This window comes from Canis lupus, chromosome 11, assembly GCF_048164855.1.
Source record: "Canis lupus baileyi chromosome 11, mCanLup2.hap1, whole genome shotgun sequence".
Lineage (NCBI taxonomy): Eukaryota > Metazoa > Chordata > Mammalia > Carnivora > Canidae > Canis > Canis lupus.
In genome coordinates this window covers 40237595-40525952 of record NC_132848.1, presented here as the reverse complement: position 1 = coordinate 40525952, position 288358 = coordinate 40237595, and the positions used below count along the sequence as shown (strand labels likewise).

At 44.8% G+C, this 288358-nt stretch overlaps 1 protein-coding gene and 1 long non-coding RNA gene across 5 annotated transcripts; one reads left to right on the top strand and one right to left on the bottom strand.

The window, feature by feature from the left end:
- The first annotated feature begins 71720 nt into the window (after positions 1–71720).
- NCK2 (NCK adaptor protein 2) lies at positions 71721–223428 on the top strand. Of its 4 annotated transcripts, none has more exons than XM_072844373.1 (6): positions 71721–71740; positions 73748–73885; positions 148784–148969; positions 184185–184426; positions 204523–205244; positions 222020–223428. In XM_072844373.1, the coding sequence occupies exons 4-6, from the start codon at positions 184201–184203 to the stop codon at positions 222212–222214; spliced, it is 1143 nt and encodes a 380-aa protein (XP_072700474.1). In that variant the 5' UTR covers positions 71721–71740; positions 73748–73885; positions 148784–148969; positions 184185–184200; the 3' UTR covers positions 222215–223428. The 4 variants fall into 4 exon arrangements, with proteins under 4 accessions (XP_072700474.1, XP_072700473.1, XP_072700475.1 ...); XM_072844372.1 differs by lacking the exon at positions 71721–71740 and adding an exon at positions 72650–72799; XM_072844374.1 differs by lacking the exon at positions 71721–71740 and adding an exon at positions 73195–73638 and having other exon boundaries at positions 184188–184426.
- On the bottom strand, positions 222977–231857 carry LOC140643037 (uncharacterized). The gene is made up of 2 exons (XR_012039420.1): positions 231426–231857; positions 222977–224783 (listed from the first exon to the last, which is right to left on the bottom strand). It is a non-coding gene; the product is annotated as an uncharacterized lncRNA (long non-coding RNA).
- Positions 231858–288358: the final 56501 nt, after the last annotated feature.

The following is a 288358-nucleotide window of genomic DNA, read 5'->3' as shown; positions in this document are numbered from 1 at the left end:
AATTTCGATGTAAAAATTTCCATGGACTTTTAGCATCTGTCCTAAGGAGAGAAGGACCTCATCTCAGTTTGACTTCTATTTTCTCTAACCTTAAAAACTTAGCCTCCCTTCTCAAGTTGTATTGCATTTTTAAATGCAGAAGGAGGAGCAGAGAGAGGGAGAATCTCAAACAGACTCCCTGCAGAACTCAATTTCATGACCCTGAGATCATGACCTGAGCTGAAGTCAAGAGTCAACACCCAATCGACTGAGCCATCCAGGCTCCCCATATTGCATTTTAACTAAGTATTTGATAAATAATGTTTTCTATAGCATGTCCCATTTATTTTCTGAACACTTTCATATATGCCTTAAAAGATCAATTACATATGGGATTTGGTATGAGCATATAATTAAATATTTGGAAATATGTATATGAAGTAAAATTGCCTTCATAAATTTCCTGCCACATTTTCCTTGAAGGGCAGTTAAAAATGGAATGCCATGTTTTAATTCAGTAAGGAAATAAATATAGAATGCATTTAAATAAAATAAATCTCTGAGATCGAGAATAACATATTTTTCAAAACAACTTAAATCTACTTTACTTGAATTCGGTGCCAGTAAAATATCATAATAACATGGAGAGTCTAGTCTTTTTTCTTCTCATGAAAAAGAAATTTACCTGAACATTATAATTAAGACTGTTAGGAAGCAGAAATCTTATAATTACAGAAAATTATTGCCACAGAAAAAATGACTAACACTTTTAAGGTAAAAAACAATTGGATGACTCGATGGATGGCATTAAAACTGTATTTGCAATGAACTGGATATTTGTGTCTCCCTACAATTATATGTTGAAATCCTAATCCCCAGTGAGATAGTATTTGGAAGTAGAGTCCTCTGGGAGGTGATTAGGTCATGAGGGTGGGGTCTTCATGAATGGGATTATTGCCCTTATAAAAGAGACCCTAGAGAGTTCTTTTTCTCCTTCTGCCATGTGAGGACACTATGAAAAGAGAGCTATCTATGAACCAGGAAGTGGATCTTACCAGATGCTGAATCTGATGGCACCTTGATCTTGGACTTCTGACCTCCAGAAATGTAAGAAATACATTTCTGTTGCTGGTAAGTGACCTAGTCTATGTATTTTGCTTTGGCAGCCATGACAGATAGGACAGTATTCTAATTTAACATTTTTCCACAATATCATGTAAATAGAAATGGGTGGTGAGTACTGGTATATTGATTAGGTCGGGAAAGGAAAGAAAATCCAAGTCCATGTTCTCTGGAATGACTTGCTTGAGAGACCTTTGTCTTTTCAAGAAAAAGTTGGAAAATGTGTAAGATGGCATCAAATGGCATCATCCCCAATCTCCCCATCCCCAGGCAAGGACTTGGAAGTTTTCATTTATGAAATGGTGGAACACAACAATCAACAAGGCACAGCCTGTGTGTGTCATTGCTGTGGTCTGGGCTGTGGCGGAGGTGAGAAGACACTGTGTGGTATTCTGACTATCAGCCCCAGCCAATGCAGAGGGCAGGGAGTTGCCTCTGGAAGAACTGGTTGGACCATAATCCCAAATCTCTACAAATCTGTTGAGGTCCTAGACAGCTTCTTGTTTTATGGCAGGAGGTAATCGAGCCCTGAATCTGCATATGGACAGTGTCCAGCTGGAAGACCCGAATTCTAGTTCCTTTTCTCATGTTTAATTATCTACATGACTTTGGGCAAGAACTTAACTCCTTGGGAATCTTTTTTTTTTTTTTTAATCTGGAGGATGAGGTAACACATGTAGATGGTCCCCGAGGGTCTTTCCAGTGGTAAAGTTCTATTCTACTTCAAAATAGACAAAATCTGAAATCACCACAACCAATAGAGTGAATCTAGTTGCAAACCAACCTACAACTGAACAAGAAGTTCTAAGCTATTAATTTATATCTATGATAAATGTGTTAGAGGTTAACCTTCCCAACCCAAGGTGAAAGTTGAAAGACCAAGAGTCAATGCGAGGAAGGATGTATTGTACCAAGAAAGCTAAAGAAGTCAACCAGCACCCCCAGATGTTAGGGTCAGAGGTCCTGCATCCCATATTTTTGGGATGGAATATGTGTCTTCACCATCCACTTCACTGTAACCTTTTAGTTAGCAGGGAAGTAGATTTGTTTTTCTACAGTTTCAAAAGTGTTTTCTCAGTAACCACTGTCTTCAACAACGAGTTTCTCTCTTTAAAAAATACAATTTTAAAAGTAGTATGCACCGTGACCAAGTGGGATTTATTCGTGGAATGCAAATATGAGTCAGCATATATAAATCAATGGATGTGATATACTGTATTAACAGAATGAAGGACAAAACTCACATGATCGTTTCAATTGATGCAGAAGAAACATGTGACAAAACTCAACAAACTTTCATGATTAAAAAAAAACAAAACAAAACACGGAACAAGCTAGGAATAGAAAAAAATGAGGACACCTGGATGACTCAGTGTTTGAGCATTCGCCTTTGGCTCAGGTCATAATCCTGCAGTCTCTGAGATTGAGTCCCACATCATGCTCCTCTCAGGGAGCCTGCTTCTCTCTTTGCTTCTCCCTCTGCCTATGTCTCTGCCTCTATCTCTGTGCCTTTCATGAATAAATAAAGAAAATCTTAGAAAAAAAATCTACCTCAACATAATACAGGTCATATATGAAAAGCCAACAGCTGATAAGGGGCTAATATCCAAAAAATAGGAAAAACTCCTATAACTCAATAAAAATAGCCAAAACCTGACAACGCAGTCAAACAGAGGACTTAAATAGATATTTCTCCAAAGAAGATATATATGCAACCAATAAATACAGGAAAAGATGCTCAATATCATTAATCATTAAGGAAATGCAAAGCACAACCATAATGGGATACCACTGCACACCAGCTAGGATGCCTACTGTCAAAGAAACAGAATATAACCAGTATTGGTGAAAACGTGGAGACATTGGAGTTCTCATGCCCTGTTGGTGGGATATAAATGGTGCAACTGCTAGGGAAAATAGTATAATGCTTCCTCAAAACATTAAATGTAAAATTACCATATGATCTAGTTATTTTACTTCTGAGTGAATACACAGGAGCATTATTCACAGTAGTTGCAAGGTGAAAAAAAAAAACAAGTGGCCAGAAAGAGATGAACAGATAAACAAAATATGGCATATACATACACACAATGGAATATTATTCAGCCTTTAAAAAGGAAGGAAATTTTGCCACCTGCCACAACATGGATGAACCTCGAGGCCATTATGCTCCATGAAATAAGCTTCTCATAATAAGACAAATACTGTATAATTTCACTTGTATAAGGTATTTAGAGTAATCAAATTTATAGACAGAAAGAATAATGGTGGTTGCCAGGGGCCAGGAAGAGGGGGAAATGAGAAGTTGTTTATTGGGTACAGAGTTTTCTTTTTGCAGGATGAAAAGAGCTCTGGAGATCAAGTGCACAACAGTTTGGTGCACTTAACAGTGCTAAACTGTACATTTAAAAAGGGTCAAGATGGTGAATATTATGCTACATGTATTTTACCACAATTTTTAACAATGCAACTTTAAAACATGCATTGTATATAGAATGGATTTTTTTTTAAAGGATGTGTTTCTCTCCTGGGGGGCAACAGGAGAGTCTACTCAAGTAGACTCCCCATTGAGCGTAGAGCCTGTCTTGGGGCTCAGTCCCATGATCTTGAGGTCATGGCCTGAGCCAAAATCAAGAGTCCGATGCTTAACAGACTGAGCCACCCAGGTGTCCTTATAATGGATCAACATGAAGTCAGTTATCCCAGATTTTATTTTGTATATTCTCCCTTCCAATCTTTTTCATTGAATGCATGTAATTTTAGAGTTCTAATCCCAAGGTACCTACATTGTGGGTATCACCTTTTTTTTTTTTTTTTACTTTACAGTTTACCAGAAGTTCTTCCTAAGTGTGCTTTTAGAGTTTGGGTGTGAGGGTTGAGTTCTGTCCTCTGGAGCCTGGTTTGGGATATGTTACTGAGGCGGCTGGGAGGAGGCAGGGGCCAGAGCACTAGGGACCCAGAATAAAGAGGATAACCCAGTGCCTGAAGGAAGAGTCCAAACACCCAGTCCAGAGGAACTAGGAGTGGTCACAAGGTGAGTGCCCAGACCCAAGGCTCAGAAGGAAACATGGGTGGGAGTGAGCTGTGACACATTCTCAGACTAATGAAATTTGTGCTTAGGTGGGGAGCTTGACTGGTCTGTTTGGAGCAAGTGTGGTTCTCATTTATTTGAGGTCCTAAACTGTTGAATTTCAGGTCTGCCCCAGGGACAATAAGAGAGCCACTGGTGCCAAATGATTAGAATTACTTAGAGCAACGGCTTCCAGGGTCTGCTCCTGACTGGGCCTCCCCACATTCTGCCAGCAACATGAAATGTCCCTCAAACCTCCAACTTATGGTTATAAAATGGGAAAAGTAAAGTGCTTTGCACACAGTAAAGATTCATTAAACTGATGAATGATCCAGGAGTCCAGCATCCCAGAGGGACAACCAAATAGTCCAGCACAGTGGTTCTCAAGCTTTAGCAGACATTGGAATCACAGGGAGGTGGAGGGGAGTCCTTGTAAAAATGCAGGGTCATTCCCTCCCCCCGCCCCCTGTTGGCTTCTGATTCAGTGGGTCCAGAGGATAGGGCTGCGAATCTGCATTTCTAACAAGTTCTCACATGATATCAATGCTGCTAGTCTAGGATTTTGAACTCCATATGTGAAGGAGCTTTGTATTATTCATCTTTGCACCCAATATAGTGGCTTGAACACAAAGGTTGCTCAATAAATATTTGCTACATCCCCACAGTTAGGTGGGAATGGGATACTGCGGGAAGTGGAGGCAGGATGGAGCAGTACTTAAGGGGGTTAAAGCCAGATGCCTACCATCATCTTGGGCTCAGGCACTTCAAATGCTCATACCCTGTTTCATTACGGAATGCAGGACAATACTATACCTCTCCCTTAAGGTTGTTCTGCGGACAATTCAAAATGCTGTCTGAGGGACTTAGCACGCAGCTTTGCTCAGAGTAGGTCTTCGCTCTCCTAAAAGGCAAGGAGGAAAACTGGATGAACAGCAAGGTAGAAATCACCAAGACACAGCTCCTTAGCAGGTTTGCTGAAAGCCAGCATTTATTCTCAAAATCACCAGATAAACAGATGCACTAGACAAAATACAAAGTCCATCTTCCTTCCCAAGGAAATTGAATATTGGCTATAGTGGAAAAATTGGTATGCAAAAGTTGCTAACTCAGTCTTCCTCAAGGACCCAGAGTGATGTTTATCTCAAAGGCCAGCACTTCACTATGAATCAGGGGTGTCCATCTCAGGCAATGTGCCCCATCCATGGCCCCTGTCACGGGAGTTTGCGAGGCTGCATTAGCACCGAAGACAGCAGGCATCCCAAACCAGTGAGAGGGAAATGAGAACCCCAGGGCACTCCAACCTCTGCAGACAGAGCCGGGCCAGACAGCTCTGCCCAGAAAACATCCCATATCACTAGAGAATCTAGACCGATGTCTCGGGAGGGGTTATGTCTGATTTCAAAACTTCTACTTAAAAAAAAATTCAATTCTTTTATAGGATCCCTAGTATACCCTCCAACCACACTTCCACCAGCAGGCTCCTTAGTTTGCCAAAGAAATTTTTGAGAAAGTTAAGAATGTGTGTTTGGAAGAGCGTCTGGAGAATGTCACTCGCTGAGTCCCCGTTACAGTATCACAGAGCAAAGGCTGGGCTTGGAACTGAGGGACATTTGGCAAAGGAACCAGCATGGTAGACATGAGGGCAGCTTAGAATGAAAGCTAATGTGACTGTCTCCATGATCATGTGTGCAAGGATGGAGGGGAGGCACCACAAGCTCTCCCGTCACACTGACATATGTATAAGCTGGCTCTGTATCGACTCCACATACATAGGAAATGATCAGAAGGGTATGTGCGCCATGCTAAGAATGCCTTCCCTGGACATCAGAGAGGAAAGAACAGGGAATGTATGTGGCTAATATCATTCTGTATTGCTTGATTTTTTTTTCTTTACAATAATCATATTAACATTACAAATTCTTAAAAATTTAACAATGCATTTAGTAGGGCATGCAGAGTTTCCCTCTGACATGTGCTGGTGGCTCAGGACCCCAGATTGCCAGGGATTGTTCGGAGCCAGTGCTCCCCGGGCCTCCTGCTTCTTGGCTCAGCTGTGTGTGCATCTCAGTGGTGAGAAGGGAGGGGAGAGCCTGGAAGCAAACCTCAGGCAAATGTTCTGCACGACGAGCCCACCTATACCAAGGCTGGAACATTCCAGAACATCTGCAGGAGCTATGCATTGGCTGATGGGGGGCAGGAGGCGGGGGAGGCAGTGCATGTTCAAAGGTTCAGTGTGATAGAAGATACTCTGTTTGAAAGGAAATGCTGTGGGAATTTGACTTTTGTTCTTTCTGTTTCCCTCATCTGCCAACTTTTGCCGTCCCCAGATCTCCATCTGTCCATCAGAGCCTCCTGATATACTCTTATTTTATGTTCCTAAGTGAATTCAAAAGCTGTGATGTACACATCTGAAAAAGTGTTTCTTCACCCTGCATGTGTTGCCAGATCCCCAAACGGTTTGTTTATAAAGGCCTGTTTCGTGGCCCCACCTCTAGAGATCCCATAAAAGAGGAGTGGGTGGGTGCCTAGAAATGGGCACCTTAGACACTCTCGGTAATTATAAGGCAAATGTCTGACAGCCAGAACTTGCGTAAACTTCAGAGAGACAGTCAAAATCCAATTCAGGGATTACCATATTCCCATACAACATATTCTGACCAATATTCTGACCCCGGCTGCACTGGCTCCTTGTTCTCACTCTGAAAATAGGGGTTATTCAGTGTGTTTTTGCCCTAAAACTTATGACTTGGCAATATATATAGGCTAACAGAAGAAATTGCCAACTTGGTTCATGGTGGCTCGTGTTTCCTTGGTCACATCATTCCGAAGACTCTACCGCGACCACTCCTGTGTCAGATGGTGTGGGGGTGCTCAAAATAGGTGGCTCTGAGAGGCGCCTCATGCAAGAAGATCTTCCCAAATATGCCATCCTAGAAAGTGAATGTGGTTACCTTTTTATCCCCATCCTGCCTGTTGTCTTTCCTCTTGCTGACACTCAGTTTGTTGTGTAAGTTACAGCTTTTTGTCCTGCAGTGAATGTTCTCCTTTCATCCTCTCCTGAAGTCATTTCCTGGAGTAGTGAGGAATCATTGTTGCTTTTGCCTCGCCATCCATGATGGTAGGCGCCCAGAGCTGCAGTTTTTGTTGCAGGCTATGTGGGAGCACAGAGATTTCATCCCTGAGAGCACTTTGGTTTTGCACGGCTTGAGCATTTGCAACATGCCAGCCAGGAAGGAGACCTGAGGAAACACGTTTGTATCCAAGGAAGATCCCAACCACAGTGACAATGGCGAAAAAAGGTGAGAAGTTTCTAAAACAAAGGAAGTGTCCCTTGATGTGATACTGCCTGGCACTGGCTTCCGTTCTGATCATCTCACTGATCAATGCGCATGAAGAAGCCCCAAGCCATGACATCCACTGCACTCGTTAATTGAAAAGACACTGCAGAATCAGCCAGAGGATATTACAACGTGCCAACTCCATGCCCAGCTCAGAGTGAAACCTTCGTGGCAGGGATTCAGAAGTTTTAGACATGCTCTTTGTCTGGCAAGTGTAGAATATATATAAAACCAAGCTGTCCATATACAAAAATAATAATATGAAATGTTACCTACTCAAGTGTGGACAATATGACCTGAAGTGCCATGGGAATTCAGAGTGGAAAGCTCATTCTAGGCGAGAGGGGTCGACATGATAGAGATGGAGGGAATCAAAGACAGAAGGGGGAGCATATGAAACCATGGAATGACCATGGTCTGTATCCCAGTTGCCCCCACACAAATACAGGAAATAGGCCCAGGGCAGGGAGGTGATGATAAAAATGGTGAATTCAACTGGGTCCATAATGAGTCTGAGATGCTGGATGAATGGAACTCAGGGGGGAGTTAACTCAAAAAGAAGCCCACAAATGGCAGCTTAAACAAATGAGGGGTTTATTTCTTTCAGAAAACAAAGAATCCAAATGTCAGTAGTCCAGGGCTGCTGTTCAAGACTGTCTCTCGCTCCACACTCTTGTTCTCATAGTTCACTAGATGGCTACTCAAGCCCTGGCTTCTCAACCACAGAGCAAGTGGAACAAGAAGGAAGGCAAAGACAAAAGGCATATGCCAGAGCCTAACCACTGGCTTTCCCTGAAACCCCATCCTGTGGTCTTCCATGTCATCAGAACTTGGTGCCCCTGCTACCCTCACTGCCCCCAGCGGGCAGAGTCTGACCCAACAGTCACTCCCTGTGCACTCTCTTTTTACCGAGAGAATTCTTTGTGTGGACACTGGGCTAGGAACCAAGAAAGAAAAGATCAGAATGACAACTACTATGCACAGTGCATCTAAATGGGCTAAGCATGGTACCCAAAACTTTACTCACCTTTATCATGCATCATCTACCTTTATTTACATAGTAATATTTTATTCTTTTGATGAAAAGAAAAAAAATAATGCCAAGGTCAATCTGTCTCCCAAATTGTATTTTCAATGTAAAACATGGTCTCCCTTGCAGGGTCAGTGGGGGGTGGGGGTGGGGTAGATGGGTGAGCAAACGGGTACTGTAGTTTGTGATAAATACTATTATGGGATCAGGAGGTAGTTGGAGACAGGATTCAGCATGTCCTTTGCCTGGGCTATTGTAGGAAGACGCATCGAGGACGTGTAGTTTTAAAAGATGAGCAGAGGGGGCCATTGAGGGGGCCAAGTGAGGAAGGCATCCTGATTCTGTCCAGATAGAGCAGTGAGCACAAAGGCACCAGGGCACAGAAACACTTTTCATCCTACCGCTACAAACAGTTCATTACGGATAAAGAGAAAAAATAAATATGGGGAGGGAGCAGGGAACCATTCAGGTTCCCAGGCCAGAGGACCATCCAGCTGGCTCTTTCGAGACAAGAGGTAATGTGTCCCTGAACCAAGGCAGTGGAAGTGAAGGTGAGGAGAGAGGGGGGCAAGGGAAGTCAGGGGTCCTGTGTGTGTGTGCATGGTGATGGGGAAAGGCATTAGGGGTGACAAAGAAATCGAATTTATTTTCAAGGTTCCTAGAGCCAGTGAATAGCAACATCCCTAAGTAACTGGAGGGGAAGTAAATTTTGTCAGAGAGAAGATAATGAAACCCACTTTGGGGTACCTTGAGTTTGGATGATGGTGTTACCGGGGTGGCCCCTAGAGTATGGGGGCCCTGGGCAAGTTTTGCATATGTGTGTTGTAGTCTCCATCTCTCCCCGTTCTTTACTGCTACGCATGTCCTTCCTGCCTAATTCCCTCTCTCCCACAATGCCATGGCCTCTTTGTATTGAACAACACCCACCTTCTGGCCCCCACCACTCCTTCACCCACCTTTGTGTTCCGCTCGCTCCACGGTGACCCAGGACACCACGTCACCCACCTGCCATCCATCCATAACTTCTCACAGGTCTTGCTGCACTTGGTTGTGATGGCCACTCGGGGTTTGCAGGAGAGTATGAGCAACCATTCCTTTTCTGGTCATGTTGGATTTGCCACTTGGTATTTTACAATGTACACGTGGAGCAACACATCTCCCAGTCAGATCTTCTGAACTCTCCAGCCCACAATTGTCCTGTTCCCAGAGCAGGATCCCCTTGGGTGTTGACCTCACCCCTTGCTTCCATGCAAGCCCCCAGTGGAGAGGGTGGGATGTTGCTCAAATCACCCACCATTTCATTGTTAACCACAGAATGATCCTCATTCCTGAAGAGACATTTTTTTTTTTTAAATCACTCATTCTAGAATAGGAATAAGCAGCAAAAGTCTGTTAAGTCCTAGGATTTTCTCCTTGCTCCTCCGAGGCATTTTAAAAAACACATTTCCATTTAACTTTAGCTTCCTCTTGAATATTCAACTAATCATTATCTAAATGCCAGGGAGAGGAGTGTAAATAGGTCTTACTCCTTATCACCAACATTAATAAATCTAGAACCCCAGCTGTTTCTTTTCTGCCGACTTTTCCTTTCCGATTTGCAAGGAGATAGTCAAGACGGCCAGTGGCCAGAGGGACTCCTGGGGAGCATTTGAAGGACATTACAACTCTGATCACCTGCCATCCTGTCATTTTATTTCTGCTGTAGTGTACAGGGTACCATCCACATGAGCTAACCCCGGCCACCCAGCACGAGGCCTGGGCTCTGGCCACGAAACCCCTGCCTGTGCCAGCTGCAGTCTTCTAGCCCCCACCAGAGTGAATAAATGCTTTGTCTGGTGCACAGACACTGAGTTTTCCCCCTTTCTTTTCTTTGAAAAGAAACATCAGGAAAACTGACCTGGCTTCTGAATGCTAACACCAGAAGCATTTCCTGAGCCTGTGTTTTGCCTCCCAAGCTGTTAGCGTGGAAACTCTTTTAGGGATTGTACTTGAATGCTCTAGTCAGGATAATCCCTGAACTTCTAATAGTTGAAGGATGTTTTTCATGAATCAAAAAACAGCTTGCTAACTCTCCAGCTGGAAGGTAAGTGTCTGTGTCTTGACAGACTAAAGAGTGGTCTTTAGTTTCATATGAAGGAAATCTGAGAACAGGGAGCATATTCCAAGGCTGCAGTCACTCTGAACAGGGTGGGTCAGGGAGGTTCTGAAAACAGGATCCTGTAGTCTCTTGCTTCAAACATCAAGAAAACCAACCAGGGATCTGAAAGCTAATAGCAGAAGCATTTCCTGAGCCCATGTGACACCTCCCAAGCTGCTCATGGGGGAGCTCATGGCTGTCGTAGGGGGGAGGAATCCACAGCACTTCACAATGTGCCAGCTTTACCTCATAGCTTTGCCACCCTGAGCCCTCATATTCACTGCTGATGCTGTTGGGCAGCCTTCTCCTGGGACAGATCATTCAACCAACTCTTAAGCACTTCCTTTGAGAAGGTTCTCCACCAATGATCCTGTAAATGCAACTAATTCATAGACAATTGCTTTATCATTATGAAAGAGAAGAGCATCCCACTAAAACATGGCCTTTTATGTTTTAACATTTTTCTAGAATCCTTGGCTTTAGTAAATGGAACTTTGGAAGTCATCCTGGCTACCCTGTCTTTTCAGGTTTCCCCAGAGTAGACTCTTGAAATGTCTAGGGTGAGTAATCTATATACAAGGCTGTCCCAAGGGAGATCTAGAGAAATAGGGCAGGGAGAAAAGAAAGTCAACAAAGGATGTTATCTATGGACTTATATGGGATGGATGGATGTTGTCTATGTTTGCATTCCCCAAATTCATTATGTGGAAGTCCTAACTCCCAATGTGATGGCATAGAGATGGGACATTTGGAGGTGATTAGATCATGAGGGTAGAGCCCTCATGATGGGATTAGTGCCTTGTAAAAAGAGATATGAGAGAGATGACTCTCTCCTTACCGTGTGAGAACACAGTAAGAAGGCAGCTATCAACAAACCAGGAAGTGAGCTCTCACCAGGAACCAAGTTGGCTGGCATCTTGATCTTGGACTCCCCAGCCTCCAGAACTGTGAGAAAGAAGTGTCTGTTGTTTAAGCCCTGCAATCTATGATAGTTTTGATATAGCAGCCGGAGCTAACTAAAACTGTACCTTACTATCCAGCAAGTTCCCATTGAGGGCAACTGCTGTACTCAGTCCATTCTAGGGGCCTCTGAGAGACATTCTGGAACATGTGCCTCACAAGGGAGTTGGGATATTTATCTACCAATTCAGATCAGTGGTTGACGGTTGCTGAGTGGTAGGGTGTTCATTCTCTAGGTCTTCTGATTGCCAGGGCTCTGGAGTTCAGAGGAAGTCCTCAGGCTGGGAGATGGAGGTATCATAATTGGCCACCAAAGGTGCCCATGATAAGCCCCAGGGAATGGGTCAGGCCAACTGTGGAGTTTGCTATACTTCCCCTTGAAAGGGATAGTGGAAAGTGAGACATCAGTGCAGGGGGCATCTGGTGAGCAAGGGCAAGCATTGTAGGAAAACAGGTCAGGTGGAACTGGGAATAGAGGCTCATGGGACACAGAAGAGACCCTGGCTTTGCATGCTGAGTAAAGAGAAGTCACTTTAAGACTTTGAGAACAACAGAGAAATGTTCTGATGCACAATTTACAGGGACCACCTGCATTGAGAATATGCCTTAGGGAACAAGGGTCAAAGAGACCACTGAGGAATCTATCATAATAATTCCCTGCAAGGGATGCCCAGGTGACTTTCAGGTAAGCAGCCAATTCTTGATTTCAACTCAGGTCATGGTTTCAGAATCCTGGGATCAAGCCTTGCATCAAGCTCTGTGCTCAGCAGGAAGTCTGCTGGAGATTCTCTCTCTCACTCTCTCAATCTGCCCCTCTCCCCGCTCATGCAAGTCATCACATCCTCTCTCTCTCTCTCTCTCTCAAAAATAAATAAATAAATCTTTTAAAAAATTAATTCCCTGCAAGACAAAGAGAGTGGCTTGCACCAGAGTGTGTCCAGAAAGATCATAAAAAGTAGTTGCATGGCAGTTATATTTTGAAGGACAATTACACCAGAAAATGCATCACAATCCCTAAGATCTGCTTACCAGCTGAACAAGCATTGTTCTTGCCAGTGGGAAGAGGAAGGATGGTGCTGGGGTTGTTACAACTGGCCTTTAGGAGACATAGCATCCAGCCCCAGGTCCACTCTTACCAAAGACTTTTGGTTACGTGACTCACGTCACCTCAATTTACTCCCTTGAACTTCAGTTTTCTCGTCTACAGGACAAAAGTGGTTACTTCTGCTTCAAAAACCACATGATTCATTTTCATTAGGAGCCTGAATGTGTCACAGCTACTGGAATCGCCTGTGGTGACGCAGCCCTTCTTCATGATGTCTGGTCTTTCCGCATCTCATACACACACTAGTGTCTCACCATTGTTCTGATAGAGACACAGTTAAAATTAATGTATACTGCTTTGTTGAGAAGTAAAATACCAGCTAGTCACACAAAGCCCACATTTCACCCTTAAACCCCCAGCCCCGCCTTAGGGGAGGTGAAAGACTGGAGAAAAGATGAAGGCAGCACAGCACCAATCCCTCATCTTACAAAGTGGGAGACTGGACACAGTGCCTGCAGCTGGTGAACAAGAAATATGCCAACAGAGGAAAGAGGGAGGCAGGTTGTGGTGTAAGCGAGCGCAACCCTTGCTCGTCACAGTCGTGAATAGTTAAGTTAGTAGTTAAAGAAATTCTGGTCAAAGCCGATGATTTAGAGATGTGTTGATAGCCACATAAAAATGCAAAGAGAGTAATTCAAGGGGGCAGTGTGGCTGGGAGAGAGAGAGAGAGAACTGGACTCTGGGTTTTTAGGAACCCACTCAGAGTGTCCAAGGTCACAACCGTAGGGGGAGAAGGAGCCAGGATTTGAGTCGAGGATGCCAGACCCTGAGCTCTGCTTTCAAATGAAACAAAACAAAAATCAGAAAGCAAGCAAGCAAATTAAAGTTTTACATGACTCTGTAAATGTCTACCAAACGTATTATATCAACTTCATTAGTTATTAAATTCAAAATATATGAATGTTTTAAGACACTTGAAAACAATTTGTAGATTTGACCCTTTGTAAAAATCCCCTAGCAGGTACCGTGATTGCGGAGTCACTTGAAGGCAAATAATTTCAAGAGTAGAATGACAAAATTATTTCAAATTTTAGAGCCAAAAAATTAATTTTCTAGACATGTGAATTCAATTTTATTTTTTTATTGAGATATAATTGACACTTAACATTATATTAGTTTTAGGCATACAGTATAATGCTTCAGTGTTTGTATATATTGAGAAATAATCACACAGTAAATCCCGTTAAATCTATCATCATACATAGGTACAAATTTTTTTTCTTATGATGAGAACTTTTAAGATCTCCTCTCTTAGCAACTTTCAAATATAAAATACAATATTGTTAATTATCTTCACCAAGCTGTACATTACATCCCCATGACTTATTTTATCAATACTTTTTATATATGTTATGAATTCTAAAAATAATTGTACCTAAAATTTATAAAGGTCTAAATCTTCTGTTAGAAAAAGTTGAGCAGGAAAATGATATCTTTTTTTATTTTTTACCAGCTCTTTATTCTATTTTATTTTGAACTCAGGTAGTCTGTTGAATTTTTTTATTATTATTGAAAAAGCCCTAACCTTCATATATTCCACGACGACTCAAAGATACAATTGCATAGTTGGAATAAATGTTTTATGATACATTCTGATAAAATATGCTTCAACTGCCTTAGTGACTAACTCACATTGAATCTGAATGAAGTCACATAGTAGTTAATCTGTTTTTGTGGGTGGAAAAATGGTTTGGATTCTTTTCTCCAGAAAAATCCTGGTCATAGTGGTAACGGCAGGCTTTAGATTTGTACATTCATTCATATCTCTTTCTTTTTTTAAAAAAAGATTTTATTTATTCATGAGAGACACAGAGAGAGAGAGGCAGAGACATAGTCAGAGGGAGAAGCAGGCTCCCTGCGGGGAGCCCCATGCGGGACTTGATCCCCAGACCCTGGATCAGGCCCTGAGATGAAGGCAGATGCTCAATCGCTGAGCCACCCAGGCGTCCCTCATATCTCTTTCCAATCAGCTCTAACTCAAAGCCTACCCCAGATATAGGATGATGGAGATTTAAACAGGTATGTTATCACTAAACTAACTCCGCAAAAGCAGGAAAATTAAATTTCTATTGCCTGATAGAACATATTTGCTGGATTCCGTGAAAGTAGAACATGACTCTCATGGGGTGATTAGAACAGTGTTCATATTTATTTCCAGTTTGTAAATCGTTTGAAGAACACACACAAAAACACACACAAAAACAATTTGATGTGTGATAGTGTAGAAGCCACCCAGGGACTTAATCATGACATGTCTTGGGGGCTCCTTCTTGATCTCTCCTCTTTATCTGAGGACCCAACTGTGCCTCCCCACTTCTGTTTCAAACCTCCAGACTTTCCATGGTGCAAGGAGCAAAACTAAATCCCTTAAGGAGGCTCCCAGGAGTCCCAAGAGGTAACGGCTAGGCCTCTCCCCACACGTCCGCCTCCCCCTTCAGGTACCTGCCCACGCCTCCCAGGGGCTGGCTGGCCTATCCCACCTAGATCAGTCTCTGTTCCAGCCTTGGTAGCGGGTCTACACTGTCCCTCTGATCACTCATGTCTTGCAGAATCTCTGTTTCCCGGGGTACAAACACCTCATTTAGATGCATGCTTAATAAAATATTACTGTTTCCCCTCAAAATATTACTGCTTCCATTTAATATATAAGGTAATAAAGTTTATATGTTTTGCTCTTGTAAACAAATCCTTGCTAACAAATGTTGCGACAACAGCACAATCCAGAAGGATCTTTTTAACACTTAAGTGAAGTCAAATGAATTCAATTTACGTGCTTTTATTTCTTATTTATTTTTTTGCAGATAAATATGATGGAGATAGCAATAAAAGCCTTGGGAGCATATACCACCACAGACAATAATATTCCTTAAGGAAAGTGGAATGGAAATCGGAGGAAATGTGGGAAAGGCTTTACATTTCAGCGTATTAATTAAGAGCTTGCCCATGCGCTTTTGTAATGAATAAAAGTAGCTGTCAAATCACAGTGCATTGAAATTCCACCGGATGTGTTTAAGAGAGTGAGGTGACAGCTCACTTTAAAAGCCAATACTGACGGGGGCTGGGAATCGCCTTCTTAGCGGCTATTCCACTTGATGCAAAAGGAAGAGGAACGTGTAAGAGCAGCAGTGAGTCGCAGAGCACTGGTGTGTGAGTCCTCCGAGGGGAGTGGTTTCCAGCTCTTTCTGGGCTCTCTGCCAGAGGACACGCACCGAGCTGTTCTGAGAGGGTGGCCTCCACAGCAGCTCCCGTAAACACTCCACACAGGGAACAAGGCCCTTGGATCCCCCTCAAAGGCCCCCTCCAATCTTACCTGAGATTTTCTGGAAGCACATCCCCATAGGGAGACTGGGAACAAGTCTCTCAAGACAAGCCCAGCACTCCCAAAGGGTCCTGGTATGTGTGTGTGTGTGTGTGTGTGTGTGTGTGTGCTGTGTGTGTGTGTTGTGTGCATCCTGTATAAGTGTATGTCGTGTGTTGTGTATATTGTACATGCTGTGTGTGTATATTGTGTTGTATGTGTATGTTGTGTGTATGCCGTGCATACTTTATATGTGTGTTCTCTGTATGCTGTATGTGTGGTGTTTGTTGTATGTGTTGTGCGTGTGTGTTGTGTGTGTGCAGGAGTGTGTGTAGAGGGGATTGAGGGTGTCCTGCCTCTTATTCAGCTTTCAGCTCTAACTCTGACACCAGGCAGCTCACATCCCCTTGAAACGTCTTCACTTTCTTTATCACACTTGGTAGTTGTGTGTCGCTTTGTATGTTAATTTGTTGGGCATATTCCCCCCATTTGTTGCAAGAGGATAAGAACAGCAGCCAGTTTCTCCCCCACTGGATGCTCCCACTCCACACAGTGCCCAACACTTGATTACCCATGAATGAATGCATGGATAAATTAATGAACTCTGTATATGGCTTTGTAGGTAGACACTACATGCTTTTATCCCTGCTGAGTATATTTATTTTTTAACTCAATCATTGTTGAGGAAAGAAAATTTTAATATCATTCTCACTTAATAGGCATTAAGCACTGCTTATTCGAGACTGTTTTTAGAACATCAGAAGTGTTGATTTTTACTTCAGTATGTCTCTGATGTAGACAAGAGTGAGTTATTCTCATTAAAAAAAATCTTTTAAATGACATGCCAAAATTACTACATCGCAGTGCAGTAGATGAGAGCTGCGTATGGTTTTCTAAAAGCCTTCGGAGCGTCTGTGCTCGTCTTTCACCATGTGTCTTCAGAACAAATTCAGATTGATTCTTATCAGATCCAAATTTCTCAGCCCCAGGCCTAACACACATGCCTGTGTAGATGATGCCAAATCAGCTAGGACTTCTGTGGCCAAGAACTGTTAGCACAGACTCAATTTCTTCTACATGTCCCGGGAGCTGGGGGCCTAGATGCTCCGCCATGATCCTCATGACAAGGTGCTGCTTTTGTGACTCCCACATCTGTGCTTAAGAGAAAACGGAGTGTGGGGCACCTAGGTGGCTCAGTCAGTTAAGTGGTCCAACTCCTGGTTTCTGCTCAGGTCATGATTTCAGGGTCGTGAGATCAAGCCCTGAATTGGGTTCCATGTTCATCAGGGAGTCTGCTTGAAGATTCTCTCCCTCCGCCCCTTCCTACTTCAAGTAAGTGAATAAATCAAAAAAAGAGAGAGAGAGAGATTGAAAGGAGAGATCTTTCCCTCATTTTACAAGTCTAAAGCAATGGGATAAGACTCGCCCAGGAAGATGAGCCTATTCAAGGGGACTGTATACATAAAATTAATGACTAAATATGTAATTTGTCTCATGTCTCCCAAAACTATCTAACATAAAGGAACTTTATGTTAAGCACATTTCTTAATAGAAATTGTACACATGCTATATAACATCTGATAGTGCTAACCCATTATCTATAGCAAAACTGATTTGAAATGACTGATCTGATTCCACGTGTGTTTGGGAGTTGCTTGGGGTTGGGACTGGGGGGACAGGGGACAACTCCCAGAGAAAGGAGGTAGCCCTCAGAGTCGTCCTGCACAGACTGGCCCCTGTCTCCCAGAGCCCATTTGGTGGGGGCGTGGAGTGGGGCCTGCTGACCATCTGCTCTTCTGGCCAGGTGCTTTTTCTGTCAATTTTTATGGAATGCAAAAGGAGTTTTTTGTTTTATTTTGTTTTTTTGTAAAGCTTAAAAAAAATCTACATCTTATACTTAAGCTTCCATACTTTAAAAAAATAAATAAATAAATAAATAAACAGAAACTGGGACACACAAAAAAAGTGATTAGCATATATGGCCTTTATTATGCTGTAGTATATTGTGTCTCCACCTGCATTGTTGAGGGTTTTATCATAAATGGATGTTGAATTTTTTTCAAATACTTTTACTGCATCTATTGTGATGATTGTTTGATTTTTTTGTCCTTCCTTTTGTTAATGTATTGTACAACCCTGATTAATTTGCCGATGTTGAACCACCCTTGCAGATCTGGAATAAATCCCATTTGATTGTCTTATATGATGCTTTCAGTATATTATTAGATTGAGTTTGCTAATATTTTGTTGAAGACCTTTGCATCTATGTTCATCAGAGATTTTGGCTTATAATTTTCTCATGATATCCTTGTCTGGTTTTGGTATCAGAGTAATGCTGGCCTTATAAAATTAGTTTGGAAGAATTCCTTCCTCTTCTATTTTTCGGAAGAGATTCAGAAGAGTTGACATTCCATTCTCTGAATGGTTGGTAGAATTCACCAGTGAAACTGCCTGGTCCTGCTACTTTTGTTTGTTGGGAGGTTTTTGATGATCGGTTCAATCTCCTTACTAGTCAACCATCTGTTCAGATTTTTCATTTCTTCATGATTCAGTCTTAGTGGATTGTATGTTCCTAGGAATGCATCCATTTCCTCTAGGTTTTCCAATTTGTCAGTGTATGATTGTTCATGGCTGTCTCCAATGATCCTTTGTATTTCTATGTCATCAGTTGTAGCATCTCCTCTTTCCTTTTCTGATTTTATTTGAGTTTTTCCTTTTATTTCTTGGTGAGCCTAGCCCAATTTTGTTATCTTTGCAAAGAATCAGCTCTTAGTTTCACTGAACTTTTCTATTGTCTTTTAAATCTCTCATTTGTTTCTGCTCTAATCTTTGCTATTTTTTTTTGTCTTCTACTAACTTTGGGCTTCATTGGTTCTCCTTTTTCCAGTTCCTTCAGATGTAAAGTAAGGTTGTTTATTTGAGCTGTTCCCCGCCCCGCCCTCCCCCCACCCAAGTTAGGCCTTTATATTTCTATAAACTTCCCTCTTAGAACTGCTTTTGCTGCATCTCATCCATTTTGGGATGTTATATTTCCATTTCCATTCGTCTCAAAGCACTTTTAACTTCTCAATTTCTTCCTTGATCCATTGGTTATTTGGTAGCATGCTGTTTAATCTCCACATATCTGTGAATTTTCCAGTTTTCTTCATGTAATTAATTTCTAATTTCATACCACTGAAGTGAGAAAAGATGCTTGACAGAATTTCAGTCCTCTTAAATGTATTAAGACTTGTTTTGTTGCCTAACATGTGATCTATGCTGAAAAACATCCTATGTGCACTTGACAATGATGTGTGTTCTGCTGCTTTGGGGCGGAATGTCTTGTATATATCTGTTAAGTTCATCTGGTTTAATGTGTCATTTAAGGTCAATGATTCCCTATTGATTTTCTGTCTGAATGAGCTACCCACTGATGAAGTGGGATATTAAAATCTGCTATTATTGTATTGCAGATAAAATTGCTATCTATTTCTCCCTTTAAGTCTGCTAATATTTGCTTTATATATTTAGGTACTCCTCTGTTGGGTGCATAGGTATTTACGAATGTTATATCTTCTTATTAGATTGACCTCTTCATCATTCTTTAACACTCTTCTTTATCTCTTATTAGAGTCTTTGTTTTAAAGTCTATTTTGTCTGATGGAAGTATCACTACTCTGACTTTCTTTTGATTTCCATTTGCATGGAATATCTTTTTCCGACTCTTTGCTGTCAGCGTGTGTATTTCCTTATATCTAAAAATGAGTCTCTTGGGCGCCTGAGTGGAAGTCAGCTAAGCATCTGACTCTTGGTTTCCACTCAAGTCATGATCTTAGGGTAGTGTGCTTGAGCCCTGTGTGGGGCTTCACACTCTGCCTGGGTCTGCCTGAGATTCTCCCTTCCTCTCTCTCTGCCCCTCTCACTCACATTATCATTCTCTCTCTCTGTCTCCCTCTCAAATAAACAAATCTCTAAATAAAGTGAGCCTCTTGTAGGAAGCATATAGATGGGTCTTGTTTTTTAACAATTCAGGCAGTCTGTCTTTGGATTGGAGAATTGAGTCCATTTTTTTTTAAAGTAATTATTGATAGGTATGTACTTACTAACATTTTATTGTTTTCCAGATGCTTTTGTAGTTCTTCTCTGTTTCTTTCTTCTTTTCTTACTTTCTTCCTTTTGGAGTTCTATGACTTTCTTTAGTGGTATGCTTATATTCCCTTCTCTTTATCTTTTGTGTATTGATGATAGGTTTTTGCTTTATGGTTACTATGAGACTTACATAAAGAACTATTATCTATTCGAGTTTATTTAAGTTGGTAATGAGTTAAATTTGGTCCCACTGTATAGCTCAACATTATGATGCTCCTTGCCATAATTTATGTTTTTGATGTCATATTTTATGTTTTTTAATCTTATATGTCCATTGGCTCGTTACTGTAATCGTAGTTATTTTTACTATTTTCATTTTTAACCCTCATACTAACTTTATAAGTGATTAATGCATTACCTTTACTAGATATTTACCTTTCCAGTGAGGTTTTTTTCATTGTGCTTTTGTTACTAATTAATGTCCTTTCTTTTCAGTTTAAAGAAATTCCTTTAATGTTTCTTCTACAGCCAGCTTAGCGGTGATGAACTCCTTTAGCTACTTGTCTGGAAAACTCCGTGCCTCTCCTTTACTTCTGAATGATCATTTTGCCAAGTTGAAAGTGTTTTTCTTTCTCAGTACCTTGAATGTATTAGGCCACTCTCTTCTGGCCTGTAAAATATCTGTTGAGTAGTCTGCTAATAGTCTTCTGAGGGTTCCCTTGTATGAAACAAGTTGTTTTTCTCTTGCTGCTTTTTATCTCCTTTCTATAAACTTTTGATATTTTATTTTTTTATTTTAATTTTTTAAGGATTTTATTTAAAAATAAATAAATATTATTTCTCCCCATGGGATACCTGGGTGGCTCAGACAGTTAGGCATCAGCCTTTGGCTTAGGTCATGATCCTGGGGTACTGAGATCGAGCCCAGCATCAGCAAGGAGTCTTCTTCTTCCTCTGGCCCTCCTCCCTTCTCATGTGCTCTCTCTCTTTCAAAGAAATAAATAAGTTCTTTTTTTTTTTTTTTTTTTTAAGAAATCTTAGCCAGAGCAACTATGCAAGAAAACAAAATAAGGGCATCCAAATTGGAAAGGAAGGAGTAACACTGTCACTGTAGATATAGAGGACAAACAGATGACAGGATATAATTTATAGAAAATCCTAAAGGTCCCATCAAAAACTATTGGAACTAGGGACCCTGGGTGGCTCAGCGTTTGAGTGTCTGCCTTTGGCTAAGGGCATAATCTCGAGTATGGGGATCAAGTCCCACATCAGTCTCCTTGCAGGGAGCCTGCTTCTCCCTCTGCCTATGTCTATGACTCTCTCTGTCTCTCATGAATAAATAAATAAATAAAATATCTTTTAAAAAAACTACTGGAACTAGTAAATGAATTCAGTAATGTTGTAAAATAAGAAATCAATACACAAAAATTTGTTGTTTCTATACATTATTAATGAAGTATCAGAAAGAGAAATTAAGAAAAACAATCCTATACAATTACCTCATAAAGAATAAGATACCTAGAAATAAATTTAATCAAGGCAGTGAAAGATCTGCATATTGAAAACTACAAGACATTAATGAAAGAAATCAAAGAACACACAAATAATGGAAGGATATTTCATGCTTATGAATTGGAAGAATTAATATTTTTAAAACTTCCATACCCAAAATGATCTGAAGATTCAATACAATTCTTATCAAAATTCCAATGACACTTCACATTTTTCACAATTCTAAAATTGTATCTACCATAAAAGACACTGAATTGCTAAAGCAATCTTGAGAAACAAGAACAAAGCTGGAAGCATTGCAAACTATATTACAAAGCTATAGTAATTAAAACAATGTGGTACTAGCACAAAAACAGACACATAGATCAATGGAATGGAATAGAGAGCCCAGAAATAAACCCACACTTATATGGCCAATTAATTGGAACAAAAGGAGATAAGAATACACAATGGGGATAGGACAGTCTTTCAATAAATGGTATTAGGAAACTGGACGGTTACATGTAAAAGAATGACATTGGACCACTTTCTTATACCATACACAAAAATCAACTCAAAGTCATGAAAGATTTGAACATAAAACCTGTAAAACTCCTGGAAGAAGACATAAGTAGTGATCACCTTGACATGGATCCCAACAATGATTTTTTTAAAATCTGACACCAAAAGCAAAACCAAGAAAAGTAAACACAACAAGTAGGACTACATCTGCTAAAAAGTTTCTGCACAGCAAGGAAAATCACCAACAGAATGAAAAGACAATGAGAGACAATATTTCCAAAACATATATAACTGGCTAATATCCAAACTATATAAAGAATTCATACAACTAAATAACAAAAACACAAACAATCTGATTTAAAAATGGGAAGAAGACCTGAACAGACATCTCTCCAAAGAAGACATCCAGATGGCCAAGAGACACACGACAAGATGTTCAACCTCATTCATCATCAGGAAATTGCAAATCAAAACCACAATAAGATATCACCTCACATCTGTTAGAATGGCTAATATCAACAACACAAGAAACAACAAGTGTTGGTAAGGATATTGTGCATTAAAGCCTCTGTGGAAAACAGTGTGGAGGTTTCTCAAGAAATCAAAAATAGAACTATTACATGACCCAGCAGTTCCACTTCTGAGTATTCACCTAAAGGAAACAAAAACACTAACTCAAAAATATATATGCGTCTCCACGTTTATTGCAGAATTATTTATAATAGCCAAGATATGGAAAACAAACTAGTGTCCACTAATGGATGAATGGATAAATCACACACACACATACACACACACACACAGGAATATTATTCAACCATAAAAAAGAATGAAGTCTTGTCTTTTGTAACAAGATGAATGGACCTTGAGGGCATTATGTTAAGTGAAATAAGCCAGACAGAAAGACAAATACCACGTGATCTCAATTATGTGCGGAACCTAAAACAAAAACAAAAACCAAGCTAATAGATACTAAGAACAGATTAATGGTTCCTAGAGGTAGGGGAGAGGGAGGGGGAGGGGGAGAGAAAGTGTGAACTCTTCATGGTTTTTGGTTTTTCTAGTTTAAATAAATTAAAAATTTAAAAAGTGATGTGATTGACACTCTGAAATAGGAGAGTCAAAATGTGTTCACTAAAAACTGAATAAATTCACACGTTTTCCAGTTCAGAGTTTGGATACATCCAAGAGTCTTACTCTAAAAGAAGAACTATAGTGTTACTGCATCGCTGTGGGATCCCATTATGCATTTAGTTCAACAAGTACTGGCTGAGTGACTGGGACTGTCCTTGATGTCCCGTGTATTTCAGTGCAGACATAAGTTCCCTGTCATTCATGCAACATTCCTTTTGGTTGGGGAAGGAGGATAAACAACAATTATAAAGGGTGGTGAGCAGTAGGAGAACCTTTTTTTATAGTGGGTCAGAAAGGAGATTAGGAATGGAGACATAGATGTAGGTTGTAATTATTTAAAAGGGGTTACCATAGGCTTCAGGGTGACATTGGCGCAGCAGCTTGAATAAAGTGAGTATATGGCTATCCAAGAAAAGAATGGTTCAGGTGGGAGGAACAGTCAGTAATAAAACCCTAAATTGGAAGGAGGACATGTAGGGTAAAGGACAATGGAGGAGGGGGGGTTAGAATCAATGGTGCGGGTCCTGGTGGGCTCAGAAGGTATCTGAAATTTTTCAGGGACTAGAAGAGAAACCTGCAAAGACAGGAAGTTGTGGTCAGAACATGGAGTGAATGATGCTGGCCTCTGTTTGTGAAGAAATATCAGCCTTTGACCAGGGAGCAAGCACATCTGTCCACTCCTCTGTGTTAGCAGTGGGAAGTCAGGATTCAGGGTTATGTGAAGTGCTCAGTTACATTACTGACTGCCCAGCCTGGAGCCCATAGGGATGACCTTCTATATGACTTCTTCCCTTTGGGAAGAAAGCAACAAGGATCTGCAGCCTGAGGAAAGGGGTCTTGCCTATGACTGAGCAGCCCTAGGGATCCATTCACCTTGACAAAGCCATGCAGCTTCTCCCACGAAAACAAATGCATGTGTTAAGCCAGACTCGTCCCTGAGGCTTAATAAGTTTTAGGACTTCCCTCAGTTCCTTTGTGTTGAACAAAACGAAACACAACAAAACATTGCCTCAGTGTTAGCAATAAAAAGGTAAAATTAATATTATTATCAGGTATACTTATAATCAGGTATACTTATAAATAAATGTATGACTTTCTGGGGTGCATTTCATTTGTCCTCCAAATCTGATACAGTGCATTCTGTGGATACAGTGTGTTTCAACCACCCCTTGTTTTTATGCAAGTCACCACTCTAAAAATGTTCCATGTCAGAAGGAGTTACTTCCAATTATGTCATGTTGTCACAATAAACCATCCTTTAAAAGACAATTTAATCATGACATCTTTTAATAACTTGACATAGCCTTGACCTTAGCTGTTCACTTGAAATAATGATAGGTCGCCCTGTGGGACTTGGGGACCCCTCCCAACTCAGTGTTCGTCATTAATACCGCAACACCCAACATGTCCCTGTGTTGTTGGGTTTACAAATTTCCTTTTTTTTTTTTTTTAATTTTATTTATTTATTCTTGAGAGACACATAGAGAGAGGCAGAGACATAGGCAGAGGGAAAAGCAGGCTCCCTGCAGGGAGCCCAACGTGGGACTCGATCTCAGGACCCTGGGATCACAACCTGAGCCAAAGGCAGATGCTCTACCACTGAGCCACCCAGATGTCCTGGGTTTGCAAATTTCTGATGTCCTTTAGATTGCTCTACCAGGTTGATGACACATTGCTCCAGCTCGAGAGACATTAGTCTTCACATGATCACGTTGAGAAACCAGCCCAGGAAAGATCTAAATTTCAAGGAATTAAAAAAAAAAAAAAAAAAAAAAACAGATGCTACAGATCTGGGGATGAGTTTTATTCTTATTTTAAAGATTTATGTATTAGAGAGAGCAGCCGGGAAGGACAGAAAGAGAAGGCGAGAATCTCAAGCAGACTCCCTGCTCAGCAGGGAGCCCAAGGCTGGGCTTGATCTCACCATGACCTGAGCTCAAGTCAAGAGTCAGTCACTTAACTGACTGAGCCACCCAGATGCCTTAAATTCTTGGAGTTACAGACTTTTACTACTTAAGAATCTGCTTAGCCTTATAAAGACTATTTTTGAAGAAATTTCTGAATTTCCTGATTTGGCCTTTAATTTAGATACTGAAATTCTAACATCAGTCTTGTGCCTCTTTATCATGTTAAATTTTCCCTCTCACCTTTGGCGTTTGATCCTAGAAAGCAGAAAACATAAGCTTCTGAGTCAGCAAATCAGCTCTTGACTAGCATTCTGTCAGACTGACCTTGAAAGATTCTTGTAAGAAAGGAAGCAAAACAGTCTTTATCTTTTTTTTTTAAGATTTTATTTATTTCAGAGAGACAGAGCTAGAGAGAGAGGGCATGTTTGAGCATGGGGGAGGGGGAGAGGGAAAGGGTGAGGGAGAAGAAGACTCCCTGCTGAGTGGGGAGCCCAGTGCCTGGGATCATGACCTGAGCTGAAGGCAGATGCTTAACCAACTGAGCCACCCAGGTGCCCCTGTCTTTATCTTTTTGACAGTCCCACCTGGTAGTATTTTTTTTTTTTTTTTACCTTAGAAGAGGATATCCAGATTTGAGGATTCTGAGTGAATTTTGATCTTCAAATTTCTTGATCAGATCAGCCCAACAGACTAGAAACTTTTCCAATGTCCTCGGAATTGCTAAAGCATAGAAGATAATCCTTCTAGCTTATCTGGATAAATACCATCCATCAAACAAACAAGCAAACCTGCTTTCTGTATAGACCACAACACAAAGTTACACACTAAGTTTGGTTAGAAAAAAACTGTCTAAATCGAGAGCAGCTATATATGAAGACCAGTCATCTATGCCTTAATTTTCTACTATTTTCTATGAAAGAAGAGGAAAGATTACTTAGTATGCTAAGAACTCAATTTTTTCTGGGCAATTAGTTCAGAGAGAAGAGTTGGTGCTTCATGGATGAGTAGATATGAAATTATAGGGCATCAGGAATGGAAGAAATGACAAAATCTTCTATCCAAGCCCTTTTCTCCAGCAGAGGGACTGAAGCCCAGTGAGACTGGTTCTCCCACACAACACCCCTCTTCCGTGGACCAACATATTTCCACTCTCAGGCCCATCCTGGAACCCATCCAAAGAGGATCAGTCCTTGTGAAGAGGACTCACCCCGCCTCCATGCTCAAATTGGCTTACAAACTAAGTTCTCTCCAGATCAGAGACTCCCCACCATGGCCCATCAGCTTCCCCTCTCACAGATCCTGCCAGAGCAATGCGCCATTAACATCTCACTCTTGGTTAGTATGCTCGGTGGGATTTTCATCCAGCAATTCTGAGGCTCCCTTCAAAGCTTTATCCAAACTGCCATTTTGCTGAGAAAAAAAATAGTAAACAGACATGAGCAGAACTTCAACAAGTGAAGGCCTTCTTTCTAAAGAGCCACACTGGGCTCCCTGTCCCATAAACTGCCAGGAGACCTCAAAGGGAGCAATTACATCTGCTGCCATGGGACAGCATGCTCCCTCCCTTGACCTCCACATTTCACCAGCCTTGTACCTTGTAAGATGGAAACATCTCCATTTTCTAGAAATTTGAAATCTCAAATGGAACCGAACAGTTGCAAATACTCCACAATTCTTGACATTGTCCCGAAGCAATTGGTGTCAGAGTATTTCATTTCACGACTCTTGACATCTGCCTCTCCAATTAGTTTTCACTTCTGTTCTGGCTTCTTCATTGAGTGCAGGTGCTGGGCTGACAGGCACTGTCTACATTACACTTGACAGAGCACCTGTACTGGGGGGAAGACATTTTTTGGTCTCCATAACTTGGTACCTCACGGATGTCTAGAGTACATTCTTACCAAAGTGTCTATTCTTGAGGACGCACAGCTTGTCTTGAGGCTCACATTTTAGAGCCACCTTGGAAACAAGTATTTGCTGCCAGAGTCTCATGGCGGGTTAGACACAGCAAAGTAGACTTTATCTTACAGCATTTCTATGAAGATATAGGTAGCACCGACTTCCCTGCCCTCTCCACCCTTCTTTGTCATCTTGTCTTGGCCCTAAATAATACAAAAAGGAGTGGAGATTTGGCAGTGATCCAGCTGGTTTGATTAATATAGACAGGTTACCTGAATAATTTAGACTGCAAAGTGGATTCCTTTAGACACTAAGCCACTCCACCTTGCTAGTGGTGTACATTTATCAAATTAAATGGAAAAATGCCAAGACTCTGTCCGATGTTGTACTGAGAAGTTACAGCCCGAGACTTGGACGAGATCGTGGGTTGCTTGAGGTCTGTAGCAAGGATTGTATGAGAGCTTTAGTTCATGATCCATGCTCAAAATTAGGGCATTGTTTTCTTTTTTTTCCCAGAGGTTTTCAAACTGAGTCTTATTTGTGAAATCCTTTATACAAATAAAATTTTAGAGAGAAGCTGGAGAGGTAAACATTGCTGATTGGCCATGTACAAAACACTTCCCCCCACCTTCACAGCACACTCGGAGATGCCCTAATTCACAGAAAACTTACCACTGACTAAATCCAGGTATGCAGTTTGTGTGGTCAGGGAAAAGAAGAAAGGGAATAGATGGCACACAGGACTTTGGATAATTTGAAGGGGTTTTATTTACAAAGGTATGGCACAGTGCAGGGAATCATAAAGGGGCGTGCAGGAATTCAGGCCAACAGCAGGGAACTGCCACTGTGCCTACGTCTGGAAGGAAGAGAGAAGGGAATGGTTATCGCAACATGGAGAGAGAGAGAGAATGGGATAGGGTAGCCTACTTTGAGAAGGCCAGTGACTCTCTGTTGAGGCCTAAGGAGGAACCAGGAAATACTCTGACCCCCATCCTCCTATTCCCTCCCTCCCATCTCCTGCTGATTAAACTCAACCAGTCTCCAGAAGACAAGCAAGTCGGCTGATAAAATCCAAACATATCATCCTTGATGGGGATGAGCCAGGGTGATTGTGGAGCTAGAACCAGAGGAGCAAACAGAAGTTTTCTGGATACTTGCTTTCACTACGTCTAGCTCTTCCTTCCCATCTCCTGACAGCCTCACAAAGATCATCCCCTGACAGCCTCACAAAGATTCAGCCTCTCGATACTGAATTATTCCGATGGCTTTCCCACTTCAGCCTTCCTAAAACAGTGGGAGGTCAAGGTTGGAAAATTCTTGCCCATGTTCCAGTTCATCTGGTGCTTGAACCCTGCTGGAACATTCCTACAAACATTCTTTACTTCTAGTGGAAACCTATTTCACCTTCAGGGAAACTGAGAGTCTGACAAGTCTCCAAAAGTTGCACTAAAATCTACTTCTCGGAAACTTCCACCCTTTGCTCTTAGTCATGGGAGCGCAGAGAAAGTCAATTCTCTCTCCCACCCAAGAGCCATCTGGCCCTACATTCTAGAACCCAGATACCCAGTGTCTACCCACCTGGACGCTTCCTACCTACCCAGCTAGTGGGAAAGTCCTAGTCGCCTCTGCAGTAGCCTGCGTTCTGCAACCATGCTGGCTGACTGCTTTTAGGTTTGATTTGATGTTCTTGGCACACAGAAAGCCCTCAACAGATATTCATTAATGAATGAATATATCCTGCCTGTAATTCCTCCTCTTGATACCCTCCTATTTCAATTATTTAAGCTAAGTAATGTGCAACTGCAGCTTGAGACCCCTGCTGCTTTACTAAATGCCAAGACTTGTTATCCTGACTGTTACTCTGCATTCCAGTGAACCTTTTTTCTTCTTCAAATTTTCACATCAAATAGTAGAGTCTCAGAAAGATTAAGGGCGTATTCGTTTCTAAGGCTGCTATAACCAGTGACCACAGACTGGATGGCTTACACAACAGGAATTTCTTTTCTCACAGTCCTGAAGGCTAGAAATCCTAGAGCAAGTTCAAGTTCAAGATCAAGGTGCTGTCAGGATTAGTATGTCCTGAGACCTCTCTCCTTGGTTTGCAGATGGCCACCTTCTCACGTGGCCTTATCTCTCTGTAGGCCAAATATTTGCTTCCAAATATTCTCATCTTGTAAGGAGACCAGTCATATCAGGTTAGGGCCCACCCTAATGGCCTCATTTCAACTTACCTGCTTCTTTAAATACCCCATCTTCGGATAAATCACATTCTGAAATATGGGAGTTAGTACTTGAACATACAATTGGGGGTTGGTGAGAGCAACACAATTCAGCCCATAGCAGAGCGTCGCCTGATCTAACCTCTGTTCTGGTCCTTTTGAGGAAAATCCTCCAAAACATCAGTCATCATTGTACCACCAGAGCCCTGCTGGAGTACTTGTGAAGCTGAGACTCACCGCGTCACAGGGAAGCCCAATCCTTTTGGTAGAGTTTTTGCACATGTTGAACTAAAATAATCATCCTTTAAATGTCTCCTTAGCAAGAGGCAGCAGGTCTGCTCTCTCTGCCACGGGTGAGCTCTCCATTTACAGACAGACTCAACTTTGCTGCTCACCCACAGCACGCAGAAGGAGATGCCTCTATTGGACCCCAGCTGAAGCACTCAGTTTGAACAATCTCATTCCCAAGTCAGAGCTGCGGGAGAGTGAACAGCCTGGAGAGGTCCTTTCTCACGTCAGAGTGCAGAGCCAAGTTATTAGGTAGAGATCCTTCTCTCCGCACTGTATTTTCCCAGGGTGGCTACAGTTGGAAATGGCTCCACTCCCTCCCACACATCCACCAAGGAACTATCGAGGCCTCAGTTCCACGCAGGAATTCAGAATCGACATGCTCCCGTGGGTTTGCCAACATTTTCATAGTTCTTTAATGTTGACACGGGATGAACCAATCCCGTAAATTTGGTTTATGAACAGACAGGCCTTTGTTCTTCAGAATGGAATACTTGCAGCAAGCGAAAATTGTACAGGCAGGCCAAGGTCAGGGCAGCTGCCAGCAGATCACCCACTGCTCTTGGCGGTGATCAGCAGCCCCGGGGGGAGCCTCTGACCCGGCGGGGGGAGGGGGGCAGGGGAGGGGGGCAAGGCCAGCACCCGTGCAGGACATCTCCTGCTTTCTTTTGGCCATAACCAACCTATGCGTTAATATTTTCCCCATTCATGTGAAGTTTTAATATCATAGCAGCTTAAGCATTTTAAAGATACAGTTCTAATTTATGTCTTTCCTGGTCCAAAGCCTCGAGTGTCTCACCACTGCCTAGCAAATTCAGGTAAAACTTGTAGAAATGTCTTTAACCCTGTGCCACTTATATTCCATGTGTCATCTGCCTCTCCATCCCCACCATCTCACTCCAGGCTCCTCACTCCAGGATGCTGGCCTAGTGGCTTCTGGTTGGGTCTGGACAATGGGAGGAAGCAGAAAGAGACTGGAAGATGGGGAGAGAGGGGTGGTGGTTTTCCTCCCCACTCCCTGCCTGCTTAGGGCCACTCCAAGACCCCAGCCCCTTGCTGACTTGCCCTCCTCCAGGGTCTGGCTTTCCCTGGGCTCCTTCTTTCCCCAGATCTGGGAATGATCTCGATCAATGTCTTCACATCTCTCGCTGATCCCCTTACCACTGCCTGAAGCCTCTTTACCTGTCTCACTTGGATTCTCTTTCCTGCTAACACCATGTGTCTTCTGGAAAAGATCCTGACCTGTTTCTCCATTCTCTCTGACCTTCCTGACTCCTACCCTGAAGTTTAATAAAACTCTTCCACCTGCTATACCAAAAATCCAAGGACTTCAACTCAGACTGAACATCATAATTACTTAAAAAAAATGTTTTGAGGGCCACCTGGGTGGCTCAGTAGTTGAGCATCTGCCTTCAGTTCAGGTCACGATCCCGGGGTCCTGGGATTGAGTCCCACATCAGGCTCCCCACAGGGAGTCTACTTCTCCCTCTGCCGGTGTATCTGCCTCTTTCTCTATGTCTCTCATGAATAAATAAATAAAATCTTTAAGAAAATGTTTTGAGACATCCACTCTCAGAGATTCTGGTTCTGTTGGCCTGGTGAGGTAGATTGGTGTGGCCATGTACCAGGGAGAGCGGAGGTAGGTGGTGAGCATAGGTAGGTGGTTGGGCAGGAATAGCGCTAGGCCAGGCACTGCTTGGTGGAAGTGTTCTGGGGATTCTAATATGCAGCCAGGCCTGAGATCCACTGTGCCACTTTGCCTTAGCACATGCCCTCTGTTCTCCATGGGACACACCCCATCTGCCTTCTCATCACATCATGAAATCCCACCTTTAAAGCCCATCTCAAGTGGGCTTTTTCCATGGAGTCTTTCTTCATCTCCACCCAACCAGGGCTAACATCTCAGTCCTTTGAACACTCGTGGTATTTATTCTTCCTCTTGGGCCTTAAATGACAGTTGTTGGGCCAAGTGGCCTTGTTCACACAATGACCGCATGTGTTTGGAAAGGGCCTCAAGGTCCAAGATGAGATCATCCAACTTTGCCCTCAGTGACGAAGCAAGGCCCAGACCATACTGGGTCTGGGGTCTTAGTATCACAGCCTGGTGTCCTGTTATCATGTTTCCAAATGTAAAAGGCTAGAATCGATTTCAATTCAAATTCTAAGCCTACTTTCCTTACACCTCCCTTGCTATGTAACTCCACCTCACCTGAAAATGTTCTGTATAAAATCAATGCTATAATCACGTAGAACAGAAGTGTTTTGTTTGGTTATTACATCTGAGTATTAATTAATTGTTACAAACCACAATCAATAGTTACAAACACTGTGTTCAAAACAATCCAATATTTTCTATAAAAACCTTAATTTACTTGGCTTTCAGGCTCTAATGCTAATACCTAGAATACATGCTTTAAAAATAAACTGCTTCTTTGCCCCTGGGAGATGAAGTAATGTGGCAATTTCCCACACGGGGCTCTGGCTGTCGTCTTACTTAGGTAAATGAGCAGCCTCATCACACTTCTTTGCTGTCCTTCTTTCCCACAACACATCGTATCCCTTTAACCTTGCTTAAAGTCTTGTGTGCTAGCCCCTAATACCGTAATTGCAATTAACTGCCAACCGTGGGTGCAAATGACGGCCACCTCCTCCATGCTTTGCTTATTTGTACATCAGCAGCCCTACTTCAGTGACTCTAGGACAGCCTTGGGGGACCGAGGAGAGGTGCACCATTATTTGCTGTACCACCAAAGATAAATATACAGGCAAGCTATCAGTGGTAAGATGCCACTGACTGTGCCCCACATCCTGATGAGAGAGGTGTTAAAATATGAAAAGCTGTGCACCATAGGGTGTGTGAAACAGGATGTTCCTCGCCAATCCTGGCTTCACTGTGAGCTGCCCATCGATCCCAATTCCACCACCTGTGATTGTCCAGAGTGGCTCAGGATAGCAGATCAATGATCCTTATTCGTGGCTACATCCCTTCCTCTCTTACCACTATCGTTTCTTATTAGATTCCTTTGCATTCAAACAGGCAGTTCCATTCTTTAGGAGGGGAGACTTTATAGGCATAAGAAGCTTTTCTCGTGTACAGCTAGAGCACAGTAAAGAACCAGAAGACATTGTCTTGCAAATAGTCAAGTTCATTGGTATCCTCCGTCAATCCTTCTGGGAGCCTTTTCTGAAACAGTCAATTACTTCAATGACAGTAGCTAAAGTTATTTACTGTGCCAGAAAAGTTCATTACATTACACCATTTTGAAATTCCACATTGTTTCTCAGTCGAAAAAGAGTAATAAATAATGTTGTATATATTTTCATTTCACCCACGAGCTGAAATCATTTTTTAGGTTCAACCGTTTTCATCTAAACTTTTCTACTGTGCAGCATATAATAGAAAAATCTATTCTTTTCAATACCTGCGATTTTTTTCCTTAGATTTCCCATCAGCTCTAAAATAACCCAGAGACATTAAAACAAAAGAACTGAGGACATAGGAATGTGTTTTCAGTGATTTGACATAGAGGGGCCACCCCTATAAAAATAGACCTCGCTGCCTATTCTAAGCAACATGATGCAGAAGATTCTGGAGCAAGCTTCAGGGCTGAGACCATCACTTGGCAGCAAATTTAGATTTTCCTTTCCTAACTTAGGTCATGTTCTCTTTTGATGTTTAAAATAAACTGTTTAATTTAGTCTCTACAATCCTAATTTCTGGTAAGGGAGAAGTCTGAGAAATTGGAAATAAAGTCCTTCCTCTGTGTGTGTGTGTGTGTGTGTGTGTGTGTGTGTGTGTGTGTGTGTAATATACCAGGGACAGTGAGCATATTGGCTGAATCAGAGAATGTGTCTTCCATTCTGAGCTCTTCCAATTACTAGCTGTGCACCACTGAGCAAGTTACCCTCAGAGCCTCCTTTTCCTGATCTTTGCAATCGTGACAGGAACAGCCATCTCAGAGGGTTGCGATGGGCGTTAAATGTGCTGGGTGATTAGTAACGGCTATCAATATTTTAAATGCATCTGCTCTTTGACCCTGTAACTTTGTAGGGATTTATATTACAGATATACTGGTGCAATTGCACATATATGCAAGTGTATATATGCCTACCATATGGAAATACTTCATGTACTTATGTATGAGGAAAAAAGCACTAGAGAGAAAATCTAAGGCAATACAATGTGATGCAAGTGATTGAATAGCCTTAATATAGGAGTGTTATTTTAAATTAAATTTAAATTTAATCAAGGAAAGAATACCATATTATAAGAATAGGTGAAGGGTGACTGAGTGGCTCAGTCGGTTAAGTTCCAAACTCTTGGTTTTGGCTCAGGTCATCATCTCAGGGTTGTGAGATCTAGCCCCACATTGGGTTCTGTGCTCAGCTGAGAGTCTGCTTGATATTCTCTCCCTCTGACCCCCTTAAATATAAATAAATACATCTTACAAAAAAAAAAAAAAGAATGGGTGAAGAATAGAAATATCCAATTAAGAAGCAATTTAGAGATGCTAGCCATGCAAATATATGTTAACATTCACCAGAAATAAAACATGCAGTATAAAATAAAATTAATACCTGCCATGTGTCCATCATGAAACTGGCAAGATTTTTAGAGATAATAATAGCATTAGGCATGTGGAAATACACTTCCTGTGCTCTGATGGGCATGTAAATCATCCAAACTTTCTAGAGTATATTTTATTTTAAGATTTTATGTATTTATTTGAGAGTAAGAAAGTGAGTGATAGAACATGAGTGGAGGGGAAGGGCAGAGGGAGAGGATGAAGCAGACTCCCTGCTGATCAGGGAGCCTGATGTGGGGCTTGGTCCCAGGACCCTGACCCAGAGATCATGACCTGAGCCAAAGGCAGACACTTAACTAGACTAAGCCACCCAGGCGCCCCCTCTAGAGTGTATTTAACAACATGTATCAAACACCTTACCCTCTGCACTCCCTCTGACAAAACAGTTCCTCTTCTAGAAATGTACCCCAAGGAAATAAATACATATGTACCCAGAGACCTGAGGACCTTGAAACAGTGTTGAAAATAGGAGGGGGGACAGGAAACAATTTAAATTTGCAACAATAAAAAGAAATTGGTTCAATAAATTATATAGAAACACTATTCAGCCACTTAAAAAGATCCTGCTACAGAAAGTATTTGGCAGTGGAAAAAAAGTCACAATGTGTTAGTTGGGGGGTTGGGGGGGGGAAGCAAAGCAACAACAACAAAAAGTAGAAACAGACCTGTAAATACACAGAGTGAAACTGGTGGTTGTCAGAGGTGGGGTGTAGTGGGGGGATGGGCGAACTGAATGAAGGGGAGGGGGGGCATGAGCTTCCAGGATTGGGATGAACAAGGCCCGGGGAGGAAAGGTACAGCCCAGGGAACGTCATCAATGGTGTAATAGTGCCGTGCAGTGACGGGTGGCAGCTGCATTCGTGGGGAGCATGGCATTATGTGCAGAGAAATGGCATCTCTGTGCTGTACACCTGAGACTAATGTAACAGTGTGTCAACCCCATTTTAGCTAAAAATATAAAATAAAATAAAACAAAGAAAGAAAAAAGAAACACAGCAGTTTACAAATCTGTAATTGTGGCCTCAGCTAGAGGGCATTCCCCTGCCTCTTTGCTTCCTCTTTCTTCTCTCCATCTGAGCCCTTCCTCCTCTTTGAGGTCTTGGAGTCCATCCCTTGAGATTCCAGGGGGAAAAAAATCCAGACAATCCAGAAAAGCTCCCTGATTTCACATGCTTGCTTCATTTCATGTGCCCCCTTTGAGGCATGTGTCACAATTGTCATTAAATGTTTTATTAACTGGTTTTTGCTCTGTGTCTCCCACTGGAACATAAACTCTAGAAGGACAGGCGGAGAGGTTGGTCTGGTTTGCTCCCCTGGTGTAGCCCCATGCCTAAAACACCGAAATTTAACATGATTCCTTCTGGGGAGAAAAATATCTTGCTCTTTGTGTAGCGAAGACACTGCTTTGAAATATTAATCTTTGTGTTTTTCTTTCTCACAAAAGTTGTTTATTTTTTATTGAAGCCTAACTGACATATAACTTTGTATCAGTTTCAGATGTACAACATGTTGATTTGTTATTCGCATGCTTTGTGAAATAATCACCGCAGTAAGTCTAGTTACCCTCTAACACTATACAAGATTACAGATTTTTTCTCTTTGACAGAACTGTTAAGATTCACTCTCTCAGCAACTCTCAAGTACGCAATACAATATTATTGACTACAGTCACCATGCTCTACATTCCATCCTGTGACTTATTTATTTTATAACTGGAAGTTTCTACCTGTAGATCCTCTTCACTCATTTCACCTACTCCATCCCTCCCCTCCGTCCACCATCAACCTGCTCTTATCTGTATCTATGACTTTGGTTTATTTTATTTTATTTTTTTTAGATTTCACATGTAAGTGAAATAATACTGTATTTATCTTTCTCTGACTTATTTCAGCGTGTATTGACTTATCTCAATTAGCATAATATAATAGCCTCAAGATCCATCCATGTTGTTGTAAATGGCAAGATGTTATTCTTTTTTATTGCTGTGTAATATATGTGTGTACATATATATACGTGTTGTGTGTGTATTTCTCATCTTAATGTATATATTTTTTAAGATTTTTTTTTAAGATTTTATTTATTTATTCATGAGAGACACAGAGAGAGAGAGGCAGAGACATAGGCAGAGGGAGAAGCAGGTTCCCTGCGGGGAGCACGATAGGACTCGATCCTGGGACCCTGAGATCAAGACCTGAGCCAGGGCAGATCCTCAGCCACTGAGCCACCCAGGCGTCCCCATCTTAATGTATATTATACCGCATCTTCTTTATCCATTCATCAATGGGCACTTAAGTCGCTTCCATATCTTGGCTATTGTAAATAATGCTGCAGTGAACATGCAGGTGCATATACCTTTTTGAATTAGTTTGTGTTTTCTTTGGTTAAATACCCAGAAGTGGAATTGTTGAATCATATGGTCCTTTCGTTTTTAACTTTTTGTGGAACCTCCATACTGTTTTCCACGGTGGCTGTACTAGTTTCCATTCCCACCAACAGTGCACAAGGGTTCTTTTCTCTCCACATCCTTGCCGACACTTGTTTCTAATTTTTGATGATAGGCATCTGACAGGTGTGAGGTTATAGCTCACTGAGGCTTCGATTTGCATTTTCCTGACATTGAGCATCTTCTCATGTGTCTGTTGGTCATCTGCATGTCTTTTTTGGAAAGATGTCTATTCAGATCTACTGCCCATTTTTAAATCAGATTTTTTGTTCTTGAATTGTGTCCGTTCTTTACTTATTTGAATATTAGCCCCTTCGTCATATATATCATTTGCAAGTATTTTCTCCCATGTAATATGCCGCCTCTTCATTTTCTAGATAAAACAAAGCCAGAACTTCTGATTTACCACACTGGCTTTTGTTCAAGAAAATATTCTTGGGAAGCAAAAGGGAAGGCCCAAGGAGAGTAAGGCCTTGAGAGTGCCTCAATAAACTGGATGGAAAAATAGAAGACCTGGATGAGAGTCACACAGGGGACACATGTGGGCTAGACGGAGACTCTGAGAAGGAAGAGGGAAGTAGCCTGGGAGTGATATGACTGAGAAACCAGACAACATAAAGAGAACTGTCGGTCGTGAGCCCACAGACCCTCCACCACCAATGAGTGGGTGCCCCAGAACACCTATGCCAGGGGCCCTGAGAGCTGTTATTTCCTTTGAGGCCTCGTAGGGGTAACTTTGTCAAATCTCAGTGTTCTCGTATATTAAACATGGTAAAAATGCCTAAATTCCAGGGCCATTGTGAAAAGTTATGACATATATTTGACAAAATAGATGACTGATACATGCTTATTATGGTAGCCTGCGTATCCTTTCAAAGTTTGGGTGCTTGTTAGTTTTGAAATCTATAAGTGGCTCTGATTCATTGGATTTCCCTTGCAATGATGTATGACTGCAAGTTCCCGCAATACCAGATTCCTTTTTCTCTCAACAGTCCCTAGACCTTAAATGCTATTAAACCGAATACTCAGGTAAATCACTTTTATACTTTCTAGGAAAATACTAAATGTATGCTTTTGTATTCATGTATTAAGATCATCGCTTTTTAGCATAGTAAAATAACACCATCTATGTTAATAAATCAGTTTGGCTTATAATTCCCCTTTCTTGTACTATCTTTGTAAAATTTTAGTATCAATTTTATGCTTACCTCAAAAATGAATTAGGGGTCGTTTGTTCTGTTTTGGTTTTCAATTTTCAGGAAAAGTTTATATAAGATTATAATTCCATTCATGGTAGGACCTAACTGTAAAAATCATCAGGGGCACCTGGGTGGCTCAGTGGTTGAGCATCTGCCTTTGGCTCAGTCCGTGATCCCAGGGTCCTGGGACCGAGTCCTGCATTGGGCTCCCCACAGGGAGCCTGCTTCTCCTCTGCCTATGTCTCTGCTTCTCTCTGTGTGTCTCTCACGAATAAATAAATAAAAATCTTTAAAGAAAAAAATATGGAATTAATGTTTATTTTATGGGAACATTTTTAACTGCTGCTTCCGTTTCTTTAATAAGATCATTCTAGTTTTCTATAGGTCAGCTTTTGGTGAATTTATATTTTTATTATCTGTTACAGACTGAATTTACGCCTCCAAATTCATGTGTTGAAGCCTTACCCTCAGTGTGACTGTCCTGGAGATGGTACTGAACTGTATTGCATTCGCCTTTAAAGTTAAATGAGGTCAGTAGAATGGGAATCTAATCCAGTGGTACTAGTGTCCAACAAACAAGAAGGAAAGATACCAGGGGTGTGCACGCAGAGAGAAAAGGCCAAGTGAGAACATAGCAACAAGAGGGGCATCTGCAAGGTAGGAAGAGTGATCTTGCCAGAAATCTACCCTGATGACATCTTGATCTTGGACTTCGACCTCCAGAATTGTCAGAAAATCAATTTTTGTTGTTTTAGCCACCAGTCTGTGATATTCTGTTATGAGCATATATTATGTCCTGAACAGACTAATGTGTTGCCTCTCTCTCTCTCTCTCTCTCTCTCTGTCTCTCTCTCCTTTTTTAAAATTATATTTTATAAGTTATTTGCAGAAGAGTCTTATGGGAGAGCTCCAGTGTCACTGTCAGATTGCTCCCCACAAAGATGGTATGTTTATGTGTTTTTTCTGTCACTGCCTCCATCTGGAACAAATGCGGTTCAAGCAAGAAATGGTCAGTTCCCTTTCTATGTGTGTCTCTTTGGGGAATTATGTTCTGTTGACTTTGCCTAAAGACCCAATGCCAGGCATCATGCCTCACTCTTATCCCACCCCCTTGTGTGCCTTTAGTGTATCTTGTAGTTCTTGATCATAAATTTTAAGTGGGATTTATTAGTGTTTCCTACTTTTTTATATATTGTTTCTTGTCCTTTTGGGAAGATTTCCAAGAGGAAAGTGGGGCAGAGATATATATCTTTAACATCATCTTACAACTTGCTGCCATTCTGTGTTTTATAGAAAAAAATATTATATCCAAAGAGTGTATCTTGGTCTTTACATTACTTTTCTTCCCAAGAGTTCACCCTTTATTACTATTTCTACTTTTGTACCACTCAAACATTACAGGTAATCTGGCTATAATTTGTTTGGTTCCTCATTGTCAGTCCATGTCCCATATTTGCCCATTCCTCTCTGAATACTAAGTCATACCAACAATTCCCTCCACCTTTCCTATTTGCCTCATTACATTTAAATACAAATACTGAAGTGAGGGCAAGACTGACCAGTCTATGCTTCTCAATTGCTCAGTCTTCAAAGTTGATCAGAGATGGTAAAGGGAGACCAACCAAAGACCCTGTTTCACTTTGTTTTGTTTCCATGAGCGGTAATAAGAAATGCAACGGATCTGATTTCGAATTCACCTTTGTCTGTTTACTAGCTGCAGGATCTTCTTTGGATTATTGTTATTTTTGGCTTTGTTTTGTTTTTATTTTTCTGAGCCTTGATTTACTCAGTTATAGAATAAGGGTAACAAAACTAGAATGTTGTAAAGAATTGATGAGAATAACTCTGGGTACGGCGCCTGATGTGTGCTCCCTCATAAATGCCCCTTTGTGCATCGTCATGCCTCTGCAATGCTTTAGGTGCTTAACACATTTCCATATGCTTTCATTTGTGCCCAGATCTGTGGAAGTTAGAGCATGTATAAGAAAAGAAAAGCCTGTGCAGACAGGGCTAAGCCGAAGGGAAATCATGGCTGAGAACTATGGGAGGGATTCAGAGGTCTCACTGCCTCTGCTCAAAAGCTCAGTCCGCCTAGAGGAGCAGAGGGGAGAGTTGAAAGCAGACTCTCTCTCATTGCTTTTGCAAAATGAATTTGTCAGTAAAAGTCATTTTATAGAACGTCCCAAGACTCCTGATAGATTCAATTATGTGGAATAGAATCTGCTGGTGAATATAAGAAAAGTGTTGCCCCAGCTGCATGGTGGGAAATGCATGATTTAATTCCCATGGCCTCCCAACGGCTACCTCATGTCAGTGACACTGGAGAATATTCTGGCACTCTTATTTGACATACTCATAAGCCCTTTGGTTTCATAAGAAGAGTACCCTTTCCTTAAGTTATTTCTTTCTGCAATTCGGTTGTGGTATAAATTTAGAGGTGGAAGGGGGGTGTCAAGGCAGCCTCCAGATGCCAGGACGGCTTAACCTTCATGTTAGAAAGTCACTTAGAAGCTGGTAGATCCAGCCTCCATTCATTTTCAGAATTCCTCGAGTGACAGCCCCAGTGCTGAGCTGAACTCACTGAGGTTTTTTGTTGTTATTTAATTTTTTTATTATAGTAAAATACACATAAGATTAACCAGTTTAACTATTTTTAAGTGTACAGTCTGGTGACATTCAGAATATTCACTTTGTTGTGCAACCATCACCACCATCCAGCTCCAGAACTCTTCATCATCCCAAACAAACTCTCTCCCTGTTAAACACTATCTCCAAAAAATAAAAAAATAAAAAAAATAAAAATAAATAAATAAAAATAAAAATAAACACTATCTCCTCACTTCCTCCCAACCCCTGGCAGCCATCGTCCTACTTTCTGTCTCCTAATTTGACTACAAGGTACATCATATAAGTCCAATCATACAGTATTTGTCTTTTTGTGACTGGCTTATTACACTGGCATAGTGTCCTCAAAGTTCATCTGTATTATGGGAGGTGTCAGCCTCCTTCTCTTTTAAGGTGGTATAATAACAGTCCATTGTGTGTATCTGCCACATTGTTTATCCATTCATCCATTGATGGACACATTGCGTTGCTTCCACGATTTGGCTATTTTGAGTAATGTTGCTATGAACATGTCATCTGAGTTATGAGTGAAACTGAATAACATTTAAAAAACTCTTTCGAGTGACCAGTACTTAGCCAAATGGGATCTGGAAATGAATGAGCTCACAGGACCGGTGGGAAGGGATTCAGATCTCTGAGCCTCTGTTCTTAGTCACTGTGGGTGACTCATCACTGGCCTGGTCCCAGTTTTCTCTTGGAAATTATCATAGGCGGGAATTATGGGGGAGGCTGGATCGCAGGTCTGTTCAGGAGGCTCCCACACTAGCAAATGCCAGAATCAGCTGGAAACACAGTGGAGAGGCATGGTCATATTTGCCACCTGTGAGATCCTGAGAACTTTTAGACCAACATTTTAACACATGACATATTTGACATGAGATTCTCAGTGTGTCTGTCTTGTGATTCTAGGCCATTTACCATTATCATTTGCATTGATACTCTCTTTGAAAAAAACAAAGTCGATGCAGAACTGGAGCCTCCCATGTTGTGGGCTGGTCAAGCAAAAAGGCAATATTAATGTAAATAAGAAGCCAAAATGTTCCAGAGCCAAGATTCTTGTTTACTGGGGTGTGGATTAATGCATAGCACATTAGTGTTTTAGAAGATTTTATTACATGCAATCAAGGCTTGTGTAGAGAGTAAGGTCTGGGGGACAGAGATCCTATTAGCTAATTTATTTGTGAAATCTATACAGCCCTGTATCCTGGCAGTGACTATCAGGCAGTTCTTACTATCCATATTTTGCATAGTAGGAAACTGAAGCTCCTGAAGGTTAAAGCAGTATCTCCAAGTTCACACAGCCAGTAATTGGCAGAACTAGAAGTCTAGTCCAGGTTTGTCTTAATCCAAAACCAATTCCTTTCCCATCCTTAATCCAGTTCTACTGGATTTACAGAAATTGAGAAAAACTCATAGTCCACATTAGATAGACCAGTGGTTTTTGAAGTGTGGTCTGTGGCCCAGCAGCATCAGCATCACCAGGAAATTTGAAAGATATAAATTCTTAGGTCCATCCTCTAGGCTTATTTCAGATGCTTGGGGGGGGGGGGGTATACAGAACATTCTGTGCTTAATTAAAAGCCCCTTGTGTGTGGGGGGAGAGGGTATTTCCAATGTCCCTTCCAGTGTGAGAGCCCCTGGACAGATGATTCCCAGTCAAGGGGAGCAGGGGGTTATCTGTTCTTTCACATCATCCAGGTAACAGAATGAAGAGGTACATGGAAATGGCAAGGATTAGAAGTGGGTAGTGAAATTCAAATACAGGCCAGACAATATTTTGATCCCAACAAGTTTTAGCTCATTTTAGATTGCATTGTGAGTTTCACACATGTAAGAGTGTTAACTCTGATCTCAATTTTAATTTAGCCAATTACCCTTCTCTCTTTCCACGCCCCAGCTGTCACTTCCTGCAGTGAACTACCTCAGGCGCCTGGCATTTATTGAACAGATACTACCTTCCATCTTTGAGGAATTTCATCAGCAAACACTTCCCTGCTGTCTTTTCCTGTGCTCGTGCATGCTGCAGTTTTACCCCAAGATTTTGGTTCTTTCTATGCATGGAGCTTAAGGCGGAGTCGTAGCAAAGGAGACGATGCACAGGAGCTTACAATCCAGCCATCTGATTTGCACGCTATTTTGTTGACACTCCGGTGAGCACCAGAAACAATAAGACGGAACAGTTCAAATGTTTGAACAAGATTCACAGGCAATTTTCAGCCAGTCAGATGTCAACAGTGGTAAAACAGATGAAAATGGGGCCTTGACATTTCAAAGCGCAAAGCTCTGACGGGAGTCCTTGCAGGAATGCACTGAAATGTAACACCTTCCAGCCCAGACCCTGCCACCCGGCACTCCTCAGTTGAAGGATTCGAGGCACTGACCTGCCTACTTCGGCTCAGCGGTTTAGCGCGGCCTTCGGCCCAGGGCCTGATCCTGCAGACCCGGGATCGAGTCCCACATCCGGCTCCCTGCATGGAGCCTGCTTCTCCCTCTGCCTGTGTCTCTGCTTCTCTCTCTCTCTCTGTGTATGTGTGTGCGCGTGTCTCATGAATAAATAAATAAAATCTTTAAAAGAAAATGCAAGAGGGGAGCGAGTTGAGCAGATGCTCGGCAGAGAGTGTAAATGATGCAATTTGAAGGAGTCACTGCCCCAGGGTTGGGGGCTTCCCGGGTGGGGGGGGGGGGGCGTGTAGATGAGAGAAGCTGGAGGACAATGACGGTCTTTCTGGAAATCTAGCTTCCAGGAATGCTTTGTCTCACTCCGTGTCACGCCTTTGCCAATGTCATTGTGAGCAGCATCAGCACACAGGAAGAGTGAAAATAGCCGCGCTGGAGTCACAGTGAATTAAGATCTTTGTGCGAGCCGCGTCAGCAGGATTGACTCAGCAGGAGCTACTTGTGGATGTGGGATGCGGGAGCCCCTGGATAGGGCTGCTCCCAGCCTGCGCTCAGCTGATAGGACCCCGGGGGCCCCGGGTCAAAACCTGCCCCTCCCTGCTGCTGTCTGTGACCTTAGGGGGCCCTGCCTCCCCTCTCCGTGCTCTCATGGTCGCAGGTCCTGCCTCACACGGCTGGTGTGTAAATAGACATAAATGCCCAGGCCCCTGGCTGGCTCTCCAGCGATTATTATATAAATAATCCTCGTGCTTACTGGGGAGCCCGGGTAGGGTTAAGACATGTTGGATCTCAACAAAACCTTTGCAAGCCTCTTCAACTTGCGGATGTATTAGATCAATGCCACCTCAGGTATTACATCCCAGGAAAAAGAAGAGAAATTCATATTTGCTGAGAACAGAGCACCTGGAGCACTCGTGCGTTCCAAACTGCCAAGTCCTTACACACGCACTAAAGCCGATGGCATAAAAAAAAAATAATAATAAATAAATAAATAAATAAATAAATAAATAAAGCCGATGGCATAGTTTTTAGTGTCTCGGGTTATAAATAAAGCAACAGAGATGCGAGCCTTCAGACATGTGTCAGGATTCACAGAGGATGAGAGCGGGAGGCCAGGATGCCTGCGGTCCTGCTCTGCTCACAGCTCCCTCGTGCTGGCACTTCCAGGTCCTGTCATGTTAGAAAATCCAGAACTTCTAAAACGTGCCGGTGTCCAGCTTTTCCCCCGGGCCCACTATTGCCACCCCAGGTCCCCATGTGAGGGCCCACAGCCCCTCATATGGAAACTGGAACCAAAACTTCTGTTTTCACCAGAAACAAACTTGCCCGTGACCTTTCAAGCCCGACTTGGATGGAGTTTCTTGTCTAAGAACTGAAAGTCCCTGCTCAGGTACTACTTGTGCTCTGCAGAAAGCATACTGCTTCCTTTAGGGATTCATTTGTGAACTGGCTCATTTCAAATGCACCAAGAACTTTGAGTCACAAGCACGGAAGTCGGGGTAGGATGACAATCACAGCAGTACCTTTATTAATAAAGGTGGCATGTACACAGTGGCATGTAAACTAAAATGCCAACATCCATGGGATTTTTCTTATAATCAATCTTTCTGCAGTTAATTTTGAAGGAGAGAAAAATAATGGACAAAATTTAAAAGTCATTTGAAGAACATAACTCTATGGAATTTCTCTCAAAAGTACAGGGAAAATTGTCAGAAGCCCATCGCCAGAGCATAGCTCTGATCATCTGGGGCTATTTGCCTTCTTGAATCTTTAGTACTTCCATCAACAGACATGTAATGGGAAGGGGGAGGTGAGACCCAGCATCAGGAGGAGCCTGAGCAGAAGCACCAGAGACGCAAAGTGAGAAGCTGTTTAGAAGAAATACAGATGGGTCTGGATGAGCTGTGGAGGGGTTGGGGAGGACAGTGGCAGAAACTGAACTAGAAAGGTAGCTCCGGGCTCATGGGCGAGGGGCACTGTCCACCCTGCTGGCCCGCTGAAAGTGTCAGGGCCATAGACACAGTGCCAGAGGCCTACAGACCCATCAGGCCCTTTGAGATCTGAACAAAAATCATTAGCTCTAAAATAAGGGGACAGTGGGGTACCTGGGTAGCTCAGGTGGTTGAGCATCCACTACTTGGTTTCAGCTCAGCTCATGATCTCATGGGTCATGGGATCAAACCCCTCATCAGGCTCTGTGCTCAGCAGGGAGTCTGCTTGAGGTCCTCTCCCTCTGCCCCTGACCTCATTCACACTAACTTTCTCTCTCGCTCTCTCTCTCCTAAATAAATTAATTAATCTTTAAAAATATAAATATAAATAAAATAAAATAAAATAAAATAAAATAAAATAAAATAACACCTGCAAAGGAAGCGAACAGCATAACTTCATGCGATTTTACAGCAACTCGAGCTCCATTTCCCAACAGGCAAATATTCATATTAAGTTTTATTTTAAATGCCTCATGGTTGTGTCTTCCATGCTGTAGACTCCTACATTCTCTTTTCAGCACCAACACTAGGAGGTTCTGCAAACATCTCAAATGCCGCACGTCCACCACCAATGGTGCAGTTATATCTCTCCAGTGGATCCAGCCCAGGGCTTGGAAGCACCCTGGCTTTTCCCTTCCATTTTTAATACTTTGTCAGGAAATCCTGTAGTTCTACCATCAACAGATGCCAGCAATCCTATCACTTCTTTCCATCCTCTCATCTTTCACCCGATGACTGGAAGAGTCCCCTAAATTGAGGTCTGCTTCTTTCCCCCCTTTGCCCCTTCTTTCCATTCCCAGCCCAGGCAGGAACTCTTCTAAAATCCAAATCGGAGCATGTGCCTTCACCTGCTCAGACCTTGTGGTGCTGCCAGGTCTCACTCAAACCAGAGCTGTGATGCTCATAGGGGCCCGTGTGATCTGGCCCTTCTCCCACCACATCCCCCACCCAATCGGTCCATCACAACAGCCACTGGGCCTCCAACGTGGTGCACACCAAACCCGCCTCAGAGCTCCAGCTCCAGCTGTCCTCTCTGCTTGGAATGCTTTTGCCTCAAATATCCACTCAGCTCACTGCATCCTTTCCTTTTGGTGTTTGATCCTATCTCCCTTCTCAATGAGCTCCTATTCCAAGAGCTCTATGTCACCCTGTGACCTGTCCCCATCTTGCAGTCAACCACCTTGCAGTGCTCTATTTCCCTTTATCTCTTCCCCCGTGGCACTAACCACCTTCTAATGCACTGTATAGTTATTGACTTATTTTTATTGTTTGTCTCCCCTGACTAGAACATAATCCCTGTGAGATCAGCGTTCTTTGTTTTGTTCAGTGATGTATCCCCTGCTCCTGGAACTATTCCTGCCTAGTGATTAGCACTCAATAAATATTTGTTGAATAAACAGTGGATGAATTAATTTGGCAGAAGCGAGGAAGATTTATTGGAGAGGGATAAGGAGTAGACAGGTGGAGATAGCCATCTGAAATTCAGGATTATGCTGAAGAGACAGATATGGGCTGAAGATACCGAGCCTGACAACGTAGGCATAGAAAATGCAACAGCAAAAGTAATGTATATGCAGTTTTGACTCTTGCTTCTTCCACTTAAAAAATATACCAATCCTCTTGTCATATGTTGCAGTTTTCATAAGCATCATTTGAAATGATTACACTATTCCACTGAGTGGTTACATAATAACTATCTCCCTTCTGTGGGCATCTTGATTTTAATTTTTCACTATTATTAATGATAATGCAATGAATATCTTCATGTATTCAGCCTTTGCTATATGCATTTTGAGTCATTTCGCTGAATAGACTGACAAAGCCTAGCAAAAAACAGTTTTATGATTCCCCATAAGAACTGTACCCAATTTCCTCATCTCAGCATTGTTGGAATGTACTCATTACACCATAATATTGGCAATGTTGCCAATTAATATATGGAAAAGTTGGCTTGTTGTCTTCAACATATATTTCTTTTTCTGTATGATTTTTTATTTGCATCCTTTCCTTATTTATTCACTTGAAGCTTACTGTTTTTATCACTTTGTATTAATGATTTGCCAAGCTGAGAGGCTTAAAAATGCTATTTTAATTTGCTTTTTCCTATTAGGAGTAAATTAAGCATTGTTTCATATGTCCAAGAGCTATTCATATTTCCTGTCCTATGAATATTTTATATCTTTTGTCTTTACCTGTGTTTTAAATATTCAATTATTCATTCAATTTGATAATTAGTCTCTTATATGATAACCAATGGTTGTCAAGGGTCCAGGGCCAATGAGTATAGGACACTCTGTTCATGAGATCATGTGGGGACCCTGGGACCCACACTTCTTCCCTCCAATTGCAGTAGTCCCCAGGCTGTTTTTCTCTCCTGCAGACACCGATGATTTGCCACCAGCAAGTCTGAATTCTGGTCTGCAGGAAGGGAGAAAGGATGAAGGGCATGCAGTGTTCTGGGTAAAGAAAGTGCCCTGGAAGTTGTACCATTTACATACTTGCCAGGGAGCTGGGGAACACAGCCAGGCAGTGATGGAGGTGCTCCTCTAAAGCTCAGGGTGGTTATTAATAAAGAGGAAGAAGGGAATGGATCCATAGGGAAATGACCAATCAGTGCTATAGGGACTAAGGAGATTTTTTTTTTCTGCCAAAACCTGCCAAACACTTATCCAGACACCATTTATTTTTGTTATAATAAATTTATTTTTTATTGGTATTCAATTTACCAACATACAGAATAACACCCAGTGTTCATCCCGTCAAGTGCCCCCTCCCCTCAGTGCCCGTCACCCATTCACCCCCACCCCCCGCCCTCCTCCCCTTCCACCACCCCTAGTTCATTACTCAGAGTTAGGTGTCTTTACGTTCTGTCTCCCTTTCTGATATTTCCCACACATTTCTTCTCCCTTCCCTTATATTCCCTTTCACTATTATTTATATTTCCCAAATGAATGAGAACATACACTGTTTGTCCTTCTCCGATTGACTTACTTCACTCAGCATAATACCCTCCAGTTCCATCCACATTGATGCAAATGGTGGGTATTTGTCATTTCTAATGGCTGAGTAATATTCCATTGTATACATAAACCACATCTTCTTTATCCATTCACCTTTCGATGGACACCGAGGCTCCTTCCACAGTTTGGCTATTGTGGCCATTGCTGCTAGAAACATCGGGGTGCAGGTGTCCCAGCGTTTCATTGCATCTGTATCTTTGGGGTAAATCCCCAGCAGTGCAATTGCTAGGTCGCAGGACAGGTCTATTTTTAACTCTTTGAGGAACCTCCACACAGTTTTCCAGAGTGGCTGCACCAGTTCACATTCCCACCAACAGTGTAAGAGGGTTCCCTTTTCTCCGCATCCTCTCCAACATTTGTGGTTTCCTGCCTTGTTAATTTTCCCCATTCTCACTGGTGTGAGGTGGTATCTCATTGTGGTTTTGATTTGTATTTCCCTGATGGCAAGTGATGCAGAGCATTTTCTCATGTGCATGTTGGCCATGTCTATGTCTTCCTCTGTGAGATTTCTGTTCATGTCTTTTGCCCATTTCATGATTGGATTGTTTGTTTCTTTGGTGTTGAGTTTAAGAAGTTCTTTATAGATCTTGGAAACTAGCCCTTTATCTGATACGTCATTTGCAAATATCTTATCCCATTCTGTAGGTTGTCTTTTAATTTTGTTGACTGTATCCTTTGCTGTGCAAAAGCTTCTTATCTTGATGAAGTCCCAATAGTTCATTTTTGCTTTTGTTTCTTTTGCCTTCGTGGATGTATCTTGCAAGAAGTTACTGTGGCCGAGTTCAAAAAGGGTGTTGCCTGTGTTCTCCTCTAGGATTTTGATGGAATCTTGTCTCACATTTAGATCTTTCATCCATTTTGAGTTTATCTTTGTGTATGGTGAAAGAGAGTGGTCTAGTTTCATTCTTCTGCATGTGGATGTCCAATTTTCCCAGCACCATTTATTGAAGAGACTGTCTTTCTTCCAATGGATAGTCTTTCCTCCTTTATCGAATATTAGTTGACCATAAAGTTCAGAGTCCACTTCTGGGTTCTCTATTCTGTTCCATTGATCTATGTAGACACCATTTATTAAATAAGACACACCTGTCCCCATTGTTTAGGGATGATGCCCCTCTTGATATAACATTTATTCCAATAAAAGTATTGTTTCCTTAGATAGGAATCTTCATTACTTATCTTCATTATGCTGTTGTAATTATTCGTTAATATTTATCAACTAAAAGGGCATATTGTTTGTCAATTAAGTCACCTAAATGAAATGATTTAGGTTTACAAGGAGAAAACATTTACCCCTTCTTGCATTAATAAAAGTAAAGCATGATTATATGCTCAAGGGTAGTAATACAAGCTCGAAAGACATCTTAAGATTCCAAATCCATCTTGCCAAGAAAAGAATAACATTCATAAAATACATGTAGGACCATGTTTAGGGTGGGCGTTAGATTCTCTATGCAAGTCTTAATAAAAGACAAAAACAAAACAAAACAAAACACAACCTTAGTGTATTGGAATCAAAACAGAGACACGATACAAACAGGCTAACATAATTTTTATAATGTGAGAGAATGGCAATCTCATTTCCTTCTGTGCTGAAAATGCTACAGAGTGAATGGTGGAGGATTGATAAGATTTGAAATTTCTGGGGCAAAGTGGTCAAGAATGATAAAAAATTAATAGAAAATGAAAATCGTGTTTCTCCTGAGGTTTGAGGACCCACATCTATCTCTTGTGGGAGTGGTTTCTTCAGCTCAGGAAAAACTTCATCCCTGTGGACTCCGAGCATCTTTGCATGGGGTGGGGGGTGGGGGTACACTGTCCCTGGGAATTCAGGAAATCTTGATGTATCAGCTCCACACTTAGGAATGCATAAGGTTCCAGGCAGCTGGAGTGAGAGACAGGCAGGAAAAAGAGCTGTAGGAAAGTCCTGAGACATCTGAATGGCCTCAGGAAGACTTTCCTGCTGTATCCTTCCCTCAAGTGAAAGGGCCACCCGGCCCCTGGCGCCGCAGGTCCACGAGGGGGATGCTCACAGCAGGCAGCTGACGTTCTCCTAACGTCAAATCAGAAGGCAATCTCAAGGCTTGGCACATCTCAGCTGCTCAGTGGTTTCTGGTGTAACCAGGCTGAGGTGAGTGGCTCCGTTTTCTCAGAGATCAGGAAGGCAGTCAGAGGAAGGGATGGTGCCCCAGTGAGCCCTGGGCTTTGCTGCCACAAGATGGTTCCACTTTCTGCTCAAAGACGTGGAGGAGGTGAAGAGCAGTGTGGCTGCTGGAGGCCCAGCCGGATGGGCGAGGGAGGGAACTGGAATTATAGTCTGAGAAAGAATCATTGTGTTTTCATTTATTTGAGATTTTATCTGCGATGCCAGAAAATTTCAACACCTAAACACAGAAAAACCTTATGTATAAAATAAATAATATATTTGTCAAAACCCTGAGGAGGGATAGTTTCTGAAGCACAGAAGTAGCACAGCAAGTCATAAAAGAAAGATATGACTGAATAAATATTTAGCACGTAAATGGGAATCTGTAGACTAGGACAAATTTAGTAGAAAAATGCTCGATATATTTATTAGCTGAGGAGCTCATGTGAGTAAATAAGAACATTAAAACCTTGAACACGAGCAGGTCATTTAAGATCAGGGAAATAGAATTAATGACCAAAATACGATCCCCACCAATGATTCTCACTTGTAATTGAAATTATGTAGATGAAAACAACAAAGTGGCCACAGTTTTCACTTTTTAAGTTGAATTAAAAATACTACCCAATTTTAATCAGAGTGTAGTGAAACTTGTTCATTCACTGTTACTGTATTATATTTCTTAAAAAGAATTTAGAAATGTGTACAAAGGGTAAAAAAAAAAAAAGGTTCATTTCTTTTGCTCCAACAACACTACTTGTAAAATTCTAGTTTAAGGAAATATCCCTAAATATGGAAAAATATACAGGAAGGCAATTACTGAAGACTTCCCATGAAAAAGTCAAAAAACCAACAGCTGGATTCTGCAAGCTCACTAGTGGTATGCTGTACATTGCAAGCAGTAATTATAAAAATTATAATGCGACATGGAGAAAATATTATTGAATAAAATAAGCTGTGAAAAATTGTATGGGCAATAAAAAAACACAACCAACCATGAAAGTAAAATGTACATTTGAAAAAAAGCCTGGAAGGAAATACGCCAAAAAGGTAATCATATCTGGTTTGTGGTTATGGAATGATGTGAAATTTCTTTATTTAAAAAAATTGGGGGGGGGGGTAAGATTTATAAGACATCTAATTTTTAAAAACAGACTTATGTCATAGATTCCTTAAAATTTCTGGAAATTCCAGGGAAATTTCTTCCAGGGAAGAAATTCCAGGTGCTGATTATGAGGGTAATCAGAGCATATGCTGGCACTGAGAAGGACAACCTGAACATCTCAAGTGACCCTAAACCCATGTCTTTGATCCATTCTATCTTCAGATCCAGTCCAAGTCAAAAGACACCTGCATTATTTCCCATGGATGCCATAATAATTACCATGAACTTAGTGGTTTGAAGCAACAGAAATGTATTCTCTTTCAGTTCTGGAAGCTAGCAAGGTGGATTATGGTGCTGAAACCATGCTGTCAGTAGCGCTGAGTTCCCTTTTGGTAGCCCAGGGAGAGAATGTTTCCTTCCCTTTTGCATCATCTAGAGCTTCATTCTCCATTCTTTGGCTACTTGTCCCTTCCTTCCTTTCCAAAGCCAGCACACAGCATCCTCTCTCTGACTCTGCTTCTGTTGCCTGGCCTTCTCTTCTCTCTGCCCAAATTGCCACCCTCCACTTCCCTCTTGAAAGAGTACGTGTGATTGCATTCAAAGCCCACCTGGATAATCCAGGGTATCTCTCCAACTCGACCCTTAATTTAATCACATTTGCAAAGACCCTTTTTCCATGTAAGATAAAGGTAGTCTTGGTGGCCATCACTCAGCCTGACTGTGTCTTGCCATTGTAGATGTTGAAGAATTAAGAACTATAGTCCATGATGAATGTGTTGACTTTTCTTAACAATGTTGATGGTTTCTTTGGTATACAAGTTTGTCAAAATCCATCAAATTGTATCGTTTAAACAAGTGTCATTTGCAAAATGTCAATTATAATACCTCAATAAAACTGTTAAAAATAAAGTCCACTGCAGCCTACATGATGAGCATTCTCTGAGCAAACTTGAAAATGTCCATTTGGAATTAGTTTTGGATTATTTTAGAAAGTTGGGAAACAGGGGATCCCTGGGTGGCTCAGCGGTTTAGCGCTGCCTTCAGCCTAGGGCGTGACCCTGGAGACCCGGGATCAAGTCCCACGTCGGGCTCCCTGCATGGAGCCTGCTTCTCCCTCTGCCTGTGTCTTTGCCTCTCTCTCTCTCTGTGTCTCTCATGAATAAATAAATAAAATCTTAAAAAAAAAAAGAGAGAGAGACAGAGAAAGTTGGTAAACAGGTAAATTGAGCTTCATATTGAAGTCTATAGGAACTGAAGGTAAAAAAAACCTGCATTCCAGAACCCAAGGGCGTCTTTATTCATCTATAACTCTTTTCTTTGGGGAGTACAACCCCCTCCCTACCCCCTGGTGACAGAAACTTAACCCTAATGACTTCAGTGTCATCTCAGACACACAAACATATTCATTTAACACTTTTCCTGAGGTTGATCTGCATATGTAGTGTCAGACCACAGTGGCAGGACAGGGGAACAGACAGGAGACCTTTCTGGGTAATGACATCTATCCTGGCTGGTACTCCAGGGATGTCAATCTTCTCTGGTCAAGCCAGACTGCCATGGGTTCCCATGGAGTCCCACCTCAACCTCCACAGGGTCACATTGCGTCTGGCTGCACTGGCCATGCTGTCCTCTGCTGGTGGGCTAATTGGACACTCTAGCACTCCTTCAGGCTCTAGGGAGGATCTAGAAGTGATCTAAAGCTCCATTCGATTGTCCCTAAATGGAAGGTCTTGGCACCTCCTGGGGAGAGGGATCACAGGAGCCTGGGTGGTATTTCACAATATTAACTTGTGATAAACAGTTGAATGCATGTGCTTTTCCATGCCTCTTTCATGCTATGGAACAGATAAATTTTACTTCAATAGCTTTGAGAGCAAATGTCCATATACTAAACTACATTGATCTTCATCATCAAGTCACATTAAGATAGGTTCCCACAGAAAGAAAGATCTACAGAAATATTGATTGAAAGACATTTGATGGGAAACAATGTAAACACATAACAATAGACTACCCTAAAAATTATGTAAGTCAGAAATGTCAGTTAAAAAAATAATAATTCTTTATCTTGCCAATTCTGAAAATTTGAAGTTTGGTGCATAGCATTCACTTAAGAAGAAAGATAGTTGTATTAAATGAAAATTTTCTGTGGCCGTACCATTTATTTATTTTAAATTTGATGATAGAAAATAGAGACACTTAGGAATCATTTTTAGGCATAAAGGAAGCAACCCAGATGCCAGTAGCCCATCTGAATTCTGTGCCTACCTTCTGGTTGCCCTAACTCCCTTTATCACGGACCTGCTCTTTAATTCTCTCTTTGGTTTTACCGCTAAGCTTTTTCCTTGAGCTTGTGTCAATCCAGCCTTCATTCAAAGTGGAAGACAAATCCCCTGAACTTATGGCAAGGAACAGGAGAGTTGGGTGTCTCCTATGCACTGCCAAAGTTTATAAGTCAAAACTGATATGTGTTTCAAGAGCTGCTTGGGGAAGAATTCTAATATCTCTGAGGATCCCTACTGAGGATCTGATCAAGGATGTACTGCCAATTGTTTGCATTATAAACAGATAATTACCATATTTCAGAATTCATCACATTCTAGGTCAAGAATGATTTCTAAAGACATAAAAAGAATGCTTGAGATGGAAGAGGAAGACCCACTAACTTATCCTCATCTTCAGTCTTAGGGTTAAGATGGTAAATGTCTATACATTTGGGCTAAAAATAGATATGCCTCTTTAGTTAATGTACAGAGCCTTAAAATAGTTTTTGGCATAACTCCTTCCTCCCTCGGCAATCTTACTGAGGAGAGGTGGGGCAGCTGAGATCTCAGGAAATCAAATTGTTATTGCCACTGCAATCCCTAGCATTCCTGCAGAGCTCAGAACATTCCAACAGTTAGGTTCCGTCAAGGTTAGACAAGAATGCACCCCAAAATAACTTTTACCCAAACACGATCTGCACTTGGAATGACTGTGGAATCATATATATCTTGAGTTATAGTACTAATTGATGAAAACTAGAGCTTTCCTTGCTCATTGTTCTAGATCATCTTCTTTTGGGTGTTTCTCAAGAGGAGTGACACTCCATTTTGTCCTCAATTTGGGATTATTATCTCCTCTTGTCTACTCTGCATTTCAGGATATGAGTTAATCCTTCATACAAATTTCTCTGTGTAAATATAAATTTTTCACACATATATCCAATGCTTTATTTAACCTATCACACAAATTCTTTCTTATTAGCAGCAGCAAATGACAGGCAATCGAGCTTCCACCCAGGTAGTTCTCCGTGCAGCTGTCGCTATGAGTGATGCAGGGACTTGGGCCATGCAGAGACCTTGGCACCGTTGGCTCCTACTTTGAGTAGCAGCTAAAACAGGCACAGTACTGAAATCGGGGCACACGCCAATTAGCAAGTTCCAGAAACTGCCACAGCAGCTAGTCAGGGCAGCAAAGGCTCAGCTGCAGTATACCTGTTGTATGTCAACCCCAATTTGGGGGAAGAATTATTTTAACCTTAAAAAGTCACTTTATATGCAGTGAGGCATGGTGGCAAGCTGGCAGGTAGTGACAAGGTATGATTACAGAGGAAGAGAGGCATGGTGGGCTTGTGTGGTGTGTCCTGTGGTTCTCATGGAAAAGTTTGGCTGGCCAATTCCTGTTCTGGTGGGCACACTATGAGACCCTCAGTATCTGTGATGATGGAGTGAGTGTGCCTTCCACCACTGCCACCAATATCCTCCTGTTCTGAATTGTATGGTTACAAAATGCTGGCCACATAAGGGTAGGGAAGCTGTCATTTCTTTTTAATTTCAGGAACAGAGTGATGTCAGCCACATAGTCCTACTCACTGTGTGATTTGGGATGACTTAGGTTGTGGGAGAGGCATGAGGTTTCTACAGAGTACCCTGTGGTCAGCTGGCTCAGAGAGCACATCCAGAGATCCACATCCTGGTGTAATACTCATGCAATACCCTCCCTCTTGATTGTGGGCAAGACCCAGTCACTTGCTTCTAATAAACAGAATATGGAAACAACTATAGGATGCCACTTTTGAGATGGCCACAAGACAGCTGTGGCTTGTGTATTGCTCCCTCTCTTGGTCTTTCTCCTGCTCAAACTGACAGGAGACAGCTGCTAGGTTGTAAACTAACCTATGGAAAGGCCCATGTGGAAAAAAATTGAGGGAGGCTCCAGCCAAGAGCCAGTGAGTAACATAAGCCTCTGTCCAACATCCTCTGTGGAACTGAATCCTGCCAACAACCATACTGGTCAGTGCAGACACAAACTCTCCATCCCCTCCTAGAGCCTTCAGATGAGACCACAGCCCTGGACAAATAGTGTGACTGTAACCTCATGAGAGACCTTGACAGAAGCATCCAGTTAAACTGCACTAGGAATTTGGATCCATAGGAAACATGAGATCACCTTTGTATGTTGCTCTACATGTTAAATTATGGGGTAATTTGTTACACAGCAAGAGAACTAATATATAGCCTGAGGCACATCACCATAATCTGAGATAAAGAGTATTTCAATTGTGTGATACAAGGTTTTCTCCAGAATCTTTCATCATACAGACATCTTCATATGGCAGCATAAAAGACTAAAATATTGTCCCAGCCAATAAGTCTAAATATTTACTCCACTAAAAGCTTTTTATCAGAGTTGACAAAATACCAAAATGACCTGCTTTCCATTTTTGTTGTTATATGTAAATTATTCCATCCATCTTTCTGCAAAAGTATAGATGAGCAGTGAATGAGACCAAAAGAAACCAGCTTGAAGGAAGACAAATGAGGACTTACAAACCAAATAATCAGAAAAGTTGGCACATCTGATCCAGACAATGACGAGGGAAGGCAATTGGATTGCACCAGAGAAGGAAATGCTGGGACAGTGAGACAAGAATATGCTTGTGGGGGTGTGTATGTCTAATTTGGATAGCATTTCAGTCTTCTGTTTCAATAATTTTGAAAAATAGAAAAGTTGTTTTTGAATTCAAGTTAGAGGAACAAAGTCTTTAGAAAGAAAAGAAACTGAAAAACCAATTAGTCTAGTGATTTACCAAATTCTTTACTCCTCCAAACTTCTCACAAAAATAAGATCTTAGGTAAAGCTCTCATGCGTAAAACAGAAAGTATGGCATTTTGTCAACATAAATTTATTTTACACATTTAAATCCATAACATGTACTTAAAAAGTAAATCATCAAGAACAATAATATGAACACAAAATTTGGGAGTTGGGACTTAGGGATGTCAGGTGCAGTCTTTTGGCTGCCTCCCCTGCTTTTAGGTGTACAGAACTAAAACAGTTAAAATTCACAAACACAACTAGTTCCAAGCTGTACAAGTTTTAAAAATCACTTTCTTGCAACCTAGGATACACATCAATTAAGCTAATTCAGAAATGTGATGAACGGTAAGAGAACAGAGAAATAGTAAGGCAATTTTAATTATCACTGAGCAGAAAATCCTTTTCAAACATAACCACAAACAATATAAAACCATATTAATATTTTAAAAATCAGTCACAGTAGCACAGCTCTTTGTCAGATAAGAATTTGAGGTTTCTAAATAGTCTAATTTACTTTGTTTTGCATGTTGAGTAAAAACATTAGCTTTCAGTTTCGCTGCTGACATTTTAACTGTAATTTTAGGCATGGTAACATAGGGGCCTCGCATTGCCAAATTTAGTTCTTTAAAAATATCCACAAGGGATGCAAACAGCACTGTCATGCTATATTTGAGAGTTTCAGCTAAAGATGCTTCTATTACACAATAGTAATTTTCTCTCTCATTTGAAGTATTTACATGCCCTGATGCCTCTCTTCAGTATAACCAGTGAACTTCAATATGAAAAGTAAATTCTGGAATTCATCGCATTTATCACTCTAAATAACTGAAAAGTTTGCGATGGGAAGACAATCCTTTAATAAAGTTGTCAATTTATAGGACGTTATCCAACACTTAAATAACAAAGTTGCCTTTTTGTTAACAGCCAGGGCTTGTTATGCAAATATACTACTTGCATACATATCGGCAATAATTTTTATGCAAATACTTTTTCTATCACTCATTATACAGACATTGCTATATTTTTTATGAGGTTATTTGTGGTGTGTTATTTGAGTTCTAAGCAGTTACAATTTTCTTCTCTGAATTGTCTGTGGTGTTTTATAAAGCGATAAATATCCCTTTTATTTGCCTGTAAAAACATATAAAAAACAATCAAAATAAAGAGATCACCAACATCCACACACTTGCCTATTTCAAATGTAAAGATTTTACAAAGCTCAGATTTTAAGCCAATTATTTCAGAATCTTGGGTCTGTACTCTTGGATTCTATTTTAGACTATGTTGTTGGACAATGGTAATTATTGTGTCATACAAACCTTCTATCAGCCTACATTTCATTGGTAATACCAACAAACAGAAGATTCAGTAACACTTTCCACATGTTAAGTATGGTGAGGGGTCTGAGATTTTACCCAACTTGTAAGCTAAAAAGTTATCATGCCATAGTTTCATGAATGCTGGCAGAAGACAGGAAATTCCCGGATCAGGGCTTTCATATTCCCAGATAGCTAGTGGCATGAGCTTCATGTCTGCTTCATGTTCCCCTTCCCTCTCAAGTCTCCTTGGATGAATATCACTTGGCCCAGAAGATGTTATGTGTGCAGTGGATGTTCATCAGTGCCCAGAAACCCAAAGCTCGGGGAACTTGAATTCTTACAATGGGCTACGAGTCAATGAATCTGCCCGACCATGGCCATGGAGGGAAGCATTATCTTTATTATACTGGATGGTCAACAAACCTGCTGCTGGCTATTGGGCGACACTGTCTTTATTTCCAAAGGTCTTTGCTATATGACAAAGAAAAAACTGTCTGAAATAAAAGTTGTCAGGGCCTCTGTTTGTGAGATAGGCAAAAACGTGAGAAACCCATGGAGAATTGTCTCTCAATACCCAACAGCATATTCTCCCCCTTCCCTGAAGTTTTGTAATTTAACTTAAATGATTCTATGAGTGCCTTTTCATTTCCAGATTTTGCTTTTTTTCTGGAGAATCTTCAAAGTTATTTCATAGGAATCCTGCACTTTGAAAATCACAGTCCAAACCCTTATTCTACCATCAGGGGAGTGAGGCACAAAAGTGACTTATCCAAGTCATAGTTCTTTAAGTGTCAACTCCAGGTAATGAAACTACAAATCCAAGCAGGAATAGATGACAGCCAGATTATATTTTTCTTCAATCTAAAAAAATAGATTGTTTAAAATATATAAGGGTAGAGAACATCCCAGGGCATCCTGATTTGGTTTTCCCATTAAGATAGAGACAGGACTGCAGTGCAAGAAGAGATCCCAGGAAACAGCGCTGGGGAGCAGGGGAGTGTTATAAGATAAGGAAGAAAGACATAAGAGATTTGTTAGGAATCTAGTGACTACTATGGACATCTGGGGCTTAATCACCCAGAGAACCCTGGGAACTGGTGTAGGACGTGCACTTCAGTTATCCCTCCAGAGGGGTGAGGAAGCTGGGTATTTGTCAATGAATTCCCATCAGTCATTGGCTGCCAGAACTCTGGATGGTGTTAACGTCCTAGCACTTATTCCTTGCCCTGCACTGGGGTAGAACAGACACTATTGGCCAGAGAGAGCCTAAAGGCAAAACATGGTGGGTACTGGCATTTGGAAGCCAGGCCTGTGGGCAGGGAAATGCTGTCTTCCAAGGGGATGTGGCTGGATACCAGCTGCATCTGCTACACTGTGTGCAGCCAACCTTTAAGTAACGGTGTGAATTTGAGTGATTCTGCTATGGTCTAAATTCTCCCTCTCTGCATTTGGGTGAAGTTCTTCAGGCCTGATGGAAATACTTCTGGATGGGGTTAAGAAGCCTTATCAATGAACTGGTGATTAAAAGAAGGGATTAAAGAATACAGAAAGTATTGATCAGGGTGAGGAGGAAAGCCTATCTGAATAGAATTAAAAATATTGGCAGAAGAAGATAGCAAGACAAACAAAAGGAATTAGAAGACAAAGATAGCCAGAACAGAAGACCCACAGGCCTGGGCAATTCTGGTTAAGGGAGCTCTTCAAGGGACAAAGGGCTGTAAACAGGCAGTAGATTACAGACTCTCTTCTTAGACCATGTCCATGGAGGGGCAGCTGAGTTAGAAACGTCTTTATTACAGATTAGAACAATGACTCCAAAATTTGGGGTAGGAAGGTTCCTTTTTACATATTTTTTTATAAATATCTTCATGTGTTAGTGGTAGTAGTTTAAATATCCTTTCGATTAGAAAACCACGTGATGGAAAGTTACAATGAATTCGGTAGCACTGCAAAATGAACATGTGTTTTATTCATCACCACAGTGTATGCATTTGAAAAATAGTAGTTTATGCATGTGCAAGATGTGCAAGACATGAGGTTTGCTCAGACCACTGGTTGGCTCAGGGACAAACCACGGTGACCCTCTAGATGAAGGTGAGCCAGGTCTGAAAAGAGGTCATAATGGGAGGTCCCTGAAAAGTCTACCATGAAATTGTTTTAGATAAGTGCCCAGGCAATACACTGCATGAGGCCTTCCTGAGATGAGACTCACCCCACACTGCTGAGAAATCTGTCTCTTGAATTTCGTCCTAAGAGTCAAGATTAGCTGTGCACCCAACCTACCTTCATGCAGAACAATAGTAAATGGCATGGTAGAAAGGAATTGGTGCAGAGAAAGCAAAATCCCATAAATCCACAAGTGCATTTTTTTAAGGAGTATCCTTACATAAATGCAACTTTTATTCTTGGGTTATGCAATCCAAGCCTACATGGAATCTGGCTTGGGATGCTCAGTGGCATTCTCTGCAAGAATGCCTGTTTTGTCAAGTCAGTTGCATGTGTGTGTGTATGCGCATGTGTGTTATTCTTTATAACAACTTTTTTCAGGATCTAAGGCAAATGGGCATATTACTCCCTTAATTTTGGCTCATATCCTGAGATAAGGATTTGAGTGCAAGTAATTTATTTGGTAGATGTTTGTAACTAAATATCCCCCTAAACTCATATGATAAAGTACTAACCCCCAATGTGAATGTATTTGGAAAGAAGGCCTTTAAAGGAGTAATTAAGGTTAAATGAAGTCATAAGGGTAAGGCCCTAATCCAATACAACTGGTGTCCTTGTAAGAAGAGGAAGAGACAACAGGGATGCATGCACAGAGAAAAGGCCATGGGAGGACATGCTGAGAAAGTGGCTATCTGCAAGCCAAGGAAAGGAGCCTCAAGAGCTCTGTGGGCATCATGATATTAGACTTCTAGTCCTCAAAGCTGTGAGAAAGCCACCTATTATTATGGCAGTTTTAGAAGACTAAATGAGTTGGTGTTTCTGGAAGTACAGAGAGGGAATAGGGATGTGATATGGGTAAGAAAGGAACATAACCAATGGGTCACTGCTATGAGCAATGGGGGCTTCCTTGTAGAACTACCAAGAGTTAAGTAAGGTAGGGTATCTACTTACATATGTACCTCCCCATTGCTTGGGTTGCTTGAGGGGATTAACTCCCTAGAACTCTGCCTTGCCCTCACTTGACATAGGAAGACACCAGCCTATAGGGAAGAAGGGGATCTGTCCAATGAAACTGCCACTGGGCTTTGGAGAGGCCATAGTGGCATCTACCACAGTCATTTGGATTAAAGAGTAGTACCTACTTTTAGGTTGCCCTGGTGTTTATAAAATTAGTACAGGTTTTACACCAACTTTTTCAATAACATCACATTTTTTTCTCCCACCTATACTAAGTGGTTAGGAAAAGTGGTTTGGAGTGCACCCTGCTTCCTACTGAATCTTGAGAATCAACCTATGAATAACAGAAATTGAGAGGTTTTGAGGTCTAAGGCAAATCACACTGGAAATATGTGTGTATTCGTGAAGTAAGGTTTAAATGGTCTTCAAGGGTAGTTTGGAAAACATTTTAAAAGGTCAGCCTTAGCCTTAGGTAAGGCTTAATAGAGATAGTTTTTGAGGTAGATTTGAAGATGGGGAAGGGACCACAAGCTAAGGAATGTGGGAAGCTTCTAGAAATCGAAAAATTAAGGAAACAAATTATCTCCTGTAGCCTACAGGTAACACAGCTCTGCCAATGCCTTGAATTTAGTCTAATGAGACCTGTCTCACAAAACTGTAGGTAATAAATGTGCATAGTTTAAACCTCTGACATCGTGGTAATTTGCTACGGCAGCAATAAGAAATTAATTCCCCAGCCAGTTTGACTTAGAGGGGCACTTTGGTGAACCTGTATTTCCCTCTAGCCTGAGCCCATATAGGTGAAGGTATCACACACTCCCCAATCCTGGTCCACTGCAGACATCGAAAGTGTTTAATAAAATCAGTGAGGTGGGGGAGAATCAGGAACTCTGCTAAGAATTCAACATGAACTCAAATAAATAAAATCAGAAATGAAAAAGTAGAAGCAACAACTGATCACAGAAATACAAAGGATCATAAGAGACTACTTTGAATAATTAAATGTCAACAAATAGGACGACTGAGAGAAATGAATAAATTCCTAGAAACAACAATCCTCCATGTCTGTGTCATGATGAAATAGATAATCTGAACAGACTAATTACTAGTAAGGATTAAATCAATAATCAAAAATTTCCCAACAAAGAAAAGTCCAGAACCAAATCAATTCACTGGTGCATTCTACCAAACATTCAAAGAAGAATTTATACCAGTCTTTCTCAAATTCCTCCAAAAAATAGAAGAGGAGGAACTCTTCCAAACTCATTTTATGAGGCTGCATTACCCTGATACTGAAACAAGACAATGTTGTCCTAAGAAGAGAAAATTATAGGCCAATATCCCTGATGAACATAGATTTTTAAAAAATCCTCAACAAAATATTAGCAAACTGAATTCAACAATAAATGAAAATGGTCTTATACCATGATCAAATGGGACTTATTCCAGGAATGACAGTATGGTTCAACACATGTAACTTAATCAATGTCATACATTACATTAACAAAATGAAGGGTAAAAATTATATGGTCATCAAAATAGATGCAGAAAAAAATTTGACAAAATTCAATATCCATTTATGATAAAAAAAAAACCCTCAACAAAGTATTATAGAAGGAGCATACCTCAATATAATAAAGGCAATACATGACAAGCCCACAGTTATCATATTTAATGGTAAAAAGCTGAAAGGTTTTCCTCCAAGATCAAGAACAACACATGGATGTCCACTCTTACCACTTTTATTCAGCATAGTATTGGGAGTCCTAGCCAGAACAATTAGGCAAGAAAAAGGAATACAAGTCATCCAGCTTAGAAAGGAAAAAGTAAAATTGCCACTATTTGCAGATGACATAATATTTTACATAGAAAACCTTAAAGACTCCAACCAAAAGCTATTAGAACTAATAAATGAATTCAGTAGAATTGCAGATACAAAATCAATTGCAGAAATCTGTTGCATTTCTACACACTAATAACAAACTATCAGAAAGATAACTTAAGAAAACAATTCCACTACAATTGTATCAAAGTGAATAAAATACCAAGGAATAAATTTGATCAAGGAGGTAAAACTTCTGTATACTGAAAACTATAAGACATTGACAAAAGAAATTGAGGAAGACAAGAAATAAATGGAAAAACATTACATGCTTATGGATTGGAGGAACTAATATTGTTCAGATGTCCATACTACCCAAAGCAATCTAAAGATTCAATGCAATTCCTATCAAAATTCCAGTGACATTTTCTACAGAAAAAAAAAATACAACCTAAAATTTGTATGAGCCACAAAAGACCCTGAATAGCCAAAACAAGCTTGAGAAATAAGAACAGAACTGGAGGCATTATGCCCCCTGATTAGGAACTAATATTACAAATCATAACAGTACTGGCACAAAAACAGCCATATAGATAATAGAACAGAATGGAGAGCCTAGAAGTCAACCCACTCACCTATGGTGACTTTATTGATGACACAAAAGCCAAGAATGTAGAATGTAGAATGTAGAATGGGGAACAGACAGTCTTTTCAATAAATGGTGTTGGGAAAACTGGACAACCACATGCAAATAAATAAAACTGGACCACTATCTTACATTATACCCCAAAATCAAGTCAAATTAGGTTAAATATTTGCATGTAAGACCTGACACGATAAAATTCCTATAAGAAAACATAGGCAGTAAGCTCCTCGACATTTCTGTCTTGGCAATAACTTTTTGGATTTGACACCAAAAGCAAAGGCAACAACAGAAAAAATAAACAAATGGGTCCACTTCAAACTCAAAAGCTTCGTTTTTTAAAAAAAGATCTTATTTATTTGTTCATGAGGGACACACAGAGAGAGGCAGAGACACAGGCAGAGGGAGAAGCAAGCTCCCTGTGGGGAGCCCGATGTGGGACTCGATCCCAGGACCCCGGAATCATGCCCTGAGCCAAAGGGAGACACTCCACCACTGAGACATTCAGGTGCCCCAAACTCAAAAGCTTCTGAACAGCCAGAGAAGCCAAAGACAAAATGGAAAAGCAACTGACTAAATGGGAAAAAATAACTTGCAAATTATCTGATGAGGAGTTAATATCTAAAATATATAAAGAACTCATACAACTCAATAGCAAAAAACCAATTTGATTTTAAAAATGGGCAGAAGACCTGAATAGACATTTTCCCAAAGAAGACATACATATGGCCAACAGGTACTTGAAAAGATGTTCAATATCATTCATCACTGGGGAAATGCAAATCAAAACCATAATGAGATATCACCTCAACCTGTTAGAATGGCTGTTATCAAAAAGACAAGAAATAACAATTGTTGGTGAGGATGTGGAGAAAGGCAACCCTTGTGCACTGTTGATAGAGATGTAAACTGGCACAGCCACTAGGGAAAATAGCATGGGAAGTCCTCAAAAAATTAAAAATAGAAATAACAGGTGATTCAGTAATTCCAATTCTGGGTATTTATCCAACAAGAACAAAAAACAATAACAAAAATATGTGAATCTTCATGTTCATTGTGGCATTATTGACAAAAGCTGAGATCTGGAAATAACCTAAGTGTTCATCAATAGATGAATGGATAAAGAAACGGTGATGTGTGTGTGTGTGTGTGTGTGTGTGTGTGTGTGTGTGTGTGTGTGTATCATGGAATATTATTCAGCCATATAAAAAAATGAAATCTTGATATTTACAACAACATGGATGGAACTTGAGGGCATTATGCTAAGTGAAATAAGTCAGACAGAGAAAGACAAATATTGTATGACCTCACTTATATGTGGACTCCTAAAAACAAAACAAACAAAACAAGCTCAGAGACACAGAGAACAGATTGGTAGTTGACAGAGGCAGACGGTGGTGTGTGTGTGTGTGTGTGTGTGTGTGTGTGTAAAGTGGTTGAAGAGAACCAAGGATACAAACATGAGTTATAAAATAAACAAGTCATGGGGTGGGGGGGAAGCAATTCACCATGCAAGTGGTTTAATGAGAAAATAAAATGAGTATAGTTTATTAATATTGGTTGTATTTCACAGGCATCCTGTGAGCCAATATTTGTACAAGAGGTCACAAAAAAAAAAATTTCACAACCACCTGTTACCTTTGCTTTTTTAAGCCTTATCTATAAGATGGGGGTCATCATGCTTCCTTCACTGGGTTGTGAGGATCAGACAATGTGCTTGGCCAGTGGTAAAAACACAATAAATGAATAATCATAGCATTAATAATTACTCACCATATACATAGGTAAACATTTGCATTAAAAACAATACTTTGAAATGGTTTTATCCCACAGCATTCCTTCAAAAAACCATTATTAACTGCTGACTTTGTAGGAGATACTCTGGGGAAGTCAAAGAAATCTCTCTTGCTTTTAATCGATTTGTCATGTTTAAGTATCATAAGGACATAAGTGATTATAAATCAAGGCATTTGTGGCTAAGTGGCCCAGGAGCAGTGTGGGGATGAGGGACACTCCAAGCAGAGAGTTTACAGAATCCTGAATGGAGAATGCTTCGGGAAGGGTGGGCGTCCCAGACTGCCAGGTATCAAACTACTCAGGATCATTTCTCAAACAGCCATTTCCGTGAAATGTTCCATCAAATGCACAGACCATAGAGCTGCGCTGAGCGGTGCAGCACACACAACAAAACAAAAGAGGTATTACATCATAGCATTTCCAGAACATACTTTCTTGTTAACTTATTAGTGTTTCAGTAAAGAATATGATTAATAAAAGCACCATTCTCTTCACCAAAACTCTAGTTGAGAATTGCTTTATATTTTAGAAGCTTCCTCTTTTAAAATACGCAGGTAACACACTGAGTAACTAGACTAGAGGTAACTGGACCTCTCATTAACTGGAAAGCACCCTCTTTTGGGAAAAAAAGTAACAAATGCAGGAAAACACATGAATTTCATCAAATTTTTAAAGTCATTTTGGCACATGGCTCTGACTTTGTGTAGATTCCACCCAGTACTCCCTACATTTAGCACTGGAAAATGAGGATGCATGCTCAGAATGATGACTCTGAGGCACCGTGTGCACCCTAACATCAAAGACAAGACTCATTTCACATACTTGACTGCATTTTTTAAGGTAAGATATCAGCTTGCAAGTATTTTTTTTTTTTTAATTTCAACTTATGTTCCAGCTGAAGGGGCTTTCTGGTTAATCCTTACCCAAAATGAAAATTTAATTTAGCAGAACACCTCCCTCCTGAGGCATTCTGATTAATTGAGGGTTTATTGTATCTAACAGAAATGTTTCATATGGGATGTTCCCCTCAAGGCAGATTTCAAAATGGAAATTTGAGTAAAATCCTCTTAGCTTTTCTAAAGTTATGGGGCTCTCTTAAAAGTTTTCCTATCAAAATGAATTCTTCCCTGCTGCTAAGAATCACAAACAATTTGAACTTTGATCATTTTTATATTTCAGAGCAAGCCAACTTCAAGTTTGAAAGTTATACTGTATAGATCTATTACTATAGTAAGCTTTCCTGGACAAACTGCATAGAACAGACTGGGCAGTGTGTGAGCACACTTACTTGTTTTTAATTTTCCTTTTACCCTAAATCATACCCACCTTTATACTATCGCCTCACCTGTTTTCTTTTATTTGAACAATTATCCAAGGCATCACCACTTCCTGAAGTCCAGATCATAATTTGGAGCTAGAAGCAGGATAACTGCATTGACAAGACACAGAAAACATTTTTTTGGGGAGGGGGACAGGGAGGGTTTCAAAGAGTAAGAACCTTTGACAGGGAGGGTTTCAAAGAGTAAGAACTCTTTGTGTGTGTGTGTGTGTGTTTTAAGAAACTTAATTCTGCCAGTTGCTGAGAGATGAATTTCATGGGTTTCTAGCCTGTCTCCTCTTGAATCTGAAGAGGTAATGAGAATACTCAGGAGTTTGGGTAAGAAATTACCACACTATCTTCAGACTCATGTTTCTGTTCCACCCCCCCCCCTTGCCCCTGCTAATGTAGGTAAAATGAAATACCGAAATCTGTAAGTCCACAGTATTTGTTCTGAAATTCTTATGGTGAGATCATAAAGGCCTCTTTTTTAGATCTCCTCACTAATGCTCACAGTCCTGTGTTGCCTTTGGCAAACTCACAGAGGTGTGGAATTTTCATCCATCATTACAGATCTATTAAGTGTCTGATCCTACTGGGTACAGAGAATAAGGTGCTAGAGCTGCAGAAGAAAATCAGACTCAGTCCCTGCCCTCAGGGTGTTTCCATCTGTGCTAAAATGGATGTCACAATTAAGCAGTGTGGTTCGTTACCCCAGTGGAATATTCTAGATCGAGAGCACTAATAGCTACTCTCCCAGCCACAGGTCACTCAAGGGTAGGAACTGTGCTTTGCTCATTTCTGTAGAACAATCTCTGCGTAGTAAGTTGGCAATAATGTGCATTAAATTTAAGTAAATGGACAAAACCAGAACTGTTTATCCCTAATAGATCAGTTTATCCTGCTTTCCGATTACTGATATTGATACCATCATCTTTGTACACATTCATGTCTGAACCCTCAGGTTATATTTGATGCCTCTCCCCCTCTGCCTCCCCATATCTGATCACTTGTCAATTCCTTGTCTTTCCCCTTAATTTCCCCTGCACTGATGCCCCTCCATTGACTCCACCCTAATTTGAATTATTACATCTGAGTAATGCAAACATAACACCACTCTTCCTACCTCCAGGTGTTCCTTGGTTTGCATGCCAAATGAGTTGTCCTGCGACCAAGCTCCCATGATGTCCACACTTAATTACCATATCTCCTTGGTCTTACCTCCCCTGGATCCTTGGCTGGCATCCTCCATTCCACTGAGGCAAATAGGGGCATTCCCTGTTGCCATGGAATCTTGCCACATTTCCCCTCTGTGCTCAGGGTTCTAAGTTTCCTCCATCTGGAATTTCCTCCCTGTCTCTAACTTTCAAAATCTCATAGTTTGTGGATGCCTGGGTGGCTCAGTCAGATAAATGGTGCCTTCAGCTCAGATCATGATCCTAGGGTCCTGGAATGGAGCTCCATGTTGGACTCCCTGCTTGGTGGGGAGTCTGCTTCTCCCTCTCCCTCTGCCTCTCCCGTTTGCTTGTGTTCTCTCTCTCTCAAATAAATAAAATTTTAAAAAATCTTTAAAAATTTCTTATAGTTTGTGTCATTTAGGGGTTTGGGTAACAGGAAGGGGAAGTGCCTCTGGTGGCCTTAAACAGAACAGGGATTTATGGTAAGAATATCAAGTAGCTTGCAGTGGGGCTGGAGATGCTGGGAGAAGGGGTGAGAACCAAGCAGCTTAACGCCTCTGTAAGGAGGTTCCAGGACCCCTTCCTGTAAAAGCAAACTGTATCTCCTCTTCCTCCCCTCTGTCACCCTCTTCAGTTTCAAAGTCTTGAGGGAGAAGGTTCTACTGGTCAATTTCAGACCATTCATTCTTACAGGGCTTTGGGGAGGGAAGAGATGGAGAAACCCACTCTGCTCCCCTCCACAGTCAGCCAGGGGTTGCCTTAAAACCAGGAAGGGGGCTGTCTAGAGGGCCACCAAGGTCTCTCAAGGTCCATTCCTGATGCTACCACCTTTCATGAAATCTAAAGACTCCTCTGACTCCCAGAACATATTTTGCTTGGGGTTTTTCATATTTAGTTTTATATTAGAGTTATTTGTATCCTGGTCTTATCCTTCCTCTGAGATTAAAATCTCCACTTATTTTTATTTCTCCTGAATTATCTCTTATAATGCAAATAGACATATACAAGATATGTTTAATTAAATTGAATGTTAAGATAGAAGGTCATAAAAAAGCTGATACAAGTGTTTACCATGTGCCGACAGACAGTTGAAACATGTTTACATTATCTCACTTATTCTCACAGCTTTTTGTAAGAGTAGTGTTATTACTATTTGAGGCCCAAAGAGGTTAAATGATCTTAAGTCATGGGCTTGTAGTCAGGCTGCATGCCTCTGAAGTCTGACCCAACACCCTCAACTTTACCTTGGATTTCCCACGAGTCTAACGAGGGGTCTCTGAATGGAGCTCTGAAGAAAGAGTGGGGTGAGAAATGTCTTCCTATGTCTATATGGTCAAAGTAGAAATTGGTGTGACTAAGTGGGACACAGGGTGGGGAGCAGAGTGACCAGAGTAAATAGCTTAGATTGTGACAGAGTCAACAATGAGATTGTTGTGGTAGGACTAAGTTTAAGAACCATTAGAAAGACAAGTCTTAGGATTTAACGTTGAAATGATTTGGAGGGAAAGGTTTATACTTTTTCTTTTCTCTTTTTGTTAGACAGGGAGAGGAAGGGAGAGGAAGAGGGAAAGGATGAGAGATAATTTTAAGCAGGCTCCATACTCAGCGCAGAGCCCTGTGCAGGGCTTGACCTCACAACCCTGAGATCATGACCTGAGCCAAAACCAAGAGATGGAAGCTTAACTGATTAAGCCACCCAGGCTCCCAAGGTTTGTACTTTTTCACTTTCAATATTTCATTATGGAAGACATTTCAATATTAACAGCATACTAACAGAGTGGAATGCGGAGACATACATTTTCAGACACAGCATCAGCTGAAAAGAAACGTCTCCCCCATGTTGGGTCTCACAGTGGGTCAAATGGTGGCCCCCAAAGATATGTTCATGTGGAAATTGTGAATGTGATCTTATTTGGAAAATGGGTATTAGTAGCTGTTATCAGGTAAGGATCTTAAGATCATCCTAGATGGTGGCAGGGTATGAGTGCGTGCATGTGTGTGTGTGTGTGTGTGTGTGTGTGTGTGTGTGTGTGTGTTCTAAATCCAATGGCAAGAGAGAAGGGGATCAGGCTATGGGAAGACAGAGGCAGATATTGAAGTAATGTTTCCACAGGTCAGGGCAGGCCTGGAGATACCAGAAGCTGGGAGAGGCAAGGAAGGATTCTCCACTAGAGCCTTCTGAGAGAATATGCTGACTCCTTGATTTTAGACTCTGGCTTCCAGAAGACTGAGAGAATAAACTCCTCTATTTTAAGCCATACAATTTGAGGTAATTTATTAAGACAGCTTCAGGAGGGGCACCTGGGTGGCTCAGTGGTTGAGTGTCTGCCTTTGGCTCAGGTCATGATCCCGGAATCCTGGGATGGAGGCCTGCATAGGCCTCCCCGCAGGGAGCTTACTTCTCCCTCTGCCTGTGTCTCTGCCTCTCATGAAACAAACAAACAAAAAAAGACAGCTCCAAGAAATGAATATAGGCCTCTTAGGCTCAGTTCCTCAGCCTTCTCAGGAGCAAATGCTCATCTTCTGCTGTCAGAGAACTCTTGAGGAACTGTGGTAGGCCATGGGGAGTCATGGTTATTTCTTGAGCAGGGGCAGGACAAAATAGAAGCAATTTTTAGGAAGATTACTATGACAATGATACCCAAAATTTGGGAGGTGGGTGAAAGTGAGCGACAGGAGGCTACTTGGAAGGCAATGGGGTGTACTGGAAAAAACACGAGTTTCGAAGTCAAGTATGTTTAGTTCTGACCCCAGTTCCTTCACTTACTGTTTCCATTTTTTTTATATGTATATGAGGATAATACTCTGTATATGTATACCTGTAACTCACACATGATACTATTATATATATTATATATAATTATTTTATACACACACAGATACACACACACACACATATAAAAGAAGTTTCATAAGTGTCATCAGTAACCATGTAAAAATTTGGATGGTGTCACTGGAAAGAGAAAAGAAGATACAAAGAGCTGTTTCAACAGCACCAGGACTCAGAATCATGAGGATTTAGACTGAGAGGGATCCCAAGGTCATCTTGCACTCTCTCCTCACTGCCTTTGGGGAGATCTTGGAGAGAGGGAAGGAAGGAAGAAATGAGATTGCAGTGAAGTTTCTCCAAGGAGCTGAGATGTCTGGTGGATTCTTGGCCAAGCCTGAGACCGTGGGAGGAGGAGCTACTTTGGGAAGAGGATAAATTTCATTCTGAACCTGGTGATATTGAAGAGATGATGAGCTGCCCAGAGAGACTGCAGACAATCTGGGGAATTCTCTAAGGCTACAGATCTGAGAGTTAATCACTGAACATCCAGACTGGAGGCATACAAAAAAATGATCAACTCTCTTAAAAAAAACAAAAAAGGCACAAATCATTATGAAAACAAGGGGCCCAATTCTGCATCAGGAATATTACTGTTAGAGGTCAATATGCCCTCCAAGAGAATGATGTAGGAAGTTCAGAAGGGTAGCTGTGTTAGATAAATGAAAATAACTGAATTTCAGGTAATAGCAGAAATGCCACGTGCTTCTGAAGACTGCATAGGATAAAGATTAAGAAAGCGACATTGGATTTTAGATAGAGAATGTCCTTGGGGACTCTACCTTTGTAAAGGAAGGAAGAAGGAAGAGGAATTCAAGAACGGTGATTCAGTGATGGTTTACAAAGCAGACAAGTTAAAAACTGGGTCAATGTTATTATATGGATTTTGGGTAAACTAATTTAAAATTGGGTCAGACCATTTATTATAATTCTGCCTTCCTTATTAGTAAGACAAAAGGATGAACTGAGGCAGCTCTTTCCCCAAGGGCAAAGAGAAGGAGGCTATCCAGATTCCCTGATCTTGGATCCGTCCCTGCTCAGTACACTGTACCTACTCCCAGCTAGTGACCTACAGAGTGTGCCCTACAGGCAGGAAGGGTGCCAGGGACTGACATGGGAGCTAGGTAAACACGATCTCTCCATTTGTTAAATTTTAGATCGGTTAAGAAACACCTGTGCAAGGTTCCGCAGTTGAAAAAGCAGATAGTCAAAGGCTGTACTGTGACTTCAAAGGTATACTGGTTCTGGTTACCCAACCTGGATACTTCCTTTTGTGAACAAAGCAGAGGATCAATGGTTCAGCCTTGTCACCTTGGGTAAGTTATTATTGCTTTAATAGTAATGAGAAGCCAGGAGCCTAAGAAAGAATCTCATTAACATGGATCCAGGCTATTCCGCCAGGAAATCAGAATCACTTGAATAGTCGGGTTTCCTTTTGGGAAGCCGTGTGGGAAGGAGACTGGAGCACAGGCAGCTGGATGCATGTGCCTGTTAGAGGACAACTTGTGTTTCCCCTTCCTCCAGGGTTTTAATCTTCCGAATTTGTTTACAGGTAAGTCCCTGCGTGTGGCCAGGTGACCGGACCAGTCCCACTAGTAGTGACAAGGCCTGGGGGGGGGGGGTGCGGGGAGGGGCCCAGCCGCTGGCAGCTCCTGCCAGGTTCTGCCGGGTGGGCGCGGGGGGCTGGGCCGCAGGCGGGGCGGCGCGGGGCCGCGTGTCCTCTCTGCTCTCAAGAAGTGCTTCCGACGGGAATGATGGAGTACAAAAGTGTCTGTTTGGGAAAGTAAATAGATACAAGGCAAATAAATAAAAATGCCCAGAGGCAATTACAGAGAGGAAGTGACATTTTTATGTAAGTCACTTTTCTGATGGACCCCAGGCCTGCCTTGCCGAGGGTGCCGTGGGAATGCTTCCGGGAGGGGGCCGGCCGCCAAACAACTAGAGCGTCGCGATAAGAAAATCAAACAAAAAGAGGATGGAAAGGCCGCGCGGCAGTCACTGGGGGCTGGAAGTTGCTGCCTTTCTCTCCCCTGCCGTCCGCTCGCCGCCAGCGCTGCCCCAGTCCCCGCGCGGGCAGCCGGCAGCCGGCAGCGGGCAGCGGGCAGCGGGCAGCCGGGACCCCCGCCCTCCCCGCGCCCCGCGCCCCCCGCGCCCCCCGCGCGCCCCGGCCGAGCCCCGGGTCCCCGCGCCGCCCGCCGCCCGCCGCCCGCGCCGCCCCAGGTGGGAGCCGGGCCCCCGCCCCCCGCCCCCCTCGGCCCGGGCCGGCCCTGGGCGGGGTCGCGCGCGGCCGGGGAGGAGCGGCGCGAGGAGGAGGAGGAGGAAGCGCGCGGAGGGGCGGGCGCAGCGCCGGGGGAGGGTCGCCGCCGCCGCCGCCGGGATCGTCAGGCCGGAGCCGCGCGGCCGAGCGGGCGGCGGGCGGCGGGCGGCGGGAGGCGGGAGCGGCGGGAGGCTCGCGGCGGCGGCGGCGGCGGGGTCCGCCCGGGCCGGCAGCGTCCGCCGCGCGGCGGGAGGAGGGAGCGGCGCAGACAAAGAGCGGCGCCTGGGCGGGCGCGGTGCGGCCGCCGCCCCGGGACCCGCGCCGCTGCCCTCCGCTCGGCGGGCGGCGCAGGAGGTAAGGCGGTGCCGGCGGGCGGGCGGGCGCGGGGCGGGGGCCGCCAAGTTGGGCCGCGCGGGGGGCGGCGCGCGCCCGGGGGCGGGGGCGGGGCGGGGGCGGGGGCCGTGCCCTGGGCGCCCCGCACCGCCCTGGGCCCCGCCGCGGCCTGCCCCCCGCTCCCGGCTGCGCACCTCCGCGCCCGCCTTCCGGGCCCCCCTGTGCGGGCCGGGCCGGGCCGGGCGGGGGCGCGGGGGCGCGGGGGCAGGGCGGCGCTGCCGGGACCGGGGACCCCGGGCGCGCGGGGGCGGGGGCCCGGCCTGCGGGGGCGGCGGGCGGGGGCCGGGGGCGCGGGGGCGCGGGGACGAGCGGCCCCGGGAGGAAGCGCCGCGGCTCGCGGGGCCGCGGGAGGCCGCGGGAGGCCGCGGGAGGCCCGAGAACTTGCTGTGCTTATGGCAACTCTCCTGACCCCGCACAAAGCTGCTGTCACGCCGCGTGGGGGAGGCCCTCGCCTGGGCGCGGGGCCGCGGGGCCCGGGGACGGTGCCAGGCTCCGCGCCGCGTCCCGCATGGGCAGGACCTCCCGCACCTGGAAGAAAGTTTCTCACGACGCTCTGGCCTCCCGGTGTGTTCGGGGCGATCTAACCACCAAGTGGTTCTGGAAGAAACCGGCGTGTGGTTGGGTTTTAAGGCACTGAAGGCACCTCCCCCGTGAGCGCACCGAGTGTGGCGTTGCGTGGAGGCGTCTACTTTGCAGAAACGCCTTCGTGCGTGGACAGTAACGATCGCCTTGGAAGGTCTGCGGGGGATGCGGGGCGCGGCGGCTGGTGAACACCGGGCACCTGACTCTTCACGAGCTTTGTAAGGGCTTCAGGGACGGGGCAGGGACGGGGACAGTAGGCCTCTGTCACTTCAGACAATTGCGGTTGGCAGTTTCCCCTTTATTTGTTTTCGTTTATTTTGCCAACAGGTTTAAGGCTGAATCTGCCAACTTTGTGTCTGTATAAGGGGATGAGCAGGCCCCAGCGCTGGGCCCCCTCCTTCCGTTGAACCAAACAGAAACTGAACCACGGAGGCCAGCGGGCACGGCCTAGCCCCAGACCTGCAGGTAGGAGAGGCCCTCCCTGGTTCAGGCCCTGGCTTCTGGGAAGGGATTTGGGTAGGAATGAGAGTAATTCGGGTGTGTTTCATACCACTGCTGGTATATCGTTAGCAGCCCTGCTCTGCAAGTCTTAAAACGACTGAAAATGAAATTAACCAGGGCTACTATAACTTAATCAAAACAGATCTAAACTTTGCTTCTGAACACTCTCTTAACGCACCTACCAGGCGTTCCTGGGTGGGTGGGTGAGTGAACAGGATTCAGGCATGTGCCGCGTTTTATGAAAATAATGGTCGCCAGCGGACGCGCAGAGAAGAGATGGGCTTGACTGGCTGGGGAGGTGGGGCTGTTGATGGAGGTTTTTCGGTGTTTGGAACAGGGATTTCCCGAGAAATGGGTGTTAATCAGGCTAGTGAAGCAGTGACCAACATGGGAAAATCCTCCCTTAATTATTTCTCCTTTTGAGGTTACTTAGATGTACTTTGGATGGCAGGAAAAGACCGGATGTTTGTGGTCTTCTGGCTGCAGCTACTTGGAGGCTGAAATTGAAAACTTTAAGCGGCGGGGAGCTTGTGGAGGTGCTTGGCTCCGCTTCCTCTCCGTTAGGCCTCACCTGGGCTCAGCTCGGAGCTTCTCAGCTGCTACCTAAACACACAACAGTATTGATCATGGGAACTGTGGATGAAATTGGGTGACAAACTGCCACCCGTAGAACTGAGTGCTCTATCACCCACCTCTGCCCACTCGTGGGAAAGCTGGCCCCGATTGATTGATTGATTGGTTGATTTTTTAAAAGATTCTGTTTGTAAGTAATCTCTACACCCAATGTGGGGCTGGAACTCACAACGCTGAGATCAAAAGTCCCATGCTCCTTGGACAGAGCCAGCCAGGCGCCCCAAAACTGGCCCTTTTTAAATGGGTAGGGCTTGCGTAAGATGCATTTCTAATAGCTGTGCTCAGTTTCCAGGCTTTGGGTTTTGCTTTGTGACATGGTCCATGGTTACGTCTCTTCATCCCTGAAATCTGTGACCCTGCCCTGTCATTTGCATTGGGGGATTATTGAGGTTTTCCAACTGACAGCCGATCTTATGTACACAGTATTTGAGAAAGGCACTATCATCCATATTAAATACACCGGAAATCTTCTTTGCGTGTGCACAAACTAGATAACCTTTTGAAATACCCCAAAGACTCCCTGATTGCCTGGAATAACTGGAGTCCTTTACTTGATAACTTGCATTAGCTTAATTTGCCCTGGCTAAATGAGGCTGTTTTGCTCTCCGGGATACACATGCTTCTAACTGCCCAGACTGACTTGCAGCGTGTGCTGGGGGAGAGAGGGTTCTCCATCATTCAGAACAAGGCTGGCTAGCTGAGGAGCTGAAAATTGCTGGATCTGCAGGGGGAGGGCAGTGTACAGTGTTCGGGAAAACTAGTAAGCTGAACTTTATTTCACAAATGAACTGGAAACTCCCCACCACTCACCCCAGAGGCTTAGGGAATTAGTTTTCCCGTCCAGAGGGATAGCAAATGGCACTTCCAAATTGTTTCTCTTTTCTCAGATGAGTGATGGAAACCCTTCATGACATATTTTCAAAGGGCCTAAGCTAAAAATGCTGTCATGTATGTTCAGTGCTTGAATTCAGGTGACTTAGAAGGAGGCCAAGACAGCCCTCTAACCGGTTATCAAAAGTATGCAGCTAAAGTAAAAATAGTTTCCAATTTCTTTAGGTCACTTTAGTAACACAGTTTTAACAATTAGACTGTTCTTTCCTTTCCTACATTTTACGTTGAACAGATCCAAACGTATGTATACTTCTGAAGGTGTAATCAACATTAGCAAGTTATATCACCCCCCCCAACATGCGCACACTCACTCTCTCCCTCTCACGCGCGCACACACACACACACACGTGTCACAATCTGCCCTGTGGTTTCTGTGTTTGTATCTTAAACACGTGGTTTGCCGTAAATTCTTACCGAACACATGAATGCTGAGTTCTGAGCCTATTGAGTTATTAGGGCTCTAGGTTCCCACTGAGATATAAAGCCAGAATCTTTGTACATTCTGCTCAGAACCTGTGACATGGTGGAAGGTGTTGTCCCTAGGATGGGCAAATGTGGTCTGATGGCCTCTCTCTTGAGTAAATTCTCAATCACATGAATCATTTATAGTCCTGAAGCTAAACTTAACGAAACAAACAAAAAGCAAAACAAAAAACAAATCCAGTTGCATAAACCACCTGGTGGCTTGGCTCTATATAGTACTTTTCAGTAGATTGTGGGTGTCAACACCAACTGGAAACTTGGGGCAAAGCATTTGTTACCCTGGCTTAGTTCGTTAGCGCCACCTTACTCTTTCATCCCCTTCATATTTTTAATGTTTTTAAGGGAAGAAACTTCAAGTATATTAACAATTTAAATACTGCAGTTTCCTCTTGATAGCTCGGCTGGTTAGTGGTTAGTGAAGATCCAAAGTGCCATAGTCAGATAAAAATAATCGATATTAATACTCGTGCATTAATTTATAGTTTACAGTTTGCTTTCCAGCAGTGCTGTCCTATTTAATATTTGAAAAAATAACAAGGTAAAATGGGCTCTAGTCCTTATTTCTGTGTGAGGAGACCAGAGCTTGAAATTGAGGTAAGTCCTTGCCATCTGAGCCCTGTGGCCCTGCTAAGCAGGAGGTAGATAAGGAACACCAGAAGGTGCTGCATCGACGTTTTTGTGAGGCTCCTGATCCACAGGCATGTAGCGCAGCCGTGGATCCCTTTGCCATTTGCAGATGTGAACAAATAGTGCTTGGGAGCAGATTCTTGGTGTGAGTTGATTCTTTGAAGATGAGCCGTTTCAGAGGAGACCATTTCGGTGAGCAGTTTCCGTGAACTTTTGTCTTTGCCTCATTGCCAGGAGCTGGCATGGCTGTGGAAGTCTGCAACAGGGTGCTTACTCTTGCTTATTATGTGTATCAGTCTGCTCTGGATGCTGTAACGGTACCGCACAGTCCGTAAAGCAGAAATTTCTTTCCCACAGTTCTAGAAACTGGAAAGTCCAAGATCAGAGTGCTGGCAGATTCAGGTCTTGGTGAGTCTCTCGTCCCGGCTTATAGAAGGGCACCTTCTCGCTGTGTCCTTGTGTGTCCTCTCTTTTCTGCCTGCAGAGACTCTGGTGGCTTTTCCTCTTCTTACAAGGTCACCAGTCCTGTGCGATTTTGGCCCCATCCTTATGACCTCACTGACTCTTAATTACTTCCTTAAAAGCTCTGTCTCCAAATACAGTCACATTGGGGGTTAGAACTTCAACATATTGGGGGGGAGGGGGAGTTCAGTTCATACCAGTGTGTAACTCTGTGTTCAGAAACAAGGCTGATTGTTGTAGGAAGTCCTTTTGCTTCCTTCACCCAGATCTAGCAACTGCTTATTTGAGGACACCTGCCAGGGATGGTTAGAGGGCAGAGGTAAGGAGGGGATGGCAGCTCATTAGTTGTCATACAGCCTCAAAATGGGGAAGGATCCTTGGCACTGGGCTTCCAGATGCTGATTGGGTTCTAGGTAGGATGATTAAGGAGAGAAATCAGTGCTGACTTGATGCATTTATGGATGCTTCTCCTCAGTGTAGGTATGTTTTTTTGGATTAGGGTCATGATAAAATATCAGATATAGGGAAAGCGCCCACTGGGTTTTGTATGGCAAAGAAAGTGTTTCCTGGCCCTGGGTGAAGAGCAAAGTGGGAGGGAAGGCCATCCACTCTGGGTCTGCTGTTGCTGTGACCCTGTGGTCTCTGCGATGTGAGCAAGGGTCCCTTTAGTGCTTATACAGGACAGAGTCTGGTAAGGTCCACCCTGAGCTCTGTATGCATTCTCTGTGGCCATGACTTAGGCCAGTTTGGGTTATGAAAGATGATTATGTAAGGCAGGGGGGATGTCTATGGGATGGGCAGCCCTCTAGCTCCAAATCTGTATGGTTCATTCATTTATTCATTTGGTCTATCTTTTATATGAATTATCCAACTTCTTACCCGTCATGCCTGCCTAAAACTCTTGAATGCCACAAGCTGACATCTTAATGTCACCATCTCCTAACCTGCCTGCCTTCTCAGTTTATCCCCATCATTGACTCACTTGATCATCCCTGAATTCTCCCTTTCTTTCATATCCTGAACTTAGTGATTTTGCCTCCAAAAGATCGCTTAGCTCTGCTATACTTGATTTCCTCTTCTTAATGGACTCTCAGAATACCTGTTTGACCACTCTTGCCAATCCGACCAGCTCACTGTGCTATTACATTCCAGACTGGCTGTGGTCCACATCAGATCAGTGTCCCAAGTCCTTACTGTGGCATGGGTGGGTCTGCACAATGGAGCTCCTTTACTGTTTCTCCCTGCTTCTAAACATGCCCCCCCGCCCCGAGCCCACCACGTTGCTTTTTTTCTTTGCAAGTGTCCAGGAGCCCTGTGAGGCTAGCGGCTGCCTTATTGCAGAATGCAGGTTGATACACTTTTTATGATGTCAGCTTCATTTATTCTGTAGGTTCCAGAGTTGAGATAGCTAAAAAGACTGAGTGGAAACAATTTAGAATAATAGTAATGGCAATTATTATTATTCCTTAGTGGGACAGATACGATCTGCGTAGTCACAGACAGTAATATAATATTTCATGCACTCGGTTTTAGAGTACAAAAATCACATTCGATTACATGTAATTAAAATACTTTGGACATTTACTAAGATTTTAAGATGTGTTTTGGATTCTAGAGGTTAAATTACCAATTTAAAATAACTTTTGGGTATTAGTATTTAACATAATACTGATGTATGTTAAGTACTTGATTTATAAGTACAAAAGCTAAAATATTTTCTGTAGTGATCATGAGTTTATCATTAAGACTTACAAAATCACATATTATAATTACTGTTCTAAGCACTTCATACAAAGTAATAACACATTGAATCCTCTCAAAAATTAAGTGTAGATACTTCCTGTTTTTGTCCTTACTGATAAGAGTTCGGAGAAATAGCAGGTTACCTTGCCTACGTGTTCCATAGCTAGCATGTGGCAGATCTGGAACTCAGAGTCAGACTTTCTCACTTCTGAGTCTGCTCTCATCCACGAACCTAGGCCACCGTCTCTTCATTAAGATGTATCTGAAAATACATAAACAGAACCATAAACTTTTATTAGGCAAATATTTGAGAAACATTGATGGACAACCATCAATAAAGAGTGGAGCTTGGGCAGCAATAGAACTTCTGGAACTTCTTTTAGCAGCCAAGCAATGGAGGAAGCCCTGAGCTTGGGAAGGATGGATTTAGTAGTTAGAGCCGCTCACATGGTCCTGGAAGGCTAGCTGTGTGGCATCACAGGGGAGCATTACTGATGATGGCCTTGGTTCTTGGCCTTGGCCTTGCTTCTCCTCTCAGTCTCTCCTTGCTGTATCCTGTAGGCCAGTGCTCCTCAGGTGGCCATCAGCATCCCTGGAGGGCTTACCTTAAAACTCAAATGGCTGGACCCACCGTGGAAGTCTGGAGTGAGGATGCCCACTTCTGCTGAGTTCCCAGGTTACGTGTGTTGGGATGGGTACCACATATTGAGAACCACTGCCAAGGACTTTGCTCTGTGACACCAGGAGAGTGAGAAGGTTTCTCTCTTGGGTAGTAACAGCATTGTAATTCGAGAGTAGCCCGCCAGCCTGCCTGTAGGCCCTGTTGTGCAGGTCTGCTCAACTGGCCCCTTCCTAAGTGGCTGTGTGGCGGGTCCTCACCCAGTTTCTACCACCGTGGGGATTGAGGAAGGGGGACTGAGGATTTTCTTGCTCTTCCACCTAGGGCCTAAGACCTTGTATTGTTGGATACCTTTTGGGAGGCTGTTGTTAGCTGCTGCTCAGTGAGTTCCTGTGTCATAAAGAGAAGGGAGGGAGGGAGGTGCTTGAAGCCCTGGAGCCCAACATACCAAACCCTTTTCTTTCGTGCTTTTATGCTGTCTGTGCAGGTCTTAAAGAATCCCCACATGGCTTTGAAAATCCACTGCTCGGATCATGAGAATAGGCCAGGTCGGGTATCAGTCTGGATTTCCAGAAGGCTTCTGTTACAGGCTTCCTTTGGGAGCATTGATGTTGGTTGCCACTTCAAGTGAGATTCTTAACTTACCCTTCTGTTTTTGGGAGACCCTTAGGACTGTTGGGTAGCCTTCTCCCAGAGCACATAGAACTGAGGTAGAACCAAGAGTCTGGCATCTCTGTTGGGGGAGGCGTCTGTATGTCTGTTCCAGGACTCGGGAACACAGTGGTTTGGGATGGAATACACCTTGGGCAGCTGCTTTGAATCCACAGGCTTAGATTTGCTGTCAAGTGTTTCTCCTAGGGCCAGCTCTGTATGGAGCCTGTTCTGGCAGGAGTAGCAGCAAAGATTTATTTACTTACACAAGTTTAGTAATTCTCCCGGTGGGGGTGGGCATGGGGTGGGGGTGGCCAGCTAGTAAGAAATGGTACAAGAAGCCGAGGTCACAGGGAGATGCCTAGAAAGTGCCCGTGGCTGTCTTCGCAGACAAAGCCCATCAGTGTCAACATTGATTTTCCTTAGAGGATGTGCCTGAGTTTAATATCTTATGAATTTTGGCTGAATATTTAAGGATGTCTGCAAGTCAACAAATATTTTAATTATGCCACTTATGAGTCTGGCTGTGGAAGAGAACAGTTGCTTTGTCCCCTTCTCTTGTGCCAGCTGTGTCCATTTTAAGGACAATCTCTCTAAAAGCTTATTTCCTGGTTTACAAGTCTGTGTTGGGTGGGAATGGTGAGGAGAGGTCTGAATCGGTGATAAACAGCCCTTCTGCTGCTCTGAGTGTTGGAAGCCAGCTTGGACATAATGCAAACTGAGAATTTTTAAGAGATCAAGAAAGAAGAAGGGGTTCTGGGAGTTATTTTAGACACAGTTTCAGGAAATTTGATGTAGGTGAGTAGTGAATTTTTTTCAAACCACTTAAAACCTATTTAGGAACAGAATCTGGCAAGACAGATAGAAAAGCCGGTTTTTCTATTCTTTTGGTTCTCCCATCCGTGTTTCACCTTTGCATGTGATTTACTTAACGTACGCCGCCACCCTGACCATTTATCTTAAAGTCTGTTTTCCATCTGTCTCCAGTACCTACACTCATGGTTTTTCCTTCATATGCTTCTTGTGCAGCCTCCCTTGGCCTCCCCTACTTTATAGTTAGAAGCTGTCCCTGCTGCCTCTTCACTGAGCCATCCTCCTGTATTCACGCCTTCCCAGACTTTTCTTGGTCTGTTTTATATGGTTTGGAGATAAGACCCAGGGGTGACTGTAAACAAACTTTGCAGTTATCCTCTCAAAGAAAAAAGGGGACCAGGGATCACACACACTTGGCTGCCATAATTTCCATTTTGGAGCATGCATGGGTAGGTCCGAAGCTCACTTGATGCATCACAGATGAAGGCTCAGGTGTTCACTACATCGCTGCTGAAACTTGATTGTGCCCCACGCGCAGCACTGGCCAGGAAAGCGGATTGCACCTTCCAAACAAGGGAGGTAGATTGTCCTTTCCTCGGTGTCTCAGGCTGGTGAGAGTTACATGTTGAAGGAAGAAGATATGTTTTCAGCATAATGCACGTTACTACGTGCAAATTCCCATCCATTTTTGGATCTTACCGGCTGTTAGGTATGGATTAAGAAATAAAAGCAATTATGTTTGCAAATATAGAAATGCCTTTTTAATTGTTAATATTTTTAAAAACTTAATTGAGACTTACACCTGCAGTCCTGGCCAGCCCCGGTGGCCCAGCGGTTTAGCGCTGCCTTCAGCGCAGGGTGTGATCCTAGAGACCCGGATCGAGTCCCACGTCAGGCTCCCTGAATGGGGCCTGCTTCTCCCTCTGCCTGTGTCTCTGCCTCTCTCCCTCACTCTCTGTCTCTCATGAATAAATAAATAAAAATCTTTAAATAAAAACCAAAAAAACCCTGCAGTCCTATGTATAGATGAGGGGTTCTAAACTGGGGTGATTTTGCCAGTGTGGATGTTTGGCAATTTCTGGAGACATTTTTGAACTATCTTGACTGGGGAGTGCTCCTGGATTCTAGTGGGTGGAGAGGCCAAGGGTGCTGCTCAACCATGCTTCCGTGCAACAGGACAGCCCCCATCACAGAAAATTAACTGGCCCAGAATTTCAGTATTTCAGCAACCTTGATGGCAGTGAATGCTTCTCTACTTTACTTAAACCCTTAAATTAATGGCACATATATTCTTTCACACAGTTGCCCATATGGAGATCATTTTTTTCATCCATTTTTATAAACATGAAAAATATCTATTTAGAGAGACACTATTTATACATCCTACAGTTATATAAAGGGGAAACCTACTTTAATATAACTGACTTAACCATGGTTTATCTGCAATACTTTTTATGGTAAAATATGGCATACATTGCTTTTTCAAATTTTCTACGTCTACATATTTAGATCCTGTAAGTATAAAATGTCATTTTGTAGGAAATATTTTGAAATCTGGCTGAACTGTGATAAAAACAAACGCCCCTTAGAATGTCCACTTACAAAGAAGTAATGGGGTCACTTCTCAGTTGCATGTATGTATGTATGTATGTAAGAGAGCAAGTGAGCAAGTGGGGGCAGGGGCAGAGGGGGAGAATCTCAAGCAGACTCCCCGCAGAGCATGGGGCCTGACCTGGGGCTTGATCTCAGGACCCTGGGTTCATGACCTGAGTCCATATCAAGAGTCAGTCACTTAACTGAGGCACCCAGGTGCCCCTTAATTGCTTTTAATAAGTAACTAGTTTTCAGAATTTGGTCCATTCACAACCTGTTTGTGTAGCTCAGAATCCTTTCAATTGGTGATTGTGCATAGGAAGAAAAAAAGTTATTACTAAAGTTCACAAGACTCTAGGTTCAACCTGATAATCTTTGAGCTGGTCACATCTGTTAGCTTTCAAGTGCTTCACTCCCATCTTTGTATAGCTCCAAAAAATAAACACTTCAGGGGAGAGCGCATGAAAATACCACAAATTAGACCTTATCCAAGGAATCGGAAAGAGAAAATTCTAATTTGGCCGCCAGTCTCTGCCTAGGTTAGTGGCAGGGCTGCCTATTAGCCGGCCTGGAATATGACGTAGATATCCGTGCCTTTTTTCTTTAGACATAGTCTCCCACTTGACAAAGTCCGATATTGAGCCCTGAAATTAAGAGGGCTATCAATTAAAAGTTTCCTTGACTTTATCTAGGTCTATTTTGTATAAATCACTTCCTGCTGTACAGCTCTTCCTTTTTTACTTCGTGGCTTCTTCTTTCTTCCTGTTCAGTTAGGGGGATAAACACAAAATCAGCACTTTTTTCAGTTTTTGAATTTCTCTTGGTGAAGATCATTAAAAAGCACAGTGTTTTCTTTTCCAAAATGGTCCCATCCTCAGTGGTTGGAGAAGGGCCTCTGCAAAGTTCATAGTCACTCTTTGGACAGACTGGAACATTCTAGGTCTAAAACAATGTAACATATCTCCTTGTTCTTTGCCCAGGCTTAGTATCCTTTGGTTCTCACAGCCTGGGTGTGGAGGGAGGCCAGTATTATCAGGAAGCCCTGTGTGAATGAGGAAAGTGCAGGACACAGGGCAGTGACTGGCCCAGGAGCCGCCCCAGCCCCACGCTGTTAGCAATGCTTTGGGCCTGGGGTGTGCATGAGCTGCTCTCCTCCAGAGCCGTCAAACCCTGGACTTCCTTCGGACTTTGTAGGCTGTCTCCTCCCTCAAAATAAAATGTTGGCCCTTCTGCAGTGACATCTTGACTTTTAATTAGAATAAGAGCTGAAATAATACAGTATCATTCTGAACTTCATTAGCAGCTAGTCTAGATTCGAACTGCAAAAATAGCACTGCTGCGTCTGAGGAGTGGGGGTGCAGACGCCTTTCCCCCTGCTGCTAACTTGGCATAGGTTGGGCAGCGCGTCTGTAACCTCCTGACCTCTGTTTTGTCTTCCCTGCAACGAGGCCTCAGCGCTCCTGTTTTTGAAGACCTTGTATGGGCCTGCTGTTCCCTGTTTAAAAATTTGAACCGTACCGCGCCTTTTCAGAGAAGTTTCTTCAAAGGAGGGTGGCGTGAGCCGACTTCTGTGGCCCGTTTTGTTGCTCTTCATTTTTTTGTGAATCAGGTTTGAGGATGGAAAAGGCACGTGTGTGCAAAGGTAGAAAAGGCTGTGTTACTCATCCTGCTCTGACCTACAAATTGGACCGCTGGCCCAGTTTGGCTGTAGCTCTGTTGTCATACACCTAGTACTTTCGAGCACCAACTACGTGAGAGGCACCCTGCCAGGTGCTCTGGTACAGAAGCCCGCCCTCCCGGAGCTTGTAACCCAGTACCAGGTGGTGCAACAGGCGCCCACCCAGCTCTCATCCCAGTTAGCTAGTGTATAAAAGGATGGCTCGTTACCTCTGTGGGGGGACCTGTAGGGAATACAGGGAAAGATGCAGGGGAAGTCCCCAAGGCCAGGTGGAACTCATTTCACATATTCCAGGGAAGGATCATGTTTCCTTTGAGATCTTCAGGAAATCAAAGAGCCCGTGACATGCCAGCTGAGCAGAGATGGTCTCACCTGCCAGGAGTCAACCTCTGTCACCACCACAGCTGGGCCAGCCCCCTCTTCCCAGGATTGCCACTGTTCTCCTAGGGCCTGGCTGAGGCTCTAGCCGGCCGTTTGCTTAGGATGAACACTTGAATTTGGGGGCAACTAATCCATCATTTCCAGAGAATGTAAACTCTACTTCTGTGTTATTTATTTGCCTGAGACTTTTAGAGCTTAAAAATTAGTAAAGCTACTTCTTGGTGCTTTTAAGGGAATGATGGCATTAGGTAGCACACTACTAGCTCCTAATCCTCTCCCTTTTTTTTTTTTAAAGATTATTCATGAGAGACACAGAGAGAGAGAGAGAGGCAGAGACACAGGCAGAGAGAGAAGCAGTCTCCATGCAGGGAGCCCAACGTGGGACTCGATCCAGGGTCTCCACGATCACGCCCTGGGCTGAAGGCAGCACTAAACCACTGAGCCACCCGGGCTGCCCTCCTTATCCCTTTTTTAAATTGATAATGGCATAAATGCTTTGTACCATTATATTTTAACCTAGAAAAGATTTATTTAGCCAAACTATTACTTCACTTGGGTTAGTAGTGAATATTGTAAACCACTCCTGTCCAGACATTTCCCAGGTTTATTTTGTATCCTACTGATAGTCTAGTTTGAAGTGTGTTTCCTTTGAAGGTTAAACTCTTTGTTATTTTGTCATAGGTTCCTTTTAGAGTATTTTAAATACAGTGTTTCAGATTGTTGACTTCTGCTTTTTCTACTACTCAAATCATTGTGCCATATGACAGCACGTTGGTATGAAACTAATTTCTAAAGGTGGGCCAATTTTGGTGTTTCTGTTTAGCCCTGGTTAGCATCTGGAAATAACTTAATGCTGGCATTCCAAACAATTAAAATCATAATTAGTGATTTGTCTTCCATTTCATATGGAACCAGTTTATGTTTCACTTTTGATGATGTGGATTAGTGTAAAATAGTTTTTATGATATACTGTAATTAATTTGTGATACACTGTAATTAATGCTTAGTGCTCGAATTAACTTAATTTGAGAATAATGAGAATGTAGCTTGAGATATGAGTTACGTGATGCAATTTTAAAAATTGGTTGGAATACATTGATTCCTGGCTCTTGGGGGCCTGAGTAGGAGAGAGTTTAACATATGTTCAATTAGTTTGTTCTGGATCTCATTCAAGGGAGGAAGTTTTTGTTGTTGTTTACAAACTAATGCAGTCTATTATTTTACATATTCAAGTACATATAGTGTGCTCTCTGTTCAAAGAACAGCACAAAAATTGTACTGCATTCCAACCATGTAATAACCTTATTTTATTGTGTTAAGCTAATTGGGTATATTTATCTCCTTTGTTTATTTCAGTTTTTACCCACTTTTCCAGAGTACAATTTGTCATTTTTGAAAGTCATCCACATTAATGCTTTCCATATGTGTATTTAGTATCATATGCATAGTACGTTTATATTTTCAAATCAACCTTTAATTTTAGAATAGTTTTAACTTTTTTAAAGTTTTTAAAAATTTGAGTAATCTGTACACCCACCTGGGGCTTGAACTCACAGCCCCCATATCAAGAGTCACATGCTATTCTGATGGAGCTAGCCATGTGCCCCTGATTTTAGAATAGTTTTAGATTTACTATATATTTTTAAAAGATTTTATTTATTTATTCATGATAGAGAGAGAGAGAGAGAGAGAGAGGCGCACAGGCACAGGCAGAGGGAGAAGCAGGCTCCATGCCGGGAGCCCGACGCAGGACTCGATCCTGGGACTCCAGGACCATGACCCCGGCCAAAGGCAGGTGCTAAACTGCTGAGCCACCCAGGGATCCCCCTAGATTTACTATTCTAAAGGTCCTGTTGTTACATTATTGTTAACTAAATCCCATAGTTTATTTGGATTTTCTTAATTTTTATCTCCTGTCCTTTTTCTGGGTCCCACCCAGATTTCCATGTGATACTCAGTCATCATGTCACTTTGGTTCCTCTTGGCTGTGACAGCATCTCGAGGTCACCTTGGATCGATGACCCATACAATTTTGAGAAATACCAATCAGGTGTTTTATGGAACATTCTGCAATTGAGATTTGTCTGATGTTTTTCTCATGCTTGGACTGGAGTTCCAAGTTTTGGGGAGGAAGATCATAGAAGTCAAGTGCCATTTGCAGTGCATTGTCTCAGTGGCACATATTGTCAATGTGACTTGTCACTGTTACTCTTGACCTTGATCATCTGTTTGCAGGCTTCCCCACCATAAAGTTAACTGGTTGTTCCTCTGTCCATATAGAAAATTTTGGGAAAAAGTCACTTAAACAAGGAGGAGTTACATTCTACATCCTTGAGAGGAATTCTGCATGGGAGATTTATTTATTTATTTATTTTCTCTGAGTGGGGAAGGTTTTCAGCTGGTCACAGGGGCTTTGTAGCACTGCCCTTGGTGCTGTTCCAGAGGAGGGAAGTTAGGAGCCACTCTGTAGAGTATGGTCGTAGGGTACATATTAGGAACACAGATTCCTGGGGCCTGCTTTGGCCCTACTGCCTTAGTCTTCCAGGAAGTACTGGTTTGGAATTCTTCCTGTTGAACCAGTTGCCCAAGAACCATGCTCTGTATTTCCATTGGAACCCTCTCTTCTGCCAGTAGCATCTAGTCCCATGGCTCACCTGCAAAGGGCCTCTGTCCTGACCACCCCCACAGTTTTAACCCCTTCTGGATATTCTATGTAAGTGGTTCCCTGTGTCAACACAAGATCATTCTTGCCTCAGTGCAGTGCCCTCAGAGCTCCAGCAGAGGGGAAGTAGTGGAGTTGCAACTGAGAGCCCAATGGGCAGGGCCAGTCTGGGTGGCAGTAGGGAGGCCCTCAAATGCTCAGGCCTGTCTTAAATGGTTTTGTCCTATGTGTGTGCACATGAGAATAAGCAAGAGACTGTGTGACAGTGGGGGAAGCCTGTGGACACTATGCAGGTTTGGGCAGTAAGAACGGCCAGCAGCTGCTCATGATTCCTCGTATTACCCATGCCTCTTGCTGTGCAATGACCATCTATCTCTTAGGCAATCCCTGATTGCAGGGGGAAGGCAGTGGCCTGAAGTGGTTTCTCCTGTTGAAGGAGGTGCTTGGTGAGAGGGAGCTCCTGTAGACACAGGCCAGAGTCTGCTGCCCCAAGCATGTGCTGGTGGTCCCTACCACCTGCCCAGGTGCTATGACACAGCTCTAGGTGTATGTAGGAGCAGAGATCTGGGCCCAGGTTGGAGCTGGCTCAGCAGCTGGCTTGATGTGGGAGGAGGGCTTGGGAGGGCCCCTTTTTCTCTAGTGGCTGACTGAAAGTTCTAGAGAATCTTTCTCCAGAGTGAGTAGAGTGGTTGACTTTCTCTTGGGTGCAGAAAGCGTCAGAATTAAGGCCAGGAGCCCATTTCACTTTCCTTTTTATACCTCTTCTCTCTCATGGCAGTGGTAGGATTTTGAGGGTAGGGGGTGGAAGGCTTCCTTACTTTTCCACTCTCCCCAGAGCTACATGGACAAGAGAGGTTCGGTTGTACTCATTTACACAAATATAATTTGTATTAGTGCATTTGTTCATTAAAATTGACTGGATGTGAGCATCTGCAGTGGCTTCTTTGAACATGATTTCCTTTAAAATCCATGCCTTTGTGTTCAAAGTATAATTTACAATTTCTATTTTGACCTGCAGATTTCTAATTTTTAAAAAATCTTGTCTTTTTATCTGCATTTTTGTTTTGATCCAATTTTTGTGAAGTTTTGGTGGCCATTTGTACAAGAATCACTTGATATGAAAACAAGGACTCGCACTTTGTTGGAAAACATTTAAGGGCAATATTTCTGGAATTGGCTGGCCTTGGGTTTTCCTTATAACATATGAGATTTTTGAGAGCATAGTTTCCATATGTAAGAGTAGAGTTGAACAAAGTGATCTCTCTTTTTCCATTTCTCAAGCTGGCAGAGGCCTTGCCCTAGGAAATGGGTCCTACGTAGTAGGCAGAGCATCGGACTGGGGGCTGTGTCAAGGCCATGGGCTGCTCCCCCTCCCCACATCTGTAGGCTTCCCGTTATTTACAGCAACAGAAGGTCCCTCCTGTAGCCTCCTTGTGCCAAGTCTAGGGATTTCCTGGATCTGATGGCCCAGGTTCATGGCATAATATGAAGTAACAAGTGACTCCCCAAAGTGGGAATCTTGAACCTAGGGTCCCACTTTGTGAGTGAATGGACTTTGCAGTGTGTGTGTGTGGGGGGTATCCAAGCACATGAGGTGGGGAGAAAGGTAACATTTTTATGTTCACTAGTTTTTAACTGAAATTTAGTATTTCCTTCCATTGTGGATGCAGGTAACACAATCCTTGACATTCACAGTCTCCCAGAAATGACTGGGATTTTCATAACTGCATCAAAGTGGTTGCAGATACTTTGAAATTTGAGCTACTCTTACTTGAAATTATGGTAGTTATTAGATCTGCTGCGACACCCTTTTGTTCAGTGAGTTAATAAAGAAGCACATATATTACAATATCTCAAATGTGTTTTTTTAAATAATATTTTAATAACTGTGTTTTAATACAGTTGCATAAATTGAAAACCATTTGGAAGCATTGTGAGAAGGAGTCCCGAGGCCTCAGCGCTCTGACTGGGGGTAGGCGGCTCGCATAGGAGGCAGCGTCTCTCACTTCTGTCTCATAGCCCTAGGCCAGAGGTGGTCTGCACAGGCCCTGCAAAAAAGTGATTTAATTTTGTTGCCTGGTAGAGCACTTTCCAGTCCCATTTCCACCTGGGAGATGACAGGACACCTCCCCAGTGGGCTTTAAAAAAAAAAAAAAAAAGGATCTTTTCTGCAAAAAGCCAAAACCAACCAACCAACCAACCAAACAAAAAACAAAAACAAACTAAAAAGAATTTTATTTCAATTAGATAAAAAGCCTAATCATGTTTTGTAGATTTAGTCATTTAAATTGTCAAGGTAGGAAAAAAAAAATATATATATATATATATATATTCGGTTTACTAGTGAAAAGAAAAACGAATATAAATAGTGCTCTGGGATTTTTGATCATTTAGTAGAACGATGGGAGTGGGTTGTGGATTTGGTACCTGTGGGTTTCTAGTAACTCCCAGCATCAGGAAAATGTCAATGACTTTTAAAAATCTCTCACATAAAAGAGTTGGACTTTGTGGTTCTCAGCAGCGTTGTGGCAGAATGGTTTCCAGAGTTTTGACCCCATGTTTCACAGAAAAATGCCATAAAAAGTAGTTTGGAAGAAGAGTCAATGTGCACATGGCTTGCACTGTGCTTCCCTGTACATAGGATTATAAATACAAGCTGCTGGAAATTCCTGTAAAATGACGGACGGTGTGGAGGAACATGCCTGAAGTGTTAATATGACCGAGGCTACTATTTATCGAACACTTTACATTTCAGACACAGGCTCCCGTTCCATCTTCACCACCACCTTACAGGCTGACCTTCATCCTGTGTAACAGGTGAAGCAAGGCATTTAGAGAAGCTAAGGATCATCCGAGTGTGAGTCCCGACAGCTCTCTGTCTTCGTGTGGGCCCGTGTTCTCCTGGCACACGTGTGCAGGTGGGTGCAGTGCAGGCAGGCCGTGGTCCACGTTCCTGACGGTCTCCACGCTCACGGGGACTTGAACCTCCTTCCCTGCTGCCTCCTGCATCTGCACCTGAGTCCTGCTGGGCCTGAAGGCACAGTCACAGAGCTGCCTCCAGACTCAGGGGCCCTCCCCTCCAGGCAAAGGCTCCAGGAAGCACACTGGGCCTCCTCCCTTGCTCTCTGCTCCTCCCAGGGGGGCTTTGCAGCTCCCGCCAGGTCTGAGAAGAGGTGAACCAACGTTCACATGCCCTACTGAGACTAGCTTCCTGAGACCTCTCTTTTTTGGCACTGCCGTGTTTTCTCTTAATTTTTCTTTTCTTTTTGTTTCTTTGGTGAAGTTTCTTTTCATGATAACAACATACTAACTCTTAAAGATGGTATTTGAAGATGAAGATGCCTCCTGCAGTCTTATCCCAAGAGAGAAAGTTCATATTTGTAGTTAGTCCTTGGAAGTATTTGCAATTTCTGTAAATTGTACATGTTATGTATAATTTCATATTTTTCTTAATATGATCATTTCCTGCCTTTATTAGTTATCTTTGTACTGTTTGCTTGTTGAGTGATATCCCAAAGAGTTGAGAGTTTTGTCAGTTGGAAAAGCAGCCTATTGACCTGGTCATTTGAGTGTTTGCTCCAGGAGATAAGGTGCTTCTGTGCATATGAGCATATTTCTTTTCTTCCACTGAGTTGTTTCTAGAGAATCCATTCCTGAGAGAGGGGTTACAGAGTTAAATGGTAGGGACATCGTTCTGGTTCTTGATATATGTCACCATAATGCCCTTCTAAAGGCTTGTGCCAGTTTTCTTTCTTTTCTTTTTTTTTCCCAAAGGTTTTATTTATTTGTGAGAGACACAGACAGAGACAGAGGGAGAAGCAGGCTCCCTGTGGGGAGCCCAATGCAGGACTCAATCACAGAACCCTGGGATCACACCTTGAGCCAAAGGTAGATGCACAACCACTGAGCCACCCAGTGGCATCCTGTGTCAGTTTTCAACAGTGGGAAAGTGTCAGTGTCACTCAAACTAGACTGCTTTTGAAAGCGTGTCAGTGGCCCCTCCATAAAGGCATTTTGAGTTCATGTAGTCTAGAGAACCTTATCTCTGAGAGATCCTAAAACAATGTTGCTTCTGTTTAAAAACAGGTTGACTAGAATTTGTTAATACAGTGACTACCATGTCCTTTCAAACAGGCCTGGTGTAAACACAGTTCTTGAATGTCAGGGGCTCCGCAGGCGCTCATGGATTTGAGAACACCCACGCGGTCATTCTCAAGGCTCAGCCCTGCCACTGGCTCTTGGACTGGACTTTTTAGCTGGTGGGCTGTTTAGCTGTAGCACGTCTTTTCCCTTTGAGGGTGAATTTAGTTTTTGTGAATAATAGATTGGAGCCTTGTTTGGGGCATGAAGTGGGTGACAGAAGTGGATTATCCTGCTTTGGTCCCTGGCCACTTGGGCCCGAGGGAATGAGACTTCTGTTATCTCTGAAGACATTTTCAGGAGTTGCAAATATTTTTAGTGAATTTGCCACACTTCAAACAGGCAGATCAGTTCCCAAGGGTCCAGTCCAGCGTGTGTGTGTGCGCGTGCACGCGTGTGCATATTATTATTATGCATATCAGCTGTGTGTGGTTGAGTAACAAATTAAGAGCCCAGGTAAGCCATACTCATCAGACTCCAGAACTACAGAAACAGAGATAATAAACGTGTAGTTTTAATCTGCTAAGTCTGTGGTGATTGGATACCTACTTGTAGGTGACTAAAACAGTATATAAGTGTGAGCTGTCCTGACTCCTCCACAGTCAGACTTCCTTAAGACTTTCTGGCTGCCAAGTGGGACTCCGCAAAACTAAAACTCTGCTTCTTTATTAGGTTTTAATGACATTTCTCCTAATTGGCTCAAGATATAGTAGAACTCACTTTATGGTAAGCCCATTAAAAAGATTTTTTAAAGAAGATGAAAGAATGAAGGGGGGGTTGGCAGGAGTTAAGTGGGGAAAGGTGAGCAAGGTATGTGTGGGGATCATAGCGTGAGACACGGAATGTGGGTGCTCCTTTCCACCTGGGAGATGTCTTTGCTATGGGTGGTACTGGGATTGACCATAATGTGGGACAGACTTAATAGATGTCTTTCTCTCTTATTTCATTTAGATGTTATTTTTTCTAGTGCTATATTCCCCTTTATATTTATGTATCAGGCACCGTTCAGGGTGGTCAGAAACCAGGGAGCAGGGGGCTCTCCAGGTGAACAGCCTGGCTAACCTCAGTTTAATTTCCAAACCTATGCTTTTCTTGGCCTTCCTTCCACCTGACAGGCATGCAGGGATTTTTTTCCCACCTTTTTTTTAAGTAGCCTCCACACACAGTGGAGCCCAACATGGGGACCAGAACTCACAACACAAGATCAAGACCTGAGCTGAGATCAAGTGTTGGACTCTTAACTGACTGAGCCACCCAGGCACCCCACAGACTATTTCCATTTGTAGTGAGTAATGATTTATTAGTTAATATTTTTAAAAGTGTTCACATAAGTTTAATGACTGACTTGAGCTGCCTTCTTCCATTTTGATTTTGCCTATAGAACAATGGTCAAAACCTGGAGTCAGAGAGGGGGTGAAGTAGGTCTCACAGAGAACCCTGACATGGTCAAGTATGACTCCTCCCATGTCAGGGAGTATTTGCCCAGGTGCGGATCACCTGTATGTGTGAAGTTAGCCAGGTCAGATACACACACATCGGTGCCAGGATTATGGTGTTTACCCCTTCCTGGTCAGAAATAGGGCTGACTTTGACCCGGATGCCCAGACCCTCCCTGTGTTTCATCTCATGTCCTCCACTATCTATATCTATCTATATCTATCTATATCTATATCTATATCTATATCTATATCTATATCTATATCTATCTATATCCATATCCATATATCTATATCTCTGTATATCTATATCTTCATTCCCTTGAGAGTTTTGCCACATTCATCATATACATTGAATCAAATGTAATTTTTTTAAAGATTTTATTTATTTATTCATGAGAGACACACAGAGAAAGGCAGAGAGACAGGTAGAGGGAGAAGCAGGCTCCATGCAGGGAGCCTGACGTGGGTCTCGATCCCAGGTCTCCAGGATCAGGCCCTGGGTTGAAGGCGGCGCTAAACTGCTGAGCCACCTGGGCTGCCCTGTAATTTGGTATTAACTAGATACCTCTAGTGCCAGTGCCCAAATGGCCTACTTGTGGTGTCTAAGAAAAGCTTAGATGCTGACTGGTAAAGTAACTTACAGAATTTGACTTCCCTGGGTCAACCTTGTTACAATAACCTAATTACTATTTTGTGAAAAGGATCCTTTATAATGTTATATTTTGGTGCACTGATAGAATCATTTAGGAGTAGCTATTTCCCTTCATGGTGTTGTTAAAAAACAAAGCTCAACTGGGTCAATTTTCTAAAGATCTTACTGGCTCCATTCAATGATTTGTGAACAAGGAAGCATTCCATCCTGCGTAGAGAAAGGAGCTCCAAGGAGCTGTAGAAAATGGAAGAAGGGAGAAGGAACAATCAAGTTATAGTAGACAAAAAAGCCGATTAGTGACAAGGTCACTCTCCTTTAAGGGATGGCAGGGGTCTGTTTACCTAATTAGCGCTGATGAGGCAATTCTTCATTGACTGGCTTAAGATTCCATTTCTGGGAGAGTGGAAACTGTGAAGTTTGGTGACATGGGCCTGTTTTGTTTTAATTTTTATTTCATTATTTTTTATTTTTATCAATTCCCTGTTTTGGTCAGACGCTAATAAACCTGAGAGATGTGATCAAAGTTTATGACATTAGCGCTACTCACAGTCACCACTTGGAAGTTGAGTTTTGCCAAATCTGTTGATATTCACAGGTGATGGTGTTTTTTTGCTGACTTTTGGTGTGTTATTCACAAGTCATGACTATAGGTTCATGTTCACATTCAGTCCCTCTCTTCATTTCTTTCTGACGTTCCATTCTGTCTCTCTCTTTTTAAAAATATTTTATTTATTCATGGGAGACACAGAGAGAGAGAGAGGCAGAGACATAGGCAGAGAGAGAAGCAGGCTCCATGCAGGAGCCCGATGTGGGACTCAATCCCGGGTCTCCAGGATCATGCCCTGGGCCAAGGGTAGGCGCTCAACTGCTGAACCACCCAGGCATCCCGACGTTCCATTCTCAATGAGATCAGTTGCTTGGTGGGTAGTGGCTGTGAACATGAACGTGCATTTAAAGCTTGTGAGAGACTGTGAACATGAACATGCATTTAAAGCTTGTGAGAGAATACGGTGAACCAGGAAGATTATTACGATTTTTTAAAAGATTTATTTATTTATTATGGAGCACACTTTGGGGGGGCGCAGGTGGAAGGAAGGACAGAGGGAGAGAGAGAATCCCAAGCAGACTCCCTGCTAAGCACAGAGCCCAGTGAGGGCCTTGATCCCAGGACCCCGGGAACATGACCCAAGCCAAAACCAAGAGCTGGCTGCTTACTCCACTGTGCCACCCAGATGCCCCTATGATTATTATAAGCAGGACAATTCCCAATGTCTGGAGTACCTCAGAGCCATAGTCCCCAAAACCCATAGCCATCAAGATCAAATCCCATTGAAGGAGTCCCTTTCTTTAGCCCGCTGGCTGTGTACAGTGGTCTTATGCAGCTGAGCTCAGCTTCCCCCAAAGTGTCCATTCAGTGCAGCAAGTAACATTGACCACAGTGCAGACACTTCCTTGCTCTGCTGAAACAACAATCAAGAACAACTTTGGCTAGAGAGTCCAGGGATTTTTTGTTGGCAGCTATGACTTTCACAGGGAATTCTGCAGTACGTAACTTTAAGGGTTAAGGTGAGGTCCTGGCAATAGCTTCTTTTGCACTCACCCTTGCCAAGAGCCAGTGATCTACCAAAGGAAGCTATCTAGGTAGTCACGAATGCCCCCTGGTAATTCCTGCTTGAGTTTGTGGCTCAGGGCTGGGAAGGTGACAGCGAGGAGGCCAGTTAAATATAAGTCTGTGTAGACCACACAGGCAGTTTTGTTCTGGTTACTCTCATGTCCCCTTCTTGGTACAGAGCTCAGATACAGGGTTCCCTGGGTTTGGGCTTGTTAAACTGAGGCAGGGGAAAGGGACCTGACCTCATAGAGAGGGAACTTACTTAGTTCCAGAGAAATCAAGGTGTTTGGCAATCAGAGAAGTATGTGATTGGCAGAACTACAGGATCGGCAGCACTGGGGCCAGTCCAGCAGTAGTTTGGGGATAGGGCTATCGCTGTTTGCAGCACCCTGAGCATATGAACAGTGGCATTATCTTTCAGGCCAGAACAGAGCAAAATATGGGCAAATGAATCATAAAGGCCTGTTTAAGAATTAGGAAAAGGATGGTCAGGGAGGGAAGGAGGAATAGAGAGGAACTCACTTGGTCTGATGTCTTGGGCAGAAGCAGTCTACCTTGATGTTGGCTGTTTCTCTTCATAGCCAATTTGATTTTGAGGTCTCTAGCATTTGCACAGGACCAGATGTCAGGTGGGGCCTTCTTCAGCTGTGAAATATGCACCCCACGTTTCAATACCTTGTAATATGGCAGCCGTGTCAGTGATCCGGAGTTCCTGGTAGGGTCCTTGTCATGAGTCTCACTTCTGCAAAAGCATCAGAGTAAAACAGTAAGTAGTCTGTAAATGTCAAAAGACTTAAAAGATGCTCATCGTTAGGGTTCTTCGTAATGGAAATGACAAGGAAATTTGGTTATTTGTGCGATGCACAACATTTTAAGGTAATAATTGCATTTATGACTGATAAAATTATACTGGGACATATCAGATTTCTAAGAGTATCACACATTTTCTAGAACACTTGTATTAATGACCTTTGCTCATACAGGTATAGGCTAAGGAGGTTTAGTATCTCTTACTTGATAATGCTTCCCACATAATTTAATAGCAAATAAACCTAATTAGTTTGATATTTTACCAGATGAGAGATAAATCCTTTGAGATTTTCCAGGGACCCTCTGGGAAATTTCAGAGTTACTTGAAGATGGAGAAAAACCCCCATTTAGAATTTGATTTTAGGAAGTTGTCAAAACGTCAAGCAGTTTGAATGTTTGACTAAATAGGATCACAGATCATTATGAAATAATACTTCATTATCTGTTTAACCAAAATGACAGTAGAAAATGATGTTAAAGGCAAATGCAGATGGTTACATAGCTGTGAACAAAATTTAGCTCTTTTAGTTTTGAGAAGATTGGATTTTCTTAAGTAACCCAAGAGCTGATGACAATGTGAAGCATAGGAAGTTATTTTGGTTAAAACGTGAAATCTTTGCTGCCCAGGCAGGTTACTTAATTTTTTTTTTTTAACTTATGATAGTCACAGAGAGAGAGAGAGAGAGAGAGAGAGAGGCAGAGACGCAGGCAGAGGGAGAAGCAGGCAGAGGGAGAAGCAGGCTCCATGCACCAGGAGCCTGATGTGGGATTCGATCCCTGGTCTCCAGGATCGTGCCCTGGGCCAAAGGCAGGGCACACTGCGCCACCCAGGGATCCCCAGGCAGGTTACTTAAAAGATAAGGCAACTTTCACCATCTCTGATCTAAAGCATACCAAAGGTCCAAGAGAACACGGTCCTTTTAGCAGGGAGAGAATCAAATTCTAATTTTGTACCAGTGCACTTTTGCTATTAAAACTCATTAGAAAAACTTAATAAATAAATCCATTCCAATCTTAGCCTATTTGATCACATGTAAAATCCCTCTGCAGGATTCCATTTCCACAAACCTACAACTGTTTTTATATCCATTCATATCTTGTCCCATATGTATGTTTTTTCTCCTTCTGAAACAACCAGTCATTTTACTTTCCTTACCTACTCTTAATACATAGTGTTGTTTTCCTTCACCCTTGCTATTTCTAAGGAGGTTCAGGTACTTCTATTTATTAGGATTCTTAATCCACAGAATCCTATTTCCTAGCAAAAACTAAGAAGTAAGCAATCACAGACTGTCTCCTACGCTACCATTCTGTGGATCAACAAACGTAAAAGATATTTCATAACTTGAAGGGGTATATTCTTTCTCATAGTGGATTTCTCAGTGTTGCATGAAACATCTTTACTAACATACCCACATACCTTAAGTTTCTCTATATTAAGCCAAAAGTAAAATTAGATACACCTATGATCAAGAATTAATGTGTTATTATATTTTATTTGAAAATGATCTAGATACTCAGTGACTATACATCATTTAATATAGCAAAATTCTAAAAACTTTTATCCTACTTACATCAATCTAAATCACTTGTCTTTAATATATTTATTATTAAAGATTTTATTTATTTGCTAGAGAGAGAAAGAAAGAACATGAGTTGGGGGGTAGGGGGAGGGAGATGCCAACTCCCCACTGAGCAGGGAGCCTGATCTGGGGCTCCATCCCAGGTCCTGAACCAAAGGCAGCTGCGTATAACCAACTGAGCCACCCAGGCACCCCTGTTTTTAACATTTAAATTACCCATGAAAATTTTACAAACATTAAACAAAGTTAACTCTAATATTATACTAAGATATTTTTCTTGCTGACAGACTTTGTAACAGAGGGAACAGTCTATCTGAGTAGAAAACCCAGGTAGAATACAGGTCGTATATTTAATGCTGGTGGCTCTAAATACATGCCTGTTTTAATTAAACCAACAAGCTGAGACTTGCTTTTTTTTAAGCCAAAGACTATCCCCAATCAGGTAAACCTGAAAAATATTCGGGTTAGTTCTTTTATTTCTAAGAGTCTAAGAATATTTAATTTGGTAAATGCTTATTTCTCTTTAATTACTCTTTTTTAAAATTAATTTTGGCAGTACCATCCAGAGGTTTTTTTTTTTTTAAATCACACATCTACAGCATATGTAACATACACACAGACACAAACAGACCTTACAGCTGTTGTTTTATAATTTTAAGCACAAGATGGGTACAGTAACTCACTAGTTTCTAAAAGAACAGCTAGATCCAAATTGTGTTTCTAGAAGTTGCAATAAGTTAAGGTTACCCATTCTGATGGTTTAAACTTTTTACCAATATTTGTAGAGAAGACTTTCAGGATTTTTCATTTCCCTCCTTTTCGAATATCCTTGCCGCAACTTCCCCCCCCCTTCTGATAAGAATTACCTCAGTTCCTAGAGAGACCATGTAGAACATTTACATCTCAAAAGCACAGGGAGAGAATGCAAGCTCCTCCTTCTAAGGATTTCTGTTTCCTAAATCTTGAATTTTGTGAGCCTTTTGAGATGAATGGGTGAGTTTTGGGGATTGGTTAAAAGGATAAGTGGATTTTGAATTGCCTCCAGAGCTGTATTTGCATTCTTGTAAAGACTCAGTTTGGAAGACAAAGGCTTTAATTCCTCGAAGGATGGGGTTGTGACTTAAAGTCAAAAGGGCTGACCCTCCTGCCCAACTACCTTATTGTCAATTCGTGTCTTTTTATACAGGGAGGAGATATTCAAATAAGATGGAAATCTTTAAAAAGATTCCTATGTTCTAGATTTAGAGGTTTGTCTTCCCGATGTGTTCCTTCCCCTCTTTGGGTAAGCTTAGCTGAGAGGAGGGAGCTAAAAACCGTTACTATCAGGTCTGAATATCTTCCGATTTGGCCAACTTCTGACCACAGAGCTACTTAAAAAATCCTTTTAAATAGCTTGTCAGGTTTCAGCTGGGAAAAACAGCTGGAAAGAATAGTCCTGGCAGTCCTGAACCATCCCTCTCCACCCTTGGATACAAGAGGCATTCCCAGGGGGGGCTTGCAAAGGATGCTACTGGCACCCCCCACCCCACCCCGCCCCCAGCCAAAAGGGAGAAGACTTAGACAATTCTCAGGACACAGAATGAGACACACAGATCACCCTTTGCCAACTTCTGCCAGTTTTCCCACAGTTTATCTAGAGGCTCCAGAGTAGGGTTTAAAGTAGAGAGGAGTATAGCTCTAGTATCTACTACAATTTGGTAAGGATTTCCATTAATTTCAATTTTAGTTTCCCCTTGGTTGTTGAAGGGAATAACTGGTAGTTATTTTCCGGTAGTAATTTACCAGAGAAATCTCTCAGAGTCCCGCTAACCCTGGGAGGGGCCCATATGAAAGGTCTGTAAGGATAGATATGGGGGTGTCTGTAAGGCCACTAGTTTGGCTGACCTCGGTTTTTTTGTTAAGATTTCATGTATTTATTTGAGAGAACATGTGAAAGAGAAAGTATGAGCAGGGGGAGGGATAGAGGGAGAAACAGGCTGTTTGCTGAGCAGGGAGCAGGATGAAGGGCTCGGTGCAGGACCCAAGGATCGTGATCTGAGCTGAAGGCAGACATTTAACCAACTGAGCCACCCAGGGTCCCAGGCCAACTCTGCCTAGTGAAAAGGCAATTCAGGCAGAGGATCTGCAGACCGAGTATTTCAGATAAAGGTTAGAGGGGAGCAGTAGGAGTGACATCTTAGTCTTTTGTTTTAGGTACCTCTTATGTCTTTGATTTTTTATTAACCTTTTGCAAACAATCTTTCAATGAAGCAATTTTGGAGGCTTCTGCATGCCAATCAAAATAGGTATCCTATTCTGTTTGATTTGGGAACCCTTGCTTTCAAATGAAATCTTGAATGATGTTGTCTTCTCCATGATGGCCATTGTACTTCTAGCTTGTCTTCATGAGATTTTTGTCATTTCTTGGAGGTATCTACAGCTTTCAAGACCATAGTTCTTAGGTATAAAACAAGCAGGTCTACCAGAAGTTGGCATGCTCAAGTCTTTGAGACTAGAGGGATACCATTCCTTAGCTAAGCCTTTGGTCCCTTGGAGCCAAATTAATACCTAAGAGCAATGTGCCACTGGGTTGGGGATTGGATGGTGCTCTTTACCTTGTACCTTGTTGCATGGAAATTTTCTTGAGGTGGGCAGGTGTCCTGGAGTCCATCTAACCCATGTTGTGACCAGCTTATCCTAGCACAAGAGCCTTAGAGTTACGTGGCAAGCACTCCTACAGCTGTTCACTGCTTGGCCTGCTGTGCCCACCAATTTTGCAGCTTTGGCTTCTGGGATTCCTGTTAAAAGTGGATCTATTACTCCTTTACTTCACTTGCACAGTAATACAGACCAGCAGTAACCAAGGAAACAGCTCAGGACTTTAGCAGTAACCAGAGAGATGGTACCGTGGACCGGCCAAGGGAAGACCTTCGGTGTGCAGCACCAGCAGCTCCCAGTGTGGATCTCTAGGCCAAATGAGCAGATCCCAACAGATGGGGACTAGGAACTAACCAGGGGCTAGGGATCCAGGGGGCATCTATCTGCTAGCTCAAGCTGATCTGCTAAGCCTTGGACTGGGACCATGGACCAACCAGGGGACCAGTCAAGGCCAGTTTATTTACTTATTTTTTTTAATTTTTATTTATTATTTATGATAGTCACACACAGAGAGAGAGAGAGAGAGGCAGAGACACAGGCAGAGGGAGAAGCAGGCTCCATGCACCGGGAGCCCGACATGGGATTCGATCCCGGGTCTCCAGGATCGTGCCCTGGGCCAAAGGCAGGCGCCAAACCGTTGCGCCACCCAGGGATCCCGTCAAGGCCAGTTTAGACTGACCTGCCAGCCCTGGATTGAAAAGCCGATTACCTCGGGAATTCTTCCGGAGCGGAGCTTGGAGCTCAGAGGACCTTATCCACAGACCCTGGAAATGGCAAGAAAGAGAACTCAAAGGGTTGGCTCCCTGAAGAAGTCTCTTGTATCCTACCACTGCCACCAGGCTCTTGAAAAAACAAAGCTCAACTGAGTAAAGTGAAAAGATCCTGTTTGCTTTATTCAGCGATTCGTGAATTGGGCCGCATCCCACTTAGCAGCTAGAAAGGAGCTCTGAGAAGCTGTACAAAATGAAAGGCTTTTGTAGGTGGGAAGGATGGGAACAAGAAGTTATACCAGACAAAAAAGCAGGTCGGTCCTGACAAGGTCACTTTCCTTTAGGGGATGGCAGGGCAGGGGCGGTGGACAGGGGGCCGGCAGGCAGATTACCTAAGGAGTGCTTCTTAGGCAATTCCTCACTGACTGGTTAAGATTCCGTTTCTAGGAGAGTGGAAACTATCAGCTAAATCTCGGTTTGGTGACCCCAGATTTAGCGTGACTACATTTTGGACCTGTTGTCTTGTTTTTTTAAAAGATTTATTTTATTCATGAGAGACACAGAGAGAGGCAGAGACACAGACAGAGGGAGAAGCAGACTCCCTGCAGGGACCCAGCTGTGGAACCCATCCCAGACCCCGGGATCATGCCCTGAGCCCAAGGCAGCCGATCAGCCACTGAGCCACCCAGGAGCCCCTGTTGTCTTGTTTTTAACTGTGCAGAGCAGAGTTGGCCAATGCTGGCCCGTGGCCAAATCTGGCAGCCTGTTTTTGTGAAGACCGTTTTATTAGAACACAGCCAGGCCCCTTTTATTTACACAGGGTCTGTGGTTGCCTTCATGATACAAGGGCAGCGTTGAGTCATTACGGCAGTGACTGTATGACTTGCAAAGCCTAAAATACTTACCTGGTCCTTTTCCAGAAAAAGTCTGCCAGCCCTGCTGTGCAGGAAGGATGGGAGTGCAGCAGAGTCCTTGCTCTGTGACTTCATGGGTGCAAGTGAGGCTTGGTGCCTTTTTCTCTGGTAGGAAGAGGATTCGCATCATCCATGGGATTTAGGGTGAAATTGTACCAGGTACTGGGTGGTTTCCAGCACAAATGAAGCACTTGATGAATATTGATTCCTTCTCCCCTTGATTATGCACATCCCTCACTCCCTTTCTCAGGTAGTTGCTTTCTTTGCCTGTGAAAATTTGAGATGAAAAGTGCCTTTCAGGCCCTGTGTGTTCTGAAATGAAAGCATTTAAAACAGCACTATCCCGTAGAACGATTATGCAAGCCACCAATGTGAGCTAAATGTGTAACTTGGAATTTCCTATTTAATCTCATTGAAAAAGTAGATGAAATTATTTTTAGTAATGTATTTTCTTTAGCTCAAAATCATTTCAACTTATAATCAATATAAAAAATCACTAATGCTCGGGTGCCTGGGTGGCTCAGTCTAAGTGTCTGCCTTGGGCTCAGGTCATGGGATGGAGTCCCAGTGTCAGGCTCCCTACTCAGCAGGGAGTCTCTTTCTCCCTGTCCCTCTGCTCCTTGCCCCTGCTTTTGTAGTCTCTTGATCTCTTTATCAAGTAAATAAAATCTTTTAAAAAATCATTAATAAGATATTTGATTTTTTCCCCTTTTTTATGTTTTGCATGAGTCTATGGAATCCAGAATGTTTTACCCTAATAGAAGGATGCAGATGGACCTGCTGCATCTCAAGTGTTCAGCATCCACATGTGGCTAGGGGCTACTGAACTGCACAGCTCTCTGCTTCTCTGACACCAACTAGGCATCCTTTAATTCAGTTCAATTCTGATACCAACTCCTTGGAGTTAGCTCAAATCCCAGAGATGAAGGGCTCACTCCTATAAGGCTCCCTTTCGCTTCAGATGGTAGTCTCAAGTTCTGAGCCTCCCGTACTTTTGACCGACAGGCTGAAAATTGGGGGTTCCCATAACCCCTTCATTAGGTTTGATAATTTGATGCAAGGATACACAAGGATAATTTGATGCAAGGGTAATTTGATGCAAGGATTGCATATATTAGTTTATTACAAAGGATCCAGGAACAGCCAGATGGAAGAGGTGCATAGGGAAAGATGGGCAGGGTGAGGTATACCTTCTCCAGGCCTGCCATCCTCTCCTAGCACATCAGTGTGTCCCCCAACCCTGGAGCTCCCTGAATCTTGCTCTAGAGTTTTTATAACCTGGTCTCTAGCCCTATTCCTTCAGTTGTTGGGGGCTGGGACTGAAAGTTCCCACCATCCTAATGGAGTGGTTGGTCTTTCTGTGGCTAGCTCCCATCCTGAAGATAGTGGAGGGCTACCCTGAGTCACTTCATTAGCATAAACTGGGGTGTGGTCGTAAGGGGCTGATCTGAATAATAAGATGTCCCTATCAGGAAATTCCAGGGGTTTTAGGAGCAGCTCTGTGCCAGAACCTCGGAGCAAGACCAAATATATTTTTTATTATACCACACCAGGACAGCCCTAGAATGCCTTCCCTCCCTTCTTCCTCCCCAGCTGGCTGTGCCCTATTTAAGAACACTCCTCCTCTCTAAAACAGCTGATGCATTCTTATTTTACATTCTTCTCTATCCTCTCTTGACTAATCATGACTGTGCTAACTCCCCCAGTTCTTGGTTCTCAGGAAGCAAATGTAGGAAAGATACAGTAACATTTCTAGGGAAGCTTAGAGACACAAACTGATTAAATGTAGCACGAAAATGGTGACTCTACTTACAATAACTTACAGAAGAATAACTCCACTGTAGCAAATAGGCATCTAGGGTGCAGGTTTTCTAAGAAGTGGGATGTGTGGGTGAAGCCACCACACCACCTGCTGCCATGTGGAAGCACAGGGTAAATTAGATCTGGCCGAGAAGGCCCACCAGTCCACACAGCTCCCGTCCTAAGGAGATGGGCTATTCAGGCACCTCCATAGTGTAGCCCATGTGCATTGAGGCATCACTGAAAGAACTGGTTCAGGAGGAAGACTAGAAAAAACTAGGATTTTTGTTCCTCATGTAGTCTTTGGTCTCCCTTGCTTGCATGATGTGTCTATATTCTTAATGTTTACTAATTCAGCTTGCTCTTGAAATTTTAAATCCAGGGTTCTGGAATGAGAGTGGTGGGGGCAGATCTTGGTCCATCAATAGGACTGGGACTTGGACAAGTAACCTCACCTTCTGGTGCCTCAGTTGCTTTCACTGGCAAATGGACTGTTATGAGGATTAAAATGTGCAAAAACACTGAGAACAGTGTCTGACATGTGACATTACATAAGTATTTTTGCATTTGTTTAATTTCATCACATAAAGCACTAGTAAAGAAAAGGTATATTGCAGGAATAAGGAGACGGTGACAGAATGGGAGCCGTTGTAAGGGGGGCATGGTTGCTAGAGGAATTTCTAAGAATCAGAATTTTTTAAAATGTAATTTTTTGGACATGGCTCACTCAACATTCTTTTAACTTTAAGGGCGTGATTAGAATTTCTGTTAGTGTGACTCACTTGGAAGTAGGGTCAGCAGCTCTATCTGATGTTAAAGATCTTTTTAAAGGGTGGTGTTTGCTTCTGGCTTTTATCTTTCTGAGAGATATATGTGATAAGAGGTATCAGAATACTGTGCTTCTCTGTGAATGCTGAAGCTTACTGTAAGGGGTGTGTGTGTGTGTGATCACAAATGATCACATTTAAAATATATATATATATATTTTAGGAATAGAAGGCTACAGGATGTCATTTTTAAGGGGTCATAGTTGTGCTCCAGAAACATAGGCCATTGTCTTTATTTTTTATTTATTTTTTTAAATTTTTATTTATTTATGATAGTCACAGAGAGAGAGAGCGAGAGAGAGAGGCAGAGACACAGGCAGAGGGAGAAGCAGGCTCCATGCACCCGGAGCCCGACGTGGGATTCGATCCCGGGTCTCCAGGATCGCGCCCTGGTCCAAAGGCAGGCGCTAAACCGCTGCGCCACCCAGGGATCCCGGCCGTTGTCTTTAAAAACAGTGAGGTCGTGATTCCGAGTTTGATTCGTGTGGTCAGTCATAGGAAGCTGTCTTGCCAAGGATGTGGACCTTGATAGTAGTCTGAGGTGTGTTTATTAATTTTCATGTAGATATCTTTATTTTAACAGGTCAAGAAAAACATTTTTGAAAAAGTAGTTTTAGCCTTTTAAAATATTTAAAATATTCAAGAAAGTCATTTCAGGGAAGTAAGCTCTATTACATTACATTGTTTTTTTTAAATTCTTTATAACTTCAGTTTTCATTGTTGACAGTCCTGACATTAATATCATTTCTGCCCTCTCCCTATTTTTCATTTTGACTTTACAGTAGGAAACCGGAATCTAAGTTGTATTTTGGACAGATCTTTCAAGACTGGTTTCTCATTCTCATCATATGGCTTAAGTGAGAACTATGTTCTTTTCTTAATGACTAGAGGATATTTTTTTAAAAGCCCATGTTTCTTAAACAGAGGCTATCTTTTATCTTAGCTCAAGCAGCTCTAACTAAATACCATAGACTGATGGGTTTCAACAACAGATACTTGTTCCTTACGATTCTGGAGGGTGGGAGTCTGAGATCCAGGTGCCAGCTGATTCAGAGGTCTGCTTTCTGGCTTGGAGACAGCTGCCTTCTTGCAGTCCTCGAGTCGTGGAGAGAGAAAGGGGTTCTGGTCTGTTCCCCCCCCCCCCCCACTTTTTAAAAGATTTTGTTTATTCATGAGAGACACAGAGAGAGTCAGAGACACAGGCAGAAGGAGAAGCAGACCCCCCATGGGGATCCCAGTGAGGGACTCCATCCCAGAACCCCAGAACCATGACCCTTCTTCTTCTGATAAGGACATTTATCTCAGCATGGGTCCCCTCCCTCATGATCTCATATAGATAGACCTATAATCACCTCTCAATACCATGACCCTGGCCAGTAGGAATTTTGAGAAGACTTATTCAGTAACAGAAGCTTTGAGACTTCCTTTGACTTCATAAACCTTTTTAGAAATAGCATGTACTTTGGCTGAAAACTACTTGCCACTATTTCTTCTTTTTCTCCATCTGAATTAAAAACCCTTCTGGAAAAAAAAAAAAAAAACCCTTCTGGGCATGGGACGCCTGGGGGCTCAGCAGTTGAGTACTTGCTTTTGGCCCAGGGCATAATCCTGGAGTCCTGGGATAGAGTCCACATCGGGCTCCCTGCATGGAGCCTGCTTCTCTCTATGCCGCCTATGTCTCTGCCTCTTTCTCTTTGTCTCTCATGAATAAATAAATAGAATCTTTAAAAAAAAAAAAAAAAAAAACCCTTCTGGCATCAAAGCCTCCTTTCCTATGTGAGGGCCTGCCTGTCACTCACATGTATATTTTTCCCCTACAGCTGTTCCCAGAAGCTTTCTCAGGCGGCCTCCCCCCTCCTGGTACAGTTGGAGGGCCTAATCTTCCGTTCCCTCCCTTGGATCTCCCACTGGCGAAGATGAGGTGTCAGAGAAGGCTTGCAGGCTCTGGGGACTCGAGCAGGGAAGCTGCCCCTCGTCTGCCAGGCTGCCCGTGGTGGAGAGGGTCGGGGAGTCTTGGCCTCCCGGAGGCAGATGGTCGGCCTCAAAACAGTAGTGGAGAGTTGGGAGCACTGGTTGGTTAGCGGTTTCTTTTCAGGATCCTCCCATCGGCCTCCCTGAGACTCTTGGGAACTCTTCACCTTCCTGGCCCTGAGTCTGAGAACCATGGATTTGGACTGTTGGTTTGCATTTTCTCAAGGATCAGCTAAAACACGCAGTTCACTTATTTAGTCTCCGGAGAGAACCTTCCAACCTCATGGAATGAATAGCACTAAAGATCTTATGCATGTGCCTGTGTTTAGTGAGGGCAGGGCCTAGGACGAGGGAAACACGGCTTGCCTCCTTCCCAGTGGGTGTGGGCACCAACCTGGGTGCCCTTGAGCCCCACTGCAGGCAGCTGGTCCAGTCTCAGAGTCTCTAGAAGTAACTGGGTCTCCAGTTCTCCTCCCATCCCCACCGGCACCCCCACTAGCCCAGCTTGGGGTCACCCTCGTGTTGTGACACACGGCTGCACTGAGCCAGGACTTGAGTGTCCCTGCAGGTCGGCATGGGGTCGTTGTAGCGGACATGGAAGGACACAGCAAAGCTGTGTTGCCTCTGACTTCAGGGAGCTTGAGGCATTAGAGCCTCCTGCTCACGTTTTGTGTCTAAGTGCTTCTTTCTGGAGGTGGCCGCTTGTCCCCATTCCATTCACACAGCAGGTACAGCAGTGTCCTGTTGGAGCCAGCAGCCCTCCTTGTGTGCTTCCTGTCCCTGGTCTCCTGGTCCTGCCATGTGCCCTCTGCCGTCCTCCTGAATCAAGCCAAGGACTGTCCTGGTCATTTCCCTGCCACTAAACGCAGCAGTTTCTTGTATCTTTCAGTGGCATTAGTCCCCTATCCCTCGACCTCCAGCCATAGGCCCGAATGCATCCTGTCTTGGTCATGCCACTTCCTCCCTGGAACTCTCCCTTGTTTCTTGTGGTGTTTGTGACCATGTACAATGTATGTGTAACCTGCTGAACAGGGAACTTCAAGTTCAGTAGAAAGATTCCTGTGGTGTTTTTAATCTGTGCCATTTCATGTAAAATCTCTCCTAGGGGCACCTGGATGGCTCAGTGGTTGAGCGTCTGCCTTTGGCTCAGGTTTGTGATCCCAGGGTCCTGGGATCTAGTTCTGTATCAGGGTCCCTGTGAGGAGCCTGCTTTTCCCTCTGCCTATGTTTCTGCCCCTCTCTGTGTGTGTCTCATGAATAAATAAAATTAAAAAAGAAATCTCTCCTATAATCATCCCCAGTACCATGGCCATAATGTATGTGAATTTGTTAAGGCTGGTGTCCCATAATACCTGTGACTGGGTGGCTTAGAAACAGCAGACATCTGTTGCTCACAGGACCGGAGGCTGCAAATCCAAGGTCCGGGTGCCATCAGGGCTGCTCGGGTGAGGGCTGTCTTCTGGGTTGCAGATTTCTTGGATCCTAATGGAGCAAAGATGCTCTCCAGGGTCTCTGTATAAGGAGTCTAATCCCACTCAAGGGAGCTCCCCGCTCATGACCTAATCCCCTCCCAGAAGCCTCTCCACCTGATACATCTCCTTGGAGGTTAGGATTTCAAGATAAGAATTTGGAGTGGGACACAATCACTCAGCCACAGTGGCATCCCTTTGACACAAACATGAATGCTGTAGCTTCTAGGGTGTGTATCTTTTCCTTGAAAGATTTCAAGCATCAGTCACTCCCTCAACAAGTATTTGAGGGCCTACTCAGTGTCACATGATGATTTAGGCCCTGGTGCTCCTGCAGTGGAAAAAGTGGGTGCAAACCTCTGCTCCCATGAACGTGTGCCCCGTGGCTTTTTAGGGAGTGACAGTAGTGTGGCCTTTTGCTTTGCTCTTATGTACTCTTTTGAGTAGTTGAGTAATCATTTGTGTAACTGATTTATTTTGCTTAAAAAAGAAATAGAGCCTCCATCATAAGGAAGATACCAGAGACATCAAATGAAGTGTGCCTCTAGAAATCTGGCATGAGAGGTGTCTTAGGGAGGGATGTTTTAGGTACTTGAGTTCTCTTTGGCCTCAGGACCCTGGCCTCTATGCAGTGTGATGATGGTCTGACCGATGCTCACTGTTTTCTGTTTGAGTCTCTGCGGTGGTGTTTCTGGGTCTTGGAGCCCATTCATTTGCCTTTGAGGGCAGGTGTCCACTGCTGGACTGGTCAGCCGTGGCCACTTACCAACCTGACTGCAGGACCTGTCCTCCCTCATAGGCAAGGTAGGGGCAGGTCTCAGCTTGCCTGGGGCCCGGGCATCATGAAAATCTAGGTCCACAGGCAGACCCAGTTTTAACTCACATTTATTTAGCAACTTGTGGGAGGCATCTCTGAGACACTGATTAATATATATCATCTCTAAAGCAACCTTTTGAGTTATAGGCTTATTTAATGAAATCAGGCTAAAGAAGTCATATGTGATGTATAATTGAAAAAAATGCTTTTAAACATCATTACTAGATTGATTTGTTTAGAAATTAATGTCATATCCTCTGAATACCTTGTGATCTGATTTTGGCTTAACTTTATTTTGTAACAAATAATAATAAGTGGTGTTGATCTCCCAGTCCTACCCTAAATAATTTGTACTGTGTGTGACACAGGGGTGCATATCTGATGAGAATTTGTCAGTTTTATCTATATGTTAAACTCACAATGGAAAATTCTGAAGCACAGAGAATACTATATAGCCCATCACTCAGCTTTAGCAGCTCAGGACTCATCTTTGCTCCCCTCCCTTCCCTCCCCTATGTGCCCCGCTAGATGATTGTAAAGTGAATTCCAGATATATATCATTTCTTGGGACTATTTTTAACCAGGATGTAATGTTCAAATTTAACTTTATTTATTTATTAATTAAAAATTTGTATTTACTTTTTCATGAGAGACACAGAGAGAGAGGCAGAGACAGGCAGAGGGAGAAGCTCCCTGTAGGAAGCCCAATGTGGGACTCGATCATGAGACTGTGGGATCACACCCTGAGCCAAAGGCAAGACACTCAACCTCTGAGTCACCCAGATGTCCCCAAATTTAACTTTAAATTGGTGTGTTAGAACTTGCTTTTCCTCCGACTTGCTTATTTTTCTCATTGTCATTATCGGACCTTTATATGTAAGTTCTTTCTTGTCTCTTTTGGGTTTTAAACATTATTTATGAGTTTATGGTTGGACCTTAGTTACCTCTGCTGTAGGTAAAGTTGCTGTCTCACCCTACCTTTACATGAAGAATAATCCAGCTAATTATACCCTTTTGAAAGTAAGAGGTTTTTTTTTTCCTTCTTGACCTCTCTGCCTGGTTCACTTAACCGAAGGCACCATGTTTCCCTGAGTGTAAGTTTTAGGAGCTATGTTGGTTCACTTGGATTCTTTTAATATGGAACTTTTTTTTTTTAATGCACTAATCATGCTCATAATTTCCTCATCGGTAGGGTTGGAATTGCTGCTTGTCAGAGTTCTCTTTTGGTTTTGTGGTTATAAAAAAAAACCCCAAATCTAGCAGAAGGCAATAATTGTTGACCATCAGTTGCTTAGGGAGTCAATGACTTCCACCTAAGGAATAAGTTGAAGAAAATGTACCTGTTGTACTTTTGGTTTGGTCTGTTTTGGCATAGTACCATTTGTGTCCATTACCGTGGGCCACCTCTGGGCAGAAGTGGTATGGACAGGCCCTCTGTGGCCCTCAGGTCCTCCTCAGGGAATCTCAGAGCTCTGCTGTCTCATGTCACTTGCTTCCCTTTTGTGTCCTGAAGGGGGCGGTGGTGGAAGATCCCCAACTTTTGTTCCAGCCACAGTCGTCGTACCCCCTGGATTTTCTCCAACAAAATCAGCTACTTGCCTTTTGTCCCTTACTTTTTGAAGCATTGCAAATATCTTGATATTTCAGTATTAAGCAGCCAAAGAAAGCTGGGGGGAGGGCTTTGGGGCTCTGTGTCACCAGGTGTATGACAGGTGGGCCATCTGGCTGGCTGGTAAAGGGTCACCCAGCTGTGGTCAGGGCTGCTCCCTGTGCCTCGGCTCCCCATGCATGGAGGGCTGCTGCACCACACAAGTCCCAGGTTATGCCCTGGCCCAGCATATCCAAAACCTTTATGACATTTTGAGCATGACCAGAAAAAAGAACTTGTGGATTTTCTTCTCGGTTTGGATGCTTGAGTGGCTGATGCAGGCTGACTGGCTGTTCCTCCTCCAGCCTGCCCAGCTGGTTTGAGCTCCGTGGTGCCAACTGAGTGATGTCAGTTCTGCCCAAGCTGTGGGGACCTTTAGTAGTCAGACCACAGGTGACAGTGAGGAGTGACACCGCCCTCTGGTTTCTTTCTGTTTTGCCTTAACTGCCAGCCATAATTTTTCAGATGGCTTCTGCTTCACTCTGCTGTGGGGTTCTTTCCTTCTTCTTCGGGGCCTCTCCATTAGCAAAATAGAAACCTCTTAGGTATTTCAGATGCACAAGGTCTCGTCCAGGGAATGGTTACAAAAGTGTACAAAGGCTGAAGGAACCAAAAAGGAAGGCATGTTACCCAAAGATGAGAAACGGAGCAAGCATCTGGGTCTGCAGGAACGAAACAAGGACATGGGAGTCCCCCAGGGCCCAGGAGCAGGTGCTCTCCACCGCCGCCCACCCCCCCCAACCCCCTCCCCCCCCACGCCAGCAGGAAGCCTGAACTGCTGGTCCCGCCCTAGGAGCTAAGGCACAGGCTGAGCCTCAGCCACTTGCTGCTGCTGTGCCGATGCTGTTTTAGCGCTCCTGCTGCTGCCTTGGGGTGGGGGGTGGGCAAGTCTTCCCCACTCCCTCCTGCCTTTATTTTTTTTTAATTTTTAAAAGATTTTATCTATCTATCTATCTATCTATCTATCTATCTATTTAGGGGGAAAGAGCATGAGCTCAGGGGGGAGGACTGTGGGCAGAAGGAGGGGGAGAGAGAATCTCGAGCAGATTTCCTGCTGAGCAGGGAGGCAGTGCTGTGATGCTGCAGGGCTTGATCCCAGGACCCTGAGATCATGACTGGAGCAGAAATCGAGTTAGATGCTTCACCGACGGTGCCACCCTGGCGCCCTCCTCCTGACTTTTAATTTTGTGCCAGGGCCTGTCTTTCGCAGAACCTGAGAATCCAGCTGGCAAGGGCCTGGGAAACGTACTCCCGTGGTACAGAGGAGAGCATGGCCGGGTGGTGGTCCCAGGGCGCATTGGGCACAGGACTCCCCAGAGGACGGACACAGTGAGCTGCCCCGGTGCCACCTGGCACATGTGGGATGGAGCGGGGGCTGCTGTTTCATCTCTGTGGGGATCAGTAGAAACAGACTATTGATAATCCACCAGCTGTGCATCATGCAGACTTTACTTTCGGGATGGGAGGGAAACCAAAACAAAAAGTTGAACATGACCACTTTGACTACTAGAAATGAATATAGATGATTCCATCGCAGCTGCACGGCGGGGAAGTTACCAGCCGTCCACGTGTGCACTGCACGTCCAGGTGCTGCTGTGCAAAGACAAGTGAGGCACTGCGGTTCCCTCTGGGGTATTGTGTCGGGCGGGGCGGGGGGAGGACCCATCTGAAGCCCTGGGACAGACTGTTGAGCTCCTACGGAGTAGGAGCAGGAAGTGACAGTGGCCCCTCCCGCACAGCCCGGCTGCAGGGCAGCTGGGCGCTGGTGATGGTAATGGGGTGCACACAACTGCATGGTGCTTTTGCTCACCCTTTCAGCCCATTTCCGTCTGCCAGGAACAGGAAGCTTTCTTGTTTTAGATCGTGACTTTATGCAGCTCCTCACACTTACTGTTTGCATCAGCAAACAGCTCCTCCCTGCCCCTCCCCACCCCATGCACCCCATCGAGCTCAGAGAATGGGAGGGTGGCAGGGCCAGGGTGGCAGGGCCGGAAGCCCTCAGGAGCTCCCTGAAGCAAGAGACGTAGTTGTCCTGAGGACAGGCTGTCCTAGGAAGGGGTGTCTGCAGGGCTTTGGGGACACGTCGGGGTCCTGGAGAGCCCCCCTGTCTCTGTGCTCTGCCCCCTCCCCACACCCTACAGACTGGCTGTCCTTCCCCCAGGGCCGGGGCTGGGCAGTCACCAGCAACAGCACCAGGCTGCGTGACTGGCAGAGGTGCTGCTCTGTGTCCCCCTCTCAGGAGGGCACTTTGGTCCACGTTGGCCAGATACCCACCCTGAGCCAGGCAGAGGGTCATCCCCTGTGGGGGAGGAGGAGGTGGCCTGGAGAACACGACTGCCCTTACTGTATGCACCTGGGCATGGGGAGAAGGGCTGCTGAGGGCGGAGGGGAAGTCATTGGTTCTGGGCAGCCTCCTGGTGGGGCTCATCCAGGGCAGGCTTCCCCAGAGTTATGCCAGTGCTGTGGCCACAGCAGGTGACGGGCATCGTCTGCTGGAGCCCCTGCTCATGTCTCCTTGGACTGTGCGAAATAATGCCCTTAGAACTGCCGGTGTGGGCATCAGTTGGTCTAAGGGCTATTTAAGAAAGAGCCTTAGGAACTTGCCTTTAGAATGTATTTTTTTAAAGTCAGAAATTCGGTTTTCATGAAATATCAAAATTGAGAAATTATTGAGAATAATTTGATTAGGAATGGCTAGTACATGTGTTTGTTATTAGAATCACTCCTGAAGAGCACCAAGAAGACAACACTCAGAACTTTTCATCTTTTTGCATTAATTTAATTAAAGGGGATGTACAGGGTTGATTGCATCAACCTTTTAGTCCATGACCTATCAGAGAATCGCAGCGTTTCCCTTTACCACCTATTAAGTGAGAGGTTGCAGCGTGACAGCAAAACGTGGCTTCCTGGCGCAGAATAGAGACCGTGAGTCCAGACAGTGTAGAGGACCCACCGGTGGGTGAGTGGAGGGTGTGTGTAAAGGAAGCTAGATGTATAGATGTATTCCACTAATAATGCAGCGTTTGAATTGGACCTCTTGGTTCATCTGTGGTTTAAAGCCCACACTCCCACACATGCACACATACATCCCTAGCAGTGGATTTATTTGGGGGAGTTCATGGGATTAATTTTCTTAGCTGTACCGAAAGGAGGAGCTGACATGAGGAAAGCAGCGCGGGGACACCGTGGCCTACGTGGGTGGGTGCGATCAGACTCCCTTCTGCCGTCTTACATAATATCATACATGCGCCCACACACTCTACAACTGACTGAATTCTCTGGACTTTGCTGTTCCTCGATCATTTAATTCAGTTCTACCCTCTTCATAAACTCTTCCTCCTCCCATTTATTTAGGTGTTTTGTTTTTTTTTCCCCTTGTGGTCTGGCATTACTTTAATGAGTATTTAGGATGCACTGGAAACATGGCATACATTTCTTACTAGAAAAAAAATTGATTGTGAGATTAATCAAGAATAATAAACGTAGAATATTTGAAAGGTTTTTGAAGTGAAATTATCAGTGCAAAAAGTTTCATTCACAGTGTGTAGGTTAAGTGGGGGCAGGATTGTCATAAATATCTAGATCTGTCACCGTATTTCCATAACATGGTTTTCATTTATGTAAATGTATCTAAAAGACACACACCCTTATTTTTAATTGGTATCTGGGCTAACATTCTTTTTTTTTTTTTTCTTTTTTTTTCTTTTTTTTTCTTTTTTTTTCTTTTTTTGGGCTAACATTCTTACATTCATCCTCAAACCTGGTTCTCCCTCAAGCCCTACATTGTGTCCAAATGGGTGTGGAATAAAGTGACCATAGTTCTGGCTACACCAGGATGCCTCTGTGAGTGGAAAGGGGTGCTATTAATAATGACGCTGAGCCAACAGTCACAGATCAGAAGGTACCGTGTGGTCACCAAGCCTTGAAAAATTGACCTCCTCTCTTTGCATTGCCGGGATCTAGCCTTTCTCCCTCACCTGGCCATAGTCCTTTCGTCCTCCTGCTTCTGGATTTTTCTCTCTCTCATCATCCTCTTTTATTGGTACCAGGGTTGATTTTCTAATACACAGATCTACTTGTTTCACTTTCTCTTTGTGAGGTCTGGGGTCCCCATTTCATGATGTCTGGGCTCCTTAGTGTTATTAAAGGGCCCTAAAAATCTGATCTTTGCTTCATCTGCCACCATCTCGTAATGTTTAAGTTTTATGGACATAATTACACTGTTTACTTCTAACAAGGCCATGAGCTTTCACACACCGTGCCTTTCTTTGTCCATGCTGGTGCCAATGTTTGGCCTGCCTCCCCCACCACCACCACTACTCACCTCCTTGCACATGGCAGGACTGCAGGGGCATCTCTCCTTTGGTGAGTCTGGATTCCCAGAACTAGAACTAGTAGGCTCCTTCCTAGGAGGTCTCCTGGCCTCTCCTGTACATCTGTCTTTGAACACTCATTCCCCCTACCCCGAGAGGCAATACAACGTGGTCATACAGATCTGATCCCCTGATATAGATCGTGGCCTTCTGCTCGGCACTGCGTGACTTTGGTTTGGTAGGGCTCCTCGTACCTCAGTTTTCCCATCTAAGAAATGGGGACCCTAGAAATAGTTATCTCCTAGGATAGTTGTAAGGTTTAGAAAGAGCAGTGCCTGAAAGGAGCCCCTCCCTTGATGTGTGATGACCTTGTGGTTGTCTGTGACCGGTGGTCGCTGTCCGCTCTCTGTACCCATGTCTCTTTCTCCAGCTGGCATCTGAGTCCATAAGTAGAAGGACTCTGGCTGTGTAGTTGGGGTCACTGGGTGTTTGCCAACTAGATCGGTGCCTGTGAGTATACACTTGACCCTGCTGATTTCTTGCTATAATGCTTTGGATTGAGATTAAATACTTAGAGCTGCTAGTTTCATTGGTATCAGTGTGACAGTGAAGACCTGGAGCCCCGCAGGTCCCTTAAGCCAAGGGAAGGGCTCCAGGATAAAGACCCAGTTGCCCCCTGGGCCTGTCCCCTTCCTTATTCTGTTCTTGCCACAGAAAAGAAAAGCCAAGGGAAGGGAAGGATGGCCACATGCTACCCTGTAACTATGACTATTTTAAAGAGAAGAAGCCTGTAGCTTAGAGATGCAGGTTGTAAGCGTCCCCCTCCCCAACTGAAAGAAGTTGTTATCAGGTTTCTCCCTGAGTGGGAGCCTTTCACTAGATGGTTTCTTGCCCCTCCCATCACTGGTTTTGAATGGTTTGAGTGGGAGGATGACTTTCCTGGTCTGATCATCGGCAGACAGGATGCACAGGCCTGGGAACTAGTGATGGGCTCTCGTTCTGGCACAGGGGGCCAGGTACATCCCTAGGGGCCTCCCGCAGACCAGAGTGGGTGCTGATCATCCCCTTGCCTCCAGTGTTCCCTTCAGACCAGTCCGTGCCTTCCATCTCTCTGCCTTAGGTGATGGTTGGGCTGAAGGCCTTTTGAGCACTTGAAGGGACATGGCCTACATACTCAGCACTCTTAACTGTGAAAGTTAATTTAAGTTCCACATGAGTTTCTACTCGGGGATTGCTGGCCACACATCATGTTGTATGTTCCCATCACCCCGCTCTTGGATTCTGCTAGTAGCTAGTGTCTAGCTTTTGAACTTTTCTTTTTACTGGGTTGGAGAGTAAAACAGGTGGCATTAAAATTCCCTGGAAGGTGGTTTTAAAATCCTCTCAAGATGTGCTGTGCTTTCTGCTGAAGCAGCGGGGGAAGCAGAGTGAGCCGGAGTCTTAGCGCCTGCTGAATTAGTGCCAAAAGGGCTTGTGGCAGGCCTTAGCGGGCCCTTTTCTTTAAAATATGCAATGATTGAAAACTGAACAGTGATGGTAACGAAAATGCTGAGTGGTGTTTTTAAACTTCTAAGTGCCCAAAGGGCCATTTGTAACTTAGCCTGGGCTTGGTTGGTCCCCATCCCCTTGGGGAACCTCATAGATTGCCACTAGGAAAGAGGCTTTCCTGAACTTTCCTCTTGCATACGTGTGCTTTGAAGACCAGGCCTTCCTAAAACCAGGGAGAAGCACAGCCTCCCCCTACAGACTTGAGCTCGTGCCTGGTTAGCCCTGCTTTGTGTAGCATGTGCTCGGAAATGCTGATGGCCATGTCGGGGAGCAGCTGGCTGGGGGCCTTGATAGGTTCTTTTGAAACGAAGAGCCTAGGTCTGTGCCTTGCATTAGTATCTTTATTACAATTCAATGACCTGGTCATGCACTAGGTACTTTTCTACCTGTGGAGGATGAGGGCTGTGGGATACAAGTGGTTTACTAAGATCTGCAACATCCTGGGGCATCTGAGTCCCCAGCAGAGTCTCCCTTCTGCACAGGTGGAAGGAGCTGGGGGTGGGGGTGGGAAGGGGCACAGCGTGGCATCACAGGTAATGCTACTCTTGGCTGCCCTTTGCTGTCATATGACCGAGTGCTGATACCAGTCTGATACCAGACTTAGTAAGATGCACTGAGTTTGCCTCAACTGCTAACCATTTCTGAAGGGCACTTGGTACTTTGTAAAGTGTTCATGTATGAAACTGTTTTGTGTGTTTGTAACTGTTTCGGTGCTATAATGTTTCGTTATATATATATTGTTTTGGTGGTGTTGATGCTTGGATTTTAATACAAACCCATACCCCCTGGGAGTGACTTTTTGTTGACTTTTCTCCATTGAAGCTTTTAAATTTTATGTAAATGATTAAGTAATTTCCTTTGTTCTTTCTTCAGAGCATTTTAAGTTCTGAAGAGCCTTGTTTTGTGGTCACTGAGTCTACTGATGATTGCACTATGTTTCTTTCCTTAGAGATACACAAGCAGTTGTCAGAGGTGTTTGTCTTTGATCATGCTCTAGAAGAGACTTTTCTTGCTTTGTATATGACTTTGCAACCATTTTAAAAGCCCTCAAATGGCTAACGTTGAAGAGAAATTTGGTTCCTTATCCTGGGTTTGGCTCCCCGCTGAGTCTTACAAGCCACCCGGCCACGGGGGTGTATGTGGATGGTGCAGGCCGGATCCTGTGGGAAGGGTGGCGGCTGTCTGGCCTGAGCTGTGCAGCCCCCATGTTCCCAGAAGCAGACTGTATACCTTTCCTGGGGCTGCCGCCACCAAGTGCCACAGACTCAGTGGCCTGAAGCAACAGAAGTTTATTTTCTCACAGTTCTGGAGGCTAGAAGTGTGAAGCCCAGGTCAGCAGGCCACACTCCCTCTGCACCTGGAAGAGAGAACCCTTCCTGGCCTCTTGTGGCTTCTGGTCACCTCAGGCTTCAGCGTTGCTTGGCTTGGTGCTGTGGAGCTTCCATCCCTGCCCTCGTCATCATGTGGTGGCCCACAGGAGTCTCTGCCTTCTCATGGGGACACTAGTCCTTTTGGGCCAGGGGCCTGCCCACCGCACTCTGTTGTGACATGTGCTGTTGGGAGGTGGAAAAGGACATGAACGCGAGCTTCATCAGTGGCTGTCTTGGCTCTGCCTTGGCTCACTTGTTAGGTGCTGGCCTGTCGCTGGAAGGGGCTTGTCCAGCTGCCGTGTGACAGGTAAGTCAGGACACCACCACCATGCTGGGCCACTCCAGGTGGAACATGGTGGCATCTGTGGAAGACTAGCCACCTATCTAAGAGACAAGAAGACGTTTAACAATTCATGAACCTTTTGCAAAGTTTCTCGAGATAAATCCCTTTCCTATAAATTAAAATATCACACTTAGCAAAAGGCAACTTTGTCTTATTTTACTTTCCAGAAGCAAAATGCAGAGTGTAAAAGTTGACATATATTCCACGACCCACCGCCTTGAATGCTGCGTCCCCTTCATCTGATCATGGTTTGGGTAACAGAGGTTTACAGAGAACTCCGTTACTTGCGGGCCATGCATTTTACCACATCAGCCCTGTTTCCTCTTTGACAAAGAACAGAAATATATGTTCTTGTGCATCAGGACTTTGCAGCACATGTGCGTGAACAGAACTGAAGTCATCCTTGTTACAGGTTTTGTAAAAAGCAGTTTTAGCTCTGAACTAGTACTTTGCTCATTGATTCTATTGAAAATGTAACTCTCCTCTTAGGAAAACATGACTTTTGAGTTTCCGTCTTTTCTCTAGCTGATGTCAGAACTTCCTGGCTAGTCACAGTGTGCTAAGTGACATACTTAGGAGCCACAGGGGGCCTTGTGATCATTTAGTTGGTTGGTTGGTTTTCCATTTTTAATTAGTGAGGTTTTTGTTGTTGTTGTTGTTGTTGTTGTTGTTGTTGTAATTGCAAAAGTAACCCAGTGCACAAGGGCTGACCTTCTTATGATCACCTGGATGGAGGCATGGTTAGCAGTCTCTGTATTAATTTGTGCCTTGTCAGATTTTACCTAGATGGTAACTGCCCTGCAGGTCCATGTGAGTTGCCTTTGGTAGAACTTTAGGTACAGGGCAGAGCTAGTGGTTGAATGATGCCCCTGTGTGGGGTCCTGCTGTGTCGCTCACATAGAGCATGCTCTCCAGGGTAGAAAGTTGGCTCTGAGCTGGCCTTACTCGCTGGCTGTAAACTATGCTTGCCGAATGGTACGTGCTAATTTGTATAGCCAGTGAGAAGTGCTTCCCCCTGCAGATTGAGCTTGGGTGAAGAGAAGAGGAGATTCACTTGCTTACATAGCAAATTATTTGATTTCCTTTTCATGCCAGGAATTGTGGGTCCTGCTTCCACTGAAATGAAGGGGCATGTGACAGGCACAGACCATTCCTACATGCGTTTCTACTGTGTACCAGGAGCTGTGCTAGGAATGCCTGGAGGAATGCACATCACTCTTGCCTTCCCACGTCCCAGCGGGGAAGGGTCAAGAAGTATACAATATGAAGAGGTTTTCGGGTTTTTACAGCATTAAGTGAGCATGAATGCACAATTATCATTCATTTATAGTAATGCTAATCACTAAGGTTTATGTGCAGCACATGTATGGGTCAGGCCATTGTAAGTGCTTTCCATAAGAGTCTCACTTAATCTAGTGAAAGCTATAGCACCTTCAAAATTGTGAACAAAGGGCATGAAAATTTGGCCTCTGGAGGGAACATCTGTCTCTTTGCTCTGGGTCAGGTTGTCCAGCTGCTGTTTCAGGCCCCAGGGCGGTGGGCAGGGTGAGCCCTCTGGGTCACTGGTTTCCGACATTTCCCATTTCAGCATTCTGGTGATATACATAGGTATTTCATCCTATAGAACTGATTGTATAAGATATATGGCTACAGGTAAGAAATTGTCAATGCAGATTAACTGTCTCACAATTCAAAATGTTTTCTGGGGCAGGCATGGCTATCACCAAGAGCCCGAGGGGGCCGTGGTGTTTGTGTGCCGGTGGGTACAGAGCAGAGGACGGTCCCTGCTCCCCATCAGAGGAGCCCATTTAGAAGCTTCCTTCTCCTATGACGTCTGTAGCCACAGGATAAAACAGTCATGGTGTTGTCAGGGTGGAGGGACATAGCGGTGTAATTCCTATTAATCACAAAGATAAAATTAAAATGGAGTAAAAGTGACTCAATCCAAAGACATCCAGTAGGAAGCTGAATTCTCATTCTGCATGGTTTATGTATGTCCTTAACCGAAATGGACCCCCCGATGAGTCTCCCTGCCATGAAACATGGGGGAGAGTGTAAAACAGCCGGCATAGAGGGGAGGCCACCAAGCTCGTCGGACCAGCCTGTGTCGCTGTCAGCTCAGGTGTTAGTAGCCTTCCTGCCATGGCTGGGATCACCCTGCCAGGTGCACGGTGAACTTTGCTATTGTGCTTCGTTTGAAGAAGCCAGGGAGGACTCAGTCCCATGCCGGATGTCCCCCCCAGGCTAGCAGGAGGTTAGCTGTAGGGTGCTTAATTCCTCCTAGTAAGTGCATGTCTGTTTATTTATTCATTCTTATCTGGCGTGCTGAAGAAAATAGATGATCATAGCTGGTAGTGGTGAAATCCTTCTGGTCTAGAAAGACACTCCAGGGAGACACTAATCATTTAACCCAGACCATTCTGTCCCCTACACTTATTATCTTTTGCCTATTTTTTTCATCTTTTCATCTATGTGTGTCCACTCTTCACCCATCTGTCGAATTTCTCATTTGCCTTCTGCCTTATTTGCCTTATTCTCATGTCCCTACCATTGTACAATTTCCCTATCAGTTAATTAATTCCCTTTTCCAGGCTTTTATCGATCATCTGTTCTGTGGAAGGCTCCACGATTAGTAGACAGCCTCCGCACCTGATACAGGGAAGATGGAGAAATATATACAGATGGCTCTGATACCAAACAAAACACTTATTTTGAGTCTGTGTAATAGCAACCGTTACCATTAACCACGCAGCACTTGCTGTGTGCCAGGCCTGGCTGTAAGCGCTCGCTCGGTTCACCTGGCCCTGGGAATAGCTAGTAGGCAGTGGGGTCAGGCATGTCGGGAAGGTCTCTGGGTCTGGACACTTTGTCTCCAGCCTTGGGGTTGGCCTTGAACTCCCGCTTGTGTCTGGCATCTGCTCCTCTCCGGCATGGGCTGCTGGGAGGTTCCTTCAGCTCAAGGCCTGCATCTGTGTTTAGGAAAAGGAAGAATTGCCACTCTCACCAGGCCGTAAGGGATATGATGTGTGTCAGCTCACAGCCCTTCTGATTCCTGTCTCTACCACTGTCTCTCATTTTTGTGTCCTCTAGTCCTGACCTCTGCCCCTCCTTCCTTCCACCCTCCCTGCATACCAGCGTCACCCCCTCCTGGGTCTGCTCCCTTCCCACTTGTCACGGAGACCAGGAGGGCTGCCCTCTGGGCCCGCTGCCTTGGTGCCAGCTCCTGCCTGGTCGTATAGCTGAGTGGCCTTGGGCAGCTTTCCTGACCTCTGCCCCTCAGCCTCTCATTTCTCATGAGTGATACTCTGAGTGCCGGCCCTAGACTACTGTCATCAGATGCAGAGGAGGTGACCCCGCCAGGCCTCAGTGGGGCCTGGCACACTGCTAGAGCTCGGAGGCCCTCAGCCTCATGAGCGTGGTGGTTTACGATTTGCCTCTTGCATCTGCTCTGTGTTTTGCTTACACTGTGCCTGGGATCTGGTTCTTGCCCTACTGAGGGGTGGTGGCAGCCACACAGCTGCCTGGTCCTTCTGCCCTCCTGATCTGTGAAGCCCATGGCCGTGCACCACTCAGCCATCTTTCCCTTCCCTGGGTCCTTTCCTTCATCTGGAAGGAGGATCAGCTCAGGGCTGTGGAAGGTGTGGACACCTCAATCCCAGCTCTGATCCAGTTGCTGCTGTTGCTCAGGACAGCTCCCCAACCTGGGCTGAAGTGTGCACCCCCACCCCATGTGCACCCAGCGTGGCTCTTTTGGGATAGAACGTGTAAGGAAGGAATCAAGGTTAAGTAAGTTCCTGAGGGTAGAACCCTGAACGGATGGGATGCTTGTCCTCCCCATGAGAGCATCCGGAACCGTCTCTGCGCCATGTGAGGACACAGCGAGAAGGCGGCTGTCGGCAAGCCAGGAACAGAGTTCTCAGGAACCAGATTAGCCCACACTTTGATCCGGGACTTCCAGCCTCCAGAACTATGAGAAAGTATATTTCTGTTGTTTAAACCACCCACTCTGTGGTCTTTTCTTACGTTCGTCCCAGCAGAGTAACACAGTGAGCCTCACCGGGCCCTGCACTGCTGGGGAGACCACTGCCCCCAGCCCCTTCACATGCCCGCAGCTTCCCTTGGGCGACAGGTGAGGCCTTGCTCTCTGGCCTGGATAGCAGTGAGGGGTGGGAATGGGAAGATCAAGGATGATGGTTTTTTTGGTTATTGGTTTTTTTTCTTTACTCTGGACCCCTAGCTGTTCTGTAGGAGGAAATCTGTCCTCCTGTGTGAGCCCGGCTTCTCCGTGATGAGGCAGGCGTGCGGACCTCTGGCTCCCAGGTCACTCGCTGGCCACCTGCAGGCCCCCGGGGGCTGAGTGGAATCCTGCTCCCCAGGGGCAGATTCTGCTGGGACCCCACCCTTCTCGGGTGCACCTGCCGCACTGGGGTGCAGAAATGAGGACCAGGATTGTGAAAGCTGCAAAATGCTGCCTTTCTTTCCACTTTAGCTGATTGGAATTTTGGGGGTTTAGAAGGGGGAGGAAGGAGAACAGATCTGAATATAGCAAGTGTCTCTCATCAGCTATGTGAGTTGGAGGTCAAAGTGAGACGCTATCGCTGTCATTGGTTATTCCTGTGGTGGAATAAGCCACGGCCTAAAAGTAGGTTCAAAAAAGAGGGAAGTTCTTCTGCTGGCCACCATTTCTGTCCGCACCATTTAGATTATGACCGTTTGGCCTGGTGCTCCAGTTTCTTCTCTGGTTCATAGACGCAGACTCATCCTCTGTCCAAGTTAACTTTTCACATCAGTGGGGATAGATATTCTGAAACTTGCTCGTGTTTATCTCTTAACAAGTATTCTGAGTAGTATTTACATGTACGTGTATATCGTCTCATTCTATGGGAGGGTGTTATCTCAGGTTGTTCGAGAACTGTATACGTCGTATGAGATCTTTTGTTGGCCAGGGCAGATCTTACCTTCCCCGAGACACCTCCTCTTCCCTAGTTTTTAGATTTTGTTTCTTTTCTTTAAAAGTTCTTTATCTGTAAAATACATCCTTTTTCTACTTTCCCTCTATTCCTTCTTTTCATTCTTAAATAGCTTTGAATCAATTATGAGCCATTGTAATTCACTGCTGTGTGCTTCAAGACAGAAGCCATCTGTATTAATTTCATGTGTTTTTGACAGAGGGAGACGGCAGTCAGGGCAGTGGATCTCTTATTTATTGCCTTGAGTTCTTAAAAATGTATTCTTGTTGCATTAATCTCAGAATGCTAAGCAGATGTAGACAAGCTCCAACTTAAAATATATGACGACTGTGATGTATCTAATGCACGTGTCTCTGCCAGGCTTTCCTTCTTCGGGCCCATCTCCTGTGCTCAGGTTGGGAGGAAGCTGTCAGATTCTCCCATTTATTCGCCTTCCTTCCTCAGTGGATTGACCGCGACCTTGTGGGGGTGGGTGTGTGCCCAGGCCAAGGTTGCCTTCGAACGTGCACTTGACCCATGTGCACAAAAAAAAGTTTCTTAACTTTTTTCAATGAGAGAAAATTATCCTGTTTCTTATGATCCAAATGAGAGAGTTCTTTGCAATTGAAGAACTGTTTTGCAGAGTCTTTTTGATGAAAATGATTCTCTTGCTAGATAACATTCTAATATGGGCAATAAAACATGTCTGCGACACGCATTGTAAAACGTTTATTGCCTATTATGATCTCTTATGAGGATCTTGCCCTGTGGTTCGTGGTTCTGAAACTTGAGTTTGTTCCAAATTAACTAGGGGGCTTGTTGAGACGGACCGCTGCCCTCAAGCCCCAGTTTTTGCCTCTGCAGTCTGGAGTGGGCTCCAGTAATTTACATTTCTAAGAAGCTTCCAAGTGCTACTACTGCTGCTGATCAGGGCACATGGGGAGAACCACTGCCCTGGCCCAGAAAGTATTGGCCACAAACAGCAGTTAACTACATTTCCACAAATGGATGTCGACTTCTGCCTTTCACTCATGGCTTGGAGGAGGAGCAGAGAATCACAGTCTAATGCATAGTAGAATCAGTCATGTGTTAAATGCAAATGCACAGAAGTGGTTTATCTTCAAAACATCTTAATTTTTATTGCTTGTGCTATGTGAAATGTTATTTCCCATTTGTAGAATGGGAAGAATTAAAAGTTGATTTGTGAGCTAAAAATATGGTAAGCTACGTCTTTGTCAAAGCCCATAAATAGGCCTGCACATTTAGACATAAAAGCAAACCATGAAGAAACAGTGCTCGTGTCCTTAGAATTTGTTGATCGGATTACAGTTGCAGACTCTATTTCTTCACTTCCTGCAGCTTGTGTAACTGCTTGCCGCCTATTTTTAGTAGGTCTTGCACTGCTGACTCAGAGTGGTACCCAGTGCCACGGCCTGTGCTGCTCGGTGCTGTGGGCTGGCAGGTAGCCAGGCTCATAGAATGGGTGAGGTTATACGCCTGGGCACCAGGTCAGGTGGTGTGCTACTAAGTGGGTCCTGACCACCTGCCCTGGCCCCTTCTTGCTACTTCACATACCTGAGAGGAGCTATAGATGGAGTCCCAAGTCTGGGGGCTTGGGAACTGTGCAAGGTGCTGTACCAAGCATCTCACCATCTGATGGGACATCTTACCGCCTCTCACCTTCTGGCCCATTTTAGTCTCGGGCAGAGGGGTCAGCACCAGGGTGGTCTGCTGGAACCCCTGGTCTTTGGCTCTGTTCTCAGCACACCTGCCAAGAAGTGTAAATAGGTAGAGCTTGTCTTTGGTGGGCTCCACCTGTTTTTAAGGCTGCTGTCCGAGTGGGCCTCTTGCCACCAGCCGATGTGCACAGGCAAGTTATGGGAGGCACTTTCAGCCCTGTGCTCTCCTCTCTGACTCTTACCAGAGCAAGAGTCTGGATGGTCAGCCCGGGCCCCATGTGGCCGACGAGGAGAGCTCTCGCCCGCAGGACTTCAGAAGGAATCAACCAGAATGAACGTGTGCTCCCTTTCTTGCTGACACACAGAAACCACTAGCATAGTTCTCTTGTCACTGGAACTTGACAAGAATTGGAATGACATAGCTTGGGTGCTGTCTCCTCCAGCCAGGAAACCTTTGGGGCTCTGGAAATGCCCTAGAGTAACACAACTGGAAGGGTGCTTGAGTCACCTCAAAACCCGGGTAAAATCCTCAGAAACACCCTGAAATCCCAGGGCTCAGCTGTTCTATACCTTTCTTTTCTCATTTGTTAAGTGAAGGGCTTAGAGCCCATCTGTAATCCTTCCCCCACTAGGATTTAAATTCTAGTGATCTGTAAGAGAATGATCTGTAAGAGAATGTAAGAGCATTTCATCTGGAGAACCCTGGGGAAGTGATGTCAATTATAGCCACGCTGATAAGAATTTGGTCATTTCTCATCTCCCTCACTTAATCTCTTATGCCTTCATTTCTTTGTCCTTGCCCCACAGAACAATGAACGGGCACAGATGGAGGCTCTGTGAATTTCAGGGTGCTGCTGTTTGGGGTTGTATGAGATATGGGTGCTTAAAATACCGATTCAGTGAATGTACCTTCTCTCCTCCCTCTGTCCTCACCAGCCAGCATTTCCCAGCAGTTTTATCTTGGCTTAATGTCCTTGGGATGTCCTTACTCTTTACTTGTATGTCAGCAGTTTATTATGTGTTTATAGAGTTTCTCTGATGGGCTTAACTTCTTCAGAGTAAGGGACATTTCTGATGGACTCACTTTATAACGACGGATTACGGTGACCTGGCGAAGTGGGTGCTTTGATAAATACCGTAATTTTTATAATTTCACAATTCAGACAAACCAGTGCCACGCATTCTCACTGCAGCCTGTGAGCTGGGAAGAGTGTCTGTAGTTTGATCAGTGTGAGGATGACTCAGCAGCTGTTGCTGTGCTTTCACGGGACACTAAAGGTGTTATTGCCTGTTGTATATTCCACGTCTGAATAAATTCTCAATTTAATTGAATGAATTGATTGTTCTTTTTCTTTGTGGGAGATGGAATTCAAATTACCAAAAACTTAATTTTTTTTTTGAAGTATCTTCACAAACAAAAAGGAAGAGCCTTAATATCTTAGCAGTTGATTGTAAAAAGCAGGCTTACAGGGCGTCTGGGTGTCTCAGTTGGTTAAGTGTCTGCCTTTGGCTCAGGAGTCCTGGGATTGAGCCCTGTGTTGGGCTCCCTGCTCAGTGAGGAGCACTCTCTCTTGTTCCCTTTCTCTTTCTCACTCAAATTAAAAAAAAAAAAAAAAAATAAGGCTTATGAGTGTGTCCAGATTCACCTGTGACCTGCTGGTGTCCCTTCCTCTACTCAGTCCTGCCATGTTCCACGGAGAGACCAAGGAGATTACAGGAACGAGGCCTGTGGTGGCCTCATTGGCTCCTCGCGATAGGCTCTGGGGTTGTTTTACTGGCCTTTTTAATACTTTATTTGAGAAAGAGCATGAGTGAGCACGCAAGCACGAGTGGGGCTGGGGCAGAAAGAGAAGCAAACTTCCCCGAGTCCAGGAGCTGGCCCCGGGCTTGATCCTGGGACTCGAGGCATATGACCTGAGACAAAGGCAGATGCTTAACCAGCTGAGCCACCCAGGCACCCTAAGCTGTGACTTCTTAGTTTACAGGATAATCATAGTCCATGTGGATTTTAAAGGTAGAAATCAGAGCATGAACCCTCATGAATACCCGTTATCAGAACTTCAGTACACGGTTACCCGTTAATGGCCAACGTCGGTCCATCTGAACTCCTGCACACCCCAGTGGCTTCTTTTTGAAGCAAATCCGACATACCGGTTCATCTGTAAATATCATAGTAGGTCCTCTAGGAACTAATTCCGTACTATTGCCACACCTATCACCGCGTTCAGATCTCCCCAACTATCTTAAAAACTTACTGCTGTTGAGTAGTCTGTGTGATTTCTCCACCCTCCCATCCCTCACCCCCGCCTCCCCATGGGGATTGATTTGTGGGAGAAAGCCAGTCTTTCGGGTTTCCAGGGCTGCAGCTCGCCAACCCGCCCCTCCCTGACACACCCCTCAGCCCGCGTTTCCTGTAAACTGCTGGTCAGGTCTGGAGCCCATTCGGCTCTGATTTTCGGGCAAGACTACATCGTGGGTGGTGTGTGCGCTTCAGGAGGAGGGCATGAGAACAGGCAGCCCTGGTGATCACCGCCTCCGTCCAGAATTCACCAGGCTTGCAAAATGATGCCATCCTGATCATGTCATCCCTTCCCCGCTCCTAGCCAGACGAGGAGAACGCGCAGCTGTTATCCCGAGGTCCGCTGACACAGGAAAGTCTTGCCTTTTCTTCGGTAGTTTTTAGAATAAATAGTTCTGGTTCCAGAAGGCACCAGCGAGGTGGTTTGCTTGTATGTTTTTAGAGGCGTTGGGAGCTCATGATGTAAGGCATTTCTGGAGTATTTTCATCACTGCAGCTGACATCCTTGTTGCACTCAGAGGCCCGGCCGCAGCCTCCTGGGCTGCTTGGGGTTGCTCCATGTTCCGCTCTCGTGCCCAGAGCCCGGGACATCGCCACCCAAGGCAAGGGGCTGCTGTGCTTCGGGTCCTTCCAGCCGGGCCCTCCCCTGGCGGGGGCCCCACATTTCAAAGACCGTGGTCCCGTTAGGAGGAAGTGGAATTTGGGGACGGGGGTTTTGGAGTTAGGGAATCTTTGCTTCCAGGCTGGTGGTTGGATCTGGGCCTTTTCAGTGGACAGAGGTGGGTCTGTTCATTTGTTTGATTTGGTGTGTTTCTGACATAATCCTCTGTAAACTCACATAGATATTTCTAATTCAAAATTAGAAGTACTAGCTATCTCACTTCTTTGTTTTTTGTTTTTTTTTTTTAAGATTTTATTTACTTATTCATGAGAGACAGAGAGAGAGAGAGAGAGAGAGAGAGAGAGAGAGAGAGAGGCAGAGGGAAAAGCAGGCTCCATGCAGTAAGCCTGAAGTGGGATTTGATCCCGGGACTCCAGGATCACGCCCTGGGCTGAAGGCAGGCACTAAACCCCTGAGCCACCCAGGGATCTCCAACTTATGTGGTTTTATATTTGTATCGTTTTTGTCTTATGCTGAAAATTTCATCCCTAGGAACATTGGCATGAACATTTATTTACTTGATTATCTTATTTATCGACAACACATGTTTAGAGTAACTACCAACATTTTTACCAACCATGTGAGTAGTGGAAACAGCAGAAGATGTCTTTGTCCTTAGAGTTTATCCTACTAAAGAAATAGAGTCAAATTACCATGTTTCTAAGTCTTTTGGAATAATTTTTCTTTCTGTTCATGCCACCAACTCAATATGTAATTTAGCTAATTGGTTTCCATTTGCTTTTTGATATTTAGGACTTAAAAAAAAGTTAACATTGGCTTTTAGTTATGTAAACCATGTAGATGGTTCCAGAGCTAGAGGAAGTGTGCTCAGAGAAGTCTCGTTCTGGGTCTTGAGGCTCTTTTCTCTCCAGCCCTTTTCATTGCTGTTTGTAAAAGGATGACTTTTTCCTTCCCCCTATTACCTATTGCTTTTTAATGCAAGCACAGACATATATTCATCATACAATTCACAGTTGTGTATTTGTTTTTAATATTTCTCATTTTCTTAAATAAGCAATAGCATACATCACCCACTTCTCCCAAACTAGAGTTGAGAGGTTGTCTTCTAATTATATGGCATACTATGACTTAGTTAATCATGACACTGAGTTTAACTGAATGTGCCTACTTATTCAGTGATTTTGGAAGGGGTAATTATAGCAACTGCCATCTAAATATTTTAATCACATTCTGAAATAGTTAGAAAATACATGAATATTCCTTCTTATTTTTGCTGTTTAAAAACAACAGCACCACTGCCACTTGGTCTATTTAATTTACATATATTCTAGTTCAGTGGTTCTCAGCACGGTGATATCGTCCCTCAGGGGACATTTGGCAATGTCTTCAGTGTCTGGAGACATTTTTGATTGTCACCACCCCAGGGAGGATGGGGATTGATGCTAAACCATCCTACGGTGCTCCGGAGGACTTTGCAACAAAGATTGATCTGCCCCCACATGTCACTGTGCCACTGGTGAGAAATGCTCTATTTCAGTAGTGCTTCTGAGAGCTTGTGTCACCTTACTCATCCTCCCTTTCTCTTTTCTAGCTCTTCTTCTTGAATAGATATGTCTAGGACTTTAGGAAAACAAAAGTCAGTTTTTAAAAATTTTATTTTTTAAAAGATTTTATTTATTCATGAGAGTCACAGAGAGAGAGAGAGGCAGAGACAGAGGGAGAAGCAGGCTCCCTGTAAGGAGCCCGATGTGGGACTTGATCCCAGGACCCTGGAATCACACCCTGAGCCAAAGACAGACAAACTCAACCGCTGAGCCACCCAGGGGCCCCCAGAAGTCATTTAAAATGAAAAGACATGAGGGGCACAAGAGGCTCCTGGGTGATTCAGTTGGTTAGGTATCTGAGTCTTAGTTTTGGCTCAGGTCATAATCTCAGGGTCTTAATTAAGACCCAGCCTTGTGTGGGGCTCTGTGCTCAGTGGGGAATCTGCTTGAGATTCTGTCCCTCTGCCCCCCCATAAGTATATAAACAAACAAACTTAAAAAAAAAAGACAAGACGTGAGAATATTAATGACATGTACCTGACAAGGCTTGTATAAAGAAATATAACTTAGTACTTGAAAGCTCTAGTTTAGTTTTCTCTGGTATAAATCATATGTGTAACCAAGTATTTTGGGGGATGGCAGGTGTAGGCATGTGGAACACCAACCAAGTGTTTGAAAGTGATCGAAGTTGAGATTTTGGTGAGGTGACAGTGTACTGGGCACTGTGGGTTCTAGGTTGGTCTTGCCGTACTATCCATTTATGAAAGATTGTTGTCTGGGGCACCTGGGTGGCTCAGTTAATTAAGCACCTGCCTTTGGCTCCTGTCTTGACTTCAGGGTCCTGGGATTGAGCCCTGAGTTGGGCTCCCTGCTCAGCGGGAAGTCTGCTTCTTCTCCCTCTGTCCCTTACCCTGTTCATGCTCTGTCACTCTCTCAATAAAAATAATATCTTAAAAAAAGATTGTCATTCAAAGGCACAGTGGGGTAATTTGCACTTGGTTGTTCCCAGAGAGGGCCTGGAGTCAGAGCACAGGGTGTAGGGGCCTTTTGATGTTTTGATGTTGAAAGTGGACATTGTCCAGTCCTTGATGGTTTCAGAGCCTTGTCCACCTTTTGCCTTTGGCGATGAAGAGTATCCAGGAGTTTAGTGTTATTCCAGGAGTTCCTAATATCACTGTTCTTTCCCCTTAACACTTCCCCACTTTTGTATCCCATAAATTAAATGATTTGTGTGTGTGTGTGTGGGGGGGGGAACACATCAGTATTACTCCTTGACACAAGTAAATATGATACAAATTCGATTCCGGGAAAGCAAATATATATCACTAGAATAGCTAAGACATTAACAATGACAGTTCACAGGTTTGGCAGCCCTCTTAGGAGTTGGTTTTCTAGGATAAATTTTATTAACATTTTACCTGTGAGCTTTAACACTTCTTTGTGAACGTGGATTTCGATGCTCCTGGCAGGTGTGAAAGAGTGTTTGGATTGTTAGGAGGGTGGTCTTTCAGAAATAAATTGAGTCATCAAACTCCTTTTTGGTTTTAACTTTGTGGCCCGAAAATAAAAACGCTTATTATCCTTTTTAGGCCTTTGACTCCCATCCTATACCACTAACCCTTCTCTGTCTGCATCTTTGGCCCCCACAGGAGAAAAGCTGACATTGATTTATAAGCCTTTTTCCTTTGCTAAATTCAGAACCTTACAAAATACCCCTATTTCAGCCTTCCTACTAGTTTTTAGGGGGCAGCCCTTAAATATTGATAGGGTTCTGAAGCTTGGGTCAATTTTTTTCCCCCTGCACAGAAATAAAAAAAGATTTTGTGCTATTCTGAGTGTTGAGTGTTGCACTCACAGTTCTAGAGCATGAATGAAGGTACCACCAGCATATAAGTCCGTGTTGTTCGATGTAAAGGGCAAAAGATGGTTTGCATCTTCGAAGGAAGAAAAGTTGGCGTGCTTGAGCAGCAAGCTACCAGTCTGCGTGGGCAAGTGGAAGGAAGTCTTTAAATAGTCCTGTGCACACTGCAGGAAACCACGCACAGGACAGGGGCTTGAGGATTTAAGGACTTCGGGGTCGGTGGGGAGGGAGTTTAGCGTGGGTCTTGTTAGGGTTCCTGCCAGGCCCTTGGGAGAGGGGTACATAGTCACAGTCAGTAAGTCCTTGGGTTTGCAGCAACTCCCAACCAAGATGAAATGCATTATGATTCTCCCATAGTTAGAATGAGGGAGCTGCAGCCAGCAGCTGGGGTTTTGTAACCCCAGTTAAAACAAAGCACCTTATATTGTGGATGCCAATCAGCCTCTGCCTCTCCGTGGAAGCAGGATGCTTCTAGAAAACAAAACCAGTTCATAAATTTGGCACTGAGAACTCTGAGCACTTTGGTGTAGACTCATTAATTTATGGTTTCATAACTTTTTTAAAGCTACTGGCACTAACTGCAGATTTTTAAAGAGTTTAATCATCCTAAGGAAGGTCTGACTGGAGGATGACTAGCTGCATTAATCTGATTCAGTTCATTTCCGAAGAGAACAAAATTATAACTACATTTTCGTTAATTTACGGGTGTGATCCATCTATTTCAGGGTGAATATTAAATTATTTCCCAGCTCCAGAAGATGTGTTGTTGAACATAAGTATCTATAGGATTTAGTATTCTGTGAAAGGAGTAGGCGTTAAGGTTAGCTTGTTGTAAGATTTGTTTTCTATCTGCTATCATTTTGTTGAAAGAAGTTTTTATTTGAGAGAGTAATACATAGGAAAACAAACAAATCCCAAACAAGCAAAAGGCAGCTGAAATCTAACATGGAGGGAAGCCCACCTCCTATCCCAGGCGCCAGATGGCCTCACCAGCTCACCAGAGGCAAGGTTTATGGTTTCTTGTATGTCCACAACGTTTTGAAAGTATCTAAATAATAGGTACTCAACTCATTAGTTTCCCTCTGTCCCCCCCCCCCATTTCCATCTTATAATATAAATTTCATTATTACTTTTAAAAATAAGTAAAACCATTAAATAGTACATTTTAATTGGTGAATTTTTATGGTGTGTGAATTATATCTCAATTTAATAGAAAGTTACCTTAGAGTTTGGAGACTGATTTTAGAGGGAAGAAATGAAGGGTGAAATGCTTTCATCTTCATATCATCAGATACAAATAGTGAGGTTCCTCAGAGATCCCTGTAGCTTGGATTAAAAACATATTTTTATGGGTTATTTCAATGGAGAAGCCTGTAGTGAGCTCACCAAGGTTACTGATAATTAAGTTCAAATGGGTCATGAATTTCAATATAATGAGAATAAACTGCCGGGATATACTTGAGGCAGCTTAACTAGGCAGCCAAGTGGTAGTTAAGTTTCTTTACAGACAAATGCATTTGGGGAAAATAATCTGAAGTGTTCTTACCATATTTTTCTGAATTAACTATCAATTTTTGAACTCTTTCCTATTTAGAACTTAGAGACATTCCTCGTGAATAATACTTTGTATGCAGATGTAATATATTTTACTGTTTACCTAGTGATGGACATTTAGGCTGTGGCTCTTTTGATACATCTTACCCAATTGCTTGCTTTTCACAGAGTTGTGCAATTTTGCGTTTTTGTCAACTGTGCACAAGCATACTTGCTTCCCTGTAGCCTCACCCATGTGCCATTTTATCACACGAAAATAAAGAAAGTCTTCACTTTTCTTTTGAAACACACTTTAGCTTACCAAAAATTACAAAAATGGCACAAAAAATTTCTGTATACTCTTCATTCAGCTTTCTCAAATGTTAACATTTAAATAACCATAAGACAGTGGGCAAAATGGGAAGTTCACATTGACACCGAGTTGTTACCATATATTCTGTTCTCTGACAGTCTGATAGAAGCAAGATGGTATCTTCATATGACTTTATTTTATTGAAGTCCAGCATTTATCTGAAAGCAAGATGTTTTCCTACCCAGTTTCCTTGCCTTTTTCTTGATTTGCTGGTCTTCTAAGCAGTTTTAAAGAGATCTCCCCAAATCAGGAAGAGTAGGTATTGGTCTGTGTCACGAAAAGCAAAAATCTCTTTTCTTTTTATTTGTCTTTTGAATTTGCCTGGGGTGTATTTTGCCATGTTAAAAAAAAAAGTTTTTATTTTTATGTAGATGAATTCAAACATATTTTGTGGTTTCTGGATTTCTAGTTGTAGATTTAAAAAAGTTTTTCCTTCAAGGTTATAAAGAATTTCTTCCATATGTCCTTGTATACTTTTATTTTTTCATGGTAAACCTTAGATGCATTTGGAATTCAGCCTGTTGTAGGATGTGAAGTGTGGCTCCATCTTCTTCCAGATGACTACCAAAGTATCCCATCACTGTTTATTGAGAAGGCTTGTCTTTCCTGCAGTGACTAGAGCTAGCACCCTTTATGATCTACTAAATTCCCAGAAGCAGTTGGGTCTATTTCTATGTTCCTGTTTGCTAGTTGCAATATATGCCATGCCAAACTGGAAGAGATGAGTTTTTTGAAAACTTTCTCTTATCTTAAATAAACAAAACAAAATAGCATTCTGTGAAAGTCTCTAAAAAGCTAATTACTGTGCTTGCATATTAGTAAATGAGACAGCAGAGGCCCAAAGATCACCGAGTTGTTTTGGCCTTGGGTAGAAGGCAGATGGTACCTTCTATTGTGTCCAGAAGTGGGTAAAATAATAATCCATTGCAAGAAGGCATCTTGATGATCCTTACCTGGCAGGCCCTTCTGTAGTCTCACCAGCTGTGTTCTTGGATGTGGGAGACAGGTTAAGGATGAACGGGGAGAATTGTGATTGAAAATAGTTAATGACTTTTTTTTTTTAAAGAGAGAGAGGGAAAGCATAGGAGTTCCTTGAAGAGCTTTCCTGGATAAGTTTAGCTTCTGGTCTTTGGGAAATCTGTATCATTTAGAACCACGGTGCTCCTAGGACATAGTTAAGCCTCTCTTTCCACCAGTGTTTGACAGAGATCATAACCAGTTCCTCCCTTAGCACACGCTCCTTTGGAAGGGGATTCAGTGTAGGTTTCTGCTCAGGTGCACTATTGAGTCAGGCTGTCCTTGGTTTCCAGCTCCAGGGGCAGCATGCACAAGGTCAAGGGCAAGGTCTCTCAGGTTAGCGGACTCCAAATTGTCTCAGCACCTGTGCACTCAGAGATCCTCAGTGCATCCCCTAACTCCTCTGCTGCACAGGGGGTCAATGGAGCATCCTGGTGTCAGCAGTGAATGTGATAATGTAGGACAAGTGCTCAGCCTAGTGTGTGACACCCAGTAAACACCGAGTAAAGGATTACTGTTGCACTGGTCTGTTTCCGTTCCTTGTTAGTGGGGAAACTCCGAGGCATGCAGTTCCTGGATTTGCAAGCTGTGGGAAGATAGGATATGATTCTGGAGTAAATGAGAGAGTGGCATGTACATGTGTGAGTAGCACATGGCAGGCCGAACCCCAGGTGAGGTCAAGTGAGCCTTAACATTCGAAGGTCTAGAGCAAGAGGATGCCCTTTCTGCCCTTGGTCTGCCTGAGAGAGGGACCCAGAGTGGAGGCGTGGTGCCTGGTGTCATATATGACCAGTAGCAGGAACGGGATGCATCAACTTTCATGTATGTATTGGTTGCTGTTTTTTGGCAAAAAGAATTATCCTCAAAACAGAGAGTACACAACAAATATCGCTGAGAAGGAATTAAAGCTCTCAAAGAGATAAGTTCATCTGGGAGGAGAGTACTTGGCCGTGTTGCGTTCCTACACCGAGGTTCCAATGAAGTATGCGCGCTCACAGGTGGACAGCAGAATCCCTGTGGATATTCTTGGCGTGGCCTTGAAGGAGAGAACGACCAGGAGGCTACAGATTGCAAATGTTCTAATTTTCTAAATGGAAACAAAAAAAGCAGAATCAGGAAAGGGACCTTTAAACAGATTACAGAATGGAGATGAAAGCTGGCAACGGGGAGCCTGTCGGCATCTCTTCTCCCTGATGCTGTGTGGCTGGATGTCAGCAGGGTGTCTGGATAAAGTCAGACCCACTTACGTCTTTAGTGTTAACATACCTTCTCCCCTGGGGCCCTCCCCTCGGACCCTGGTCACTGTAGAGGAGCCTTTCTGGGACATTGTCTTCTTGAGGATTGGTCTGTGGTCACCTGCTCTGTTCCCCCAAATCCGATCCGCTGACCAGTGCCTTGACTTCCTGTAGCATCTTGCGCACATCAGACATGGCTGGGGGACAGTCGTGTGGTTTTTACATTCAGAGTCTGTTTCCACAAGAAAGAAAGGGTGCACAACATCAGCAGAAAGAAGAGGAGACAACCTGAGGGACAGGGCACATGAGACAGAGATACTTTGTCACACTCAGTGGCGTGGAGGGGAGTGGCTCATGGCACAGAGGAACGGTAGGAAGTGCCAGGACCAAAGGAGAGAAAGGACATTTCTCAACTCCATCTGTCATCCTCTCATCTCCCAGTTGGCTCAGCTTATCTCCTCTGATACCAGCTGCTAGGATTGTTCGTGGTGTTCTCTGGCTGGCCCAATTCAGAGGTTGGGGGTTAGGGGCAGGATGGTCCCCAGTTCGCTCCCCCGCTATGAGGAGGGGCATTTCAGTGTCTCGTAAGGGGAACAAAGTGGTGTTTTCTCTGAGTGCCTACTACGTACCTGGAGTGTTGCTGGGTGCTTGTTATGCTGTTTAGTATGTACAAAACATCTGTAAGGTAATCCTATCTCTCTATCCTCTATAGATGAGAAAACTTAAGCTTTAGACACAGTAAGCCATCTGGCCGAAAGAGCCAAGAAGGAGTGGAGCTTATATTTCATTCCAAAGCCGAAGCTCCTTGACCAAATCGGGTAGCAGGCCTTTCTCCTTTCCTATTGGACTATTATGCAGATTAGTGATCTTTGGGGGTCCATCCCACAGAATGTGTGAACTGCCAGCTTGACCTTCCCTGGGGTCAGGGGAAGTAGCTCTTTGGAGGGCCATACCCACAGAACGTGTGGACTGCCGGCTTGACCTTCCCTGGGGTCAGGGGAAGTAGCTCTTTGGAGGGCCATACCCACAGAGTGTGTGGACTGCCAGCTTGACCTTCCCCGGGGTTAAGGGAAGTAGCTCTTTGGAGGGCCATACCCACAGAACGTGTGGACTGCCAGCTTGATCTTCCCTGGGGTCAGGGGAAGTAGCTCTTTGGAGGGCTGTACCCACAGAGTATGTGGACTGCCAGCTTGATCTTCCCCGGGGTCAGGAAGTAGCTCTTTGGAGGGCCATACCCGCAGAACGTGTGGACTGCTAGCTTGACCTTCCCTGAGTTCAGGTCTCAGATGTGTATGTCCTTGGCCATGATCTGTGCCAGAGCATGGTTGTAAGCTTGTGTTTCAAATTTTCAGATGGTAATCGGATGGAGTGATTGAGATCGTCCATGACTGAATTAGAATCTAGAACACTTGCAGAGCTGGAACTGAAAACTGGCATGCTGAGGTGGAACAAGAGGATTAGTGAGGTAGCAGATGCCACTCAGAATATACCTGCTGGGGCTACGGTGTGGGTGTGATGCTGCCCGAGAAGCCTGGCAGGGTCAGGCATGGTTACTCTGCAAGGTAGCCCAGCACTTCCCTTTCCCACGTGACTTCCTCATCTCAGTTTGCGTGTCTCTTACAGAGGTGATTGATAATGATTGGTAGCATCCAGAATCCACATTTTGGCTCTCCCAGTGTCTCTTGTATGTGCCTCATGGGGCAAAGCATAATCTGCCTTGTATGTTGTGTGTCTAGGACCTGGCACAGTACTGGTAGGGGTTCAAAATATACTTGTTGGATGAATTAACATGAAGTCTGTCTAGAAGTGAGGATGGTGTTGGGATGGTAGGTTTCAGAGCACCTCAGCATTGTTCCAGTGAGGAAGGTTTTGCTTGGAGAAGAGACTCCTAAGAGACACCGTAGTGAGATGAGACTTACTTTCTCTTCCACCAAAAATTATTTTTTACCTAAAGCTATTATATGTATGTTATATACATACATACATACACACACATATACTCAATTTGCTTGTCTCCTTAGAATTTTATTTTAAAGCAAATATTTTGAATAGCAGACATCTGTTTTAGAAGGTGCCTAGCACAGTTCAGGCGATTTTTTTTTTTTTTTAAATAGGTGAGTTTTCTTGTTGCAAATGAAATAAAGAAGCACTGCTGTGTCATCTCTTATTTGACTTTGGTCCATGACCAGACCCAGTTCCTTAGGAAGGACAGCATCTGTGCTGTGCCTTATTTATGTACAGTGTTTGCACATAGCAGATGTGCAACACATTTTCATTGAGTAAGTGTGACTTTGATTCTCCTAGCGAGGTGACTGGTACTGCCTCCAAGGAAACCGAGGCTTGGGGTGAAGTAGCAGCCTCAGCATCCTATAGTTAGTAAGACGTAGAGTGGGAATTGGCATCTAGTTTAAAACAAAGTCCTTGCATCCTTTACATCATGCACAGAGGCATGGCAAACTTCATTACCTGGATTAATTTTCTTTCAGATAACCCTTTATTCAAATATTTAGGATTAAGAGATTAAGAGAATAGGGCTTCTTGAACTGGCCTTTTATACTTTCTGTTCTTTTCTCTATGGTAGTGGTTTTTACCTGGAGCTGGCGTTTTAAACGCCTAGAAGCTTTCATAAACTGTAGATACTCTAATTCAGTAGGTCTCAGGTGGGATCTGTTTGGAATGAATTGGCAAGCCAGGACCCTTTGTATTTCTGGAGCATGGCTAGAACGCTCAAGATTTGAGCTATTGTGCATAAGCTGAAGATACTGTGTACTCTGCAGAGTTTTAAAAGTAATAGATTGTAAGGTGAAGGAGAACTTGAACTCATGAGCTGAGTCTGTTTTGTTCCTCAGCCACTCAAAAGGTTTGGCTTTGCTTGCATGTTTTAATGGGACAAATCACAGCATAGAGGCAGTTGTGAATTTCAGAGTTTATTAATTTCAAGACATACTCCATAAGGGGTTGGTTGAATAAAATGGTGAATTCAGAGAAAGTTTGAAATCTCTTCCTGACTCTCTTTCCTCTGTACACAAAATTGCATTGTGGAGTGGAAGGTTGTCATTTCATAATGTGTGTAAATGAAGGGATCAAGCTTTTTTTTTTTTTTTTTTTTTGATACTCCCACTGGGTGCGGATTATCTGAGAAGACCTGGCAAACCAAGGAAATGGGCTTGACTTTCTGCCAGGTGGTCATTGAAATGTTTTTTTTTTTTTCTTTGTGCCCAGTTGAAAGGCTGGGCATGTAGATTTTCACGCTCTCGTCTGGTTTCAGCCTTGGAAGTGCTTACACAGCTAATCTGGCATTTGTGATTATTTCCACTTCCAGCTCACCAGGAGGCTCTTTGGGGATATTCAGACAGAAATGACTTAATTGGATTTCAGCCCACACACAGTATTTGAATGGCTTTATGGATGGCATTAATTGGGCAGCTGCCATAGGAAGTCATATATATATATTTTTTGAGCTCTAGAATTTCAAAGTACTCTTTGATTCATACCCTCTCATTGGTTCATTGGTAATTTATTTAACAAATGAGAATCTCAGGAAAAAAATAATTTAGAGCAATACAATCAAATATGGTTTATAAGTAGAACCATCATTTGGTTTTGGCATAGTTATGTCATTTTCTGTATTTAAAGCTCTGTGTTGACCGTTATACTCTGGCTCATGGACAGTTGTATAAGGGATTCAGGGTCGCTTGGTTTGCAATTTGGGAGGAGAGGATTCTGGGCCAGATGGCACTGAATGCTGTAGGGTATTAGACAATTGCAACAGATCTTACAAATATAATTAAAGAAGTGAAAGTTTATTGGATGATAAATGTCTGATATTATCATTTTACTGAGCGCCTGCCATGTGGCCAAGCCATATGGACCTCAGCATGTGGAGGTCCCTTCCTGGAGGCTCTTCCGGTCTAGATAGCCTTTAAATAGGGGAGTTTATGATTATATAAGAATGGTTTCTATAGGAATGTCTTCCATTCTTATAGAATGTCCCCCAAAAGGGAACTGTTTGAGTTCATTTCTGAAAAATGAGCTGATTTAGCTGGACAATGACTTTGGGAAGCTGGAGCGATAAAGTTACCTCAATATGGGGGAAGAAATAGTATACATAAGTCACAGAATTGTGAAAGCATCTGGCATTTGGGGAAAATGTGGGTGAAACATACTCTCACTGTTGTAGGAATATTTAAAAGTAGCTAAGTATACTTTCAGAATACAGTAGTATTAAAATTTCTATTAATTTGGAATAATCATAAATTTGTTCTCTACAGGTTAAACTTTATTAACTATTAGCCCTTTAAAAATATTTATTATTTTTGAGAGAGAGAGAGAGAGAGAGAGCACGAGCAGAGGGAGAGGCTGAGGGAGAAGTAGGTTCCCAGCTGAGCAAGGAGCCTGTTGTGGGCTTGACTCCAGGAACCCGGGATCATGACCTGAGTCCAAGGCAGACACAACCTACTGAGACACCTAGGCGCCCAGACCTTTTTTGTTGTTGGGAAAACTTAACTTAGTTTCCTTTTCATTCCATATTTTATGAAATTCTATGGACTACATTTAAGGGATACTATAATATCTATATGAACATCACCTCTACTTAAAAGTGGGGAAAACAAGTTTATTTAGTATTCATCAGAAGTAAAATAGGATAATATGCAGTGAAATGTTTTTCCCTGCAGTTTCTTAGTAGCAAATTCATTCTGTGGGAGGCTTCTCAGTTACCAGTAATTTACAAAATTAAAACAAACAACCTTCCCACAAAATCTTTCTCCAGAACTTAATTGTTCTCTGTGCTTCCAGGGACTTCTCAGATGCCAAAGGTCATGGACAGTTCCCAGTCTTTTTTAAGTCATTACCTTCATCAGGTAGCAGTAAAAACCATGCCCCTCACCCTCATATTGACAGTCCTGTTTGGATTTCTTAAAAGCCCGATGATGTGACCTTGAACAAAGATAGGGTCTTGCATAAACACTTCAAATCCCTGAAATACTGAAGTCGGCCTCCGTACATGTAGCTCATTCACTCGGGATGCAGCAATTTAATCCTGAGTTAATTAGAACCCAGGCCCTCACCTGAACAGCTCTCTCTGGATGTTTTTGTCTCGTGATGCCCACGCATATCAGCTGCAGGCTTGGAGGATTTGTTGTTCTCCTAAAATTAATGTGTGGTGCTAAAACAATGCCGAGGTGTTGAACTTGACAGTTTCTAATTTGATTCTGGGCTTAGATTTTTATATAAAACAATTGAAATGTTCCTTGTAGGGAAAAAAAAGGACTCTTGTTTTGGAGAAATACAGGGGCAGTATTTTCAATAGGGTAGTTTGGTGGCATGAATGCCTTTCTGGGGTTGTGTAAGAATGTCCATCAGTGAAACCATGACACCTTGAGCCACTGTTCAGGACCCATCTGCTCCACAGATGATTTTTCTTTTTAAACCAATTTCTTAAAACCCAGCAGAACATCTCATTCAATGCTTAGACTTTTTTTTTTTTTAACTTTTAGTCTCAAATATTAGATACCTATTCTCAGTTGAAGAAGTGGAGTGGCACCTTTTCTTTCTGCAGGGGCCAGAAATGGAGGGGAAGCGTCATACCCTTGATCCCAGGGAGGATCATGTGTAAAAATGGGACCAGCAGAAAGGATAAAAGCGGAGAACTGCACTGATACATTAGTACCAATTTGTTTTGTTATTTACTGAATCATTGATTCATTGGGTTGCTATCTGGTACCAAGTATGGGGTCAGCGCTGAATCTCTGCCCTTGAGAAAGTCTTCTCCCATCAGATGAGTCCCTTGTGCTAACTGCCCATTCACTGGAAATGCCGGGGTGGAGGAACATGTAAAACAGCATCAGGGAGATGAAATTTACAACGTCCAGAATGCTGGATACTTATTCTACGGGACAAATGCCCCAATTTCTTCAACAAATCATTCTTCAAATAAAATAGATTAAAAGTGACTTAAAAGACATACAAGACATTGTAATTTATGGACATTATTTGGATCCTGAGTCAAATAAATCAGCTATAAAATGACACTTACAAGAAACTTGGGAGAATTAGAACACTAAATAAGAGGTTTATATTAAGGAATTAATGATTATTTTAGGTGTAATAATGGAGTTGTACTTATCTGTTGGTGATACACACTGAAGTATGTGCAGAGAAAATAATTTTTCTATGGGATTTGCTTTAAAATCACTTAGAGTTGGGACCGGGTGATTGGCTATAGGTCCATAAATGCCAAGGTTGAATGTTAAGGTACCTGGGGAGACATATCCTGGTTATTTTTGTCAATGGTTAAATATCTATGTTAAAATACAAAGTATAATGATGATGGTACAGTGTGGTGAATGCTGCAATAAGACTTTGCACTGAGGAGGAAAGGAAGCATGTTCTGTGTAGACGTGTGTTCTGTGTCTCTTTGTAGGAGAATCGGGAGTGTGTTCCCAGAGGTAGCAGTATTTAAACTGGATTTTAAAGAAAGTATGAAAACTGGAGAATCTGTTCTTTTGTGCCCGGAAGGAAGGAGGCAAGGAGATGGTCTGTGGATTTTCTGGTGGACTGGTTACTGGCTGGTTCCTTCCATTCGTTCATTCCTGCATTCATTTAGGGCATATTTTTCAGGTTCCTGTTGTATGTGGTGAGAATTCATGGGTTGACAGTCTGGTGAAGGAGATGGTAAATTGGTTTGCTGAGGCTTCCATAACAAAACACCACAGACTGGGGAATAAAACAACAGAAATTTATTTTCTCACAGTTCTGAAAGCTGGAAGTCCAAGATGGAGGTGCTGGCCCATTTGGTTTCTCCTGAGGCTTCTCTTTTTGTCTTGTCGATGGCTGCCATCTTGCTGCCTTCTAACATGGCCGTCTCCCTGTGCTTGCACATCCCTCGTGTTTCTTCCTCTTCTTATAAGGACACCAGTTTTATTGGATTAGCACCAGTCGGCATTTAACCTAATGACCTCATTGAAGATCCCATCTCTAAATTCTGTTACATTCTGAGGTACTGGGGTTTAGGACTTTAACATATGAATTGGGGGAGTTGGATAAAATTCAAACCCAGAGGGAGAGTGTTTAACTGACCCTGGAGGCATCTAGAAACTCTTCCCAGAGGAGGTGCCTGGAATCTCTTGAAAGAGGGTAGGATCTCACCCCCTTGCTGAGTGCTGGGGTCAGGATGGGAGGGAGCCAAGAGTTTACTGGGAGTTCCCAAAGATGAGGTGAAGGTGGGAGAGAGCTTTGCAGATCAAGAGGGTGAGCAGCCATTATAGCAATGGGGATCTGAATGGCAGCACCAAGAAGGATGGTGAGGACTGGTTTAGTGCCTGGTGGGGCATGGATGAGAGGGAGGGAAAGAGCCTTTGCCCTAGGGTGACCAGACTATGCTTCTCAGAAGACCAGGCAGTGAAGAGAATCAAGAAAGTAAGACACAGTTGTAAACATGTTACAGAAAAGAATAAAGTTAATAGTAAAATCATACTTTTCATCCCTGTTTCTACTCCACCAACAGCCTGTGCTTGGCCTTGCCTCCTTTTTAAGATTCTACCAAAAAAAAAAAAAAAAAAAAAAAAGTGAAATGTTAGTGTGTGTACACACATGCCAGTGAGCGCGAGAGTGAAGAGGCGGGGGGTTGGGAGAGAGAAAGAGGATTTGCTCACCCCTACCCTATCTGTTGCCCTTGGCTTTTCCCTCATTCTTCCAATCCTTTATTCCCAAAAGGTAAGGGATATGAACTTCAGCAAAATAATCAAAGTAATTCTTACACATATTCATAGTTAAATCTTTTGAATCACTGAGCGTACTTGAATTATCTCAATGAGATTTTGGAACCTATGTGTGTATCTGCCTGCCGTTCGTTCGTTCATTCCTTCCTTCCTTCTTTCCTTCTTTTTAAACAAAAGAGGGGTTTACGCAAGTTTTATTCAGTAGTGCATCTTAGCATTTACTTTTGTCAGTATGCATTTTATTGGCATTGTAACTACCTGAACAACAGCTAAACCCCATGTCATGAAGGATGCTAGCGAGCCTTCTAAACCTGTTACACCCATACCTCATTTTGTTGTGCTTGACTCATACTGGGTTTCGTACAAATTGAAAGGTGTGCGGCAACCCTATTGGTGCCAATTATCCAACGGCATTTGCTCACTTCGTGTCTTTGTGTCACATTTTGGTGAGACTTGCAGTATTTCCAACTCTTGCGTTATGATCACATTTGTTATGGTGATCTGGGATCAGTGATCATGACTCACTGAGAGCTCAGAAGATGGTTAGCATTTTTAACCAATAAAGTATTTTTTAATTAAGACATGTACCTTGTTTTTTGAGACCTAATGTTATTGCACACTTGATAGACTGCATTCTAGTGTAAACATACCTTTAAATGCACTGGAAAGCCAAAAGATTCATGACTTTCTTTTTTGCAATATTCACTTTATTGCAGTGATCTGGACCTGGAGTCACCGTATTTCCAAGCTATACTCATATATGTAATTAGATTGTCTCATTATGGCATTGAGATGTATAGCCAGGCTTCTGCTGATTTCGAAAACTGATTTGGACTAGTGGGAAGATCTTAAGAGTAACATCTTATCAGACCTTTTGGAGAGTGGAGTATTGTTGTATTGAAGAGGCTACCATCAACTTTATAAACAAAAGTCTTTACAAACCATCAGAAATGGCATTACTAATCACATTCCTATCTATCAGAATTTTTCGGCAGCGGACTGTAAAATTTAAATTCATATTAAAATTTACATTAGGACTTTTTTGTCATGGTGTTTTAGATAAGCTTTAATAATTTTTTTGGTACCGCATCATCAATTTTTGATAATTCTTAAAGCCATTTGCATGTCAAAGCTGCAGAATTGGGGCGGAGGAACCCTTGTCATGGAGGAGGAAACAGGCACAGAGTCACACAGGGCGTTTGGCTCGCTGAACTGGGCCTGGAACCCCGTTCTCCTGATCCGTGGCCTCATACCATTTTTTCTGGTCTCTCTATATGTGGTTGACCTCACTGCCTATAGTTTTGTTCTTTTCCTCAGTCCCGGAAGGCAGAAATCTCTGTCATTTTAGAACATAGGAACCTCAGAGCTGAAAATCTCACCATTTACTCTCTTCCCCAAACACCTGCCTTAGCCACATGTGATGTCTCTTGGAGGCTGTTCAGAGATTTATAAATCAGTCCTTTTTTATTTTTTTCTATTTTCATTAACCAACTTTTAGTTAATAGATATAATTGAGAATCAGCATTACTATCTATCTATCTATCTATCTATTTATTTATTTATTTATTTATTTATTTATTTATTTATTTATTTTTTAGCATTACCATTTAGAACTGGTAGAAATCTAGCCCACTGCAGAGGAACTTGGTATTTGTCCTGCTCAGGACTGTTTCATCTTGAGTAAAAAATCCTCATTTCGTGGGACTTTCTGAAATTTGGAAACTAGCTTACAGCCTTCGGTGCTCTCTGGGCCCTGACTGGGAACCACAGCACGTGGTGTCAGGCCACATGGGAAGAAACCAGGCTTGAACTTTAGCCAGGCCATTCAAGGAGACCTGTGTGTAGCTTTGTTCAGCGTCTGAAACTAGCACTTTCCCACCGGAATAAAGTGTTCCACCAAGTAGTTCAGGAGGAATGAAATCTAGCTAGTTCTGCCAGAAGTCAACAAGGCAGCCCAGCCCCGTGTTGTTCTGGTCAGGCAATGGCCCTGCGTGTTCATTCTGCCCTGGATATCCACAGAGGCCGTGGTGGGGCTACGTGCTCTGAAGGGGGTCTTGTGGGGACAACGAGGAGGGAAAGAAAGGAAGAGATGACACTGGGGCATTTGTGAGCCTAGAGGCCTAGGATGGTCATGTGGGTGTTTTGTTTTCTTTAAAGAATTTATTTATTCATTCATGAGAGAGGCAGAAAGAGAGAGGCAAAGAGACATAGGCAGAGGGAGAAAGAGGCTCCATGTAGGGAACCCGATGCAGGACTCAATACTAGGACTCTGGGGTCACAACCTGAGCCAAAGGCAGATGCTCAACCACTGAGCCACCCAAGGGCCCCCGTTTTTTACTTTTGAAATAAAAGAAAAAAAGACACTACCTATGGATTAGGGGTTGGAGGGGGGTTCTCTCGGTGTGCTTGGCATATGTAAGATTAGGTTATAGTGCATGCCTGATGTGGCCTGTGCGTCTTCAGGTTGTGTCAGTACCCAACCCAGTCAGATGATGTTTTCCAGTAATTCTGTTTTTGCTGCTTTAACATCTAAGAGAAACCGTTCCTTTAAAAATAAAGTGTCTTATGCCTTCATGGCTTGTTTCCTTGCTGCAGCATTATGCTGTCCTTCCCCTACTTGAGGGGCTGAAGCCGGCTTCCCAGGGTAGCAGGTACTCCAGACAGGTGGCAACCACAGACAATATTTGCCTGAGTCTCAAGGTTTGACCTGCTAGTGGCCATCTTTTTTTTAAGAAGAAAAATGAAGGCTGGGCTTTGAAACCAGACTGGGGTAAGTTCAGATTCTGGCTATGGGGCATCTGGTGGTTTAGTTTCTGAGCTGAATGGTAAGATTTATCTCAGAGTTGCTGTGAGGGTGGAGCAAAGTGCAGTGTCTCACTGGGACCACCATCAGCTCTTCTCCCTGCCTGTTACTCTACTCTGTGAATCCAGGAGAAGGAGAGGCAGTATGACCTGAGCACCCAAGGCACTGAGCCTTTGGGAGATTTGAGTTATCCGGGAACATCACCCAACATAAAGTGGGTAGAGCTATAGTGTCTGGCACTAGCTGATGGGCCATCAGCAGAACTGGCACACACCCTTATTACCCCTTAATGACTCCTCTGGAGTGAAACGCATCAGTGACAGACGTAATCACATCACCACGGGGTCTCCTTGCAGACTAAGGTGCCCAGGAAGCTGCCTGGGACCTCCCAGAGGATGCATCTGGTGCTGCAGCAGGCACTGGAAGTTTCAAGTTCAACTGAGATAGCCACTTGGGGCATCTTAGTGCTTAGGCCCTGGCCCCAGGACCTGTAGCGCTCCCAGATTTGCAGGGTGCCATGGAGGCCCTCGAGCCCAGAGCATGCCCTCACAGCTAAAGCAAATGCTGCAGCCAGCCACCCCTAAAAGATGGGGAGGAGCCCCCAGTTGTGGCTTGAGTGTTTCAAGACATAGTTGAAGAAAATGTCAGCGTTACAGAGAATTCAGATAATCCCGTGGATTTCGCAATGATAAAATTTTGTGGTTATTAGAGGTCTACAGTAATGCAGGGAAGGAGATCTATTTGGCAATAGTGTTAATTCCTTTTTAGTCCTACCTCTCCTCTTATTTCTAAAGGTGGAAGCATAGGGAGCTAGTGGATAAATATTTTCAAAAACAAACATAGACCCGTTTCGTACCCTTGCATCTGCCGAAGTGCACAGCGTAGACCATCCTTGAGTGAATTCTTGGGTGAGAGCCTTCTGCACTCCAGCTGACCTTGTACCTAGTAGTGTTTGCGGTCTGAGGTGGTTTTTGCACAAGAGTGTCTGCTTTCCTGGTGAGTTTAGATCTTCTTTGTTTTTTAATTATTTTTACTTTTTTTTTTTTTTTTTTGAGAGAGAGAAAACAAGTGGGGGGAGGGGCAGAGGGAAAAGCAGACCCCTCAGAGCGGGGGAGCCCCATGCAGGACTCAATCCCAAGACGCCAGGATCATGACCTGAGCCACCCAGGTGCTGGAGTTTAGATCTTTGTACTTAAGATCTGATTTGAAATGTTTGTCCTTAACAGAGGTTTTGAGTATGCCTATAACTCCACTACATTAAACATGGGCAGTAGGCAGGCTATGTTTAACCCCCAGGCTGGACAAATTTTGATCCTTCTGTTTATTTCCACTTGAGGTGTATGCTTAGTCCATTGAGAGTTTGTCCACAAAATGCTTTTCTCCAAGCAAACACCTCATTGTTGTGCTTAAATCCTAGACAGCCACGGGCATGTTTAAATGAACATAAAATCGTCTCCCTTTGATTGGAGCTCCTCTATCAGTTCAAATTCTGCTCTGTTTCATCCGGCTTTTCCACCTTGCCCACTACTCTCAGTATCAAAGGACTGGGCTTCCAGATCCACCCATTGTCCTTTAGCTCTGGGCTAGTAAATAAGTTGCTGTGGCATCAAGCTTACCATTGCTGTGGTTGGTCTAGAATTTGGGAAGCCTGTGTTCCTAAGTAAAGCCTGTTAAGGAAAACCCTTCACCTCCCTGAGAAAGTTAACTCATGAAAAAAGTGGGTGTTAGTAACACTCGTAGAAGGTTATTGTGAGAATTTAAAAATCTCACTGGTGAGAGAACCCGGTGGGTCCAGAGGGAAGGCCCATATGCAGGTAGCTCCGGTAGCTGCATGGACACCCCCAAACAGTGCTCTAGGGGGATCCAACTCCAGGAAAATTCACTTTTCAATTAAAATTTTAAAAGTCCAGCTTATACTCCTGAAAATACTAATATGGAAGTGGTATTTGTGGGCATGGCTGTGTTTATTAGTTGGTGGCTTTCTTCAGTAGGTGCATAAAATGAAATAAGAATATATGGTCAGGAACTGAGTCCAGACACCAAAACTTCTATTTCTGGAAACCCTGTCATTTTATTGTAAACATTTAGCAGAGAGAGGGCTGTAATTATCCTAGTACACATTTACTGTCTTGCCCCAGTCTAGTCTTCCTGTTGTGTTTGGGTATAACCTTTCCCCTGCATTAGGTCGTGTATTTTTTAAAAGTCATGCAGCCTTTGGATCTCCTGGGTGGCTCAGTCCATTAAACATCTGACTCTTGGTTTTGGCTTGGGTCTGGATCTCAGGCTTGGGAGATCAAGCCCCTCATTGGGTTCCACACTCAGCGTAGAGTCTGCTTGAGACTTTCTCTCCCTTTGCCCCTGTCCCCCTTTCTCTCTCTCTCTCTCTGTCAAATAGATAAATCTTTGGAAAAAAAAAAAAAAAAGTCATGCAGCCTTTAAAATAATGCTAGGAATGCACAAAGAGGAATTAATTTTTTAATCAAAATTTATGAACTTGCTGTATAACATTTTTATGAAAGTCCTACTTGAATTATCTTTTTCTATTTGACTAAAATAGAATTTGATTTTTCTATGGGGTATTTAACGTTTTGGGTCATAATCATGCCAGGGATGAATTAATAGATCTTCTCTGAGTGAACTGTAAGGACAGATCCCCTCTGGGTTTGAAATGTAATTAAAAATGTCAGTGAACTCTTGGAGGCCCACGGAGCTTCAGGGTCCCCTCAGCAATGCTGGGCAAGGACAGGAAATAGTCACCCAAATACAGAGAACCTAAGGCAGCAGCAAACTCTTGGCAAGCAGGAGGGAGAGGCTGCTGGCTTCATCTGTCAGGCTTCTCTTGTCTCAACTTCTTTGTAGTTTTGGAATATTTTTCTCTGATTTTTTAGGAGGATGCTATGGGTCCAGTAGGGGGCCTCTCAATAAATAGCATAAGAAACCTCCAAAAGAGGAATGAGTCTCTAAATGTAAATATCCTGCTCTCTGCAACCTGGCTCCCTTAATTAGGCTCTCAGACTTGCTTCCTTTCTACTTCGCACCCCTTTCTTTTGTTTTTGGCAGGGATGTGGGGAGGAATTGTTGTGGGGGGAGGGCTAGAAGAATCTTGGGAACACAGGTGCCTTGTTGATGACCACCTGTCCCCACCTTCCCTATCTCTTCTCCCCGCAGAGGTACCTGCCTGCCCCAGAGCTAGTAACAGGGACCCCAAGGTAGAGGAGGAGAAGCTTTGTTTGGGTAGAGGTCAGTAGGTACAAAGCAATTTTCTTCTGGGATGTATTAAAGATACTGGTTTCAGACAAATAACTAATCGTGCAGTTACTTAAAAGCAAGCAAGCGGCCCTAATACATGACTTGTTTTGTTTTGTTTTTTTTCCTGTTCGCTTTCAGATTTCCTATGTTCCCTTGTATACAAGTGATTTCCCAGATCATCATTCTCTGCTGAGATTTGGGTTGGATTCGAGAATTTGGAGAATTCTTGCAGCTGTGTAACTTCAGGAGTGTGACCAGCTGAGATCGTCACCTTTTGAAGAGTTCTGCATTTTGCCCATCATCTCTTATAACTGAGTGCCAAAGGTGAGTCTGCAGGCTCCTGCTCAAAACCGGTGGGAGAAGTTGGTGCTTTTGCCTCAAATGCTCGATTTGCTGGGTAGGTTTTACATTAGTAAAACGGCAGTAAGTGTGGCCCTGATTGCTTGAGCCACATCAGACTTGAGTTTTCAAAGGCTCTGGTTCAAAAATGAGATTGCCGTCCCTGCATCAGCACGTGGTGACATTGACTAGGTAGGAAGCAGATTGGTGGATGTCCTGGACTTGTAAAATGCCCCTGTGACCCGGCTCTGCGGCCCAGCGGGTCGCCTGGAGCCGAGCCTTCTTATGTGCTGCTTTGCAAGGATGAGATACACAAGAACTGCCTTCAGGCTACTTATAGTCTAGTAAAGGTTCATTCCGACTTTGCTGTTGGGAAGATAAGTCTATGTGAAGATATGCAAACAGATAAAAGGATTCTGGGGAATGTTGGGCTTGTCTGTATGAGAAGTCTACTCATGAGTGTTAAAACTGTACCCGCTAATACCGCATCCAGGGGTCCTGTAATAACAGATGCTGGATAAAAACGTGTGTCCATAGGACGGAAATGTTTCTCAGCCCTAACAAATCGTTTGGGACATTTGATTTAAATATAAGAGTTGCAGTTTGCAGTCTGGTTGGTCTGGTGTTCTATCTGGCTGGGTGGTGGTGAGTGCTTTATGAGAAGGTATGATTTCATCTCCAGCAGAGACAGTACCCAGTTCATCAGCTGTCCTTCAAACCCTTATGTGGCTTGTGTTATTCACAAATCATTTTAAACTATCTCAGATCTGTAACTTTGGACTATAAATCTCTTGATATGATATCTGTAAGTTTATTAGTGTAATAGAAATTAAAATAAAAAAAGAAATTAAAATTGTCTTTCATTTGCTCTAAAATTACTATTAAACTTCCTATAAGTGTGGGGTTTTTTTTCCCCTCTACCCACCTTTTTTTCTTTTTTTGGAAGCTTCTTCACTGATGTTCCTTTTTGATGTGTGGTAAGCAGAACAGCACAGAAATAATATGAGGTATTTCATAAGGGTAGGATTAAGTGGCTGGGTGTCTTCACCTTATTATCCTTTATGGTTTCATTTGGAGGAAATGACACATCTCATTTATTTTAGAGTGTTGTTAATTGTGATTTCCAGATCTAGGCCCTGGTTTGGAATTGAGAGTTTGGAGGTCGTATTGTGCAGCCTGATTCTACACCCTTCTTTCTTTCTCTCGCCATGCTCAGAGTTATCCTGACTCTGCATCCTGGACATGTCTCTTCCCAGCTTTACAGCCTCTCCTGCATTGATGGGGCACTCCCATGTCTCTCTCGCTGACCTCATGTAGGATGAACACTATTGGGGTATTAGACATCCAGTCCTAGGAGATTTCCATTACACAGGAAAGCTCTTACCCGTCGCAAATCAATTTTTTTAATACTCATTGAAGTGGAACCTTTTAAGACTTAGTCTTTTTATAAACGCAGTCACGTATTTCATGGCAATAAGCAAGAAATTAGTGCAAATCCTCCAATCTGATCATCAGAATTCATCAGTATCAGCATCTGACACTTAATGATAGTAACACACTTTATCATTCCTATTTTCTGAAAGTTTCTCTTTCGGAGAGTGGTAAGGCAGGGAAGTAACATGCTTACTCCCAGCAGTGTATTCTGCACAAGTGCTGGGCAGGTGTCCAGTACTGTTAGGCAAATGGTTGATTCCTATGTACAATTAGGTAGAGAATCATTCTTAACCATGAAAAGATACTTTAAAAAATATCCATACTCATTTCAAATAATTAATTTTTATAAGCTCATGACATCCATGGCCAAAATCCTGATTAACTTATTAAAGTTACTTTTGTGGTTAGATAAATGTCCAGTGGGAAAATCATTAGATGTATCCATTCATATAATAACTATTTATTATGAACACCAACTGGATTCTAGACTATTTTTCTTACAGTTTTAGCACTGAGTTTTAGCAGCTACAAAAATAGATAAAATAAGTTCTTATCAGCCTTCTTCTTGGCCTTGTGGGATGGGGCAGGGCCCTGACAGCTCTGGTTGAGGTTCTTACAGTGAGTCCCTGGTGCCTAAGTCGGGGTGAACTGACCCTTAGAGAGGAGTCTGGAAAAACCATGAGATGCTATGTCTGGAGTGGGTTTTAGAGAATGAGGGAGTGTTGTGCAGAGACATAGTGGGTCCCCATGGCAAGGACAGGTGAGGCAATTCACTGGGTAATGGATCTCAGAGTCTCCAGATCATTTAAGCAATAGTGAGCGGAGACCCAGCATGCTCTTTGGTCAGTGGTCTTTCAAGCACTAGTGGGAAAAGTGATTTTATCGAAGGGTATATTTTGGAAAGAAATGAAAGCTGCACTAGTGCAGTGAAGTGGTACATCGGACGTTAGCCTCGGATGCATTTCCCAGTTACTGGGACTTGTAGTTTGCCCTGTTCCAGCTGAGACCTGCCCCGAGGGCTGGGCTGAAGAGAGCAGTTTGAGGAGAGTGGAGTGTCCAAGCTGCATCTCACAGGGCCCAGGACACTGCTTCCAGGTGGTGCACCTGCCTGCCCTGTATTCTTGGGAATTCCCCAGCCCTACCCTGCCTGCTGTGGGGTGTGGAGACCACAAGAGAAGCATGGTGGCAAAGTCCTTCCATTTACACTGCCACGTCAGTGAATGTAGAGCCTGCACTTAATTCTTCCCATGTATAATTGAAAAGTGACTGTAATTCACTGTCATTGGAGGCTGGGTAGTGTTTCCTGGGGGTGGAAGATGTGAAGGGTGTTGTACGCCAGGCCAAAAATCTCTTCTCTTTTGAAAAACTATTTGGAGACATTTTCAGGATGGAAGCCCAAGGGGTAGGAGGATGTTATGGGGGAGGAAAGACCATGGCTTAGTTGAAGAATTAGGAGCAAAAGGGAAGCAAAGGATCCTTTTTTGGCTTCATGGAGGTATGATGGACAAAATTGTAGCATACTGGACGTGTATGTTGTGGTGATTTTGATACACCATTTACACCATGAAAGAATCCTGACCATCTAATTAACACATCCATCACCTCACCTATTTATCTTCATGTCTGTGTATGTGAGAACATTTAAATTTACTCCTCTTAGCAGATTGCAATTAAATAATACAGTGCTATCCACTGTAGTCACCATGTTATACATTAGATCCTTTGCCTTTTTCATCTTACAGCTGAAATTTTGTACCCTTTTATCAACTTCTGCCTATTTCCTCCACCTTCAGCCCCTGGCAATCACTTCGCTACTCTGTTTTTTGTTTTTTTTTTTTTTTCCTTCAGTTCCACATATGAGTGGTCCCACACAGTATGTGCCTTTCTTTGGCTGGCTTATTTCACTTAACATAATGCCTTGAGGTCCATCTGTGTTGTCAAGAATGGCAGGATTTCCTTTTTTCTCATAGCTGAATAATATTCTGTCGTGGGTATTCATCCCTGGACAAACACTTAGGGTGTTCTATCTCGGCTGTTGGGATAATGCAGTGAGCACGGGGTGCAGATATCTCTTCGAGATCCCATTTTCATTTCCTTTGGATATAAATCTAGAAGTGGAATTGCTGGATCATATGATAGTTCTGTTTTTAATTTTTTGAGCAACTTCCATGCTGTTTTCCATAGTGGCTTCACCAACTTACCTTTCCATCAAGAGTGAGAAAGTGCTCCCTTTTGTACACATAGTTGCCAATACTTGTTATCTCTTGTATTTTTGCTAATAGCCATTCTAGCAAGTGTGCAGTGATATCTCATTGTGGCTTTGATTTGCACTTCCCTGATGATGAGTGATGTCGAGTGCCTTTTCATGTACCTATTGAGCAATTGGATGTCTTCTTTGGAAAACTGTTCAGATCCTCTGCCCATTTTTTCTTTGTGTTTTTGCTATGAATTATATGGGTTCTTTGTATATTTTGAATATTAGCCCTTTATCAGACATGTGATTTATAGATAGTTTTCTCCATTTCATAGGTTACTTTTCACTCTTGTTGGTTTCCTTTGCTGTATAGAAGCTTTTGAGTTTGATGTCATCCCACTTGCTTATTTTTGCTTTCATTGCCTTTGCTTCTGGTGTCAAATCCAAAAAGTTGTTGCCAACGCTTATGTCAAGGAGCTTACTGCTTGAGTTTTCTTTTAAGAGTTTTATGGTTTCAGGTCTTACTAAGCCTTTAACCCATTTTGAGTTAATTATATCTATAGTATAAGCTATTCTTTTACCTGTGGTTGTCCAGTTTTTCCAGCACCATTTATTAAAGAGACTATCCTTTCCTCATTGTGTATTCTTAGCTACTTTGTTGGAAATTAATTGATATATATATATATATATATATTTGATCATATATATGATAATTCATCATATATATATATGTTTAATTCTGGGCTCTTTGTTCTGTTCCATTGGCCTGTATGTCTCTCTCTCTCTCTCTCTCTTTTTTAATGATTTTATTTATTCATGAAAGACACAGAAGGCAGAGACATAGGCAGAGGGAGGAGCAGGCTCCCTGCAGGGAGCCCGACGTGGGACTCTATCCCGGGACTCCAGGATCACACCCTGAGCCAAAGGCAGACACTCAACCGCTGAGCCACCCAGGCATCCCCTGTATGTCTCTTTCTATATAGATACCATACTATTTTGATTATTATAGCTTTGTAGTATAGCTTGAAATCAAAAGTGTGATGCTTCTGGCTTTTGTTTGTTTTCTCAAGGTTGCTTTGCTATCATACGATTTTTTGTGTGTGTTTATTTATTTGAGAGAGAGGGAGAGCACAAGTGGCAGGGAGAGGGAGAGGGAGAAGCAAACTCCCTGCTGAGTGGGGAGCCTGACACAGAGCTTGATCCCAGGACCCTGGGATGACCTGAGCCAAAGCAGACACTTAACCCACTGAGCCATCCAGGTTCCGGTTCCATACAAATTTTATTTCTTATTTTTATTTTTTTTTATAATAAATGTATTTTTTATTGGTGTTCAATTTGCCAACATACAGAATAACACCCAGTACTCATCCCGTCAAGCGCCCCCCTCAGTGCCCGTCACCCATTCACCCCCACCCCCCGCCCTCCTCCCCTTCCACCACCCCTAGTTCGTTTCCTAGAGTTAGGAGTCTTTATGTTCTGTCTCCCTTTCTGATATTTCCCACACATTTCTTCTCCCTTCCCTTATATTCCCTTTCACTATTATTTATATTCCCCAAATGAATGAGAACATATAATGTTTGTCCTTCTCCGATTGACTTACTTCACTCAGCATAATACCCTCCAGTTCCATCCACGTGGAAGCAAATGGTGGGTATTTGTCATTTCTAATGGCTCAGTAATATTCCATTGTATACATAAACCACATCTTCTTTATCCATTCATCTTTCGATGGACACCGAGGCTCCTTCCACAGTTTGGCTATTGTGGACATTGCTGCTAGAAACATCGGGGTGCAGGTGTCCCGGCGTTTCATTGCATCTGTATCTTTGGGGTAAATCCCCAGCAGTGCAATTGCTGGGTCGCAGGGCATGTCTATTTTTAACCCTTTGGGGAACCTCCACACAGTTTTCCAGAGTGGCTGCACCAGTTCACATTCCCACCAACAGTGTATGAGGGTTCCCTTTTCTCCGCATCCTCTCCAACATTTGTTGTTTCCTGCCTTGTTAATTTTCCCCATTCTCACTGGTGTGAGGTGGTATCTCATTGTGGTTTTGATTTGTATTTCCCTGATGGCAAGTGATGCAGAGCATTTTCTCATGTGCATGTTGGCCATGTCTATGTCTTCCTCTGTGAGATTTCTGTTCATGTCTTTTGCCCATTTCATGATTGGATTGTTTATTTCTTTGGTGTTGAGTTTAAGAAGTTCTTTATAGATCTTGGAAACTAGCCCTTTCTCTGATAGGTCATTTGCAAATATCTTCTCCCATTCTGTAGGTTGTCTTTTAATTTTGTTGATTGTATCCTTTGCTGTGCAAAAGCTTCTTATCTTTTTTTTTTTTTTATTGGTGTTCAATTTACTAACATACAGAATAACACCCAGTGCCCGTCACCCATTCACTCCCACCCCCCGCCCTCCTCCCCTTCTACCACCCCTAGTTCGTTTCCCAGAGTTAGCAGTCTTTACGTTCTGTCTCCCTTTCTGATATTTCCCACACATTTCTTCTCCCTTCCCTTATTTTCCCTTTCACTATTATTTATATTCCCCAAATGAATGAGAACATATAATGTTTGTCCTTCTCCAACTGACTTACTTCACTCAGCATAATACCCTCCAGTTCCATCCACATTGAAGCAAATGGTGGGTATTTGTCATTTCTAATAGCTGAGTAATATTCCATTGTATACATAAACCACATCTTCTTTATCCATTCATCTTTCGTTGATCACCGAGGCTCCTTCCACAGTTTGGCTATAGTGGCCATTGCTTCAGAGAGTTAGAACAAATTATTTTAAGATTTGTGTGGAATCAGAAAAGACCCCGAATAGCCAGGGGAATTTTAAAAAAGAAAACCATATCTGGGGGCATCACAATGCCAGATTTCAGGTTGTACTACAAAGCTGTGGTCATCAAGACAGTGTGGTACTGGCACAAAAACAGACACATAGATCAGTGGAACAGAATAGAGAATCCAGAAGTGGACCCTGAACTTTATGGGCAACTAATATTCGATAAAGGAGGAAAGACTATCCATTGGAAGAAAGACAGTCTCTTCAATAAATGGTGCTGGGAAAATTGGACATCCACATGCAGAAGAATGAAACTAGACCACTCTCTTTCACCATACACAAAGATAAACTCAAAATGGATGAAAGATCTAAATGTGAGACAAGATTCCATCAAAAGCTTCTTATCTTGATGAAGTCCCAATAGTTCATTTTTGCTTTTGTTTCTTTTGCCTTCGTGGATGTATCTTGCAAGAAGTTACTGTGGCCGAGTTCAAAAAGGGTGTTGCCTGTGTTCTCCTCTAGAATCTTGTCTCACATTTAGATCTTTCAACCATTTTGAGTTTATCTTTGTGTATGGTGCAAGAGAGTGGTCTAGTTTCATTCTTCTGCATGTGGATGTCCAATTTTCCCAGCCCCATTTATTGAAGAGACTGTCTTTCTTCCAGTGGATAGCCTATTTGTGTTTTCTTCACTTTCATCAATGTCTTACAGTTTTCAGGGTACAGATGTTTTGCTTCCTTGGTTAAATTTATTGTTAGGTATTTTATTCTTTTTTTTTTTTTTGGTATTTTATTCTTTTTGATGTAATTGCAAATAAGATTGTTTTCTTAATTTCCCCATCCTGATAGTTCATTGTTAATGTTCAGAAACACAACTGATATTTGTATATTAATATTGTATCTTGAAGCTTCATTGAATTCATTTATTAGTTCTGACGGTTTTTTGGAAGAGTCTTTAAGGTTTTCTATATATAATATGTCATTTGCAAAGAATGACAGTTTTACCTTTTCCTTTCTGATTCGGATGCCTTTTGTTTCTTTTTCTTGTCTAATTGCTCTGGCTAGGACTTCTAGTACTATGTTGAATAAAAGTGGTAAGAGTGGGCATCCTATCCTTTTTCCTAATCTTTGAGGAAAAGCTATTAGCTATGATGTTAACTGTGGGCTTTATTATTATTTAGATATTAATTATTATTATTATTTCCTCTATACCCAGCTTGTTGAGAGTTTTTATTAGTGAATGTTGAATTTTTTCAAATGCTTTTGCTGCATCTCTTGAGATTATCATATTTTTATTCTTCATGTTCTTAATGTAGCACGTCACATGGATTAGTGCATGTTGAATTATTCTTGCATCCCTGGAATACATTCCATTTGATCATGGTATCTGCTCTTTTAATATGCTATTGAATTTGTTAGTATTTTGTAGAGAGATTTTCTATACTTGTCAGTGATATTGGGCTGTAATTTTCTTGTAATGTCCTTGTCTGGTTTAGATTTTAGGGTGATGCTGGCCTTGTGAAATGAGTTTAGAAGTGTTCTCTCCTCTTCTGTTTTTTAGAAGAGTTTGAGAAGGATTGGTACTAATTTTTCTTTAAGTGCTTTATGACCTCACCAGTGTCACCAGTGAAGCCGTCTGGTCATGGACTTTTGTTCGTTGGGAGGTTTTTGATTCTTGATTCAATCTTCTTACTAATAATCAGTCTGTTTAGATTTTCCTATTTCTGTAAATTTTAGCTTGATAGGTTATGTATTTCTAGGAATTTGTCCCTTTCTTTTAGGTTATTCAATTCTTGGTGTGCAGTTTTTCATTGTTACCTCTTATGATCTTTTATTTCTGTGGTATCAGTTATAATGTCCCCTCTTTCATTTCTGATTTTATCTATTTGATGAGTCTACAAAAGGTTTATGTATTTTATCTTTTCAACCTTCTCTTAGCGTCATTGATCTTTTCTACTGTCTTTTTAATCTCTATTTTGTTTATTTCCTTCCTTGTACTAACTTTGGGTTTCATTTGTTCTTTTTCTAGTTCCCTGAGGTGTAAAGTTATGTTATTTGGGAATCTTTATTTTTTCTTAATATAGGTTTTTATCACTATAAACTTACCTTTTAGATGCTTTTGCTGCATCCCATAACTTTTGATACATGGTATTTCCATTTTCATTTGCCTCAAGATAATTTTTTATTTATCTTTTGATTTCTTCTTCCAGCCATTAGTTGTGCAATAGCACATTGTTTAGTCTTCACATAACTTGTAGATTTTTTCAGTTTTTGTCTTACAATTTATTCCTAGTTTCATACCATTGTAAGTTACAAAAGATGCTTGATATGATTTCAGCCATCTTAAATTTATTAAGACTTGTTTGTGGCATAACATATGATAGATTCTTGAGAATGTTCTGTATGTGCTTGAAAAAAATATTCTGTTGCTGTTAGGTGAAATATTTTGTAAATATTAAGTCCATCTGGTCTAGTCTATGTATTTTATGTACAAATTTCCTTATTGATTTTCTGTCTGGATAATCTATTCATTAATGTCGGTGAGGTATTTAAGCCCCCCACCATTACTGTATTGTTCTGTATTTCTCCCTTTTTGTTTGTTAATATTTGCCTTATATGTTTTAGGTATTTCTATATTGGTTGCATAAATATTTACAGGGTGATATATTTTATTGGATTGACCCCTTTATCATTACATCATCACACTTTCTGTCTGAAAATTCTATTGGCTGAAATTCTATTTTGTCTGGTAATAAGTATAAGTACTCCTGCCTTTTTTTGGTTTCCATTTGCATAGAATAGCTTTTCATCCCTTTATTTTCAGTCTGTGTATGTCCTTACATCTGAAAAGTGTTCTTTGCAGGTAGCACGTAGATGTGTCTTATAGTTCTTATCTATTCAGCCACTCTTTAGCCCATCTTTTGATTGGAAAATTTTAGTCCATTTATATTTCATGTAATTATTGATAATTATGGACTTACTATTGTCATTTTTAAAAACTGTCTTGCTTCTTGTAATTCTTTTATTTCTTCTCTTTGTCTATTCCTTTGTGAATTGATTTTCTCGAGTGGTATGCTTAGATTGCTTTGTCTTTCTTTTGTGTATCTATTAGAGGTTTGTGCTTTGTGGTTACCATGAGGCTTATATAAAACATCTTCAGTAAAGTAAACAGCTTACTTTAAGCATCTGATAACAAGTCTGTATGCATTATTTTTTTTTAATTTTATTTATTTATGATAGTCACAGAGAGAGAAAGAGAGAGAGAGGCAGAGACACAGGCAGAGGGAGAAGCAGGCTCCATGCACCGGGAGCCTGACGTGGGATTCGATCCCGGGTCTCCAGGATCGCGCCCTGAGCCAAAGGCAGGTGCCAAACCACTGCGCCACCCAGGGGTCCCCCTGTATGCATTATTTTCTAGTCTACTACAGAAGCAGCAATGATTTGTTTAATCACACATTGGGCAGAAGAAAATTAAAAGCCAACCATATTAGTCACTCTTACTTTCATAAAAATCCTATCCAGTAATACTTCTTTTAGTAAAGGGATGTTTTTATTTCTTCTCTTTATATCAACCTCAATTTGTATAATATTTTTTTTCTGAGTTTATATATTTTGTAAAGTTCCCTTAACTTTTCCGGTCACTTTTTACCATATCCCAGCATTTTTAAAAAAATATTTTAGAGATGGCTGATAACTCACTTGGTCCCCACAGGGATTATTTAGAAAGACCTTTTACATACAAGACCCATCTCTCAGTCTTTAAGTTTTAAGGGCTATGGCTGATATTGGGAGGTGGAGATATCTGGAAGTAGCTTGTTGATTTATGCCAAAATAGAAGGGATCATCCTGGACCCTTACTGCTACTCTCCCCTTCACTGGGACTCTTGAGGAATCTGAGGTAGGGATTCTATAGCTGAACTAGTTGGGTCTTCCTTAAGGGATATTGAGTGGGCTAGCCATAGCCTTTGATGTTCTAGTTTTTATAGCAGCTAGATGTGTGATAATTGATCAAATAAATACCCAGTAAGTATTGGCAGTTGCTAAAAATATTGCATTGTTGATTCTACCACAATTAAGCTGGTAATATAGCTAGTGAAGACACTTGCCTGGTACTTGGCACAGGGCATGCCATCTCTATTGTTATCTCTAATCTGAAATCCAGATCTTACTACCTCCATTTTATAGGAAGAGACACTAACCCTCAGGAGAGGTTAAAAGGATTCCCTGTGTTTATAGAGTTGAACTTGGATAATAGCATTTTGACCAAGGTCATGGTTTAGAAGTCCATGTTCTTTCTCTTCCCCATGTCCTGACATACCCTGACAATGACATAGTAACCACCTGTTGTCTGAGCACCTGAACCAGGGACTACTTGATGCTCTGAGAAATTAAACAGCTTGGCCAAAGCTCAGTGCTTGTAAGGGCAGAGCAGGCTGTGCACCCACATCTTCCTGACCCAAAGCTTTTCATTCTTATTAGACCATGAGCTTTATTTATTTACTTAATTTTTTCCCATAGAAGAGTTCCCAGCAACTAAGTATAGTTTGAAAGCAAGTTTCTTCTGGAAATTTAAGGAAGGGAACATGAAGAAAAGCTTTGGGGAGGATTGGAGGGGTGGGAGACAAGAACCAGAATCCCATGGAGGTCCTTGTACCTCCTGAAGTCCCCAGGGTGAGCTCAGTCGCTCAGGACCAAGCTGAGGCCAGAATGCGCCTTGAACTTCCATTTGTGCTGTTCGTAGATGGCATTCAGAGTCACCTTGTACTGGTGACTCCTAACTTATGAACAGACCTTTGAAAAAAGTTATGTGTAGGAGCAAGAGGACCTCAAATACTTGCTGTGTGTTAGGCCCTGCCCATGGTCTGTTCAACTTCCACAGTGCTTTTGTACAGAGAGAAGCTTCACAAAATTGCAATTTAATGTTTTTTTATGTAGTTAATGAAATCATCATTTTCTAGTGGTTGAAGTGATGATCAAAATTTAACCAAGCATTTTTCTTTTCTGTTTTGCCTCACATGCCCTAGCAGTGTGGCTTCTTAGAAAGCTGGACAAACCAATTAAAAACACAAAAAAAGTCCTTGCTCCCCACACACCCTTTCTTTTCTCTCTGACAGATTGTAGAAGCTGAATTCGTGGCATTCCTGTCATTTTTCCACTATTCTCTGAATTGTACCTTACAGTTTACAAAGGAATTTTCATATAAACATTCATAAATTCTCCTTAAAACCAGGTGATGGGGCTCCCCCTTCTCTCCCCACACCACCACCATTTTATAGAAGAAGGAAATGAGCCAGGAGATTGTGGGTTATAATTACTTGCCAAATATGGCACAGCATTGTATAGTGTCCTGTAGCTTGTTTGCATGCTGGATTGTACAGTGACCTAGCGACACACTTCCTTTAAGAGCCACTGGATCGGGAATGTCGATAGAGTAGAACTATCAATATACTAAGAAACAGATCACACGGAGCTTTAAATGAGAACATTGCTGTAGGCAAGGTTCCAAAATTAGGAAAGTGTTCTTTCTTGACCTTCCTGCAGAAAAACAAAAAGCACATTGCTGCTATGTACATGTGTCACAGGGGAGGAGGATGTAGGCTTTTAGCAAATTACAGATCATCCATAACTTACATGCATTTACATCCCAATAAACCTATATGAGTGGAAAATATTATTAAGCCTAAAGGCATTTAATGCACCTGTGAACGTCATAGTTTAGCCTTGTCTATGTTGAACATGCTTAGAACGCATACATTAGCCCACACTTGGGTAGAATCATCTAACACAAAGCTTATTTTCTAATAAAGTGTTGAATACCCATGTGCCTTATTGACTACTATACTGAAAGTGAAAGCTAGAATGGTTGTCAGTGTACTGGTTGTTGATCCTCATGATTGCATGGCTGACAGGGGCTGTGGCCGCTGCCCAGAATCATGAGAGAGGATTGTAGCACATACCGCCAGCCCAGGGAAAGATCCAAATTCAAACCCTGGAGTACAGTTTCTACTGAATGCATGTCACTTTCATGCCATCATAAAGTCAAAAAATCCTATGTTGAACTGTTGGAAGTTGGGGACCATGTGTAGACCTGGAACAGGTAAATCTGTTGGAGGGTGGTGGATATGTTTATTACCTTGTTGGTAGTGATGATACCAAAGTGTATGCATAAGTACAAACTCATCAAATTGTACACATTAAATATGTGTGACTTTTTAAATACATTAAGTATCCCTTAGTAAAGTTGAAAAATAAGTTGCTGTGTCATTATGAGAATTGTGTGGTGATCTGAAGGGGTATGGAGACTGCAGAGCTGTTTCGCACAGGAAGTGTGTCTGGTCCTGGAACACTTGATTGGGGCGGCGGGGACGATCCTAGGGATCTCTGAACTTCCACCTTCTTGTGTCACTGGTGTGCTTCAGTGTAGAGAGTACAAATGCAACCCGAGTTTTAAGATTTCTGCCTGTCAAAATGGTTTCTCCTATTGACTTTTATTATAACGTTGTAAAAGTTTTCTTTGCAAACAGTTCTGGCTCCAAGAAGTTAAGTAAAAACTTTACAACTGGGGAACCTGGGTGGCTCAGTGGTTGAGTGTCTGCCTGTGGCTCAGGTCGTGATCCCAGGTCCTGTGATTGAGTCCCACATTGGGCTTCCCACAGGGAGTCTGCTTCTCCCTCTGCCTGTGTCTCTGCTTCTGAATAAATAAATAAAATCTTAAAAAAAAAAAAAAAAAAAAACTTTACATCAGACCATAGAAGATCACAGTTTAAGGGGAACGATTTTTGGTACAGTGTTAATGAGCAAGATAGTAACAAAAGCAGTAGGATCACCCAGTGCTTGTTGAGGGCAGTGGGTAACTGTCCACCTGCCAGCTCTATGGCCCTGGGAGCCCACCCTGCCTCTCACTGTGAAATTATATTTGTCTTCTTGGCCTCTCTGAGAGTTGAACTTGACCAAACACTGACAAGTTAATTGGTGAGATTTGAGTTTGACTGCTTTCTGGAAGAAGTAAGGGAGATCCTAATTGTCGAATCCCTCGTGGCAGTTCCTTACCCAGAGCCCTGGGCTCTCCGAGCTTCCTGCGTGGAACGCCGTGCCAGCCGCAGTGTGGGCAGGCCCTAGTCAGGTGTATCCCAGGGCCACCATGGACCCCGGCCAGACAGACGCCCAGAGGGGAAGCAGAATGCTTAGTGTGCAGGTGGAGTGTTTCTGCAGAAGGCTGCCCATCTGATCTGAGACACCGCCCCCTTCAGACTTTTTTTTATTTAAAAGGTTTGGGGACCTACCTCCTATGATCTTACCTGGAGGTTTTGTGTAGGTTTTGTAGTGCTTACAAAGACTACGAGAGCCTTTCCACAGCAAGATCAGCTGGGCTCGGGAGAGCTGTTGATCCCAGGAGCCTGAGGTAAGACGTCTTTCCTGGCAGCAGCCTGGCTCTAGTGGCCACCTCTTATGTGGGAAAAGCTGCATGCTGGCCATCTTCAAATGACTACATCGTATAATTCCAAAATTCCATATTGAGCACGGTTTTGTTAAATGTTCATATTCTCTTGGTGGTTAGATTCCAAACCTCTTTGACCTGTGCTCCAACCAAAGGCCTCTGGAGAAAGTGGTGTGTGCTCGGGCGTATGGTAGAGGGACTGACATCTCTTCAGTTGTGCTTTTCACAGGCGTGTGTTCACATCTAGGCCTTAGTTTCTGGGTCAGTGACATGGAGGGACCAGAGGAGTGTGGGGCTGTGATTTTGGAGTCCAGGGACAGTACCACGTGGATAGTTTTGTACTACAATCCTGGCCAGTACCCCACAGAATTCTGTGGGAAGAAATATTCATGGTGTGTGAGCCACCATAGGCCCTCTTCTGGCCCCATCTGGCAGGAAAAGCTTCTTAATCATCTCGCATGTGCCTTTCACCTCCAGGACAGGGGACCAGGGATTCCCGAGGAGTACAGGCTGCTCATGCTGCTGACTTTCGCTGGCTGAGTGGGCCAGGCATAGAGGGGGCTGGTAACCTGAAAGGTGCTTGGAGATAGGAGGAGAAGGTGTGCCACGGCCTCTGCCTCACTACTTTCTTTCCAGAAGCAAGCACGCAGGCCTCAGGGAGCTCTGAGTCAGTGCCTGCTGGGTGCATAAGGGAGCCACCAACCTGGAGGGCCAGACCGGCCTGGGCATCTCATGCTGCAAGCTTTCCAGGGATTCAGATGTGCTGACACAGGGGAGAATCGCTGGTGCAAATGTTTTCAGCAGAACTCTTCCCAAACCTGCTTCCCCCTCATGGAGGCACTTTTAAAGAACACAGACCCCAGGCCCAGGTTCTAGCTCTGGTGCTTCGATTTCGGGAAGACTGGACTTTTTTTTTTTTTTTTTTTTTTTTTTGCTTTATTTTAAAACTTCTTAAGTCATTCTGACAGCCAGTTTGGAAACTGCTAATTTGGACTCTGGATTTTATTTTAGCCCTAGAGAGCTAAAGGGCAAATTTGGGATTGAGAGCATAGTGAAAGCAAGAAAAGAGGGGTAAGGTGGGTGTCCCAGTACAGTGTTCCTGTTTCCTAGATGAGCCGGACTTGCATTCATGCCAGGCTTGCCCCCTGTATGCTCTGGGACACTTTGGAATGTGCATTTTCCTCGAAGAGCCACTGGGATGCTCAGACTTGACTAAACCAACCCAGAATGAGCTGGGCGTGCGTGTCTGTATGTTTTTGCATCCATCTTCCTACAAGAGACCTTCTACTTTGAAGTCCTCCATTTGAGAATTTTCATGTATTCACATTGTAGATAATTCGTGAACCTTAAAAAAAGAATCCATTCCATGACTGATTACACTGTTTATTGGCCGTTCTGAATGTAGATGAGCTGTCCCTCGAGGGAAACTGGTCTTCTGCGCAGAAATCTAGCAGAATATAACAAAGATACAGGGAGCAGGCACGGGGCACCTTGATTCTTTAGAACATACCAGAAATAGGAGTGTTAGTACTTGCTCTCCATGCCTTATTATGTTCTCTACTTTGGAGATTTCAGCCTGAGGGATGATGGGTTCCTGCAAAATGTGGTTCAGGGTCAGTGGAGAAATCACACAGCAGAGCCTATATTATTTAGTTTGAAAGAAAATAGTTTATTTTTTTCTAGGGGCTTTTTACGGAGCCCGCCCTTTTGCTCAGTGGAACCAATATCTGGGTTACCTGCAGAACCCGGGAGACGTGTGAAATAGTTACCACTTTATAAGAGGCAGCTTACCCAAAGTAGGTTCTGCTGTCAGTGATGGCACACGACATGTTTGGCTCCCGACCCACGCCCTCCAGCCTTAGGATCAAAGTCCCGTACATCTCGGTGTCCTGGTGACCAGGATTGGAGCTCTTGGTACTACAGGATCCCTACAGATCGGCTGATAAACCAGATGATTGCGTTATGTCCTTTGTGACTCTAGAGCTGAGTTTGAAGATGTTCTGTGTGCCTTGGAGGCTGACCCCATGAGGCCCAATTCTGACCCCCTGGCTGTTTTGCTGGCAGTATGGAGGATGCTTGTGGGGAAGCTTGTCATTTTGACTGTCTCAGGAACAGAAAAATCAAAGAGGCTACTGTAGAGAACACCTGATTACTTGGGGTTTTTCCCCTGCAAAAATAGAACTAAAGAAACCAGAAATTTCTTATTCCCACAGAGCCAGATTCCACCTGGATTACCTAGTATAGGGTTCTGACCTCTTTTGTGTGGTCCTAGGACCCCTGGGTTTGGCCCATTCCTGACTTATCCCTGCAGTACCCCCTCCATTCTTAGCACAAACCAACCAGGCATGTGTCTAACCTCTGCGGAGCTTCTGTCTCTCCTGTCATATCCTGGAACACTTTAGAGACTGCTTATGTGTATGTGTATATGCTGACAATAAAAGGATGGAAAAATCTATACCATGCAAGCATTAATCATTATCAAAAGAAAAGAAGGAATGACTATTAATATCAAAGTACACTTCAGACTATGGAAAATCCCAGGCACAGAGGGTCCCATTCAGGAGAGCATGTTACATTTAGTTGTCATGTGTCCTAAGGCTATGCTGTTTCCTCAGACTTGCCAGTCTTGGTGATCTGGACAGTTTTGAGCACTTGTCAGGCATCCCTCCGTTAGGATTTAGCTGACATTTATCCTCATTGGTAGACTGGGGTCATGGGTTTTTGGAGGAAGACCATAGGGGGAAAGTGCCATTTTTCATCACATAATATCCAGGGTAAGTACTGTCCATCCTTCTCCTCAGCATGACGGAGGCCTTGACCTGCTGGCTCCAGAGTTCTTCCTCATGCCCTTCACACGCTGTCCTCCTTGGAAGGAGGTCTGAGTACAGCTCACACTTAAGTGAGTGGAGTTAAGCTCCCCCTCCTTGAGGGGGAGGAGCTACATTATTTATTTGGAAATCTTCTAGGGATATTTGTCTTTTTTTAAAAAATATTTTATTTATTTATTCATAGACACAGAGAGAGAGAGGCAGAGACACAGGCAGAGGGAGAAGCAGGCTCCACGCAGAGAGCCCAATGTGGGACTCGATCCTGGGTCTCCAGGATCACACCCCAGGCTGCAGGCGGCGCCAAACCGCTGTGCCACTGGGGCTGCCTGATATTTGTCTTTTCTCACTTGCTTACTTGCTCATTCATTCATTCATTCATTCATTCATGAGAGACACAGAGTGCGAGAGAGAGAGAGAGAGGCAGAGACACAGGCAGAGGGAGAAGCAGGCTCCATGCAGGGAGCCCGACGTGGGACTCGATCCCGGGTCTCCAGGATTACAACCTGGGCTGAAGCTGGCGCTAAACTGCTGAGCCACCTGGGCTGCCCATCTCTCATTTATTTACTCCATTGCCTGTTCTCTTGTTCTCCTGCTTTTTTATTCTTTTTTTAAATTCTTTTTTTTAAGTAATCTCTACGCTGACTTTGGGGCTCAAACTCCTGATCCTGAAATCAAGAGTTGCATGTTCTGCTGATTGCGCCCACCAGGGTCCCCCATTCCCTTGCTTTTTAAAGCTCATTTCACTACACACCATAAGCCTAAACAACACTGTTTAGTCTGCTGGTTTCAGGGCTTTCCAAAAATGGTACCATGTAGGATGTCCTTTGACTGTTTTCCCTACTCAGCATGGTTTTGGGAGTCATCTACGTGGTTTGGGAAGGCTTGCTTCCGTGTCACTGCTGTGTAATACAGAGTTTGGTGACTGCACACTCACTTCTCCCTTTTCCCCTTGATCAGGCTCTTTATTTCTCTTCCCTACCTGTTGTAGCAGTGCTGCTGTGAGCATTGACATACACGTGCTAGTTTCTCTACCACCTGTGACTTGGAGTGGCATTGCCACCTTGTACAGTATGCCCAGTTGAGCTTCAAGGGAAAGTCCAAATCATCTTTCATAGTGATCATTCCATTTTTGTCTCTCCAGCCTTCCTAACACCTGTATCATCAACCTGTTTCATTTTTATCCATCTGGACTCAAACAGCGTCTTACTAACTATGATCTCAAATTATGAATGCAACAGAGCTTTTTGTGTGTATGTATTCACCATTTGTGCCGCCCTTCTGTGCAATGACAGTGTCCTTTGCCTGCTTGTCAATCGAGCTGTTAGTCTTTTCCTTCTGGAATTGTAAGGGTTTTTATGTATTCTAAATGCCAGTCCTTTGTCATTATGTGCGGTACTTACAACACTTTCTTTACAAGTATATTTCATCAGATTTTAATATGTGGAAATCAAGAATTCCTACTTGAAAATCCAGACGTTTTTAAAACTAGAATAGAGTCTTTATTGGTGCCAGCAATGGATACCTCTAGTTATAAACTTTAATGCTTACATGTAAAAGGGAACCTTATATTCTTCTAGTTCCGCTGAAAGGGCCACATACATTTTGTGTTGTTTCAGTGTCCAACTGTCTATTTTAAAATTGGGGGTTGAAAAGGATAAATACAGAGTTTTTCCGGTCTAGAATTTGATTACCGGTACTCACATTATCTTAGCCAAGTGTGTAATCTGGTCTTGGACTGTGCATTCTCAGACGTTTCCTGGGCTTGCCTCAACTGGCATCTTTCATTATCTGTTGCTGCTCTAATCAGTTGCTAGAAAGAGTTGGAAGATTCACTCTTCATTATTGATCTGCATTTCATGAATATTTATGTCTATTCCATGTACTTTTATCCTTTTCCTCAAAGTAGCTGAATAGTCTAAAATTTGAAATTTTAATTGGAATTCTTCTATGGCTTCCATCATGAGTAAAGAGCCTGTATTATGTGGAATAACAATGGCTGTCTCAAAAAGTGAGATTGTTTTAGATGAGGCATCTTAAATTTGAATCCAACTGCAAACCAGGACTTCGGTATGGGACACAGCCGCCTTTCAGTACCTCATACCCACGAGTGGATTCTTCTGGTGGAGGCCGTCGACAGCTGCTGATAAAGAGCATCCATGGGCCATTCATCCACTCACTCCTTCAGATGCATGCTGGCTCCACGCATAGGCTCAGGCCCTCCTAAGTGCTCTGTTTACAAGGACACAAAGTCCTTGTCCTCAACAAATTATATTCAATGGGAGAAAACAATCAGTAAAGACATTCATGAAGTACTACTGGCAAGTGCCTTGGAAACGAGAAAACAGACCGAGGGGATGGAGGGAATGCAGTAGCTATTTCAAAAAAATCTTTTTTAAGATTTTATTTATTGACTGATGAGAGATACAGAGAGAGAGGCAAAGACATAGAGGGAGAAGTGGGACTCGATCCCAGGACGCCAGGATCACGACAGGAGGTGAAGGCAGATGCTCAACCACTGAGCCACCCAGGCACCCCCACGGCAGCTATTTTAGATAAGGTGGGGCAAGCAGGGCTTGTATAGCACAGTGAGGGAGATGATGACATTTGGACAGAGGTTTGAGCAAAGTGAGGGGACAAAGAGTCTGCAGATAGCAGGGTGACAGCCTTGTAGGCATTGGGCACCCTGCAGAGGCCCCAAGGCATGAGCTCACCTGTTGGGTTGTTCTGAGAAACAGCAAAGTGTGAGGAGCAGGAGGATATGAGCGCCAAGAAAAAGAGCCCAAGGTCAAGGGATCTGAGGCCTTTGTAAAGGTTCCGGATTCTGTTATAATGTGATGAGAAGCTGTAGTGAGGTTTGGACAAAGGAGTTACAAAGATCGCCATGTGTTGTGTACAGGCCTGCAAGGCCACTTAGGGAACCAGTGGGGTTGGGGGGAGGGGTGGACCCAGAGAGACCATTTAGGAGAAAGTCAGACAGTCCAGGCCAGAGGGGCTGCTGGCTTGAGCAGGGCAGTGGAGGGGACGAGGAGTGGGTGGGTTGGAGACATTTTTTGAAAGTGAGCCCTTGGTGTCTGCTGAGTTGGGTGGGTGGTATGGGAGAAGAGGCTGTAGGATGGCTCCAACATTTTTGACTTGACGAGTGACTGGATGAATGGATATCTTTTATGTCATTTACTCAGAAGGGAAGATGTTGGGAAACAGGAGGGTTTTGTTGTTGTTGACTTGGGGAGAATGAAGAGTTGTCCCTGGGCTTGTGCAGTTTGAGAACCACATTAGACATTCAGGTGGACGCATTCAGTAGGCACTTGGCTGGAACATTCTGGCATTTAGGGCTAAGAGCAGGGGTGAAGGGGAGCCTGAGTTGCTCAGTGGTTAAGCATCTGCCTTTGGCTCAGGGTGTGATCCCGGGCGTGATCCTGGGTCTTGGGATCAAGTCCCGCATCAGGCTCCTTGTGGGGAGCCTGCTTCTGCCTCTGCCTGTGTCTCTGCCTTGCTCTCTGTGTCCCTCAGAAAGGAAGGAAGGAAGGAAGGAAGGAAGGAAGGAAGGAAGGAAGGAAGGAAGGAAGGAAGGAAGGAAGGAAATAAAATAAAATAAAATAAAATAAAATAAAATAAAATAAAATAAAATAATCTATATTATATCTATTAAAAAATCAAACACAAGTGAAGACTTAACTTTTGGAAGCGACATGCATGGAGATAGCGCTCAGAGCCAGGAGGATGGATGGAAGCCTCCAGGCAGCAAGCAGACAGAGTAGGGGCTCCAGACAGCCGGCTACTGCTGCATCCCTGTGTCCGAAACAAAGGAGCGGGCAGCAGGAGAAGAGGTAGTCGGGGAGGAAGAAAAGCAAGGCCGTGTGATTGGCTGGAAGCCAAGTGAGGGGTGTGTTCAAGAAAGGGCTGATGGACAGTGTCAGCTGTCAGCGTGCAGGTAAGATGATCGAGAAAGGAGAGGAGTATTTATGACACAGTATAGTGGGAGCTCACTAGAGGCACAGGGGGGTGGCATCCAGGGCACAGAGGAGGGCCGGCCTCAGGAGGGGGCCCAGGTGCTTGCCTCGGGAACCAAAGGGACAGTGGTGTGTTCGTAGGCACAGGTAGGCGTCTCCTTCTGACTGCTTCTGTTTCTCTCCGTGAAATAAGAGCCAAGGTCATTCATCACCTGAGACTGCAGAAGGGGTGGGGGACGTTAGTGGAGGGAGAGGGACGATCTGAGTGAGACCCCTTACGGGGTGGGGAGTTCACCTGGGGCGTGGAGCGAGCTGCTGGGCAGCACCCAGGGCTCATTTGGGCCAGTGATCAGAAGTATACAGTGGGACTGGGCGGCAGCACATTCCACTGCCCTGGGGCAGCAGCGGCTGGGTGCTACCAGGCTTTTCTAAATGCCCCCTTGGGACTTTGGGTGGCCATGTCACACCCCTGGTTTACAGCAGCTGAGATCTCCTGAGGTGCTCCTGACATACATACATCACGGAGTTTTGGCTCACCTAAACCAAGGAGGAAAATAATTGTGCTTGTGGTAGTGTGAAGTATGTGCAGCGGCCTACAGGTGGGGTCGGGGAGGCCTGCTTACTGGGGGAGGCTGCGGGGGAAGATGGTAACTGGCTGCAGCCGCAGTGAGGGCATGTTGGGAAGCAGGAGAGGCATTCCTAACAGCACTGCTGCACAGGCAGGAAGGCCCAGAGCCCGAGAGCAGGAGTCCCACAGAGTGGCTGCTTTACTTTCTTGGACAATACTGTAACCCAGGAGCTGGGCTAGAGGCAGCACGGGAGAACGCTCGTGTGCAAAATGCACATGCAGTGGGATGCAGGTCCTGCTGGTTACTCTCAGGTCAGAAATCTTGATTCTGGAGCTGAGGCAGGAGATGTACAGGGACAACCTAGAGTATCTGGTGAGGCCAGAACATAAGGATGTACTCACAGTACACATGTTCTCTCTCTCTCACACACACACACACACACACACACACACACACGCACTCAACGATGGTGGAGTGTCAAAGGAACTCGGAGCCAGCTGTAAGAGTTCCCAACAGCCAAAGTTAGAACAGTTTGAGCCACAAAATAAATAATACTGGATTGTGGCCCAAAGTATAAAATAAATATAAGTCTACATTGATATAAATAAGTGAATACATTTTAAAACGGGAAGAAAAATAAATAAAACAGGGGAAGAGACAAATCTCCTGTGTGGGTGCCAGATAATGTCTGTGGACCCCCCCTCTCTGAGGGAGACGGAGTGGAAGCCCCCCACCCCCGTGTGTCCTTCCAAACAGCCCAGCATGGAGAAGGGACAGAATGATGCAGGAGTGGGGAAACCTGACAGACACACACCCCTGAGCCAGGTCAGCATCGCCAGTGATGAGTCAGGTGCATAGTAACTGTCCTTGATGTCACGTGATGAAAACGGCACTCTGCCTCTGTGCTGTTTCTCCCCAAACCCCTAACACCACTCGTATGAGGAGAAACACTCCAGGTGCATCCCAGCTGAGGAACATTCTACAGAAGATCTGACAAGTATCCCTCAAAACTGGAAAGGTCATGAAGATGAGCCACATCTAAGAAATTGCAACTGCCAAGAGGAGCCTGGGGAGACATGAGAACTGAATAATGTGGTCTTCTGGGCAGGATTGCAGATTTTAAAGAAGAATGATAACTAGATAAAAAGCCAAGGACATCCCAATAAAATATGGACTCTGGTTAATAATGTACCAATATTGGTTTATTAATTGTCCAAATGTACCATCCTAATGTAATATGTTCATAGTAGGGGAAGCTGAAGCTGTTCTAAAAAATAAAATTTATTTCAAAAAATCAGGCATGGACATTAGAAAATCTTATTTCCTCCTTCTGTTTTCTTAATGGGAAAGACATCCTTAAAAGAGTTGCACATTTGGAATAAACATCAGTGTTTATCTTTATAAAACCATTTGTAGGCACAACTGTGTAGTGAGTAAACCCAGAGTAGCCTGGTACCCTCTCGTGTACTGGGTCCCTGTCCTGGGCCAGGCTTGGTCCTTAGCATGAAGGGTGAGGGTCCCCATCCTGTGGCCAGGTATGGAGGGGCTTTCTATAATTTTTCTTTCCCCATTAAATAGGAAAATTGAAAGCAGAGAATACTTAGGAATGTGGGCATAAGCCTTGTATACCTGAAGAACTAAAATAACTTTGGCAACTTAATTATATTTGAACATTATGAGACCTTGATAATATGGAGTGTTTTCGAAATCACTGTGCTTCTTGTTTCACTCGTGTTTGTTTCAGAATTAGGCAGAGGATTTTGAATAATAAGGTGGTCAGGAAGAAGGTCAAGTATCGATTAGTGTAGCTGAATTCATTAGTAAACCAAGGACGCTCATGACATTTACATTTTGATAGGTTTATGAAATAGATACTGAAATTATGACAGTTAAAAATCACTTTTCTGGGGAAGAAATTAGCAATGCCTAATAAACTCCTAAAAATGGAGACTGGTGGCAATGTGTCTACTTTGGGAGCAGTGGGTATGCGTTGTCTGAAAATACTTCACGCTCTCTCAGCATGGGGAAGGAAGGTCGCATTTCACCAAAGCGATCAATGTCCATTTTCATAGATGAGTATTTCTCTTTTTTCTTTTTTTCATTTCAGCTTTATTGAGGTGTAATTGGCAAATAAAATTGTAAGATATAAAGTATGCATCATGGTGACTTACTGTATACATGGTGGAAGGGTTCTTCCCACCTAGATGTGATCCATCACATCATTTACTTATTGTTTTGGTTAGAACATTTAGTTTCTGTCTTACTGGGGCACCTGGGTGACTTCAGCCCAGGATGTGATCCTGAGGTCCTGGGATTGAGTCCTGCATCAGGCTCCCTGCAAGGAGCCTGCTTCTCCCTCTGTGTCTCTGCCTCTCTCTGTGTCTCTCACGAATGAATAAATAAAATCTTTAAAAAGTAAGTTTTCTCTTAGCAAATTTCAGTTATCCAATACAGTGTTATCAACTGTAGTCACTGTGTTTTTGAGGAGATGTCAGAGCATATTCATCTCACAGTTAAAAGCCTTTAACTTTCTCCTAACCACTCCCCATTTCTCAGGCCTTCCCAGTGACTGGCAACCACTTTCCTGCTCTGCTTCTATGAGTTTGCCCTTTTGGTGGGGAGGGGGCAGTATTTTTCCATTGTTCTCCTTTGTCTCATGACCCTATTACTGTGATGTCTTCTAGGTCAGTGTAAGGTAGTGTCTGTTGGTTCCAAGTGAAGTGCAGGTGTTTGGAATTCTGTGTTTTACAATTAATACTGTATAATGAAATTGGCTTATTACATTGACAGTCTCCAAAATGATGTACTCAGGCCTAAACATTCATAACCTGCTTCTCAGCATTACGAATGTCTAGGACACTCATAAGCTGAGAACGGTTAGCAAATGTTAGCAACTTGGATACTTTTGGGGCCTGAGTGGTAAATTATGGATAAAAATACCATAAAAAATAGCATTTCCCAGATTCTACTGAAGCAGCAGAGCTCCCAGTATTATATTTCCTCTGGAAAATTTCCTAGGCACTAACGAGTCCAATTGACATACTAGTCTAGTCTTTGGAATTCACATAGTAAAGTTAGCTGCTTGGTGATGAACTTTGCAGATTCACATTTTGAAGTATTTTTCTTAATATGATTCAATTTGGGGAAGAGTCTGATCTTTGTCATAGAGATAAATTAATAACGTTCACTTAAAAAGAAAAAAAAAAAAGATGGGGAGGGGATATAACAGAAAACCCGAGATGCATTATAAAGTATAAAACTTTCTCTTTTTTGAGAATTGCCATCCACTAACAAATCCTGTTCAAAGGATCTAGTACAAAGAAGGTTCCCTCAAGAAATTATGTGTACCTCACACCCAGTAAGATGGCTACTATCAAAAAAACGAAAATAACAAATGGCTGTTGAGGATGTGGAGAAGTTGGAACCCTCATGTAACTGCTGATGGGAATGTAAAATAGTGCCAGCTATTATGGAAAACAGTATGGAGGTTCCTCAAAAAAATTAAAATAGAATGATCCCATCCACTTTGAGATATGTACCCTAAAGAATTGAAAACAGAATCTTAGGGAAGTATTTGCACATCCACATTCACAGCTGTGTTATCCATAATAATTAAGAGACGGAAGTAAACTACTATGGCCATTCGATGGATGAATAGATAAACAAAATGTGGTCTATATACAGAATGGAATATTTTTCAGGCTTAAAAAGGAAGGAAACTCTGACATGTGCTACAATGTAGATGAACCTTGAGGATTTGATGCTGAGTGAAGTAAGCTGGGCACAGAAGGAACACTGTATGATTCTACTTACACCAGTAGTCACATTCATAGAAGCCGAAAGAATGGTGGTTCCTGGCTTCGGGTGGGGTGAGGTAGGGAGGGATGGGAATTTCATGTGTAATGGATACCTGGTTTTAAATTTAGAAGATGAAAAAGTTCTGGAGGTGGAGGTTGCACAACAGTGAAAACGTACTTAATGCTACTAAAGTGTATCCTTAAAATTAGTTAAAATGGTAACTTTAATGTTAGGTGTATTTTAACACAATTTTAAAAAAGAAATTGTGTGGCATATTGTGTGCTTGAGCTTTTGCTAATATCAGTTTTTAAAAAGTGGTAAATGCTTCTCTGGCTCATGAGGGTAAGTGCCATCAGCAGGGCTAAGTGCCGATGTGCAACAGAGCCAGCACCCCGAGGAACAGAGGCCTGGGAACAAGAGCCCTGGAGCCAGCAGTGGGAAGCAAACTCCATTGCAGAGCCCCAGGGGTGGGAAAGGGGCCAGGAGCACCAGGAAAGAGCAGGCCTCAAAGAAGAAGAAAATCCAACAATCCCCCCCACTCTTGGGTATTTTTTCACCTTGGCTCTCTGGAATAAACATCAACAAATACTTTAAATTTATGTTTTAGAAATATCTTGGCTATGTCTACTTGTCTATAAAATGTATTGTAGTAAGTGCTGTGGACACATGAAAATTCTCCCTAGGCTGAACACAGGCAGATATCATTCCTATTAGCCATAGCGGGAACTGGGGTGTACCCAAGACCCATTGGGACCTCTCGGTAAGACTTCTAAAATAAGATCGATGGTGCTATGGCATCTCAATTTTATGACACTACCCTAGAGCATTGGTCTTATTGTTATTTTAAATTCTCTCATTCTTTTTAAATGACACTCTCATAATCCAGAGCAATAAATTTTTTAATCCCTGTAAAAGCTACATCGAAGTCTAGCAAGTCTTGTGATTTGGCGTCACATGGTACTGGGGAAGCAAAAATGTCTAACATTTACCCTGCACGGACCAGGTAGGGGCTACTTCCTGTGGATTATTTCATCTCATCTTCACAGAAGCCCCAAGCCCACCGACAAGCACAGCGGTGGAGGTCAGAGAGGTTAGGCAACGTTCCCCAACGTCACCCGCCTGGTTGATGCTAAGACTGGATTTCACACCCTGGCCTTCTCTAGCCGGAGAGGAATATCACAAAGGAAACCTTTGCAAATTCAAAGATGAAGAGACTTTACAGGTTACAGGCTTTGACTATCATCCAATAAAATGAGCAAACAAATCATTAAAAAATCCTCTCCAAAATAACCTATGGAGGAAAGGCCACCAGGCTCTTTGTGCCTCGGAAGCCTATGCCCAGTCCCGTTCAGCCACACTTAGCAGGAGCAACTGCAGGTGGTGGCAGTCTGCTCAGGGTAATGACAGTACCGATCGATGGGCCAGCTCCTGCCTCAGAGGGGAACAGAACTCCAGCTTTGTGTTTTGGAATTGGGGAACGTCCCTTGCCGCTGGTCCAGTCTTCCTTTACCCCTCCTCCACTGGGATATTAAAAAGCCCACAAGGCCTTCCCAGGTCTCACCTGGAAGACTGGGAGCTCCTGCTGTCTGTCTCTCCCTGAGGATTCTCACTTACCACATCATCAAAAAGAACTCAAAATTCAAGACTCTTTTATCAGCATTGACCTTTGGGATTTCCTTCTTCAGCCATGCTGTAACATTCTACCAGGAATTGCTCCCAGGTTGTAGGGCATAATGGATATAAAGCTTGGGCTTTGTTGTGAGACTATTCCAGGGGCTTCAGCTTCCCACCCGGGCCCTTTACAGCTCTGTGGATTTGGACAAGTTATTTAATTATACCCCAGGATTATCATTCATTAGCTTTATCTGTAGAGAACTCGTATTTCAGATGGTCACTGTAAATGCCGGCCAAGATAGTACTGACAAAACGGTGTCATGGGGGGACCAGGTGAATGTGGTTGCTCATGTACAGCCGTGCACCCCTCAAGCACTCAGTTGGCAGCTTATACTGGCATCTCTCCTCCTCTGTGGCAAAAAGGTGCAGTGAGCCTAGCACTCCTGTTTATTTTCTCTTTTACATGTGATGCATTTTTGTGCCTTGGGGAAGTAGTAAGACCTTGACTCTCGTTGTGGCTTAATTACCGAGAGTTGGAACAGCCACCAGATTCCATATTTTGTCCTACTTAAAGTTGAAGCATATTAGCTGTAATTAGTGATCTTGCTTGGAAAAAGCCACCAACTGCCCTTTCTCTTCCCCCACAGGAGACCACAGGTTCCCGCCAACTCCTGTCAAATGAGTTGGCATCCGGCAAGTCTTTTAGCTACAACCCAACTTGAAACTTTAATAAGGAAGTTAGAAGGTATTTTGGTTGCTTTCTGGGGCAGTTTCTTTGAGTAGATCTTCTTAATGCAAATGTACTATTTTTAAATAGTTGCCGGTAGACACCAACGGAGGAAGGCTCTGGAACATATGACGGTGTTCCCTTTTTGGACCAACCTTCACATAACTACTCATTGCACGGCTGTCCTATTGGCTGCTATGGCAACCTGCCACAAACTCAGTGGCTTAACACAGCCCAGGTTTAGCCACTTAAACATTTCTGGAAGTCAGAAATCTGATACCTGAGCTCACAGGGCTAACATCTGGGTTTCAGCAAGGCTATGTTCCTTCTGGAGGCTCTAGGGTAGAATCTGTTCCTTGCTTTCTCCAGCTTCTGGAGAGGTCCTCTTCCTTTGGCTTACAGGGAAGAGTTGTGTTTTCAAATGAAGCACTGCAGTATCTCCACATTTCTGGCTGTTCCGCCTCTCTCTCCTGCTGATAGGGACCCTTGTGATTGCATTGGACCCACTCAGATAATCCAGAATAATCTCCCCCTCTCAAAATGAGCCGATGAGCACCCTCGGTTACCCTCTGCCACATAATCTAGCACATTTGCAGGTTTGTAGATGTTAGGTTCGGGATACCTTTGGGGGGCTGCTGTTCTCTTACCCCATCTGCCAAAAGCCTATAGTTGAGTGAATTTCTATAATAATTGGTTGACTGTGTTGAAGGCATGAAATATTAAAAAAAAAAAAAACTTTATACCCGTAGTGAAGCTGGTTGTATTATTTGAGTCAGACTATATGTTGAACATCAAGGTAGGGAGGCAATAATTTTTTTCATGTAGTCTTGGTTTCTTTTCCTACATGATTACTCTCTAGACCAGTTATTTTGCCCGTAGACACATGGATTTCGATAGGTCTGTATCCATGTGTTGCACATATGTATTTTTCTGAAATTCCAATATTCAAGAGGTAAAAAGTTACACCTTTCTGGCCTGTCTACTTATTTATCTATGTTTTTTTACTTAAGTTCAAGGAATCCTATTCTGTCTGTGTAAGGTTTACATTGCAAAGGGGGATTGGCAGTTTTTTTTAAAGTTCTATGACTCTGGTCTTTTCTGCAGTGGACTAAATTGGTTTGTTGGTAGAAGGGTAAATGAGGCAGATGTGTATATATATTTCTTTTAATTTTTTTAAGATTTATTTTTCTTTTATATATAGAGAAAGATAATATGGGGGGGAAGGGCAGAGGGAGGAGAGAGAGAATCCCAAGTAGTCTCTGCCCTGAGGGTGAAGCCTGACTCAGGGCTCCATCTCACAACCCGAGATCATGACCCGAGCCAAAGCCAAGAGTTGGATGCTCATCCAGCCTACTATGCCACCCAAACGTCCCATGAGGCAGATGTATTTTAACATGGAATCATCAGCCTGCCTTATCTTTGAGCTCCCCATCAAACTAGGTGGCTGAAGCCCAAATTTAAGCTCCTGTCACACAGTGGGACCTCCCAGACAGGAAATGGGCAAACAGGCAATCTCAGGTGGTGCTCTTGAGGAAGAAAGCAGTAAATTGTCCACTAACTGACTCCTGGAGAGGAGATGCCCCAACAGTGATCCTGCCTTAGATGGGGAGGCCAGGGGATGTGTCTCTGTGGAGGTGCTCCTTGAATCAGAGCTGAAACCACAAAAGAGCAGACACCTAGATTTGTCTTACTCAGCAAGGAGCCCTGATGCCTTGGAAGAACATCTACTGTGTTGGAAGTGCATAGTGAATCTTGACTGAAGGAAGGAGTCATTAGAACACAGCCCCACCTTACCTTTGTAAAGTATGCTGCAGTGTACAGAAGATTTTAATCATGACTGTAATTCTCATTTTTTTGAAGTATAATTAACTTACAATGTTCTGTTCATTTCTGGGGTACAACATCGTGATTTGATGGTTCTGTACATTACTCAGTGCTCACCATGAGAAGTAGTCACCATCTGTCACCATAAAACAGTATTAGAGTATTATCGACTGTATTCCCATGCTGTACTTAAACGTGACTTGTTTATTTTATAACTGCATGTTTGTACCACTTAATCCCCTTAATCTATTTTGTTCATTTCCCCACTGATGTCCCCGCTGGCAACCACCAGTTTGATCTCTGTATTCAAGAGTCTGGATTTTTTTTGTTTTGTTTTATAGATTTCACAAAATCATATGGTTTTTGTCTTTCCCTGACTTATTTTACTTAGCTGAATACCCCCTGGGCCCATCCGTGTTGTCGCAGATGGCAAGATCTCATTCTTTTCTACGGCTGAGAAATATCCTATTGTAGATAAATACATCTTCTGTATCCTGTGGCTCCTATCCTTGAGTCTTTTCTCTGCTGGGCAGTGTGTTTACGGCTTTCTTTGCAAGCTCCCAAGTGAGGCGCTGTTATTATTCAATGTTGCACATGAAGCAGCTGGGGTAATGTGGCATAGTGGGACCCCAGCCCATGTCTGTCTGACGCCAAACCTCACCCTCTCAAACACTACGTTATTGTGTTTCTCCTGAGCATCAAGAATATCTCATGAGACATGGGAAGTGCTATTATTCCCATTTTACAGAATAAGCTAAAGTCTGAGGTGGACCTACACATGGTTCGGCTAAGCTTAGCATCACAGCCCCTTGACTCATGTCTTTGTTATCATGACTCACCTTGGTCCTGGAGACCTCTTCAGAAACATCTATGTTCATTTTTGGGTGTTGGAGGAACCTGGGCTATTATGAATAGTGTGTAACCCCGCCATAACCCAGGAGGATGCAGTTAACAGGATCGTTTTTAGAAAGAAAATAGGGTCCTAGAATAGGATCAATTTATTTTTGGAATTAGTGAAAACTTTTACGCCAAGAAACTTTTTTAGCTATTTTAGACTTTTTTTTTTTTTAATCTTCTCCCACCTAAATCTTGAAAAAGTATCTTCATTTGCTAGGTTCTTTGAGGGTTTCTCTTATACAGTATAACATGAGGTTCTTGCTAAGCTTCATTCTAGAATGGCCACGTGACATTTAAGATAGGATCTGGCTGTATAATATCAAGTATGTGGCTCTTTTTTCTCTGGGTTAGACCTACATGATAACATAATTAGCTGTAGTTAACAAAGGCAAAGATGAGATTTTCTTGAACCACCTAGGCTGGAGTGATAAATGTGCATTATTCTTGGGATCTGACCTCTGTGATTCTTAGATTAAATAAGAACACTGTCTCTCACTTAACATTCAGCAGTTGGAGTATACTTTTTCATACTTTCTTCTGTTAAGGCTTTTCACTATTAGGAAATTAAATCTAATTTTATTATGGAATAATCTTGATTCAGCTGCATCTCTTTCTATTCCAATGTATCCCCACATGCTGTAGTACCTGGCCCTTCACTGAAACTAATGTGTCCTCCTGTTGGGCCCCTGAGAAAAAGAGGTAGAATCAGAACTCTTGCCATTCCAGATGGACCTCCAGGTGGCTTTTCCAACCTGTGTTGGCAAAGAGAAGGAAGATCTAGGGTGATGTGTTGGGTGGGGGAAGGGTACTCAATTTCACATTGAAATGGCTTAAAACAAAACAAAGCAAAACCAGAGGATATCCTGAGGAACACTCGTGCACTGTTAGTGGGAACGCAAACTGGTGTAGCCACTGTGGAAAAGAGTATGGAGGGACCTCAAAAACTTAAAAATAGAACTATTCTGGGATCTAGCAATCACACTACTGGGTATTTACCCAAAGAGTACAGAAACATTAATTCAGAGGGATACATGCACCCCTAGGTTTATAGCAGCATTATTTACAGTAGCCAACTTACAGGAGCAGCCCAAGGGTCCATCAACTGGTGAATAGATAAGGAAGATGTGGTGTATATATACACCATGGAACATTATTCAGCCACAAAAAAGAGTGAAATCTTGCCATTTGCAATGACATGGCTGGATCAAAAGAGTATAATGCTAAGTGAAAGAGAAAGACAAATACCAAATGATTTCACAAAACGAACAAGGAGACAAAAGAGATAAAGCAAGAAACAGACTCTTAACTGTAGAGAACAAACAGATTGTCACCAGAGGGGAGGTGGATGGGGGGATGGGTGAAATAGGGGATGGGGATCAAGGAGGGCACTTTTTGTGAGCATAGTGTTTTGTATGGACGTATTGAATCACTGTATCATACATCTGAAACTACTATTACACTGTATGTTAAACTAACTGTAATAAAAAAACTTAAAGATATCAGAGATATATATTCTATTTACTTTTTACTTTGAATGACTTACTGGAGTCATTTATTATTAATTCTTTTCCTTAGTGATGTGTTCCTGTCCTCTGGTTCTTAACACCTTTCAGGCCTGGCGAGCCCACCTCTGACTCCACTGCCCCACTCCCCCCCAGTCCCACCCATTTTCTAAGATGAAAATCAGTCTCTTTTCCCTTTCCCCCCATCCTGCTTTCCTCACCTTTCTCAACGCTCACTGCCCTAGACCCAGTTCAGCATCACCTCCTTCCATCCCCTTACTTTTACTCCCTTCTCAGCCTCTTTCCAGTGGGGCTGCCATTCATTGGCTGGCATTCAGAAGCACTGGAGTGAAGTAGTTGTTGATTGGTGGACTTCATTGGGGTGAGGCAGTTGTTGATTGGCTAGCCCTCTGAAGCACTGAGGCGAAGCACCTGTTGATTGGCAGACTTCACTGGAAAGAGGCAGGTATTGACTGGCTGGCCTTGTGAAGTTTTTATATTGATGAAAAGCTGTCACAAATCAGTTAGAATAGGTTTGAAACCCATAGCTGTCATTTCCTAGGTGCAAGGGAACTTTTTATTTAAACCGGGCCTAGAATCCTAAGTTTCTTAGGTTGGAATAAGCCCATCAAAATATAGATCACACAGTAGACCCTCACCTAGGCACCCACAGAAGTGGGCACATAAGCATAGATTTGGGAGTCAACAGATCTGGGCCCAAATCCTGATTCTGTCATTCAGCTCGTCGCTTAATCTCTGTGATCCTCAGTTTCCTAAAAGATAACACCTCCCTGAAAGGTGAATGTTCTGGAGATTAAACAGGTTGACATGTTCAGGTACCCAAGACACACTCAAAATTTTCATTATAGTCCAAGGTCTAAGGACCCAAGGAAAGCATCCTGAGGTGGCATTCTGTGACTCAGATCCCCCTTACTTGGTTTTTCCCTCCTAAGGCCTGTCAGAAAGATGAACTGTAAACACCTGCTGCTCAGACCTCACTCCTTAAGATTGTGATATATTTGGTCTGTGGTAGAGCCTAGGCACCATATTTGTTTAAGCTCCCACATGATGTTCCCACATGATGTACTCTGAAGCACACCCTGCCCAGCTAGCTCCTTACCTAACAACTGTTCATGCAGTTAAGTCACGCAGGAAAGTAATAAATTGCTCCGATTGGTCTTATGCGATGGGCTGGTCTTGTTAAAAAGTCTTGAAAACTCTGTAATTAAGAAATAAACCTGGTATTCAAATGGAATATTCTCTGAGCCCCAGTCCTATTACTGCTCTCATTATTATTAAAAAAAGAAAAGAAAAATGGCCTTTATGACTTTGAAAAGTTTAACCCTAACAGAAAAGTCTGGAGAGAGAGAGATACAAGTATGGACTGGAGATCTCCAATAGTATGTAACAAAATGGTCTACAGTTTGAAAATGAGCATTGTATAAACTCTGTCCTCTTAGATGTTGCATACATTATGCATGAGGTTTATTAAATATTTCCTCCTTCCCAAAAGGTTTGTTATCTCTACAGTTGGAAGTTAATTCAAGAAACAGGAGAACATGTATTATTTATAAGTCTCTTTAGCATCTAGTAGAAAGTGTCATGTTATTTAAAAATGGTATTCATGCCTCCATGGCATCAGCGTGCATTGGTTCTCTCTATAATCCTGAAGTCATCCCTAGAAAGTAGTGAGAAATCGTCTCTGTCAGAGGGGAAGAAAGAGGGTGTTAGTCAAGAGTCTTTCCAGTATCCCTTCCTTTCAAGTTTTAAGGAAACTGACTCAGTTGAAGGACTGGATATCGAATTTTTCTGCTGGAAAAAATACTGAGCCATCTTGTACCTAAAAAGTATGGAGCTGCTGACGTTGTTGATAACTGTATTCAGTTTAGTCATTCAGATACGCCTTTGCTATATATTACTTCAAAAACTGACTTAACTAGATGTATAATATACTATATTTATTTCTTGTTGTTTTAATAAACTTGATATTTTGGGATGATTTTATATATGGTTCACTCTTGATATTTTATGGGTCTCAACAAATGTGTAATGACGTGTATCCACTATTAAAGTATCATCCAGAGCAGTTTCACTACTTTAAAAATCTTATGCTCCACCTGTTCATCCCACCCTCCTCCCCTGCCCCTGGCAACCACTGATCTTTTTACTGTCTCCATAGTTTTGCTTTTTGCAGAATGTCATATAGTTGGCATTGTTAAAGAAAAAAATTATTCATGACATTGTTTAAAGAAGGGTAAGGCAGACTTAACTGAAAGGCGTGACTACGGTGGGGTTGCATTTGGGCTCAATTCTAAATAGAAGAAGGAAAAATGGGAGTTTATAGCCAAGGAGTAAGGTAGGCCACAGATGAATGCAGTCACTGAGAGCGAACATCGGGTAAAGGAGGGACTCTGACTAAACTGACCTGACGGGATCCTCCCGGAAGGCAGGCCAGGCGACTGGGCACATGGCCTGGGCAAGAGCGGAGGGTTCTGGCTAAACCAGCCCAGCAGGGTTCCTGCTAAAATTGGGACACGCAGAGACAAATGTGGAAGTACAGGTGTTGAGGCCTAGTCTGGGAAGAGGATTTAAGTAAGGTTTCTCCATCCCTTTTTCTGGCTTGATAGCTCATTTCCTTTTTATCACTGAGTAATAAATACTCCAGTACCTGGATATACCACAGTTTATCCATTCACCCCCTGAAGAACATCTTGATCACTTCCAAATTGTTCCAAGTGTGAATGAAGCTGTTTTAAACACTGTGCAGGATTCAAGAGTAATTCTATTTTATTTTTTTTAAAGATTTTATTTATTTGGGAGAGAGAAGGAGCAGGGAAAGGGGCAGATGGAGAGGGAGAAGCAGACTCCCCACTGAGCAGGGAGCCCAATGTGGGGCTCGATCCCAGGACCCTGAGATCATGACCTGAGCTGAAAGCAGATGCTTAACCAAGACTGAACCATCCAGGCGCCCCTCAAGAGTAATTTTATATGTATAGAAAAGTTGCAAAGATAGTACAGAGCATTCCCATATCTCCTTTACTCAGTTTAACCTGTGGTGTTAACGTGTCACACGGCCATGGTACTGTTGTCAAAACTAAGAGTTGAACCTTGGTATATGTTACTGTTAACTAGCCATTATTCAGATTTCACCATTGCTTCCGCTAATTTCCTTTTTCTGTTTCAGGAGCTGATCCGGGATACTAGATTTATTTTAGTTTTAATTTAGAAGAACAGTTTGGGTGTGTGTGTTCGTTAAATGCGTTCATAAAACTCAGCATATCTTGAGACGGTGGATACAAACATAGCAGCTACAAGGAGCTGCTGTTACTTAATCAAGTGAACACATTTAATTATGACATTGTTACTTAGAATTTTTTTGAAAGTTTGTTTCTGGTTTTGGCACAGCATGCAGATTTCCCAGTGTACAAAATGAGGATCTGTTTTACTAGGTTGCTGTTTCTAAACAAAATGCTAAAGCTTGTTGAAAGAAGGTCATTTTGAGGTTATTTCAAGACCCAAGAGGAAAACCGGTTGCCAAGTTGTAATAAAAGCTGTCAATGCATAATTTTTCAAGTTGATGCACAGGATGAAGTGTTTGGTTGGTTCTCTAATGAGCATCTCCAAATGTTTTGCTGGCAGAAGGACTCCATGAAAGATGACAGAGGAAGTTATTGTGATAGCAAAGTGGGACTACACTGCCCAACAGGACCAGGAGCTGGACATCAAGAAAAACGAGCGCCTATGGCTACTGGATGACTCCAAGACGTGGTGGCGGGTGAGGAACGCGGCCAACAGGACGGGCTACGTGCCGTCCAACTATGTGGAGAGGAAGAACAGCCTGAAGAAAGGCTCCCTCGTGAAGAATCTGAAGGACACACTAGGTGAGTGTGCCCCTGCCCTCGGACCCAGGTTAGAGCTGAACCACTTCCTGTTATGAAGGCGAGGAAGCCTTGTGTTTTTGGAGGGGCAAGTGTTCATCTTTTTAGTTCGTGTGTGTGTGTGTGTGTGTGTGTGTGTGTGTCTTTTTTTTTTTTTTTTTTTTTTAAGGTCTGTTCTACGTTGCCATCTTTCTAGTTGTCTTTTTATTTTTGATCTCTGGAAATGAAGAGACCAAGATGGAGAAATACCATGCTTGTCATTTCCTAGAGATCTTAAGAGTCTAGAGTCTTATGTAAGTTGATACTTCTGCATGTTGGGGATCCCTGCCCATGTTTTCTGTCTCCTGGCATCAGTAGTCTGTTCCCAAAGGGGAGTCACCACGTCCAAAAGTGTCTGCCGCACGGCCTGCATCACCCTCCTCCCTGCCCAGGCCTTCTGTGTCTTCCACAACCCTGTCCACCTGGCCTTCATGCAGAGTGGGAAGGAGTGACAAGCACTTTGAGCCAGGTGGACTTTTTTCCCTCTCCTCGATTGATGACGTCCATCCCATGGTCCTGGCCAGTGTTTGCTCAAGTGGCCACAGACGTGCACATGTCACAGTGTGACATCAGGGGCTGTTGGCGGTCACACAGGTGGGGACTGTTGGGAGTTCAGTGCAGTGGGTTCGTCACCCGGTTTTCTTCCCGCACACCCAGTATCCCAATGTGAGACAGGCCACCTTGGATCATCTAAAGTTAATGGTGTCCCCTCTTGCATATCTGACCTACTTATGGTAATCACTGCTTCAGATTATGCGGGGAAGTAACTGTGAGGGCCTTGCTGTTGCAGGATGAGCCACGCTGCCGTTTATAAACGTGAGTGTTGCCTCCTTCTATGAGTATCGTGTGGGCTGTACCTGAGATGCTGATTATCACTTAAGAGTTTGCTATGAAATAAGTCAGTATTATCACCTGTGTTACATTTACTTGACTTTTTCCATTTTATTTTTAACAGGAGAATTTGTTCTACGTCGGGTGGGAGGGAAGCAGGTGGGAAAACTGGAAAGAAAATGATACACTGAATGAAGTGGGTGTTGCCAAATATTTGTCTTACATTTCATGCAATCTTGAAAAGTCTATTACATCTCTCTTCAGACCCATTTAAAGACTTCATTTATTGGGTAGTGTTTTGATATCAGGGCGATGGAGAAAGAGAAATGAGACACAGGCCTGAGTATGAATCACACCAGCCTTCACAGATTCTGAGGCTGATGTAGAAATTTCATTTTGCATGAGCAGTCTGATTCTTTTTCCACTAACCTGATACCCCTGTCATTTTATTTTTCCTCCAAACAAGTCACTTGAAAGAAACATTATTGTCCTTTACCTATAACTCTTAATTGACTGTTGTAGAAACACAGGTATGTGAACAGATAAATACCTGAGCTTACTTTTATTTATTTTCTTCCAGTATCAGCCTCTTGCCCACCAAAGTGCCTTTTTTTGGGAGAGACTACAGATTCCTGACTAGTTTTATTTTATTTCTTGTCCATTTTAAATGTATTCTTGATACCATAGCAAAGAATGAAATACTGAGAAATTGAATGAGTTGATCAGAAGGGAAATGAGACAAAGCAAGCACTCTGCTCTGAACCATCTAGAAATTCTCTTGAATACCTTGTCTTTTTTTCCCCTCCTTTACTTGGTAGAAAGAGAAAAGACAAAGCCTCAAATTGAAACTATTAACCAGGTGTCTCACTCGGTGTTTACTTTTTCCTGAGCTGTAATCTGCCCAGTGTGCTGGGGTACTGTGGGCTCTCTGCCCTAGGGGAGCCTCCCCGGGTGCTGGGTACCAGGGATACTGTGGGCTCTAGACTTAGGGAACCCTCTCTGGGTGCTGGGTGCCGGGGGTACTGTGGGCTCTCAGCCTAGGGGAGCCTCTCCGGGTGCTAGATGCTGGGTGCCGGGGATACTGTGGGCTCTAGGCTTAGGGGAGCCTCTTTGGGTTCTGGGTGCTGGGCGTACTATAGGCCCTCAGCCCAGGGGAGCCCTCCGGGTGCCAGGTGCTGGGGGTACTGTGGGCCCTCAGCCCAGGGGAGCCTACCTGGGTGCCGGGTGTACTGTGGGCGCTCAGCCCAGGGGGGCCCCCGGGTGCTGGGGATACTGTGGGCCCTCAGCCCAGGGGAGTCTCCCTGGGTGCCAGGTATACTGTGGGCCTTCAGCCCAGGGGAGCCCCCAGGTGCTGGGGGTACTGTGGGCCCTCAGCCCAGGGGAGTCTCCCTGGGTGCCGGGTATACTGTGGGCCCTCAGCCCAGGGGAGCCCTCCGGGTGCTGGGTGCCGCGGGGCCCTGGGCTCTCTGGCCCCCCTCCCAGATGGCCACCAGCTCCGCCAGAACACTTCTGCCTCAACAGTCAGCCAGTTCCATTTTCAGAGAACACAGATTGCTCGAAAGCTCTTCCTTAAATAGAATCAAAGTTTGCTTTTCTTTAACTTTCTCCCTCTGGCCCTCCTCGCGCCCTGAGAGCTGCTGAGCGCCCGGGCCCCCTCCTGGCAGCCGCCAGGTGTGCCCCCGCCGCCAGGCCGCACGCACAGCTCAGGCGGAAGCATTGTGCTGACCTTTCCAGCGGCTAAAAGCTCGAATACAGTTGTTTTCACCATCCGTATCTGTGGGGCAATGCCTCCCCCATGTTTTTGTGTATCTTCTTATTTTGTGCTCACCACGCTGACCCAGAGCTTGCTTTTCTTGCAAAAAGGGAGACCTTGGTATTCCAGCGTGAGCTTTCCATTGCCCTCTTGAAGGCAGGCACCCCTGACAAGAAATCACCACAGTGGCGTGACTTCTTAGTCCCCCACAGCCAGGCCTGACACAGCATCATTGTCATCGAGGAAGGTGAGAAAACTTTGTGCAGCCCAGCCTGCCTCCCACCGTCCTTGTGGCTACAAAGATTGGAGCCAAGTGTTTGTGGCTCCCTGCTTAACTGATTGTCCCCAGCATGCTGTCACGATTACAGTGTCACTTTAGTTGGTTATGCAGCCGGCAGGAATGCTCTCTGCTGCATATTAGGAGTGGAAATTATGTTGAAACCTACAGGGCAATGTGTCGACCTTCCAGTAGCTACTCATGGTGCCCTGCACATTTGTGATTTTTACGCTATGGAAATCCACCTGATTCCTAAATCCAGAGTAGGATTTCCCTGGCAGATGCCTGGCTTGGAGTAAAATAGCACTGGACTCCCCAGCAAAGTCACAGTGTTATGAATGTGTTTCCGTCTCCAAAGCAGAGAATTGCAACTCTGTGGGGCTCCCTCCTGCTTTCTTATACTCAGTTGCTCTGTTGAGGTCAGTGGAAAATTCAGTTTAGTCACATGCAATACTTTGTTACAGTAACTTCTAGAAAGCAGTACCTTTGACAAAAAGATCTCTGTTAGGAAAGGATTAACGTTCTTTCTTTTTCTCTAATAATTTATAATCGAATAAAACAATATGGGCTCTTATTTGCACATGAGCAAAACATTTATATACTGGATCTCCTCTCATATTCAACTTATGATCATGAATAGTCAAAGAGAACTTTCCCGCAGATAACAAGGGGCAATTGTTAAGAACTCTTTCTGCTGGCAGAGCCCAGTTGATATTTTGAAGGGCTCAAACCGTGCAGCTCTTGGCTCAGCGGTGAAGAGCATTCCTGGTCTACAGTCTGGCCTTGACATTGCAGCCTGACTTATTAAGTCACGCAGGTTAGGTGTTTACTGAGCCACATCTTTTAAGATGAGGGAAGCTGCTTCCAGGGAGGTATTTTTCAAAGATTTTCCTTCAGAATACTGAAGAGCAGTTTTTGTTACAACTTCATGACAGCCCTGGGGACCCACAAAGCCCCCCGAGGTTAGCTCCCTTCTCAGTAGCTCACTTGAGTCCATGTGCTGACTCAGGTTACGGAAAACGACGTAGCTCCACTTACAAGCTATTCATAAGCTCCTCAAGAGAGTTTTTTCCAAGGTGCATGGTCCTTTGCTGACCACCTTCCTGGGTTCTGGAGCCAGAAGCCACCCACCCCCTGCCGTTGTTTGTTTAGCATTTGTCTCACTGTGACCACACCTGAGGCCAGTTAGCAGCCTGCCAGGGGTTAGTACCAGGACTCCCACTTCTGATTCCAAGCCAGACCTGGGAGCAGAGGGAGACTCCCTGATGCTAACAATCTGTAAAATAGCCCCTGTGCCCTTTTGAGCTAATGCTTCCAGCTAGGAAGGAGGTGGTTCCCATGGGTGAAATTCCCAAGGCTCAGAGGCAGAGTCACTGGGATTGACTTCAGTGGCTAAGTGACTTCCACAGGAACACACTTCTGGTCCTGGTGTGTGACGGAAATGGGACTTCAACACAAACTTGGGGTTTTGTTTTTTCTATACCAAGTCCAATATCCTGGTTTAGTGGGTAGGCATTTGATAGAATTCTGTTAACAGAGACAGGCAGTCAGAATGTTAGAGGAGATTTTACTGGTACCAAGTCCTTGAATTTAGAGATGAAAAACTTACCAGCAAAACTTAAATGGGCTCAGAGAATCGGGCAGTAATAACGTACTGATGTTAACTTCCTGATTTGATGGCTGTATCGCGGTTGTGGAGGAGAATGTCTGCAAGGAGCAATGTACACGGAGTATTTCGGTTGGTGGAACATCATATAGACAGGGAAGTGGCTGTCCAGTGTCTCAGGGAAAAGAATATTTTTGTGCTGTTGTTGTAACTTTACCTTCAAATGAATGGACAGACGAGTGGCTTAGGTGCCACCCCAGGGCTCTGAAGTAGGCTCGTAGCAGAGGAGATATAACTCAGGTTCCTCCACCTTCGTCTAGGCATCTGTTTACCCTACATTCTGCATTAGCCTTTCAGAGATCAGAGTATCACTGAGCACCTGCTGCCATTGGACCTAAAACATGAGGATAACACTGGGTGGAAACGTGTCCAACTGATTCTTCATAAGAATAGTTTCCCAGAATACTTCTGTGATTATCCAGAGTCTTCTCCTTATCGCTAGCTTGCAAGTAAGGAGATCCCTGCTGCTTACTGGATCAGCCCAGACTGTTTTGAGCCAGTTCAATGAATGCTTTTCTGTTGGAGGCAGGGAGAGTGATGGTCGCAAGGGATCTCCTGGGCTCACCGCCTCTGGGATTGTGTGGAATATGAGGGAATTTCTGTTTAGAAGCCATAGGATTGTGCTTATAAATGTGCTCGGCGGGCGTGAGCCAGGCCTGGTGGTCAGTAAAAACTGAGCAGTAACAAACGCCACAGCCTGTGGAGGCGGGAGCCAAGGTGAGTCTGGGCTGTCCCTTCCTTGTCTGTCCCTGGAAGATCCCTTCTGAGCCCTCAGCCTCATCCCCTGTTGGATGACCTTTGAAAACAATAACAAAGCCTTTGAAAGAGGGATGTAAACACGCTGTGAGGATCAGTGTGGTGTAACAGGGTCTGTCTGGATCAGGAGGGGGAGCCTGGCTAGACATCCTGTCATCCAGTGGGATATGAAGACAGGACAAAGTTTAGTCCCTGACTTTCTGAAGCTTGTGACAACTGGGAACATGACACAAATAAGCAGGCACAAATAAGCAGTTCTCAGTTGAGCAGTGGCACTGTCTCTGCCTGTCTCGTTGGAAACTGGGCTGGTTTGTGCAGTGAGGGCCTCTGTCCTACCCTTCACAAGGCAGGATGAATAGTGGTTAGGAGAGAGACTCCACTACGTTCAGATCCCGTCTTTGCCAAACTGCTGAACTTTCTGAGCCTCAAATGCGTCATCTGTAAAATGGGATGAGTGACTCCTTCTCTCCTGTTGAGAATTGAATGAAGTCACTGGGTAAAGAATACCCAGGCTGAGTGGACCCTTGGGAGAGCAGCTGGAGCTTCAGATGAGCAAAGGGAGAACATAAGCCAAGATTTGGAGGCTGGAGCCACATTGTGTTGGAGGACGTTCAGGGAACAAGCTGGACTGGAGTGAGGGAGAGCCTCCCTGAGGGATCCGGGTACCCCACACAGCAGGCCCTGAACACCAGGCCTGCAACCATTTGAAAAGGGAACCCCCAAGAGTTTACATATGGTGCACACAGATGACCATCAGGGCGTACAGGAAGCAACCTGATCCTGGTCCTCAGGAAAAGACTGGCAAGGGTATATCTGTCCATAGGAGGCTGGGAATGAGGCTTCAGAGCATCCCAGGAATGAGGTCGTATGTCCTGAGCTGAGCTGCGGAGGGGGATTTTGCAGGAAAACCCCAGGACTCTCTGTTGACTGGGTATGGAGCAGCTAGAAGTAGTAGTATTAGCCACAGACAACTCCAGGGTTCTGAGCCTGAATGAATGTCCAGTAGAGAATTCAGGCAGTAGAAAGAGAAATGGGGCCGTGAAGGCAACACCCTTTTGAGAGTTTGAGGTGTTGGCAGGACATCCATGGAAGCATTCAGTAGCGTGCTTCAGGCATGAATGTCCACATCAGGAGACAAAATCCAGATGTTTGGGATAACATGCTTCCTTTTTTTATTTTTATTTTAAAGATTTTATTTATTTATGCATGAGAGACACAGAAAGAGAGAGAGAGAGAGAAAAGCAGTGACATAGGCGAGGGAGAAGCAGGCTTCCTACAGGGAGCCCAATATGGGACTTGATCCCAGGACCCCAGGACCACGACCTGAGCCAAAGGCAGACACTCAACTGCTGAGCCACCCAAGCGTCCCAGTGCTTCCTATTTTTAAGTGCATTTTAGTTTTGGACTAATATATTGATATTTTTATGTAGGGCCCACAGTGGAGACCTGACGTGTCTGCAGCCAATGTAATAGGGACCTCAGGTAGGCTTTTAGCATTTATGTTGTCTCAAGGACTGGTCCCAGGCCTCCGGTCCCCTTTGGAAAGCTGTCACCACAGCTCTGCCATGACGAGAGGGCCCACGGAAGGCCCTGTGATAGCTGGCCCGAGCCTGCAGGCTCCCTGAGCCAACATTCCCCCGGCTCCCGACAGTCCCTGCAAAGAGGTGTCACCCCCACACCCTGCAGCCAAACCAAAAGCGAATGCCGCAAAAAATTCAAACCAGGATCCCAAATGGATTTTTTTTTTAAGATTGTATTTATTTATTCATGAGAGACACAGAGAGAAGGAGAGGCAGAGAGACACAGGCAGAGGGAGAAGCAGGCTCCTCGTAGGGAGCCCGATGTGGGACTCGATCCCGGGTCTCCAGGATCAGGCCCTGGGCTGAAGGCGGCGCTAAACCGCTGAGCCACCCGGGCTGCCCCCAAATGGATTTTGTGTGCGTGCTTCCAGCGAGCGGACAGTAGTAACCATCTCCCTCTGAGTGCCTCGCTGTACCCCGGTACCTCGCTAGGTGCCTGCACGCGTTTCTGTTTTCATTTTCACGATAACCCGAAGAGGGACCTGATGATATCCTGGTTTCCCCTGTGAAAACACAGACACTGAAAAGTTCAGCGACATGCCCAGGAGCCTGCAGTGAGGGACGGGGTTGGAACTGAAACCACGTCTGCCTGACTCCCACCTCTGTTACCGCCCGTCGGCTGCTAGAATGGGGGATTCCGATCGGGCAGGGCTGGGGGACACGCGCGCGTGCCTGGCGTCGGTGCCCGTGCAGTCCCCTCTCCCCGGCCCCACCCGCCCGGCTCTGTGGCTTCCTGCGGCTCCTGCTCCCGCCTCTCAAGTGCTCGGGACCAGCTCCCTTCGGTGAGCACCGTTTTCTCCCTGACCCCCAGGGAGTCACGTAGTAATTCTGCCCGGTTCCTTCATGTTGAGGTGAGCAAGAGCCATTAACTAAAATGATTTAGAGGCAGAATGTCACGGGAACATGTCTCCTTGTCTGTACATTGATTTTTATTTCGGGAGCGGCTGGCCAGCAGCAGGCCCGTGCCGCCAACGCTGCGCACGCAAGTTTCAGCCGTCCTGGCCACTCACGATCTCACTGGACGCAGGTATTCCTCGCCCCTGTGACCTCGGAGATGCCGAGACTTTCTACAACTACCATTTGACGCCACATACTTATTTTTAAAAGCCTGGAAAATATGAGAAAATACAAATCACCCCTGACCTCCTCAGCCAGAACCCGTCCCTGGGTCTGTAATCATGTGTGTCTGTTTTCTCAGAATTGAGACACGTCTGTAATCAAAATCACATGGCGTGGGTGGCTTCTTGCCATCACTAATACTAGCTATCACCCTGCTCTTAGTCCAGAGGTGGCGAGCTCTTTCTCCAAGGTTTATATTCCTGGTCCCAGCACATGCTGGAAAGGAGATTGGCCAAGTGAGTTTTGACGTCTACTTCCTGGCTGGTTGGTGGAGGGGATGCTCACTGAGTTCTGGATATCCTATCAACCCTGCAAGAGGAGAAGCTGATTCTTTATGGCACATCTGTCATAGAAGTAGTGTGTTTCCTGGATGGAATGTTCTTCAAGAGTAAAGAAAATCACTGTTAACGTTCCTGGAAGTCACTGAAACATGGTTCCTAAGTTATGTCTGTATGTCATGAGGAACTAGTTCTTCATTTCGAGAAAATGCAAAGCCAAACCATTCCCCATGAAAAGTTTGTACGTAACACATGAAAAGTTCAGGGTAACTCCTTTTGCTTTTTTTTTTTTTTTTTTTTTTAAATCTTGGTATAGCTAAAATCCAGTGTTGTATTCATTTCTGGTCTGCAGTATAGTGATTGAGCACTTCCACATGTCACCCAGTGCTCATCATGACAGGTGTGCTCCTGAATCCCCGTCACGTAGTAGCTCCTTTGGATTTTGAACATTCGATGCCTCCAGCCAATTATCATCCCCTCATAGTAATAAAACATGGAGTCTGGGTTTTCAGAGTTACAGGTAACACATCATCAGGTTTACCTCTCTGGTCTCTGGTGCATAATCTACCAGTTATGAACCTGAGTCACCTATAACATCTCATAATTTGGAATTCTTTAGGATTCTGTCTTGTGAGCTCGTTCCCAATCGAAGTGACCTGCCAAACGTATTGCCCACATAATATGGAAGCTTCTACGGCAAATGTGGTGCCAGTGACCCAAAATAAACTTGGATTTGTTTTTGTATCTCATAAGCGTCCAAGTATTTAGAACCAAAAATGTAAAACAACTCACAACAGATTAGTGGGAGGCTAATTAGAGCTGAGACAGATTGTGAAAAAGAACGCTAACGAGAGAAAAACCAGGAGAGGGGATGGGAAATGAGGGGTCTGTACCCCCAGAAAATCAGGAGTAGCATTGGCATGTGTAGGCCCCAGGCAGGTGTGTGAGAGTCACACTGCTCTGTCTCTTGGGCCAGCCGTTGCCCCCTCGTGTCCTGAGGCAGGACAGGAACACAGGTGAAGTAGTTCCCAGAAACCGACGTCTCATTTGCTCCTTGTTAAAATGACCATTTTTCTGCTTTGGGTTTTCTAAAGAACATAGAGAACTCCTTCTTGACTATAGAGTTCTTCGTGTGGGAGCCTTAAATTTCAGAACGGAGAAACACGAACTAAAAATGCCGAGGAATTAAAGTAAAATCTTCTTAAGCATGTTTCCAACTGCGTTTCCCCATATGGCATGCTCTCTTTTTTAGATCCTCTCCATATGTCTCAAGTGTTTCTTCTCTCTTACATTTTTGAGTCTGTCCCCTGGGGGCAGGCATGGAGTGCAGAAGAGGGTATTTGTTTACTCCCATGTGCTGCAGTGCTTGATGCTGAGCCCCTTGGATCCCGGCAAGGCCCAGGCTCATCTCCTCCTGGTGCCTTCTCCTGCTGACCTCCCCCGCCCCACTGCAGTGACCCCTGTAGGGCTCCTGCCTGACCCACACGAGGCTGGAGTGTAATTGGTGGGCTTCGGGCAGCCCTCCATGCTGTTGATGCCCTCTCTCCACGCCTCCTCCACTCTGCAGTAAACTCACAGACTCCGCAAACACCCCCGGTCGCCCCAGTGGTTCTTGCAGCTGGGAAGCCACCTGGAGGGCAGCTCTTCATTCGCTTTTAAGGTTGGGGACAACGTGTTTCCTCAGAGCCAAACAGTCTGTGGTGGCTGTTTGCAGGGAATCTCGCTTGATTTTGTATTTTGGGTTTCTCAAGGAGCAACGCAGTTGATTGTCTGACTTAGAAAATTGGGGTGTTTATAAGAAGAGCATGAACTAGTAGTAAAACTGTGGTTGCTCTTATGCTGGTAATTTAACTTGGCTAAATCCATAATTCTTAACCTGAGGTGCTAAGAAAAATGCTGTGGTGACCATTTGAACCCCTTGTGGTTCTTCTGTGGGTTTATTTTTTCTTATCCTAGTGCATATAGTTAAGTTTAAAAAGTGGCGTTTGTTGAAGATTTTGGGCTTGAACACCAGCCTGAGGCTTGAGATAGCCTGGCCTAAGCTTTTCTACGAAAATCAGGCAACTCAAACAAGTTGCCCAATGTTGGGAGGCTTCTTCACAGCAAAGCCAGGTCTCTCCAGGTTCAGGTGGGGCACTGAGATGGAAGCCAGAGATGAGGGAGGGCCTGGAGGCCAGAGCCCAAGAGCCTCAAAGATCTCTTCTTGGAGCACAGGCAGGTACCACCTGGCATGTTAGTAACTGGTGCCTGTCCTGTCCAGAGCGGCATGTGAGATGCTGAGCCTTTCTGCTCATCCCTACTTAGAAAACGGGGCTCCTTTTTCACCCTCTGCGAAGGTCCATTTTGCACTGATTGCACATCCTCTCTCTGACTGATCACGGGGGCCCTCATGACATAGCTGCTCCTGACCTGGAGAGCAGGAGCGAGTATGAGGCCTGGTCCCCACAGAGCATTTTAGGAAAAAACCAGGTATGTGTACACCGCTGTTGAGAAAGCACCACCTCTGCTCTTCTCCACTTGTTCCTTTGTCCTCAACCAGGAAGGGAAACAGATGTTTAATAATAGCGATAAACACAGTGACAGCCATTGCTTGGTCTCTTGTGATGTCTTAGACGCTGCGTGTGCTTCATGTGCCTCCCCAGGTACTGGAGCCTCCTACCAGCCCACAGGGGCCGCCGATACCCTCGTATCACAGATGAAGAAACCGAGGATAGCGCGATGCTGTAGAATGTAGATGCTAGAGGTTGAAAGCTAGCTGGTGTGAGAGCCAGGCTTGGAAGGTGGTGTGAAGTATGGCTCAGTATCTTTGCCAGCCACTTGCCACCTTCGTGTTCCCCCACGAATGCGCCATCCCTTTACTCGTTTGCATTTATTTATCATACTTCATTTTACTTAGCAGGTACGGTCCTAAAAAGTTGCACGCGTGCCGGGCTTCTGCCAGGGGATTGACGCTCTCAGTAACGTGGCAGCCTGCCGCAGCTGAGCCATGCCACGTCTCGTACACCCCTTTGCATATTCAGAAATGCTCGTGCTAATGGGTCGGGAGTATGTGTTGAGAGGTACTACATATGTATTTTTAATTAAAAATTATAATTAAAATTTTTAAAAATTCTTTTCATGGGCATCTGTGTTACCATCCGACTTTCACATTTGATAGAAAATCCTATGCTCTAAGTGATTTGTTTTTTCAGGCTTCAGTGTTCCATCATGTTATTTGCCTGGCTGCTCACACATGGGCAGGCTTGCTTATGCCCAAAGATGGAAATTCCAGTTCAGAGCCCTGGACGCATGGCCCCGGGTGATGCTAGGCCCTTTGCCCTGGCACCTGTCTCTAAGCTGGCTCCTGGGGTGGCCGCCCATTGGAAGAGAGACCACCGGGATGGAGGGATGGCTGGTAGTAACTCTGTTTCTCCCTCAGCTGGCAAGCCCTACCCAGGCCGGTGGGGGTTTACCTCGGGTGTAACAGCCCCCTTCCATCTACACGTTGGGAAGCTTGCTCATTGTGATCATGTCCTGCTTCTCAGTAATGTGTTAACACTCCTGGCAACATGGGAGTGTATCATCGACTTACCAGTACATACGGAGTACTGGTGGGGAGATGGGAAGTGGAGCTTATTAGCTGAGCAAACACTGAATATCAGGCCCTGAGGCCACAAAATAACTAAACACCGTCTTTCTCAGCACAGTGAGGTGGGCACTGAAATCGAGGTGGGTGAGCACTATAAGGAGGGTGTAAGGGTGACGTGACATTATTTTAGTGTTTACAGATCTTACTGCTGAGCAGGTGTTTGTGATCAGCCCTTGCTTTATTGAGGGGGAAAGGCCCATGGGAAGTTACTTACTCACCGACCCTGAGTCCTGCCCACGAGCCCGTGGGTCATATTGCCTGTGGTCTGGCCATGCAGACTGACTAAGCGTCTGGAAAAAACCTTGGTTTTCATTTTTAAAAGCTACATTCCAACAACTAGAGGAAGAAAGTTCCCTGGCCAACTCTAGTGCAGCCTCCTTTGCTTCTAGCATAGCCCAGCTGTCAGAAGGTTATATTCTCTCCTATTGTCAAACCTTATAGAAGCGTGGAACTGTGGCACCCAACAGCAGTGACAGTGAAGCTGGGAGTTTTTGCAAATGAAGCTGTTGCCCAAAAAGAGACAAAAGCCACCAAGGATGCATTTAGTCCTTTGTCCCAGAAGTGGTTAGAGACCTAGGGTTTCCCCTTCTTTCAGCATATCCAATCCCTAATGGCCAGGTGGAATTTTTTCTGCCAGTGGGACACTAAGAAGAGAATGGGGTTAATAAGCTTTTTGCTTTGCCCAACACAGTTCTGCCCACCTCAACTGTGCATGTCTTCACTCCAGCCCAGCCCAGCCCTCTGGCTTCGTCCCACATCCCGCTCGTTTTCCAGAGCATGGCCCCAACCTTCACGCCTTGCTCACAGCCCCGGGAAGCCTGTCTCCTCTGCCCCCACCCTGCCTCTCCTCTCCCGAGCTCATCCATGATCAGCAGTTGGTGACATGTTTGAGCCTCTGTATGACAAAAGGGACAGATGCTAACTAACTGAAACAGCTGAGTAAGAGCATTTATGCTTCAGTCTATTTTGACTTAGATTTGGCCTTGTCTGAAATAAGTTGCACTGGAGAGCCTGTCCCCCTCTCTTGAGCTGCACTGGAGAGCCTGTCCCCGTCTCTTGAGCTGCCCTTGGGGTTTCTCTGACAGCCCATGCCTAAGATACTGGCCACACTGAATTCATTCATCCCAAGTCAGATATGCTGGCCTTCATCAGATGGAGGTTCAGTTGTGTGGGCCGGTTAAGCCCAATGTCTACGGCCACCAGTGTCACAGATTTCTCGTGATTTCTTACAGTTAAGTATTTTCAGCCCAGGATTCTCTGGGCTTAGGAAGCAGGCACACCAGCCCGGCAGTTAACCCTGACACGGTAGAGATGCCGGTCCCCATCTCCACCATCCCACCTCCACTCCCATACCTAAACCTGGGTGCTCCCAGTCTACAACTGTATTCTCTTTGACTTACCACTTTGCTAAGTGGGAATCGACAGCTTGGCATACTGAAGAAGGTAGGTTGGGAAAGGAGTGAGAGCAGGGGATGGGCAGTAGTATTTTTCAGCACTCTTAATTGAAGTGACAAAGACAAACCATAAAGTAGACAAGGTGAAAAAAAAAAAGAACAAAAGAAGAGGAAAATTTCAAAAGGGAATCAGTTGGCTCACATCACTGGGAAGTATGGTTGGATCCAGGGGTTCTTTCTCTCATTCTGGGCCTTATCCCTGCTCTGGCCTTCATTCTTACAGACTTCTACAAACTTGGGCAGCTCCAGATGGTGAGAGCTGGTACCCCCTTGTAATTGCAGCAGATGTGAGTCCTGGGTCTTCCACAGATGGCACCATGAGGTGGGGATGGCTCCGCAGAAGCCACAAGAAGAGGAGTTCTGTTGAATAAGAGAAGGGATCAAAGGATACTGAACAATTTAAAGTAACAACAGATGACCACTGCATTGATTTTTAAATGGTCACCCATCAAAACATCAGAAGTTTAATAAATTTGTGGGGTTTTTCCCCTTTATATATCAAATATTTTGATCATAAATTTCAGCACTGGCTACTCTTTGAATGGCGAAAGCTAATCTGGCATAGCTAGAACACTAGACACAAATTGTGAATGCATACATAACAGCACAGGAAGCTATTAGAAGCCAAACATTAAATAGATCCTCACCTTCTATGAAAAGTTACTTTGGACACTTTATACCTTAATCAAACCTTGTCAGAGCTCCTTAGCATTTAATGATAAAAACCCTTCATAATTTTTAGTTCACTCTTATAATAGGTCCTAACCCTAATGGGGGAAATCCCCACAAATTATTGACCTCCAGTCTTATTGTAAATGGCATTCTAGGTACAAAGAAACTTTCTAGTTAAATCTGGTTTATGTTGCGGATCTGATAAGTAACAAAAATAAAATGTCTTTGCCATAGACCCCCTAAAACTTGAGTGCACACCATCTAAATGAATTGACTTGAATATATTTCTGAACTATCAAATTTGTTTGACATTTTGTCTTACATCTCCAGATCTCCAGCTGGCAGGTGACAGTTACAGCATATTTTGAAGTCATCTGTTATAACATCTCTTTATCTTAAAAGGAGTATTTAAAAGATTTTGACTTGAAAATCACCAACATTAATAATGTATGACATATTTAAGCTTTTATTAGAACTCCGCCTTTAATGTATGTAATTTTATTCAAGAAAGTTAAAATGTGCTCATTGTCAATGAAAATGTAACTCAGGAACAGAGATCCAGGGTTTGGTGCAAGAAAATCATCACAAAAGCTAAAAAGTGTGGTTTATGTTTAGATCCAACTCCCCTATTTGCCACTTCAAATAATATTTTTATTACTATTTTTAGATGCAGATAAAGCTCATTGAACAAATTGTGCCTGGTCTTTAACATGACAGCTGTGGAGGCAGCTCTGTCAAGGAGCTTGTTCACATCCTTCCTTAGCTATAAACCCAATCCATCCGAGGCAGCCCCGTGCTCAGGGTTCCGTGCCCTTCTGTCCAGCCGGTTTGCTAACTGACCCGGAGCCCCGGCCAGTGTTCAGGCTCTCTCCAAGGCTTTTACCCATCTTGATATGTGGAGCACATTGTCCAGCACCGACTTGCCCAGGACCCCTGGTGGAGCAAGAAGAGCTCTGAAGCTGCTGGGTGGGGGCAGGGGCAGGGGGAGATTGAGCGACTAGGCAGGGGGCGCGGGGAGGGGGTGGACCACAGTTGTTCTGAGAGCCTAATCTTTACGGTAGAAGTTAAAACCTGGTCACTCTGGAGCACGTGCCACGTGAGACACCATCTTTTTCCTTTTTTAACAGTGATTTCAGTTCTTTGTTCTTTCATTGTGCAAAGGTGTTGCAGGTTATACATTATTGAACAAGCTGTAGAGAGTCATTACCTTGCAAAAAAATGTTAACATCACCTAATACAGCATGCCAGCAATTGTAGAGATGTTCTGATGATCCCATTCTAGATATTCTCATCCATAATATGGTTCATGCAGAGCACAGTGCAGCAAAACCTCCAACCAAAACGCTTATGCACCAGATAAATTCTGTGCATTTGGAATTTATGATTGACAACGGAAAGAAGAGCCATCCATCATTTGAAGTCATGCCAGATCTTGCTGATAACACAGCAGTACTCCCCCATGCTTCAGGTCTCACCTGGCAGGGTCTGGAACTGCCTGGTATCCTGCACATATCCAGCTCCCCTACCTAAGAGGGGTGGGTGGGGAGGAGTGTGGCAGGGGGGAGGGTTGTGTGAGGATGGGCATGGTGCTGCTTTTGGGCTCTTCCTGTCCACAACCCAGGCTGCTCCAGGAATTCACGATTGGGCCCTGGTGAGCAGGCCCCATGGGAAAGTGTGTCTTCCAAAACATGGCAGGGAGAGAGTGTGAGCAGAAACACTGGTTAACGAGGGCTTCCGGTCTGCCACATTTGGTTGGTTACTGTTCATTTATAGTAGGTAAAAATTGCCTGAGACTCTGCAAAAGAATGTGAGGATTTGCCTCTCCTGCTGAGGAAATATGTAAACTTTTAAGAGAAAGAAAAAAAAAAATCACGGTATCTTTGTTAGAAAATCAAAAACACACATTGGAGTTCAAGGAGCTTTTGCTACAACTGGGAGATGTAGGTGGTATGACTTTAATGAAAGAAGAAGTGATGGAACAGATGTGTGGGAAAAATAGCCCCAGAGAATGGAGGGGAGACTGTGGAATTCCCATCCTACCTGCTTCCCTCGAAGGGATAACACATTTGCCTTGAAATTAGAAACGTTGCTTGGAGCCTGGATGTTTCGGGGTGGCGTGGGGCTTGGGGCTGGCAGATACAGTAGCATGGCCATCCTCTGATACGCCCGTGAAGTATCTGCATGTTTTGCATTCAGAGATGACCCTGGGAGCCTTCGAGATCTCATAACTGCCACATGGCAGTGGCCACGTGGCCTCATGCTCACTCATGATACATTTCTTATCCCAGATCTTCACTCCCTGAACCCCAGCCCCACTTCCGCCTGGAGACACGGGCCATTTCCATTTCCTAGGATTAGAGGAAGCATTTCTCACTGCTTTGGAGGGTTGGAATGGAAAGTGAGGATGGACTTTTGACACTCTATGGTCCTCATACATTTCTCATAGAAACCATGGCCTAGGGGTGCCTGGGTGGCTCAGTCAGTTAGGCATCTGCCTTCAGCTCATGTCGTGGTCCTGGGATCGAGCCTGCACTGGTCTCCCTGCACAGCGGAGAGTCTGCTTCTCCCTCTGCCTCTGCCCCTGCTTGTGCTCTCTTACTTGCTGTCAAATACATAAAATAAGATTAAAAAAGTAATCATGGTACAAATCATGATGTGTTAGCCATGGAAAGCCTGCTACGTATCAGCCTCTTCATGGAACTGTGTTTCTTGACTCTTCTGGATTAAATAGGCCTTTATTGGTGTGCCAAGTCTTTGCCACTTTACTGGCTGTATATGTTAAGTCAGTTCCCTGATCTCAGCCTCAGTTTCCCCATCTGCAGAAATAGGGAGGTGCTCACTTTGTCACAGGACTGTTGTGTTCAGATCACATGAATGTCAGTACAGTCAAGTTCCTTCCTCTTCCCAGACACCTGTCTCTTGAATTTCACTGCATCAGCAGCTACATGTGACATTGCTCCCTTGGAATAATGTTTCTCAGGTGCCAAAAGCTTGACAGGCAAGCTTTCTATTTTGGTGGCCATCTGGCACTGGTAACATTGTTGCCAAGACTGTTGAAAGGACTTTGGCCCTCTCCTGGTAAAATACCTGTCTGAGAAAAAAGAAATTCAAAGGCCTGACTTCGACAGAGTAGTAATAGTTATTCATAGAGTGCTTCCTGTTTTATATTACAATCTGAATTATGTCCCCTAGAATGCGTATGTCGAAGTCTTAACCCCCAGAAAGTCAGTGTGTGACTGGACGTGGTAAAGGTCCCTTTAAAGAGGTAATTGAGTTACAATGAGGTCTTTAGGGTGGGTCTTAATCCAATGTGATTGATGTCCTATAAGAAGAGGAAATTAGGACACAGACCTACAATGAAAGGAAGCCCGTGTGAAGACACAGCAAGAAGGTAGCCATGTGCCAGCTAGTGAGGGAGGCCTCAGGAGGGACCAGCCCTGCCCACACCTTGATCTTTTTTTACTTCCAGCCCCCAGGACTATGAGAATATAAATTTCTGTTGTTGAAGCCCTGAAGTTTATGGTACTTTGTCCTGGCAGCCCTAGCACACTGATACAGTGCCACAGTTGTCCACATTTTATGGGTAAGAGAGCTAAGACGCAAATTGAGTAACTTGCCCAAGAGCATATAGCTAATGAGTGGCCTCCTTGGGATTCAGTTGTTCTGCTGTATTCCATGACCCCCTCCCTTTACAGAGTTGCCTCAAAGACTATTTGGATCCCATTCAAGCAAAACAGGTGAATTTTCTGTGGTGTGTTTGCTATGTGGAATGTTCCAGTCTTGACAGAGAAATTTAAGTTCCATACAGGCAAGGAGTGTGCCTATCTTGTTTTTCTTGGTCTCCCCCAAAGTCTAGAAAAGTGCCTGGTGTAAAAACTCAGTGGCTAATGTAATTTTGTTCTTGAAGAGTCAGCAAAGTGGCCTATTCGTAAGTCAGTTGTGAAGTGTCTTCAACAAAGTTTTATGAGGTCTAAGGTCTACTGTCTTTTCTGCTGATCTTGACATCTTTCTGTGCCCATGAGTAGTCTAAATCCTGCTCTTCTGTAGGTATTTTCTCAAGTACCTTTCGTTACTCAAACTTGAAAAGGTCTATTAGAAGGTTATTTGTAGGAGTGCCTGAGGGGCTCAGTGGGTTAAGCGTCTGACTCTTGGTTTTGGCTCAGGTCATGATCTCAGGGTCATGAGATGGAGCCCCCACACTGGGTTCCATGCTCAGCAGGGAGTCAGCTTGAAAGATTATCTCCCTCTGCCCCTCCTCTCGCATGTGCCTTCTGTCTCCTAAAATAAATAAATAAATCTTTTTAAAAAGTTATTTGTGTTATTTCTTGAAGTCTTGTTACCAGTAGAAATTGTCCTCTGCCTGTTGCGTTAGCATGCCGACTCCTTGATGAGGCTTAGAATACCCTGGTGCCTGAGCCTTCAGGACAGAAGTGTATTTTCATGTACGGTCTGCCTTCTGGATTCTGAAGCTAGTGAATCACCTTCTGGATTCTGAAGCTAGTGAGCTAGCTCTCTCACGCATAGCTAAACTAACGTAGGCTTGAAATCGCATGAAAGGATTCGTTCAAAGATTTAGAGGTTTGTGTTTTCATGTAAAGTGAGTTAACTTGGAAGAAGTCTAAAATTTTAACTTGGTTTAGTATCCTGGTTTACTTTCCTATTTCCTATATGCTTGAATAAAATGTGTATTAAAAAAAAAAAACACACAGAAGCCATTCATTTGAAGAATTGGTATGTTCACTTGAAAACCTTGTGAACAGTCACTTCACACCCGTGTGCTGTCCCCTCATGTCTGCTATCCAAGTGCCTTTTAGTGTGCGGAGCCACACTGGTGGTGCTGAGCTGGGCATGTATCCAAGGGGAGCAGAGTCTTAGGCCAGGGATGGGTCTGCTCTAGAAGGCAGTGCACAGCACTCCACAGTAGAGGATGATCACAAGGCAATGTTTTGTTCCCCTTGAACTCCTGGCCCCCTCAACAAAGGAGTAGAAGCAAAGGTAATTCTTGGGATCATTCTGTCTTTACTCCATTTGAAGAAATAAAATGAGAGAGAGGTATTTTATTTGAAGAAATAAAATAAGCTACCATAAAAGTGCTTTGGTGTCATTTTGCAAGGGTGGGGAATCTGCAAATGGCGTCTCCGTACCATCAAAGCCTGCACATTGACCAAGTTAGGAGCTTGTGTGGAGCTGGTGGGCAGGCAGCCATCTCAGGAAAAGCTGGGGAGCATGGCCCGCCCTACTGGTCTAGTGGCACACCACAGCTCTGAGCGCTGATGTGCCTTCTCCGTAGGCTCCCCTCTCAAGAAGGCTCCAGAATCCTCTGCATTCCACCCAGGCTGCAACATTTTTACCTTAGGGCTTTTCACCCTGGTTTCCCCACACACAGGAAGAAATAAGTTTCACACTGCAGCTCAGCACTCGCTCCCTTACATAACTGAAGCAACACACTATGCTTGATGCACTTGGGAGGTTTTTCTATCTTACTAACTTAAATAAAACCAGAACAACACACACACACACACACACACACACACACACACACACACACACACAAAGATGGTCACAACCCAGTAAATTGATTTTATGATCCACTAATGGGTTTTGAGGCACAATACAAGAAATTCTGCCTTAGACCTAACAGATCAGCTGATTGCTTCCAATTGGCTCATTGCAACGTGTGGGAAGTGAGCGCTCAGGCCCCCCCCTCCCCCGTTTTGGAAGGACAGAAGCAGCGCAGGAAGAAAATAAAGGAGGGGAGGGTGTTGGTTTGTAGCCAGCGGAGGGTCGCGGGTGTCCCCCGAGTGGCCCAGGCACGCAGCTCTGACCTGTGCCCCGGGCTGGCCTTGGACAGGTCTGAGTCCAGCAGGCCGTCCGCCCGCCCCTGCAAGCAGGCGGAAGACCTCCGGGCTGAGCCCTCCCGTGCCCTCCTCTCCGAGGGCGCGGCAGCCCTCGGGAGTACCACCCTGGGGGGCGCCGGTGGCCTGGCAGTGGGGGGGCGGGGGCGGGGCGGCGGCCCTGAGCGCTCAGCCCCGCTGTGTCTCCGCAGGCCTCGGCAAGACCAAGAGGAAGACGAGCGCGCGCGACGCGTCCCCGACGCCCAGCACGGACGCCGAGTTCCCGGCCAACGGGGGCGGCGCCGACCGCATCTACGACCTCAACATCCCCGCCTTCGTCAAGTTCGCCTACGTGGCCGAGAGGGAGGACGAGCTGTCCCTGGTGAAGGGGTCGCGCGTCACCGTCATGGAGAAGTGCAGCGACGGCTGGTGGCGAGGCAGCTACAACGGGCAGATCGGCTGGTTTCCCTCCAACTACGTCCTGGAGGAGATGGACGAAGCGGCCGCCGAGTCCCCCAGGTTCCTGAGCCTGCGGAAGGGCGCGTCCCTGAGCAACGGCCAGGGCGCCCGGGTGCTGCACGTGGTGCAGACGCTCTACCCGTTCAGCTCGGTCACCGAGGAGGAGCTCAACTTCGAGAAGGGCGAGACCATGGAGGTGATCGAGAAGCCCGAGAACGACCCCGAGTGGTGGAAGTGCAAAAACGCCCGGGGGCAGGTCGGCCTGGTCCCCAAAAACTACGTGGTGGTCCTGAGCGACGGGCCGGCCCTGCACCCCGCCCACGCGCCGCAGATCAGCTACGCGGGCCCCGCGTGCAGCGGACGCTTCGCGGGCCGCGAGTGGTACTACGGCAACGTGACCCGGCACCAGGCCGAGTGCGCGCTCAACGAGCGGGGCGTGGAGGGCGACTTCCTCATTCGGGACAGCGAGTCTTCGGTGAGTGCCTGCCGGAGGCGCCGGGGGCCGGGCCCTGCCGGGCTGCGTGGGTGCGTGTGTGCGAGTGTGGGTGGGGGGGAGGGGTGCAAGGGCAGGCGCGCTGCTCTTCTCCGATCCCTCTCCACGCGCACGGCGAGTAGCCGGAGGATGCTTGCAGCTCCTGTTCACATAGAGCCCCACGTATTTGCGGCTCCAGGTCAGCTAGGGGAATCCCACGGCCCGCAAGCCTGCTTGGGGTTGCTGCAACGGACCGTGATGGACTGCAGTCCCCCGTGGGTGTAGAAACCCACCCGGGGACCTATCTGGCAGGGGGGACGGCAGGTAGAATGGCCCTGCAGCTGCCGAAGGCGGTCGTGCCGCTCTCCTGAGATTCTCCCCTCGATGTTCTTCTGCACACTCCGACATCAGTTTCTCTCCAGGTTTCCCATTCTGTGAGTGACCCCACTTCCCGCAACCCAGGCCCTGCTGGTTGACTTTGTTTCCTCTCTAGGTCCCAGGCATGTCTCCTGGTCACAGCGGGAGGGGCACCTGGTTTCTGACACAGCCTTTTGTTGGTCGGTTTGTTTTTCTTTTGAAACCAGACGATCCTAAGGGCACGGCGACCGCAGACGGCATCAGGGAGTTCATCTCCAAGAAGCTTTTAAAGCACTTAGGAACGGAATCGAAAAGAAAAAGACAGGGCTTGAAAGAGATGAGTTTGTGTGTGTGTGAACTGCATCAGAGGTATGAGGCCGCCTGACTTGCAGCAGATCCTTTTCCAGGGATAGGCGGATTGGGGGTTTGAATTTTTGGGTATGCTGAGCCTGTCTGGAAGAACTGAGCCGGTTGTCACGCACGGTAACCTTTTCATGAGTACGTTATGGATTTTGTTGATCTCTTTGCAGATATGCCTTCCATATAATAAGATCCCCACCCCACCCCCCACCCCCCACCCCCCCAAAAAAAAACATGACTTCTGCAGATAGAATCCACGGTGGTTACGTTGTATTGGTTCTGGCAGGTTTCAGTTTAATTTTTTAAATGCATACTGTAAGACTGGTAAATATGTGATCTGTACCATAATTGGTATCCTCTGGGAAGGTTGATACCACAATAAGTGCATATTCAAGACTCTTGCAGACTGATCTGAGAGCAATTCCAGGCCACAAGAAATGTTTTTGCTCTTCTGAGAGAAAGGCAGCTGTGATCTGTTCTTCTTAGACACAGGAGAAGCATCCTGGTGGTAGAAACCAGACCCCTCACGGTGTCAGCAAGTCACAGAGTTGGCGGCTGCCTTAGACCTGCTGGGGCTAGCACACCAGACCTGGGTATTAACTACATCTGAAATCTGAATGCTGAGATTTTCTTATCCAGCCGCCAGAGCTTATCATTTCTGGCAGGACATCAGATTGAATCGGTCTCACGTGACGTAAGTTCTGTGCATAGCTTCCTTTAGATCGTGCTGCTGGAGGCTTAGGAGAATGCAGTATGCCTCACTTTTAACTCTTTTGAGCAGAAACGTAGAGAAATCACTGGAAAACCAATTATAGCATAAGGTGATTGGTCCAGAGTACTTAGGGGATAAATGTAATCCAGCACTAGAAAGTAAAATCTTGATTTAGAAATTTTAAATTTGAAGGGTGCCTGACTGGCCCAGTTGGTGAACTGTGCGATTCTTGATTGTGGGGTCGTGGGTTCAAGCAAGCCGCACACTGGGTGTAGAGACTACTTAAAATTTTAAAACAAATTTTGATTTTGAATTTGAAGATACTTCTAGAATGGAGAGGGGCTAGAGCAATCCCCACAGCGCGTACACCTCAGCCCCATTCACTGTTCTTCTTGTCTAGGGCTTGAGGACAGGGTAGGTAAGTAAAGCACCCTCCAGATTGCTGGCCTTGGAGTAGATCTACTACTGCTTTTCTGTAGGAAAAACACACCCAGCTGGGATCACTCTCTGGACTCAGAGACCAAATCATTTTGGATGGGTAGAGATACAGGCATACCGCTTTTCATTGTGCTTCTCTTTATTGAGGTTCACAGATACTGTTTCCAGTCTAATTGGCACCATTATCTTCCAGTATTTGCTCACTTCGGGTCCCTGTCCCATTTTGGTCATTCTCTAGGTATTTGAAACTTTTTCATTATGTTTGTATTTGTTACGGTGATCTGTGATCAGTGATTTTTGACTCCCTGAAAGCTCAGGTGATGGTTAGCATTTTTTAGCAATAAAGTATTTTTTAATTGAGGCAGGTACATCATTTATTTAGACATAATGCTATCGCACACTTAGCGGACTGCAGGATAGTGTAAACATAACCTGTAGATGCACTGGGAAACCAAAGAATTCATTTGACTCGATTTGGGTTTTTTTGCAGTGGTCTAAAGTATCTCTGGGGTACACCTGAGCTTATGTTATCTGGGTTCCATCTTAACCCTTGAATAAGCTCCAGGGTCTTGTTTGTCTCAGATTATTACAGAATATACTGACTTTCTAAATAATTGAAACATTAATTGTTTACATTCTATTTTAACTACTTTGATAGGACCCATTACAAATTTTTTGGATTTTAACTCAGAAAACCAAGCTATGACACACTCATGGTGTGTCATAGGGGAATGGAGACGGGAGGACCTGCATCAGCTCTGCACCCTCACTAGCACTAGCTCAGCCACAGAGCACCGTGTGACCTGACCATATGCACAGCTGCCTCCTGGTGGCTTGTGCCATTACGCGTAAACTCTGCTGTTCTGCTGTTGGGATGCCTGCCTTGTGCCAAAGGGATGCTCTTGGAGTCTCCAAGGCATGTTGCTCTATTTCTTCCAACAGCAGACCTAGGTCTGCTTTTCTCACTCACATCCGGGTCATTGCGGAACTATGTAGATGGACAGGCAGACAGATCCATTCCGTATTCATTTTCCACCATCCACTGACTGCCTCTGCCTCTTGCCAGTGCTCTCCTGTCCTTTGCTCTCCTTCTTTGTCTCTTTTCCTATTCATCTCTGAAGATGGCCTTTCTGGGATGAGAGCCTGGCTTTCAAAGTAACCACCAGACCGATGGGAGCCCTCATCTAGCAGCTGTAATCTTGCAGCACATCGTCTCATGCTAGGCCCAGAAAGGTTGCTGAGGGGGTCTGCATTCCTGCAGGACTCAGAGGCATCTTCATTTCACTTCCTCTTTCTCTCTTGCCATCTTTGGGCCTGGGACCGTCCTCTGATCGAGGTTACCACGGGACGCCTGACTTCTAAATAAGCACAGTAGCGTTTTTAGAGCCCCGCTTCAAGATATATCTTGTTAAGATATCCTGAGTGATTCCAATGTAAATAAGCTAGGCTCTTGCTTGACATTATCCTGCATTTAAAAATACTCAGTATTTTTTTGTTTTGAAAAATAAAAATATACCCAGCGCTGAGCCTTAGGACATGTGTGCTTTTGCAGGAGAAGTGCATATTTTGGAAAAACAAACACAAACATTGCCGCATCCTGTGCTATCCGCTATCCAGTGTCAGTGATGTCCTGGGTATTTTGGGGAGGTATCTGGCAGGCATGTGTTTTCAAGGAATGACCGGACGAACCCCATGATCCTGTTTGGGCTCTCTTTCCTGTCCTGAATCTCAATACCTACCCTCTTCTCTCCCTTCCTCCCCATTCTGTAATTGTCGTTTATCCTTAGCAAACTCAAGGTGAAGCACCATTTCTCACTCTCCATATTACCTTATCCTGCCTACACCTGCAAACCCCTAGCTCATTAAATTTAGAAAATTCGAAGTTCTTACCTGCCCTCTTTGTGCTCATCATACCTGCTTATATATTTGTCCACATTTATTCCGTGGATATGGTGGGAAAGCTATGCTCACAGTTAAGAAGAACCAGCAACGAGGTTTCTGGTAAGCAGTGGAAGTTGGCAGTATTTTAGTTTTTCAGTTGCTCTGCCCTCCTCGTCCTTGAAAAGATCATTCGGATAGAGACAGCTTTCACCTGGGGTGCAGTCTGCCAAGGGGCTAGCTGTACAGTCTCCATCTTTTCCTCTGCAGGACTTTAAAAGTCCAGAGAGATCTCCTTTTGCCTCACATGTTTTATGTTCCACAGTAGGATGTGGATACTAATTTCTGTTCATTCATTTGTTTCTGATGGAGACAAACTACCTCGCTAAAGATAATGTTAACGTACGTGTTGGCCACACTAACAGTCATGTGTTCCAATCCTCACTCTTTTTTAAGAAAAATCCATTAAGATTATTTGGCCAGGGAGAGGCAGAAGAAAAAAATTAGTATAGTTCCTTGTTACAGTTTCTGAATTCTATTTCTTATAGAAATCATCTTTTTGTGTGTTTGTGTACCAAAACTCTGTTTTTGGGTCATATCCCTTTATCGCTGTAGATCAGTGATGCTCAAAATCTGCTCTGTGTCAGCATCTCTTTGAGGCCCTGGTAAAATAGAGTGTCGGGCCCCACCCATAGAGCTCCTGATGCTGACCCTGACCTGAATGAACCTGGGAGGCGAAGCTGCAAGGGCCCACTTCCCATCGTGTCACTGAGAGTTGCTGAGTGGCCTCCCTGCTCTTTGTGCCTCGTGTCTCTCCAGGTCCTAGCACCTTTGTTCCTGCTGTTGGGTTCTTAGACTGGGCCATCTCTTCCTCCAGACCTTTGTACAGATCTAGAAAATTCTAGAATACAGCTCCCCTCCACTGCACCCCTCACCAATGTAATGTGCACACTTCCTTCAAGTCTCATTCCAGCCACCTTTGTGCCTACAAAGCCTTTTCTGACAGGCAGGCCTGGGCCACGTGCTCCCCACATGCTGCTGGGAGCATTGGGCAGTCTGGTGCTAGGGTAGCATTCCTCCTGAACCTGGCTATGTTGCCCCCTTCAAAGGCCACATCAGCGTAGAGCGTGCATGTTGTGACATGTTGTTGGCCATTGAATCCTACTATCTTGGTGGGACTCCAAGAAATAGTATTTGTGTTAACTAATGAATTGACTCTCCAGAATGTGCATGATAGATTAAGGGAATCAGCAGCCAACCAGTGCAGCATGCTGGAGATTCCTAAGTTCTCTCTCTTTGCCTCTGTTCTCCTGGGCTTGTGCTAAACGCACTGTTGAGCTTGAATCAGAACCGTGCCTCTGGCTTATTTTTTGCTGCCACGAGAGGGGTCCAGACACCCTGTCTTCAGGCCTGCAAACACAATGAGGAAAGAAATGCTCATCCAGTAACCACTGGCAACAGAAGAACAAGTCTTTCAAAGCAAAACAAAAAAATATGTTCAAGTAAATAATTTATCCATGACCATATTCAGAAAATTTTCATAAAAATCTCTTGGATCATGAGCTACCACTTATCTAAATATTTGCTCTCATAGAAAATCACAAGTACCTGTAAGAAATGGTTTTCCCAAAAACCATTTAAAGGTGTAATGGCAATTTTTAAAAACTGGGTCAGGGAAGTTTTTTAGCACTTAATCTATTAGAAAGGCTTATATGGCAAACATGTGCAGTACCAGTATAGGCCTCTGGGTTTTTTGGGTATTTTTTTTTTAAACCCAATTTCAAAATTTAGCTGTGGCTACAGAAATAACTAAATGTGGTTGTCTTCTAGACTGAGACTTCTGTTTGGTTTCTACAAGAGGTAGAAAGAAGTTAGGCTTACCTTCCCAGTAATCCAACGATTGCTCCCCTAAATTAGCAATGAAAGAAAATCATAGGAATTATTAGGATCTTTTTGAACTGTGCATTTCTGTTTTGTTTTTCACAACCCATGCGTGCGTAGACACAGACTGAGGGGCAGGTGAGGCTGCAGGCCCCAGCAGGTGTACACTGGCCAGTCCAGCGGGGTGCTTCCTGCTGTAGATGTGGTTTCTGAGCTAGGGAAGAACGATTATGAGTTCCATCTCCAGCCTTCAAGATTATGGAGTGACAGATGCCAAGGAGCCGGGACAGATGGAGAAGTGTTTAAATTTGGCTCTGGTTGACACTTGGTAAACATAAACATGATATTCTTGTATGTAAGGAAACACCTGGAAGGCAAGCTCACATGTCTTTTCTTCTTAAACTGAGTACCCTATACTGCCGGCCAGGAGTCTTTGCCAGGTGTCCCTTGAAAACCATTCCTTTGCAACCTATAGAAGGAATTCCATAAGAAGTGGATACGTTAGTTTTAAGATGTGTGCAAGATAAGCACTTGCCCGGCACGTGTGATTTCAAAGGTATCTTACTAATACCACCAATGTTGAAATATTCCAAGAGAGCCCAGTGGGGGTCCCAGCCTAAGCCAGGCAGTATCACAGTATCATTTTGGGGAGGTTGAGAAAAAGTGATTCATAGAAAAAAAGTAAACTTTAGGGAATCGTTGTCACCTGACCACAAGCCAAAGGAAAGCAACCGTTTTTAGTTCAGGAACTGTATCCGAGCCATGTCTCCCACTGCCCCATCCCCCTGCTCCCAGGAGAAGCTGTTAACTAGGGTCACCAGGTGTTGGAGGTGATCTAAAGGAAATGTCGAGTTCGGTGTACCACCATTGTGCCCTCACTAGGAGGCAGTGCACTGGACCCTGTGGCCTCCCCACCCCCTTCAGTATCCCCTGCAGCTTGAGACTGCACCCCGTGCCCCCAGACTACTGCATGTTAGCTTCCATGGCAGGAAGAACACATGTTCTTGCCCGTCCTGATGCCTTGGCTCCCTCTGTCACATTCCTTTTTCCACCAGAACTTCACAAAGCTTTTTAGACCAACACAGAAACCTTACTTAAGAGATGTTTTTTATAGTGGCAAAATGTACATCATATAAAATTTACTGTTTTAACTATCTTTTTAAGTTCAGTGGCATTACAAGCATTCACACTGTTGTGCAACCATCACGACCATCCATCTCCATAACTTTCAGTTTCCCTAATTGGGATTGTATAACCACTAAGCACTACCCATTTCCCCCTTCCCCCAGCCCCTGGTGACTTTCTTCTGCTTTCTCTGTCTGTGAATCTGACTACTCTGAGAATCTTATATGGGTTCTTTTGTAGTCTATCTTATATCATGTAGCATAATGTCCTCAAGGTTCATTCATATTACAGCATGTGACAGGATGTCCTTCCTTTTTCAAAGCTGAAAGAGAGTCTGTTGTATGTATAGACTGTATTTTGCTTATCCATTCTTCTGTTGATGGATACTTGGGTTGCTTCCACCTTTTGGCCGTTGTGCGTAATGCTGCTGTGAATATAGTTGTGCAAATATCTTTTCGAGTCCCTGCCATCTGTTTTTTAGATGTATACCCAGAAGTGGATGCCTGGGTCAGATGGTAATCACTGGTTAATTTTGGGGGGACCTGCCATCAGTTTGCCACAGCGGCTGCACATAGCACATTCCTACCAGTGATGCACAGAGTCTCTCCACATCTACGCTGACAGTTGTTACTTTCTGTTTTTTGGGGGGTTTTGTTTTTCACGAAAACCATCCTAATGGGTGCGAAGTGACAGCTCACTGTGGTTTTGATTTGCATCAGCACGTAATCTCTTACTCTCAGCTTCACTGTTTGCTTGTCTGAGGATGTTTCATGTGGCACTATTACTAAGCAACTCCTCCCCATAGCCTCTGTAGCGTGGCAAGAGCTGGGTAGAGTAACAATATAGTTACCCCCGCAGAGTGTATAACACAGAAAGCAGTTATGAATTAGGTCCGCAGGTAGTAACTATGAGTGGAATTGTATGTGAACGGCCTGCTCACCCCCTTCTTCCTTACTGTATTGTTTCATTTTTTTAAGGGATTTTATTTTTATTTATTCATGAGAGACAGATAGAGGCAGAGACATAGGTAGAGGGAGAAGCAGGCTCCCTTTGGGGAGCCCGATGCAGCACTTGATCCCGGGACCTGGGATTACAACCTGAGCCGAAGGCAGACGCTCAACCACTGAGCCACCCAGGCATCCCTTGTTTCACCTTTTTTGAAAGTTCCCACTAGATTATAGTCACTGGAAATATGACAGAAACAAATCTAACTAGTTCTGCAAGCAAATGGGAAAAGACACATGTAAAATTTTCCTTAGCCTCATGGAAGTAATTCTCAAAGTGTGGTTGTTGGACAAGCATCAGTGTCACCAGAACTTGCTAGAAATGCAGATTATCAGGCCTCTCCCCAGACCTGCTGAATCTGAGTCTCTGGGGTGGTGCCCTGCATCCTGAGTGTGAGCAAGGTCTCCCAGCAATTCAGATATTGAGATTTGGGAACCACTGAACTGTGGCATATAAAATTGGTTCCAGCCCTTTTGAACAGCACCATGTTTTATGGTAAGATTCTGAGTTGAATTACTATCATTTATTATTGATCATTTGCACTGGGCATGCCATGGCAGAAAGGTATTCTAAAGTCTAGTCTGTGAGGTATTTACATTTAACTTTAGGAAATGCATTTTGGAAGGCAGGGAGGCATAAACACACATGCACCTACCAATTTGGAAATGGACAGTAAACACTGTCATTTGAAGATTAATAGATGGGACTGTTCTGTGGTTGACAGGTGAGTTACGTAAAAAAGTTCATTTCAGAAAATAATAAGAATGATAATATTTGATGATGTCATATATGAATTGGCTTTAGGCCTGTGGAAGAAATAGTTCAAAGACACATATGTAGAAGAAGAGAAAATGCCAGTGAAGAGATCTGATGTAGAAACAAAGAGAATAGTATCAGCTGACAGCTAGTGGCCTAAGTATAGACAATGAGTCAATTTTGATTAAAAGAAGGCCATATTGGACAACTAGGGCAGGTGATCTAAGGATGATAAAACCAAGAAGCAGCATTTTTGAGATAAGAACAGAGAGAGTATTTATCAGTGGAATACAATTTGCCTCTGATCATTGGTTCTCAGAATTTTTTTTTTTTTTCTGGTAAAGGAACTACTTCTAGACAAAGAGCCCCTTCCTTAAGTAAAAAAAGAGAGACATTCATTTTACCAAACAAAAGGAAAGAATGATTCAGCTACTGACAAGAAACCAACAAGGTGACCTCTATTTGGAAGTAGAGGGAGTGTTAAATATATGCATAAATTGTATATGTTGGCAAATTGAATTTAAATAAAATATGTTTTTAAAAGAAAAATACATATGCATAAATAGTTGATGTTCAAAAACCTGCAAGACTGGAAATCCATCCAGTCTACCCGGGATGCTGGGCAAACCACACAAACGACATTTCTACTCTCCAAAGTGAAAGATAAGTAGAAGTTTGAAGAATCAGGAGTGCCTGGGAGCAAGGTCCCACCCTCTCCTGTTATTTCTTCCCAGCCATGTGCTTAGAAGAAAATCATATTAATACTTAAGCTATCAGGGATAGAAGAAGAAATAAAGGACATTACAGACTGTTCTCGGCATCCATTTTCCCCCATCAATGAGAAGATAGTGATTAAATCTTGAGGAAAGGAGAGAAATATTTGACCAAGTCATCTGTTTTTAAAAATGAAAAGGTGCTTTACAGCAGTATTTATAACAGTGGATCAAGTAGGTGAAGCTATAGAAATACTATCAGAGAGGGTGTTCTTTGATTTTCTCTTTTAAAAGTGTCACTTGTGAACAGAAATTGCAAAGATGTCAGAATTACCTAAAGGAATGAACAATGGAAGAGACGGTCCGAGTGGGAAATTCATAAGTTAGTACATTCATTGAACACCTACTCTGATCCCAGTGTGGACATGCAGGGTTAAATCAAGTTCTTATACTTAGAGGGATTACATTCAAATAGAAGATCTAAAACCTAAACAAAATGATGTGTTAGTAAAAGCCCTAAGAAAGGTTGATTGTCTGCCAATCTATTAATTGTCCTCCCATTCCACTTGGAAAATGACTTCCTTAAAAGGAGAAGGAGGAGTAGAATAAACAGGTTATCCCAATTGCTAATTCTTCATAATCTCCGGTTCAAAAGCTATGAGAATAGAAAAATCATTCCTTTAAGGAACAGAGAAAGAGAGTACAAGAAGTCATGGTCTCATGTTAGAAAATTTGAAAAGTTACACAGTGTTCAGTGAAGAGAAATGATACCAATAAGCATAGCCTTTGGAGAAGAAAAGGGAAGAAAATGTGGATAGTGGGAGGAAGCTCAGCAATAGGAATTGAAAGTAGATGTTTCAAAATGGAAGAGAAGCTTCAGGACTTAGTCTAGTTAGATTTAGAGCAGCCAGAGAAAGTTTAACAAATATGGTGACTGTGATAGCTTAAAAAAGATGTCTGCAAATTCTTTGATGCCCTTCTCAAAGGGTAGAGCCCAACTGCCTCCCCTTCAGGAGAGGCTTCACTTAATGACTCACTTCTATTGAGCAGAATGTGGTAGAAGTGATGTTAGGTGATTTCCAACACTGGATTGTGAAAGACATTCTGGCATTGCTCTCTCTTGGATCACTTGATCATGAGGGAGTCATCTGCCAGCTTTTGAAGACTCAGTAGCCCTGTGGAGAGGCCCATAAGACCAGGAACAGAGTGGTTCATGTGAATAAACCTGGTTCTTGGAAGCAATTCCTGAATCCCTAGTTGTGACTTCAGATGATGTCTTGACTACAACCCAACAGGAGCTGAGTGGTTTCAACTCAAGGCTTAAGGTACTCCCAAATTCCTGAACCACAGAACCTGCAATTATAAGTGTTTCTTGGCTAAATCACTGAATTTAGGGGTGATTTGTGACACAGCAGTAGACAAATAATAAGGTATTTTTGGATAGAAAGAAAGGTGACAATAGAAGATGACAAAGTTCAAGAGACACAGTTTTACCATTGGTTGTTTAAAGAAAGAGCAAACAAGTAGCAAACATCATGTTGGTAATGTTTATTTTCCCTCTGCTGGAAATCAGGAGGAGACCTCAAAGACACTTGGTGGCACGTTCGGTGTCCATCTATCAAGCGCTTATTACATATCAGATACATCTTTTCTCCTACATATATAAAAATTAGATAGAAATGAGCCTCTTCCTTAAGGAGCTTGGAGCCTAGTAGGAGAGACAGTTGTAAACAAGTAGAGATGACAGCGTGACCACAAGTGGAGCAAAATGTGGTGCTTCTGCAATAGGAAGTAGACCTCTTCTAGTTAGTTTGGAAAGTTAAGTGTTCTCAAGAAATTCTAGTCAAAAGAAATCTTTTTAAAAATTGACAAGATGCTGATTGCTATCTTTATAAAGTTTCATAAAAGGAATTTAAGTAAAAGCCCTAAATGACAGTGTTTGCTTAATATCTTCCCAAAGATGTTGTACTCCTGACATTACTCTAGTTCATTAAACTGTTCCAGTCTCTTCCCAATTTCAGGAATTATCTGTGTTTTGTGGTTGAGAAAATTGAGACAGAAAACCATCAGGAAATCTGTCCAAGGTCACAACACTAGTTAGTAAAGGAACCAGAATATGAACCCATGAAGCCTGCTTCCAGAGCCCATAATACAGCCAGCTGTCCTGCTTCTCAGTAGTGTAACTGTAACAGAGACTTGGAGTCTGAACAAATGACAACTTGTCCAGTGTTACATGACCAATTTCCACTTCTGGTCATGGTGGACTAATTTCTCATAGACTAACACTTCTGCCAAAAACAGCTCAAAAAGCTGGTGAAACCTTGAAACAGTCAAAAGCAACCAAGAAGTAAGTAGTCTTTCAGGAACCTACAGTACTGGGGGCAAAAATTGGAGGTCAGAGCCACCAAGGAGGCAAGGCCTCAGAAGAAAATCCAGGCCTTTAGTATGGACTCCCCAAAGTCTACATACTAGACACAAAGGCAAACCTGAAATTTAAGATACCAAAGACAAGACCGAATTACCAAAAACAAAGGGGGGGGTGGGGGGATAGAAACAGACTCACAGAAGCCCAGACTATAAATGTGTAAATGTGGTCTTTAAGATATATGGATTAGTAGGTTCAAGAAATTCAGCCAGATGAATTTGAGTAGAGAATTAGAAGCAATATAAAGGAACAAAAGTGAGAATTATAAGACTAAAAAATACAGTAACTGAAATAAAGAACTTGATGGGTTTAACTGTAAATTGAATGCAGCTAAAGAAAGGATTAGTAAATGGGAAGGTAGCCCAGAGGAATTAGAGATTTTAGGATACACACAAAAAAGGACAGAAAATACAGAAAGAGCATAAGAAGTTTTGCTATGGATTGAATGCATGTCTTGCCTCGTCCCCGGCCAATTCACATGCTGAGGCCCAGTACCCAATGTGATCATATTAGGTGGGTGCATGGGATTAGCCCTCATGAATGGGATTAGTGCCATTATAAAAGAGACCTTGGAGAGCTCTCTTGCCCCTTCTGTTTGAAGACACCATGAGAAGATTGTTCTCTATGAAGCAGGAAGCAGGCCTTCATCAGATACCAAATCCACCAGCTACTAGATCTAGACTTCCCCACCTCCAAAACTGTGAGAAGTAAATTTGTCTTTAAATCGCCCAGTTTATGCTGTTTGGTTATAGCAGGCTGAACTGAGATTTATAGGACCCAAGTGATTTAACATACATGGAAGTGGTGTCCCAAAAGAGTGGATGATGAGACGGAGAGGTCAGCAAGAGGGTAGAAGAGGTATTTGAAGTGATAAATGCTAGTGTCACATGACTAGTGGATTGCCAAGCCAAGTCTCCTATTTTCAAAGTTAGCACCTTTAAAACATTTTTTTATAGTGACATATACCCCACAGAAAATGTCTATTAAGAAGTACATGTTCAAGCAGGTCCAGGTCAGGAAATAGGACATTGCCGGTACTCTAGAAGCTACTGCCCACTCCCAGATTAGCCTCCTGATTGTACCACACCTCCCACTAAAGGTAATTGCTACCTCTAATTTTATGATAATCATTTTCTTGGTTATTTAAGCCTATGTGTGTATCCTTAAACAGTATATTTTAGCTTTGCTTGCTTTTGAATTCTATAAACGGTACCCTGCTGTAGCTATTCTTTTCTTCCTTCTTTTGGTCCATACTCTGTGGGATTTATTTAGTCCATGTTGATGCATCTGTGTCATTGTTTGAGGAAGTATATACCTCATCTGTTTATCCATTTTCCTGTTGGTGGATGTGAAGAATGTTTGCACTTCAGTGTCATTATAAATAATGCTTGGACATTCCTAAACCTGTACCCTAGGACACATGTGCATGCTTCTCTAGGGCACATCCCTGCAATGAAATTGCAGAGTTCTTAAGAATGCCATCTTCAACTTCTTTGTGATGCAAAAACAGTACTGGCTTGGACCCCCAGCAACCATGAAGAGTCCCCCAGGCCAGCACACTTTCCACCTTAGAATCACTGTGGCATACTGGCCTCCCAGTGAAGGACACTCAACAGACTTCAGCTCTGGGCCCCAGCATGGAAAGCTTATTAACTACCTCACATGGGCCTGTGTCTTCAGGTCAGTAACACTCTAAAACAAAAACCTGTGTGGAGAGAGAAGGGGGGGCTGGAGTCTCTTCAGGTCCTCTTTCTCAGTGTAGGTATTCAAACACAACCCCGTTAAGATTCTTTGACCAGCTTCAAGTTAGAGTGCAGTCATAGTATCAGCACACTGCTACTAGTCGAGGGGAGTGTGGAATGGTTCTTTTTCATCCGACTCCCTTAAGTCATTCCAGAAAATGGACAAGATGTGGATAAGGCTGGTGGCATCGCCTCCCCAAAGCATCTTCCCCTGGCTCATGCTCTTTCTCTGGAAGCAGAGTTGTTTTGGGTCTGGAGCTGCTCCATCTCTGTCAGACCCAGGGAACTGGCCCAATTTAAGGGAGGCAAAGAGATTCTGTCCACCAGCATCCTAGCTGTTCATTGAGGCAGTTCCACAGGGGAATGTCGAACAGGGCCAGATTCCTTAGGACAGAATCCGAAAGGCGCTCCACACCTGGAAGTGAGGGTGGCCACAGAGCTCTCTCCTTCAAGGGGCTACTTAGCCCATCAGTCATGTTCGTATCTTTTTCTCATGACTCCGAACATTTGAAAACACTGCTGGTAGTTGGCCCAGGTTTCGTTTCTGTTCTCAGACTTTATCAGCATCCCCTGGATGGCTCAATGAAACACAGATGGCCGGGGTTAAAACACAGATGGCTGGGCCCTACTCTAGAGTTTCTAATTCAGCAGGTCTGGGGCGAGGCCTGAGAATTTACTTTTTCTGACGAGTTCCCAGGTGATGCTGCTGCTGGTACTGGTCTTGGGAGCACATCTTGAGAACCACTGGTCTAGCTCATCTTCAGGCTTCACTTAGTACTTGTTAGTGATAACACGTACCCACATTTTAGTATATAGATTGGAAAATCTACTCAGGATGAATCGAGAATTCCCCAAGCATTCAGCATTCCTGCTTGACATAAACTTGGTTCGTTCTACATCCTTAACTTTTAAGGTTTCTGCTTAAGAGCCCATGAAATTAAAAATTACCTTCTCCACTGCATTGCTGCTACCGCTGTAACACACAAATACACATGGTGCACCATGATGTTAAATTAAGGAGCTTAAATTAAAAGCACATTTCCCTGTTCAGAAAGTCATCTTTTGATCATTTGGCTTAATTAAAATTGGGTATATCATGTACTTACCCTGACTCACATACTACCTCCACTATGATGCTTAATCTGTGAATTGATTAAAGTCTCTATAAAACTAGCACAGTGCCTGGCTTGTGCTAAACTAGAACAGTGAGATCAGATCGCCTTCTGTCTTTATCTAAAAGGCACAAGCTTCTAGCATAGAATTTATGTATTTATAAAATGTAATAGAAGCTTGAAACTAAACACTGTTTTAAGGAAAACCTGAAGCCCTCAGGAGAGAGTTGAATGTTCATAACTTCTATGTACGATTACACATGGTTGAGGTGTCCTCATGCACTAGGACCAGTAACTGTTGTGACAGCAACAGTGATGCCAGTGCTCTAGGCCTTGCTTCTGTGTGGAGGACCTGTCAAGCAGTACCTGTTTAACCTGGTTCTTTTTTCAGAGCCATACACAGCAACCAACTTGGATAATAATATGGAGGATCCCAAGGTTAGGTTATATCCATCTTGTTCAGTCCTGTGAAAACAGTCATGATTTGAGAATTGAGCAGTCACATGATTACTTAAAATTACCCAAAATGATGTTTTGTGCTGTTTAGAACATTATGTTATTAGGGCAGGTCATCTGTGACATTAGGGTTTGTGATGATGTGTTTCTGAGAAGTCTAGTGGAGGAAATAATTTTAAGTTCCATGTCCTCCTCCCCACCCCTTGACCCTCTTGTGGCCATGATTCTGAAAATCATATGTAGCCTGAGGTTGAATCAGAGATCAATCTTTCTGTGTCTCCCTGAAAGTTCATCCCACCAGCGCTTCCAGGGTCTCCTCCAGGGCATCAGGTCCTGGGGTTAGCATGGATATAAGATGGAGGCTTTTCCCTCAAAGATTTGGTTCTCTTTGGTCTGTTTGGGACAGAGGGATACATAAATACAAACTGAATACAGTTGTCTCTTAGTTGTCTCTTGATTCTTGCATGGCAGCAATGACTGGTGGGTGAGCCCCACAGTGCTTTTACAGAGTTAAATGTCCTCAGATTCCCATTTCCCTGGGATGTCATTGGTTTTATGGAATTTTTACTTGTTTTATGAGATTTGCACACTTTGGATTAAATGTTTGTAAAGTCAGCCTATAGACAGTGGCTGAAATCCTTGTTAATTTTGTACCCATGGGCAGGACGCAAAGCTGGATGGGTCCCCAGCAGCAGGAAGTTGCTGGATGTTGAGAAGTGCTGAACCTGCTTTATGAATTCAGTTAAGAACTGTAGTGGGCTCCCACCATCTGTACGGCTGTCTGTGGAATATAGCAGTGGAGAGGATGTGGTCTGGCTGGCCTAATGCATAGTGAAGGGATAGGACATACGTGTAAAGTATTTTTACAGAGCAGTTACTAGACTACACTCTGCTCCTGCCACTGGAAGCTGTTAGCCTCATGCAATATGGCAAGCCAGGGAGGGGAAGAACTTATCTTGATTGAAAGAGAGGATGAGGTGGCTTCTTCAGGTGGAAAACCTTTCAGCTGAGCCTTGCAGGAATGGTCATCCAAGGTGAGGGGCAAGATGGTTCAAAGAACAACAGGAACAGGAGTGAGAATGGAACTGGAGGTGGGACACACTTTCTGTCTCATTGATTAGAACTGTCAGGCAGGGGCCTGGTGGCACACCCTGAAGAGCCACTGCGTGCGGTTGGCTTTTCTTCTGGAGCCACTGAGTGGGGCCAGCCTCCTTCCACTTCCGCATCAACTCTGCTGGCTCGTCAGTGCCTCAGAAGGAGCAGGACCAATTTTAATAAAAATAATGATATTAAAGTTTATTCAAATATAAGTAGGCATGGACGTAATCACAAATTCAAACACTTCTCAACAGAATCTGTGCTTAAACCATGGTTCAGCTGCCCCCCCTGGGATATTTCAAACCATGCTTAACATGCAGCCAGAGTTTTCAACTGCTCTTAAAGTATTTATTTTTAAATAGCTTAGAGTTAGGAAATTTTTGATGGCTTCATTTCTAATAGAACAAGGGAAATTTCTAGCTGCTGCCTATATGCAAATCACTTTTTTAAAACTACCAGTTGATCAGGAGTAGGTTGGGAAATTTAAAACTTTAAGTTTCTTCAGCATCAGGTTAACACCAGTATCCTACATGCCGTGGAGTCCCCAGTGTTCGAATAACTAAGATACATGGGGCACAGAAGCTGTCCTAAGCAAGAGGCAATTTTTCTTGGATGCAGGACACGCGGAGCCTGGGGCGGCCTCGGGCGAGTGTGCGCGTCCGTGCACTTCCCCGCGTGCCCTGCGCGGCCCTGCTGACTCGTGTTCTCTCTCCTCCCCAGCCCAGTGACTTCTCCGTGTCTCTGAAAGCATCAGGGAAGAACAAACATTTCAAGGTGCAGCTCGTGGACAATGTCTACTGCATCGGGCAGCGGCGGTTTCACACCATGGACGAGTTGGTGGAACACTACAAAAAGGCGCCCATCTTCACCAGTGAGCACGGGGAGAAGCTCTACCTCGTCCGAGCGCTGCAGTGACGGCCCCGGCCCCTGCCGCCTGCGGGCCTCGGTGCCACACTCGCTCCCCGGAGCCGGAGCCGGAGCCGCGATCCGGGAGGAAGCCGCGCTCAGCTGGGCCCCGGGCCCTCCTGCAGCGGCCTCGCTGCCACCGACCGGCGCCTCGTCGGTCCTTGGCTTCCTTTGCCTCGTTGACCTGGGCGTCGGGGCGGTCTGTTTGCCGCGCGCCTCCCCTTTGCCAGGCCGGGCCCTGACACCCACTTTCCGGCCCGCCCCCCACTCCCGCCCGGGCTTAGAGAACGGCAGGTGGAAGAGGGGAGGTTGGTTCACTTCATTCCTGCTCCTCCGCTGAGAACAGCCTTAGCCTGTTCACATGGTTCGTGCAGACACAACCCCTCGTTAAAAAGGTTAAAAAGACATCGGGCACAGCTTGAACGCACTGCGGCTGCCGTGGTCAACTAAGAACTCCAGGACCGCTCGGAAAGCGGGGGCGGGAGCTCTGCAGAGGCCCCCGGCCCTGGGCCTGGCAGCCGCGCTCTGTGCCCTCTGCCCTCACCTGGCTCCCAGACTGTCCAGGGAGTGGACGCGCCTGCTGGTAGCAGCACCGGCACCACCAGATGAGAGAGTAGTGGGGAAAGTCCAGTGCCTTCGGGGCTATGCTTGCAATAAAAGGATTTCCTTGAAAGTCAGTCTGCAGAAGCGAGACCCGTGACTCAGAAAGACAGACGTTGTGGTCATTTACCCCCAGATGTGCCATCCGCATAGTGCTTTTTCCTCTCGCCCTTTGGCTTGTTTCAATTTCACAATTATGTATTTAATTCTCAAAGTAATATGTATCCGTAGCCATTTGTTGACACTAATACAGATGATTAAGGAAAACAGCTGATCTTTGGGGAAGGGGAGCTACCGTACACTTTACACACACACACGCAGCCACACCATATATATATATATATATATTATACATATATAATATATATATTATATATATTATTTGCTTTACAGGGAATTTTTCAGGGTTTACAAGAGAATATGTGATTGGTAGCAAGAGACACACAGAATGTTTATGAAGAAACTGCATTTTCTTTTTTCTTTACATTTGAACTTCTTTATAGTTTAAATATTACAGTCTTGAGATGGCACATTCCTACAACTGAAGAAGGGGTCTTGAGACCTCCTAAACTTGCATACTCAGTTTTTTGGATATTGTAATAAAAAAAAAAGTATTATGACAAGACTATGTGTGTATTTATCTTTGGTAAAACTCAGACTCCCTTACGGGAGACTAATTGCTCTAGCATTTACTGGACACTCAGTGCCTACGGGGAAACAATTTTTAGAGAGGAGCTTAACAAATTTATTATTTGCGTGTTTTCTTTTTCTACCACCACGTATTTTGTATACTGAAATAATAAATTTTAATTAGTGAAACTCCAAGAGAAAGCAGAATCTCAAGCTTGGTCGTAACGTTACTCTTTGGACATTATTTGTTCAAAAGTGTTGTACTAAACTTTTGTCAGTCACACTGCTCAGCACCAGCTTTTCTCTCTTCACCTATGTCTTAACTTTCATTTGCTCGATTGGTAAGTGAACCTCAAACAGTGGCAACATGCCAGGCACTGGAAACGAAGTCACATCACGGGATTTGTGCTTTCGTGGGCCCGTGACAGGGAATGTATATTTAGTGCCCCACATATGCCTGACACAGCGTGCTCACTTACTCCTCATCACAACCCCGTGAGGTGGTCCTGTTCTCATGCCCCTTATATAGATGGAGAAAATGAGGCACAAAATAAATGCACAAGTTCATGTGGCTGGTACATGTGTGGTAGGGCCGGGTTGTGAACCCAGAGAGCCGACTTTGGTGCCGCCCCCTCCCAGCACCAGCCCACAGGGGCCTCCAGGAGAAAGAAGATATTTGGTGATTGTTTGCACTTAACCTACCATTCCTGTTCTGAGTTCATGGTATCTTTTTGTTGCCTTTGATACAAATTAGAAGTCTGGGGCCTGGTACCTGGACTTGGGATACCCAGTTACATCAGACTATATATCCAGGTGAGTGACGTGGATCATTACTTTAGACAAAGCACATCTATTCTATACCTTCTCCCTCGAAATTACAAGGCCTTCTGACATTTTCAGATTGTTACTGTTGTGTGTTCCATTTTGACTTCATGTTAGAATCCCTCTAAATAATGAGTGTCTGGATAGCTGAAAGACTTGGATTTACACATAGCAATTAAGAAGGAAACAAGTGATTAAAGGACACAATTTTGGCTTCAGCAACTTCTCTAAGGATTATAGTTAAAACTGACGGTCATTCCCGATCTTGTCCCAAACCACCATGGGAAGTCCTCCAGCTGCGTGGGGCAGATCAGGATTCGTATTTATAAAAGTTCCAGCATCCAGTGGAGGGTGAATTGACAGCCCCCAGTATGAGCCTCTTGACAGTAGGGAAGGCAGTCAAGGCAGGGTCCCACGGGGTTTGGAGTGTGGACCGCAGATGCTCCGTCCAGGTGGCCCTTCTGCCATAACCTTCCTACGTGTCCGAGATTTCCTGGGCAGATCTCATCTTGCCATTCCCTTGCCCCTGCACAGATAGCAAAGGACAATAAAGGTCAGTCATTTTATAGTTGTGTGACTCTGCTCATTTGTTTGCATTAAATGTGCCTTCATTTTTTCAGAAACAGCCCTGCTGAGTTACGGCCCTGAACTACCAAGCCCGCACACGTGACGTGTGCCAGATGCTATTAAATCATGTTTCTCAGGAGCTAAAACTGGCCATGTTTTCTCCCAAAGTGCATCACAAATTATAGTCTTAAATTATAATTAGACTCTTTAGGTCTACTGAAACTCTTGACATTTCCAAACAAAGTATTTTCGGTGCCAGTACAATTTTGTCTTTGGTTTCTATATGTGAAGTGGTTTATAAACTCCTTTTCTACCGTTTCCACCACCCGATACCAGAATGCCAAATTAATTTTAGACCAAAGTTTAAAACTATGAGAGCATAGAAAAGCTTGAAAGTATTCTTCTGAAATAAAACTTTTCAGCAAATACAGGTCTCATCTTGGCCACTTTCTCACTAGAACTCAGCCAAAGGTGTGTGATTCATGTAATTACCATTTGTGTAGTTTCAGGCCTGACACCTTTCAGGGGTACTGTCACCCCCCCTCCCCCGCCCCGAAGCAGTATCCTTCTTCCAGACTTGGGAGCTGCTGCCAAAGCCAAGTGTGGTAGGAGCGCCTGGTTATCCTCATTAGCTCTGTCCCTTCAAGAGAATTAGCCAGCTTCTCGGAGTGTATTTGTCTACAGGCAAACGGGGCTCATCGCCATTTTTGAGATTCATAGGACTTTATGAGGATTCTCTGGGGTGGAGCACTTGACCAACTTTGTAGGGCATGCTACACAATGCTAATCGGTGCTGGTCAGGCCAACTGGATGTCACATAATCTACTTAACATGTTTCCTCATCTGTTGGAACTCTGATGCCCCCACCAGCCACAGGCTTCCTCTTGAGGGCCCCACTGCAGAGGTCTGGCTCCATGTGGTCTGGACTGGAGATGTCCGTGCCAACCCAGCCCCACTTTTTAGAACTTAGACTCTTCAAGTATGCAAGGACGTGTGTTCCAAGAAACTCCTCATTCTAAATATGTGACCTATCTTTCATTAGAAGCCCAGGCCCCAAACCATACTTGACCATACTGAGCACCATACTCCCCTTACATTCTTACCTCAGGTAGTTGACAAATTTGCATCCCTAAAAAAAAAAATCCTCCCTTGAGGAGCAAACATCTTTGTCTTCTTAGCAGGAGTGGGGGGCGGGGGGGAGCAGGACAGAACACCCTCCATGTTTCTTATGTTTCTTAGCCTGAGCCGACAACGTAAGTAAGAGCCATTGAGTACCGGGCAAATGTTGCATAGGCCAATGTCCAGAAAACCTCTGCCTCCTGTCTTAGCTCAAGCTGCTATAACAAAATGCTATAAACCAAATGTCTCATAAACAACAGATTTATTTTTCACAGTTCTGGAGACTGGAGGTCATAGATTGGGGCGCCAGTGTGATCTGGCGAGAGCCAGATTCTGACAAGAGCCCTTTTCCAGGTTGCAGACATCTGACCCACCATGTTGTCTCCTCAAATGGTAGAGAGAGAGCCAGCTGTCTCACTGGCCTCTTCTCATAAGGGGGATAGTTCCATTTGTGAGGAGAGTACCACCCTCGTCACCTAATTCCCTCCCAAAGGCCTCGCCTCCAAATGCTATCACACTGTGGATTAAATGTTAACATGAATTTAGGGGCAGTGCAAACATCAATCCTTAAAGACGACATTAAGGTATCCCGACTGCTCTGAGGAAACTGGCCATTGCTGTTCTAAATACAGCTCACTCAGACCTAGAGGGCTTATCGTTCCAACCATTCAGAAATGTCCTTTCATGCAGTTATTCAACCATCAGATTCCAATTTGAAGGGAGCAAGGGGCAGGCATCTGCATTTTTAACATGCTCCATGGAGATTCTGATGTAGATGGTTTGGGGCCTACACTTTGGATACTGTTCTAGTCTACTTGAAACCTTTGGAAAAACCACCTGCTCCCACCTCCTTGTGCTCACGTTATTGACAACACACACCTTCTATAGCACGTCCTTTTTTTGGATCATATAGAGAGAAATGTCAGACCTTGAATGACTAGAGTGGTCCTTTTTTAAGGAATAATCTTTCTTCGCCTCAACCTCCATGTAGGTTTCTCATATCACAGCTCCTAGCCATGCAAGCTAACTGGACTCACTGCATCCTTGGAGGATCCTGTTACTTGACAGTAAGTTATTACTGAAGATGGATGAGGCTGACAGCTGGTACAGAAGCTCACTTTGACAGATTTTTAAAATGCATGCCTCCTCCCCAGGGAGTGGGCATTTGGCCAACTCTTCAGCTTGGGGACCAGGTTCTGCAGCCAAAGTGAGGAACCAGAGGACTCAAGATTTGTACTCTAGCTCCTGCTGATGGATGAGGGCATGTGGCTTTCCAAGAATAGGTCATGGCCTGGGGAAACTGCAAGTCCAAAGAGGCAGTGGTCTGATTTTCATGGGCATCAAACCCTTTTGGCATCTGTCCTGGAAGTAAGCCTGCCCCTCTCCAGCAGTGTGACCACCAAAGTTTGGAGACCTCTGTACCTTCATGGCCTCAGAAACCTGGCACAGGGCTGCACTTTGTACACAGCCATTTAAGGATGATATTATAGTTGTCAGACATTATTATACATGTAGATAAGGTGAACTGCTTTGCATAATACTATAACATAGCTAGAACCTTTGTACAGCTTGTTAAATGATCTTAATGAAAAGGAGGAAATCGATTAATATGCCAAGTTATTTTCTAAACGAAGCCTACTACTGTAACCCTAGATTCCAGGCCACATCAGCTTGTAGAACCACAGAGGCACCGTATTCAAATGATTTCTACCTCGAACTCCCATCTAGTCACAGATGGGAGTCAGATGCCAGCGGTATTCATTTCTACAAAGACAAGCAGTTCCTTTCCAGTGGTGTGAATAGTAAAGAGTAATAAAAAGGAATGACCTCACAGCTAGAATTCAATTCCACAAGGACAGGGATATTTGCCTCGCTACCTAGTGTAACCAGAATAGCCCATTGCTTGGCACATAGTAGGTACTCAAGTATTTGTTTAATGGCACTGAATGAATCAACCTAAGAGAAAAGAAGAATGTGCTTTGCAACCTTTCATGTCTAAAAACGCCTTCCTGTTGCCTGTGGAAAAGAATGGTTGCTTGGCTGGATATGGTTCACAAGTCACAATTTTTTCTTCCAAAATTCTAAATGAAGCTCTGTCACTTTGTGGGATTTAGTTAAGCCAGTTTTACTTCATCCATGATAGGAACATCCCCTCCTCACCGATATCTCTTGTTCCTGCCCTTCTGGTGTAGCCCCACCTCACTCAACCCCACAGCATCTGCTTCCTCTGTAAGGTCGTCATCTGCCTCTAGTACACCACGTGCTATTCTCAACCACCAAGAATTTGGTCTGTTTTCTCACAGCACCTGCTATACTAAATGGCAATTTCTGCCCACTATCTTCACCTAATGTCATCACTCAACCATCTCTCTTCCTGAACCTCTGCTTCCATCTTAGCACCCAAGTGTTCAGCAGCTCCCTCCTGTCCAACAGAGATGATGAAATCCAGACTAGACTGCTGACATACTCCCACTCCCCTTCCAGCCTCAGCTCCTCAGTGCTTCCTCACCACTGCTCCTAACTCCACATGGAACCCAGGCACGCATGTCTCCCTGAGTCCACTCACTTGTCAGGAGGCCATTTTGGTAAATGAGTAACTTCCTCTGTCCATCAGACCCCACTGTTTCAGCCCTTTCCCCATTCCTTCTACCCTGCCGCCTCCCCTCCTTGAGACCTACAGCATTTATCCGGGTCTGGGGCCATCGTGGTTTTCCTGGTTGTTATACTTGTTGTGCTGGCTGTTGCTGGCCAACCTCTCTGGCATCCGTATCTTTTTCTCTCCCCTCAGACTATCAACAACTCAGTTTAGGTTGAACCACGTGAAATTGCCTCTTTTTCCAGGTCAAAACTGACTGAATAGTAGCAATTCCATATAGTTCAACCTAAAAACTCTTCTCAAAGTGCTTAATACTATGTTCCGTATACATAGTAGATGCTTAACAAATATTTGTTGGTTGATTAACAACAGAAAAAGAGACCCTATAAGGGTAAATAACATCCTTCTTTCTAGTTTAATAAGAATTAAACCACCTTAAAACACTAGAAGGAAGCCTTGACGTAATCAAACGTTAGCTATAAAGAGTATATTCTAAGACCCAGTGGTATTTTGATTTATCCTGAGTTTGCACATGTAAACCACAGAAGGAAACCTGTGTTTCTCAGGCTCTTATGTCTCCCTGTCTGAAAAAGGTCATATGGTGTCTGAAATTGAGTCAGGGTCTCATTCGGTAGAACTGTTGTTTCTTATTTTCTTATCTGTCTAATCTACCATAGAATTTCTGGAAAATACCTTAAATTGGACACCAAATGTGCCCTGTGACCTATTGTGACTTTTTAAAAAATTGTGGTAAAATACACATAACAAAATTTACTATCTTGGAGCACCTGGATGGCTCAGTTGTTTAAGTGTCTAGCTTGATTTGGGCTCAGATTGTGCTCTCATGGATCATGAGATCCAGCCCCACGTTGGGCTCTATGCTCGGTAGAGATTCACTCTTTCCTTCCTCCCCCTTGCTTGCACGTGCGTGCTGTCTCTTTGACTCTCTAAAATAAATAAATAAATCTTTGGGCTGGGTGCCTGGCTGGCTCAGTCAACTAAGTGTCTGCCTTTGGCTCGAGTCATGATCCTGAAGTCCTGGGATTGAGCCCCACGTTGTCGGGCTCCCTGCTCAGTGGGGAGTCTGCTTTTCCCACCCCCTGTTCATGCGATCACGCACTTTCTCTGTCTCTCAAATGGATAAATAAAATCTTTTAAAAAATAAACCTTTTTTTAAAAAAATTACTATCTTTATAAATTTTAATTGTACAGTCAGTGGCATTGAGTACATTCACATTGTTGTGCAACCATAACCACCATCCATCTCCAGAATTCTTTCATCTTCTGAAACTGAAACTCTGTCCCCATTGAGCCCCATTCCCTCTCTGCTCAGCCTCTGACAACCATCATTCTACTTTCTAACTCTATGAATTTGATTAATCTGGATATCCCCTATAAGTAGAATCATACAGCATCTGTCTTTTTGCTGATAGCTTATTTTACTTAGCATAATGTCCTTAAGGTTTATTCATATGGTAGCCTGTATCAGAATTTCCTTCCTTTTTTAAGGCTGAATAATATTCCATTGTGTGTATATGCTATATTTTATGCATTCATCTGTCAGTGGACATTTAGGTTGCTTCCACCTTTGGCTATTTTGAATAATGCTATGAACATGGACATACACATATCTCTTTAAGTCTCTGCTATTAATTCTTTTGGATGCATACTAAGAAGTAGAACTCCTGGATCATATGATAATTCTATTTTCTCTTTATTTATTTATTTACTTATGAGAGAGAGGTAGAGACACAGGCAGAGGGAGAAGCAGCTTCCCCATGGGGAGTCCGATTCGGGACTCGATCCCAGGACCCCCGGATCATGACCTGAGCCAAAGGCAGACAGTCACCCACTGAGCCACCCAGGTGCTCAGGTAATTCTACTTTCAATTTTTAGGGAAACCACCATAATGGCTGCACCACTTTATATCCACACCAACAATGCACAAGACTTTCTATTTGTCCACATTCTTGCTAACAGTTGCTGTTTTTGGTTTTTCAATAGTAGCCATACTAATGGGTATGATTACTGTGACATTTTTGTAAAGATTAGAGGAAAATGTCACATCATTATAGCTCAGTTTCGCGTTCATAACTGCATGTGTAAGCTTAAACTTGAGTGTCTGCATCCTCAGACCTACACATCTTCTGGCACTAAAAAATACATTCAACTTACTTTATACTATTTTGAAAAGTTAATTTTTATGTATCTTATTTTTTTAAGTATTTTTTTAATTTATTTATTCAGAGAGAGAGAGAGACTGAGAGGCAGAGACACAGGCAGAGGGAGAAGCTGGCTCCATGCAAGGAGCCTGACACGGGACTCAATCCTGGGTCTCCAGGATCAGACCCTGGGCTGCAGGCAGCGCTAAACCGCTGCAGGGGCGCCCTGTATCTTAATTCATAGGTGCAATGCAGAGAGTATAGTTTACCCTAATTTTGAAAAAAAAAATGAAATCTAAAAGCAAGAGATTGTGAGACTGGAGATTAGTCTTAAAAGGAAATTGATTCTAGAAAATAATTAACATTTAAAATCAGCCAAGTTAGCAATAAAGAATGCAATCCTGTTCCAACAGTTACCACTCCCCTTTTGCCTATGACTTTAATAAACGAATTGAATCCCTCAGGGTGGAGACAGGCAACCCAACCCACCTGGTATAGTTGGATTCAAAATAGCTCTGTCTCTGTACCTCTTAGACACCCATCCTCTTCCATTCATATATGTAGCTCTTGGTCCAACCAATGAGTGCATGTTGGTCCCTCTGGTAGCTTGTTTACGTGCTAGTACAAAGCTGATGGTGTGGGAAAGGGGACATGCAGAAGTGGGAGGGACAGGAGAGCAAAAGAGAACTGAGCAATGACAGAAGGAACAAGACTCTGTTGTTACCTGGAAGGAAGAGGGAACAGTGGACACAGATGGCTTGTGGATTTGGTGATCACATAGTGATGGGATGTCTGTCCAATGGCTTCTGTCTCCCCACGAAGTATGAGGCCATCAGTGTAAGATTTTTTGTGTCCTCAAAAAATGGTGTTTGAATCTGTAGGAAAGAGTATCTGAAAGGAAGTTACTTGAGTTTAAAAAAACAAAATACAGTTACCAAACCCTGGTTCTTAAGTTAAGAATTTTAATTTAAGTTTCTTAATTCAGTCTACAAATTTTGTTTTATTTATAAACCGAACACGAAGCAATCCCTTTGAATTAGTTTGATTAATGTGTCTGTCCATATTAACATGAAGTTAAACTCCTTTAAGCATTTTATTTTTTTCCTTTAAGCATTTTAAATTGCATTTATATGTCCATTAATTCAATTTCCTGTTTAAGGACTTCAATGATCTAATTAATAAACAAACCTTTCCAAGTACTTAAGTAATCCTTGGAAATCTAATAAATTCAGCTTACAAATACAGTGAATCTTAAGCTCTCTTAAATGTTCCATTGCTGTTTGTACATGTACTGAGAGTCCAACCTAAATTCAGAAGTCTAAATTCATTTAGACTTTTTAAATTAATAGGCCAAATTCTCTTAAATTTTATAAATACATAAGTTACCAAATACACACAGATTTTCTTACCTCAAAAATGTCAATGCTGTAGCTTCATCCCAGCAAACATTTCTAGAATGTAAAGAAATATTTACCTACGAAAGCAGGGACACCTGGGTGGCTCAGTGTTTGAGTGTCTGCCTTTGGCTCAGGTCATGATCCCGGGGTCCTAGGATCGAGTTCTGCATCAGGCTCCCTGCAGGGAACCTGCTTCTCTCTCTATGTCTCTGCTCCTCTCTGTGTCTCTCATGAATAAATAAGTAAAATCTTTTGAAAACAACAACAAACAAACAAACAAAAAATAGCAATCATAGCCGTCCCCAATGATGTTGGCCAAAATTTCCTAAGAGGTTTCTGGGATTACCTTCTCAGCTGCAGGGATTTTTTATGATCAGAGAGGTCCCAGCCCAGACAGTGATGGAATTCTTATTGTAACCCTCAGGGGAGGGGGGTGTGGGTTTTGCCTGTGGTTGTGTCATCCCCTTCCCGTAGATGGTCCCCAGCCTAACCTGCTGCTGTTTCCCTCCCTCTGCAGGAAGGCCTGCAATTGCTTCCATTCTGTCAGATGCAGCTAATCTCTGTAGTGAGAATCCCCATTCTAGAAGGGATTCTTGTCAAATACGTCCTTCTTCTAGGGCCACAACTCTTAGAATAGACATCTAGCCCCTAATTGAGTCTCTAATGGCTTTGTCTGGCTCTAAGATCACTCCAGGGTTGGAGGCAAGGCCATCAGTTGATAGAGATGCCTAAGGAGACTGAGGGATTAGAGTTCGAGGAGAGAAGAAGTGCTGAGGAATAGCTTTCAAAGAGCACAAGGGTTTTATTGACCTTACACACTTGGACCCCACCAGATGGTGAGCACTGGAGGCAGACAAATGCCACTCCTGAGCACTGACTCTGTCCACTGTTTTCTTCTATGTAACAAGAAGTGGTTTTATTTGTTTGAGGCTCACAGATGTTTTAGCACCTGTTTATTCCAGGCTTAAACACTGTTGTAAAAGCACAGTTGCACTCAGGTCACTTCTCAGGTGTTGATTGGTGTTCACTCCATTATAAAGAAAACCAAACAAAATTGTAGTGGAGGCTTTATAGTGACTTATACGAGAGAAGCTGTACAGAATTCCCATCAGCAGACCCGTTCTCAAAGGAAAAGCATGGGCCTAACTCCAAAGACTGGTGAATGAATGCCCATCTATCTGTTGTAAGCCACAATAACTTGTTCAAGGTGTAGGTGTCATTTTTTTGGCCTGCCCAATTTTAACTTAATATTTTTACTTTTGAAACGCTTTCTTACTTAAATTACTGATTGCCAGAACAAATGACATTGGATAAAATATCTTCTCCTATAGTTATAAAGCAAAACCACATGATCTACACTGGATAAAGGGGAGAGTAAAGAGAAATTGATGAAGGAAGAAAGACCCCTACGCATCCATGGACTCAGAGGTCTATGTGATATTGAAAGATTAAGTAACCAAATTGGAAGGATAATCAGTTGTGGTTGCCAAATAGGACTTGTCAATTGCAGTGAATGATTAAGAAGGAGAGGAAGGAAACATCACCGAAGAGAAGAAAGTCAAGAAGCTAGATTCATCTGGATCACCTTGGCCAATTCTTGCTCTTACAAAAATGTATTTCAAAGGCTTGCACTGACACGGATGGTCAAACCCACTGCATTTACAGACAATAACACTGAGGCTCAGAGAGATTGTAGGAGTAACATGGGAAGAGTGTTTGATCAGCAGTGTCTGTAGCCATAGGCTTCTTCTAACAGATGGCCGGGATGAGCCACCTTTCACATGAGGCATGCCATGTGAGGGACTCTTGAGTTTTTGAAGATTCATCTTGCCAGCATGAAGAAAAAGCCTGTGACAGCCAGGCCTGACAACTTCAGTGCTGATGCCAGGTACAATTTCCTTTTGTGAGTCCATCTCAGTGGTCCTCACGCACTTTCAAAGGTCTCAGAGATGGTGGGATTCTGCTGGCCAACCAGCTGGGTTTCAACACTATGATAATTGGGCCAAAGCCAAGGCCACGCTTCTGAGCCCAGAAATGACTTCCTGCTCATTGCTGGTGGGAGTGAATTGAAGGAGTCATCTTGCAGGTGGAAGAGCACAGGTGTATCCCAAGGTTGGGAGAGAGGAAGGTATGTGCTACTCAAAGAACAAGACACAAATAGGTGACCATTGGTCACCAGTAGGTATTCTTGTCTTTCACAAACAAGCTGAATAGTGTTATTTTCTGTCCTATTGTTGCTGACCATTGAAGGTATGTGGACTTGAAAATAAGCACTTTCTCAGAAGCATCTTGAATGTTCCTGAGCATTCTAGAATGTTATCTAGAATGTTCTTGTTCCCCCACTGAACGGGTGGCCAGGCACTGGAGGTCAGGGTCCTCTACCTCCTCTGCAGACCACTATGAGGTGTTTCCGTGTTTTGAAAGTGAACCAGACCTTCTCATTCTGTCCCAGAAGAAAATCTCTCTCTCAGCTGAGATGTCTGGGGAAGGCTGTCTCTGTGGGTAGCAAGGTCCTGGTGTTATTATCAGCCGGTAACAAGAGTAGGCCTCTGTGAGTGGCACCCCAGCCTTCCCTGGGACCACAGAAACCAAAGCCCCGACTGATGTGGGGACAGCACACACCAGCAACTCCCCAGGCAGCCCTGCACAGCATGGCCTAGAACTGGCGCCAGGGAGGTACCTGAGAGCCGAGACACACAGACCACACCCCAAACCCCAGTGTCCAGTTGGCAAGGTAGTCATGGCCACTGCTGCTCCCTAATTACTGAGCCTCCCTTCCTGACTTCCAGAACCTAGGAGACTCTGGAATACATCTCCATCTCCCCAGGCTGCTCTTTGCTCACTTGAACCATCTCCTAGTGGATATCCTTTCTGCTAGTAGCAAGCCCCCAGCACTGCCATGCATACAGTTACTGCAGGTGGGAGATTGCATTTCTAAAAATAGCTCATCCCACCTGCTTTTATGGAAGTTTGCCACTCAGCCATCAAAAGATGGGGGCTAAGTCTCCTCCCCTTGAAACTGAATGCCTTTCATGCTGTCTCAACTGATGAGAGTAAGCAGAACGACGCTACATGATTTCAGAGGCAAGGTCACAAAAAGCAGTACAGCTTCCACTGGTTCTTTGTCCTGAGATGCTTACCTTGGGCACACAGCCACTATGCCATGAGGGAGACCAGGCCCATGAATAGGCCCCCATGGAAAAGAGCCAAGGTTCTTGGCCCTCAGCACTGGCCAGACTCCCAGCCAACCACCAGCGCTGGCTGGCAGCTGCATAAGGAGGGATCTTGGATGCAGATCCCTCCACCCTTAGCTGAGCCAAGTAGTTGATCTCCATGGAACAGAGACCAGCCCTCCGTGGTGAGCTCTGCTCAAACTGCAGATTTATGAGTAAAGTAAATGATTGTCATTGTTCTAAGCTATTGTTTCAGGTGGCTTGTTTTGTAGCAATGGATAACCAGAGCGCTGGGGAAACACGTCCTGGCTCCATTTCCCAGATTCTCATCCCTTCATGCTCTGCTCCCTCTTCCTCAGCCGCCAACCTTCCATCCATACATGCTATCTTCAGATCTAGTCTTGCTGTGCTCTCTCTTGCCTCAAAGCCTTTGTGCCTGCCCTTCCCTCTGCCTGGACCATTCATCTATTCCTAGTTGCCGCCTTCTCGTACCTAAGAATGTCTCCAAGATTCCATTCGGAAATCACCTATTCAAGAGGCTTGTCTCCTTCTTGGTTTTGACCCGCCATGTGTGGTCTCACATGGATCTGTGCTTATCTTCACTGCAGTACTCACCACACTGTACTATAACGGGTCCGTTCTTCTTTTCTCCTGAGATGGTGAGCTTCTTGTGTGAAGAATGTGTCCTCTTTGTTTTTGTGACTCCAGAGATTAGCACAGTCTGCTAGACACTGAAGGATTGCATCCCCCCAAATTCATATGTTAAAGTTCTATCATCTAGTGGGATGATATTGAAGGTGAAGCATTTGGAAGGTAGGGCCCTCACAAATGGGATTAGTGCCCTTATAAAGAGACCCCAGAAAGCTCCCTTGCCCTTCTACCGTATGAGGACACAGTGAGAGAACAGCCATCTATAAACTAAGATGAGGGCTCCCACCAGACACTGAATCTGTTGGCACCTACCTCTTGGGACTTCCCAGCCTCCATAACTGTGATAAAAAAATTTTTGGTTGTTTATAAGCCTCCCAATCTATGGTATTTTGTAATAGCAGCCTGAACAGACTAAGACAGTGTTTATCATAAACTACATGCTCAATAAATATTTCATGAAGTACTAATTCCAGACACACAAACTGATGGCATGGAGCTGAGAGAGTATATGCCATTTTCTGAGCTACGTAAGTCCTGATGAGACTTTCAGGTTCCATCTTCTCTAGTGATCTGTGCCTACTTTTATACAGTCAAGTTCTTTCCTGGATGTTTCCAATTGCCTTTCTTGGTTGTACTCAAGATTAGCCCAAGCCAGACCATAGTCTCAGCATATCCTGATTCTAGAGGACCTGCCCCAGAGGTTTCCACTACTGTGAAGATTATCTGTTGGTGCTCAAGGCACAGTTGCAGAATAGAAGTGGTATAGAATTGTGTATGAGCGGATATGGGGCTACCTGGTGACTGTGTCCCAACCCTGGAATGGTAAGTTACATGGCAATGACTAACATTACCTGTGATAACTAATGTTAACTAATGATGTACATAAGTAGCCTACTTTTCACCTGAGGGAGGCTCTGGTAAACAAAACTGGCATTCGACAAGCAGGTGACCAAACCGATAATGATCAATACTAAAGGAAATCTAAGGAGAAATGCTAAAGCCCCCAAATAGAACTAACAACTGAAGGAAACAGGGAGAATTCAACAAGCATTTTAAAGTGAACAAAATGAATCTCAGGTCTGAAAGAATGTCACAGTTATTAATAGGAAAAAGTGTGGAAATTATGCGGCTATTGACATCATGGGAATGTTGTCCACCTTGACAATGTACACATAAAATTCCAGATAACAAAGTTGATAGGAGAAGAGGGAAAGAGAGCATGAAGGAAAGTACAGGAGAGCCTGTCAGTAGTTGATAGATAGTATTTAAAAGTGGAAGTTGTTTAAAGTCACAAAGTTGATCTACAGAGGAACAAAAAGAAGGATGTGAGGTACTGAAAGGATCAGAAGAGGAGGTGGGATGTAGTGCAAGCAAACTGGATTCTCATCCATCTTAGCAGAAATCTCATAATACCCCAAACTGATATATCTAGAAAATGTGGCATAGGCCAATTAATGAAAGACACAAAAGTCAATTGCCAGAGGGTGGAGTACAAGAGGCGGGGGTTATGGGAGCTTTCTTCCTATGTCTTTACTGGTATGTTCCCAAGCTTTTCACAATAAAGGATAGCTTGCCTATGTGATAAGAATAAATAAAAATATATGAAATAAATGTGGAGTTGCATTATATGCACATTTATCACCACAAAAATTCGAGTATGTGGTATCCAGACAGAGAAAGGTCGGGCAGGAAGCTGTGTGGTGTAGGTGGCCCCATTGTGGGGTGAGCATGGAGTCTGCTGGAAGCAAGCATGAGATGGGAAGTGGAAGACTGCTCTTCTTGCACATGGTCCCAGATCCTGCATGAGCTACCATGCTGAGTGTGATCCTGATGCTTAGAGGTAAGAGTTTTAGTAAAACATGATGTCCTAAACATTAAACAGCACCACTGCCCTCAATATGCGGATGAGCCAGTGAGCCAGTGAGTGGAAATCTCAAGTGGAATGGACCTCTAATAGCAGGAGTACCATAGACTTGTACCTGAATATTTTGAATTGCTGTCTATATATTAACTCTTAGTAATCATACTCAACTGTGCTATCTGTAGCCGGATCCATTTGGGGCAAGCAGAAAACTACTCTATTCTTCCATTATTCCTTCAAACTTATTCTTTGCATCTATCCTGTCTATGCATGAACTCTTGAGGAGGTCTTACGGTATTTTTGGCCCTTTCAGTCACAAAACCAGTCTTGTTTCAATAATTGAAAATTCCCCTCCAGTGTGTGTGTGTATGTGTGTGTGTGTGCATGTGTGTGTGTGTGTGTGTGTGTTTTAATGTATTAATGAGAGACACATGGGATCCCTGGGTGGCGCAGCGGTTTGGCGCCTGCCTTTGGCCCAGGGCACGATCCTAGAGACCCGGGATCGAATCCCACATCGGGCTTCCGTTGCATGGAGCTGCTTCTCCCTCTGCCTGTGTCTCTGCCTCTCTCTCTTTCTCTCTCTGTGACTATCATAAATAAATAAAAATTAAAAAAAAAAAAGAGAGAGACAGAGAGAGAGAGGCAGAGACATAGGCAGAGGGAGAAACATGGGACTCGATCCCAAAATCCCAGGACCACAACCTGAGCCAAAGGCAGCCACTCAACTCTGAGCCACCCAGGTGCCCCTCCAATATGTTTCTGAAATGTCCATTTGAAAGCTCCCCCAGCTTGGGTGCACCTGACTGGAAGCCCATGGAGTAGAAGACAGTATGGTGGACTCTTCCCTATTCCTCACTGCACTACCCCTCATCTCCTCCTGACTGAAGGAGCTAGAATGAGACAGAAAGGTGGGGTCAGGGCAAGAAGTCCAGTTCTGATTAGAGTGTGTATGGATGTACAACCTCTGGCTTAGATCCCTGAAGGGTGAGTTGGTGAATTCTTGGAATCTCCCCACCGAGACATGTGTGCCATGTCTGTCCTCTGCTGGCTCTCTCTGACTCTACCTGAGTCTCTGAGCTTCCTCTGTGGAGGCTTCCTTACCTACCAGGCAGTCCTCTGAGGTGGGATCCCCTTTACGACAGCTCCAAGCTGGCTCCTTTCTGCAAAGTCATGAACTGTTTTCCAGAACCTATCTGCTTTGTTCTTCATACAGGTACACACTGCTCCCAATGCAGTCTGTTCTGTCTACTCCAATCCCAGGAAAGAATGGCTGGGGCCTTTAAGCTTAACAGGTAGCTATTAAAACTCCCTCTTCTTCCCAAGCTCCAAGTTTCACGAACTCCAGATTTCCAAGTGGTCCTCATGAACTCCAAATCCCATTGCCTGAGGTGAAGGAGGAGCACTTTCCCAGGGGGTGAGCAGCAACACTCTCCTAAACATTCCTCACCCTCAACCTCTTCCACCAAAACCTACTCACTCTCAGGTGCTGATGGGTGATGCTGGCAGAACTGATTCCATGAACTCCATGTGCTTAGTTTTAGGATATGGCGCCTATAATATTGCCTTTGGAGGTGGCACCTGCCATCTTGTTCTCAGGCTTTGGGACACCTGCCAAACTGCAAGGTAAAAAGAGCCTAAGTTAGGCATCTTATCACACCTTACAGAGTTTCCCCCAGGATTTAAGTTTTCATTAAAGAATGGAGGTCCCATATTTAAGTTATCATTTAGATTCAGACTTTTCTGTGAATGTTGGTGAAGTAGAAGTGAATTTGCATGAGGGTCCCTGACAGAATGGTTGAATGTGCAGCCGTGTGGGCAGGGGGATGGGGAAGGCAAGGAAAAAGAGAGTACCTGGTCTCTCTGAGAATGGTCACCCTCATACTGGGTTTTCCTCTGAGCCCGCTAGAGGACACACAAGCTGAGGAAAAGGTGTCTCTATAGATGCAGTGAGGCCAACTTAGTGGACACCAGCAACAAAGGCCACAATGAAAGAATGTGAGGAGTCCACACAGAAGCAAAGAAGTTTCTCAGGGTCTAGGTGAGATTCACCCAGTTTTTCCATAAAGAATCAGGTGGGAATCCAAACGGGGCTGAAGACCCAGCACTAATGAATCAATTGGAGGTAGAGAAACCAGTGATATCCTTGGGACAATCACAACTTAAAGCCTGTAGGCTGGTGTGTTAGTATTTCAACGCAATGTTGAGCTTAAAAATCTTGCCCCCACCTATGTCCTCCAGAAGACAAGAGGCTGACGCCTAGAGAGCACTCTTTGTAGGCTGATGCCCATGAAAAGACACCACTGTTTGGCATCTTGGACAAAGGACTTGGCTCCATTGGTCTTAGCCCCACATCTCTGAGCATTTTAACTTCCTGTTTCACAGAAAGCAGCAGATGCCTCCATATGTCCCATGTCTAAGCATGGTCGAGAATAACCATTCAGAAATTTCACCTTCTGCAAAATGGGTTAAACTATTTTTTTTCCAGGGGAGACTGGAGCTGTCAGTGCCAAGAGAGCCAAGCTACCCTTCATTTTTGTTTACAAACAGTGTCAAATAGGTCCTTGCATGTGATGACAACAGAAAAAAAAAAAAAAAGACAAATGCATTCTAATGATTCACTTGGTTAGAAATCATTGCAGAATCTTGAGACCTCACTAACCTTCCTTAGACTTCAGACTTCAGAGTCTTTTGTCTGAAAACCCACTTAAAATGCACAGCAATTCCATACCGATTTGATAAGCTTTCCTCTTGCCACTTTCTGACACCCACAGGCTATCAGTCCGAAAGAGTTGCTGAGACTGTCTCCTCTTATCCAGCATTGTCCTTCCTCAGCCACAGCCATGCTCTCTGTGACCCCTGGGCTCCTTCCTGCAGGATGCATTTGCACAAAGACCTCTCTCATAGCTGTTTCTCTCTGTCCCTAGAGGTCCCTGGGCTGAGTCCCTGGGTTGCAACCCAAGCCATGGCTAAATGCAGTGACACAATCAGGCTATTGTGTGAGCTGGAAGTCATCGGGAGGGCAGCAGGGGCCCAGAGCTGACTCATCAGGCACACCTGCCTGGTCCATTCGTCAGGGGTCTGGGGCAGGCAGAGCTTCCTGCAAACCCTGGCTCTTAGTCCATGCCTCTGCCCCCATGAGCACTAGCGGCATCTCTTCAGCCTCCTGCTGGCCCCTACTGCATTTTTCCTAGTCTTTCCTTCTCTCTACCAGAGCAAAGGCCAGAGCCCAGGCCCCAGGCCTGCTCCAGTTCTTGAGCCAGTCATGACCAGAGCTGGCCACCTATCTGGGAGTTCATAACCCACCCAGAGCTAATTGCCATTTGGATCCAGTGCTCCCCATACCAGGGATGAGCTCCTTCCAGCCCATCATGACACCTTAAGGCTGCAGCATTTTGAGCCACATGAAAAGGCCAGTCAGCTGGGCAACTGCCCTGGGTATCAAGGCTGATATGGCAAAGCTAGAGGTATGAAATGGAGCCCAAGGGTGACAGGCCCTGGTAGAGGGAGAAGGACAAGACGTGAGCCCTGGGTACACCAGCACTTTCAAAGGGTTGAAAGTGGGAGCAAATGAAGTAACACAGGTGATGTCCAGAAAAGGCGATAATGCAGAGGAGGGCAAGTGCCAGTGAGGCCTGGCCGAGACTGGGGTCTGGGATGGAGCAGTGCTCTAGGGCCCGCCATCCAGGGGAGCCAGAGTGCTAGGAGCAAGTTCCAAAAAGACAGGAGGCAGGCTGGAGAGGAAGTTCTTGAGGGAGTCAAGGCAGCTTTGAAATGAGCCTACTGGCTTGGCCCAGCTCCCTGTGGACGTGATCTACCACTAGCACCGTGTAGCCGAGAACTTGAAACACGGCACACCCAAATGATGACATACCTAAGTGTTAAATACGTACCAAATTGTGAAGACACACCAAAAAAAAAAAAATGATGTGAAATATCTCATTAATAAGTTTTTAAATCTATAAGATGTTGAAACAATAATATCTTGGGTTAAATAAAATACCTTACCAAAATGAATTCCAACTTCCTTCATTGCAATTTTTAAAGTATGTCTATTAGAACATTTAAAAAGACATAATTGGGTGGCAGTATGTCTCTCTGGGGCAATGTTTGTCTGGGCTGCTTACTCACCTGAATTTCCAGGTTCCCCAGCCCAGTCCCCTTCCGGCTTTCCCTCCCACATCTCTGACTGCTACATGATCCTGCTTTCAAAACACAATGTATCCCTGGCAAGAACAGGATGCTATGAAACATGAACAGTGACAGAACAGAACAGAACAACCTCTTGGAAATGACAAATAAGATGGCCTTAGTACTAGATTTATTAGAAGGGCTGTGTAATAATGTTGAGGAAATCTTCTAGAAATGGAGAGAAGAGATAAGAAAACTGTAGGATATGCCAGAGCTAACAATCAACTATTAAGAATTCCTTCCCCAGTAAAAAAGGGGAAAGTGGTGGGAAGAACAATGTAGAAAGTTCTGGGAGGTGAAGGAGAGGAGATAGAAGTTCAGGTCAAAAAGCTACATTTAATCCCTCATACTAGGAAGTTGGTAGAAAATGTCTACACCTGAAAAACTGGTAAAGAGCAGTATAACTGCATCATATTTAGCCCTTTGGTCCAGAAGTAAATACTGAGTGATGGTCTGTAAAGAAAGGGACAATTGGTGGCACTTCAAGCCAGCCCACAGCTGTGGACCCTCAGCCCCATTCACATGACAGGACAAATATCAGTATAAAAGCCAAGCTTTTAGAGGATGCTGTAAAACAATATTTTTATGCATTTGACATGGAAAAAATTACAAATAAGACACAAAAAGCAGAAATCTTGAAGGAAATAATAAACAAGGACAACTCCACTAGAAACCAGGATTTCCATTTCTCAGAAGACACAATCCAGAGAGAAAAATAAGATCAGGTCATGAACTGGGAGAATATATGCTCAACACTTTCTCAACAATAAGAACTTACAAAAGGAAAAGAGAAACACTCAATTTAAAAAGGGTGCACATATACACAGGCAATTACACAAGAGGAAACGTAATGGCCATATAAAAGGATGGTCATCCGGTCAGGGAACAGGGGAATGCAGATTAGAACCAAATTTTTATTCTGTTTCAGACCCGTAAGACAGTTCTGGTGTGTCAGTGCTGTGAGTCACCATGTACTGCTGGGAGGAAGGTCAACTGGTGCGACCTCCTAGGGAACCAACCAGCATTATCTAACCAAGGTCAATGTAACCATAGTATATGGCTGAGGAATCCACCATTAAACACACAGCAGGAAATTCCATATATATATGGCAAATATATATATATATATATATATATATATATTCTACATATTTGTCTCTATATGCCTATGTACACATATTTCCATAGTTTATATAATTATAAAACAATATCATCTTCCATACATATAGATGGAATTTTGTGGCTTATGCACAAGAATGTCTCATAACAACACCATTTATAATAAATAACAAAAACTATAAATAACTGAACATCCACAGATAATGAATGCACTAGCTAAACAAATAATAATGAATGACCACAGTCAGAAGAATCCAACGAATTTGCAATTTGAATTAAAAAAAAGTTGCAGTGGAATATATTTAGTGTAAGATTATTTATATGAAGTTTAAAAACAGGCAACACAGTGATACACAATAGTTAAAGCTTTATATGTACAGTTACACATATGTAACAGAAATGGATAAAATGAGTCCCAGTGATTAATAACAAATTCAGAACAGTTCCTGTGGGGGAAGGGAATTAGACAGAACTGGATCAGGGAAACCCACAGGCCCTCCACCTGTATTGGCAACATTAATTCCTGAAGCCAAAGGGGGTACAGCAGTGCAACTCTTTTACTTTCCTTTCTTTTTAAGACAGTTTTGAATTGTGAAATATAATATGCCCATTCAAAATGCATAAAAAAGTCCATGTACAGTTTAATATATTTATAAAGCAAATACCCACATAACTGCCACCCAGGTCAGCAAACAGAGCATTGCTTTTACCCCAGAAGCCCTGCCTGTAACTCTCTTCTCCATCAAAACACCCTCCTTCCCTCCAGAGGCAACCGCTATTCTGACCTCAATACCCCTCTCGATCTCTATAGTTTTTACCACCCGAGTGCAAATCCTTGAACAGTACAGTTTAGTTTAACCTGTTTTTTGACATTATATAAATGAAATTATACTGTATTATTTTGCATCTGGCTTCTTTTCCTCCACAATACATCAGTAAAGACACTGCATGTATGTGTGTGTGCACACGCTTCATTTTTACCACTGGATAGTAAATCTATTGTGTTAACCTATTTAAAAAATGCATCTATATTATTCTGTTCTTGATGAATCTTTGCTGATTACTGGAAATGAATAGTGTTTTTAATTATCTAAATTTTAATGTGCCTCCTGAAAAGTTGTCTGTTTTAAAAAAAATAAAATGGAGGAAAAAGCAAAACTGTTAAAAATAAGGATTTTTTGCTGATTTCTTTCAGGGCACTAATTCTAGCTCAGGCAGTAAAAGCATCATAGTGAATTTGTTTCCAAACCTCACTATCGTGTAGAACACCAGTGGTCCTGGTTCTGCTTTGGCAGCCATCAGAATCCCCTAGAAGGTTTGTAGAAATCTGGATCCCACCCCCAAGGTGTCTGACTTGTCGGTCTGATTGAGGTCTAGAAAATTGCATTTCTAATAGCAATCAAACTTTGAGAACAATTGCTGTAGACAATTCTTGTGCAGAAACTGGTAGGCATTCTGAACTTGAAACATCAAATCATGTGCATTTTTGTGTCACGAAATTACTTTAAAGACTTTTTACCTAAAAGCTAGTTGGCATCTGAACAGTGCCCTTGTCTGTGTGAAGATGAAATTTCAGTAGAGCTAAACCAGATTTGACTGAAGCAAGTAAGTGGCCTATTGCACTCAATTTCTCAAGCTGACTTTATTGTCTCACAGGGTAATACGTGCAAAAAATGAGTTTATTCATTCTTGGGATATCCGTAATTGCTGCTTTTCTAACTCAGCGTGTTATGAGAAAAGCCATTAATGGGGAGTCTTTATTTATAGATCTGACTTGGGAGACGTTAGCAAGCTGTATTTGCAATCATTCACAGTCAGTGAGCATTTTGGGGAGCATTATTACTGATCGAGAATACTGCTCAAAACACGATCATGTAAAATTATGAAGCACTTTCTGGACATGAAAGTCAAAACTTTGTCAACATATTCTGACTCGATTTTATAACTGTACTTATGTAAGTTATCTCTGTCATGAGCAAATGTTATCCATGTATTACTCATTCATTCATTGAACAAATATTTATGAGAATCTGCTATATGCCAGATCCTGTTTTAAGTCTTGAGATCCATCAGGGTGGGGTGGGAACAGCAAAAATCCTCTGCATTCATGGAGCTTATATTCTAGCAAGAGGTGGAGACAAATTAAATCATAAATAGAGTAAGTGAGTAAAATGTCTATTTTATTAAAAAGTGGTCAGTGCTAGGAAAAAAACAGAGCAGGGAAAGGGGACTCAGGATTGTGGGGAGTTAAATAATGTGGTCAGAGTGGGTCTCATTGACAAAGTGATATTTTAACAAAGGCTTAAGTAAGGACCCAGCTACGTAGAAATTCAGGTAACAAATTTGGGTAACAGATGTATAGCAAACATGAAGGCCCTAATGTGGAAACCTGCCTGCTATCTTTGAACAGTTGTGTGAAGAACAGGCACTCAGTGTGTCCGGAGCAGAGAGAGATGAGGATGGGGAAAGCCATAGTGTGTGAAGCCACGGCAAGGATCTTGGCTTTCAGGGCACGTGAAATGCAGGGTTTGATGCAGAGGGCAAATATGGCCTGACTTAGTCGTTTTTACAACAGTTTTATTGAGGTATCACTGAAATACCATAAACTGCAGATACTTGTAAGTGTACAATTTAATGTGTGGACATGTGAACACACCCACAAAAGCATCACCAAATCAAGCTCATGAATACATTACCCCTGCCCCTTTGTATTTTCTCCCTCCCACCCCTCCTCCAAGTAAACACTCACCTCTTTTCCATCCCTTGCATTTTATAGAATCACACCACGTGTGCTCTCTTCTCTGGCTTCAGTCGATATTTATTCAGTGATTCATCCAGCTCGTTGCATGTATCCATAGTTCATTCCCTTTTAGCGCAGAGTAGCGTTCCATCACATGGACATACCAAAATTTATCCTTTACCTGTTGGTGAACATTTGAATTGCTTCCAGTCTTTGACTATGTCAAGCAAAGCCGCTGTCTGACATTGGTGTACAGACCTTTGTATGGATATATGCATGGCAAGGCTGGGTCATATGGTAAGTGGATTTTCCAAAGTAGTTGTAAGATTCTGCAGCCCCACCAGTTGCTCCACAGCCTCACAGCTGGCGAGGCCCATCTCTTACATTTTAGACATTCTGATAGGCGTGTAGTGTTAGCCCACAGTGGTTTTCATATGCATTTCTCTGATGATTATGATATGGAACATGTTTTCCTGTGCTTCTTCACCATCCAGATATCTTCTTTGGTAAAGTATCTGTTCAAACTTTTGTCCCCAAACCAGGCTATTTGTTTTATTATTGAGCTTTTGAATCCTTTATTCTAATAGTCTTTTTCTGATATGATTGGCAATTATCTTCTCCCAGCCTGTGATCTGTCTTTTTATTCTATTAACAGTGTCATTCAAAAAGCAAAGATTAACTTTTTCTTTTATGGATCATTATTTTTGGTGTTGTAACTGAGAAATCTCGGCCTAACCCAAAGTCACAAAGATTTTCTTCTTGCTTTCTTCCAGAAGTTTTATAGTCATACATTTCAGACTATCATCTACTTTGGGTTGACTTTTATATATGGTACAAGTTATGAATCAAAGTTTATTTTTTTGTATATATTAATATCTAATAGTTCCAGTACTGTTGGTTTAGATGACTACACTTTCTTCCTTGAATTCTCTTTGGATCTTTGTCAAAACTCAGTTGTATATATATGTGTATATGTGGGTCTATTTTTAAACTCTGTTCTATTTATCAGTGTTTATGCCGGTAACAGACTGTCTTGATTATTATGGTTTTATAATAATTCTAGAAATCGAGTAGTATCTATCCTCCAACTTTGTTTAATGTTATCATCTAGGTCCTTTGCATTTCCATATAGATTTTAGAATCAGCTTGTTAATTTCTACCACAAAAAAAGTCTACTTTGATTTTGATTTGAGACTGTTCTTTTATTTTTTTTGAACAGCTGACATACAATGATATATGAGTTTCAGTTGCCTAATCTAGTGAATTGACAATTCTATGCATTATGCGATATTGACTACCATAAACATGGTCACCATCTGTCACCATACAATGTTATTACCATAATATTGACTCTATTCTCTATGTGTTTTTTTAAATTTGTTTTTTTATAGTTGGTTGTTTTGTTTTTGTTTGTTTGTTTGTTTTTGTAATCTCTCTACCCAATGTGGGGCTTAAACCCATGACCCTGAAATCAAGGGTCTCATGGTCCTCTAACTGAGCCAGTCAGGTGCTTTTCCCTATGTGTTTTTAATCTATAGATCCATTTGGTGGAAAAGTGAGTCTTCCAGCCTATGAATAAGGTATATATCTTCATCAGTTTAAGTCTCTTTAATTTCAGCAAAGGTTTGTGGTTTCCAGTGTGGGGCCTTTCACATGTTTTGTCAGATTTGTCCCTATACTTTTTATATTTTTATGTGACATTAAGTCATATGGATCTTATTTCATTTCTGATTGTTGCTAGTATATAGATAGGTAACTGATTTCTATATCTTGATATTGTATGCTGCAATCTTGCTAAACTCATTAATTCTCATAGCTGATCTTTAGATTCCATCATATTTTTTATATAGACAGTCATGTCATCTAAGACATAAAGTGGAGGTGGTTACCAGAACCTGGGGGCTGGGCTAACCTGATGGGCCCTGAGCCCATAAAGACCCCAGGAGGTAGACACAGGATGGAAAGAAGCTGCTGCTGGAGACAACACTCAAGGCTCCCTGCTTGGGCTCCCAGCACAGCCTCCAGTTGGTCATGTGCAGCAAAAGCCAGGTGATGTAGTCATCTGAGCAAACAGCCTTCCCAGCCAGGTCTCCTGCCATAGAGAAAAGCAGATGAAGGACAAAGGAGGGAGATAATTGCAAAGGGGCCATCAAACAGCACAAACATTAAGATGTCAAGAATATGAGGAGGAACCAAAAGGGATGCTGGGCAAGGGCAACGGTGATGCAGGAGGGAAGTCACACTAACCCAGCGCCTGTAGGCAAATGAAGAAAATTCCAAGCAGGTGGAAATGATCAGTGGTGTTCAGTGCTGCAGAGAGGTCAAGAGAGGGGCTGAGAGATGACCTTAAGTGGGCCACATCATATAAAGGCCAGCAGTGGGGTGGAGGACACTGGATGGGAGAGAGGAGGTGGGGAGGGAAGTACGGACAGTTCTTTTGAGGCTTTGCGAGGAAGGGGAACAGAGTAACAGGGCTGGAGCCTTAAGAGCCGGCAGGCTCAGGAAGCGTGTGTGCATGCACAAGAATGCACGCGTGTGCTTGTGTGCTAGAAGTAGTAGCAGATGTGTGTACGCTAATGAGAATCAGACAGTCCCCCTTAAACCACTCAATAAATATGAATTAATTCGGACTCCCTGTGTCAGAGGACAGAGACCACCTCAAACTGAGGCGAAAGAGGGAGAAAGACAACGCTGCTGAGGTACAGAGCCAACCCCCGGCGCTGAGAGACTGGCGGGGGGCGAGGGGGGGGGGAGTGAGAACCTGGAGGCCGGGTGCCCAGGGCCTCAGCACCACCTCTCCTGGGGATGCCCTTCCCGCTTCCCTCCGCTGCCTTTTCACTCACTGTGGTCAGTGCTGTCCACGTGACAGAAATCACGGCCTCTGAGAGCTCCTGAGATATTTTTTTATGGCTTCAACCACTAAATTTGATGCAACTGTCTTGGGTTACAGCCCAGAGATTCAAGAGGGGCTCCCCGATTGGCTCAGACTAGGGAGCTGCTTATTCCTGGAGCAACGACCCGTGGCCTTCGGTGGCGGAGACGCCTCATAAAGCGGTCCCTCGTGGAGGGTGGAGGGTGGAGGGTGGACGGTGGAGGGTGGAGGGTGGAGGGATGGGGAGGCGCCCGGCAGAAAATCGGACCTCGGCAAAGACCAGCGCTCAAGACAAAACAGTCCTGGGGTTGGAATTTGTCAGCAGGTGACTGGTTCCAGCTGGTTCTCAGCCAGTAGAAATAGGTTTCCAGAGCTCTGGGGGATTATGCCAACTATGAAGATAAAAGTGGATGGAGTGGGCAGCCCTGGTGGCTCAGTGGTTTAGCGCCGCCTTTGGCCCAGGGTGTGATCCAGGAGACCCGGGATCGAGTCCCACATCAGGCTCCGTGCATGGAGCCTCCCTCTGCCTGTGTCTCTGCCTCTCTCTCTCTCTCTCTCTCTCATGAATAAATAAATAAAATCTTAAAAAAAAAAAAGAAGTGGATGGAGTCAGAAGGGGTAAACTGAGAAAGCCGGACGCCGGCTCCCAAAGCAGGTCGGGCGGTGTCCCAGTGCCCTCCCAGGCTGCAGGGGCGCGCAAGTGAAAGCCCCGTCCTCCCCCCCCACCCCCCGAATCCTGGCAAGCAGGACTCAAGACATCACTTAGGATCCCCGTCCGGAGTCAAAGGGGGAGGTTAAGTTTGGAAAGAGCCAAGTGGCCAGAAAGGCAGAGGCGGAGCCCCGACTTCAGCTGGAGTGCCGGGAGCAGGGGTGCGCGGGTGTGGGGCTGTTGCTCACCCTGCAGCCCCTCCCTGGTGGCCGGGAACGTGACCTGCTTCTGCGGAGCGGCTTTGAGCGAGCCCGGGGAGCCCCTCCCGGGGTCGCCAGGCAGGGCCCGTGGGACACCCTCTTCGGCCTCAGCCGGCTCGAGCGCACTCTCCGTAGGCAGCCGAGCCTCGGGAAGGAACGCGGGGGGATGCGGCGGCTGCCGTGGGCGGGGACCCCCAGCCCCGTGCCGGGGCCCGGCCTCGCCCGGCGTCCGGGCGGCGCCCCCAGCCAGCCCCAAGCCCCGGGCCAGGAAGGCTGCGGCAACCGGGGCGCCTGCTGCTGTCAGACCCGGCAGGGATCCCACCTCCCCACGTTGCGGAGGAAGAAAGCAGAGGATAGAACCGTAGGGAGACCTTCGGGAGGCCCCTTCCTGAACAGTGACTGAGTCCTGGTACACACAAGGTGCTTAGTGCATTGTGCTCAGAATGCTGTTGCATAGAACCTCGAGAAATGGTCCTGGATTGAAACATACAGTCGATCCTTGAACCACACAGGTCGACATAGACGCAGATTTTTTTTCAGTAAATATAGTAGAATACTGTAAGCGTATTTTCCTTATGATATTGCTAATAACATTTTCTTTTCTCTAGCTTACTTTATTGTAAGAATACAGTATTATAATACATATAACACACAAACTATGTGTTAACTGTTTATGTGATCAGTAAGGCTTCTAATAGTAGTTAAGTTTTGAGAGAGTCAAAAGTTATGCATGGATTTTTTTTTTTTTTTTTGAGAGACAGAAAGCAAAGGGGCAAAGGATGCAGGAGAGAGAATATGAAGCATACCCAGCATGGAGCCCAACGTGAGGCTCTATCTCATGACCCTGAGATCATGAGTCAAAATCAAGAGTCCGAGGCTTAACCATCTAATCCACCCAAGCACCCCATACATGGATTTTTGACTGCTGGGGATCAACATCCCTAATCCCCTCTGCTATTTAAGGGTAAATTGTATTTTATTCCTTTTTTTTTTTAAGATTGTATTTATTTATTCATGAGAGAGACACAGAGGCAGAGACCTAGCCTGATGCAGGACTTGATCCCAGGACCCCGGAATCATGCTCAATCATTGAGCCATCCAGGAGCCCTTGTATCTGATTCCAATTGGAGACTCCTCCCCCTTTACTCCCCTTTACCCACATGTGCATTGAGCCATCACAGGACATGAACAGTACAGTGAGGCCACCAAGAAGCAGTCGTTTCTATTATTGGAACCTGGGGGAGAACAGCATCCAAGAAATCTTACAGAAGCCTTGTGGCCATTTCTTCATGTATCAAGAAAATGTGAAAGCCATCTCCTAAGGACCAAATTTATACTGATCGATGAAGTGCTTCGCCAATTTAGACAGTAAGAGGTTGTTTAATTATAGCAGAGTACTGGTGCATATTACATCAAACATTTGTTTTACATCTGAAAGCCCTGGAAATGGAAATTAATAGATTCACGCAGGAATGCACTTACTTGCGGAGGCCCAGTGATTCCGAGTAGACCAGCAATTACTCATTTTCCTTTGAATTCATTTCTGTGATGGAAACACAAAAAGTGATTTCAAGAAGGAAAATCGTTGCATGGAAATCTGGCATGTTTTCACAAGGACTGAATTGCTCTTTTGTTTCCTGTCCCGCAATATGAGATTGTCAGCTGAAACTGGGTCTCTGCTGTGTTAGCAGAGGCAGAGAAGGCTCTGGCATCCAGCGATGGCCTTGCCCTGCAACCAGCCACCAAGGAGTTTCCAGTATTTGGAAGAGAGCAGAAAGCAAGTCCTCTGGAGAACGGGGACACTGCCAACATGAGGATAATAAGGGAGCATTCCAAAGGAAAGACAGCTGGCAGACATGGTCCTCCACGAATCAGGATCAAACATTAATTTCATTGTTATGAAGATAAAAGAACAAAAAGGATTAAAGAATTATACCAGATAAGACCAGGACTTCTTTTTTAAAAAAAAACCCAAGTCATTAACTCTGGGAAACAAACTGAGGGTCACTGAAGGAGAGGTGGGGGGGATGGGGTGACTGGGTGGTGAGCATTAAGGAGGGCACGTGATGTGATAAGCATTGGGTGTTCTATGCAACTGATGAATCACTAAATTCTACCCCTGAAACTAATAATACACTATATGTTAATTAATTGAACTTAAATAAAATAAATTAAAATAAGATAAAATCCACATCAATTTTGTATGTGCAGACCCTGTAGGAGCTCGATTTTCTGGCCCCCATTAAGCCTATGCCTGGCACAGTGTTGCTGTTCTGTTTATGAAAAATGTTAAGTGATGAAGCCAGGGAGATTGAATTAAGAGAAAGAAAATACCTAGGATGGCAAGACCAACCTATAGGTGATTTTTTTTTTTTTTTTTTTTTTTTTTAAGTAAGCCAGATGTGGGAAGCCAAAGGCAGGAGCTGGAAGTCTAGCTGTGGTCTGAACTGGGAGGGGCCTCAGAGTTTCAGGGGTGAGGTGGAGGAAAGGGACTGGGATAGAACATAATAGCAGCCAATGTTAGCAAGATGGATTGAAGTAAATGAGCTTCTTGGCCCCCTTCCAGCCGTCCCTCAGCCCCAGCCTGCAGTGGCTTACTGCCACCAGGCCACAGACAGGCTCTATCCTCCACTGCCCCACACTCTGGGCAGGTTAGAGCTTGGATATGAAATAATAGAAATGATGATTATTGAGTAAGGTCCTTAATCCAACAGTTTGTAAATCTTCCAAGCTATCTGTTGGAAATTGATTATATTTTTCCGCAGAGGTGAATGAATTAGGCATTGATATAAAGCTCTCTTGCTTACTCCCAGTACACAAATTACATATATATTTTTAAATCTCCCGTGATCATATAAATCAGACGACAGTTAAGTTCTCCCGAGGCCTGGTGGACAGAATATCAAAACCAGGCAGAGAAAAATGGTCTTACCTGGTTGAATAACAGCAAATTCCTCTCGCTATTAAATCAAGCGCCATTTTGCCAAATGCCAGTGAGCAAAGTATTCTAGAAACTAGAGGCAGCTGTGGTTTTCTCTCAGACCCAGAGTGGTGTGCCTGGTAACCCTGGCCACTTCCAGGGAAGGAGAGGATGCAGGTGGTGCCAGAAGTCACGGAGCCCACTCAGCTCTCTGATGCATGTTTGCGGATGCTCAAACAAGGTGTGGGGACTCTGTCCTCAGTAGAGTTAGAGTCACATAAAATGTTGGCACTCTTAAGGGTGTCTGAGTGGCTCAGTTGCTTAAGGGTCCAACTCTGGGCTTCCGCTCAGGTCGTGACCTCATGGGTGGTGAGATCAAGTCTGGAGTTGGGCTCCATGCTCAGCGGGAAGTCTACTTGAAGATTCTCTCCCTCTGCCCCTCCCGCCACTCATGCATGCACTCTCTCTCTAATAAATAAATAAATCTTTAAAAAATATATTTGATTCTTAAGGAGTCGCAATATCTATTAATACATAAAGGCTCTGAACATTCTTGCAACATGGAAAAGGTAACCTGGGCTGGTCCAGCATGCATCAAGTTTACTCACGTGGTTTTGCGTATTATACGACAGAGCACAAAGAGAAGCAGCCAATTGGAAGATGTGCCTAGACTCTGTTTATGGGTGAGGAGCTCTCCGTGCAGAATCTCTGCAGGTCATTTTTGGAGTCCACTTCCCAAGGCCCTTTTTAGAGGATTCCCTGTGGGAGGAATATTTTTCACTCAAGTGGCATCTGCTTGGGTGGGCTCTGATTCTGGAGACTCAAGAGAGCCTGAAGGTTCATCATGGGGAGTCCAAAAAAGACAATTATGGAAGCTCCTCAGGGCTCTTCCTGGGGTCTTGGTTTAAGAAACATTGTGAAAGGGAATCTTAGGTTTCCTTCTAGGTCAGTGCTGGTTTAGTAGAAAAAAATGTAAGCCACAGATAAAATTCAAAATTTCCTAATATCCACATATAATTGTAATTAACTTTAATAACATATTTTATTTAAATCAACAAAATATTTTACTTAAAGATGTATTCAATATAAAAAAAATTAATGAGATAGCTTTTTTTTTTTTTTAAGTAAGTCTTTGAAATCCAGTATGTACTTGACACTTAATGACATATGGAAGTCCAGGCCGGCCACAGAGCCACACGTGGCAGTGGCTACCGTATGGGACAGCCTAGCTCTAGATCAACAAGCAGCAGTGTCAGTGCAAGAAAGGAAACTGGCTTCCAGCCTTACTCCACTGTTTGAAAATGTTTGGGTTCAATTCTGACTTCCTCTCTATGGTGGTTAATTTTGTGTCAACTTGACTTTGCTAAGGAAGCCCCCTTAGCTGGAAGACATTCTTTCTGGGTGTGTCTGTGAGAGCATTTCCAGAAGAGATTAGGATTTGAATTTGTAGATGAATAAAAAAAGATTGCCGTCACCAACACCTGTGGATGGGCATCATCCAAACCTTGAGGGCCTGAATAGGACAAAAAGTTGGAGAAAGGGCAAATTTGCTATCTGAGCTGGATGGCCATCACCTCCTGTCCTCGGACATCAGCACTCCAGTTTTGGGTGCTTCCGATCAGCCCAGGACCTACACTACTAGCCCCTGGTACCCAGGCTATCAGACTTGGGCTGAGTTACACCACCGGCTTTCCCGGTTCTCCAGCTCACAGGCAGCAGACTGTGGGGCTTCACAGCCTCCACAACTGTGTGAACCAGTTCCTACAACAAATCTCAATCTATGTATCTCTGTGTATCCTACTGGGTCTGCTTCTCTGGAGAACCCTGGCTAATACAGCCTCTAAAACAGGAAATCTCAAGGGTGAGAACTCTTACTCATCACAGAATCCTCTAGGCCTTGGCATTTTATCAAAGATGTGGTTCATCAAATACATACATTTGTTTTGTTCTTTCCTTTTCAGAAAGTATCTTGTGATCTCTCTTTCCTCAATAACACCGCACGCCCTGCTGCTTCTCGGCACATATGCATTTAGCACCCTCTCTTAAGAGGAGACTTGGGATTTGTCTCTGTCTGAACTACTCCTTGTGTCTCCTGGACTGTGGCTACCCAGGATTGTCTCACATGGAGGAGGCAATCAGTTTCTGTTGAAGCAGAGGTAACTGAATTGTTTTCAGCATGATGCAGGAAACCTAACAGGCGTTAAAATTGGACAGACCCAGGTCTGAGCCCTATTAGGGGTGCATGTTTGAATATGACAAAATCGTCCCCTTCATTACTCAGATATGTATTTAGTGGTGTCAAAAAGAAAATCGCAGGCCCCAAATGACATCACTTAGATTAAGGCCCCCAGTCAGAAAACCAAGACTTAATACCTAACCTACCAGTGTTGTCAAGCTCTCAGGGAATGTAACCTTTAACCAGTTGACATGGAATTTCCCGATCAATACTGGGAAATTTGCTGATAGGCCCATCTTCTCCCCTTAGGAGGACAACCTCGCCTAAACAAGGAACTCCTTGCTAATAAATTCCTTTCTTCTCCTTCCTCTTTTTTTTTTTTTTTTAATGTCCTCTCTTTGTCTTTAAAAACTTTTCTTTGATTTAGCTCAGAGGAGCTCCCCTGCTAGGTGGGATGCCGCCTGATTCATGAATTGTTAAGAAAGCCAATTAGAGGGATCCCTGGGTGGCGCAGCGGTTTGGCGCCTGCCTTTGACCCAGGGCGCGATCCTGGAGACCCGGGATCGAATCCCACATCGGGCTCCCGGTGCATGGAGCCTGCTTCTCCCTCTGCCTGTGTCTCTGCCTCTCTCTCTCTCACTGTGTGCCTATCATAAATAAATTAAAAAAATAAAAAAAAAAATGTTTAAAAAAAAAAAAAAAAAAAAAAAAGAAAGCCAATTAGATATCCCAATCACTCAGTTGAATTTTGTTTTTTAACAGTGACCTCCATTTCCTAGCCCTGCTGAGGAGAGAGGCCTGTGTTGGTGCCTTCACTGGGGCCTCATCAGGGGAACCATGGTTCTCCCTGGGACCAAGCCCCTGGAACTCCACCCAGTCACTGTCATCTGCTCTGGTGGTTGCTGCAGAGGCAGGGACCCAGCAGTAGGTCATCTGTGGGCTCAGCTCAGAGCAGTGAGCTCACAGCCAACACCAAGGACTGCTGTTCACCTCTTTCCTTACCTCGACATCTCTGGATCGCTGCCTGATTTCCTGGCTATGTGGAGTACTAGCCCACAGAAAGCCAAGGGTGTCTGAACGGTTCTTTGGGCATCAGGCCTAGCATGTAGTTAGGCAAAGAGCAGAAACTCATGGCTGCCTAGAGGGCACAGAGGTCACCCAAACATGCTCCCCATTTCCCACCACTGCTTTCTACCTTTTTTACCAAGACGCCCTCACCACCCGGAAATCCTACAAGACCAAGTTCCTGATCAATTTATGTTCTAGCTTTCCTTTTGAAACAAGAGGGAGAAGGCCTGCCTCAGCCTCCCAGGGTTGTTTGGAGAGAAACATGCATCAGCAGGAGGAAGTTATTTAGTGGCAGTGTAGATAGAGGTGTCCAGGTGTGGCCTGGAAAGGGAAGGACAGCCTACAGGCCCTAAGCGAGCCCTTCCTGCTCTTTGTTTTCTAGAACCAAAGTGCAATGGACAGACTTAAAGGCTTTTCCTTGACAAGGCAAGACTTCCAAGCAGCCAGAAGAGGCCCAGTCATGGCCAGCAGTTCTGAGCTCCGGTTCAGGCCTGGTGGCGACTACTGACTGGCTTTCCCCACTGAGGAACAAGGGAGCAGGACACAGTTTCCCCACTGCCCAGAGCTTTGAAGCATGGGGGATGTCCACTGTTCACACAGGGGCTCCCACATTGCCTCAAGGGTCCAGGGTCAACTCTACCATGGTGACCCACCCGGGCTCGCCAGGTCCCTTCTGCTTCACACCCTGTCTCAGGCTCATTTTACTACTTTCTCTTACTTTAGTGTTGTTGTTGGGGTTTTGTTGTTGTTGTCTTTAAAGATTTTATTTATTTATTTGCGAGAAGGAGAATACAAGCAGGGGGATTAACAGAGGGAGAAAGAGAGGCAGGCTCTCCACTGAGCAGGGAGCCTGACACGGGACTGGATCCCAGGACCCCAGATCATGACCTGAGCCGAAAGCAGACGCTTAACCAACCCAACGCCCCACTTCTGTTGTTTTTAAGCAAATCTTCAGGAAAGCAGTATAGGGAAATAGAGAGATGGGGAAAACCGAGTGACCCTGCTACTATCTGACAGGCTTAACATATATTGGAGTGAAGAGCCTAAAATTAACATCGGAAAAAAATTTATTTCAAAAGAAGTGGTCTTGGAACCAATCGCGACTGGAACTCTGGGAAGAGGTGCTCTAGCTCGGGCTCGTGTGGGTGGAGTGACCACCCCAGCCCTTGAGGGGCTCCCAGGGGCAGGGGGCTGAGGCTCCATGCCCTCAACCACTGTGTTCTATCTGCTCATCAAACAGCCACACCTTCAATATGAAAGTGTTTTTCTGTGGGGAGATTGGTTTTTAAAAACACACTATCTAGCTTTTTATGATCTCCTTTTTTCTGTGAACATGGGGCCTGGGAATACTGGCTCCCCTTGAGAAGCCCCGGCTTCGTGCTGTATCCAGTCAAGGCCCGAATCCATAGTGAGCTGGGCACAATACTTTGGGTCTGCCATGATTTTTCCAGAGCCTTTTCTGTGATCTCACTTCCAGGAATTACAGAGGTTTCTTCTATCGGGAAGAGAGACTTGCCAGGTGAGGGGATGGCCACTGACCAAGAACCTAGCATCTACCAAACTGCAGGGAGGAATAAAAACTTGTGACTTCCTGAAACCAACGGCTGGACCCATTGTTTAGACTTCATCCCACACTCGCCTCCTTTCTGACCCACAGGTTTATACTCCTGAGGAACATGTGGCCAAAACAATAGGTCTTGGTTTCTTCCCCTTCCAAAAGAGGAAGAAGGCCCCTATGGCTGAGCTGGCCAGTGTCTGTTCGGCCTGCCCCCCTTCCTACTGCCCTTGGGGCCGGTGCCATGCCTGCTGCTGGCGGCTGATGTTCTCACAGATGTTGGGAGCAAGGATTCCCTGGTCCCCTCAATGTCCTTCTTGCCAGACTAAGAATCAAATTGACAGAGACAGATAATTAGAGAAAACTAAAATTTAATTTCGTACATATTAGGCATCCACACAGATGTGGAAACTCCAGAGACAGGTAAAAATGAGGCATTGATGTCATCCTGAACTAAGGAGAAGGAGGGCAGGAGTCTGGGACTTCAAAGGGAAGGAATGCAATTCAGCAGAGAGATGAAAATGTGTAAATGCGTGGTAAACCGTGTGTTTGCTGGGCACCCTCAGAAACAAGGGGACACAGAGGACTTTGATCAGACAGGCCTTGCTAGGTTCCTCCTCCCTGTCTCCCACACCTCGTTCACAGTCTGATGGAGTGAACAGTGGGGATAGCTCCCTACCCGGAACAGGTCCTCTATCTCTATTCCTGTCTCTATTCCTGTCTATTCTAGACAGTTGTGGAGGGAGATAAAGAGCTTTTCCTGAATTTGCTGGCTTTCAGTTGCCTTTTTAACTCAAAATATTCTTCATGGCTAAGTGACCCATCTTGAGGCACCTGCCCTCGGCCCCTCCACAGAACAAGGCAATCCACTGATGTCACCAGAGGGAATACGCGTTACAGAGAACTCCTGATCTCCGAAGTTCTGCGAGGATGTAACTGAAAAACAACATCCAGGTCATGAGTCCTTAAAAACAACTGCAAGAATAAGGCTGTGGATTTGGGGAGACTAATAGTTCAAATACAAGGCAACTCCGGACGACCAGCTCCATTGGAGCTGGGGCCAAGTGTGTAAGGTTTAAGAGGCTGCAGAAGGACAAGGAGGAATTTCTCCACACACTGATTTGCTCCTAAGGAAATTAGAAAGCTTGGAGGTACTAGCTTTGACTGGATTCAGCCTGAAGGGCTCCGATGCCTTTACATTCTTTTTTTTTTTTTTTTTTTTATTTATTTATTTATTTATTTATTTATGATAGTCACACAGAGAGAGAGAGAGAGAGAGAGGCAGAGACATAGGCAGAGGGAGAAGCAGGCTCCATGCACCGGGAGCCCGATGTGGGATTCGATCCTGGGTCTCCAGGATCGCGCCCTGGGCCAAAGGCAGGCGCCAAATCGCTGCGCCACCCAGGGATCCCTGCCTTTACATTCTAAAGCTATTCCTGTGGCCTGTCCTCACTTTGAGGATGGAGATGGCATAGACAAGGAGCAGAAAGGACAGATTTACTTGGTGGCCACAGAAGTACCGTAGCCATTACTTAGTCCTTGGACTTGGAGACATGCTAAGGAGATTAAGAAGGATGCTTGAGAAAGACACGTAATGGTGGGAGTGCTCGCGCCTCCTTCATCCATTATTCTAGAGTATTCATTTAGTGACTGCTTGTGTGCCAAAGTGCTAGGCAGTCAGGAGGCAGTGTTGGGAGAAACCAGGCCCCCACACTGTCCTCTGAAGCTTATCTTCCAGGATGGGAGGTGGTCAGAAATCACATCTGCCCTCCAGTCCTAGAATTATCTGAAGCCTTGAGGGAAGCAGCTTGGGGACAGATAGTTAACAGCATGTGATGAAGCTAGAGGAGCAATTTGAGACTTCATTATTCCAAGAGGTGGAAGATAGAGCATAGAGAGACCCCAGCCTCTTGCACCAGGGTGGGGTAACACTGGTTTTTGGCCCAGATGTCGAGACCAGCAAGGAGCAAACAGAGAACAAAGGGGCAGTGCCTTTGCCTCTAGGCAACCACACCTACAGGGGCCTCCTCTATAAGGTAAAATAGCAGATGGGGACACCTGCAGTTTCCTACCAATTTAGTAATTCTAGATAAATTCAGGAACGATTGATCCATAATAGAGAGTTCAGGGAAAATTAAGGATCCCGAGATCATTAAAAAAGGTTTTCAGCTTGTCATACAGAGCGATCAATGAAAGCTGATCTCTTCCATTAAAAAAAGCCAAAGGCATTGGGGTGGAAGGTGGTATCATAAGGTCTGTTCAAAAACCATCGTGGGCACTAACTGGGCATTCTGGAAGTTTCACAGCTGAAATGGATCCCGTCCATCACCTGACCGGCCACCTGCCTTTCTTACAGAAGAGTGCAGTGACATCCAGGGTGAGGGAGATGTGCCCAAGGCCCAAGGAGCCAAGTTTGGCTCTCCCAACACCCCGAGACTGTGCTTTGCTAAACTGGTAAAAATGCCACTGCAGACAGAGAGAATGCGATTCTTTGATCTTGCTGACACCACTGTCGCCCTCAGGGCCAGCATTTTGAAGGCAGCTTTCAGAAACAAAGGTTTCTCTGATGACCTTAGAGAAGTGAAATCAGCCTGGAGGGAGGAAAAAATCTCCACCCAAGCTTCATTTGATGGAATAAAGCTCTTTTTAAGACAATGAAAAACAGAATAGCTTAAAAATCATGATATTTTATTTAAAAGAAGATTGGATCAGAAATGTAAAAGCCTGCTCAGAAACAATAGGGCAATTAGAAAGTTGTTTATGCAGTTAGTGATGCAAATGTGATATTTCAAAATGCCCCTGACTCTTAGTTACTGGAATAAACTTAGATTCAATCTAGCCTGAATCAGATTTTCCTCCTGAGATCAGTATGTTGCATCTCTCCAACCTGAAAGCCGAAAGCTTTAGAAGTTCTCAGGAAATGACAGTTAGATGGGTTAAGTGTAACTCTTAGTAACTAACACACCTTCTCCTCTCAACTAAAAATTTCCTTGTATTTGAAAAAAAAAAAAAAAAAAACCAAAAACCCTCTCCTTCCCCCACCAACTATAGTTAAGCTCTTGAAGATATAATTGGCATTTGTCAAACCTTTCAAAATGATATCTAAAGCTTCTCTTGCTTCTTGTCGATAGTTTGACAGCCAGTTTCTGGTCTTCTGGAAGAAGCTCACATCAGGCCACCTCTAGTTTTGATGCCTCACCCCGCCCCTTACTGCTCACCCCAGAGAACACCAGAAAGTCAAGATCGAGAGCTTAACCCCGTTATGCTTGCCCACCTCAAATCATTCATTGACTGTGGCAAGGAATGTATGGCTACTTGCAGGGCAAATCCCCGTCACACTAGGCAGATGTGGGGACTTTATTTTTCTTGTAGCTGCGAAGGTGACATATTTAGAATAGAGGGGTCCAACTACAAGATACTTTTCTTAGAAGTTCGGCTACCCAATAACTGACAGCGATGGAGTGTGATATTCACTTCTGGATATCATCATGCACCTGCTATGTGGATCAAGTCTTCTGTCCAGACACCCCACCCAACATACACACTCACACGTGCACACTCACACACACACTTGCATTCCTCTACCAATATACACTGCCCCCCTCCAACACACATACTTTCCAACAGAACAGCCCCCAACCTCATCTCCCCATGATCCCAACCCCTTGTTGGGTTACCCTTGTAAGACCTTCCTAGATGTCTTCAAGCTTGGATGACCCAACTAACAAGCGGCTTAATTGAGAAACAGATTCCCAGTCTTACATTTCTCAGACCCTGGGAGCAAGTGTCACCTTTGCCAATGTTGCCGTCGTCTGCCAGTGAGCAGACAGGAGCTCAGGATCATCTCATACTTCTCATTCCACGAGAAGCTACCATGTTCTGCTATGCCTTCCTCTGCATGCTGGCACACTGTCGTTAGGCTTGCCCCTTGCTATCATTCCCATCCAAGTTTGGTTTTCTATTTAAGGAGAATCTTAGCTGGTTTCCTTGTCTCTAGTTTCTATCCACTAAAATCTATCCAGGACTGTGTTCAATAAGAGAAGTTTTACAAATTTCACATCTGTAGTTACTTCTCACCCAACTATTGATGGTTCCCAATGACCTGCAGCATGAGAGTAACTCGGCAGGTTACTCTGGCCCTTGGGGGCCTCCACGAGCAGCCGTTGTCTTCTCTGAGGCTGTGTAGTAGGGTGAATAAGACTGAATTTTCTGGACCAAGCAGGGCTCAGCCTTTTTCCCAGCTCTGCCACTCACTGATTGGTGACCTTTGGGCCTTAGATTTCTCACCCATAAAATAATAACAGCCACTATTATTGAGTGCCTCCTGTATGCCAGGCCCTGGCTTAAGCTCCTGTGAAGAACTGATCTGGCCAAAGTGCCCATCCACAGGGTCAAGTCGTGTTTTTATTCTTGCTGGTGTTTTCAGTTGATCTAGGGAGACTGTGGTGATCAAAGATGGGTGGGAGGAACAGGGCAGTGTTTTTGAATCAGTCCCACCTCATCTTTTCCACTGGGCGGAAGGTTATAGTGAGGGCAATTATCAGACTGACTCCTGAAATGTTCCTCATTAGAAAGCCCAGAGGAGTCAGATGAGCTCTTGGCACAAGTTTGGGGAAGTCCACGTTTCCCTGTGCTCTGGGCCCTCTGACAACTCTTACACAAAGGGTTTCCTGAAGGCAGATGTGGTGATATATCAGGGCCTGGACCTTCCCATCTTAGAATTCGATATGGCAGGGGAATCCTCCATGAAATGGCAGAGGTTAGAACATCGGGAGTTGAAGTCACCATTCCAGAATGTGCTAGGCTGCTGGGTTCACCTTGTTCTTTTTTTTTTTTTACCTTGTTCTTATATCATTTCTAGCCACCACTAATTTCAGTAGTGAAATATTATTTCTGATATCTCTCCAGCTAATTTTTAAACAAGCTCTAATGTACATACTTGAATAGAAGAATGGAAGTGCTGGTCACAACCTCTGCTGGATGTGAGATCCTGGTCAGGGCCTTTCAGATGCATTTAAAATACAAATCGGGAGTCAATTAAAACTACCATGGTGGAATGTTCCAAAGTAAATGGTAAGTAACATGGAAACACTTTCATATTCTACTTGTAACCCTCACAACAACCCTGGAAGATGGGCATCATGACCTCCATTTCAGAGGCTCCCAAGTTTAAGCAACCTATCCCAAGATAAGACAGCTGGCAATCCATGGAGTGGAAGTGCCGACATGGTCTGCCTGACTGCAGGGCTCCCACTTTTTATCACATCACACAGCTTCTCAGTGCCTGACTGTGCTGGCACAGAGAGAGCGACCACCACTGACCTCTGAGGATGCACGGCCTGTCAAACCCTACCTTGAAAATCAGAAGGATCCTTCAGATAAAAATTATATGAGGTCATGGCCCTGCTCAGATCCCCTCATGGCTTCTTATCACACTTAAAATATAATCCAAAATTCTCCCTGTGACCCAGTCCCTGGCCACTTGCTCCAGCCTTATCCAGATAGCTCTTGCCTGCTTTGTTGTGTTTCCACCAGAGCATCTGACTCGCTCTTCTTTCATCGTCTTCTTCTTCTTCTTCTTTTTGTAGTTTAACTGACCACGATGGTATATTAGTTTCAAGTGTAAGACATAGTGATTCCACAAGTCTATACCTTATGCTATGTTCACCATGAGTGTACCTGACGATGCTACTATAGTACCATTTACTGGACCCCCTATGCTGCACCTTTCCTCCCCGTGACTTATTGATTCCATAACTGGAATGGAATGTGTACCCACACTTACTGTTCCCATCCTGCCTCCCCTAAAACCAACCTGCTGTTCTTGAACCCATTCACTCCACTTCCACACCTGGCAGTGTGCGTGTTTTCTCCATGCCTGTACTGTGCTGTCATGTCTGGCCTCCATGCTGTTCCCTGTTTAAAGGTCCACTCCTGAGAGAAGCCTACACTGAAGCAGTACCCAACTTCTTACCTCTCTAGATGTGTCCTTGCTTTACTTGGAGTCACAGCACTTATCACTGCCTGACACTGTGATGTATACTCATTTGTTTAGTCACTGTTTTTCGCCAACCTGGGAAGGTAAGTACCATAAAGGGAGAGATTTGTCTTATTTGTTTACTGCTCTATTTCTGGTGTCTGGAATACATGTCTGGCAAGTAGTAAAGTTATGGAAGTTTTTTTTCAAACAAATAAATAAAAGAACGTGCAAAATCCTGGAAACTGTTACATCTAACAAATCGCAATGTGCAAATATTTCAATGATAGCGGACCTTATTCTACAAATTTCTAACATTCAGTGGTGGGTATTTTTCATACCCACCCACATCTGGTTCTCTTCTGATTCCATGCACTAGGAAGATTAAACGACTAGGTGGGACCAGTGATGAGTTTTGGCCAATTGGTTGAGAGCAGAGGTGACTTAAGCTGCTTCCAGTCAAAGATTTTGACTCTGGTTCAAGAACCTCTAGAACTCTCTTTTCCATGAAGATTGAGCTTCCAGATGGTGCAGGATTAAAACAGTAGGGTCTCTGTCAGCCTAGGTCCCCATGTGACTGTATGAGCCAAGGTTCCCTACCAGCCCACTTCAGATATGCACTACAAGTGAAAAATAAACTTTTAAAATGCTAAACCACCCAGATTTGGGGCTCTGTCTTTACCAGATTCTCCCCTAAATCAATCTATTTACACATTCCATACAGATAAGATGGGAAAAGAAGAGTAACTGACAGAGTTCACAGGTTTCATTTGGGATCACCTGCTATTGCAAGGATGACAATAAATTCTAGGGTGTATAGTGAAGTGATACCTTGCCTTTCTATTGAGAAGACCCAGTTCAAGAGCATGGAGCAGGGAGTCCAATAACATCATGAATTAAAATTACCCAGCAGACTAGCTCACAGAGGTGTGTAACCTGGGTCTGAGTCCAGGTCACTGAAGTATCTTTCTGCATTAAGAACAGTAGGGATACTGGGCCTCACCACTTATGAAAGCCATTGGACTTTAAAAAGCTCCTCTGAATAACATAGAGTGATTGACAATTGGAAAGGAATATGTCATTGATCATAAGGGCCTCCTGCTGTTCTGTTTGTTCCTCCCCAACCCCAACCCTACCCACAGACATCCATAAACTTGAGAGAACTTGATAGAATCAGGGATCATGGCTCAAGGTTGAGGCCAGTTCAGAAAAGACACACTATCCTTCATAAAATAGTGGATCTAGGCGATAATCCCCAGAGGTGCTAGAACACTTAGATGAAGGATTAATGAGAAACTTCTTATTAGGTGGGGCAGGCTGACAGCCCATTGATCAACACGACATCACCAGAAGTGCAGTAACCTCTTCATGAAGTGCAATGTGAAATACACAGCAGCACTCATGAGGAATGCTTGCCAGAAGAACTGAGTCACAATCTAATCAAGCCTATAGCTCTACATTTACTGGAAATGTAGAGAAAAGTGGAACACATGAGTAGACACCAGGACAATGCAGTCAACAAGATCCTGAATGTAGGAAAATCTGCGTAACTAAGACGATTCACGAAAGATTTTCTTCATGAACCCAAGAACACCTATGGCAAGGTGACCTGCTGTGGCTGCCACTTCTATCTCTAAATTTGGGAGAGATGCGATGTCTAAGTCTCTTCTTCAGAGGGAACTCTAATCCCTGCACACCATATCTTCTCCTTGGTGGTGGCTTCATTAATTCCAAGACATTCATTCCATGGACACCCACCATATACCTGACTCATGTCTCAGTATTTATCTAGCTTCAGTGATGCATTTCTGTAGAATGGACAAGTCTATCTATAGTCTGCACCACATGGGATTAGCAATGTAGTATATTTAATAAGATTTAGTAAGTCCTAGTTTCTCTCCAACCATTTCTAGACCAACCCACAGATAGGCCTCTCTGCCTGTTTTCTTCTGTTGTCCACTTTCATCAAATCTTTACAACCTCCATCATCTCTTTCACGTAAACTCTGCTTCCTCCCAGGGCAGCCAAGCTTCCCTGAGTCATCCTCACAAAAGAGATCACTTAGATCTTAATCAAAGAGAAGGAACTCTAGGGAAGGCTTTCATGATGAGAAAAACGCACACGTCTGAATCATTCAGAAACAGGCCAGCTATGCAAGGGAGCCCTTCGTTTCTCTCTTCATCTTTGTCCCTGACACTTCCTGTTTTTACCAGAACTGGACAGTAGGTAGAATTGGGCTGACCCAATGGCCCCATTGCAAATTTGCCTGTTGTAGACCACAGTGTGGTCAGAAATGTTCATGAGAACTTGGAGCATCTCAAAGGAGCACAGCCCCACTGAGACTTTGTTCCAGTGTGTCAAGTTTTTGATGGCAACTGCCTTGCCACAGTTGGAGAAGCCTATAGAAATGTTGCTCTAATTACCTGGCATCATACCTGATTTCCAGGGCCAGCATCTGGAAGGGACCTCGCTGTTACCTTTTGACTAATCCATGTGCTCACTGGTAGCTGCTGGGTGAGCAATGGAATCAAAATGACATCTGACACTAATTATTTTTGCATGGAGGGAATCACATGCAAGACATACCTTTCTTTTTTTTCTCACAGAAAGAGGAAGATTTTCTTTTGCAGTAGTCAGAGAACTGTTTTGGAAAGACTCTGAGACAGTGATGATTTCTGCCTGAGTATGGAGAGTAGGAGCCATGGCTCCTGCCACGAGGCCTGGCATGTAAATAACTCAAAGGAGCACACTTGAAGGAGAAGGTATTGTCATTCTTACTTTTCTATTCTGCCACCAGATTTTAGCAGAGTCTGACTTGAGCCTTCACTGTCTGCACAGTTTGAGTGTACTTGAATGTTGAAATGTTAGGGTGTCGGCAGGTCACTTCTTTTGGAGAGGCCATGTTATTCTTGGCTATTTTTCTATAGCTGAGTTAAGAAGGTGCGTTACTGGCTGCAATCGTTCTGCCCTCTCTGTACCCAGATCTTGGACACGTGACTTTACAGTTTTCCCCCTAATATGTAGAACATATTCTCCTCCCTAACTTTGGCCATGTGACTTGCTTTAGCCAGTTAATTGAAACAGAAGTGATGGTGTACTATTCTGAACCCAGGCTTTTGGAGGCCTTGAACTTTCCACTTGCTGTCTTGTGCCTCTGCCCAACCATGAGAAGTGCTTCCCTTAGATGGTTCCTGTCCTTTTCACCGGGGTTGCAGAATGGACATACATTGAGCAGAGCTGAGCCCAAACCTCAAGGAGAAACCATGCCTCATTAGACTCATGGTTAGAAGCAGACTGGCCCAGCCAAACCCAGCCTAGATCAGCCAAGTCCCAGTCACCTCTGAGGTTCACAAGCTAAGTGAATGCTTACTGTTGTATGCTGCAAGATGTGTGGTTGTTACACAGCGTTATCACAATTGTGATCATCTGATACATCCATGTTTGACAATCTTTTGAAGCATTGTAAAATTGAGGTGTAGCTGAGAGATCAGAGTTTATATTTTTGAATATCTCTAGTACAGCAACAAGGTATCCCTGTTACTGGGGCAAAAAAATAAAAAGGCTCCTTTGAGAGCCAAACAGCATTGCAAAGTGGGAGACTTCTCTCTTTTTCAAGGAGTGCCTTTACCTATTTAGTCACAAACTAACAGCTCTGGAAGGATTTCTTCTTGATCCCATCTAATGATCCCATCTAATGGTTGGACAGAAAATAATCTCTATCACTGGATATACATTGAAGGAAAATTTGATTAAAAATAAATGTGTTAGGGATGCCTGGGTGGCTCAGTGGTTGAACATCTGCCTTTGGCTCAGGGTGTGATTCCCAGGGCCTGGGATCAGGTCCCACATCAGCTCCCCGTGGGAAGTCTGCTTCTCCCTCTGCCTGTGTCTCTGCCTCTGTCTCTGTGTCTCTTATGAATAAATAAAATATTTTTTGAAAAAATTAAAAAATAAAAAATAAAAATAAAAGTGTTAAAAAATGAATAAGTCAATACAATAAATTGTTGAAAAATATCTGGTTTCTTCATTTATCAATCTAACAAGTATGAATTGAAAGTTTCTTCTGTTAGGCAGCAGAACTGCAGCAGAACTACAGCAGGGAACCAAGGAAGCCCTAGTCTGGTGAGGAAATGTTCTAGAAGAGTTGTACCACTTTTCCGTCAGCGCTGCCCACTTGATCATTATGCACTCTAACCAGATGAAAAAAAGAGCCAGTCTGTTTGTAAAGGTACCCAAGTAGCCTAAATATAATAGTAACAAACCATAAAATGGTAAGAGCTTCCTTCAAATGTTGTAAGCTTCACCAGTAGAAAGGCAACTTCATTATTTCTAAAAATAAATTTGGGGCACCTGGGTGGCTCAATCGGTTGAGTGTCAGACTCTTGATTTCAGCTCAGGTCATGATCTCGTGGGTCATGTGACTGAGCCCCATGGTGGGGCTCTGAACTCAGTGGGGAGTCTGCTTGAGGATTCTTTCCCTCTGCCTCTCCCCCACTCACAGGCTCTCTCTCTCTCAAATAAATTGATCTTTAAAAAATAAATATAAATAAATTTTAATTTTAAAAATCACACTTAAACTCCTAGATATAGTTGCACACCCACGTTCACAGCAGCATTATTCTCAATAACCAGAAGGTGATAGCAACTCAAGCCTCTAGGCATGGATGAATGGGTGAAAAAATGGGATATACACATACTATGGAATATTATTCAGCCTTACGAAGGAGTGGGATTCAGACACATGCTACAATGTGGATGAGCTTTAAAAACGTTATGCTAAGTGAAATAAGCTAGACACAGAAAGAAACATATTTTAGGATTCCATTTAAATGAGCGACCAAGAATAGTCACATTAATAGAGATAGAGCATTGAATGGTGGTCACCAGGGGAGGCAGGAGGAGGTTGTGGAGTTCTTAAATGAGTTTGAATTTGGGAGGATGAAGAAGTTCTTGAGAGCATTACCTGTATGGCGGTGATGGTTATACAAACCATGTGAATGTACTTACTACCCTTGAACTGTACATATAAAATAACTAAAGTGGTAAATTTCTTGTTGTATAACTCTTGTCACACTTTAAAAGATATATTTAAAAATTTTAAGGCAGGGACGCCTGGATGGGATCCTAGGATCTGGAATCGAGTCCTGAATTGGGCTTCCTGTGAGAAGCCTGCTTCTCCCTCTGCCTGTGTCTCTGCCTCTGTCTCTCTGTGTCTCTCATGAATAAATAAATAAATCTTTAACAAAAATTTAAAAATTTTAAGGTAAATAACTGGGGAATGTAAAAAATGCTTTAAAACTAAGTTCAAACACTTTCAAATAACGCTTTGATGAAAAGTTAACTGTGTAGCGGGGGAAAACCTTGATGTTCAGCCAATTTTTTTTTCTGAATAATTCAGGTACCTCTGAAACCAAGAATGTAAAATTCATAAATACATTTCCAAATAAGCAATATGGGCATACCTGGCTAAGAATAATTGTGAAAGAGGGGAAAAACAAAAACAGAAGCCTGGATTACAAAGGCTTGGTGATGTTGGATGGGGCCCCTGCCCTCTCTGGTCCTCAGCAGCATCATCTATAAGGGGAGGGGTCCACCCCAAGAGTAAGAACTCTGCTTTTTTTGGCAAAATGAGTTAGGTTAGATATGGTCCTTCCTTCATGGACACTTGTAAAGCCAAGCTTTCCTGCCAAGGTCAATGCCAGTGCTGGCTCCTGTAGGCAGCAGGTCACCCCCTCCTGCAGTGTGAAATAAATCACTTAGTAGGTGTAGAAAGCCGGGACTCACTTCGTTTTGCTCTCATGCCATCACTTGGGTCTGGTCGATGTTTTCCCCTCGACTCTAACTTGTTTGCCCCTCTCTCAAAAAATGATGAGTTTCGGGAAAAAGAAGGGCAATACTACAGCCATGCTAATTAGTACTTGCTTCATGGAGACAATAGCTCATCTATTTTCTAGGGGAAAAAAAAAGGAAAAACTGTCAGATATGGCACCAAGGGTGTCATGTCTTAAATCTTTTTTTTTTTTTTTTGTCAGGAAGGGAAAAAGAAGATATGAATGAGTCCACACACAGTTGACTCCTCTGTGCTGGAGGCAGCAACTTCTGCTTGGCTCCGGTAGGATGACGCATGCTCCATGGAAAGGCAATCGATGGTGGGGAGGGGAACCCTCAGTTTCCCTATGGACAGCTTCATAATAGGTAGCTGGAAAGGTCTGTGCTGTGTTGTGCCCCTGGCCTGTTGCGGGAAAGGCTGAAACAATGCAAGTCGTGGCCCTTCAGAAACGGAACACTTCAGAGGGTCAAGGGAAGATTTTCTCTCCTTTTTTTTTTTATACTTTATTTAAGACAGAGTGAGAGAGAGAGCATGAGTGAGAGGGAGAGGGAGAAGCAGGCTCTCTACTGATCAGGGAGCCCAAAGTGGGGCTCAATCCCAGGACCCAGGGATCATGACCTGAGCAGAAGGCAGATGCTTAACAGACCCAACCACCCAGGTGCCCCCAAGGGAAGATTTTCAAGGGGAAACAAAAGCTTTGCATGCCTAGAAAATTTGCAAAGGGCAACCGGGAAACAGATTCAAGATACCCGGACACATCTCAAGTGTCTCTGCTGAAGAGAGACTTTGCATAATCCACCAGTGTTTTGGAGTAAGCTTCTGAGGCATTCCTCAGTCTCTGCTGCCTTGATGTCTGCCAAGCAGAGCTCAGATTTCTAGAAGGTTTTTAGCGTGTGTGGGAGTATGAGTAGAGCACGGCACACTAGCAGCTCCAAGACATGCCTGTCATTAGGAGCAATTGGTGTCAGGTCAGGGCCCAGGAACATGACAGGAAATGGCGCATTTGGGTTCCCTGGGATGCCCACTCTGAGGTAGGGGAGAGTGTGCAGGACGCTCAGGGGTGTGTGTACCAGGATCAACATCTGTTGACCGGAGGGGACAAAAGCCAGAGTGCCACCAGGGGCCCTGAGCAAGATGGCCCTGCATGGGAAGGATGGGCTGGGCCAGACTCATACCCTCATGTGAGTCAGGCACTGGATATGGGATATGGGCTGCCTTTGAGAAGGAGTTGTGACCTTGGGCAGGGAAGGCTGCCTTCAGGCTAAGAGGGTCCCAAAGAGGGCTGGCGGCCAAGGGGGGTCTCCTGGTACCTGGGAGAATATGACCTTCCTTGGCAAAAGGGAATCTGAGCTTCCCAACGCTGCATCTACCAGAGGGACTGAGTGATTGGAAGGAGGGAGGGAAGGCGAGAAGGGGGAGGGGAGGGACTGAGGAGATGGTTGTATTAGGATGCATGACAATGGTAGGAGGAACCAGGTCATTTTAATTTTACTTCTTCGTTTGCAAAGATCATCTTTATGTTACGTAATCACCAACAGGATCAAATATATATGGGAGCCCTTAATAAATTGCACAGAACTATAGCCGTCAGTATGAGGTCCTATTACGTAATGCTCCAAGAGTCAGGAAGCCACCCTGAAAGCCTTTTGGTCCCCATGCCAATGCTTGTCAGACTCTCTCGGGCATCACAGTCACCTGGGGAGTGATGGAAACACAGGTCTCCAGGCCACCTCGAGAGTGTCTGATGCAGCAGGTCCGGGTGGGGCCTGAGAATGTACGTCATTATGGACAGGTGCATAGGTCATCAGTGCATGGGCATCTCTCTACCTCCAATAGTACATAACCGTCCGGTTCTTTCTGGAGAACTAATATCCGAATACACATCTCAACACACCAGCCCCCCGGACGAACAAAAGGCAGGTTGAACAAAGCACGGGGAAGGTATTTGCTGCTGCTTACATTTTAGACAGCAGAGAAAAGTGAGCAGCGTCGTTAGAAACACAGGGACTGTCGTCAGAGGGACACAGGGGCTGGGATAGTTCTGATCTGCAGGGACGGCGCGGCACCGTGGGGATCGGTCCCCGTTCTGGGTCTTAGCGACGAAGCAGTGGTGTCAGGCCGCGGTGCCAAGGCTTCGGAGAAGCCGGAGAAGCGCAGCGCGGCCTCCCCCCTCCCCCTTCCGATGTCTGATCTGACTTTCAAACCAACTTTCCCCTCCTGACCTCCTCTCCTGAAGTCAATCCTTCTCTTTTTTATTGCCTTGCCTTTTCTCTCCAATTGGCCTCGTTGTGAGTCTTGAAACGTCAAAAATGCCTCTTTGACCCAAGCCGCAGGTCCCTGGCGGGATTGTTCTTTGACAAAAGCTTGAAAACACCTGCCCCGCCGTGTCCCTTACAGCCAAGGGCCCCTTGCCCCGAGGTGTCCTTTACAGCCAAGGGCCCCTTGCCTCCAGCAGCGCCCGCTAATCCTATAATCCAGGCTGATTTCTACAAGACCATACACGGTTGTTACCCGTCCCAATTCCAAGTAGGTCAGGGGCTAATGTCAGCTGATTAGAGGCTCCCAGGGACCCTACAGATTTGGAGGCAATGGGGTGTCTTGTGACTTCAGAGGCCACATCTTTCTGAATCAACACAGACGCCGGAAGATTGCTAATCTTGGTGGCGCTTGGAGCAATTTAAAGATAATGAGCCTCTGTCAATTTGAGAGGAAGATAACGTTTATATCGTAACACCCTCTGCTGAGCCATTTTGGGATATAGTAGGGCTTTCAGTGTTTCTATAAAAAGGAAGTTTAACAAAAACGTGTTTCCAAGTGGGAAAGTGCAGCCATTTGTTCCATGGGAGAGTGGAGTTTGTTTAGTGAGAGCCTTTTGGCCCAAACAGTAAAGTGAGTTAACTGGCGGAGTCTGACAGCCCACGTTTCAATTCTTGGTGGGATGGAGGCGGCATCATGCCAGGCGTCCACGTGCGTGTGTAACACTGAGCTGGGGTTGACATTGGGGCTCCATCCATGACTTCTGGATTTACTGGGTTAGGCAAGATGACTTGTGGCTACCTACCTACCCAACTTTCCTCCTTCCTTCCAGCCAATGTGTGAGTGGATGAGCTTCCAGTGGCCCTTAGAGTTCATGGTTTACGGCAGCCCAAGGTGTCTTTGTCACCAAGCACAGTGCTTACCCAGTGCCATGTCATTCTCCTTGGTGGCTCCTGCTCCCTAGCAGTTCCAGGGGCCTCCTGCCCGGACTCCGGTCAGGCAAGGCAGGCGAGGTAAGGAGCAGCATGAGCAGGCTCCTTTCCTGTCTACTGAGCACTTGTGGGAGACCCGGGGGCAGTCCATAGCTCTAGAAGAGAGGGAGCCATAGCTGGTAGGAGCCTGGGTTTCTGCAGGACTGCATGGAGCAGAGGACCCCCTACCCCAGTCCCCATTGCCACCAACCTGCTTGTGAGAAAGAAAACTTGATTGTGTTAGGCCACTGCACTGTGGAGACCACGTGTTTCAGAATTTGCCTACGTGTACTAAATACTGAGACGATGGTGGAGCCTTGAGAACCAAGCAAATTTCACGGAGGAGGGGTTCTCAAGGCCCGCCCATCTCTGTGGGGAAGTACCTGGGAGCTCCACACAGGTCTGCCTAGGGGAGGCCCCGATTCTTAACATTTTTTACTGGGTTTCCAAACAAAACAAGCCTTAGAAAGAACAGCAACCTGATTAAAAGGAAATGTCACTTCAGGACTATCTGGTTTTTTTAAGAGTTGATACCATTTTTAAAATATCTGACTTCTGGAGCAGTATGGTAGGGCGGGGGCGGGGGGGGTGTCCTTGGGTGGCTCAGTCAGTTAAGCATCTGACTCTTGGTTTCGGCTCAGGTCACTATCTCAGGATTATGAGATCGAGCCCGGTGTTGGCCTCTATGCTCAGCACAGCATCTGCTTCATATCCTCTCTCCCTCTGCCCCTCCTGCTTATGCTCTCAATCTCTCTCTCTCTCAAATAAATAAATAAATCTTAAAAAAATAAAAGAAGAAAGACACAGGGAGAACATCAGAAGAGAGAGAATGACAAAAGGACAGGAGGAAGAAGAACAGATGGCGAGAGACAGAGAAATAGGGGGTTAGAGACGAATGGATGGACGGACTACAGCAGCTCAGATGCTAAGACACTGGGATGGGACCCCCCTCTCTGAATCTCCGCGGTGAAGCTCCCCTGAGACCAGGGAGAGGAGGCCCAGGTGAAGACTCTGAGGCTTCACTTTCATTTTCAGTGACACAGGAGAACGCTGGTGGCGCTTTGGTACAAACCCCCTCAATATCACTTCCGCTGAGGAAACAGAGACTAGACAAGCCCTGTCCCTGTTTGAGGGAAACACAAGGTTTCCCCGGTTGACAAGGGTGGCAGCTCATCAGTCCCCGGGCCCCCGGGGCCCCGTGGCACCCTGTGCCCGGCTCTCTTCCCCGATCCTTGCTCACTCGCTCGGGGCAGCAGAAGAGCAGAAGCCTTGGATCCTGGCCGCGGGGCTTCCAGTTGCTGCCGCGTGAGCCCGGGCCTGGCATGTCCGTAGGTCCCTCCTGCATATGAACTGTTACTACTGTTGGTCAGAATCCAGCTCCCAACTCCCTGCTAGCAGGGCGGCCCTACTAGATCCCAGGCTTTGATCCATGTGACGGGTTATGTGAAAACAGCAGAATAATGAAGATGTGGATATTCTCTGCCTTCTTTTTCTTCCTGCCTGCTTGCAGCAGGGGGCGGGCTTTGCCTGGATCTGGGGGGGGGGGGGGTTCCCCTCAGGGCCCCCAGGGCTTCAGCTTGGTGCTGTCTCAGGCGGACCTGAGAGAGAACCAGAGCACAAGGGTACTTCATGCTTGATGGCAGACGGAAAGGGAGAGAGAGAGGGAGAGAGAGAGAAAGGAAGGCTCCAGGAAAGGAGAGTACAGCCAGTTGCTACTCTGGGGACCTGGAAATTCTGGAAGAATCTCCGAAGTCAGGGGAGGATGCCAGGGTCCTGACAGGGACTCTGCGGGGGTGCTGAGGGCAAGATCCCACACTCACTGGGTGAGGGCTGCTCCCACCGCCCGCCTCTGCTTGCTCAGGCGGAGGAATGAGGCTGCGGGCCCTGGGGAGCACGGCCACCTGTGAGCATGACAGATGGCAGGGGCGGGGCGATGGCTTCTGCCGCAGATATTATTTTTATTAATATTTTATTTATTTATTCATGAGAGTCACAGAGAGAGGCAGGCAGAGACATAGGCAGAGGGAGAAGCAGGCCCCATGCAGGGAGCCCGACACGGGACTTGATCGCGGGTCTCCAGGATCATACCTGGGCTGCAGACAGCGCTAAACCGCTGAGCCACCCGGGCTGCCCCTGCCACAGATTTTAAAGAAGGAAGCCACGGTCTATGTCCTCACGGAGCCTGAGACACCCCCGTGACAAACATCAATTCTTCCGAAATTGCCTTTTGGTTGCTAGTGTGCCCTTAGCCCGATGTGCCTGCAGCCTGGACCACGTGGGCATCCGCTCTCTCCAGCCTCCCCCCCATGTCCTCGCCACCCGGGGAACGTGTCCGTGGCTGGGCTCCGGGCACACTGCTGCGGGCAGGGGCTTCTTACGGCCTGAGCCTGGAAGTCTCCACTGGGGCTGGAGGCTGCGGTGCACTCCTGCGAGTCCTGACACGGCCTGGGAAGTCTCAGGCCCAGGGAAGACACAAGAGGCGAGCGATGAGAGACCCCAAGGATCAAGGAAAGGGTCATCAGAGCTCAGGCTGGTGAAGAGCTTCTCACTGAGGATGGTCACCCCTCTGCTGCGTTAATAAAGCTCCTCCTGTTTGCTTCTGGGAATGGAGATCAAGAGAAAATTTGTTTGGGGCTCCTGACCAGATGCCGCTCAGCTTCCTGAGCAGAACTCATTCTGAAACACCCCTCTGAGGCCGGGGACGGAAGCAGTGCATCCCCAGTGTCATGGGGAGGGCGCAAAGTGAGCCTGTCCCTTCCAGTTATTGAGTGTTTACTGGGCTCCACAACTGACCTTCAGTCAGGGACCTGGTTCCTGCCACCCACCCACCCCAACCCAGCTTCAGTTTGTTCATCCATAGGCCGAGGAGAACAATCTCTGGCCGCTGAGCCACACTCAGGGACCTGGCTTGATCAGATGGATGAGGAGCCTGACTGGATTGTAATGGGTGGAAAGGTGTCACCTGCTTTGGGGGCCGGCATTCACCAGGCAGAGCTAGCAGGGACTGCTGAGCACAGCATCTTTCTTGGGGTGGGGTGGGGGGCTCCCATGGTCCCTGCGTCCTGGAAGAGTGATTCCCATTCCCTTCATCTGAAGGATCAGACCAGTGTCTTGAGACCCCTTGGCTGCCTGTGGATATAGATGTTGGGCTGTGTTATACCAGCTGCGTAAGTGCCACCTAAATCCTGATCCTATTTTAAATTGTTTATTAGAGGGAATAGCCAACACCATGAAACCCTGTTAAGTAAATGTAGTTCACCCGACGCCCCAGCCTCTTTCCTCAGCTGCTGATCCCCAGAGCTTTTTCCTTTAAAATGAGCCCCAGTCCATAGCACAATGGGGTGTTTGCCCCAAAAAGCAGCATTTGCTCCCTGTCTAGCCTCTTTGCTGCGCAGAAGGTGAGGCTGAGTAAGGAGGAGAGCCTCTGGGATTTAAAACGGTGAAGGGAAAATTAAGTGGAGAGATAAAAGTAAGGGATAAAATGAAATTTCCCCCAAGGACAAGGCTGTGGCAGGCCGCCACCACTCCTCACTGCACAGGCTCTGCCAAAGCACCCTCTGGCTTTCCTAAAGGTTTCCCCAAGTTTCTGGCTCTCATTCATTCTTCTCTTTTGATTTCCTATAGTACTTCCTCTATCCTTTCCCAGTGGATGGGCTTGGAGGGCAGGAATTGTCATGTATGTTCACGTACACTTTTCACAGCACAGAATGCAAAGTTCAAAAAGTCAAAAATATGATGCCTCCCCAATCTATTACATCATTAATGAGGGGAGAGATATAATAGTAATGCTGGTTCAGAAAGCAAGTTAAATAATTGGGTCTGGGTAGGAATTTTGAAAAACAGAATGCCAGAATCAGAACGTTGGTTTAGACAGATCACTGGTTAATATTCTATAGGACAATCAAACCATGGCTTCTCTAGTGGGCAGAAATTTCCAAGTCACTTCGCAGTGTCTGAGCTCTAATCAGTAAGTAGCCACGGCAAACAGAGGTTTATGCTCCTGGAGGCTGAGAAATTCCTTGGGTAGGCCTGTTAATGCCTCAGAGTGACACTGAAAGTACATGTTGTCACCATTCCTTATTTACAAGTTATGAATTTTTCCTGAGATAGGTATTCACTAAATATTTACAAATGGCCATACGAATGACACATAAATCTAATATCATGTCTTACAACATGTTTTTTCCATTTCTAATCCCCGTGATCTATTCGGTATAGCTCTTGGACCATTTCCTGGACTGTGGAAATTTGAAGGAAGCAGGCCCATTGACAGGAGAGTGGCTTTTTATACTGTAAAGTTAACATATTTTAATAAAGTCCTGGGTCACGTGTGCTGTCTGAAAATACACAGCATTCAATGGTATTATCCGTGCCGTGTGGATACCATGTCATAAAAGTCAAAGTGTATTTAACTTAATCTCACACAGGCCCAGGCTCTCCTCCCCTGCAGACCTCCTGGCTCTTGAAAATTTTCTGTATAACCAAATTATTAAATAGCACTTGAAATACAAGCTTTTATTCAGCTGTAAGTTGACCCGGAGTCATTTCACATGGCTAATGGCTTACAAAAAGCCACACATTTAAATCCAAGTCTCCAGTAAATAGTAAGGGCCAGCTCAATGAAAATCAATTAGGAGAGTTTTTAAGTGACCGCTGTTTAAAACATTTGGCTAAGTTCTTATTTTACTCCTCCACTCCCAGCTCTATGCTAAGAGGTCGGAGCTTAGCTCCACTAAGAGCAGAGTGAAGACCCTCCAAAATCACCTTCATTCATCCACACAGAATTCTGTGCATCTGTCATGGGTGACACCGTGTGCTGGTGGTGGCAGCATGGTTATGCATGCGGCTGCATGGAACTGGATCCGGAGACTTGCCCCCTATGGCTCTTCCATGAGGGACACCAAGCAAGGCCGTTGGGACCCGCTGCTGCCTGGTCTCTGTACCCAACACCAACATATGGTTTTCCTTCCCACCCCCAGCCATTCTCTGTGATGACAGCTGGCAACCTGCAATTTAACTTGATTCTGACACTATCTACCTGGAGACAGCATCGGATCCCTCAGGTTAAGACCTCAGTCCCACAAGACTGCTCCCCACCTACTTTAGATGCCAATCAATCGCAAGTCCAGGTGTTACCGTGCTCCTGAATGACCAGCTATAGATCAGAGGTTCCAATGACCCCCTCCTAAAGTTCAATTAATTTGGTAGAGTGGCTCACAGAACTCAGAGAAACATCTTACTTACTAGATTACCAGTTTATCACAAAAGGATATATATAACTCAGGAACAGCCAGATGAAAGAGAAATATGGAGCAAGGTATGTGGGAAGGGGCATGGCGCTCCCCTGCTCTCTGAGCACACCACTCTCTCTGATTCTCCACATATTTACCAACCTAGAAGCTTCCCTAACTCAGTCCTTTTGGTTTTCTTACAGAAGCTTCATCACATACGCATGATTAATTAAATCATTGGCCACCTGGTGATGAAATTTAATCCCCAGCCTTTCTCTGTATATTGGGGGAGGCTGGGCAGGGGTGGGGACTGCGGGCTCCGGCCCTCTGATCACCTGGTGGCTCCCTTGGCAAGGAGCCTCCAACCTTAGGTAAGGTAGGGGCTCTCCAAAAGTCACCTCATTAGCATAAAAAAGACACTTTTTATAGCTCTTCCCACTTGAGATCCCAAGGAACTCGGGAGCCCTGTGCCAGGCATGTGGACCGAGACCAAATATAGATTTCTTATTATAAATCACAACATCATAGGGGCATAGACCTCTTTGAAAATCTGTTGAAAGTGAAGTCTGTGTTTCCTCCTTTAAATACAGGCACACACATACACCCACCTACCCTTGTCAATATGATTTAGGGAACTGACGTCATGGAATCCTGTGAGAGACATTTGGGATCCAGTAAAAGCCCCCGCACTAAGAGTGACAGTTCTTTTTATGTGTTTACAAACACACCAGACTTCCATGGTCAAAGAAATGCATCTGTGAAGAATTCTGGATGAACATAAAGATGTGAGGCTGGAAACCCTCTCTGGAGGTAATTAGAAGACCAGTTACTCCACTGGTGTGTGAGGCCACCTCTGGAAGCCACTCTTCCCCAGCATGGGGCAAGCCCTTGAGAACCTCACTCACTGGGGGAGCGATTGCACCAGCTAATGAGCCATGTTTTTCTACCTGCTGTGTTTCCAGTCCACTGGCTCTTCAGTCCGTCTCTAATCTGTGCACAGTGGACTCCCCTTCTGGCTCAGTCATTTACATTTGGGCACAGGCATGTACGTGTGTCTGTGTGTGTGTGTGTGCGTGCACAAGCTTCCCTCCTGGGGATTGCTCTTTCTTTGCCCACTCATTTAACAAAGTGGCTTCACAAAATCCCCAGTGTGTGAATTAAAATTCAAACTGGAACAAAGTAAATGAAGGCTCTGAACCCCTTAGGGTTACCAGGTTAACACAAGGATGGGGCTGCTCAGAAGTGTCGTGGAAAACAGTGTGGACAGGGCGGTTGGGGCACTACCGTGGAGGGCCTCCGATGCTTAGCCATGTTCTTTTTGCTACAGAAATAAAACCAAATATCATCTGTAAATTGAATCATCACCTCTGTTACGTGTTTTGTATATCTGATTTTTATACATTAGCCTCTGGGGCAAACATAGCCATTCTTCCTTTCTCTCAAAAAACAAAATCCACATTATAGCCCAAACAAAAGACAATCCCAGCCTCCCTTGCCGCTACATGAGGCCATATATGGATTTTCTAGCTAATCAGATGCAATCAGAAGTGCCTATGGGACTTTCGGGAAATTTCTTTACAGTAGGGCCAACATGTTACTCTTTCTTCTTAGACTACCTTGACCAAAGCAGCTGGAGTTTAAGGACCAGGAGGATGGGGACAGGCCTGGATACAATAGAACAAAACCCTGACAGATTTGTAGAGCCACCAAATAGTCCCGGACAGGCTATATGCTCCACTCTGACTTCTTTTATGCAGAAGAGAAATGAACGTCTAGCACACTTAGATCATACTTGCTCAGGACTCTTCATGACATGTGACTCAAAGAAACCCTATAAATGCAGCCTCTCTGCCTCTCATCTGTTTTTATTTAAACTCATCTTCTAAAACAATGTAGTAGGCTTTAGATTCCTCAACAATATCTTTAAACATTGTTGGCTTCCTTTATTCCCTTTTAATTTTTCCTCTCCATTGGAGATCCTCGGTAAAGACCAATCGGATGAGTGAATGCACAACTGTTCTTTGGCCCTTGTGATCACACTTTCCATTATTTAGAAACATGGAATCTACAAACATGACCCTCTAGATTGGAAGACACCTTCAAGTTGACTAACTTCCCTCTCTGCCCCCCATTTACAAACATTTCCTGTCACATCACAGCTCTGCCCTTTCTTCCCTGTCTTCACTTCCAGCCCTGATAAATACTTCTTTCACACCACCTGGAAAAATTTGCTGCAAACAACTAAGCCGTGTCCCTCCCTTCTTTCGGTTCCACCCAAAGGGTCGATGGCTTCCAGAAAAATGTTCCTTTGGCAGTAAAACAGAAAGGCTAGCATTCAGTAAGCATCCCACATCCTGTATTTACAGTGTCTGCTGCCACCACGTCCTGGCAAGGGGACACTTTCTGAATGTGAACCATTGGAGCATCATCTGCTAGAGCCCAGGGGCGAGTGACTGTGCTCTCGAGCTGCTCGCATAGCTGGTGGGTGGACTGGGTTGGAAGATGAGGGAAATAGTGGGGTGGCAGTGGTGGGAGGAGGGCTCCAGCCTCCTGGAAGGGTCAGGAACCCACACGGGTCCCCACAGAGGCAGTGGTGTGCACCAAGCAAAACTGAAGGTGCCAGGCCTCCCTGGCAGCTGCAAACCCAGTTTCAAGCCGACCACACTACAGCTTTACTCTCCTACCTTAAGAATTCAAGTAACTTCTATTCAGTAGTGGAACTTTAGCATCCTGCTTCACCAGCCAGATGCGTCATCAGCCTCAGTGGCTACAACCACAGCCACAACTGCTGCAAGGCGCATGACGAGTTCACCAGCGACCTCTAGGCTACCGCATCAGGACACCGCTGGCTACCTCCCGGGCGCCTACCACTCGCCCCTGGGGCTCCCCAAGGCAGCACGCAGCCTGGGTTTTCTCCTCCATGGGCACCCCTTCTCAGGCTTCTTTGCTGGCTCCCCCTTTGGCTCAACTCCAGATGCGGAGAGCCTCCGGGATGAAAGGAGGCTTATCCTTTTCCTCTGTCAGCTCTCCCTAAACCAGGTTCATTCAGTAGGCAGGCTTCACAGCCCTGTATGGTAACCGTCCCCCCAATTTTTTTTTGAGATTTATTTACTTATGAGAGAGAAAGAGAAAGCTTGGGGGGCAGGGGTGGGGTGGTGAGGAGACGCAGAGAGGAGGCTGACCCCCTGCTCAGCTCTATCTCCCATCTGGGAGCTCATGACCTGAGCTGAAACCAAGAGTCTGATACTTCACTGGCTAAGCCACCCAGGCACCCCCATCTCCAAATTTCTCTAAGTCCGACCCTGCCTCCTGAGCTCCAAGCCTGGATGTCTAACTTTGGGCTTGATGTTGGCGCTTGTCCTTCTACCATTGCCCCATACCTGCTGCCCTTCCTGTTTCAGACCCTGGCTCCCCCAGTCTCCTGCTCATCCCCACGACCTCGGAGCCATCTGTCCTGGTAGTGCTGCTTCCAGATCTCTCTTCCCTCTGCTCATGTCTTTTCCTTTCTCTCCTTCACCCCCATTCTCCTTAGTCACCATCATTTCTCCTGGGCAGATTACAATGACCTCTTTCATGTCCCTCCCATTTGCCTTCCAGTCTGTTCCCCACGTCGTGTCCAACATGATCTTTCTCGAAGGTAAGTCAAGTCCACGTGCCCCATTGAAAGCCATCAGTAGCCTCCCTTTGCTCTTCACATAAAATCAGACTCCTCAGGACGGCCTGCAAAGGCCCCATCTCCCCTGTTACTTGGCTCCAGCCTAACCCTGTGACCCCTCTGCTCCCTGCCCCTCCTCTGCAGCCCCTCTGCCCTCCTCTCTTCCCCGCAAATGCCAAGCACTTTTCTATTCCCAATGTCATCCGTGTATTCCCTCCACACCCCTCAACTCTCCACATGACAAACTTACCCTTTGTCTTAGAGTCACATCCACGGCTCCAGAGGCCCCCACCCACCCTACATCTCCTTCTCTATCTCTTCACTGGATCTGTTTCCTTCACAGCCAGAAGCTCCAGGAGGCCGGACATGGCCTATCTCCATTGTCGTGTCACCTGCGCCCCCAGTGTCCAGCAGGGGGTCTGGCTTCTAAGTATTTGCTGAATGGATAAAGGCCCGGGGGAAAAGTCTTCTAGGGATAATTGATGAACTGCCCACTCTGTGCCAACGTCTGCCCTCTGCATGGGCCCCTCTTACGTACATCAGCTCTTCTCGTCACCCCAAAGTAGGGCTTCCTATCCCTATTTTAGAGTTGGGGAAACAGGCTCAGAGGTGAGTGACTTGCCACAGGTCACCGGCCTTTCCGTGGGCAGAGCCAGGATTCGATCCCCGGTCTGTCTGGCTCGGCTGCACCCACTGTCACTTTTCACAGAATTTTCACAGAAACACTAGAGCCGCGTTGAGTCTTCCTCACTGGTTCAAACCGGCTGAAGACCCAAGGCAAGGCCCTGGCTCAGAGCAGCTCTCCGATGGCCTCTCTCCCAGAGAGGGCATGTCCGATGACCTCAACTGGCCCCTCCCCGAGCAGCCCTTGGCAAAATCTGAGACCAGATGCGTCCCCCAGCAGGGACCGCCCGGCTGAGCTGGGGTTAGCGGGGCCGGAGCGCTTGGCCGAGCTGGGGTTGGGGGGGCCGGAGCGCTTGGCCGGGCTGGGGTTAGCGGGGCCAGAGCGCTTGGCCGATGGGGTTAGCGGGGCCGGAGCGCTTGGCCGGGGTGGGGTTAGCGGGACCGAGCGCTTGGCCCGGCTGGGGTTAGCGGGGCTGGAACGCTTGGCCGAGTTGGGGTTAGCGGGGCCGGAGCGCTTGGCTGGGCTGGGGTTAGCAGGGCCGGAGTGCTTGGCCGAGCTGGGGTTAGCGGGGCCGGAGCGCTTGGCCGATGGGGTTAGCGGGGCCGGAGCCCTTGGCCGGGCTGGGGTTAGTGGGGCCGGAGCTCTTGGCCGATGTGTTAGCGGGAGCTGGAGTGCTTGGCCGATGGGGTTAGCGGGAGCCGGAGCGCTTGGACGGGCTCGGGTTAGCGGGGCCGGAGCGCTGGCCGAGCGTGAGTTAACGGGGCCGGAGCGCTTGGCCGAACGGGTTAGCGGGGCCGGAGCTCTAGGCCGGGCTTGGGTTAGCGGGGCCGGAGCGCTTGGCCGAGCTGGGGTTAGCGGGGCCGGAGCGCTTGGCCGATGGGGTTAGCGGGGCCGGAGCTCTTGGGTGAACTGGGGTTAGCGGGGCTGGAGCGCTTGGCGATGTGTTAGCGGGAGCCGGAGTGCTTGGCCGATGGGGTTAGCGGGAGCCAGAGCTCTTGGCCAATGGGGTTAGCGGGGCCGGAGCGCTTGGCCGAGCTGGGGTTAGCGGTGGCCGGAGCACTTGGCCGAGCTGGGGTTAGCGGGGCCGGAGCGCTTGGCGAGCTGGGGTTAGCGGGGCCAGAGCTCTTGGCCGATGCGGTTAGCGGGGCCGGAGTGCTTGGGTGAGCCGGGGTTAGCGGGGCCGGAGCACTTGGCCGATGGGGTTAGCGGGGCCGGAGCTCTTGGGTGAGCTGGGGTTAGCGGGGCTGGAGCGCTTGGCCGATGTGTTAGCGGGAGCCAGAGTGCTTGGCCGATGGGGTTAGCGGGAGCCAGAGCGCTTGGCCAATGGGGTTTGCGGGGCCAGAGCGCTTGGCCGATGGGGTTTGCGGGGCCGGAGCCCTTGGCTGGGCAGGGGTAGCGGGTCCGGAGCCTTTGGCCGGGCTGGGGTTAGCGGGGCCGGAGCGCTTGGCCGATGGGGTCATGGGGCCGGAGCGCTTGGCCGATGGGGTCATGGGGGCCGGAGCGCTTGGCCGATGGGGTCATGGGGGCCGGAGCGCTTGGCCGATGGGGTTAGCGGAGCCGGAGGGCTTGGCCGGGCTGGGGTTAGCGGGGGCCAGAGTGCTTGGCCGGGCTGGGGTTAGCGGGGCCGGAGCGCTTGGCCGATGGGGTTAGCGGGGCTGGAGCGCTTGGCCGATGGGGTTAGCGGGGCCGGAGCGCTTGGCGAGCTGGGGTTAGCGGGGCCAGAGCGCTTGGCCGATGGGGTTAGCGGGGCCGGAGCGCTCGGCCGATGGGGTTAGCAAGGCTGGAGCCCTTGGCCGGGCTGGGGTAGCGGGTCCGGAGCGCTTGGCCGGGCTGGGGTTAGCGGGGCCGGAGCGCTTGGCCGATGGGGTCATGGGGCCTGAGCGCTTGACCGATGGGGTCATGGGGGCCGGAGTGCTTGGCCGATGGGGTTAGCGGGGCCGGAGGGCTTGGCCGGGCTGGGGTTATCGGGGCCGGAGCGCTTGGCCGATGGGGTAGCGGGGCCGGAGCGCTTGGCTGAGCTGGGGTTAGCGGGACCGGAGCGCTTGGCCAGGCTCGGGTTAGTGGGGCCGGAGCGCTTGGCCGATGTGTTAGTGGGACCGGAGCGCTTGGCCGGGTGGGGTTAGCGGGGCCGGAGCGCTTGGCTGATGAGGTTAGCTGGGCCAGAGCGCTTGGCCGGGCTGTGGTCAGCGGGGCCGGAGCGCTTGGCCATTGGGGTTAGCGGGGCCGGAGCGCTTGGCCAGGCTTGGGTTAGCGGGGCCGGAGCGCTTGGCCGGGCTGGGGTTAGGGGGGCCAGAGCCCTTGGCCGATGGGGTTAGCGGTGGCCGGAGCGCTTGGCCGGGCTGCGTTTAGCGGGGGCCGGAGCGCTTGTCCGATGGGGTTAGCGGGGCCGGAGGGCTTGGCCAATGGGGTTAGCGGTGGCCGGAGCGCTTGGCCGGGCTGGGTTTAGCGGGGGCCGGAGCGCTTGTCCGATGGGGTTAGCGGGGCCGGAGCGCTTGGCCGATGGGGTCATGGGGGCCGGAGCGCTTGGCTGATGGGGTTAGCGGGGCCGGAAGGCTTGGCCGGGCTGGGGTTAGCGGGGCCGGATCGCTTGGCCGGGCTGGGTTTAGCGGGGCCGGAGCGCTTGGCGGATGGGCTTAGCGGGGCCGGAGCGCTTGGCCGGGGTGGGGTTAGCGGGGCCGGAGCGCTTGGCCGAGCTGGAGTCAGCGGGGACGGAGCGCTTGGCCGATGTGTTAGCGGGAGCCGGAGTGGTTGGCCGATGGGGTTAGCGGGAGCCGGAGCGCTTGGCCGGTCTGGGGTTAGCGGGGCCGGAGCGCTTGGCCGAGCTGGGGTTAGCGGGGCCGGAGCGCTTGGCCGAGCTGGGGTCAGCGGGGACGGAGCGCTTGGCCGATGTGTTAGCGGGAGCCCGAGTGCTTGGTCAATGGGGTTAGCGGGAGTCGGAGCGCTTGGCCGGGCTGGGGTTAGCGGGGCCGGAGTGCTTGGCCGGGCTGGGGTTAGCGGGGCCGGAGCGCTTGGCCTAGCGTGAGTTAACGGGGACGGAGCGCTTGGCCGAACGGGTTAGCCGGGCCGGAGCGCTTGGCCGGGCTGGGGTTAGCGGGGCCGGAGCGCTTGGCCGATGGGGTTAGCGGGGCCGGAGTGCTTGGCCGATGGGGTTATTAGGGCCAAAGCGCTTGGCCAAGCTGGGGATAGCAGGGCCGGAGCGCTTGGCCGATGGGGTTAGCGGGGCCAGAGCGCTTGGCCGAGCTGGGGTCAGCAGGGACGGAGCGCTTGGCCGATGTGTTAGCGGGAGCCCGAGTGCTTGGTCGATGGGGTTAGCGGGAGTCGGAGCGCTTGGCCGGGCTGGGGTTAGCGGGGCCGGAGTGCTTGGCCGGGCTGGGGTTAGCGGGGCCGGAGCGCTTGGCCTAGCGTGAGTTAACGGGGCCGGAGCGCTTGGCCGAACGGGTTAGCGGGGCCGGAGCGCTTGGCCAGGCTCGGGTTAGCGGGGCCGGAGCGCTTGGCCGATGTGTTAGCGGGAGCCGGAGTGCTTGGCCGATTGGGTTAGCGGGAGCCGGAGCGCTTGGCCAATGGGGTTAGCGGGGCCGGAGCGCTTGGCCGGGCTGGGGTTAGTGGGGCCGGAGCGCTTGGCCGGGCGGGGGTTAGCGGAGCCAGAGCACTTGGCCGGGCAGGGGTTAGCGGGGCCGGAGCGCTTGGCCGGGCTGGGGTTAGGGGGGCCGGAGCCCTTGGCCGATGGGGTTAGCGGGGCCAGAGCGCTTGTCCGATGGGATTAGCGGGGCCAGAGCGCTTGGCCGGGCTGGGTTTAGCGGGGGCCAGAGCGCTTGGCCGGGCTGGGGTTAGCGGGGCCGGAGCGCTTGGCCAATGGGATTAGCGGGGCCGGAGCGCTTGGCCGATGGTGTTAGCGGGGGCCGGAGCGCTTGGCCAGGCTGGGTTTAGTGGGGCCGGAGCGCTTGGCCGGGCTGGGGTTAGCGGGGCCGGAGTGCTTGGCCGAGCTGGGGTTAGCAGGGCCGTAGCTCTTGGCCGATGGGGTTAACGGGGCTGGAGCGCTTGGCCGATGGGGTCATGGGGGCCGGAGCGCTTGGCCGATGGGGTTATCGGGGCCGGAGCGCTTGGCCGGGTTGGGATAGCGGGTCTGGAGTGCTTGGCCGATGGGGTTAGCGGGGCCAGAGCGCTTGTCCGATGGGATTAGCGGGGCCAGAGCGCTTGGCCGGGCTGGGGTTAGTGGGGCCGGAGCGCTTGGCCGGGCGGGGGTTAGCGGGGCCAGAGCGCTTGGCCGGGCAGGGGTTAGCGGGGCCGGAGCGCTTGGCCGAAGGGGTTAGCGGGGCCGGAGCGCTTGGCCGATGGGGTTATTAGGGCCAAAGCGCTTGGCCAAGCTGGGGATAGCGGGGCCGGAGCGCTTGGCCGATGGGGTTAGCGGGGCCAGAGCACTTGGCCGAGCTGGGGTCAGCGGGGACGGAGCGCTTGGCCGATGTGTTAGCGGGAGCCCGAGTGCTTGGTCGATGGGGTTAGCGGGAGTCGGAGCGCTTGGCCGGGCTGGGGTTAGCGGGGCCAGAGCGCTTGGCCGATGTGTAGCGGGAGCCGGAGCGCTTGGCCAATGGGGTTAGCGGGGCCGGAGCGCATGGTCGGGCTGGGGTTAGTGGGGCCGGAGCGCTTGGCCGGGCGGGGGTTAGCGGAGCCAGAGCACTTGGCCGGGCAGGGGTTAGCGGGGCCGGAGCGCTTGGCCGGGCTGGGGTTAGGGGGGCCGGAGCCCTTGGCCGATGGGGTTAGCGGGGCCAGAGCGCTTGTCCGATGGGATTAGCGGGGCCAGAGCGCTTGGCCGGGCTGGGTTTAGCGGGGGCCAGAGCGCTTGGCCGGGCTGGGGTTAGCGGGGCCGGAGCGCTTGGCCAATGGGGTTAGCGGGGCCGGAGCGCTTGGCCGATGGTGTTAGCGGGGGCCGGAGCGCTTGGCCAGGCTGGGTTTAGTGGGGCCGGAGCGCTTGGCCGGGCTGGGGTTAGCGGGGCCGGAGTGCTTGGCCGAGCTGGGGTTAGCAGGGCCGTAGCTCTTGGCCGATGGGGTTAACGGGGCTGGAGCGCTTGGCTGATGGGGTCATGGGGGCCGGAGCGCTTGGCCGATGGGGTTAGCGGGGCCGGAGCGCTTGGCCGATGGGGTTAGCGGGGCCGGAGCGCTTGGCCGATGGGGTTAGCGGGGCCGGAGCGCTTGGCCGGGTCGGGATAGCGGGTCTGGAGTGCTTGGCCGATGGGGTTAGCAGGGCCGGAGCGCTTGGGTGAGCTGGGTTTAGCGGGGCCGGAGCGCTTGGCCGGGTCGGGATAGCGGGTCTGGAGTGCTTGGCCGATGGGGTTAGCGGGGCCGGAGCGCTTGGGTGAGCTGGGTTTAGCGGGGCTGGAGCGCTTGGCCGATGGGGTTAGCGGGGCCGGAGCGCTTGGCTGATGGGGTTAGCGGGGCCGGAGCGCTTGGCCGTGCTGGGGTTAGCGGTGGCCGGACCACTTGGCCGATGGGGTTTGGGGGGCCGGAGCGCTTGGCTGATGGGGTTTGCGGGGCCGGAGCGCTTGGCCGGGCTGGGGTGGGCGGGGGCCGAAGCGCTTGGCCGATGGGGTAGGCAGGGGACAGAGCGCTTGGCCGGGCTGGGGTTAGCGGGGCCGGAGCGCTTGGCCGATGGGGTCATGGGGGCTGGAGCGCTTGTCCGATGGGGTCATGGGGGCCGGAGCGCTTGGCTGATGGGGTTAGCGGGGCTGGAGCGCTTGGCCGGGCTGGGGTTTACGGGGGCCGAAGCGCTTGGCCGATGGGGTAGGCAGGGGACGGAGCGCTTGGCCGGGCTTGGGTTAGCGGGGCCGGAGCGCTTGGCCGATTGGGTCATGGGGGCCGGAGCGCTTGGCCGATGGGGTCATGGGGGCCGGAGCGCTTGGCTGATGGGGTTAGCGGGGCCGGAGGGCTTGGCCGATGGGGTTAGCGGGGCCGGAGCGCTTGGCCGGGCTGGGTTTAGCGGGGCCGGAGCGCTTGGCCGATGGGCTTAGCGGGGCCGGAGCGCTTGGCCGATGGGGTCATGGGGGCTGGAGCGCTTGGCCGATGGGGTCATGGGGGCCGGAGCGCTTGGCTGATGGGGTTAGCGGGGCCGGAGCGCTTGGCCGGGCTGGGGTTAGCGGGGGCCGGACCACTTGGCCGATGGGGTTTGCGGGGCCGGAGCGCTTGGCCGATGGGGTTTGCAGGGCCGGAGCGCTTGGCCGGGCTGGGGTTAGCGGGGGCCGAAGTGCTTGGCCGATGTGGTAGGCAGGGGACGGAGCACTTGGCCGGGCTGGGGTTAGCGGGGCCGGAGCGCTTGGCCGATGGGGTCATGGGGGCTGGAGCGCTTGGCCGATGGGGTCATGGGGGCCGGAGCGCTTGGCTGATGGGGTTAGCGGGGCCGGAGCGCTTGGCCGATGGGGTAGGCAGGGGACGGAGCGCTTGGCCGGGCTTGGGTTAGCGGGGCCGGAGCGCTTGGCCGATGGGGTCATGGGG

Excerpts from the sequence above, each read along its gene's own strand:
- NCK2 (XM_072844373.1), top strand. The coding sequence starts at position 184,201 with ATGACAGAGGAAGTTATTGTGATAGCAAAGTGGGACTACACTGCCCAA. Across the intron at positions 184,427-204,522 it reads GAATCTGAAGGACACACTAG|GCCTCGGCAAGACCAAGAGG; the intron begins GTGAGTGTGCCC and ends GTGTCTCCGCAG. Across the intron at positions 205,245-222,019 it reads TTCGGGACAGCGAGTCTTCG|CCCAGTGACTTCTCCGTGTC; the intron begins GTGAGTGCCTGC and ends TCTCCTCCCCAG.